Source organism: Anopheles nili, chromosome 3 (assembly GCF_943737925.1).
Source record: "Anopheles nili chromosome 3, idAnoNiliSN_F5_01, whole genome shotgun sequence".
Classification (NCBI taxonomy): Eukaryota; Metazoa; Arthropoda; class Insecta; order Diptera; family Culicidae; genus Anopheles; species Anopheles nili.
In genome coordinates this window covers 63,844,115-64,047,634 of record NC_071292.1, presented here as the reverse complement: position 1 = coordinate 64,047,634, position 203,520 = coordinate 63,844,115, and the positions used below count along the sequence as shown (strand labels likewise).

At 47.9% G+C, this 203,520-nt stretch overlaps 28 protein-coding genes across 30 annotated transcripts in view; 14 read left to right on the top strand and 14 right to left on the bottom strand.

Moving 5' to 3' along the window:
- Window positions 1–10,610: 10,610 nt before the first annotated feature.
- LOC128724816 (zinc finger protein 37-like) lies at window positions 10,611–12,614 on the bottom strand. Its single transcript, XM_053818538.1, has 6 exons — window positions 12,576–12,614; window positions 12,354–12,501; window positions 12,167–12,293; window positions 11,918–12,095; window positions 10,838–11,851; window positions 10,611–10,759 (listed from the first exon to the last, which is right to left on the bottom strand). The coding sequence occupies exons 2-6, from the start codon at window positions 12,383–12,385 to the stop codon at window positions 10,611–10,613; spliced, it is 1,500 nt and encodes a 499-aa protein (XP_053674513.1). The 5' UTR covers window positions 12,386–12,501; window positions 12,576–12,614.
- A 379-nt stretch (window positions 12,615–12,993) lies between these two features.
- LOC128723299 (methyl farnesoate epoxidase-like) lies at window positions 12,994–14,817 on the bottom strand. The gene is made up of 3 exons (XM_053817023.1): window positions 14,601–14,817; window positions 13,854–14,518; window positions 12,994–13,776 (listed from the first exon to the last, which is right to left on the bottom strand). The coding sequence occupies exons 1-3, from the start codon at window positions 14,719–14,721 to the stop codon at window positions 13,033–13,035; spliced, it is 1,530 nt and encodes a 509-aa protein (XP_053672998.1). The 5' UTR covers window positions 14,722–14,817; the 3' UTR covers window positions 12,994–13,032.
- A 6,168-nt stretch (window positions 14,818–20,985) lies between these two features.
- On the top strand, window positions 20,986–22,648 carry LOC128724815 (probable cytochrome P450 305a1). Its single transcript, XM_053818537.1, has 3 exons — window positions 20,986–21,076; window positions 21,147–21,399; window positions 21,466–22,648. Exons 1-3 carry the CDS (start codon window positions 20,986–20,988, stop codon window positions 22,646–22,648), a joined length of 1,527 nt encoding a protein of 508 aa, XP_053674512.1.
- A 782-nt stretch (window positions 22,649–23,430) lies between these two features.
- On the top strand, window positions 23,431–26,164 carry LOC128726878 (probable cytochrome P450 305a1). The gene is made up of 3 exons (XM_053820720.1): window positions 23,431–23,518; window positions 24,568–24,817; window positions 24,884–26,164. Exons 1-3 carry the CDS (start codon window positions 23,431–23,433, stop codon window positions 26,061–26,063), a joined length of 1,518 nt encoding a protein of 505 aa, XP_053676695.1. The 3' UTR covers window positions 26,064–26,164.
- Window positions 26,165–26,239: 75 nt separating this feature from the next.
- LOC128725435 (protein cycle) lies at window positions 26,240–30,874 on the bottom strand. The gene is made up of 10 exons (XM_053819176.1): window positions 30,688–30,874; window positions 29,297–29,368; window positions 28,874–29,204; window positions 28,686–28,803; window positions 28,436–28,621; window positions 28,176–28,331; window positions 27,498–27,995; window positions 27,314–27,430; window positions 26,977–27,210; window positions 26,240–26,900 (listed from the first exon to the last, which is right to left on the bottom strand). Exons 1-10 carry the CDS (start codon window positions 30,828–30,830, stop codon window positions 26,764–26,766), a joined length of 1,992 nt encoding a protein of 663 aa, XP_053675151.1. The 5' UTR covers window positions 30,831–30,874; the 3' UTR covers window positions 26,240–26,763.
- Window positions 30,875–42,253: 11,379 nt separating this feature from the next.
- Window positions 42,254–43,446, bottom strand: LOC128725123 (nitric oxide synthase-interacting protein homolog). Of its 2 annotated transcripts, none has more exons than XM_053818843.1 (5): window positions 43,271–43,446; window positions 42,996–43,210; window positions 42,604–42,913; window positions 42,429–42,537; window positions 42,254–42,353 (listed from the first exon to the last, which is right to left on the bottom strand). In XM_053818843.1, exons 1-5 carry the CDS (start codon window positions 43,444–43,446, stop codon window positions 42,282–42,284), a joined length of 882 nt encoding a protein of 293 aa, XP_053674818.1. In that variant the 3' UTR covers window positions 42,254–42,281. The 2 variants fall into 2 exon arrangements, with proteins under 2 accessions (XP_053674818.1, XP_053674819.1); XM_053818844.1 differs by having other exon boundaries at window positions 42,604–42,910.
- Window positions 43,447–47,220: 3,774 nt separating this feature from the next.
- On the top strand, window positions 47,221–48,930 carry LOC128726248 (b(0,+)-type amino acid transporter 1-like). The gene is made up of 4 exons (XM_053820045.1): window positions 47,221–47,745; window positions 47,809–48,079; window positions 48,155–48,798; window positions 48,866–48,930. The coding sequence occupies exons 1-4, from the start codon at window positions 47,268–47,270 to the stop codon at window positions 48,928–48,930; spliced, it is 1,458 nt and encodes a 485-aa protein (XP_053676020.1). The 5' UTR covers window positions 47,221–47,267.
- A 660-nt stretch (window positions 48,931–49,590) lies between these two features.
- Window positions 49,591–57,553, bottom strand: LOC128725816 (uncharacterized). Its single transcript, XM_053819588.1, has 4 exons — window positions 57,464–57,553; window positions 55,749–57,007; window positions 51,854–52,032; window positions 49,591–51,768 (listed from the first exon to the last, which is right to left on the bottom strand). Coding segments are annotated over exons 1-4 (2,196 nt in total). The 5' UTR covers window positions 57,466–57,553; the 3' UTR covers window positions 49,591–51,012.
- A 504-nt stretch (window positions 57,554–58,057) lies between these two features.
- LOC128724814 (cytoplasmic tRNA 2-thiolation protein 2) lies at window positions 58,058–59,413 on the bottom strand. The gene is made up of 2 exons (XM_053818536.1): window positions 58,407–59,413; window positions 58,058–58,304 (listed from the first exon to the last, which is right to left on the bottom strand). Exons 1-2 carry the CDS (start codon window positions 59,411–59,413, stop codon window positions 58,058–58,060), a joined length of 1,254 nt encoding a protein of 417 aa, XP_053674511.1.
- Window positions 59,414–59,670: 257 nt separating this feature from the next.
- LOC128725817 (probable malonyl-CoA-acyl carrier protein transacylase, mitochondrial) lies at window positions 59,671–60,849 on the top strand. Its single transcript, XM_053819589.1, has one exon. It carries the CDS (start codon window positions 59,671–59,673, stop codon window positions 60,847–60,849), a length of 1,179 nt encoding a protein of 392 aa, XP_053675564.1.
- Window positions 60,850–61,213: 364 nt separating this feature from the next.
- On the bottom strand, window positions 61,214–90,979 carry LOC128725815 (uncharacterized transmembrane protein DDB_G0289901-like). The gene is made up of 6 exons (XM_053819587.1): window positions 90,959–90,979; window positions 90,292–90,442; window positions 90,032–90,202; window positions 89,455–89,712; window positions 63,229–64,918; window positions 61,214–63,154 (listed from the first exon to the last, which is right to left on the bottom strand). Exons 1-6 carry the CDS (start codon window positions 90,977–90,979, stop codon window positions 61,387–61,389), a joined length of 4,059 nt encoding a protein of 1,352 aa, XP_053675562.1. The 3' UTR covers window positions 61,214–61,386.
- Window positions 90,980–91,497: 518 nt separating this feature from the next.
- Window positions 91,498–99,867, top strand: LOC128724813 (uncharacterized). The gene is made up of 4 exons (XM_053818535.1): window positions 91,498–91,656; window positions 91,717–91,794; window positions 98,448–98,617; window positions 98,691–99,867. Exons 1-4 carry the CDS (start codon window positions 91,498–91,500, stop codon window positions 99,865–99,867), a joined length of 1,584 nt encoding a protein of 527 aa, XP_053674510.1.
- A 1,371-nt stretch (window positions 99,868–101,238) lies between these two features.
- Window positions 101,239–102,074, top strand: LOC128727294 (farnesol dehydrogenase-like). The gene is made up of 2 exons (XM_053821188.1): window positions 101,239–101,805; window positions 101,901–102,074. Exons 1-2 carry the CDS (start codon window positions 101,239–101,241, stop codon window positions 102,072–102,074), a joined length of 741 nt encoding a protein of 246 aa, XP_053677163.1.
- A 1,247-nt stretch (window positions 102,075–103,321) lies between these two features.
- LOC128727007 (farnesol dehydrogenase-like) lies at window positions 103,322–104,351 on the top strand. Its single transcript, XM_053820863.1, has 2 exons — window positions 103,322–103,985; window positions 104,075–104,351. The coding sequence occupies exons 1-2, from the start codon at window positions 103,422–103,424 to the stop codon at window positions 104,246–104,248; spliced, it is 738 nt and encodes a 245-aa protein (XP_053676838.1). The 5' UTR covers window positions 103,322–103,421; the 3' UTR covers window positions 104,249–104,351.
- Window positions 104,352–110,761: 6,410 nt separating this feature from the next.
- LOC128724812 (WD repeat-containing protein 26 homolog) lies at window positions 110,762–115,980 on the top strand. Its single transcript, XM_053818534.1, has 2 exons — window positions 110,762–113,074; window positions 114,129–115,980. Exon 1 carries the CDS (start codon window positions 110,762–110,764, stop codon window positions 113,066–113,068), a length of 2,307 nt encoding a protein of 768 aa, XP_053674509.1. The 3' UTR covers window positions 113,069–113,074; window positions 114,129–115,980.
- A 46-nt stretch (window positions 115,981–116,026) lies between these two features.
- On the bottom strand, window positions 116,027–121,920 carry LOC128727855 (E3 ubiquitin-protein ligase RNF185-like). The gene is made up of 2 exons (XM_053821806.1): window positions 121,634–121,920; window positions 116,027–117,591 (listed from the first exon to the last, which is right to left on the bottom strand). Exon 2 carries the CDS (start codon window positions 117,561–117,563, stop codon window positions 116,751–116,753), a length of 813 nt encoding a protein of 270 aa, XP_053677781.1. The 5' UTR covers window positions 117,564–117,591; window positions 121,634–121,920; the 3' UTR covers window positions 116,027–116,750.
- A 448-nt stretch (window positions 121,921–122,368) lies between these two features.
- On the top strand, window positions 122,369–123,859 carry LOC128725120 (PXMP2/4 family protein 3). The gene is made up of 4 exons (XM_053818839.1): window positions 122,369–122,453; window positions 122,868–122,998; window positions 123,096–123,471; window positions 123,552–123,859. The coding sequence occupies exons 2-4, from the start codon at window positions 122,910–122,912 to the stop codon at window positions 123,663–123,665; spliced, it is 579 nt and encodes a 192-aa protein (XP_053674814.1). The 5' UTR covers window positions 122,369–122,453; window positions 122,868–122,909; the 3' UTR covers window positions 123,666–123,859.
- Window positions 123,860–125,302: 1,443 nt separating this feature from the next.
- Window positions 125,303–131,710, bottom strand: LOC128726804 (serine/arginine repetitive matrix protein 2-like). Its single transcript, XM_053820631.1, has 7 exons — window positions 131,666–131,710; window positions 130,210–130,354; window positions 129,101–129,156; window positions 127,344–129,022; window positions 126,248–127,277; window positions 125,933–126,163; window positions 125,303–125,708 (listed from the first exon to the last, which is right to left on the bottom strand). The coding sequence occupies exons 1-7, from the start codon at window positions 131,674–131,676 to the stop codon at window positions 125,426–125,428; spliced, it is 3,435 nt and encodes a 1,144-aa protein (XP_053676606.1). The 5' UTR covers window positions 131,677–131,710; the 3' UTR covers window positions 125,303–125,425.
- Window positions 131,711–132,831: 1,121 nt separating this feature from the next.
- On the bottom strand, window positions 132,832–144,537 carry LOC128726805 (serine/arginine repetitive matrix protein 2). 2 transcript variants are annotated; one of them, XM_053820633.1, is made up of 4 exons: window positions 143,886–144,537; window positions 143,688–143,789; window positions 133,401–133,832; window positions 132,832–133,315 (listed from the first exon to the last, which is right to left on the bottom strand). In XM_053820633.1, the coding sequence occupies exons 1-4, from the start codon at window positions 144,125–144,127 to the stop codon at window positions 133,249–133,251; spliced, it is 843 nt and encodes a 280-aa protein (XP_053676608.1). In that variant the 5' UTR covers window positions 144,128–144,537; the 3' UTR covers window positions 132,832–133,248. The 2 variants fall into 2 exon arrangements, with proteins under 2 accessions (XP_053676608.1, XP_053676607.1); XM_053820632.1 differs by lacking the exons at window positions 143,688–143,789; window positions 143,886–144,537 and adding an exon at window positions 134,055–134,973.
- LOC128726806 (uncharacterized) lies at window positions 140,764–142,691 on the top strand. The gene is made up of 2 exons (XM_053820634.1): window positions 140,764–140,987; window positions 141,450–142,691. Exons 1-2 carry the CDS (start codon window positions 140,870–140,872, stop codon window positions 142,538–142,540), a joined length of 1,209 nt encoding a protein of 402 aa, XP_053676609.1. The 5' UTR covers window positions 140,764–140,869; the 3' UTR covers window positions 142,541–142,691.
- Window positions 144,538–145,270: 733 nt separating the features above from the next.
- On the bottom strand, window positions 145,271–147,863 carry LOC128726886 (60S ribosomal protein L22). Its single transcript, XM_053820729.1, has 4 exons — window positions 147,831–147,863; window positions 146,611–147,374; window positions 146,252–146,379; window positions 145,271–145,886 (listed from the first exon to the last, which is right to left on the bottom strand). Exons 1-4 carry the CDS (start codon window positions 147,859–147,861, stop codon window positions 145,625–145,627), a joined length of 1,185 nt encoding a protein of 394 aa, XP_053676704.1. The 5' UTR covers window positions 147,862–147,863; the 3' UTR covers window positions 145,271–145,624.
- Window positions 147,864–149,946: 2,083 nt separating this feature from the next.
- On the bottom strand, window positions 149,947–152,218 carry LOC128724811 (dynein axonemal intermediate chain 4). The gene is made up of 3 exons (XM_053818532.1): window positions 152,084–152,218; window positions 151,842–151,979; window positions 149,947–151,767 (listed from the first exon to the last, which is right to left on the bottom strand). Exons 1-3 carry the CDS (start codon window positions 152,216–152,218, stop codon window positions 149,947–149,949), a joined length of 2,094 nt encoding a protein of 697 aa, XP_053674507.1.
- A 125-nt stretch (window positions 152,219–152,343) lies between these two features.
- On the bottom strand, window positions 152,344–153,390 carry LOC128727016 (ras-related protein Rab-34). The gene is made up of 4 exons (XM_053820872.1): window positions 153,035–153,390; window positions 152,773–152,968; window positions 152,495–152,702; window positions 152,344–152,414 (listed from the first exon to the last, which is right to left on the bottom strand). Exons 1-4 carry the CDS (start codon window positions 153,388–153,390, stop codon window positions 152,344–152,346), a joined length of 831 nt encoding a protein of 276 aa, XP_053676847.1.
- A 7,835-nt stretch (window positions 153,391–161,225) lies between these two features.
- LOC128724810 (uncharacterized) lies at window positions 161,226–186,588 on the top strand. Its single transcript, XM_053818531.1, has 4 exons — window positions 161,226–161,313; window positions 183,661–184,254; window positions 184,367–185,681; window positions 185,754–186,588. The coding sequence occupies exons 1-4, from the start codon at window positions 161,226–161,228 to the stop codon at window positions 186,586–186,588; spliced, it is 2,832 nt and encodes a 943-aa protein (XP_053674506.1).
- Window positions 186,589–186,971: 383 nt separating this feature from the next.
- On the top strand, window positions 186,972–188,047 carry LOC128726781 (uncharacterized). Its single transcript, XM_053820609.1, has 3 exons — window positions 186,972–187,045; window positions 187,135–187,604; window positions 187,917–188,047. Exons 1-3 carry the CDS (start codon window positions 186,972–186,974, stop codon window positions 188,045–188,047), a joined length of 675 nt encoding a protein of 224 aa, XP_053676584.1.
- Window positions 188,048–188,153: 106 nt separating this feature from the next.
- On the bottom strand, window positions 188,154–192,034 carry LOC128722945 (probable nucleoporin Nup54). The gene is made up of 4 exons (XM_053816638.1): window positions 191,977–192,034; window positions 189,269–190,172; window positions 188,804–189,194; window positions 188,154–188,729 (listed from the first exon to the last, which is right to left on the bottom strand). The coding sequence occupies exons 1-4, from the start codon at window positions 192,032–192,034 to the stop codon at window positions 188,217–188,219; spliced, it is 1,866 nt and encodes a 621-aa protein (XP_053672613.1). The 3' UTR covers window positions 188,154–188,216.
- LOC128722946 (uncharacterized) lies at window positions 190,920–191,906 on the top strand. Its single transcript, XM_053816640.1, has 3 exons — window positions 190,920–191,319; window positions 191,387–191,534; window positions 191,605–191,906. Exons 1-3 carry the CDS (start codon window positions 191,136–191,138, stop codon window positions 191,777–191,779), a joined length of 507 nt encoding a protein of 168 aa, XP_053672615.1. The 5' UTR covers window positions 190,920–191,135; the 3' UTR covers window positions 191,780–191,906.
- A 9,090-nt stretch (window positions 192,035–201,124) lies between the features above and the next one.
- Window positions 201,125–203,520, top strand: part of LOC128727108 (mitoferrin) — a 3,529-nt gene continuing 1,133 nt past the window's right edge. The window contains exon 1 of the mRNA XM_053820977.1: window positions 201,125–203,520. This exon is cut by the window's right edge and continues 1,133 nt beyond it. Coding sequence (XP_053676952.1) covers window positions 201,385–202,629 — 1,245 coding nt within the window. The 5' untranslated portion in view covers window positions 201,125–201,384 and the 3' untranslated portion in view covers window positions 202,630–203,520.

Genomic DNA, 203,520 nt, shown 5'->3' with positions numbered 1-203,520 from the left:
GACCGCCGTTGTAGTTGCGATTATTTAAACGTTTACTTTTACCCTCTACCATCCACCGGAGAGAGAGAGAGAGAGAGCAGGCGAATCGATTGGCTCTCGGGAAAATGAGGAAAGAAGCCGAGCCTTCTCTTTCCGGTATACTTAAGATCGTTCGCTCGTTAGGGTTAGATCGCCACCGTCCGGGTGCCGGATCCTTGCGATGACGGTGATGCTTCTCGTTTTTTTTTTTCTTCTTTTCTTATTCTCGTTACTTTTGTGCATAATTACTAAGATTATACTTACTTATCTGCCGTAAGTCCCTACCAACACCACGAATCAAGGCGAATAGTTATTTGTTTCTTTAAAAAAAACATACTAAGGGTGGTATTAAGGGGTTAATAGTGTTAGAGGTGTACCTAAGCGATAGGAGCAAAGCGGACTCGCAAGATAGATCCTCTTGAGAGTGTTATGGATCGCAGGAGATATACTGACGAAAACGCATACGCTGCTAGGTGATTAACAAATTGTTGAATCGGTTATTTAAATAATAAATAAGCGACACAGCCGAGCGAACACACGCTCATATGTATAGGAACACAACACGCGCCTTTGCTTTCTAGCGCGAAGGATCCCCGCGAGTACGGAGATGTTGAGATGATCGTGTGCAATCAAGCACTGTAGGGTCCTTTCGATGATATGAAACCGCCTAAATTCATACAAAACACACACAGACACACACCAACACGTCGTTACCATTTTGCATCTCAGAGTGAATAGTAGAATTTTGATTCTATATTTATTGTTTACGCGAGAAAAAGAAACATCTTCCAGTAGTGGAAGAAAGAGGAAAAGTTGGAAAATGCTGAAAAGTTGATGAAGCAGCCCAACCTCGCCGCAGTTGTTTCGCACAATCTCGCGAGTGTGTTGCGAGAGGATACAGACACACACACACACACAATCCGTAATAGGAATTAATACCAGATGGCAATTTGCCGTCTTCTCCGAGCGCCATATTTATACACGTTGTGTGGTTTGTTCACGCAGCGAAAGGAAAAGGATAACAGCGCGTGTGGAGATGACGAGTTGGTATTTTATTCGGCACTCAAACCCCTTCAGGGGCTTATCAGTCGATTCCGTAGCGGTTTCTTTTCGCGACAGAAAGCAGCAACAGAAAACAGCAAAAAATTTACACCAAAAAAAAAGGATATGAGAAGAACTATACAAACAAAAGCGTATGGGTGGAAACTTAAGGGAAAATTTGCCATCGGATGCTAAATTACAATCACAACCACGCAATTTGCACATAATTGTAGACTAGGAACGAAACAGAGAATACCCCTACCCTACGTGTGTGCCGTGTTGAGTTCTGCGTTCCGTTTGTGCGTGAGTGGGGCGTGTTGTGTACGCAACGAGAACCAGAATTAAAATAGGCAAACAAAAACAAACAAAAAACAAAAACACACACAGTAAACACTATCCACTATTTGCGCTTGAAAGGCGAAACGAACCCCGAATGTGTACAGCTTGTTATGTAAGTGTGAAAAGGAAACGAATTGTAAATTTTGTTTATGTTTTACCTGTTACCCATTAGCTCCTGGTTTCCTTGTACGAGGCAGGGGGCACCATGCAAAAGGATGTAATGAGCGAATGTTAAATGTGAGACAAAAACGCGCACGGCACGTGCGTGCTCATAGTGATCTAGCGAGTGTAAGCGCGAGGCGGAAGTGTTTTAATAGTGGTAGAAGTAGTCGTAGTAGTCGCCGTAGCTATAGTAGGAAGAGAAACACGCGTGAGTGACGAAAGGATGGAAGGAAAAAAAAAACAAAAACAAACAAACAAAAAAAACACACACACACAAAACGGAAACAAAGGATCTAAAACTAAGTGTTCACTAAATGTAAAAGCAAGCAACATGATAAACACACAAATGAAGGGATGAAGATAACGAATTGGATGGAGATGAGAAGAAGACAAACAAAACGCACTGTAGCAGGCGTAGTAGGCAGTGGAATTCGTTCTCCAAGGATACCGTTCGTCGTGGTGCGAAACGCTTAACGCTTGCGCTAGGTTGCGTTTGGTTTGCGAAACGCTTGAGAGGGTTTTGTTTTTTAAACCCGCCCCGGTTTCGCTTGAAACGTACGGAATTTTAGTGCAATATGCGCGGCTGCTGTTGGGTTTTAAATGCGTACTTTTAGGCTGTTTGCTGGTGGTTTGCTGCTTCCGGAGCAACTTATGCTCGGTATGGAGGTTTTGTTTTAAGGGATTTGCAAGCATACACCCATTCACACACACTTGCAGTTGTTGTTTTCCGTTGAATGCTGAACGCTGTTAGCAAGAAGGATGATTGCCCTTACTCCGGATCCGGATCAGGTGGATCCGTACAATAGTTCCACCGGGCACAGCCAGCCGTAAATAAACGGTTTCAAGAGCAGCAAATGCAGACATGCGTTTAAAAGGCACACTCTTTCACACACATACACGCATACTTGTGTACCACGAAAAGTACCATAGAACTACGGAAGGGGAAACTAAATATTAAATCTACTCGTTGCTGTTAACCATAAACTACAAAAGAAATCATACAAAATACGACAAACAAAGCTCTAACTGTTACTCAAATAACATGTACAAGCAAAACCATAATATGCAAGCAAAAGAAGAAAAAACTGTTACTCTAAACTGTTGATATTACCCGTTTCCTCACGAAATCACGTTGAACGTTTAACAATGAAACAATCTACATACATATATATATATATAGCTCTGTACAGTTGATCCAGGACGATCGTTATTAAACAAAACAAAAAGCAAAACAAACCTAAAACTTCTTAGAAGCTGTGCAACATTTTCGAAGGGCATCTACCATTTTTTGATCGTTATGTCCGTTTTACAGTAAAGAAAAGAGAGGCAAAGCAAACATACAAACATTCAAAAATGTAATCGATGGATACCGCTAAACAAACCAAAATGAAAATAGTCAGGCTACGTGTGAGCGATTTACGAAACAAACGCGAGCAAAAACAAAAAAAAACAAAACCATACCCTTCGATCATCACCAAATGTTACCGATTTTTGCAACAAATGTAACCACATACACTTATCTTCCCAATTCCAAACAACAGTGCTCCCAAAACCGCAAACCTATACGCAATAGCAGATGTTAAGGGCTTTCGTCGTCTTACTGTTAGTTGGCAAAACCGATGGCCGCGTGCGAATGATTCCGTCTATTTACAAGAATGCAAATCACACACAGTCGAAAATGCTCGAGCGCAAGCTAGCGATAAGCGGAAAGAATGATCGATCGGGAGCGTATGATCCACGCGGTTCGAGCCAGAGCGACAGAAAAACTATCAGCATAAACAAGCAAACGAAACGAAACTAAGTACCCGTGCATAAAAATCGTACAAGGTCTATGTAAATACTATCTAATGTTTGTGTTAAGGGCATTCTACATTCCATTCTATTCTGTTTCGACGCTTTAATGCCACTTTTGATATGTCTACCGTTCTACTATTTGTTTCACTTTGTAACTCTGTCTCTGCACTTACTTTTCCGTACTTTAGATATTTGCTCATAATATATATATTATTTGCTACTGTTAAAGCCTTTCCTTTTACCATCTTGTTTTCTTTGATTTGTTTTTCTTCCTCTTATGTCTTCTTTCTCTTGTTTGCTGTTCTATTTCTTTCCATCTTACTACTATACTATCGATTTTCTATCTTTATCTTGGAATCTCTAGCGTTTTCTTCGAACATGATAAAACACTTTTTCTGTCGAATCGTCTTTTCTTATTATTTATTTCTCTAGCTTTATAGACTCGTTTTCTTTTGACCTGCTGTCTATTGCATTACTTTCCTATTTCACTACATAGCTCACTAACTATCATTTCATATCTTCTGTCTATATCTTCTTTTTGCTCGTTTCAAACTGCCCACTTTTCCTCTCACTAGCTTTCAAGTGTGTGTTACTAGAAGAATGTTGCGGGTGTGAATCAAGTACAACTAATGCTACCGAGTTTCAAACCGAATATCGAATGTGTTCTACCGAATGATACAATAGCTGTTATTACAAATTAAAACTGTCTAGTAGTGTGCTAGGGGTAAATGTTGATCGGGTCTTGAAAGGGGGGAATTTAAATGCAAAATCTCTATTTTAGAAACACTCGAAGGGACGTAGCATCCGCCGTATAGTGATTGTTTACCGTGGTAAAGCTTTAGGCAAAAAACAAAAACATGCAAGCAAGCTGATAGGTGGCACGTTTAGGGCTTCGTTTTTTCCTTCGCTACAAATCCCCGTCCGCGTTCGTCCGTCCACCGTTGGAATGGAAACCGCCGTACGGATCGGGTGGGGGTGGCAAGGACAGCAAGATCCAGCCGTTTACAGCTTGAACGATGTTTAGTCCCTTTCATTGTCCCAAACGGCATTACCGGCAGGAGAAAGGTGTTCCGTGGGTTGTAGTAGCGCACGGAAAAGAGTAAGAAACTATAAGATATATTTTTCGATGTAAACTTTTTGTCCTGTTAGCCACACGGTCACAATGATTGGGGGGGAGGTGAGAAAAATCTAGCAGCAACAAAAAAAAATAAAACACTACACACGAACACACGATCACACAACTAAATGAAATGCCTTTTCAAAGTACAAAAGTGTTAGCTGAGAAAAAAATGAGATGTAATCGCATAGGTAAACTAGATAAAGAATGAAAGGAATGGGAAACGAAGAAAGTAAAAGGAAAGCGAATGAATGAGGTTACATAAAAAGCTTCCTTCCGTAGGCTTTCGATGGCTCCAAGAGTGCGGTATTGCTTTGTGAATGTTGATGGGAGGAACCATTCGTTAGGACCACCTGGCTCGGTGCGGATTGAAGCATTGGCTTCGTCTTCATCTTGTTGTACATATGATTTAGCGCCATGCGGCGAAAGCTAGAAGACGGTTTAGGAGTAGAAGCATAGAAAAATCACCTTCACACCCCCCCCTTTTGCTATCACACTTCGTGCTATCAGATACGAGCGAAGAGAGCTCAAACCGAAACGGAACAGAGAGCAACACACATTTGAAAGCACAAAATCGCGCTATGCTTTGGTTCTTTTTGCTGGTTGGGGGCAACTTTTCTCCTGTTTTTTTTTTTTTGTAAAACTCAACCACTCCCCTACCGGTACGAAAGGTGGCGAATGTGGCGAGCGATGAGGAGAAACAAAAATTATATACATATAATCATCGCTAAAGTAAAGTAAAGCCACAACGCAAACAAACGTTGCTGTGACACATCAGTCAGATCGTATTAAGTAAGCAAAAACAAATGGGAATAAAACCACCACGCAGGACGTAATCGACGAGGATCACACGTAGGATCACGAGGATCGCACATGAACACACAGATGTATACATACACACCTGGACACACATACAGTGGAACCGTTAAACAAAATGCTGTGACAGATTATAAGTAATAGTTCCGGTTAGCTTTGTGTTTGGTTTCGGGTGTTTAGTAGCGTGTGCGGGTGGTGAGATTAGAGATCCTGCCCCGAGGGTGGTGAATGTTGCAGTGAAAGGGTTAGCAATAGAAGCGCCCTTTTCCCAAAAACAAAAGGCCCGAAAAAAAGGGCGTTGCCAGAAGAAACCGGGTGAAGAATCCTTTTCACCACGCTCGAAATTGAGTGTGATTCGATGTGAAAAACAAAAATCAAAAAAAAAAATAATAATAGTAATAACACAAATCTTACAAACGAAAAACGTAAATCTAAACATTCCATCATCAGTACAGCAAGAAGGGCATGCCGCGTGGGCGTCGGAATGAGTTTAGCTGATACGACGACGCGACGGACGCGAGAATCGCACGTTTTAGGATGGATAGAGAGCGAGGTCGAAACCGTGGAAATATTATTAGATTGGAAATCATAATTTGCCACAGTGATATATAGACGTTAGGGCTAGGTATTGATATGAGCAGGATAAGCAGGTGAGAGAGCGAGAGAGAGAGAGAGAGAGAGGATGGACCGTCACTTAAATACCTGCGGTCTCCCGGGTAGGGTTTCTTTTTAACGGAACACTAGTATGCTGACCGTGTGTTTGTCGCTCGCGGTAGTGGAAACGCGGAAAAGTTCGTCTATTTCCACCACTCGAGGCTCGAACCGAAAACGATCGTGGATCATTCTTTCCATTTCCCAACCGGAAACCAGATGTGCGGCCGTGGAACGAATCGCTAACGAACGCTAATTGAAATGCACTCGCCAAGCTCTGGTTGCACTCCACCTCCACCAAACGTTCTGGGAACCACGGCGAGATGGCGAGAAATAATACCACACCCCGTACACGCACACAGAGACGAATAGACGAACGGCACAGGGGGGTGAAAGAGAGAAGAGAAACCCCCTGTGGAAAATGTATAAAATAAGTAGATAAGGGAAACTGCGCTTTTCACCGAGCGCAACTACTACGGCATGCATCACAAAAGAAAACAAAACACCCACACACACACACACGTGGGTGTCGCTCCTGTTACTAGACGAGCGCGTTAGTTGCGATATTATCAAAGAAGAAGAAAAGAAGTAAGACCGCCGTTAAACAAAAGAGAGAAGAAAACAAAAGGCAGCCCTCTACGGAGCAAAACGGAAAATGCGAAAGAAAAATGCAAGCGAAACAAGAAAAAAAAATTGGGTACCTTACCTTGATGTGTTTTCAGAAGTTGTTCTTCTGCCTTTATCTTTTTTTTTTTTCTTCTTTTCTTTCCCTTCGTCAGCAACGGCTAAAACGTTCTTTGTTTTTATGTACACTAGCTGGTAAGATTTAACTCGTTTAAGTTAGCACCTAAACAAATTTCCTTACTATCTCCCTCCCCCCCCAGCTCCTCCCGCTCACCCTCGCGCCCTCCTCAACCGTCCGAAGGAACTTTAGCTGGTCCTTCCTTGTTCTCTTCTTTTTTCAGTTCTTCCTGTCCCCATCCCAACACCATATCCTTCGTCTTCTTCTTCATCTTCTTTAGTTAACTCGGACCCTACCATAGTTTACTACTTAATAGCGTTGGTTTTTTTTTTTGTTTTTGTATAATTCCTCTATCTACGTTCTGTTTTATATTTTGTAATAAAGTCGTTAGAAATAAATAATAATTAATAAAAAAAAATGAACAAGAAAAACAAAACTCTCAAACTCACACGTACGTACACACATACATGCACATCGTTAGCGCGTGAGGGTTTTTTGCACGAGTTTCGGTGGGGGTGGGATTGGGATAGGTGGGAGAGGTGGCAAAAGAAAGAATGTACCTTCTCTTGGTTTAGGATCGTTGTACAGGCAGGTGAAGAAAAAGCAAAAAAAAAAAAGGATGGATAATAAAATAGCTTTATGGTTTTTTCGAGACAGTGGCTGAACGGTTGGTTAGGGGAGCCGGGAAGGAATGGGGGTTTGGGGGGGGAAAAGAGGGCGCGCATTCAATGCACGTCGTATCAGAACAATTTACACCGCGCTAAGATAAATCTAATTATACACGTGGGTCACCCCGTAAGGGTGGCAGTTGGTGGAGCTAAGCGCCCGGATGTTCTCTAAGGACACAAGGTCGGTAGGGCAAGTATCGAAAATCCGTCACAAACAAACAAACAAACAAATGTACCGTAGCCCGGAGGGCTCGGAAATACAAAGACAAATGGGACAAAAAAAAGCGTAGCAGCACAGCTAAAAACTAGACGAAACTATTAACCTGGCGAAAGGAACACGCGGAAGCGAAATGATGTGGTGCAAACGACGTAGGAATATCGCTGCACGCGCCATTTTTAGCAGGCAGCCGGATTCGGGATGGGGTGGATTAAAGAGAATGAGAGAGAGCGAGAAAAACAGGCACCGATTACTTTCAAAAAGTGCATCATTTCGCGGCTGATCGCGCGTAGGAAGTGTTCTTATAAGGGCAAGATTTAGCACGGCGAAGAAACAAAACAAAAAGGATAACTTATTAACGATATGGCGGCATGGCGGTCCATGTGAATGGCGGTGATTGTTACGTAGTACAGCAGAATTGCTTTTTAATTGAACGGGTGCAGCGAAGTTTTGTCACTGTGTGTTGGCGCGCGCGTGCGTGCGTGTGATTGAATTGCTTGCTCGTGGGGCTGTTTGTTTGTTTTTTTTTGTTGTCTCACCTTCTAATGGGATCTTAGTAGCCCGATCAGAATCGCACGCCACACAGGGGTGGCAAAGTAGGCGAGATTCGACGACACTGGCGTGTCGCAAACGTGTACATTGTTTCTCGTCTGTAGTGATCTTGTTTCCCTTTGTTTTCCACCGTCGTTTCTCGATTTAAGCTAAATGTTAAGTTTTTGTGGTAATATGGCAGAGTATATATACACACACACACACATACACACAGAGATACATGTATGGATATAGTATAACAAATGAGATGTAGAAATCACGTGAAGAAGAAATATATATATATATATATATATATATATATATATATATACTTATACATATAGCTGTTAAGGGACGAAACATGATACAAAAAGAAAACTCACAGACAAAATGGGGGAGAGCAGACACAAATATGTATGTAAAACTCGAGTGATCCGATAATGGCGAATCCTTCCCTTCATCCCTCTCGCCCACGCCCTCCTTGGCAGGGTCCACAGCACAGCGGAAGGGTGGTTTTAATGGGTTCCACTGCAGCAGCACGAGGAGGCGCCACCCACGATCGCGTCCCGAACGGGAGAGGGACAGGAAAAGCTGCAAGTTTTATTATTTAAACTCAAAACATGCTCAACGCATCGGACGGTTTGGTCCGTGGTATATTTTAACAATAGAAAGAAAAACTGTACACGAAACACACACACACACACACATATGCATATGTAGCTGGCCAGAGTACGGAGATAGTGGAAAAGCGGGAAAAACTGCAGTGATCAGACGATCGATCGTCTTGCGCGCGAAGCTAGGAAAGGGAGGGATTATTGTATAGAAAGGCGAACATGGATCGCAGAATGTACGAAGCTAGGAAACACACACACACTCACACAAACACACAGACACAACTGGAGATACCATCAAAATACTTATTTTTAATTCATGTATTTAAAATACAAAACCCGACAAGGAAGTAATAAAGATGAAAACCAATGAAATTGCACGATCACACACTCGAATCAAGTGGAAAGAAATAGTATCTCCCAGCTGGATTGCGTTCCTGTTACTTTTGTGCGAAAAATTTGCGATTTTGAGGGATTTCACTAGACATTATTGAAAATAAAACCGAAAGAAATTGTACCGCATATAGAGCAGAAGGCGGGTCGGGAAGAAAAAGTGCCAATAAAGGAGTAATTTTACTATTTTTAAACAAAATTTCCACTTCTTGTTGCTTTAATTCAGAACATCCGAAAACGTTCGCTCGAATTTGGTTGAAAGAAATGAATCCTCCCGGTTAGTATGCGCTCCTGTTACTTTTTTCCGCAAAATTGGCGATTTTTCGAGATTTTTGGGGTATTTTTTGAAAATAAAATTTGGAAAAAATCCGCCTCCCAACTGGCATGCGCTCCTGTTACTTCGATCCGAAAATTTGCGATTTTTCGGGATTTTTTCGGTTTTTTTTTGAAAATAAAATTTGGAAAAAATCCGCCTCCCAACTTTCATGCGCTCCTGTTACTTCGATCCGAAAATTTGCGATTTTTCGGGATTTTTTCGGTTTTTTTTTGAAAATAAAATTTGGAAAAAATCCGCCTCCCAACTTTCATGCGCTCCTGTTACTTCGATCCGAAAATTTGCGATTTTTCGGGTTTTTTTCGGGTTTTTTTTGAAAATAAAATCGGAAAAAATCCGCCTCCCAACTTTCATGCGCTCCTGTTACTTCGATCCGAAAATTTGCGATTTTTCGAGATTTTTTCGGTTTTTTTTTGAAAATAAAATTTGGAAAAAATCCGCCTCCCAACTTTCATGCGCTCCTGTTACTTCGATCCAAAAATTTGCAATTTTTCGGGATTTTTTCGGGTTTTTTTTTTGAAAATAAAATTTGGAAAAAATCCGCCTCCCATGTGGCATGCGCTCCTGTTACTTCGATCCGAAAATTTGGCGATTTTTCGGAATTTTTTCGGGCACTTTTTGACATCTAAAATCGCCAAATTTTCGGATCGAAGTAACAGGAGCGCATGCCAGTTAGGAGGCGGATTTTTTCCAAATTTTATTTTCAAAAAATACCCCAAAAAATCTCGAAAAATCGCAATTTTTTGGATCGAAGTAACAGGAGCGCATGAAAGTTGGGAGGCGGATTTTTTCCAAATTTTATTTTCAAAAAAAAAACCGAAAAAATTCCGAAAAATCGCAAATTTTTGGATCGAAGTAACAGGAGCGCATGAAAGTTGGGAGGTGGATTTTTTCCAAATTTTATTTTCAAAAAAAAACCGAAAAAATCCCGAAAAATCGCAAATTTTTGGATCGAAGTAACAGGAGCGCATGAAAGTTGGGAGGCGGATTTTTTCCAAATTTTATTTTCAAAAAAACCCGAAAAAATCCCGAAAAATCGCAAATTTTCGGATCGAAGTAACAGGAGCGCATACAAACCGGGAGGATTCATTTCTTTCAACCAAATTCGAGCGAACGTTTTCGGATGTTCTGAATTAAAGCAACAAGAAGTGGAAATTTTGTTTAAAAATAGTAAAATTACTCCTTTATTGGCACTTTTTCTTCCCGACCCGCCTTCTGCTCTATCTGCGGTCCCCTTTTCTCGATGTGAGTTTTCAGATGCTCCATCAAGCCGTTCTGGCAGTAATACGACTGCGAACAAACGTGACAAATATACGGTCTTTCTCCTGGAGAGACGAGAAATGAAATAAAACTATACATTAGTCCTTTGAATCCGAACGCTTCGGAATACGCAAACGCCCTACCCGTATGTACGCGAATGTGCCGCTGCAAATGGTGTACATCTACGAAACATTTCGAGCAGTGTTCGCACGTTAACTGCCGTTCGATCGCGTGTAATCGAGCGTGATTGCGCAAGTTCGACGAGCTGTTAAAACGCTTTCCGCAAGTGTTACAACCGTACGGTTTTTCGCCGCTGTGCACGCGCAGGTGCTTCTTCAGATTGCAGTCCTGGTTGAAGCTCTTCGGGCACAGGACACACTGGAACAGTCCCTGCGGTCCGTGCACGCGCATATGTGACCTCAGGTGCGCCTCACAGTAGAAGCGCTTGTCGCACTGCTTGCACGGGTACGGCTTTTCTCCCATGTGCTTCCGGATGTGGTACTTCAGGTTGTTCACCTGCACGAACGTTCGGTCGCAGTGCGGGCACGGATGTTGTCGCTCGATCTGGTGGAGGCGCATGTGCTCGCGTATGTACAGCACCGTCTTGCCACATACTTCGCACTGCTCTGGTGTGCCGGGTTTTTTCCTTTTTTTGGTCCTCGCTGGCGGGGATTCTGCTGGGTGGGGTCTGCGCCGTGGTTGACCGCGTTTCTTCGCCTGTGGGATGTCTGCTTCCGAGTTGGTAGACGCGTCATAAGCTTCCACATCATCGTCGAGGTCAGATTTATCACCGCTCATGAGAGATTCATCATCGTCGCTTTCCGCATCGGATTCATCCAGCTTTAAGCTACTGTCGTCTAGCTCCTGCGAAGATTTTCGATCTTTTCCGTTTCTCCGAACAGTTCGTTTACGCTGCTCCGCTTCTTCATCGCCCTCTTCACTATCAGTCGTCTGCCTGTCCTCGACGTCGTTCTCTTTTTCTCTCACGTTAAAACGATTTCTTGTGACATCGTGTGTTTTCGCATTCCTGCCTGTTCTTCCGTTCCGCTGTACTATCTGCCATGGATCAACGATTACCCTAGCTTTTCGTTCCTTACGTTTCGTGCTTTTATGCCTACTGTAGTCACTGTACTCATCTTCGTCAACTTCCGATTTAACTAGAACAATCGCGAATCACAAACGCTAGCTAGTGTATTATTCGAGCGAACCCTGCCAACACTTACCTTCAACAGCCATCGGATCATCGGCAACGTTCAACGGATCGTGTTCAAGCGAATCGTGCTCCATTTCGTTCTTGATCACAAACTCCACCACCTTTGGTGGTGCATTCTCATCGAAGTCATCTATCCGTCGGTTGCAATACTCGCAGATGGGTGAAATCAAACCGCAAACTGGCGTGACCTAGAATGAAAAAGGGGGGAATAACATTAGCGATATTCGAGCTTTATGTTAAATGCCACACGGAAAAGTACCTCCACTCTGGTGCATTTGTAGATCTTGTCCAACAGCGCAGTATCGTCGGCCTTGCAAAAGATCGATTCCATCGGGCCATCGGTAGCTCCGCAAATTTTGCAACTCTTTTCCTTCTTTACGAAGGGGCTGAAAACCGGAGAACACAATGAGCAAAACTATGAGGCACGCAACGAAAAGGTTTCTTACCTATCGAAGTCTATCTCGTTGCTGGTAGCCATTGTTTAGCGTTTGAAGACACACTAAATGTCTCGTATGGGAGGTGGAAGATACTTGCAGGCACAATCAAAACACCGGCACTAGGCTTAGGTTGCAATCCTCAATCCGGTACAAAAGCCTAGAAAAGTAAACAAACTATGTGTTACATCAAATCTTTCAGCAAAGAGGTTTTCTTTGAACATGTGCACTTACACAACACCACTTTTTTGATACTTTCGTCATAATATATCATTTACACGCATAATGCAGCACGAGAAATGAAAGATATGTTGCACTTTTTACCTCACAATCTCGGATTCATTGTTGTGCCGACTCCATTGCGTTTACAAACAAGCACGAAACTAAATGAGAAACGTCAAATCACTGAAGCGTCAAAAATGTTACACTGTTAATACGTTTAAGCGTTTTAAGCGTTTTCGTTCACGGATAATCGAACGCCTATGAATTTTCAAATTTGTTCAATTGCGTTAATTAAAATCTTATCATATAATGTTTTTAAAAACATCATAGCTAGAATTCTATAATAAATCTCATAGCACGAACAGTACACAGTGCTTTGTTTTGTTTTATTTCGATTACTGTATGAGCTACATAGTACTAAAATGCGATCTTCATTCTCATCGTTTATTTATCATTCGTATTCGAACTTTCATACGGTTCGTGTCCTTTCGGCGAACCTTAGACTAAAAGGTTGTGGCGACAGAGTGATTCCATCGACCGCACTCAACGACGGTAGCTCCTTATCAGCCGGCTCAATCGTAAAGCAATGCAAAATAGCGGAAAAGAAAAGAAATACAGCCGGTTTGGCCAACGCTTCCCCGAGACACCGTCGACGACCTGCGCCAAACGGTATGAACAAATCGTGCTGTACCACTCGATCGCCTTCCACACTGAGAAACCGTTCCGGACGGAACACATCCGGATCAATCCAATAGTCTTGGTCCATCTGAAGCGAGTATAGCATTGGCAGGACGATCGCATCCTTCGGAATGGTGAAGCCACACAGCTCCACATTATCCATCGCTCGATGCACCAGACTTCCGGGGACGATGGTAGCGATCCGTTCTACCTCCAGAATCACGGCTTCAGTGTACGGCAGCCGGGCTCGATCGTTAGCCGTTGGTAATCGATCTGGACCGATAACGCCATCCAACTCCTGCTGCACTCTGCTCATCACGTCCGGATGGTGTAGCATGTACTGGAAGGCAAACCCAAGCACACTGCTGATCGTTTCGATGCTGGCCTGAAACAGATCCAAGCACAAACTGACGAGCTGTGAGTCTGTGAAGGAACCGTGATGTTCCGCTCGAGACATCTCCACAAGAAAGCACGAGATCAAGCTGTCACGACGATCCGGACAGTGCGGGTTCTTCCTTATTGATTCGATCGTTTCCTGAAAGGAGAGAGAGAAAGCAGAGAGGCCAATTGAAAAAAAAAGCAACACACACAGAAGAGAATGCTGAGGCTTACCTCCAAGAATCCCCAAAGGGGTTTAAGTAGTCGCAGCATCGGTCCATAACCGGAACTTTCCGGACAAACAAACCGCAACCATGGAAAGCGATTCAGCGTTCCACCGGACACGTCGATCACGTGAAACGTTTGATGGATGGTTTCGGCGAGCCACCGCAACCGCTCGTTCTCCAGATCAAACCGTTGCCCGGCCATCAACACCCACAGCACATTAAGCAACGAAACGTCCAGCGAACCGCTCATTGGGAACGTCTCACCAGCGGCCACTCGAATCCGGTAGTTAGCGATCAACTCCTCCACCTCACGTTCGATCACTCGCACAAACTCATTGCGTCCCATTCCGAGTTGTTTCATCGTACGAACGGTGAACTTCCGCTGAACCTCCCAATGTGTCCCATCGGTCAAAGCAACACCAAGCCGTTGACCAAACGAGCGCATCCGAAAGAAGTACCCATCCGGACGTCCATCAAACTGCTCCTTCGCATACATGGCTCTGATCGCTTCCCGACCCGACACCACCACGATGAGGTCCTGACCGAAGCGAACTCCAACAACGGGACCATACTGCCTCGCTAAAGCCTGCCACATTAAGTGGAAGTACTTTAGGGAACGGACCAACTTCAACACCACCAAACCGCTGCCTATAAACGGGAGCCAAGCCGGTCCTGGAGGGTAGACGATGCGCAAGAGATTCTAATACGTCTAATGTCTGGAACTAACCGCTCAAAGACCTACGGAAACACTCACCTGGGGGGAATTTCTTCGGCTTTCGAGCATCCCACGCACAACAGAACACCACCAGTAGTACGATCGCGATCAAAACTCCGTCCCACATGCCACCAGCCGGCAGTAACTGACCTTTCCACATTACCTCAACGCTCACGAGTCCAGAATCCCCACCGGGGCATCAGCAGAGTCCAACGGGGACCACGTGACTGAAGCCGGATGTGATGTAGCCCGCGTGTTTTATACCCCTTTTGCGTTGTCCATTCGCCTTTTTGTCATGTAAATGCCTCCATCGCACCAGGATCTGGTGTTCTATTTTTACTTAGGCTCCCCCCGTCTATCGGTTTGGGGGCCTTGTTTCGTAATCTAAACAATACCGTCCGCCCTGGCAACCGCTGTCCAGGTCCAGATTATGTTGAATGGCTTATTTTGGGATGGCAGGAACCGGGACTGCTGGATTTTACCTTGCCCAAGGTTCCAGCCCAAAGGGTTTCAATGGCTGCGTGGTCGCGTACAAACAAACGTGTCAAAAAAACCTAAACAGATCCAAAAAAAACACCCGATCGTAGTAGGCATGGAGCAGCCGGTAAAGGTGACAAAGATAGTCATCGGCGGCAGCTGTCGGCGCTGAAGCGTCTTTTTTCACATTCATAACCATAGACCAGCGTGGAGACGAAACTCATTCATAAAACGGAAGTGGTTCGTTTTCTTTTTCATTTTACGGAGCCTTTCAATCGAGATGACAAAATTGTTCACTGCTGTTTGAGGTTTTATGAAGGCATGAGCAAAATTTAGCAGGTTTTTTTTTTGGACCATCCATTCATGTATTCCTATTTATAGTTTTCAAAAATATGGCACAACGAGCTGATTAAGCTTAATGTACAACTGTACGCAGTAATACGCGAATAGAGGACTGTTTAAGTGGTTGAGATTGGTTGCAAGAGTTTTTATTTGACTAACGATTTTCTTTTTCACGAGTTGTACACGATGGAGTTTTGTAAGTGACTATTTTTTATACTGATTTTTATGCCGTATTTATACTTGTCCGCGGCGTCGATTTTTTGCCCGTTGTTAGGTAGTGAAGGATAAAAAGAGTAGGCGTGGGTAAATGAAGATAGCACCCGGAGTGCTAGCAAGCGAGGGTCGAGTGTTACCCAGACAACCCGGTTCAATAATGTTTTGGGTTTTCCAGCCTATTGGGATTTTTTAAGGATAAATTGCTGCTTGGCGCCTGACTGGCGGAACAGAACAAAATGTAGAGTACCCGGAAGAGGAAAATAAACCAATGTATGTGAAGGATACAAGATCTGCAGGGTCTCTTAACGGGCTGGGACCGATTGCCGTTAATTCTTCTACCCTGGCCGTAACATATTCCCCCCCTTGAATTACTTGTAATTCAACAATAATTGTTTTTTAATTGCTTCTTTCAGCGATTTTCGTTGGGTTCGAAAGTTGGAAGTACGCATATTTTAGAAATAGCTCGCTTGAATTCGCCATCTTTCGTTTTCACGACAACTACCCTAACGTTATCATCAGCTCCTTTGATGATTTGTATGATGCGTCCGAGACACCATTTTGAAGACGGTAGTCCTTCTTCCTTCAGCAGCACCATGGTTCCTAATTGCACATTGGCCTTCTGTTTAGTCCACTTGGTTCTCGGTTACAGCCCGGACAAGTAGTCGGTGGACCATCGTTTCCACAGGCGACGTAGATACTCTTGCACCCTTTGCCAGCGATCGAGGCGATTGAACGGCAAGTCTTCTTTTTTTTGATTTAGCTAACCACTCTGGTCCATGCCACCAAAGGGTGGAAGTGTTCAGTTGATCTGCATCCATTCCCCGTGATATGATGTCGGCAGGGTTCTGCTTTCCAGGTACATGCTTCCACTCTCTACCTTGTGTGATATGCTGGATTTCAGAAACTCGGTTAGCAATAAACGTTTTCCAGCGGGATGGGTTTGCAGCTAACCAGTGTAGAACTATAGTGGAGTCAGACCAGAAAACAGTCTCCACTTGAAGCTGCAATGCGCTGGATACCTTCTCATACAGATGGGCCAGTAATAACGCTCCCGAAAGTTCAAGCCGGGGCAAACAAACTCGCCTTTGATTACGAGAATCAGCTAACGGAGCTACCTTCGATTTGGCGGTTATGAGGTTGGTTGTCACACTTCCATCGGTATTAGTAGAACGAAGGTAGATAGCAGCTCCATATGCCTTCTCTGATGCGTCACAAAAACAATGTAATTGAAGATTCGTCGCATGTCGATCCGTTAAAAGCCACCGTGGTATGTTGATGTTTTTCAGCATGGCTAGTTTGTCTCGAAAGTTAAGCCATCGCGTTTGTAGGTCGGATGCAAGTGGCTTGTCCCATGTAATTTGATTTCTCCACAGCACTTGCAGGAACAGTTTCGCTTGCACAATAATCGGTCCTACTAGTCCAAGGGGATCGAATAGCCTTGCGATATCTGACAGCACGCTTCGTTTTGTGATGATTGTCTCTTCGTTCCAGCTCGGAATCGTGAAAAGAAACACGTCGTTTGAGACATTCCATTTTAGTCCCAAAGTTTTGATAACTGCAGCATTTGAATCAATCTCAAAAATGGTGCGTTCATCCAGCAGATTCTCAGGTAGATGTTTAATAATTTCACGATTGTTTGAGGCCCATTTACGTAGGTGGAAGCCGCCCGACGCTAGAAGATCGGTGATTTGCTGACATACTCTCTGACCTTCCGAAATAGTGTCTACGCCGGTTAGCATGTCATCCATGTAGAAATCTCTTCCGAGTATAGCTGCTGCTTCGGGATGGGTGCTGACTCCTGCTTGAGATAGTGTTTGCAGTGTCTTCGTCGCCAAGTATGGAGCACATGCTGTTCCGTACGTAACCGTGTTTAGCTGGAATGTTCGAATCGGATCTGCCGATGAGTTTCGCCACAGGATTCTTTGCAGTGGACGATCGTTTGGAGCGACTATGATTTGTCGATACATTTTCTCGATGTCTGCTACCATGGCAAATTTTGGCATACGGAATCGCAGTAGAATAGTTACTAAGTCGTCTTGTATTGTTGGACCGATCATCAATGCATCATTCAATGACGTTCCAGACTCTGATGCACAAGACGCATCGAAAACTACTCGTAACTTTGTCGTTGTACTGTCTGGACGAACTATACAATGATGCGGCAGATAGTATGATGGCGATGACGTTGTTGCCTCGTTTGTTTCTGATACTTCTGTCATGTGTTGTAGCTCTTTATATTCATTCATAAAGGCTGTATACGCCGACTTCACTGTTGGATTTGATGACAGCCGGGGTTCCAAGGCTAGGAACCGGGGTGTAGCTATCCTTTTGGACTCACCCAATTGTACTAATTTCTCTTCGCGTTTCGGTAGCTGCACGATAAATCGACCATTCGAATGTCTAGTTGTGGTTTCCGCAAATTGTCTCTCGCAGCGGGACTCTTCCACGGACAAGGTATTAGCCGAACGACACGTTTCTAATTCCCAGAATTTGTGTAGTTGTTCTTCAATCGTAGCACTGCAAACGTGTCCGACAATTGATAACGCTCGTGAAGGCACTTTAGGATTGACTCTTCCAGTCACAACCCAGCCGAAGGCAGTGTTCTGTAGAATTACTTTTTCTCTTGATCGTTTGATCAGACCTTCTTCCAGGATGTCATAGTACAACTCGGCTCCGATGATGAGGTCGATCGGCCCTGGGTTGTGGAATGAAGGGTCTGCCAGCTTTAGATTGCGAAGCATCTGCCATTTTGAAATGTCAACTTTGCATAATGGTAGATCACTGGTTAGTTTGCTGAGGATGTGAAACTTCCCGGTTGTCGAGTATTCACTAATTCGCGATCTTATCTTCAGCACGGTTGTATGTTCTGATGTTACCGAGAATTGTCCAATTCCCCCAATATGATGATTCTCTCGTGTTTTTTTTCCCCCTAGTAGTTGGGCGAAACGCTCGGACATGAGGTTTAGCTGGGCACCTGAATCCAGTAACGCACGGGCTGGATGGCAGCGTCCATGGTTGTCTTCAATCTGGATTAGCACCGTTTGTAGCAATACGACACTGTTATCGGTCTGGATGGAACAATGTGTATAAGCGTGAGGTGAACTTGATCCGCTCGCCGCGGAATCCTGAGGCGCCTCCTTTGCTGGTTCTGAATCATGCAACAACGTGTGGTGTTTGTTGCCGCACACTTTGCAATTACTTGATGTACATTGCTTTTGTTGATGACCCGTAGAAAGACAGTTGAAACACAATCCTTTCGATTGTACGAGTTTCTTCCGATCCGTGACACTGAGGTTTTGGAAGGTTTCGCACCGGAACACTGAATGTTTCACAAGACCGCACAGTTTGCACTTGTCATTTATCACAGCACTGGTAGCCGCATGAATCGATGGCACTCTTGAAGTATGGCGTTGAGCTTCATTAGATTTGGGTCCGATGGATGGTTTGACGACTGATTTTACCAGATGGCAATGATTCCGGATGAACTTGACCAAGTCTTGGTATTTTGGTATTGTGGTAGATTTTCGATTAAACTCCCAATGACGCAGAGTTGACGGATCCCACAGCGAGCTTAATCTGAATACTAGTAGTGTGCTCCAGGTATCCGTATTTTCGCCTTCCTTTTCAAGCATGCGTAGATTTCGCTCGAATTCGTCGACGAGCCTGTTTAGCGACACCGAGCATTCCTTTGTCAATGGAGCCAAGTTAAATATCGCTTCCACGAGTGATTTAACTATTAAATACTTGTTTTCGTAGCGATCGGACAGTAGATTCCATGCTACCGGATAGTTTGCTGCTGTTATCTCCATTGCTTCGATCACGGCGCGGGCGTCTTTTGTTAACGATGCAGCAAGGTAGTGAAGCTTATCGGAATCCGTTAATTCTTCTGCCGAATCGATCAGCGATCGAAACGCATCACGGAAAACAGGCCAGTCGCGAATATTTCCGTCGAAATGTGGTAGCACGATTTCCGGAAGTTTAGCACGTACTCGCCCTGTTGCGTGTTTCTTGTCGATGGTACCATATGGATCTGGTGTTGTAGGTAACGGAATCTTTGTAGATAACTGGAATTCTATGTTGTTGCTCAGCTCGAAAATTCTGTCGTCGAAAGCACCAAATCTTTCCTTCGCCAGTTGCATCTGCTCCGCGGTTGCCATTTGCAGTACTGACTCGTACCACTCGTTATAGCGTTTTGCGAGCACTTTCACTCGATCAGCCAGGTTTTTAAGCGCAAGAACTTCGAATCTGTGCTTCTCGAACATTCCTTCTAAACGCTCAAGCTGCCACTCCATATCACTTTGTTGGCGCTCCATTCCGCTTTCGTAAGAGGCGGATGGAAATCCTCTGAATGCAGGACTTTGGCTTTCCTGTCTGCCAACCGCCGTCTGCTCCACCGCTCTCGTGGGAGAATGATCGATAGGCATTATTCACTTATAGTTTCTTTTGAAGATATGCACTCTGCGACACAGAACTACACTGAACTACAAAGAATTGTTCTCTTGCAAATATGGACAGTAAGTTGATCACTAGCTCTTGTATCCGGTTCGAAGGACCAAAATGTTTAAGTGGTTGAGATTGGTTGCAAGAGTTTTTATTTGACTAACGATTTTCTTTTTCACGAGTTGTACACGATGGAGTTTTGTAAGTGACTATTTTTTATACTGATTTTTATGCCGTATTTATACTTGTCCGCGGCGTCGATTTTTTGCCCGTTGTTAGGTAGTGAAGGATAAAAAGAGTAGGCGTGGGTAAATGAAGATAGCACCCGGAGTGCTAGCAAGCGAGGGTCGAGTGTTACCCAGACAACCCGGTTCAATAATGTTTTGGGTTTTCCAGCCTATTGGGATTTTTTAAGGATAAATTGCTGCTTGGCGCCTGACTGGCGGAACAGAACAAAATGTAGAGTACCCGGAAGAGGAAAATAAACCAATGTATGTGAAGGATACAAGATCTGCAGGGTCTCTTAACGGGCTGGGACCGATTGCCGTTAATTCTTCTACCCTGGCCGTAACAAGGACAAAGAACTCAATCCTTTCTTGAAGCGAATTGACTCGCTTTAAGATCCCTAAGCGTCTCGTGACAAAGCGAACTAAAGCAGAGTTCTAGATTTACTGCCGACTCGCACCATGGCTAGTAGATACAGGAAAAATGTTGAAACTGTTGCGTGCTGGATCGATACAGCACGCAGCAGCTCAACGGCGGGCATCGAACTCAACCGCACACGAACTGCACAATGATAGTAACCATATTTAAGGGCTCACGGTGCCTTTCGACGGCATCAGACAAACAGTTTAAAAGGTCTAGTGTGGATCAGCAACACTGCGAATTGCGGCTCTTACAACTGTGATCCTTTAACACGTGTTCGAGAGCGAAACAAACGATCCTCAAGATGATCACGCTGGTATTAGCAGCTCTGGCGGTGTTCCTGTTGGTGGTTTTTCTCGTGAAAGAACTATACCGCCCTGCAAACTATCCACCTGGTAAGAGTTATAACATGTTGGCCAAGGATTTGAAAACGAAACTCACCCCATCAATGGTTGTTTCCCGCAGGTCCAAGATGGCTGCCGATCGTGGGCAACACGCCGATGATACGCAAAATGGCGGCCCAAAATGGTGGCTTGCTGATCAACGTGTGTGACAAGCTGGCCGAATCCTACCGCAGCAGCGTTATTGGGCTGAAACTTGGCCGTGAGCGTGTTGTAGTTGGCCTCGGGTATGAAGATGTAAAGGAGATCCTGACAAACGACGCGTTCCAGGGCAGACCGGACAATTTCTTCATCCGTTTGCGAACGATGGGAACGAGGTGAGTTTGTGGTAGCTTAAGGAACATTGTTAGGTCATTCTCATCCACTTTCAAATCGCTTCACAGGCTTGGGATCACCTGCACCGATGGACCATTCTGGAGCGAACAACGAGGCTTCGTTTCACGACACCTACGTCAAGTCGGTTACGGACGTCAGGAGATGCACGCTCAGATTCAAACCGAACTCTCCGAGCTGGTGGACGTCCTTCAAAGCCACGGCAGTCAACCACTTTGGCCCGGTTCGATCCTTGCCATCAGCGTCATCAACGTGCTGTGGACATTCGTTACCGGTGCTCGAGTACCCCGGGAGGACGATCGACTACAGCGGTTGTTGCAGTTGTTGCGGGAACGCTCGACCGTCTTCGATATGTCCGGCGGTACGCTAAACCAACTGCCGTGGTTGCGCTTTATCGCACCCGAATGGAGCGGTTACAACCTGGTTAGACGCTTTAACGCCGAGCTGAACAAGTTCTTCACCCCAACGATCGAGGAGCATCATGCGAGCTACACGGAGGAGAAAGCCAACGATGATCTGATCTACTCGTACATCAAGGAGATGCGCGAACGCAAGGACACACCGGAAACGAACTTCACGGATCTTCAGCTGACGATGATCATCCTCGACATTTTTATTGCGGGTGGTCAAACGACGAGTACCACGCTCGATCTCGCTTTTATGATGATGATCTTCCGCCCAGACGTCCAGCATAAGGTTCACGAGGAAATCGACACTCAGCTGGCGCTGGAAGCCGTTCCACATTACGACGATCGCCTTAAACTCCCCTACGTGGAAGCGTTTCTGCTAGAGATCCAGCGCTTCTTCAGCATTGCTCCACTGAACGGTCCAAGGCGTACCGTTACCGATTGTACGCTCGGTGGATATCGCGTACCAAAGGACACCACGGTTCTGATGGGATTGCGCAACGTCCACATGGACCCGGAGCATTGGGGTGACCCGGAAGTGTTCCGTCCGGAGCGCTTCCTCGACGCAGATCGGCAGATCGTCAACACCGAGCGGATGGTTCCGTTTGGGATGGGAAAGCGACGTTGCCTCGGGGAAACACTGGCCCGTTTCTGTCTGTTTACGTTCTTTGTTGGGGTGATGAAGCGATTCTGCCTAGTGCGACCGGAAAAGGACGCAGATGATATGGCTCCGTCGATGACATTGAAACCGGGCATAACGCTTTCGGCTAAACCGTACAATGTCGTTTTCCAGCCTAGAAAGACAGCAGAGCGCCTGGGAGAATGAAGAGCAAAAAAAGGAAGGATGTAACTGATGCAATACGTGAGAAAAAAATCGAATCTTACCCAGTCTTTAAAGTAATAGTTGATATACACTCACCTGTAAAACGAATAGCATATCCTAGTATATCGAGCACTGAATTTGTTAACTGAAAAAGGAGATGTTTTGGTCGCAATAAAGATTGATAACACAAACGAAATAACTGATTTTCTTTCGAGCCCAAAAAGTAAAGAAAATTATCGGTATAAAAGGTACAACCACCATTTCTCCTATTTCATTCATTACCCACTTCATCTGAGAGAGCCACTATAGAGGCAACTTGCCTCGCAAACGTTTATCGCACCATAGTTTGCTGCTGCTGTCCGAGCCCATGGTGCGATAAGAGACACTCACATCAACCGATCCGCAACACGACGATCGCCTTTCGAGGGGTTTTCATTCCGACAAGTGCTCTCGGGAAGTGCGGTAGTTCGACTCCGCAGTCCCTCGCGATCGTCAAGGGTAAACCGTCCCTTTAGTAACAGTGGCTCGATCGATCGTTCGCAAAACCGGAAGTGACGGAAAAACGTGCGCTCGTGTGCCTCTAAAGTGCTGCCTACTGCACGGAGTGTCTGTTGTGACGATTGTGAACCTGAAAAGGATCACATCATCAGGGGAATTAGCTCAATCAAACCACCGCAAATTAAGGCCGTCATCCCGAGCCAAAGTTTGACGGTGCGTTATGCAATCCCACCATCTCAGCTGAGTGCGTTTAAAGGGGCAGGATAGCAACTGGTGTCGCGCTCAGAATGTTCGCCATCCTTCTCGGTGTCGCGGTGGCATTGTTCTTCGCTTATCTCATCAATGAATTCCGTCGGCCGGCCAATTATCCACCGGGTAAGTGTGAGCTCAATAAGCCCGTGGGAACAGGCGACGCGTAGAGTTTTGTGAACACCTCGAAAATCGGGCTTGGAAGCTTCCGTCATTACAGGAGAGAGAGAAAAAACAACAAATGCTGATCAATCACGAGCTGCCACGAGTCCGTCGCAGGACATGTCGTAAGGGTGAGGGTGTTCGCGGGTAGACTAGTGATAAGAAGTGAACGTAACGACCGTGATAGGCGTGAGAATAGTTTAGCCCTTATCAAAGTGTACCTCCTTCTCTCTCGCTCTCACTCACTCACTCACTCACTCTCTCTCTACCCATCATCGGCTTTCGTGCCAGCTCAGATTGCATCGGTTCCGACGGAGACGCCTGGCTCTTCCGGAGTCATCCGTGCGTGCATGCAGTTCCATTATTTATAGACGCATGCAACAGAAGAAGGCAAGCGGTATGAGGCGCAAAAAAAAACAACAAACATAGCGCACACTCGCGAGTGTTGGTGATGTGATGCTCGATCGAAACAGCTGACACAGCGCCACAAATGCAATGCGTCTGGTAGCAGTGTTACAGTTTGTGCATCTGATTGCAAGTTGTGGCATGCTCGTAACAATAGCCATCTTGAAGGGGTTTTGGGTGGGAGTGACAGCTTCAGGGGGTGATGTTAAATCGTTACCGGTATCGTAGTCGAAGGAATGTAGCGTCGTCTACCGGGGAGGTTGAATTCGCTCAGATTCAACAGTAACGTGAAGTGAACAGTTTACTGTATCAAGGTTCTCAAACAAATAGAGAACGTTTCCCTTTACTTATTGGCAGTCAAAATTGTTGGTTTAAAGCTTTCAACCATCTTTTTCAAGTCACAAAACACGAATGCACGTGGTCGAACGTACAAAAACACGTGTTTGTGGGATCATGTTTAAATTTCGACGTATGAACGTCTTAAACCGCAACTCCTACTACTAAAGGTTCGAGTCTCGGCTGACACAAGTATCATTCGGTACAAAATGGTGACGTTTAAAATACGCCTACTTGATTGAATGTCTTATATGCTACTCTTTTTTTCGCAGGTCCTCAATGGCTTCCGGTGGTGGGAAACACCCCGTACATAAGAAAACTCGCGCGACAGTACGGTGGCCAGCACAAGGTGTTCGAACTGCTCGGCAAATCCTACAACAGTGACGTGATAGGGCTAAAGCTCGGCCGCGAGTACGTAGTCGTCGCTCTCAACTACCCAGCCGTCAATGAAGTCCACCGAAACGACGTCTTTGCTGGGCGACCCGACAACTTCTTCATACGCCTGCGCACGATGGGAACAAGGTTCGGATGGGCATTCTCCCTAGCAAGGCGTCCTCGAAATTAAACCATCTAAATCACCTCTTGCAGGCTCGGCGTTACATGCACCGATGGACCGTTTTGGGCGGAACATCGCAGCTTCGTGACACGTCACCTTCGCCAAACGGGCTACGGTAGGCAACCGATGCAGCTGCAGATACAGAACGAGCTAAACGAGCTGGTGGACGTGATACGCGAACGCCACGGCCAACCGATCTGGCCCGGTAGCATCCTTTCGACGGGTGTCATCAACGTACTGTGGACGTTCGTAACCGGAACGCGAATTCCGCGCGATGACAATCGTCTCCAGCGGTTGCTTCAGCTGCTGCAGGATCGTTCAAAAGCGTTCGACATGTCTGGTGGGGTGTTGAGTCAACTTCCTTGGTTGCGATTCTTCGCTCCCGAGTGGACCGGGTATGATCTGTTGCGTCGGTTCAACACCGAATTGAACGAATTCTTCGCACCTACGATCGCCAATCACCATCGAAACTTTAGTGAGGAAAAAGCAAATGACGATCTTATCTACGGCTATATCAGTGAGATGCGAGAGCGTAAGGACGACCCCGAGAGCACATTCACAGACTTGCAGCTAACGATGATCATCCTCGACATCTTCATTGCGGGTGGTCAAACGACAAGTACCACGCTCGATCTCGCCTTCATGATGATGATCATCCGACCGGACATTCAGGCTCGCGTTCGTGAGGAGATCGACCAGAAGCTCGGTGTGGATGAGCTGCCACAGCAAACGGATCGTTCTCAGCTACCGTACACGGACGCGTTCCTGCTCGAGGTGCAACGATTCTTCCACATCGTGCCCGTCAGTGGACCTCGCCGGACATTGGCGGACTGTACGCTCGGTGGATACCGAGTGCCCAAGAACACCACGGTGCTGATTGGCCTTCGAACCGTCCACATGGATCCGGAGTACTGGGGCGATCCGGAGGTGTTCCGTCCAGAGCGGTTCCTCGATGACAGCCAGAAGGAATCCGCGGCTAAAGCGCACCTGCACTCAGATCGGCTGATGTTTTTTGGCATCGGTAAGCGTCGCTGCTTGGGCGAGGTGTTGGCCCGGGCTTGCTTGTTCACGTTCTTCGTGGGGGTGATGCAGAAGTTCGAGCTACTTAAACCTACCAATGGAAACCGCGAGATGGAACCGTCGATCGTGCTGCGGCCGGGTATAACACTCTCACCGAAGCCTTATGAGGTGGTCTTTCGTCCTCGATTTTGAGATGAACTCGAGACGCTGGACGTTGTTTAATACAATCTCTCTTAACCTACATTCGTAGAACGCACGATCACTCGATCGATCTAATGGGGAACTTGTGCAATGGGGAACTGAAAGCAGTTCAACTTTCGTATTAATAAAAAAAAACACCAAAAAAGCAAACAGCCACAGTAGAGCGATCGCTCGTTTTGTACATATGTTTTCCTGCTATTATTATGATCACCTTACAATTTACGCCCATCACAGTGCACCGCAGGAATCACTTTTTTTCCAGCTTACACGCTACGCTACTACGCTACTAGCTTCTTTCCGACACGTTTCGTTGACTGTTTCCTCCCGCACGTTCCTCCGAAGCAATGGCTTCCAAATGCAAACCAAGCCAAGGAAGCTCTTTTTGGTGATTTAAGCAAAAAATCCGACGTCCACTGCCACCGGAACGCAGACATAAATGCAGCTGCGGATTGTTTTGTACCTACACGTCCTGCTTGTGTCTTTGGACACAACATCCAGAAGCTCTTGTGTGTATGTGTGTGTGTGTTGTTTTTATATCCCCTAGGTTTCCCTCTAACATTTCCCCGCCCTTTTTTTATCGGTTGGTAACTTTCGTTTCCAGCAACGCACTCGTGCGTCGTTACGATCACGATCATAGCCTTGAATAAATGTACATGTTCCTCCAGGGTTGTGGAGTTTCTCTCTCTCTCTCTCACGGTAGTGGCCACGGTAGGCCCGAAAAGTCAACCGGTCCACCCAAACCGGCGTCAGCCTCCAGCAGGCTCATGATGACGGCCATCGCCGCTTCGTCATTGCCGTCAGTACTGCTGGCTTGCGTTTGCGAAACATCTGCGGAGGAAAAAGGAACATACAAGGTGGTATTTTCGGGTGATATCCTTGGGAAAATGGCTTGCTCTAATTTTACCATGCTCAGGACTGATGATGGCGTTTGTCTGCACGTGGCTATACCCGGGAAGAGTTCCGTTGATGCGAGTTGTCGCCACCGGAGGGACAACGGCAACCGAGGAAGGAGATACACCACTAGACGCGACCATACTGTGCTCACCGGATGTGATCGCATCGTTCGAGTGGTTCGCCTCCGACAGAGCGGAACTAAACGCGGGTTGCAACGTGGACTCATTCGGATTGGGACTACTCTCTGTGAACAAACAAAGAACCCCGTCAGCGTGTAAACAGCTCGAATGATCGCTGCTTAGCAAAAGGTGTTGTCTCAGAATCTGGTTCCGATCATCTTCACTTACCCGAAGACGAATCACCCACTCGACGCTGATGATCCAGCACCTGTTCCGCTATTTGTCGTCCAATTTTACTCGCCTCGACGTGTGAGTTGATCATGCGTTGTATCTCTCGTCCATTTGCTGCAGAATCAGTATCAAAGATCATTACAGTTTTCCAAAACAACCCTCAAAAGTGTACCATACTTACAATGGTTGAAGAACTCGTACCCAACGCCCGGTTGTCCAGAAGTTCCGGAACCAGGCTCACCCGTACCATCACCCAACTCCCCCATGCCGGAACTACCATACCCACCGGCTCTACTCGTACCGGGATCACCCAACTCCGACAGGATCACGTTATTCTTCGCGATCAGATACTCGATCTCTTTCGTCCACGGATTACGGAACGATTTCCACTCGCTTTGTAACCGCACAAAACCCGTCTCTTTCGTTCGCAACCGATACACGGACGTAGTGACGCATTGTGTCCCCTGAAGAGCGGCCTTGTGCGACTCAGCAAGCGCCGGAATGTCCTCATGATGGTAGTACTCGTACATACTCGTCCCAAGCAGCTCCTGGGGCAGAAAACCCAACACCAGTGTGGCTCTCTGATCAACGAACAGGAACTTGCCGTCCATCGCGTGCCGTGAAATGAACTGCACATTCCGCAGGTTCGGGATGTTGTTCCGGCTAAGAGACTTCCCACCTGCCACACTCCCATTGCTCGGTGTTGCCGATGGATTTCCACCACCACCACCGGAAGCCGGACCAGCTCCAGATGCTCCACCACCACCGACACTGCCCGAAGTAGAATTGGTGCCACTTCGAGGACGTCCATTACCGACGCTTCCGGCACCGTGTAAGCCATTCGACGCCATACTGCAGCTCTGGTTGAGGTTAGGTTGCACACGTCCCACGGCCACCAGACAGGACAGGTTGCACGAATCACCCTCACCGTCGGTTTCGTTCTCCTCCAGTCCGATCTTGGCTGGGGCCCACGATTTCAGATAGCCGGTGCACTGTATCACGGAATACTTCTTATCTGAAACACCACAGACAACCAGGACTCCAGGTAAGATCGATAGGCTCCACGACTGGCTGGGAATGAGTCCTTAACCGTCCGCACACACGCACGGAATCACTCACCGGAATTGACCTGCTTTTTACGCCGATGGCACACGGTGCTGACACTTGAGACGTTGTTCGGTTGGTCGGCTTCCTCCTTGACCTGCACGTTGGCCTTACACTTCATGCGGCAGAAGAACGAGCGGCGTGCACCGGGACACAGGCGTGTTACACCCTGCGGGACATCCGTTTTCACCGGCAACATTGCTGGGGACGAGAGAAAACAGGTGTTAGAGAGGTGATCGAAGATGTGGGTGTTTGTGCTACCTACTCTTAGCGTCGATGAGTCGTTCCCGTGGGCTTAGATCGGACGACGATAGCTGTTCTTTCACCTTCGCCACGTCCTTGGGGTGCAGGATGTCGAACCAACTCTGTCCGAGTAGATCACCCTGCGGAAAAGCATACCAGCAAAGGTTAAAATAGAGCTCTCAAATGGAGTGAGACGCTTCACAAACTAACCTGAGAGTAGTTCAGTATGTGCGACACGGACTCGGACACGTACAGGATGCGGCCTCGATCGCACCCGACTACGAACAGGAAACCCTCGGCAGCCTGCAGGATCAACATCTTGAGCTCCTGATCGGACAGGAAGGCCGGTTTGTAGTGACCTTCGGTGTACGAATGCACCGCACCACGGATCGTCTTGAGGTGTTGTACGGCCATCCGTAGGACGGTGAGCTTGTCCAGTTTGCGGGACATCGCGTGGCACATCGGTATCATTGCGGACAGCTCCGTGATGTAGGTGTTCATTTTGTCCCGCCGTCGCTTCTCAATTTCGCTGTGGTTTTGTCTGTCGGAGGGGTGAGCAGAAAAAACAGAAGCATCATACATGAACTAATGACCTGAATCGAAGCGGAACATGTTATTTGCTGATCTACTCACTTTTTGCTTTCGTCCGCCGTCCTGACGGACTTTGAATCATCACAGGTGTCATCTTCAATATCGCTAGTATCACTAGGAAGGAGTCAAATCGGGGGGAATTATTGATTATTTATCATTTTGCAAGATGTTCGAGAGTTATAAATTTTCATCGAGTACAATAATGAAAGAAAATCATAAATGCTTGTATCATTAGTTCTAAAGGAGTACTGTTATACACGAGCTAAAGCACGATGTCAACGTCATTCTGTTATACAGCCTTATAATGCGTTTATAACACTAAAAATGGATCATTTTTCAGGCTAGATTATTAATGGCTCCGATTGCGAAACACCTTCTGGTACAATTTAAACATCAACAAAATCCATCTACTCTCGACCGCGGAGATTCCCAGCAGGAAATTCCACGCCATTTCTTTAAAAAACAACGTCGTCGTTTAAACAACGTCATTAGAAACCGATTGGCAGCCGATTTCATACGCCACCGTCAGGCGATTTGCTCGATTTGATTTGTCCCACCCAGGATCAAACCGTTCTCAGGTGGGATTTTCTTTTCCCTGCACCTATTGCTCGTTTGCCAAAGGTGCCACAGCCATATCGCACGACCGTAAGAATCCCTACGAGTGCCCTACGGAGCGGTGTAGCATCGTAAATTACATTACGTCAGCGCGCAGCCAAACGAAATACCAACTCAACAACTCCATAACAAAAAAAATAGCAGTTCACGGTAGCACACGTCGAGGCTTCACTGGCGAGTTTTTCCATCACACTATTTAGCGCCTTACAGCGCGCGTTGGTGTGTTTTGGGGCACGCTTCTCGGGGCTTCCTTGAAAAATTAGCACCTCGAAAAGTTTTCCCACCCTCCCAGGGGGCGCGCGTCAAACAACCGAAAACAAAAGGCCAACCCAAGCAATCCGCAGCAGGGGTTTGCGATTTTACATAATTATTAAATTAACCTCCCCGAGCATCGATGGCATCATAGAACGAGACGCTTCGCCCACGCCGTGGCTGGTTCAAACCAAACCCAACAGGTGTTCAGGATTGTGTAATGTCCTTTGCCCTCTTGCGGTTCCAGCGCTTTCGCAGAAACAAAGATTCTCAACCTCCTGTACGGGAGCAGGGAATTCTTTACCCTTTCTCGGGTGTTTCTTACGAGCTTCTTGCAGCTCAACATCAAACGGTCCTTTTGGTTGGTTCTTATTATTTTGCAATCCTTACAACGGCCCTTCTCGTCGGCCCAGGGTCGGTTCGGGGTGTGGGTGGCGTATCGGGGTGAAAAACTTCATCCGCCTTCATCCTTTGGAAGCCCCGAGAGCACTGGTAAGATTTCACTCACTCAACTTCTCGGCCAAACGGTGTTTCGAGTTGTGTGAGAGGGCAAGGGTCATACTTACTTGAAGGAGTACTTCCGTTTCCGTCCACCACCGGACGCGTGCTGGTGATCATGATGTCCGGTATGGCCATGCTCGGATAACCGTAGATGATGGTTGCCACTTCCGGCCGCGGAAAGGGCGCTTAGGTTGCTTACGGCGGACATCGTGCCGGCCAGCGACGGATCGACCAGCAGGGACGCATCCGGGCCGGCAGTCATGTGCTCGGACGGTACCGCACTGGCACTGGGAAATTAGGTAAGAACAAAAAAAAATCATTCTAAAAAATGAAATAACACAAACACTTTAGCTTAGTGCGCAATGACGCAATGGTCCAAACTAGCCGTGTAAAAACAGCACTCGACCAAACAGGGCATGCATTTAGTATTTGAACGGTGAAAGCAAATAAAAACATCAGTCAGCAGACATCGGAAGCGAAGGAATGCATAACACCTTTCTAAGGGTTTAAGCTTTAGGATACTTATTTATCACATTTGTTCATTGTAAGAATAGCACAAGATTGGTACAATTTCTAAGCATCTAAGTAGGCGGCTAAAAGGACATTTATCCTCATGCGTTTTCCGAGACGCAAACGCTTTAAAACGCTTCAAGTTTAGGTATGCCAAAGAAAATACCAATATAGAAATCAATTAAACCGTTTCATAATGAGAAGAAACAAAAAGAGAAGGATGCAAAATTACCACACATAAACGGAGCTGTAAGGATTCCTCCAATCGCTACTGCAGGATACGATTTCTCTCATCAGCTAAACCAAACACAACACTGCTTTCGTGCATAAGTCCGAGTCCGACCTCGAGGATCCTTCGAAAAACATGTAATAACCCCTCGCGACAGATAAAACGATAAACAATTAAACACAATTCCATCTAGCATCTACGTACAACAGCAAAACGACAACATTTGCGTGCGAATTCGAACCCCCGTTCGGTTCAATATTTACTTCGCCGGTGAGTGCGTTGCTCCAAGCTCATAGAAAACGTTATGATGGTGATAGTTCTGCAACAGACCACCAGTCGTGATAACCGGATTTGGCCCCTCGAGGTCAGTGCTGGCCGGCATACCCCGATGCGAGGATTGCTGCTGGCTGTTCGAGGACACTGTCGCTGCTACCGCCGCCACCGAAACGCCCAGTTCCGTAAGCTGGTGTGGCTTGAGCTCGTCTAACGCCAGAAATTCGCGCTCTTCGTCCGGCACCTGCAGGACACGGTTGTACGGCAGGTCCTGCAGCGAGAAGTTGCGGGCCACCATGCTCAAGCGGTTTGCTGTCAACGATTCTCGCGGTTCTCACATCGTATCCTTTTGCTCTTGCAAAGCTCGTTCCCGTCGGCAAATCACTGCAGAGCAGCACCACCAGCACTAGAAACTGGGAAGGAATTCACCATCGAAACAGCTCTAAAGTGTGGCTCACAAAACGACGCTTTGATTGTGATCATTTAAACATCATCGAACACGAAACACGAACGGTTAATCCTCTCAATCGATAGTGCCTTTCTCATAGAACACCGACACACATTCACAAACCAGGCTTCCGCGATCTTGGGTATTTTTAGAACACAAACAAAATGACGCTTCCGATGACCACGCCTCGTACGCGTCACGATTGCATACTACTACACCTAGCTCCTTGCACCCGGTTCAACCAACAACCCACGGTTGCATAACGTTTCTGACACTAGCGCCCGAAAAGTGGCACATTTTCCCAGCCACCTCACACTGGTGTTTGTCCTCCCGGACAGGTGAAGTAGACACCTGCGGTCACCGAACGGCTCAACCTGTGCACCGACACACCGACGGTCAGTGCCGTTCTAATGGTATTACTCCGGGTATGATCTGCGCCATGTCCGCTTCCAAATGTGTCCTAATTGGATTATGCAACGGTACGCGTATCCACTCCGGTCGAAAGTCCTTAAAACAGACCTTCCCACTGAGGCTTGTGCACCTGTGTCTGCGTTCGAAAAGCACGAATTCCACCACACGGCTTAGAGCTGCCTACGTCCAAAGGAGAATGGGGCGCTTTGTCCGCACGGAAAAGGACGACAATGGGTGACTTCAACGGATGGCTGCTCCAGCTACGAACCCAACTACTGTTGGAGCTCCAACAACACTGGAACACACACCTTCCCGTGTACGACCCGGCGAACGATTGGGCGGATCGAACGCGAGTAGCAACCATTTATAAGCGCGAGTGTTCGGAATCAACCGAATCGCGTTCGTGTCGTTCGTTCGGGCGTGATGGGGATATGACCATCGGATCCTGTCGTTGGCCCCCAGTCGTGGTTGAAGGAGCAACACAGGCACTGGCTGCAGGACGATAATGGCGAGTGAAAAAGAGACGGAAAACAGAGCCTGAAGCCCATCCCCGTGGAGCTCTCAATCCAGTGACCGTGTGTGGTGCAGTCGAAAGCAAAGGCACATAAATTAAGCGAGTAGCTCAGAAGCTGTAGAAAATTCTATGGAACAACTTGAACCATATTTAGTGCAAATTAAATGTTATCTCGAGCTTTAAACCTACTAAAAACGATCGTTCGTTAGAAATGAAGCATCCATGATGGAGGCGCATGATCCAACGAGCAGGAGCAAAAGATAATGCTCTCCTTCTCACACGCCATTACACGCGAGAGTGTGCGGGAGTTTTGCATTCGCTAGGACTCGCCACAATCAACAGGTGAAGTTAACCCATCCTGTAGCTCATATTTCGTGACATCGCAAGGCCATCGCCGGTTAGGATGCATTTCATCCATCAATTCCCGTTTGCTGGGCTGGGGTAGAACGCGATTACGCAATCGGTCACCAAACCGGATCGGGGTTTACAAACCACCACCCAGCACCCAGCGGGTTTGTGCCAGTGACGGCTCGGTGATGTAATAATTTCTCCATCGTTTCCTTTTCCATCAGGACAGTGAAAATGCACTAGGAAAACAAAGCCACCAGTGCAGATGACAGCCGCATGTCTAGTGCACGGTAGACAGGCCCGTCACAGGGTTTTTATTTTTAATCGGCTGATAAATCTCTCCAATTCGATTCCTTGCAGGTGGTGAATTTGCAGTTTAAACGTTAAAATCGATCTTCCAATGAGGTAGGGCTTAGTATTCTACGCGTATAACAGTTTATACCAAGAGAATATCCTGGGAATCATCATCGTTCGTTCATTTAATTGTATTATTTTATGATAAAGATAACACTTACTTTGCAGGGCTTTCAGACACGCCAAGGCTTCGCAATTGAAAGAATCCCAATCGTCATTTAATGTATGATATACTAGAATAAAAATTACGATCCTTTTCGTGCGTGCATTTTGCATACCTTCGGGCGTCGGCAACCTCCAAATCAAGCTCTTTTCCTATTTGTTTTTAAAATTCAGCTATTTACGGCCAACCCTTTTTCTCATTGGGCATTTCCTCCCAACAACCGGGAAGCACCTTATCCCGGGTGTACTCGGTTGCCCTATTGACTTATGAAATCTCTTTAATACAATGCCAATCAAATTCATCTCGCAAAGCGTTCAGCCTCAGCAAATGAAGCATGCTAACGAGCTTGAGCGGTCGTAAGAGGAAATTATGAAATACGACACGGTTTCGCCTCCACCTCGATTTGCGTTCGCGATTTAAGGCAAAGCTCGCGATTTAATCTGCTTGATCGTCACTACCCGATTGCTCCGCCGTCTGATGCGATTACGACCGGACAAATACGGAGAACAAATAACAGCGAAATCGTAGGTGAAAATAAAACAAAAACCATTCCCCGTACCCGCGCGTCTCCCGGAGATGGGCCATTATTATTTTGGAATTAAAATCAACCCCCCAGCCCCCCAAAAAAGCAGCAGGGACAGAGGGTTGCCTGTGCCCATCGATTGTCAATTCCGATGAGCGAGCCGTCGGCTCTCGGGAACCGCAGACACTGCCGAGGGGATGTTTAATGGATGAAGCAAAAGGGCCACGGTTCTAGAACATGCCGAAGCCCTTCTAGGGAAGGCGCACCGATGCAAATCCGATGTAAATCTCTCCCGCCGGTCGTTAAACTCGAGGCCCGAGACGATTCCCGACGGTTTGATGTTTCGCCTTGACCAGCCAAACTGACCAAATCAAATCGGATCGGAATCGACTGCCGGGAGTTTGTCTCGCGCGTAAAAACGGCAGCAGCTCGATTGTGGCGTCATTTCGCGTCATTGAAAGTACGCCAACTGCCCGGTCTTTGGTTGAAGGAAAACCACGGATGGAAGCGAATCGTTACATCCGATAGCGTACTGCTGGTTTCCGGTTTCGACGTTGGGGTTACGCATTCTCATCGTCACTTGGCCTTGCATTTTGGTTCCGAGCGTGGCGTTAATTAGCTGCGGACTCCTTGCCGGTATCAGTTTTCAATTCAATTATCTCATCCAGTGGAGAAAGAGCGGGAGCTGCGTGACATCCTTCGAGGTGTTATGGTTTTGTCTTATTTTCAGAGAAAAGTTAGTACGTATTTTCATCATAAAACATGATCTATTGAGTTGGTTCTCCTTCGTAACAAACTGCTAGCTGTAAGTAATGCATCGTGTTATATTTTTAATAAATTATTGCATACAAAGCAATCGACGATACTGTCTGATGAAAGCGAATGAATAAATCTAAACATTACGACGGCTGCTTGTATTATTGCGTTCTAAAGGTAGATAAATTAATCAATGAACCAAAGCCAAGGACTCACCCTGCCACTGAAAGCATATAAATATCGAAAGATACACACAACTCTACCTGCCAGCGACATGCAGCTTGACTAACGAAATCCCAATACCTATTCGAATGACGCTACATTGTCGTCGCTTTCTCTCCCGCCAGAAAGAAAAGCGAACCCTCTCCCACGCGCACTCCCACTAGAAAGCATCCCCCAACGCTGTGCATATCCACGCCACGTTCGTCCGTCCGTCCGTTTCAAGCACATTGTAAGCGCTCGTCAAATATTTGTCAAAAACAGCACACCACACATTCTGGCCATGGAAAAGGACCCCAAACCGAACCAGCTGTTTCGCGTGTGTATTTGCTAATCGCTCGCAAACCCGCCGATTACCCAATTCCGTCCCAGGGTTTTTGCTTTAAAAAGAAAATTGCCTTTCGTTCGTTGGGTGGGTGGGTGGTGAAGTCAATTCATGCCACTTCGGCGAGTCCGTCGTCCTGAAAGTGAGGCTTTTTGTCCCTGCACCCTACGCTGGGCTGATGATAATCGAAGCGAAATCGAGAAACAACAGGTTGCTTGGATCCGATTTCACCCTTCAGAAGCACAACGGAGGAGTGGGGAGAAAGAAAAAAATGTTACATAACACCGCACCGGTGGGGGCCTCTCTTTCTTTGTCATCTGCTCGCTCTCTCTTTCTCGTGGAATGAAATATCAGTTTACTTGGTCCTTTAATGGGCGCGAATATTGCGCCGTCCGCTGAAGAGCTGAAGGACGAAATTCATCGGGATGCTCACTGAAGGATGGAAAATGATTTGCTTTCCACTCGACTCGCACGAACCCAACAAGCGTTATGCTGTAATAGAACAGCGGGAACAGAGCAACCAATAATAATGTTTCGTTCGGTTGGAGCTCGTCCATGCTGGAAAACGTCCTGCGAAAGGTGCGCTCGAGTGTGTGTTTAGGTTTTTTTTTTTTTCCTCATTCTTCCTGATTATACAAACTACTGCAGAAGAGCGGAACAATTCGGCGGCAGGCGTTCGTTTGATTTCGCTTCGTTCGTTACACGAATAATTGGCTCGCCGTGGCGAAAGGACACGTTTCTCGGTGTCTCTTGAAGGGATCCTGTCGCGGGAAACGCATCGAATTGTGCCACCGGCTGACGGATCAGGTGTGAAAATTGGCATACAGTTTTCCTGTGATGCCATTTTCCCCGGGATTTCAGCTGCTGGAACCATCTGGCATCATTATTTGTCGCTTCGGTTGCATTATTACGATGCAGAAGGATCGATTCGTGCTCGTCTACCCAAGTGCAATCGATGCATTTGAACCGTTTAACGTATTTTCTCCTGCTTATACAAAGCAATTCGAAGGTAAACCTTAAAGAACTGTACACGTCACGTCATATTATCCTGATGATTGCACTCGAACTCATTCTTGCCGCAATGTTGATCCCGCGCCTTGTTACAAAACCGCACAAATTCAGACAATGTTGCTCTCCGAAAAAGCCCAATAAAACCCTAGATCTCTTTCTTGTCCTTCCAATCGTGCCGGTCGGGTCGGTTGTTGATCGTCACACGACCGTAACCTTATCCGTGCATCTACTTCCCGCTGCTCCACGTCCACAACCATGTCACAACAAACAATGGGTTGTGGTTGGGGAAAGAAAAAAAAAAGCAAACGTCCACGTCAACAGCTATAGTTTCGTGCGACACGGGCCGCCCATTCTGGAACCGGTACGAACCGGAACGGGTTCTGACGGCTCTCTCTCTCTCTCTCTTTCCATCAAACACCAGCAACTCAACGACAATGAAAAAAAAGCGAGAAAAAGAAACAGCTCCACTCCAACCTAATCGGGTGTGATCAAACGCAAACGGGCTAGTTACATGAAACGGGGCTCGGTGTAAGTATGAGTCAAAAGGCAAGTCAGGAAGGCCTGATAGGGGTTGACGAAAAGCGGTGGAAAACCGACATATGTTCGAACGTGCGACACTTCAAACTATTAGCGCATGTAAACGCGATGACGCTGGGCGCCCTACCCTTTGCCAATTTCCACCTTCGCCATCCCGAAGCCCTTTTTCAACGCAAGTTCAAAGTTACGGTCACATTCAGCGTTCGTTTGTGGCGCTTCACCACCACCCCGGGCTGTTCAATGGCTCCCCACCCCTTTCTGTAGGTCATTCAACAGGGCGCAAGCAGGGCGGGCACTAAAACCCCAGCCAACCACCTCTGTCCGAGCCCTTCCAAGTGCAACGTGGGCTAGTGTTGGTGGAGAAATACACCCCACGGTGGATGAATTATGGGGATCCCATCGACTGCCGTTGGCTTCCGACTACGGTGATCACGTAATACCGATCGTACGGACGTTGAGCGCATCCGGAGAGGTGGCCGGCAAAATGCACATTAATAACAATAAATGAAACAACAACAACAACAACAAAAAGCGAAGAAAACAAACGCTCGGCTTGCGTTTGTTTGTATACAAACCGTACGTTTCTGGTGCCGCTCTCACCCAAACCCCCTTTTTCGTGTGTATGTGTGGGTGTGTTTGAAAGTGCATCGAGTGCATCGAGTGCATCGAGTGCACCGTAACGCGTAACGCCTTCCGCTTGGTGGTGATTGTGGTGCCCACTCTCCACCGACCAGGCGTCTCCACCATCGTGTGCGCATGATAACAAACAACAAAAGGCAAAAAAAAACAAAACCGGGAAGAAGCAGAAGGGAGAGAGAGAGAGAGAGAAGCAAAAGAAAAAAGCACACATTTGCAAACACCCGCTCCACGGCACGGGCGTCCTTCACACGGGGGCTGATAATACGCTGCACGCGAACATCTTTTTGCGCGGCGAATATTAGAACTTCCCACCCTCTCTCCACCCCACTCCTCGCCACCATCTTTCCCTACCATTCGTGGTGCCACGGAAGGGCTGGAAGTTTGTGACTACTACCACCACCAACCAGCAAACGAGTGGCTCTCCGGTGCCCTTCGCCTTTATAGGGACTAATTGTTTTGATTCGATTGCGCACGATTGTGTAATACGCGAGCGGAGAAGGTGGAGGCGTCGAATGATGGGGGGAGGGTGATTTGCCGATGTGCGAGTGTGTGTTGGTGCTCGCGATGCACCGGAATGCATCGCCACGTTGACGAGCGCGCGCGTGTGCGAATGAGACGGAAGCTGATCTCTCCCGTTTTGTAGCCCTTTTTAACGTTAGCGAAAGCCGTACGTCGATCGATGCTGGCTCGTCATGTAATTTGTGCGTATGCTTTACAACCTGGTTACAACTGGATTACGGTACGAAGTCATACGGGCATATATGGTAGGAAATGGAAAAACGAATTTTGACATTGGAAAAGTGATGCAAACTGCTGGATTTCAGATGAAAAACTACTCGTCAACTGCAACGGATCTCGATAAACGTCGTTAAGGCTCGTGTATATAATATTTAGAAACGAATTAAGGCCGGCTGAGGGGTTATTAAAACAATTTAAATTTAACCTGATAAGTAGTGCAGAAGAAAAATAGTACTTTGTCATTTACGTTGATAAATTACCATGTATACACTCGACTAGATAGAGATATAAATGCAAAAATATAACTAAACGGCACCCCACAATCGTTTGCAATATTATTACTCATCTTCCTGCGCGGATGACAAACATATCCATCACGGTCATCAATGAATGAACGTTTGCGCCTACTCCGTTCACCATTTTTTTACCCTTCGAACCACCCTAGGCAGCAGCACCGGGATTAACAGAAAAACGTCCCCATCTCGCATGTAAATCCCAGCCACGGGCGCCCCAGTCGGGACGTTTGATAACATTCATGAAATGAGAATTAATTACCAAGCCGGCGATTAAATCATTCGCACTGCTATTTCGCAACGCCAGGCCCAGGGCAAGTCATCGCATCTATACCGGTCAGCTTCTACACTACCCAGACTACTTCGATGGTATACAGCACGGTCTCTAGAGGGCCTTTTGAACACCGCCATTCCGTGGCCTGCTGAGATGCTTCCTCGTGTGTGATGCGATTGCGTAACATGTAACTCGCGTCATTTCAGCCATGGGAAGCTTGCTTTCGATCTTCTTCCCCCTTGTTTTCCCTTTAGATCCCGGAATCAGTCACCCTTGTGGAAGCTGTAATGCAATGATGATGCATTGCCCCACGGCGGATGTCAATGCAGGTGGCATTTGCTCCTTCTACTTCTCCTGCTGCTCATGAAAACTTACCTCCAGAGCCACCCGAATGTGGGCCGGGAGCCTTGATAATCCTTTTAGTTGGCACGTGTCCCGAGGTGGTATTTACTCGTTCAATCAAACGATCCGATTTAAATACGTAGGTATATATTTTTACTTGAACTCGGTGTATCAATTCGTAGACGTATACGTGGGACGAGATAAAACAAAAACAGATTCGATCACTCAAGCACTCAGGTGTGTGAAAAGGGGGAAAACATTTCCCGAAACGATTTCCCGGGGTTCAGAACGGTGCTTTTATTTCTTCCCGCACACCATTATCTTATCTCGCCTGCTCGCAATTTGCTTCACTAACTACCTGAGCCCACCTTTTCCGGTCAGTCCCGGGATCTGCTCGCAAACCGAGACGAGAATGGAAATGATTAATCGAATTAAACACACCTTCCGCGTGGACGATTTCTGCACAACGGAACGCAAACTTTTCACTTTCCCCCCCGAGAGCTGGCACATTTCTACTCCCCACAAACGACTCCCACGGCACTTTTTTTTAACTTCTCCACCGGTTTGCCGGCAAACTTCTATTTTTTCACTCCACCCTCGGTTGCTTATTTCTGCAAACACAAACAATTAATTAAACACCACGTGTTCGGTGACACAGAAACGACCGTTGACGCGCGTCAAGGAAAACCATCCCTCCCCACCTCACCGGGTGGGTTTGGTGGAAGGATCTTCCCTGTTATCGTGCGGATAAAATGCCCACAAGGGCTCGTGTGAGCATAATCCCACCGAAAGGGCCAACCGGCGATCTCGATCGTCAACCACCCAACGGAGCAGCAATGCGCGCGTGGAATGCATCACGGCTCAAGTTCAAGTTCCACCACGGCCACGGGCCACCAACACCACCATCGCTTGGTCACCACTTGTTTGTAGGTTAATGTCAGTGGAGCACTCCAGCGAGTCGTGTGTCACCGCGCGCGGAAATGCAAAACCCGCCAAAGTGTGGCCCTTTTAACTGTCGGTTTGTCTCCCGGCGGTGAAGGGGTGAGGGAAGGGGGAGAGGGTGGGATGGCACATACACCCAAAAAAAAATGGACCACTCGCGAAACACACGGTTTCGCGTTTCGCCGCGCTAGCACGGCCAGGGGGAAACTGAGCAGCGGCTTTTATCATTCTAAGCCACCGAGGCCTTCCTCCCGCCTGTGCACACGTGTGTGCGTCCGTGGGTGGGTGTGTGTGTGTGTGGACCAAGAGCGCACACTATCAAGCGAGGGCGGGGTGGAGAGAGCAAATGCATTCGCGAATGCAGCTGTAAAACTGCACACGAGCCTCTCGATCATGGGAGAGTGGAGGCACCTAACGAGACCACCTCTATCCGTTCACCCAGGCCCCTACTCAGACTCCGATCTGAAACCCCCCGTGTGGCAGGTGACGGAGCGAGAAAAAAACCTGAGAAGGTGATAAAGTAACGCAACTAATCGCACGTATTTGCGGGCGCTTTGTGCGGGACGTGGAGTGTTGGTCGGGTTTTCTTTTTATTTTGATTTTTGCAGCATTCCGTTACGCATCTGGCATTCTGCACGCCCTCAACGAGCACCTGTTGCCGCCGATCGGGGATGCAAGGAGGACCTTAGGAAGCTTAGCAGCGATCCCGTTTCACCCTCTTTCTCTCGTGCGATGCGGATGCAATTGCAATCGCTTGTGGCGGTGGCATTTTACGGCACCCATGCGCGTACGACCACTATCAAACATAGTTGTAGATCTCGCCCCTCGCGCCTTGATGCACTCCTCAAGCACTTCGCTGGAAACGTTAACTATCGCCGAAGGTCGTGCCATGACTTCCTCTAGTCACGGTCAGCGATTGGCTGGTACGGGCCGGTACGGCAAGGAAACCCGCCAGCCTTACCATAGCAAGCATAGGCGCCAAACGCAGGAGTAAAAACGCTTATGCGGATCAGGTTGCAGCAGTATGACGCACGGGCGCATTGGGGCGAATAAAAATCCGGTGGTGTCCTTCGGGACATCCGGGTGCCGTGGTGGTAAGCTTTGTTGCCCTAACAAAACTTTCCCAAATGCCCCAATATCTACCGTTTCAGGCCAGCGTCAAATAACGCACGTTCCATTGACCGCGAGTAGAATCGTTCATTTCCTGTTTTGATAGTAGTTTGTTTACTCGACCGTGAGAGGCCGACAATCGGAAAGCAACTATCGCACGACAACGGCACCCGATGCATCCCAATGCAAGTCCCCAACCCGGCAGGATGGTGCAAGGCCATCGCTTCAATAGCCCTTGCGCGTGTGCCATTACGGACGGTTATGGTTAGATAAAAATGACACAAACATGCTGTAACGTTGGTTCCTCGTGCGGGAGGCAAACCTAACGGATGGAACGACAATTATATGCGTCCAGTGACGTACAGCGCGTACGGGCAATTACGGGCACTTATAGCCGTATGACGCATCGGGGATCTCGGTCAATCCGGCACACCATGTGGCACCGGTCTTGGCTCCTAAACTGTGCCTGACCAACGACCCGGGTGTTTGACCTCGGCTTTCATCCCCTTTTTTGCTTTGACCTCGTGATTGCATTGACCCTTGGGGATTAGCGAAGGATAACTAAATCCTGATGTTATCCCGTGTGGCGCCAATTTATTTCCATCTATGCTAACCATGTGCTGTTTGTTCCAAGGCCAACTATGTCAATGTTAGTCGATTAATAGCTTTATTAAGGGTTCTTTCTGAAAATTGCACTATTTTAAACTTGCAGACATGGTTTTTGCTCTTTGGCTTCAAGCTTTTCATTCGTTGTCGCAAAACCAGTACCGCCCTGCGAGGAAAAAGCAAAAATAAACCCTATGTTAGGCTTGCTTAGTGCGACAAGAAATGAGTAATAGCACATTACCCGCTGGAGTGGAATAATATCAGATTCCGAGAGCTTCTCGTTCGTCAAAGGATGTATCATGTCTTTTTTGATGAGCTTTTCAATGCACTCTATCGTAACGACGTCCCCGCTGGAGAATTAAGGAACATAATTTAACATTCTTAAATTGTATCTCATTACAATCTTAAACACTTACGTCGTTTTCAGTACGGCACATGGTACGGAGTTATTGAGGATATCGTGCGTCACCGCGCACATGTAGCGGTTTTCCTTGGCGATCAGCGATTTCTTATCGGCGGGATCCTTCACGAGTGTAAACTTCACCTCTATCAGATCCTTCGCCTTCAGCGGCTTGTTAGAGACGGGGCAGTAGACCTTACTGTCCGGTTTCTCAATTCGGGACATTTTAGCAGCCGGTGTTTGTGATGGAACCCAGAAACTAGGCAATTCCTTTCGCTTACCGAGGGAAACGTTTGAGATGGCACCACTAGTGCTTGGCTGGTCTGCTGTATTCATGCATGTATTAATTCAGGAAATAAAATACAAAAAAACGGAACAAGACAAACACTCTTCGTAGACGATATTTACCGTTTAATGTGATCGCCTTGCTGCTTACGATATTTTTCTCCGTAGAAATGAACTTATCCAGCTTCTTTTGCGCTTCAGCGTTGTCCTTTGCCGTCTGTTCTTCCTCGTCTTGCTTTACTTGCTTTTCGTACTCCTTCATCTTGCGACTGTATTCATTTTTCTTCGATATTATGTACGTCAGGATCGCTTCCTTATCAAACAGGTAACCTTCCTTACTGCAAAAGAGTAGTTAAATCAATATTCAAGTAATCTAAACACCTTGAAAGCTAACTTACGTTATAACAGGATTCCGACACGGTTGTAAAGTCAGAGAACAGCAATCAAAGCTCTTTACCGAATCCTTGCCGATACGACGTGATGTAGTTCCGAACCCGGAATTTGCTGCATCCTTTTGCTTTTCGTGGTACGTATAAACCGCACCAGCAGTACAATTTCTAGCATGTCGGGTCATACTTATTTCGTTTTTAAACACTAACCAAATTTCGCTAAATCCTGTGCTAGTTACGTTGTTTAATAACAAACCACCTTCTTCAAACGTCTGAAAAACCGTGCTGCCAACAACTTTTCAGAAACGTCATATCATAGTGTCAGACGTTTAAGGGTGTAGTTTACTGAATTCAATAATTACGTTCATGAATTGAATTAACCGGTTTTGGAAGAGAAAGTAAACGGAATGTCCTTAAGTTAAATATGTTTGTTAAATTAAAATATTTAGTCGAGATATACTAAGTCGAATTATTAATAATATTTGTCCAACTATTTAGGAAAGAATGAGAAGTACAATAGTTTGATCCTTTGATTTTTTGCTTGTAGCAAAGGCATATCCTTGTCATGCCAAATAACTAAGCCCACAAAAGAACCAGTTCCTTCAAGAGGGTCGCATTCCTTTATATAACGACGAGTGAATAATTGAAAAAGGGGTAAGATGCAAGCGTACATAAAAAGACCCCGAGTATTCTGTATGTATTGCCGAACAAACAGATTTCATTTTCCGTTTCTTTTGTTTGCCAAATTCCTTACATCCCGCTGTGCCATTGACGTTCTTTATGATCCTCGGGAAACCAGCTTTGCAAGGATCAGCGTGATTGTACGTAACCACAAAAATTTATAGCTCGAATCTTTGATTCAAGCATAAACCGACAAACTAAGCCGGTAAGTATCGCCAAACGGATTGGTCTCGTAAAACTGCTTCAAAAGTAAATTGATATACAATAGCATCTCAATGATAAGGAATTCGCACAATGTCTGGAAGTCCCGCCACAGACTTCTCACCACGAGTTACCGACCACACGCTGTTTACCCGGGTAGCATATTAATCGTCGGCAGCATAACTCATTCAACCTTAACCGATGCTCTCGAGGGTTTTCAAGGCAACCCCTAAAGATGCTCCGAACAACAGCATCAAGAACAGAAGGCGAAACAAGCCGGGAATCACGCTATGCTGCGGTATACGATGCTCCAGCGACAGACTATGACGCAGTGAGCGAGAACATATCGCGCCCGGTCCCTCCTATCGCGCCCATGTTCACGATTTGAATTACAAGACGTCGCCGTAGTATCAAGCTGGCGTTTCTCTGAAGCGGATCGACGGAGGTACTCCTACCAGAACCGCCGTTTGAGCCACTATTTGGCTGTGCGTAAGGTTCGTTAGACCACCGTGGTGCACGAATTTTGAGTGTTTCCGAACAGCGAGTTTAATCATACCATCTCATCAAAGATGCATTACCCTCCGTCCAGGTAGTTTGGGACAGTAATGACGACAATTTGTCTATAATTTCACAAGGAGAGTTACCACCATTGCCGTTTTGACCGTTGTGTTGATTGTTGTCGCAATGTCGTACATAGCAATTGGAGCTCGTTTTCATGCATGATGATTAATGAATGGTGTTATCAGTGGTCAATTTCCGAGGGGCCAAACAAACAACCCCCATTGGCAAGGAAATGATAAGTTGAGAAGATCAGTCCAACGTGTTTTTTATGTGGCGGGAAGCTGCTGCTTCCTTTAACATTACGACAGGTCGGTGATTTCACGCCACTTTTGCTCTTGGGAATCAAAATTTCGTTCGTTGTGTCTTTACTAAGCTAAATAACATCAAGCAGTCTGTACAGTAGAGTGCTAGTGATTAAAACAACGCCTGCTGTGATAAAACAGGGATAATGGAAACGAATGTGTCAGAAACAAGTGACTAAAAATGCCGGTTTCTAGAACCGATGTGGAATTAAGTTTGCTGGAATGTCATACTCAAACCAAACGAATAATCAATGTATTAAACGTTCGTAACGTGGACTGCCGTGTAACACGTGGTCACAAGGCGTCGCGTGTTTCTCCCAGCCAACGACTATACATAACGTTTAAACAATTGCAACCCATCCGCTGGCGGGAGTCAATTATATTCGATTTTCTCCTCTCCACGCTCGGTCTCCGTTTCGTTCGGTCAATCCTCCACCGATGATTTCAATGTCAGTGTCCCCGATTTTCGATTGTCGTCATCGTACGGTGGCACAATCCACCGAATCCCCAGTCCGCTGGCGTTATCGCGCTAATGGGCCCTCCTCAACCTTCCAAACATCGATGCACTCGGTGGGAGGAGACTCTCCCAACCCAGCATAGGATTTTCCAGCACCAGTTTCATTGATCAGCCTTCCAAGTGTGGTGAGAAGTGTGGCGTTTTTCGCACTTTCCGCCCCATCGGCAACCGCTGATGGATGGTGTCAACTTGGACAAATTAATGACACACTGCCGTTGCTCCTTTCCCAGGAGGCGCCTTCCTCACGAACGCGCGTTTCACCGAAACTCCGCCTCGCGATAGGCTCACCAGCACCTTTCTGTTTGCTGAGGCACCTTTTAACAGGCGAAAAAGTAAACCAATATTGTCGCTCGTGTTGGCCTATTTGAACATTCAAAACGGTGTCCGTAGCCACTCTTAGGGGACAAACTTGAATGGCCTAAGTGCAGTTGAGTTTTCGTCCATAAGTAACAAAACCGGACGCAAAAGAAAACACAATTAAGCGAAAACCAGCCCACACGGCGGGCCATAATCTCGGTATGGTGATGAGCTCAAGATCATCTCTTAAACGGCAAGCGGAAATATTAATCCTAACGTTCTTACACTCTCGCAAGTGGAACGATACGCATGTCATGCAAAAAGTACATTATTCCATTTCCGGTGATTCAAAATCTAAGGATCTAATCATGCTAAAAATTACGACACAGCTCCATCAGACGTTAAGCGTCTCTTGAGTGCAGACAAACATCACAGTATGGCGCTAATAGGCAATGCAAACTCTGATCTCTCCCCGTTAGGGGGAAATTTCATCTCATTGCGCGTTTCTAATGTACTAACTTCGCGCACAACTTGACTTAACAAGACACAGCACAAGATAGCAGTTAAGTATCTTTGTTCCAAAAGCAACGACGCATTACAATCTGGTCGTTTGGTGCGAGAAACAGCTAACCAAAGAGGCAAACTGTTTGCCATTTGTTTGGTCGGCATTTAGCTCGTTGCATGTTAATAGGAAGTTAAAATTATCGATTCACCGGAGAAGGAAAAGATCAGTTAAGATAAAACAATAGCCACCTTAAATCAACCTCCCTGCCAATCGGCATCCCCACACAACGAACCCAATCGGTGACAGTCCGCCCATGACGACAAAGATTATCGCGCGCCAAAGGGCTCTATCGCACATTTGATGGATTAGCTTTTGAATGAAATGCACGCGGTAACCGTTACGACTTACGCCGATAAGTCGGTAGCAGTTGAAAAGCAACCCCTCGTTATCGGAAGTAGTGCCTGTTATCGATCGATCGATTGGTTATTGGCTAAACAAATGACCACCTGCGGGGAGAGAGAGAGGACCGCCGAATGTGTCAGGGAGGAGGTGACGAACGAGTGATAAGACTACTCTCCACGCGCTCATCCTTGTCTCTGTTGTCAACGCGCTGGTCGTTGACGTCGATTGGATGCTCTGCGATCAAAGGCATTCGAATTTTGGAACACCAGCGCAAGCCAAGTGTCCACTCCAGTCAGCAACATTGACTGCTTGACATATCCCAGTGATGATAACGCACGTGTTCTGTATTGTATTCTTCTTTCGTAGATCAGCTTGCGGCACGCACCATGCGCAAAACGCCATCTGGGATGTGTAGCCACCTCTAACAGCAGCTCAAGTCCGTTGTTCCTCCGTTGCTGTAGCTGTTATCACCATCGATCCAGCACCACAGTAAGAGTGGGTTTTGTCGTATCGGAAGATTGTTAAGAATACCCCAAAACCATGACGGCCACGATGGAACCAAAAGGCACCGGTCTGAAGCGTGAGATGGGCTTAATGTCAGCGATCAACGTCATTATCAGTGTGATGATCGGATCCGGGATCTTTGTGTCACCAACGGCCGCCCTCCGATATTCAGGGAGTGTCGGATTCTGTCTGGTCGTGTGGACAGTTTGCGGTGGCATCTCACTGCTTGGGGCGTTGTGCTTTGCTGAATTAGGTACTGTAGTACCACGATCTGGTGCAGAGTACGCTTACCTGATCGAGGCGTTCAAGAAGTCACACTCGTTCTGGGGTCCACTGCCGTCGTTCATCTGCGCCTGGGTGTATGTGATGATCCTGCGACCGGCCGAAATCGCCGTCATAATCCTCACGTTTGCTGAGTACTCGATACTGCCCTTCCGGCATCTGCTGGGCCTTGACCATCTGCCGGCGGAAGATCTGCATTTGCTGATCAAGCTCATTGGAATCTTAGGATTAGGTGAGATAACACTTTGTTGGCTCAATCGAAGAACAAAACCTCCACAGACTTCAATCTCCACAGGTATTATCACCTACATCAATCTCAGCAGTGTGAAACTGTACGTCACCATCAACAACGTGTTCGGGTTTTGCAAGGTGTTCGCATGCCTTGTGGTAATCTTCAGCGGCATCTATCAGCTGGCGATTGGCAATACGCACAATTTGTCCGGAGGTTTCGAGGGCACGCATACCAGTCCTGGCTACATTGCGCTTGCCTTCTACAATGGCCTATGGGCGTACGATGGTTGGTCGAGCGTTACGACCATCACGGAGGAGATCAAGAATCCGGAGGTGTAAGTTTACAACCCAAACGGTATGTAACTCGATATAGCATTTCTAACCGACAACCTCCGTTTCCGTTTGTTCAGAAACATTCCTCGTTCGATCATGATCGCCGTTCCGATCATCACCGGGTTGTATGTGTTCATGAACCTCGCCTATATGACCGTTCTTTCGATGGGTGAGATGATCGCCTCGGAGGCGGTCGGTATCGATTTCGGCGATCGTTCCCTTGGTTCGTTCTCGTTCCTTATCCCGCTGGGTGTCGCTCTTGCCACGTTCGGTTGCGCCCTCAGCATCCAATTCGGAGTGACACGTCTCTGCTATGTTGCCAGCCAGGAAGGTCAGATGTTGGAACCACTTTCGTACATCCACGTTCGTCGCGCGACACCGGCTCCAGCCGTCGCGATGCAGGGAGTACTAGCGTTAGCGTTCATCCTGGTCGGTAATATCGAAATGCTGATCGAGTTTGCTTCATTCCTGATCTGGTTCTTCTACGGAGCTGCTGTGGTGGCGCTGTTGGCTCTTCGTCGAACACAACCCAACGTTCACCGGCCGTACAAGGTGCCTTTAATAGTGCCATACATCACATTGGCCGTTTCCGTGTTCTTGTCGATCGTACCGGTCATAAGCGATCCATCTCCTAAGTACCTGTTCGCTGTGGCGTTCATCCTGAGCGGAGTGCTGGTCTACACGCCGTTCGTCTACTACAAAGTTCGACCAACATGGATCGGTAAGTGAATGCGATGACGTTTGAGAGAACGGGTTCAATCAGCATTGTTTGATCTTTCGTTTTACAGATAAACTGACCTTCCTCATCCAAGTGCTCTTCGAAGTCGTTCCAACTTCCAACAAATTAGACTAGATTTTTATGTAATGGTTATTCTATGAATAAATTGTATACATTTTTAAATCTATTGTCATACCCACGTAATACATATAATGTATCGGTGCCAGGGACTATTCCTACGACGTTCATTATATAATATTACGTCTTAAATTTGACTAATTTATATATTCAGACACGGTGGTGGTCTGCTTTCAGATATTGCTGACCAGTAAGCATAATTTTTTTATAATATACAGCAAGGTGGATAGGAAGCATCGAGTGTTGCCACTAGTGGGAGAACTCAGTGCGCTACGGTTAAGTTATACTAACATTTCGTTCGTTCTTTATGATCCTGTTTTGCGTTTTTGCTATGTAAATCAAAGCTCTCATAGTGTTGAAAATTTTCCAGTGCATTGTTGTTTGGTTTCTCGTTACAAAACCCATTCACGGTTCCGGGTGGTTCCGAATTTTATCATAGTGGAACGCTTGCACGCGTCACTGTTTCACGTGTTGGTGACCTAATTCCAGGTGTTGCAGTTTTGCTGTGGAAACGTTTTTTGGCTCAGTACCAAGAGAAAAAGAGTTAGAACATTTGGGCCACCTTGTAGGCCTAGACTGAACTAAGCTTTTAAGAAGATACACTGTGTTTTTACTGCTCCCTTCCCACAAATAACCAGAAGAATCCGCATCGCTGTTTATTTGAATTTCTCTTTATTGTTGCTACAAATAAACTTCACTCCGATTCAGACATTCTCTCGAATTACTTCGGGACGGTTGGTCCACGTTACATCACATACAAAATATGGAGCGTGCCAGTTTACTTTTGTTCGACAATGCAAGGTTATTCAAGATAATTTGTTGCTTTTTCTTGAGTTTTTTGTTTGCTTAATGTATTTTTGTAGTTATTGTGTTCAGATATATTGCATTAGCTCACAGTTACGGGACTTTAAGATTACAAACAAAATTTTGAAAAAGAAATATTACCCACATCCGAACGATATACACCTTTGATACACGATAATGCAATAGAAAACCTATGTGCATAAATATGCTACATTTTTTTCATTTGCTGTTTTGTTATCGTTTGTCACCATTAATTGAGTGGTGCAAAGGACCGCGACGTCATACAGTGCTATATGGTTAAAAGTCTCTATTAGACGACACATCAAGGGAGCCAACTAACATATAACTACTTCTGTGGTTGATTTTATAAATCTACTAGGCTGGTTTTGCATTTGGCTAAATCATGTCTCACACATGAGACTGTGGGGTTTAGGTTTTATCTCATACAGTCCGCGGTAGGGTTTGAATGTTTTCTGTAATTTGCATTGATTATATTTACATTATAAAAATTGCGATTGTTGAATTCTATAACATAAATATTTGTTTCAGTTAAATCTGTAAAGTAAATTCATGAGATTAAGCGAAAAGCTGTACCTAATCATCTATAATCCAACAACACCATATGCGAGTTGCTGTCGTGAAATTCATATGTAATTTCAAAAAAGGTTCATTTGAAAATAATTCCAATAAACATATAAGGTACGGGAGTGGAATCATGAAAGTAGTGAGACCCTTTCGAAATAAAATGTAAATCCAATTTCGCAAGCGTCTCAGGGTATAAACAGGATATAAAGGATGAGCACTCTCAGACGACTTGCGAAAGATGAATTTCGACACACTCCTAGCGAAAGGTACAACCGAAAAAAAAATCAAGTATGGTACTCGGGCCTATCCATACTTTACAGCAATATAGATATATAAATACAGAATTATTCTAATTATTGAAATTAAAACAAAACAAAACAAATTATATCACCCATTGTCGTCCCCGCTCATTTTTATAGGGAGATAAAAATGCATCACGTCCCCATCGCAGATGCAATGTACGCATGCTGTTACTGTTATTTCATATCTATAACTTAATCCGTTCTTATATTAACATACCATGACAGGGAAGTGTTGCATATTTGTGAAGGTTACACCAACCCGAACGATGATATTCGTCTGTAACTAATTAAATTCAAATATTTCTTCTATCCATTCGTTCAAATTATACTATTCCTAGTAATAGTTAGTAAGGTGAGAGTTGTAAAAAGAAAGAAAATCGTGTTGGCTTTAGTTGAGTACAACTTGCGGCGGCGGATAGGCGAAAGCAGGACTGGCGTTGTTCGCCGCGTACTGGTAGGCAGCAGCCGCAGCTACTGCAACGGCCGCACCCGGTGGCAACGCGGTTGCTTGTGATCGCGCACCATAACCGGCACTGCTACCGTACAGGTGGGCTGCTTCGCCACCGGCAGCGGACTGTGGTTTGTACGCGGAAGCTGACGCACCGTAGGCCGCGGCAGCGGCGCCAGCCGAGGGATGCGCCCCTGCTAGACCAGCGGCCATCGATGTCGCGCCGGTATACTTGTTTTGCTGTTGCTGCTGATGGTGATAGCTGGAGGCAAAGGCTGCTGCAGCAGCGGCAGCCGCAGCCGTCGCCGAAGAAGGTGGTGCCGAGAAGCGACTCTGGCGTTGGGCAATTCCGCCTACTCCCCCAAGTGATTTGGCACCACCCATGGCTGTGCTGGCAGCGAGACCTCCCAGTGTCTGTGGAGGCAGACCCGCCGTCACGCCGTACATCGATAGCCGGTTGTCAGTGCGCGGTGGACCGTACTTGTCGCCATCTCCCCGGCTGCCGACGCCGCCGAACTTCGGGGCTCCATCCCGCTGTCCGCCAAATCGTCCACCACCATCGTGACGCTGCCCACCGCCGTACGGACCGTCACGTGGCGGACGGTTCTGTTGTCCACCGAAGCGATGATTATTGTACCGCTGGCGACCTTTGCCCATGTTCGGTTTGGCAAGTTCCACGAGCCGCGGATTAATGACCTATTGAGGAGAAAGTGTGATAAGCAGTGTTAAAGAAATGCTCACATATTGGTCAGATGCTGGAACTGCATATGTTTCTGCTTACCTGATTCGCTTCGCGCAATACGTTGATTAGGTCGTTCGCTTTGTTGGCATTCGAGTTGGTGAACAAGGTGTAAGCGGTGCCGGTATTGTTAGAACGTCCCGTTCTACCAATCCGGTGCACGTAATCTTCGGAATTCGACGGATAGTCGTAATTGATTACGAACTTTACGTCTTCCACATCTGGAGGCATGTGACACATGGGGGAAGGCTTGCGTTATTGGTTTATCATTATCAGAGAGGGATATTCGGTACACGACAGAAAACTCGGCATTTCCGCGTACACATATCGAGAACAGGGAATAAGGTGAATGTACACGCGACTGGAAGACTGGTACAGTGTCAGTTTGTGACCACCGCAAACCAATTGATAGATAATTTGATAATTAGAGGTGGAGTAGAGGGGAAGCTTGTGGACAGTGGAAATACGACGGTTCCGTATCGTACAGGGGAGAGGATGTTATGTAACTAAAGATTGTATTTGTTTTCTGAACAGCAAAACAGTGATATACAATTTTGATATCGATTCACGGCCAAGGAAGGATTGTTCTCGAGGGACGGACCCTTCCGTTTGTTCCTCTCAGCCGCGAATCGGATACAGAATTTCGAAAGGGGCGGGATAAAGATAAAGTTCAACGTGGGATAACATTATTCTTGAATTCTTTAATCAGATCTCACATATCATCCACCGCGTCTGCACAGCTGACCTCCGGGTCGGTGTCGACAGGCAACAGACAACGATTAACCACAGATATTCATTGTAAAGCTCAATGATTTAAATGATTTCCTTTTTACCAGGCATACTAACGCCCGAGAATCAATGATGTCGTCGAAAAGCATTAACCTAAAGGAGCAAAGTCGTAATGTTTCTTTTTTTTTTGCTCTTATACATGCAAGATAAAATCAAAGCAAACTAATCGAAAATTTTGTTTCACCACTCAATCAATCCAATGTGGCGGCGTAGCCTGTGTACCAAAAAATTATGGTGGTTTTTTACCAATATTTAACGTTTTGATTTTGTTTTTGCTTTACCGTAACATCATTAATTGGCTCTTTAAATATCTGCGCTTTCTTCCTTTTAAGTACACCACAAAAAACCGATTTCATCCTTTGTACAGTCAAACCAATGGCCGGGAGATCACACTTTACATTAGATTCCTTAATATGAATGTGTACTTTATGATTTAAAATAATTTAACAATTCACTCACTCTTAAGGGACTACCTTCTAGTGTAGTGCATCGTACTTCACTCACGCGCATATGCACACATACGCCCCTAAATGCATGTAACAAATCCCTCCTAAGCCGACATTAAGGCAAATCGCTGTTCGCTTAGATTTGGGACACATGTGACAACAGATATATACTTTCAATTCGCACAGATGCAGCCATTAGTTGAGAAAAATGTAGAAGGAATAGAGGACGACAGGTGATGGTTTGGTGCTGCATAGTCCTTAATGCAGGAGAACGCCTTTGATATTTCAGCAAAAGCTGCTGGTGGTTGTAGACGTTTGCTCTGGCTATACTGGTCAACGAGAAACCAATTTGAACTGGTATGGCAAAACGTCTGTGGATATCGTGCAGAAATAGAACATAAAATAATAAATTGCGTGAACCAAAAGCGATTGAAAATGGGCACGTAGGGATTCAGTTAAACAATCAGTAGTTTTCCAATCAGAATCGCCTCAGCATTCATATGTTCCGAATGAACGTCCGTAGGAAAGAAAAAGAGAAAGACAATAAAAGACACAACTAAAGGCGGCTGATAATCATCTGTCCACATAGATAGGAAAAGACTCAACGGACGTAAAATTGTTGTACATGTTATCTTCGATTTGACTAAGTATCGCACATACCCGTCGTTTGAGGTATCGCGCACACAACTTATCACAGGTTTTTGTGAAATGATAGCAATGGTGGCGTCAAGTCCTTAGGCGTGGGTGAAGAATTGCAATAACAATAGCAACAGTACTTATCTCTAAACGTTATCTGCAGAGTGTTTAGGTTAGTTTAATGAGTAGTAGTCGTGTTTCGTTCCCTGTTCCCCATCGAACATGGTAAGTCTAGAAACGATGACACGGGACATTATAAAAAACGATACAACTCAATAATGAAGGAACCAAAAACAAACATTTTACTTAAGCTAACAGGGTCGTTGATTTCAGATTTCTCGGTCGTCATGTCCTTAAGACTTTCTTCCTTTCGTGGATCTGAAATCGAACGGACTGATTGAACAGTAAGTAAGAAAATGCCCACATTCTTACTAGTTGAATTGTTCCAAATACATGGAAAATTGGCCATCATTTTGGCTACGGTTATTTTATCCTTCATTTGGTCCGACCCATTTACCGTCATAATGTGACAAACCTTAAAACCTAATGATATTTGTAATGGCCAAGCAAAGCACACTGCTCGTTCAATTGCATCCATATTTGTTCTGTGTTTCAGCTGCGAGTTTTGAACTAAGGTTGATAATGTTTAAGGTACGGTGGATACACTATATCGTCGTTATCGACGGTATATCTGACTGAAATTATCAACCAACCGAACATGCAACAAGCAACTACTACATATCATAGTAAATTTTATATTTTTCCTGATATTCACGATATAGGGAGAAAACGATTTCAAATTTACCATGGTGGTTTCTCACCGCAAAATGGCGCTTCTGTTTGCCGCAAAGCTGAAAGAAACACGGTTTAGCCAAAAAATAATATTCAAATTGTATACTTACCATCCTTGCTCTCGTTTTCTTGATGCAAATCGGAACACCACATATTGAGATGATCTCGATCAAGTCCCACCATATTTCATCACGCTGGAAATCTTATTTTACAGAGTATCGTGGTTGTGAATACAGGAAATACATAAAACTATTTTTCTTGATTTTACGCTATTGCACTCTCGCTCTATCTACCTCTATTTTACGCTGCATAGAAATAGAAACAACTGCTTCAAACAAATACAGAAAAAAAACAAAAGCAGGTGTGACTTGCCGCTTAAGCTCCGCTCTGGAGCTTAGAAAGCATGACATTGCAGCGACAACCGATGCAATCCTATTTGTGAAACTCGCGAGGCATGTCTGTTTTGGCTCCACACATCATTACCTAACCATATAGCACTCTCATGATAGAAATCTATCGCTTTATATCGAGATCTCGGCCAACAAACAATTGACTGACAAGGTTTTGCTTTCGCTTTTTCGTTCAACCAACGAACGCTTTCCGTTACGATTGTGCGTTCAGTTGATTCGATTACGTGTCACTTTTTTATAGATATAGGTAAAATAGGAATAAATTGTGTTCATAATTCTTTTTTGCAGATGATGTAAGATTGCTAGAGAAAGTCCATTGCCTCCGAAGGAGCATGAACACAGAATAACTATCCCAACAGTAGTTTAAAGATCGAGTCCGGAACGTGAAAAGTGTGAGGCGTGTGTGAATTGCTAGATTTTATACTTTACGAGGGGACATGGTGTTTAGTTCTAATGGTAAACATGCAGACAGACATCTCAGCAGCCCAATTCGTAACACAGCATCATGTAGGATGGATGTAGCATATTTGCGCACACTTAGCACTCCGATACGTGTCCAATATTGATCGATTTTAGGTATTTTTCATGAAATAAGTAGTTAAATGACCCGTAGCTTATGATTTGCCTACATTACATCTAATATACAAAAGTGAAAATTGTAAATTTAAATAGATTTTGCTCGCGAATGCCTACGTGTATCGATGCACATTGTGGGTCCGCGAAACAGACGTCGGTCTCTACATTTACCGTTTGTTATGGTTTAGATTACTGTTTTGTCTCTACCTCGCCATAATCATGGCGGGTATGAATGAATTGATTTCCTGAAGAAGAAATATTGCCAATTGGCTAGATGTAAAAACTTACCCAAACCGCGCGCAGCTACGTCCGTGGCCACCAAGATACCCTGACGCCCGTTACGGAATGTGTTGAGAACGTAATCGCGCTCCTGTTGCGATTTGTCACCGTGAATTGCAACAGCACGCCACCCGTTACGGTTAACGATACGCGTAATATCGTCCACCCGTCGCTTTGTCTCGACAAAGATGATCGTCTTCGTGTCGGGCTCCGCCGAAATCTCCGTCAACAGTTTCATCAATTTCTGATCCTTCTCGTAGTCCTCGCACACATCCACAATCTGCAGGATGTTGTGGTTCGCGGACAAATTCAACGAGCCGATGTTAATCTGAATGTAATCTGCCAAGAATTCCTCGGCTAGATTGCGCACCTCCTTCGGCCATGTAGCAGACCACATCAGCACCTGACGATCGGGTCGGATCTGACCCATAATCTTACGGATTTGCGGTTCGAAGCCCATGTCCAGCATGCGGTCGGCTTCGTCAAGCACCAGATAGGTGCAGCGGCGCAAGTTGGTGATGCCGCGTTCTAGAAAATCGATCAGCCGCCCGGGAGTGGCAATCACAATCTCGGCTCCCCGCTCAAGATCGCGAATCTGCGGTCCCTTTGGAGCGCCACCAAAAACGCACGTATTGTTTGCACTTACGCGCGATCCAAAATCTGTCGCCACTTGCTGGATCTGCTGAGCCAGCTCTCGGGTCGGTGCAAGAATCAGTGCGATCGGACCATCTCCCCGTCGGATGCTCGTCTGGTGTTGAATGTGCACCAGAGACGGCACTACGTAGGCAAGCGTCTTACCGGATCCGGTCTGTGCAATACCCACCATGTCACGACCACTCAGTGCAATCGGCATGCCTTGGGCCTGTATAGCCGTAGGCTTGTTGAACCCTTGACGCTTCAGCTCCTCCATAATATACACAGGAAGTCCACCATCTTCAAACTCAACGCTCGGACGGGGCACGTCACGGCCTTTCAGCGTAATCTGATGCTTATTCAGATAGCCGTCGATGTCCGTAAGTGACATACCCATGATTCCAGGCGATGGTTGGTAAAAATTCTTCTCAAATGGCGTCAAATCTTCCGGCTCCCACTTCAGTGTACGAAGGTTCTTGCCGTTGTTAGACTGACGGTCGAACGATCCCCCGTTACCACCACCGTAGCCGCCCCCGTCACGACGGAATCCACCCCCCATTCCACCACCTGGTCGGCCACCCTGCATTCCTCCACGATTGAAACCTCCGGTGCCAGATTGTGGGCGACTTCCGTACCTGAAATATAAGTAAAAACACGAAAACCTCGTTAGTTACAAAAACAACATCATAAACACACTGGCGTCCGGCCAATGCGCCGACTCGTACTTGAAAATTCAATAGTAGCTTGATGCACAATCAGCAGTAGTGCACAATAGACAATGGAACGAATCTATAAAGCGATAAATTTCCTAAAAACATATCCTTGTCAATATGATAACAATATGTTATAATCATAACATTTTTATATTCGACGAAGCAAAAAAAACTAGGACATATCTAACATGGAAAGCTAGAAACTAGGGCACCTAATTGAAGCTGTAGTTAGATTTCCAATTTTCATCGCCCGCCATCTTGATTTTCACTCAATGGAGTGCTTGGTCATAATGAAACTTTGCCCACCGAATATTACGCGGAAAAACACCTTGTGCGAAATTTGAACATAATAACCATAATCTTCGATACTTTACTTACATTTTAATAGTACTTGGAGGGTGTTTCCTTGCAGCTTACGAGGCAAAAACGGGATATTATATTTCGTGATGCGTCTTGCACGACCTTGTCCGTTCGCTGCCAAAAACTGTCAAATACGTTCCCTGCGCCAACTGTCAACCTTGCATTGCACAGTGGGAATGTGCTATCACTGCAATGTCGAAATATTTTTTCACTCCAGTTATAAAACATTTGACACAGTTTACTAAATTTGAGAATCAAATTAATTTAAAGGATTTATATTAGGTATCTAGTAAATAAATGGTGTTTCGCTAAGTCATTACAATAGTTTAAAGCAAATTATTCTCCTCGGTATAGGATGCGACATCGAACAGCTGTTTTTGTTTATACATAAAGCTACGCAATTTTTTCTCACTTGTTTCAAGAATCGGTCAATTGATTTTTCAATTCGTAGGACAACAAAATTTAATTCTTCTTACAAATATGAAATGACCCTTTTTCTGTTAGATAATTAAGCCGTTAAATACATGACTGAAATCAAATTCCAGCCTTGAAGTACAAAAGCAAAATGAATGAAAATGTTGAATTTCAAATATGTTTTTAAATATTTTTATTTCAGCAACAATCTCTATCAACAAAAATATTCCTGCATCCATGGCACAGATGCTTCATAAGCTGACGCTGGTCATCCTGTTCGCCGTTTACAGCATTTTCAGCATCCTTTTCCATTTGTTTCGACTTTAGCAATATATCCTCATGGCTACAAGCCGCATTTATTCGAGAAGAGACGAGTCGCGAATACTCTGTAGCAAATAATGTTTTCGATCCTCGATAGTCTAGCACAGCGCCACAAAAATAGCAAGTACTTTCAATAGGACGATTGTTAACATCATGTAAATTGAGCTTGTTGTCGAACATCGCCATAAAGTCGATTTCGCGGTCATTTAGGCTATTAGTGCACGATGTGGTATTCGAAGACGGCTTAGGTACATCCAGTTTATCACCAGTACGAAAAACTGTAAAGACCGTTGACGGGAAGCTCTGCTGAAGGTTGTCGATGAATTTCGCTGTTAAATTTTGTAAGCTGGGCTTGTCTTGGAAAAACTTCTCGGGTGGTAGGAAGTCCAATTTTGTCTCACAGAATCGGATATAGTTGTCTATTTCATCTGGATTCAGATCACGGATTGGTCTCAATAGTTTAATATCATCGCGATCGTCGCAGAAAGCAACATCTTGAGACAAGGAACAGCCCCGACCAAGTGCAACATTGGAGAGCAACGTTTTAGCAAGATCAATGCCGATGTCTGACAGAAATACGTAACTGCAGTTAAGTGTTTTAGCGATAGCACGATACGTTTGTTTACGAACTTGTTCCAACAAATCTTGCTTCGATGTTACAGATCGAACCGCGTTAAGCACGTCCATCAATCGCCGTTCATCTTGTTCGAAATCGATCGGAGAAAACATACCATCGTGTTCTGCTGGTAACTCGACGCACTTCGACGATCCGCACACTGTGTAGTATGCTGGAAAGCTTTTGAATTGTTTGAGAACGTTCAAACGCTTCGATAACAGTTCTACTCTCGTTGAACCTGCTGCACTGATAAAGTCGTCATCGGCGAACAGCAGAATGGGAACTATTCGCAGCTGTTTGAAGGAATCCTGCTCTAACCCGAATCGAATCATGTCGAGAAGGGTTACATTTTCTTGCGTTCCATTAAAAATAACTAATACACGGGACCCTCGACGGACTATTTTCGTCGAGCCTAGCGAGGCTCGGAACTTATGGCGGACGTAGTTCAAAAAGCAAGCACGACATTGCGGTTCCTTCAGGTTCAGCTTCAAGACGGCCAGTTCTGTATTGCACTTTCGGCACATCTCGTTGGGCGCTAGTTCTGGTGTTGGAGTGTCCTCCTTCATTCCATGCGCTCCACCTTCGTCTCCAAAATCGTCCTCAACTATGCTACACATTGTTTTGATAACTTATATGCTGGAAAACACTCTTCACGTTTGCGAAACTGATACGTTACCGGTGGGGCTAGTAACATAAACAAACAACAAAGCACCATGCTTTCATAGCTTGTCATTCTGACAGATCGACGAACCAAAATAAATGTAAACAAATTCTCCGGTTTTCGAATTCCGCCGGTCTCGAAGAGTGTTCTATTTATTTGTTTTAGACTGCTTATTTGTGATAATTGTATACAGATTTTTCACAACTTTTCACAATGCTCTTTCGCGCATTTCACCGTAGACTTCACCGAACGCTACGACTTCTGGGTACAGACGCAAAGGTTCCACCCGTCGGCACGGAAAAGGTTAAGGAACTATTGGAGAATGCAGCATCCTTTGAAGACATCAAATCTTCGAACGACGATTGGGCCACACTTCCTTACGTTGCTGGAACGTATATTTCTCGTGATCAATCCAAAAAAGCCATGCGGCCGAAACTCGATCCACGTGAAACCAACATTATTCTATTCCCCGGCCAGGGGGCACAGTACGTGGGTATGGGCTCGAAGCTACTCAAATTTCCTGGCGCCCGCGATATTTTTGCTCTTGCAAACGAGGTGCTTGGATACGATCTGTTGAAAATATGTATAGAAGGACCTAAGAGCAAACTTGATCAAACGAAGTACTGCCAACCTGCCGTGATGGTCACCTCACTGGCCGCCCTTGAACAGTTGCGTGAAGAGCGGCCGAACGCTATCGACAACTGCTTTGCAACGGCTGGTTTCAGCTTGGGCGAACTGACGGCACTCGTTTTCTCTGGTGCCATACCCTTTGACAAGGGTTTACGGTTGGTGCAGATCCGAGCGGAAGCGATGCAAATTGCGAGTCAAGAAAACAAGAGCGGAATGGCCACGGTACTCTTCGGAGCCGATGGACGAATAGGAGAGGCGTGCAAAGAGGCTCAGAATTGGTGCATCGAGAAAGGCATAGAAAACCCGGACTGCCGAGTGGCGAACTATCTCTATCCCGGCTGCAAGGTACTGGCCGGCAACGAGGAAGCACTACGGTTTCTCGAGGCGAATCAGAAGCGTTTCAACATTCGCCGCCTGAAGCGACTACCGGTGAGTGGCGCGTTCCACACGGATTTGATGCATTCGGCGGTGGAACCGTTTGCAATCGCGCTGAAAAAGATTCGCATTGAGGATCCCATCATTAACGTACATTCAAACGTGGACGGAAAATGCTACAAAAATGCAGGACACATCCTGGGGCAGCTGCCGAAACAAATCGTACGACCAGTAAAATGGGAGCAAACGTTGCACATTATGTACGAACGAAGGCAGGGCGAACACTTTCCTCGGACGTTTGAGTGTGGCCCCGGGCGAGGATTGAAAGCAATTCTAAAGCAGGTTAACGCAAAAGCCTGGGATACGGCACTGAACGTAGAAGCGTAACTCTTGGGGGCTCCTTAGTATATGAGAATCAATAATTAGGAAAATAAAAAGGTTACTAATAACAATACGAAATCAAGCGTTCGAAATCATTATTCCCACGGTGAGGGAAAATTTCAGGCTCGCCTTACTATACGGACGACCATGTACAACAAGCATTCGAAACCGCCTTAGAAAAGTTGCACCTCACAGAATCTCAATATAACAAATATAATGAATATTATCAAACTATCAGTTTAGCAAGTCATCAAATAGCTTTTCAGGTTTTGTCAGTAGTAATACCAACTTGCCATTGATGAAACCCTATAAGCCAACGGCCAGTTGAACAACAATGACCTACGTGACAATATCGTTTTTAATACTTTTATTTGCATCACCAGTGTCCATTCCCGTATGTACATTGGCTCCAGTTTACTCCTGTCCTGTCCTGGCTCATTCCCGGGGAATACCGTGTTCACCCCATAGAACGTAAAACATTTAAACGTATACATCAAAAGCATACGACTCGTTTATACCCTGTGCGCCAAACCGGCGCTTGTCCTACGCCGGCAGCAAATCGAAATCATCGTTCACGTTCACCATCGGCACGTACGTTTCGTCGATGATCGGCTTTGCCTTGAACTCGCAGAGCGAGTGTTCCTTCATCTTCCATTCCCAGTCCATCTTCTGCACCGCGTGAAGGCTCTCGGCCTCATTATGATGGCGCAACAACATCGCCTCCTTTATCTTCTCCCACTTGTCGTCTACGTCCTGCAGCCAGCTGAGAAACAGGCGTCCATTGTACCGGCTGCGTGCGTTTCGATCTTTTTCCTCTTGCTCGGGCGTGATTATGTTGTACACCTCCTCGTCCTTTAGGATCGTGCACACGGAAAAGGGTAACGATTGGTTGGCAAGGGCACGTGCCGCCCGTCCATGTACACGGAGAATCTCCTGTTCCACTGCCAACACCAGCTTCTCCTTCTCGACGATGTGCTGCATGCGCAGTTTGTGGCGTTCCTTCTCCTGAGCCTGGAAGAGATCCTTCAACGACACCGGAAGTGTGACCGGGACCTGTACGTTCGGTTCCGACGGCGTCTTGCCTGCCAGTGCGTACGTACAACGGTTCATCAGGTAGTCTTTGAAGCCCTGTGGTGGCTTCGGTTGTACCGGGAAAAGGCTCTTTTGGCGCCGTTCGATCTGCTTGCGGATGTTTAGGTACATCTGGTAGCAGTTTGTAATCGGCTGATCGTGTGGATGCACATCCGGTGTTTCTTCACGAATTTCCTTCTTCTCTTCACCCGTTACCGTGCTGCCACTGCTACCGGGTCCGGCCGTTGTGGCTGAGGACGTTGACCCGGATGGTGCAGTGGCGGAAGATGCATTGACCCCGGTGGTACTAGCACCTACGGTTGAAGCGGACGAGGTGGACGATTGTTCTTTGCTCGTTTTAATCTTGCGCTTGCGCGGATGGACGGACGATTCCGAAGTGGACGACGAAGACGACGACGACGACGAGGATGAGGAGGAAGAGTTGGTGCTTTGTGTCGCTCCGGAAGCGGATGTTTGCGACTGTGCCGAACCAGACACCGGTTGTCCACTCGTCGTCGATGGCCCACTAGTAGACGAGGATCCACTCCCGGATGGTCCAACGTTTGCGCCTGATGCTCCGGAAACCGATGACGTTGTCGAGCTATTTCCTCCGCCACTTCCACCACTCCCTGTGTTGCCGTTTCCTGTACCATTACTGTCGATCGCACCACTGTTGGAGGCACTGCTTAGCGATCTTCCGCCCGCAGGACCACCAGCTGACGATCCGTTTAAACTGGAAGGACTTTTTGGGTTCACACTTCCACCGGAACCCACCGTACCACCGGTGGCTGCTGTTCCGTTGTCACTCTCACCGGAAGCTGCAGTTTGCCCGCTTGCACTACCGCCAGGACTATTCGCCTGGCCGGTTCCGCTTTGTGCCGAGCCACCAATCGCTGGTCCACCATCGGCACCATTTGTCCCGGTGGAAGACGCACCATTGGGACGTTCCGCCGAATCACACCCACTGTTGGACAAGGGCGATGGTGAACCACTGTTGCCCGCTTGTTGCATCTGTGGTGAGGAATTGTTCGAACGATCGACCCCCGTAGAGGAACCATCCTTCGTAGAGCTGCTGCTGTTGCCACCATTTCCACCGCGGTGTGAGCTGCGCAGCACGCGCTGCTGAGTACGCTCGTCCTTTGTGGTGCCCTGGGTGGGATTTTTCTCATCCGAACTCTTGGGATCCGCTGGACTGGCACTTCGTGATGATGTGCTTTCCTTATCTCCCGTCGAATCGTTACTACAAAACAAAGAGAAAAAATAAGTTCAAATTCGAATGGAACGGAATTTTCAGGCCACCATTTTGAAACCTACCTATTCGAGGATGCCACCACGTACGGAAGCGCGGCATGGTTTCTCGTCGAGGCGTTTTTGCCATTGCGCGTATTGCCTCCCACTTCCGCGTCACACGTTGCGTTTTGTTGCGGGATAACGATCTTCAACGGTGGAACCTTTGGGCCACCTCCGGAACCACTACCGAACCCAGAATCACCGCCACTCTTGCCACCGGTGGCATCATCCGCACCACTGGCTGTGGCCGCGCTTCCACTCTCTCCATCGCTGTCATTGCTGCTGCTCGTACCGGAAGATCCACCCTTTCCGCTGGATGACGATGCGCCTCCCGTAGACGACACGTTGTTCCCTGCATTTGCTCCCGTGCTGGACGATGCACCGCTAGCTGCACCATTTGCACCCGTACCCGTCGAAGTGCCTTGTGTGGGTTTAGGACTGGCACACGGACTCTTCCGGTCCAGGGCATTTTTCGTCGAAATACCTAGCGTTTTTGATGTCGACACACCGGAAGATTTGGTGCCCTTTTCCTGCCGTGGGACTGACCCACGATTGCCTACACTTCCGCTTGATTTTCCCCCCATCGACGACCCCGAGGAAGAGCTCGTGGATCCTCCAGATCCGCCAGAAGACGCGGAGGCATCCTTAACGTTACCACCACCAAGCGGATCGACGTCCTTACGCTTTTTGCGCTTAATTTCATCTTCGTTTGTCTGTCCGCCATCGTCCGTGGCATCGTTTAGCTCGGAAAATGGCCGCTTCGGTACGCCGGAAGTGGATGATGACGCTGCAGCTGACGTCGTCCCTCCGGTGCCGTTTCCGGATGAACCACCCGTGTTCGAGACACTGCCACCGGGTCCTGACGTGTTGCCTAGTGCTGATCCACCTGCATTTGTGTTGCCACTCGTGGTGTTGTTGCCACTGCTGCCTCCGCTTCCACTTCCACCACCACTGGCCGGTTCGTGATCAGCACTAACCGAATGTGACCCTGTTCCAACGGCACCGGACGAAACCGAGGACGATGATCCTCCACCGTTCGTTTGGGTGTCTTTCTGTGGCTCGCGCTTTTCTCCCACTTCCGGTGCGGTTTGTTGCTGCGTCGCATGTCCGAGTTGTGATTGTGCTTCATCGCGGGATTGTTGCGATCCGCCGGGGGCTCCTCCTGTCTCTCGTGACGTCACGTGATCCTGCGCAGTGCTCGAACCACTCTCGTGATGCGTTCCGCCGGATTGCTGCTTCTCGTCGTTTTGCTTTTCCGACGAGCCTTTTTTACTCGCACCCGTGCCACCGTTGCTACCACCACCACCACCACCACCGCCATCTTTCTCATCGCTCGAACTCGAGCTGGAATCCTTCGGAGTTGATTTGAACTCATAAATGTCGTCCTCTTCCTTGTCCTTGCCACCACCGCCGCTGTTTGAGTTTCCCGTACCGGCACCACCCATGCCAGTTACGACCGCACCCGTCTCGCTGCTGCTGCTCGCGTCCGTATCCTGATGAGTATTACTTCCGGTGGTGGTGCTGCTGCCGTGGGTTCGCTTGCTGGAGGAGCTCCCCGAAACACCACTCCCGGGTCCGCTGCTGCTGCCACCGGAATTACTCCCACCACCACCGCTACTAGTGCCACCTCCACCACCACTACTGCCACCACTGTTGCCGGCCGTTTCTGAGGAGGATTTCTTCAAATGCTGCCCGTGGCGCGTGACGGCATTGTCTGGAAGAACGGGCAAGAAAATAACACACAAGATCTGCTATAATAATACGTTTTATTGGATAGCATTTACTACTACGTGACACTTTTATGCAGTTCGTTGTTTTATGGCCCTGCCATCGTGAAATCCGTTGCGGTGATATGAATCACCATGCCACCCTTAAGCGGCAACCCCTCTCCCCCTTTTCACACGCCCCTCTAGCAACGCCGTGCAAAATCTTTATCGCTAAATATTATTTATTTTCTTCTCCTAAACCGGCCCCCACCGATAAGGGAGTGCTAGGGCACAGGATTTGTTCCGCACCGTTCGCGAGCGTGTCGCGCAGAAAAACCCTCAAGTAATGAGGGCAAACAAACACGCGGCGTCAGGGTTGGGAGCCAATTTCGCGTGAAACGCCCCAAGAACGGGAGAGACGGGAGTTCGATATACAAGCAAGCGAGCGCTCGATGCGATAATATTTGCTCTATTTGAGCTTTTCCTTCCACCGAACAACACGCTTGGTGAAAGATCGAACGGGAAGCAAAAAAGGTTTAATATGCGGGCGAAGTGGCGCAAACTTCACCGCGCACATGCCATGCATTTATTTGTCCGATATGCGGGGCTGGGACGAACACACACACGCACGCACGCACGCAGCATAGAAAGAGGAAGAAAAAGACCGAACGCCGCCGCCATCAAGGAACCATTCATTCGCGTGGGTCCCTATCCACCCCCCTTCGAGAGGGCGGGTTTTATGATATCACCCAATCCATGATTTCGTTCGAATTGCCTTTTTTTTTTGCTTGGTCCTCTCGCTTGAGTCACGCTCTATTTTCTCGCCGGCTCAGCGATCCGCGCCAGGAGTTTGACCTCGACCACATGGGGGGTGGAAGCCAAGCCAAGGAGGGGTAGTTTATTGAGATGCGCCATCACGGGGTTTGTGCTTCATTAAATCCATCATAAAGCGCGAGCCCCCGGGGTCTATAATTTGGTCAGCTCACATCAATCCCGAGCCGGGTCGGATTCGCGGAAACGGTCAAACCGCGGGCGACTTATTGGCTTTTCTGTCATTCAACGACCAGGGAAAATTATGAGCCTCCGCGATCGTGGCCGTTTAGGAGCTCAGCGGTCTATTCAAAAGGAGCCTAAAGCCGAAACAAATGATTACTATGCGAAATAACGCATTTTTAGTATCGGGCGTTTTATATTTTCGTTTACGTTATTGTCTTGGCGGCATTTATTTTTTAAATGGAAACCTTCACCGCAATAGGGAAATAAACCTCAAACGTGCTGTTTTTGCAATCTCTCGGTTAGATGAGCGCTTTGGCGAAGATTAAACTGACCCTCTGGCCCTACATTAACGTACGTTAGTAAGTAAGCTTCCCGTAAACGACGCTTAACGGAACACGGTTTACGGATGTTCAAACCCCGAACCCGGTGACTCATAAATCAGCCCCCACCGTACGTTTACGGTTTCGAACGAAAATTCGTCAATTTTGCACGACAAGACCCACAATGGCGACTTCAAAAAACGGCGGACCGAGTTCGGCGTGGACCTTTTGAAGCGATCGCGCTTCAAAACGACAACAAGAAGATGGTTTGTGCTCGCAGCAGAAAACCCTCGAGTTGGGAGCGGAACCGACGAGGTTGGCCGGCGAAGGGAAAGACCTCCGGGTTAGGCGGAACGTGTGCAGGGCAGTCGTTCTTTTTTTTATGTTCGCCAGCGACCGTTCCGAGACAACAAGCAGGACGAACATGTTTTGGTGTCATTTTCCAGATGGCTCGAGCGCACGCTCAACACACCGCAGGATTCGTAGGTCTTGGTTTGAGAGGACTTGGAGGCGAGTACCACACCTCATCTCGTTGTCCTCGTGGCTCTTTCTATCGTCTCAGACCCGTTGTCGATACTTTTGCGATCGAAGAAGGTTTGGCAAACGAAGCAGGATGCAGACCAGTACGGAGGACGCAGGAAGCATTTTCTTCTGAAGCGCATTTGAAGCCGGTCTGGTTTATTACCTTTGCCCACCACAACAGCACTGTCGCCCTTCGTGTAGAACACGGACGCGAAGGACACCAGAGAAAACATAACAGCTACAAAAAAAAATAACACGCGTCGCGACAACGAAGATTACACATGGCAACCATTTTGCGTGTTTCAAATTGCCCCAGGAGCAAGGATATCTTGGGCGCGTAACACGAACACCATTCCTCTTTAAACGATTCCAGGAAATGAGAGCAGAACACACTGTTTTCGAGCGCTTTTGGAGATATCACTAGCATCCATCCTTTCTCAGACGGTGCCTTTGGCGTGTCGTTCGAAAATGCTCGAAGGATTATCCATCCCCTTGCACCGGAACATGCTTAATGTACTGGTTTGTGGGTATTTTACGATTACGGATTAAAAAAAAAACAACGTATCATTAAATTTACCACTCGCTGTGAAGCGCTCGACGGCAGAACAATCTCATTTAAGACCACTGCAGTCGGCAAATCTCGAACCCAACGCGAGTCCTTCGCTCGCGTATTCCTAGCCAGGACGAAGCGCCGACGTTCGCGTTATTGAAACGGATCACGTTGGGAATGGGGGGGGGGTGGTATTGGCGCATTTTTACGGCTTCCCCAGCTGCAAAAGAAACATTTGCATATTTTACGATCCTTTGGACGCTGACCGGCGTCTTGTCTCCTTGTGCATGTGATGCAAGCCCCAAACCGATGCATCAGGACCATCGTCTCGATCTGTTCGAAAAGCTCCGAACGGAGCTTTATAGCCCACTAAAGGTGTGCCTGGCGTCAGTTGGGGACCTTGGTTCGCTTGCGTCGTCGGCAGGATAACAATAACGAGTGTTCTCATTCATCTCGGCTATTTCGACATGCTGGCATGGTCGGGCGACGGATTGGCCGGACGAGTTTGGTGGGAAGACGAGAGAAAAAAAAAGTTTTACCGTCACTCCACCCGTCGCGGTCCGTTTTTACGACACACAATTTTGCACAAATTAAGCGCGCCGCCTCGACGCTTCGATGGCGTAAAGAAATGTGCACACGTTGGACATCGGATGGCACGGGAAAGGCAGATGAAAAACTGCGCCACCGGGAGCGTAAAGTGAAGGCGAGTGAAGAATTAGAGAAGCTAAAGCCTTTGCGTGGATGATGATGCATCCACGCCGATGGGAATAACTCCGATTTATGACGGTTCCTCCACACAACCGGCACACCAATGGAAGCAAAAGTAATAATTCAATTTCGTTTTATGACCCGCGATAGTTGCGAGACACGGGATTTGCATGAAAACTGGGACCGCAACGAACCCAGGGTGCACGAGAAGCGGCTCCAAGAGCAGTCAAGAGTTTTATGATAGAAAATTTGTTTCCACGCTTTTTATCGTCATTAATATTCCTCAATTATTTTTTTTATTTTTGCTTCCTCGTTGCTTATTTTTGCGCCAAAGCACCACGAAAGCGTAGCAAAAAAAAACTCTTCCCGTGCACATCGATTTGCTGGTAGGTGAGTGGGAGTAAAAATTGAATTAAATTGCCAGCGCGTCAACTTAATAGGGTGAAAACGTTCGATCGATAAAATAAAATGGCGTGCGTTTGCGAATCTCCATCCCGAGTGCTGGGGTTGTGGCACATCCTGAGTCGCCATTAGGCCACGACAAGAGCGAGCCTTTGCGCTCGGCTCAGGGTGCACTGTAAACAGCGATTGAATTTAAACATAAATATCGTTCTCGAGACATCGCGGGATGGCGGGAAGATGACAAAAAAAAAACGATCACTAAGCACATAATCACCCCCTCTCTCCCTCCGTAAAGCCCCAAGGACACGGTGATGGGGTGGGGTTGCGAAAATAAACAAACAAACATTAGGATGCGCTCCAGTTTTGTGTGAAACGAAACGTAAAACCAACCGACCCTGGCCAGACACAGCTTGCCAGAGAAGCTTGACGACAAAGCACTTGTCGCGCCACTAGCAAGCGGACTTTGTTCAAACCCCAAACAAACCGTGGTGGGAGTCATTTGCTTCTTACGCTACTTTTAATTCCCATCGAGCGTTGTCGTGCTCTCGATGCTTCTTGGAATGTGTTTAGTTGGGAAGTCCACGAGACGTGGTAAGCGGTCGCTATTTTTTCTTTTGCTTGCTTGCTTGCTTACGTGCTGTACAATTGCCACCATTATTTCCACATTAACAAACACGCCGTTGGTTGGTCGACTAACAGAGCTCCATTGGAAGCAAATATACGAGTAGTAGACAATTTTCCTCTCTCCCAATTAAGTGACTTCCCAAAGGAAAACGCGTTCACCCATTGAACAGCTCGATTTATGTGAACAACGATTGGCGGTGTTTGTTTTATGTTTTTCACATTGGTTTTGTTTTCCACAATGCAAAAAGAGGCAAACAAATCACGGGCACATCTTCCGGTCTATTGCCTTCCATTCCAATCGGGCCCTTTTTGGGGCGTTATTTCATCCAATACCACAGCCGAATACCTTTATCAGACCTTTCGCTTTGCTTGTACAACAAAAATTAAGCAACGATGACCCCACAGCGAGATCGAGCGTGGGTTCACCGCGAAAAGTTTTCCCCAACACCTCCGCGCAAACCCCCCACCCTCCTCTTGGTGATGGTGGTGGGGGCATAACTTCGTCTCATGCGCGTGAATAAAGCGAGAAGGTTTCCTTTTGTGGCGCTCGCCCGCATGCAAACCTTCGCACACCATATTCATCCGTGATGAATGCCACGAGCGAGCATAAAGCATGCAAATTTAAAGCAGAAAACTTTGCCAATAAAACAAAAGTATATTAAGCAAACTTTGGAAAACCCCTCCCCCCATCGGGGACGCGAGGCACGGCGTGGCGAAAGCAGCAACAGAGCCCATCCTCGCGCGTTCGCATCCTTTTTGGTTGTCCTTTTTGTCTCACCGTGCGAACACAATGTCGATTGGGGCAAGATCAAGCTCTTTGTTCTCTCTCACGCGCTCAGATATCGCGCTCCATCTCTTTCTCTGACTTTATCAATGTGTTATATTGTTCTCTCAACTACACTTGCGGACCTTCCGCTAGGGATCTCGCTCCCATCTAAAGGCAATCTCAGTGACACGCAAGCGGCTCATTCTCATTGTCGATCCCGGGACCGGCGAACATCGAGGGCAAGAGGAGGTGGGATGGAGGGGTCACATCCGAAGGGAAATTGGCCACAGCCGAGGAAGCTATCGTATGCCCAAACGCTCGCGAGATGACGCGCGGTGGCCATTCGCAATAAATCACACTTCATTATTATGACGAACTCACACACATTTATCCCAACCGGCTTCATCCCCCTTGCTTGTGTGTCCTTGTCTGGCATGTTGCCTCCCGCCCTCCGTTCGTTCGATTTGATGCGTTTTCCCTTGAGCTAATTTCCCTACCCGCCGACACGCGAAATTAATGTCCAATGGGCCGCCGCCTCCGCCGCCGCTTCGTGCGCTCTTTGCCTTCTCTAACGCAATGATGCGAAATCACGCTTTCGCGAGGTGATTCGCTTCGTGGTATTTTAGCTTTAGATAGCGACACGCCAACATCGCACTGTGAATTAAACAGGGGTTGCTGCTTTGGCTGGCAGCTTTGTTGAATGCTTAACATACAAATGAGTTCGAGGTTTGATAATTTAAACTCTCGAAAGGGCGATGGAACCATTTATGCCCATTGCTTTCTAATGTAACGGGGTGTGACAAATGTGCTGTACATTTGTTTCGTAGTTCCTGAACTTCCATTCCTGAAACATGAGCCCCCCCTCATCTCCGCGGGTTGTTCTTCTCAACCCTGGTTCATTCAAGCGTGGCGTAAAACACTTAAATCTCAACATTAACCGTTACCAGATGTTCCTCTGAGACTGTTTCCATGGCGGTGCTGTTGACGATTGTGCATTCGGTCCACAAAAACTTCCCCTGGGAGTAATTCAAACACCCTAAAATACTCCAACCAAACCTGAACCAACGATGGACACGTGAGCAAACGCGGACACAAGGTTCCTGCGACTTTTCGATGTGTGGCAAAACACTAATCGAAAGCGAAACATGCGGTAAGTAATACGGCAAACATCGGGCACCATTCGGTAAACTGCCCCACCGCTCTGGTTGATGTGCCTTATTATCCCCGCGGATGCGGATGCGATGAAAAGCGGCCGCCACGTTCTGACATCCGCAAAGGAACCCACCGACGAGAGAGAGAGAGAGAGAGAGAGAGAGAGAAAGAGAGAGTCTTGCCTTCGATTCAGAGCTCGTCGTCATGCAATAACTAACCCCACTGCCATGGGAAGGAAGGAAGGAAGGAGGGACATTGGTTAAAATATGTAACGTGCTTGGTGATTTTTCATTCCTTGGCGTATTTTTCCTTCTCCTCTTCTCAGCGAACGTTTTCCACCCTGAAGACCCCCATCCCACGTGTGCCTGTGACGATGGTGGGGATTTCTTTTCTTTTCCGCCAGCACCGTGGAGTTCCTTCGTGTCGTCACTCGGGCAAAGCTAGTCCGGGGACCTAACCTTCTTCCGTCTCTTCTCTTCACTCGCTGACCATCTCGAATGGAATGGATGGAATGCACCCACGGTGTGGTGGGTTGATGTACCTTCCGGTGTTGCAAGTGCAGTCCACCGTTCGATTGCGGTTCGGTGAGACGGCCACATCCGAAGGAAACAGACCATAAAGCAGCGTGAACAAGGAAGGGGGGGGGGCAAGCTGGCCCCGGTCTACTTCGTGCGCTTCTTTGGCAGCGATAATAAAATGGAATTAAATGAAATCGAGACCGGAATAAATTGGCACACACGACCATGGCATCGGTGGGTCCATACCAGGGTCGGGGAGAAGCGGTGGGGGGGGAGGTGGTAGGTGTGATGGGTTCTCGGAGCGATAGGATGGAGGGTTTGGGGAAAAGCCAAACACTTGCGGCAGCAGCAAGGAGCAAGGAGCACCAAAACACACATCCGAACACATTGTATTCGGCGCGCCTTTTCTCACACTCCAGCACACACACACATACGGGAAGTTGTCCCTGACACGGAAATCGCCACATTTGACCAACAGAAAGAAAGTATCACAAATAGTGCACATTTTGTTACGGAAGAAAAGGCAAATAATTCCAGCTGCAAAGAGGCAAAAGACGGGAGAAAAGCAAACACACTGAATCGCTTTAATCTTCTAGCACAGCTTTGATGTTGGCATGTTTTTAGAGAACATCCACTTTCGGCATGTGTTAACTGAAGGAAGATACGAATTTAAACCTGCACAAACAATAATGAAACCTTTAAATAGCTTCAGTTCGCGTGGGGAAAAGGTATGGAAATACGAATTGTCTGCGGCCCATCTGGTGTTCAATGCATCGTTGGAGCGCTAAATACCACACTTTGCTATTCTTATAACAAACAACATTCTTTAATCTTCTTCCGCATGAAACATAGCAGATCCAAGCCATGTTTTGAAAGCAACAACCAACAATCGAAGCGTCTTGTTAGCCACATATTAGCACACTCCAGATCAACGCCTTTTGAAAGCGTGAAATTTCTCAACCATACACGAATCTGCTCTGTTCGCTCCCGTTCCAAACACCTCTACGAGTTTCCCACCAACGCAGAACCCCAAAAACCACGAGCTTCAACCAATTGTTTCACTTTGGTGCTAATGGCAAACGCATCTATCGCGGGTGCGGTTTTTCGCGCATCGAATTGCATACGAGCAACCGATGCAACCGATGCACCAGCAAGCAAAATGCAACCGATGCACCAGCAGCAGAAGCATCAAACCCGTCCTCCACTTGACCGGTGGAATGGCTTTTCCGACTCCTGCTGGACGGCAGGGCAACAAAAGCATCATTACAACGGGCGAATGGTGACGACAAACCACACAAAAGCAGTCACACGGGCACCTCTCGGAGCGACTATTTATCGCACCCCTGCATGTGTGGCCACCTCTTTGGGTTCGCTTTCTGGCGGCCCTTCAGTGAGGCCCTGTTTTGCAGCCTTGATTAAACAAATATGCACCCCTCCCTTCTCCGACTTCTCGTGCGTCCGGTTAAAGGGCGGTCCAGTCACGCTGGATGGCGGCAAAGGTAAAAGCATTCCATCCAATGTTTCCACATCGCCTCGCCCCATCATCTCGCGTACCGTGGCGCCTGCCTGGGAGGACGAAACCGAGTGAAAGAAAGACACAACAAGCGTGTGTGCGGGAGTGAGACAGAACGATCCCGCCGCTCGAGCCACCGGTCCTTTTCGCTAATCCGAGCACATGAAACCACCAAAGTAGGGTGCCTTTGCGTCGTCCAAAACCCAAAAGGGTGCCCTTGTTCTCGGTGGGAAGTGAACGCGCTCTCTCCGGACCCCGTGAAGGACGGGGGGGTCAACAAGGACTTGGTTGAGAACTGGAGCACAGATGGAAGGGTTTTAACGTGGCAAAAATGAATGTGTAGTCAACCTGGTCAGCCGGTCCCGATCACATGTCAACTTAAGGCGCCTTCGTAGGGTTTAAAATTGCGAAAATTCGCAAGCTCCTGAGGTGCGTAGGTTAATCTCCAATAGCAACTCAAATGGAAGGTTTAGTTTAGAGCTCCATTTCCCAAAAGGCCACAGAGCACACTTATGATAGAGGTTTAGGTTTAATAAAAACACGTTTTTTTTCGTATTTACTTCAAACAACTCGCTGTAAAAGGCCTCAAAAGGTATAGGGAGTGCCATAAAAGCGCCACTACAATTGAGACCTAATTCAAGCACGGCGCCATATTGAAATGGTTCGCGCCCTTCCGTCTTTCCGGAGCACATTCCGCACTCTTGCCACTTCCTGATCGATCTGGTCCTGAACAACTGTTTCAATAAAAGCGCCAGCACAGCTGTGTCTTCTCGCTGCTCTTTCCACCAGTTGGGTGCAGACGATTAAGTCAACAGCACCTTCATTACGTCCTCCGTCGGTACGATGCAACTTGCAACCGGGATGCACCCGACGCTTCGTGTGCAGCAGCTGCAGTTAAGCCTTTAGTGCAGGTATCAACGGCTCGCGCGGGCGCACGCGTCCATTCTAGCAGTAAACACTTCAAAGTCCACAACAATTAGATGATAATAAAGTGAAGCTGTGCAAACTGTGACCACCGCCACAACTGCCGCCCGGTTTGGGACGTTCATAATCGCCGCTGGCTTATCAACCTTCTCGCCAAACTCAGGCGCTTTTATATACATTAGTCTCTCTCTCGCTCTCCCACTCTCGGTAGGAGGTCTTGCGGATGATTTCGCGCTATTTACCTTTAGTCTGCGATGCCGACGTCACACCCGACGTCGGATCCCTTGGCAGGGGGTGGTGTTGTTGTGGGGCGAGAATCGCGGCTGGTGCTGCTCCACCACGGCGCTGCATTTTGAAGGACGAAATTGGCCGATTTTGGGTGGAAGGAAGATTTTGTCAATTTCGCGAACAGCTTCAGTTAAGCTGCAGAGGATGCAGTTCTTTGGAGGCAGCGCTTTTCTAGCTGCTGCGGACACTTGCAAAAAACCACCACCAACACCGGTGACGGTCCATTCGAGTGTTGGTGCTGGATGTTAGGGGAGGGTTTGGGTTGGAATTTTAGTCTCACACACACACCCGTGGGCACACACTCACGCCGGTCCTTGACACGCTCGTTGACAACGGTACCACCACAAGTGGCGCCCGGGTGTAGTATAAACGGACGACGAATGCACTCTGGGTGCACTAATGCTGCTGCCCATTACAAATGTCACACTAAGTCGCAGATTCGATTGCGATACGCGCCGTACCGAGCACTGGAACATTGGCGAATTGGTTGCACAAGCAAAGCATTCGACGGCATTAATGTACGTAATGAAATATTGGTTTTATAGCACTGCTAACAGCTTTGGAGAAATTTGTATACACAACATTAGTAAACGATATACGCTGGAGGCCACTAAAACCTTTCTCTCTCTTTCGCTCTCATTATATGGATGTTTATGTAATACAAACGGATGGTTCGATAGTCGATAGAAATCTCGATTAATAACTAGATCCTTTCCACTGGATCCGTAATCGATTGGATAAAATATCAGAAAAACAAAACTCGTCACATGCTTCCGGTGTGTCCTTTTTTCACTAGTATCTCCTATTCGCTCCATTTCTTCGTTCTAGCATCGACCAACGCCCTGCTTGTGTCAATAATTTCCCTTCTTTTACTTCATCATCCGATATGATGGATTTCCTCCCACCCTCGGGCTGGTTTTCCACAGTTCCAGTTTCAGGTGGCAAACCAGCAACAGGTACAACACAGCTTTTTCGATCAGCCTTTTTATTATCGGTTCGGCTATTTCTGTTCGATAGCATCCTGTCCCTGGCAGACGGTACATCACCCCCGCCCACACCAAGTTACGCCCCCACCTTCCTTCCCTTCCCAACACAGTGCTGAATCAACAACAAACGGTGGTCGCCTGGGTTTGTTACATCACCATATCTCTACAAGCGGAAAAGGTAAGCCCCGGGGACCGATCGGGGACGCAAACTGAATCGCAATTCATCGACCACCGTTCAGTCATCTTCTCCCTTCACTGGGAAGGGAAGTTTCGCCAGCTTGCACCGACCTGGATTCATTCGAGAACACCTTCGAACGGATGGATCTAGCGAAATTGTGCTCCTTCAGGGACGCTCCTGACGAGGAGCGCGATGGAGGCGCAATAGGTTTCTCTCACACTAACGCATTTGGTGGTGGTGAAGCCATGCAAAAGGGAGCGTCGAAAGCAGTGCATGGCCGGCTGAATAAAGGCCGGATTGACGATAGCTTCGGATCGATCTTGATTAACATCCTTTCCTTGTAATCGCTCGTCCGGTCTAAGATTCACTCACCGTACGTGTTTAAACTAATGAACACCCGGAGAACACAAACGGGGTGTTTTAATCATACGACACATCTGCGCGACAGCCCCATTAGTCCTTTTGGAAAGATGTATATGCATGGATGTAGTGCTACACCACCGATATCGCCAGCAAACTTCTGCTTCTGGCTGAAATCGCACCTGCGATAGGCGAATGGAAATAAACATGCCACTCTATCCACTATCAATTAGTCAAGATTATGTAAAACACAACAACCCCGTCCCCGTTGGCAGTGCAATCGGTACATTCGGATGCACTCGAGCGACGATGCGAACGTTGTGTTTAAGCTCTCACCTTGGGTGTAGAGAGGGGAGAGGGGGGTGGAGGTTCATTTGCATTTTCCATTCCTCCTTCCCCCCATCGAACACTGACGGATGGGTTTTTTTTTTGCGCCAGTGGGCTTATCAAAGAACCGCGTCAGGAAGTTGGCGTGAAAACGAACGTACGAATGGGTCAGCGTGGTGGAAGTAAGCTTTTCGAATGCAAATAACGATTCAAAATTTGTGGTATCGAAATTCTGGCGTACTTTCGAATGCAAAAAATCGAAACCTTTACATAATCGATAGGTTCAACAGCACTTAGCCTAAGATTTGAAGTTATCAAAATATAACAAAAATGAAAATAAAACCACATGGTGTCCATATCGGTTGGAAAAGCAAATACGCCCGCATTTAGCCTCGGGGAAGGCCATTGCACTATTGCATCTCTTATTACACGCCCATAAACTAATATGAAATGCTTTCCTGCTCTAAGGAGCTCTAAGTGCTCGATCGTGACGACTCTCTCGGATAGTAGCAACATCTTCCGAATCTCGCAAACCATGCGGTGGTGGTGATGATGTCTAACTCAGACCTTAGACGGTTCCGTGATGCATTCCACGACCGCACACACCAGTGCAGCAGCGGCAACCAACACCACCAACCATCCTCGTGTGCAGCCGCTTCGAACTGAATTCGAGCCGTTCGTAAACATTATTCCTTCGGACGAAAATAAACAGATAAACAAATGCAAACAAATAAACTTCCTGTGCATTTGGTGGCGTGACGTGGCGCGAGAGGAGAATAAACGCCAAGAACCTCCACTTTGAGGTCGGCCAGCTAAAGCTGAAGAAGCAAAAGCAGCAACAAAAAAAAACACGTCTGGCGATAGATACAACATCAAGCATGGTGAGGGAAGAGGGAAGGGAGGTATGTCTCCAAGCGAGGGGCAACATTGGAGGGTAGGGGGAAAATATACATCGAAATTGGGAGCAAATAAAGTCAACCGAAAACTGCACACAAAACCGCATTGCGATGCGACCGAGCGTGCGATATTATCGGAAAAGGATCGCAGGATCGTACGCGCCACCAATTGGAAGCAACCCCCCTGGGTGGGGGATGTTTGCTGTACGATGAAAAGGGGATAGCAACCCTCCCGCCGGAGGGGGTGAGTTGTTGCGAATCCGTATGGCGGCTTTTCCAAGTACCACTAAATGCGCAGTTTTGCACGCGCGGTTAAAACTGCCACGCAGCAAACTGTGCCTTGTGACTCAGATGGCATAAATAGAAAAAATAAATAAAGAGATGGAAAATCCTCTGCGGACGATCACGTACGGGAAAATACGCTACGATGCAAGATGCAGCCAGGTGAAATGGTACAACCGTGTTGCACATCTGCATCTGACCGAACGTGGGTGGTGAATGCGTGAAACAACTGCTGTAACTGTTATATATTTTCGTTCTCTCTCTCTCTCGCTCGCTCTCTCGTATGGTGAACCTCCCGCTTGAAGGACTCTCTATCGCCAACGCGCTCATCTGAAGTACTTCCCACTCAGGACATGGGTTACATCCGGTTGAAATTAACTTACCGCGTAGCCCAGCATGGGGCGGAAACGGAAGTAACCCCATAACGACACTCGTCCTAATCGACGGGCAAGGACATTCGCATGTAACGGAGAGCTCGTTTGGCATAGTTTCAAAAAAATGTGAAACGCACGCCAAACAAACTAACGATAAACAATACGTGCTGACAGAGGCACAAAGTGTGCTTCAACTTTCATATCTACGATCAGATCAATTTATTATTTCAAGCGAGAGAGAGAGAGAGAGAGAGAAAGCGAGGTAGAGAGAAAGAGCAACAACTGTGTTGGCGGAAAATGGTGGAGTTATACTTAGCATCACCAGAACCACACCACCGAAGCCACATTTTGGCCTTCTGTACCCTTTTCCAAGCGTCCTGGGTGCGCTATTTGCTCAGCTGGTTTTGCTCAATGTTTTAAGGTCGTACCTGGCCCTCATGGTTGATGGAAAATGATCGGTGGGAAAGTACCCTTCGGTGAACCATATGCTGTTGTCCCGGTCATGTTAGTGCGCGTGTTGTTTAGCTGCTGCAACAGCATAGATGTGCTTCGTAGAATTAAACGATAAAGACAAGCACGTCATTTCTAACGAGAGGTCTCCCCAGGGGATATTCCTTTGATGCGAAATGGGATATGGTTTGTTTTTGAAATCGGCACCAACTTTGCCTGCAAACACGCGCCGTTTTGGTGTTTGTTTTCTCACTGGATTTCCGGATTCGTGTTATCGCAAACAAAGCGTGATAAAGCGGTGTAAAACTTTCAATCGTGCCTTTTTTACCAACCAAGTAGTTCCACTGGTTGGCGTTCACTGAGGCATCTGGGAGGGATTATTGCTGGCGGCGCGAATCATTAACGACTCAAAAGTACTCACAAGTAGTTGAAGAATTTGTGCAAACTACGAAAAAACACGAAAAAACACGAAAAATTTACTAGTTGATTAAAAAATAGATAAAAATAGTGAAACTTCCACGAAGCAGTAGTAAAGGAATAAGCTACCCCTTATCAACCTTTTATCCCGCCACTCGAGTGGGTTAAACATTCTACTGCAAAACTTCTCCTTCATCGTTTGTTAATAAGCCACATATCAACCACGCTAATCCATTGCAAAACCAAAAACACAAACGGCTTGCAAATTCATTCCCATTGGAGTGAAAACGTTCCAATTTGCACTTCATCTAAGCAGGAACGAGGTACCATTTCCCTTCCATCTTCTAATCACGGGCAATTCAAGCCAAATCGTGGGCGCCGAGGGAGGATTTGATCTTGACACAATCTGCTAACAATAACACCCTCACTCTCTCTCTTCTCGCCGACGTTTCTTTCTTACTCGCACTCACACGATCGTTAGTGGTACAAAAGGGGGTGGCAGGTGGGTGGGGGGGTGTCGAATTCGAGAATGATAAACGAACAACCCCCATCAACCCCTATATTCATGGTTCTCTCTCTCTCACATACACTTACTCATACACATCAGTGAGCTTAGTACATCCTGCACCGGCTTCTCGCTCACAGACTGTTTCGCTTTCTCGCTCTTTCGCTCTCTCGCTCTCTCTAGTATAAAAGGGGTGAGTACTGGCCGGTTGAATCAACCCCTAAGTCGAGACGATCGCAGAGCCAGTGGCACTGGTGGCGGGGACTTCATACTCATTCATCATCACGTTAAAATAAAGTGGTGATTTTGTGTGGGGTACGAGAAGATGCGTACGATTGGTGTGGTGGGTTTATCGGATAAGAGACACAGAGAGAGAGAGCCATTGCGAGGTGACATTTGAAACAAAAGGAGGGAAAAAAAAACAACCCCTCCACACACACACACACACAAGCGCTCATCAGCAGCAGCTGTGTACGGGGTTTTATTTCCGCTCACTAACGCACAACATACACACAGAACGGGAGAGAAATAGCACGAGCGAGACGGCAATAGATAGGAAGTGAATAAGGGTTGATCTGAGAGGGGACGTGGGGGCGAAGAGGGTGAGATTTGGAGCAGATGAGAGATGAAAAACAAAATGAATGAACGGCGAACGCTCTCTCGGAGAGTGAAAATGCGTGGTGTAAACAAAAATTGCCGCTCTCGCTCTCTCTTTCTCTCTCACGCACACTGGTGGCGGATGTTTTCTTTCTTTCGTATGATCCTTCACTTCCACGGAAATTGCGTTCGTTTTTATTGCTATCGGAAAATGAGCCCGACTCCGTAGTCTCTTCCTCAGGTAGCTACGCACGCACGCACGCACGCACGGACGCAATTTTTCAATGGGTTTGATAACTCTGTGTGCGCTAACCAACAATATTTTATCAAATTTGTCATAACCATAAAACGTAGCAAAAATTCGTCGAAAAGGATTTTCAAAATCGCTCGCACAACACGAACCCGACGTGAAGAAGGATAATAAGACCGCAACCGGGCACGTACGGGTATCGTGCAAATTTTAACCAACGAAACAGTGATTCACACTCCATATATAAGCACAAGGCCCGCTTGGTAGCAAGACTTGGAACACCACCAGCCAAAGCGATGAGAACAAGCTAAGGAAGAAGCTAAGCGCGCGCCGCAAGTGATGTTCAGCTCTTTTTCCTTATTTTTTCTCCTCGAAATCCTCTCCCACCGGTTCCGGTTCGCGCGAGGTAGGGTAGTTCCACCAACCTTTCCCACTTCGCTTGTTCACCGAGAGACAACAACAACAACAAGAGAGAAAAAAAACCCACCCTTAGAACGCGCCCTCCTCTCTGCCAAAAGGGGGTGAGCTACTAACCTACACCACACACGCACGCACGCACGCTCGAGTAGCTGGCACCTTTCTTAGCCAGCAACTTCTTGCGACCAGCCTCAGCTGGTGATGCCACAACAATAAATGGTAGTGGTCGTGTGCGGGCAAGCAGCAGCGTACACCAGTAGTGGTAGAGCATCCGAAAGCCACCCTCGTAACACAATAGAGCATCCCCCTGTTGGGGCGCGAGACGTTGCATGACAAAAGCCGAATGACATTTGGATCGTGCCGTTTCGCTCTCGCAGCTCGCCTGTCAGCGTAGTAAACGTAGCCACCCTGCCCGCGTAAGTAGTAAGCGGGTCTGTCTCATTAGGCCCGAGAGGGGGTGAATTAGCACCCCCTTCCCAAAAACAGGGAGTGGGTGGGTGGGTGGGTGTGAAAGGCTGTTCTCAAAAGGTGCGAGAACAACAGGGCGCGTGAGTGAGAGAACGGCGGAAAAACTCTGCTCTCACTCCCGGAATGGCAGGAAAAACAATTCGATAGGTGTTTAGATTAAATCGCTCGCTCGCGGAATGAAGTAGGGATCATCCCCGAAACGGTAACCGGTCGTTATGCTCTTGCTGCCTTTTTTTTTGGTTTAATTTCAATGAAGAAAACCCCCCACCAAAACACAGCCAAGAATACATGCAAAGGCGCGCTTAATGAGCAAAACTTTAACGAAATCAACACTTTTAATGTCATCCAGGGCCGAAATAGAAAGATGCCACCTCTCCCCGGGGGCATATTGGTTGGTGGGAGGGGAGGAGAGAGAGAGAGAGAGAGAGAGAGAGAGAGAGAGAGAGAGAGAGCATGCATGTGATAGATGTGTCTTCTTGCAAAAGCTTTTCCTCTTCCGACGGCGGGGGCCCGTTTCCTATTGCGCGCTCTTCCCATTTGCGACCACACGAAAAAAAAACCCCGTCAAAGAGGCAACTTCTGGATGAATTATTACGCTACCAAGTGGATACGGCTGCATAGCGCCATTATTCGCGAATTGCAAAAATCACGCTCTCTCTCTCTCTCTCTCTCTCTCTCTCTCTCTTTCTCCGGTTGATCTCTCGTTCGCTCTGTTTCGCAGCTTTGTGAACCTATTACATGCATATATTTCACACGTCCGTCGCTAGCCGTTGTTACGACACGGACCTGTGCAGGACGGAGGAAACATTTTACATCTCATGGAAATGCGCGTGTTGTGTGCTGTTGTGGAACTGATCACACGAGAAAACGTCGATGGAAAGATAACCCCTATAAATGTGACTATAGCATACACGAAGAAATGCGGCGGATTTTTAACGACAACAAAATGCTCGTATTGTGGTGTTTCGGAAACAATTTCCCACCATAAAAGATACAGTTTCAATTCAACCCTCTTTCCGGTGGTGTTCATTGATTGAGCTAAACTGGGGTCGGAGAGAGGGCGGGAAGACCACGAGCAGCAATTCTCTACTCTTTATCCGTTCTGTTGTGGTTCTTCGTTTTAGGTGAATGAACCATTCCCTACTCGCGTAGAGCCCTTCGCAGTCTCCCATTACCACCCACTCGAGTCCCTTCGTTTCGTGCCACCAAACGCCAGCTGAACTAAAGATGAGACCCAACCGTTAGCCGGGCTGGTGTTGCTGGTTGGTATGTAGGAAATGGAACGCACGGAAATGGGTGAGAAAAAGAGAGAGGAAGAGAAAGATAAAAATTGAGCGGAAAAACTGGAAAGAAGTGCCCATACGAGACACACCGCATGGTAGCGCATAAAAAAAACGATGCTACACATAATAAAGCAACGAGAACAAACAACATCAACAACGATGGTAGAGCGAAAGAGGGGAAACAACAAAAAAAGCCACACACTTGTTCCGAATGCTTGGTTTCTTTCCCAACTCATGCACAACACTCGCGCACTAGGAACTGATCCACACGTTCAGCAGGCTCGCCGCCGTATCCTGAAGCTTATTTTTGCGAGCTGGACACACGTTCGGGGAAAACAAAAAGGACGTGCGCCGTTGACGTGACGATAACAAGGTGCCTCCTCCACCCGAGGGGGTTTGCATTGCACACCGATGCACACGCACGCACGTACACACACTCCACACGCAAACTGCAAATGACGCTGGTGATCTTCGGATCAGCGCACAAGCACAAGCGTACGGTGGCTGAGGATCCTTGTCCCACTGATGGCAAACGATAATGACATATCACATGCTCCTCAACGCGATGAACGCTGCCGTCAGTGGACGTAACAAAAGCAAAACCCAAAAAAATATATATAACAAACGCACCAATGCGCTAAGCGAAACAAGCGCGACGGAAGCAAACGTCGACGAAACGCGGCGTTGAAATTGAATCTGGTGCGCGGCCGCCCGGAAGTGAAACGGAAAACGGGCCACAGCAGCAAAAGCGGAACGCCGTGGTGCACGCGCGAGGAATGCCGCAAGGAGCAGAGCGACCCGCGAGCTTGTGAGATGAAGCCGGCTTCACTCGCGAACTGAAACACACAGAGTAAGGGTATCCAGCCGACCGTACGGCGGTTTGTGCGAGCGAACGAGAACGAGTATGACACCGACACCGTAGAGAGAAGCTACGAGAGAACGTATGAGAGACAGAGAGAGAGAGAGAGAGAGCGAGAGATGGTGACGATTTGTACACAGAGAAGACCGACGACGATACGCGCGTGAATGCGCGAGAAAGCTAAAGCCGCGAACGCGAAACTAAGGACGTGCGGACAGTTGCGTACCGTGGCGCGTACAGTTGTCGAATGAATTCCGCGGTGTCGGTTCGAGTGGATTTAAAAGGCACAACACGTCTGGTGGTGAGAAAAAAAGGGTGGCCTACGAAACGGTGTGGTGAATGCAGCCCAGTGTTGGCACGTTTAGCACCCCGATGATATCGCGGTCCATTGGACAATGTATGAGCATATTTGCTGTCAGGTATTAGAGGGGGGAATAAAATGATAAAAAGCATACACTAAGATACATTTTTCATCCTATTGAAAAGGTATGAGTTTTTCAACATAATCCTACAACTTATATTATATTTAAAAATATATACATCATCAATAAATTAACGTTCGCCTTGATTAATTGATGAAACGCTAATGATTTTGACCAAAAAGTATATTAAGATGATATTTTACTAGTGCACCTCCAAAGGATAAAATTATCATCTATGCAGTTCTACGATACCATTGCATTGGTGGAATTGCATGCAATTCGATGCTTGAGTCGTACCACACTAACAGGTGTTTCGCCATTGTTTGTTTCAAAGTCACGCATATTCGATGATTGCAAAGGGCTATTAAACAAAAATTTAACGAAACAAAAATTAATCACTACATTAAGACAAGGCAAGCGAATGAGAAACGAATGAACGCAAAATAGATCGATTAGTTTCGATCGAAAACGAGCACACCAATCGAGATAACTCTCCGGCTCGAGGGGGATTCGATTGGCCGAGTTCATTCATTCTCTATTCACCACGCGCTCTTGTAGTTGTTCACTCTCTTTCTTTCTCTCTGTTTCCTACGCTCTTTCTCTACACTTCAAAAAAGCAAGCCGGCAAGAGAAACGGTGCTATAGCTTACTTTTACTTTCGCGCTTTTTAGCTTTTATTGGTCCAAAAACATCGACAACGCGAGAACAAAAAAAAACCTCCATTCATCCGTTCATCCACGCGCAATTATATTCACCACAACGAAAGAGACAGAAAGCAGGTCTGCAGAAAGAGAAAAAGGACCAGAGATGGCGAGAGAGAAAGAGAGAGAGAGGGGGGGGAATTTTCCACCCACTTACCCCTACCGAAGGGTGAATTCAACTCATCTGCCCATCTCACCCGCATCGAACAAGACCCGTGTGTCCGCGTTTGTTAAATTATTTGATTAGCACCCGTGGATTACAAGAGAAGCGTCTGAACCCGAAACGTATCACACCACCCTTCTTCACGTCCGGTTGATTGGGGTGGCATCATTTTTTATCCAATCACCCCCACCCAGTGACACCAAAGCGCAAGTGATCTTCCGAACTCTTAAAGTAAATCCCAATTTAAGTATTTCTGATTTTCTGACCTTCATATTTCTCATAATTCCAAACAAGAACGGTTGAGATTTTTGGTTTAAAACCAAATACCATTCCATTAACGAACCACACCAAGTGTGATGCTGCTAATGGGAAACGGAATGAAAAATCTGGTCCACACCCCACCACGCTGCTTCTTCGCAACACACAGCTCTCTCGTTCGCTTTCTCACCCTCGGTCATTTGTCTTTATTCTACTTCCTGTCGAGGAAACGTACCGCCTCCCAGCGGGATGTCCAGAGTGGAAATTTATCGCAAAGCTTTGAAGGGAAAACCATGCGAATGCTAACTAAATTTAGCAGCCTGTTTCACCCACCCATCAATCCACAGCAGCATAAACAACCGAAGCCACAGGCAACATTCGAATGGGGGAGAACGAATAGCGAGCGGATGTGATGGAACCGATCATTTTACCGATTGACATTCGACGAAGAAGCTAGCCCATGGTTGAAATGTTCCAACGAAAGAGCACTACCTAACCTTCGTTATAACAAGGATTTGTTTCATTATTAGTTTCACGCGATACATGAAGGCAAAAGTGGGTTCTTCGTTGCCTTTTATACCTCTGGCATAGCATCACGAACGGTCAGCAGACCATGCCTTAAAAAAAACAGTATCCTGTCAGTGTGCTAAGCGAAGCATAGCTAGGATCATTCGCGACAAATCCTTAATTCATTATTCATTTTCCTCAGAAAAAAAAACAGCAATCGTCTGGCATAAGACGAGCACCGACCTTAACAAGCAACCGACTAGTCTTCAAATCCATAAAGAACGGGGCAGCATATTGATTATCGGTGTTTTTCATTATTAAATGCCATAGCTGTTAAACGCGTCCTGAAACCAAAGGGGTAAGAGTCTGTACAACACCTCCGCGGATGCGAGTGCGCCTGTTACTTTAAAAAGCAATACCCTTGAAACACTCGATCACAGACCAAAAGAAGAAAAAAAAAACACAAGTTAATTTATCACATGCAAACTGGAATGCACCAGAGTACATGCGCTGCGGCGTTCATCCCCACGCGGTCCAATCCTTATCCCTACCTCCAGAGAACGTGCCGCCAACAGATTGTGATTTACTACGGCCCACACCCATCACTCGTTCTAGGGAAAGGGACAACGCGAGGGAATGCCACATGTAAATTTAATGATAAAATAAAAATGGACTAAACCCCAAAGGTCGACTCCAGCCGATGGTAGACAAGGTAGGAGAGGCAACCTATCACCTAGCAGAAGGCAGGAAGCCCCTGGGTCCGTCTGGATAAGGCAGGCAGGCAGGGGATTACATTTTCTTCATGCACGATTTGCCGCATGCAAATGATATGCATTCTCCACCTCTTTCGCTCGCTTCATGTAATGCCGTTCCTTCTTCCAGGCGACTAGGCGACGGACAGAATAGCCCAACCTCTGGGGGAAGCGAGTATGGTCGCGGTCGCTCAATGCAACAACAGTGGCAACAGCAACAACCGAGTGCAATGCAGATATTAAATGCATCTCCCCATGGGTGGTACTTCTCTTTCTCTCTCTCTCTCTCTATCTGTCTTTCCTTTCAAACCATTGGCATAAGTCGTTGCGTCGTTGACGAGCAGAAGAGCAGAGCGCAAATGTCGCAGTTCTTTAACAGACGTACGCAATAGCGTCCGTAAAGCATGGGCAAAATATTATCTTGACGATCGTAGCGGGTTTGGAGGCGAAATGAAACGGAAGAAAATGAACCATCGAAGCTGGGGGTAGTCGGCAAAACGATCTCATCTGAAAACGGAGCTCCGAGTTCATTCCCTGGCGAGTGAGATGAACGGATGATCAACCACCCCTAAGGTGATCAACCTTGGCGTGAACGATGCTTCATCCTTCGTTGGCGATCATGCAAGAGCTAGGAAAAATGCGACACGGTTCATCGATGTTTTCACAATTTACTGCAAAATGTCGAAAAACGAATGTCCGATGAAAAATGAACCTCATCTGTACAGAGGAAGTATCAACGTGTGCTGCATCTCTAAAATGAAGAAATACATTTCACTGTATTCCATCATCCCTAAGGACACAAATTCCAGCGCAACGAGGAATAAATTGAACACATTTTGCAAAAGCCAATGATGGAACCCCGCAAAAAAGGTCAAATTTCATCGAATTAAAATGGCAAGTCGGAAGAAAAAATTCGATGCCAACTCACACAACACTAATTTGATTAGTACTGCTACTAAGCAGAGGTCGTCATGGCAAATGAAAATCGATCTACCTAGGAACCCGGGCGCCACCGAAAACGCGACAACCACGTTAGACATTAATTCATCTTAGCACCCGACGAATTGCGATGAATTGCGGATTGCGAGCAAAAGTTCGATCAGATCATAAGGGAGAAAAGAACCCATCTTCACCCAGAAAACCCACCAAAGAAACTGAGAAAAATGTGTGCGGAAACGAGTGGACGCAACGACGGGAGAAATTGATGGGGGGACTCCAGCGAAGGCAGCAAAGTTGGACGCCCCGCTTCTCGCGCCCATTAATCTTTGCCGATAACCTTTACATTGAGTCATTTAAATTATTCATGCCCGGTGGGTTTCGCAACGCCCGGGCGGACGGCCGGGAAAAAGACGCGGACGAACGGAATGGGAAAATCTGGAATTATTTCACAGAATGACGGGTGGGGGGCAAGGATGGACAACAGCGCGGTGTACCGCTTCACATTTCGTCTGCTGTTACGCGCTCGATGCGTGGCTTTTGGTGATGTCTTCCTGAACTGAACGGGAGGCAAACGATGACGGCTGCTCTCATGGCAACTGTGCCACTTACTGGGTGGTGGGAGAAGTTTGGAGAGTCCCTTCGGACTTGGTTGGAGTATGCGCGCGTGTATGTGGTTGTAAGCATGTGCGTGCATCATTTCAATTAGACTTAATTATCGCCTAGGGTGTGTTTTTTTTCTTCCCTGCACTAGAGGCGCGGTTCTGCTCGTAAGCTCGAATTATCCAGATATGTAGGCATTAAGGATGAACCGATGAAATCGCCGGGTATGGAGCGTTGTAGCGGGGCAACTCGAACAAAATGAAAAGTACAAAAATTATCACATTTTGTTCTACCGCCTGTACTGCTTTTTCATGTACGTGGACTCGCCTTTCGCCTCTTGCGAACGATGGTCACTACTCACTCGATCGATTCATGGGCGTCGCGTTGAGTGTGGAATGAAAATGAACACATTGTCGGTGGTCCCATCGTACACGTGCACTTGTCGCGATCACACCGGACACATGGGTGAGCAAGTTATGAAAAATATTCAAAAACGTACAATGAACAATCTGTTTTTGTACTTTAAAGGCGTGCGGGAAGAAGAGATTGATTTATTGTTAGGTAGGCAAATCAATTACTCAAAGGTGAAAGAACAATGCGTAAATGTTGATTCACGCACCACCAAATTAATATGCAAGGAGTATCGAGAGAACGACATCAATATGAATAGTTGTTTGAGCACGTGACATAGTCGTATTAGTAATCCCAACACCGAGGAAGATATCAACTGTTATTTCGCTCTAGAAAAAACTGAGATATATTTTTCATACGAAAAAAAATCACTCTACCAGTGAGTCTCGTCAAGTCAGTGAGTCCTTTCTTGTGAAAGTGTTGCACCACGCCACAGCATTGCTTGAAAAAGCATAACTGTTTCTCAGGAACAGACTCATTTTGAAAAATCAATAGGCATTTCCTCCCATTACTGGCCTTATCCCGGGCCTGCTCGGCTGGATTACGAGCGATATAAGCAGACAATTTTATTCCCCAAACGTTTTAAAGATGTCAAATAACAAGGAACGACATCGAATATGAAAAACATGTGCACAGTGAAAAATTGAAAATTCGATGTTGAAGCGTTGGTTGACCGAAGCTTGATGAGAATGACGCCAGATATGTCTTACAAATCAGGCAAGCACAATTTACGGCGCCACAGCAGAATAAGAGATGAAATCACAAATTTCAAGCGACGGAGCCTACACTAATTGAATGTTTCAATTATTATTTCCCACTGACGACCATGAGCGGCCCATGCCTGACGACGCGCGTAATTTTAAATCAGCGTTTGACGCGTATTGCAATTTTTCGGTTCAGCGAAAAGATAATTGACAAGATGACATTAACAACGAACAGTAAGAGGCAGATCAGAGAGCATGCTATGCGAGAATTTTCGTCAATTGAATTCAACGAAATTTCAACGAATCATATCGCTGATTTTAAACATTGAAATAATACAGTCTGCGAATAGAATCGAAAGCTAAGGGTTAATCCACTATAAATTTGTGTTGTTTACTTATCAGGTGCTATAACCGTTTAGCAGTCTTTTTGGTAGATGCATTCCACCATCACTCTATCTTAGTTTGGGCCTACTACTCTGTCAATGTGGACATCCTAAAAGAGCTTTCTAATGTCATGACCAGCCCACCAGTGCTCATAGGGGGTCAAAGATCCTTCTGAACATCTTCCTCTCGAACGCTGCTAAGAGAGGTTCATCAGATTTGGACAAAGTTCATATCGCAGAGGTGTATATGAATACAGATAAATGTTTTATATAATTCCAGTTTCAGCCGTCGCCAAAGGTGTTTTGAATGGAGAAATCGAAGCGTTAGCGTGCGACAGGGGATCAAATCTCGCCCCTCCCTCCCCCCCCCCCCCACCCACTCCCTAGAAGACAAGACTGACTATCCAGCTACGAGTAATTCCAAGCCATGAAAGTCTTGGCTAAGCATAGCCAAGGTGGGTCTTGACCGACACCGATTGTCGAATCAATTAAGAAGAAAAATCCCTTAAGGCAGGCTAGTTGTAATGAAGCATGTGGATAAATATATATAAATAGAAATATTTATAGAAATATAGACAATTAAATAGATATATATGTGTTATGGCGATAAAATGCATGGACGCCTTAAAATATAAAGATGTCTGACTAAATAGCTTGATGAAGTTGTAAGTCTTAAGAGACATTACATCTCTAAATGCGAAAGAGTGAACGGCTCCTCTTCTGTCCATTTGATTTTGTTTTATATTGTGTTATTTTGTTAAATTCCACCTACCTTTCGCTTGCGTCAGATAATTGTAGACGGCCGGGGCTGCAACATCGCAGGGAGTTTTACCTTTCTGGTTTTTGAAGGACGGGTCAGCACCTCGCTCGACGAGCATTTTCACCAATTTCAGCTGCCCAGTGATAGCAGCATCGTGTAGTGGAGTATCGTTTTCCAAGCCGGTGGCATTTATGTTAGCTCCTGCCTTAACTAGGGCTAGTGCAACATTGTAATGGCCATGATTACATGCCTCATGAAGAGGGGTCCAGCCTGAAAGAAGACCGGTATAAAAATATAGAATTAGAATAATGTACAAGAAAAGCAAATGAATGAAAACCAGTATAAAGAACTTATATAAATATAATTTCACGCATATGGTGCTTAACAGAATTGACTACACCATTTCAAGATAGAAGATTTCTCTTTACTTTAAAATCTAGTAATATCGTAACTAAATAAACTACAATGGTATCTTTTGTAATATAATAGTATGATGAACGGGCTATAAAACTACTCATGAAGATTACTTTAATAGTGAGGAGTTAAACACTCTTGTCGGACAATTCTTATGTAAACACAAATTACTTACCAGCAAAATCAGTCACATTAGGGTTGGCCCCTTGTTCGAGTAATTTCTTCACTGAATCTTGATCTCCCTTTTTCGAAGCTATGTGAAGAGCCGTTTCACCTCGTTCGTTGATTCGATCGCGAGACGATCGAGAATGTGCTGAACTCGAACTCCCCCCTCCAGGGCTCATTTCTAAAACAAATGGTTTGCATAAATAAGTAATATTGATGAATGTACTCCATAATAGATAGATGTGGACAGAAATAAAACATTAATGCTACCTGCATCATTGCTGCCAGAAGTCATTTGCATCAGCAGGGCCATTTGCTGACGCTCGGACATTGGCGTCGTAACAGCTGGTCGGCCGGATCCTCCTGATCCAGCACCAGACATTCCTCGTGGTCTCGATGATGAAGGCATGCCGCTTACATCCTGAAACAAGAAAGTAGAATAGTTAGATAAAGTGAAAGCAAGCATCAAAGAATCCAAAACAATGCCGGTAATGCTTCGGACTAATTGGAAAGTGTGCCGAGCATGGTGCGGATCGATATAAACAAACCAATCTAGGATGGAAGTTACGACTCGTTCGCTGTCGGAAGTTGGTTCCGGATGTTCCAAAACTTCGTATCCCAACATCCCTACCACATTATCATTTACCGCGTTCGCATGCACGAATGTTGAACAACAACAAAAGTGTACACAAATCCCAAAATACGAAACTTATTGACATTCCCGGTAAAATGCGTCGTTCGATACCAATGTAACCACCAAGCGAACGACTCTTGTTCCGCACGACGCACATTGTAACGTAATTTACACAACAATACCCGTCAGGCGTAAATTTCTATCACAGGAAGAATGTAGCGACATTATTCGTGTACGTTTAAAACCTATTGTTGTCAAGATAAAAGTGGGGTAACATGTTAAAAATATCGAATAAAAACTCACTTTCTTTTGGAAGTTGCTCATTTCAAAGTGACAAATGCTTTCTTCTTCTTCTTGGTTTTGCGCTCCAGATTATTTCTCGCGATGCTGTGAGTGTTGTTCAAATTAAGGTTAGCTTGTTCTTTCACGCTCACGCATCTAATGCGATGTTTACCTTCTTCTGTCACTGTCTTCCGAAAACTGCGTTTAGTTGTCAAGATTTGTTACTTTGTTTATCAAATTATCCGTCTTATATTTTTTCTACTGTAAAGAGCTTAATGCCATATTCATATTTCAATTTTTAAATATTTTAGACAGAACAAACAAATGGCGTTACTAATCATTTATAATGAAAATCAAAGTAAATCTGCTAGCATGTGTTGACATTGAGTTGATACTGTCAAATTGATATGACTATTCCGGGAAACTGCGCGGAAAAGCTGAAGTGTTTTGTTTACGTTCATATTCCATCACCAGTAAAATTTCACAGTTGAACATAAATAAGGAAACTTTAAATCCCTTACGTTTCGAGTGTAAATGGCAAATAAACTTTGGATATCGATATGGAACACATAACCTTGAATCCCTCGGCAGTCTTTCCTAACAGTTGCTACTACGATGAAGCAAAAAACATACGTTTCGATCCGCCTGTTTATGAACAACGATATTGCGCTGTATTGCGGCTGTTGGAGCTCGATTTCTGGAAAGAATCTTTCAAAAAGGTAATATACGATGGCTGAAAAAAAAACACAAGCATGTTATTGTTTCGGGGTTCTTTTTAGATTGTAGAGTTTGGATGTGCTGAGATGAAGTTCTTTCGATTGTTACGCTCACTGCCGGCAGCTGAAACGATATTAGAGGTATTTACTGTTTAAATGTAAATTTTTCATATTTTCGTGCATGGTATTTTATTGTATAAAAGGTTATATCAATACTCCATAAACCCTTTTAAATGTGTTCTGAGCAAAATGACGGTATTGCTAAAAATACTCCTGCACGTCAATTAAAAACCAAACTGTGTATTGCCGTGTATCATATGTGTCGTAAATTATATGTTTTATAAATTTAAAATGAGTAGTATGTATAGAAAGTGATGAGTTGACATACGTTAATCATAAAATAATATATGAATACACTATTTTATGGGATAACTAGGTGTAATAACGCTGTCCCATCATTTCTTCGAAAATAAAAAAAGATGATGCTGACGATTGCTGCATTTTCATGGGAATTACATTCTTGTTACAAAGCTGTTCTTACTTAAAAATGTTCTTGAAAATTTACTATTTTGTCATCTGTAGCGAGCGCGCCCAAAAGTATTGAAGTTTTTGCGGAATACCGTTCCCTGAGGGAAATAAGTCAGCTTGACGTTTTTCCCGTTCTGTCAAAACATGTAAAGTGCGCTGAGCGAGGTTTTTGGCTCTTTGGTAGCTTTCACTGAAATATATAATTTTTGGAATGGCGGTGTTGAACAAAACAACTTATCAAAGTGATTGTGTGGGAAGATAGCCTCCTCCTGGGATTGGCTATATCAAAACACGATCCTCCTTTTACGAGCGTTTCGTATACGCGAAAGAGGAGTGTGTAAAACGAAAGAAGCGTGTGAATCTAGAGGAATACCCCTCTTCTGCACGTCAGTTTCCGCGCCCTACCATTGCACTCTTCCTGTTCATCCTCGTGCGTACGCATGTGAAATACCGACTATTGTGAATGTGTGTGATTTTTGAAAAGCCGCCGTGTGCTAAAACGCAAGGACGTCGACACTTTTGATTGATAAGAAAAAAACCCGCATGTCTGCTTTGTCGAAGCAAGCAGCACCCGGCATTTTAATGTAAATAACATCAATGCTCTTACTCACTGTGTTCCGGTTTGCCGGCATTGGAATACTCTCTTCTGGATTTGTTTGTCTTCCCTCAAAGAAGCATCCGCTATCGGTCCTTACTTGCCCAGCATCAAAATTCTAAGGATATTTAAAGCTCGTACGTTGCAAAACCACGAATGCGATCCTGTGTACCGCCTCTCTGAAGAAGAAACCACGAATAGTATACTCGGTAGTGCAATCTATTCCACAAAGCTCTGGCTAATGTTGATCGCATCATGAGTGAGGAGGACTTTATTTATAGCGCCATCACGGATGATAATATGAACGCGTTCGACTTGAACGTGATTGCCAGCAGCCTAGCAAACACGGACAAGCTGGTACGACAAAATAAGCAGCAAAAGGAAGAAAATGATCAGCTGCGAGAAAAGATATCATCGCTGCGCGAGTCGGCGCTTCAGATTAAGAATCTGTACGAGGCTGAAATGGCGAAAGCGGCTCGAGCGGAAGCCCAGTTAGCGAAGTATGTGAGCCAGTGCAAAGAACTCGAAGAACGATGTCTGGAAGCGGACAGCGACAAAATCAATGCCGACCTGATATTGATGGAGCGACTTGCGGAAAACGACCGAGGTCACGAGGAAAACGAGAAACGCTATCAGACGCTTCTCACCGATGTGATACGCTATTTTTCCCTATCGGATGAGCCAACCAGCAAGAGGCGTGATCTTAAGCAACATTTGGCGACGTTGGACGTCCTTAAACTTCCGGATGATGTGAAAGCGTTTATTCATCAAGCGCCCACTCATCGAAGCAGGCGAAAGAATAGATTATCCAAGCCAGTTACAACGAGCGATCAGAGCAGCCAAACGACACCACCCGAAATGCGGACGTTTGCTATCAATACGGAGGAAGCGTTACGACCAGATCTTAGGCATTTTGGAACTGATCCGCTAGATGCCTCCGAATTATCGCTCTACACCAAGCAGACCACGATGGAGAAAATTTTCTGCGACAAGGGTACCATGCACACCACGTCCACAATCACTAGAGCCACATGTACGTCAGTATTCATAAAACACGTTGACGTTGGGGTTAACTTTCCGGAAGTAACGCACAAGTCGGTGGATGAGATCCTGCGCGAGTGCGTCCCGCTACCACCACTGCTGCTTACCCCAATCACGGAAATACTGCCAATGTACGAGACGGTCGGTATCCAGACTGATCCTCCCGTTGTTCCTAGCCCTGAGGCAATTGAAAAGCCGACGCTCGTATCCTGCGGTACAATTACAAGCTTAAAGAATATCCGCAAACGCATAGATTATCGCGTACCTGACGGATGGAGTCCATTCCAACAGCAGTACTCTTCAGTGGCAGAACAGCTTTACGAGCAGATCAAAAAAGAAGAACTCACGACGTCGGGCTTCAGCTTTGATGGGAATGATACGTTTGAAAACATCCACCCGCGTCTCTCTATGATCTGGTCGCTGCTTGGAGAAACCATTTTTATGCTAACGGGCAGCGGGCGCAGGTTCGATGGCCAGTGCTACAACATGCTAAACGAACAACTCGCAACCATTCGCGACATGATCGAAGCGGACGGACGACGCGAATCTGATTTGATGAGGGAAATGTTTTCTAACGTGCGTGCGACGGTCGTGGCCGCCGCGAGTTACGGGAAGGAAAAGGGATCGTCCATTTTCCCGGTAGACAGCACCACGAGGCAGCTGGAAGTCAGATCTCCTCGCCATAGAACCGATTATGTTTCGCCTGAAATGGATTGCAGTATCGTGGGAGAAAAGACTGGTATTGGGAATGGTACGCAAGCGAGGGATGTTGAAAAACCATTCCCACCAGCCCATATAACCAGATCCTCGCAAACCAAAGACATTAAGAATAGCCAAATAGCTTCTTCGATCGTAATTAATCCAGAGTCGACGCAGACTACGCAGTCGATTGAAGTAAACGGAAAAATGGCATTGGATGCATCGAGAATAGTTGGTAAGTGTATGAAATTTGTAGATCTAGCTTTCATCTTGCATCACGCGCATTAAAACTAATTGCGTATACTCTTTTTGCTTCTTCAGTGGCTCAAAGCATAGCTTTGAATGGGGTCGAACCGGCCGCAAACAAGTGCAGTGTTGAGGAGAAGCAAACTGGTGCTGCTGTTTTATCTTTACCTCAAGCAACATCCAAACCATCCCCTGATAAAGAAGATGACGAGGATCTGATAGCACAACAGTTGCGAATGATGGAAGAAGGAATCGAAGAAGTACGATTACGCACAGCGCCACAATCCTTCGCAGCTCCCTTGCATATTGACACTACGCCGAGCTGTAGTAAAATTTCAGTGGCCCCCCTAGAAGCAGAATTATCTGAAATCGTCGCACCACAAACACAAACTGACGATGAAGAGAGGCTAGACTTAGAACTGCAGTCTATTCTAGCGTTACGGCCAGGAACACCCCCTACAATGTACAGCAAGCCAGCAAGTTGCAGCAGGTCAACGGCAACATTCGTTTCACCGATCAAGGTGAAGGAAACAAATCAGCTGGTGAAGGATCAGTTTAAAACTCCGACCAATCCACCCATCAGCAAGCGAAAGCTTAGGCTCAGAAAATCGGACGAATCAGCCAACATACTACCTCTGAATTCGAAGCGAATACGGCTTGACGAATCGTGTACGGGTAGAACATCACCTACGACCGAGTTCCTTCTTGAGGACGATTGGGATCAAAAATTTTCTTCCATTAAAGCTGCGATGTTGTGCTCATTGACCATACCTTCGTCCCTGCCGCTATCACCTATCGCCGATCGGTTCGAGGATGGAAGCGAGAGTCTTCAATTGGAGCGGTTAGGCGTTGCAAAAGAGCGAGATTCTGAACTAGATGAAGAGATTGGCATGGACATGGTATCAAGTTCTAGAGGCAATTTATCGGTTCCAAGCACAGTTGTACCGATCATCAATCGGATAGAACCGGAAGTTATCGATGATTCACCACAAATGGTGAGCAACGACAATCCGCCAACAGTAGAGAGCCCTCCACCAGAATCAAGTATATATATTGAAACTCAGTCTCAAGACACGAGGTGTGAGGAGCCGATAGTCTCGAATGATAAACGTTCCTCTGTAAGTAGTAAATTATTGCCAGTAGAAAAAGAAAAATATGCTTCCGATGAAGCGGAGATACCGCATGACCTCCTAGAAGATGGAGAAATTGTCGAAGTGGAGAATGAAGTCCCCACCAGCCCGAAAAACTTGGCTATCGAAATTCCTCCTGAAGCAGATCTAGACATTAGCGTCCGGGATTCTCCGATGTCTCCACCGCCTCATGAAATCGGTATCGCAGCTCCGAAGGAATCCAGGAGTGTCCTGTTGGATTCACCACTTTCGCCACCGCTTCCTTGTGACAGTGAGACAGTGCGTGGTTTCGTCCCTCGCACGATACCACTGCATCACGCAGCACTGCACCAGCAGCTACGCCATAAGGTCCAGCAACGTAGCGAACCTGTATATACGTTCATAGCGCGGTATAATCAGAAACGGTGGATAGAGATTTTGAAAAAGAACGGCAAGGGCAACCAGCAAGATCAGCCAACGCTGCAGCAACTGTCCGGGATCTTGACACGCTACCTGAAGCACCCTGACTGGACGGAAGAAATGGTGAATGAAACGATATCAGCTGTGCTGAACTGCACGCAAGATACGCGAATCATATCGACCGCCGTACTCGATATTGTTGTCTCCTGTGGAGATATTGCAGTTAACGTACTATGCTCACCGCCAGCTCCGGCGCTGCCAATAACTCACCAAAAGCTGATCCTGGTCATACGCCATCTAGCGTACGGGATTGAAAAGCTAGACGAGGTGATCATGCGTGATCTGAACAGAAGGCTATTTAAGCTAAAGGGAGATACGATCGCACTGCCGGCTCTCATCGCGCTCACTTTTCTGTATATCGGGCTGGAAGACAGCATACCATCCGAGTTTCCCTGGAAGCGCCACTACGGTGCAAGGTTGTACATCTTCAAGTGCCTGTATTACTTCGGCTTCAAGTGCCTCCCGCTGGTGTACTACGTGCTGCGGGCCTTCCCATTTGCCCTGCCGAAGAAAGGCAGCCCGCACTATGACAATGCGGACGCAATGATCGCAACCCTTCGCACGATTCTGATGAACGTGAATTACGCGGAGAACGGCATGGGATCGGCTGATGCGGGCCTGTATCGAAAGCGAGAGCTGTTGTGGTTGTTGAAAAACACCTACGGCTATCAGCAGATGAGTCCGACCTACGAGGAGCTGGTGGTGAATCTGGTAGAGAAGATCCGTGCCAACAAACTACGCAACGTGGCTTATTCCCTGATACTGGTGGCCAAGCGCAACGGCTACGAGTGGGCCCGGTTGCACATCATCCAGAAGCGCATCTATCCGCTGCTCAACGAGTACCTCAAGCAATTCGAGTTGATGCGCGCAACGGCGCCAGCATCCGGGAGTGGCAGTCCTGGCACGATCGGTGGTAGCACCGGCGGTACCTGCCAATTGGCACCGGGGCTCGACGAACAGATCGTGGCGTGCATTTTCACGATAGCGTCCATCATGAAGACCCAACCGTCGTGTGAAGATGCGACGCGAGTGATGCAGATCTTCACCACTATCGTACAGATAGCGGACGGGCATCCCATGATACAAGAAGAAGCGATCGCGGGGTTGATTAAGTTCAGTCGTTTTGGTTTCGAGGACGTGTTCCAGCGGTTGAGCGGGTGGAACCCGGCCTATCCGATCAGTGATCGGATCAAGCTGATGCTTACTACAATGGTCTATCGGAAACCATCCTCCTTCTGGAGGCAGTTGATCGATAACAGGATAGTATAGAGTTTGGTAGCTTACGCGATACTTCCTCCAGGGTACATCCTCCAGGAGCAATAGTCAGTGGAAGATCAATTATGGGAGAGTGTTGGGGGGATGCACGTTTTGAGATATTTAAAGTAGAAGAAAGAAGAATGTGTAGAGCGTAACATCGTACACGCCCACACACACACACACACATATTTCAGAGTGGTTCCGAATAATATTGTACATGTCTTTAGTAACCTTGATTAGGATTGTCCCAAAACACACCTTTTACCCTGCAAAGCGCAAATATCACTAGCCTTGTTGAATGGCGTCTTGATTTGATGGATTGATTTCAACATTAAATATTTCTGTGATTTAATGTGAAGCGAATTATTTGAAAGCCTCATGCTACACTCTCTTGCTACTACGAATTGTTTCCTATATATTTTGTATTCTTTTTTATCCATCCGTAAAACTTTTTGTTAGTACTTTTCTTCCCCTTTCTCATTTGAGCACGTGGTATCGGCAAGGCCTGATAAAGATCCTGCGTGTAGGGTAAATTATAGCTATAATGAACCATCTATTTTATTTGAATTGTACACTGAAGTAAATCGTGCAGGAAATTCGATAGCGTAAGTGCTGATGTGCACTTATTGTTATTATAATAGTTTTCGTAAATTATCAAGCAATTTTATTAAACTGAAGAAAAAATATTCAAAAATATTGTCTTTACGTGTTTTCTAACGATGCATGATGAAATGGGTATCCGAAAGTGTAAAAAGTAATAGTTGTATAACAAGTTTCAGTTGTCGGCATCAATATCTTTTATATTACACTTCCCTGCATTTTCCACGACAATTTTGCAGGTTGACATTGATGACGACATTTTGCAGAAATGCCGACATTTGGTGCGACCGTTACTCGCCGATTATTTGGCCCCTAGCACCAAATCGCTCTCGGTGGAAGTATGGCGTGGAAATATTGCCGAACCCCACGAGTGCCTGCTGGATACGGACGTTGTGATAGGAATCGAAATGTAAGTAGTTAAAAAAACGTTAAAATCCACTCACGCTAGATTCGTCAACTGTTCTATCATTTCTCCATTGCAGCATAGAACATTTGCATCAGCCAGTGCTGGAAAAGGTACCGGAAAACGTGTTTGGCTACATTAAACCGAAGGTAGCGATGTTCTCCACCCCGAACGTCGAGTACAACGTGCTGTTCGATGGTTTACTAGAGAACGGGTTTCGCCACGATGATCACAAATTCGAGTGGACACGGGCGCAATTTGAAGAGTGGGCCAGTTCGATCTGCAAACGATACCCCAACTACAGCGTAAAGTTTTTTGGTATCGGTCCCCCACCACCCGGGCGCGAGTCAATTGGATTTGTGAGTCAACTGGCGGTATTCGTACATCAGGACTTTCTCCACAGTCTGCCCGAGCCGGCTGTAACGGAGGCGGAGGCCGGGCAAGAAACGAGCCAAAGTGAACAACCCGAAGATACGGCCACGCCGCATACTGATGTCAATCCACGTTCCCAGCTAATGTTTGATGAGGAAATAGGCGAAGTTGTTTTCATGGAACCGCCACAGAACAGCGCCGAAGTAAATGGTTCCGATGATGCCGTTCCTCCGCCTATGGTAGAGGATTGTTTGCATGGAGCAGACGATGTCTCTAATGATGGCCGCTGGAGAGAATACGAGGATGTGAACGACGAACTCGATCAAGAGTTAAGTGACGATGACGACGACGAGGATGCCTTTGGAGGACTCGTTATTCCTGAAGCAGAAATGCGAGATATGCGCACACGAAACGACAGCGGCAATTTCGAAGGGGACGACCTGCCGCCACTCGGCGAAGAATACTGGATGATAACGTGCGAGGTATACCCAGTAGCACCTTTGGATGAACGGTCGCGCGACGAGCGAATCAAGCACGCGGCCGAGTACCAGCTGCGACGGTTACGGAATTTTGGGGACGACTTTCTGGCACCGGAGCAGGATCGGTTCATCATTCCACTGCAGGTCGTGCTAGACTGCATGGTGTCGGATCCAGCCAGTATCGAGGAGTTGCGAGCATGTTTGAGGAACGCGGGATATCAGATCGATGACGAAGACGTGCTGACGCTACCGGTGGAAGAGGAATCCTCGGACGAAGATCGCGTGGACGATGATGCGGAATATGACGTAGACGAGCACGTACAATGGGACAGCGACGAGGAGCCACCACCGGGCATGGTCGTGGAAGGAATGGCTTTGCAAGACTACGATGAAACATGGGATTGAGGCAAAACTTGCTGTTATCTTTATCTTAGTTCTTCCCTGAATTCCACAAATAGCAACTAGAATTATCAACCATGCTGTGGTGTTTTACGAGAATTTACCATATACCATGCGTTGCGAACATGTTTATTTTTTGCAAATTTTCTATAAAATAACAATCCAACTTTAAAGCAGCAAAGAATCTATAAAACAAAAAATAATTCTTAGTATCTTCGATACCTCGCCGTGATCGTGATCATTTACTCGTCGTTTATAGGCTTTTGAAAGGTTGTGAATAAATTACACGTTGAAATGCCATAGTTAATGCTCTCATGGCATGGAATTAAATCAATCTCAGAAAAGGGAAAATAAAAGGAAATACAATACATTCATTACATCAACTAGAACTGCGAATTTTTTTCTGAATCTTTTTTCTGTCGATTACTTTTTGCAGTATTTTTGATAACCATAAAAAATAAATCAGCATGAGTTTTCAAAAAACTGTGACAAAATGGCACAACCGCAGAATAACACGACTCATTAGTCCTTTAAAGGTCCCGTAATTACTCAGTGTACAAAACATAGAATTGAAAATGATCTTGCTGCAGAATCAGAATCGTGCTATTGGATCGATCCGCTAATGGAGTAATAAATTTTCATATGCACACATAACGTTATTTCACTACCCGCCAAAGCAGGGACTCCGCGAAATTGTCACGATAAGATAAACGGTCACCCGAATCAGTACGAAATAAAGGAACACACTGTGCCAAATGGTTATTTTTTCTGTCAGTCCCCACGAAGAGAGCCGTTGTGTTGTTATCTTTTTTTCCTCCTGGAAGAAAACCCACGCTCGCTGAATATAAAATGCATAATAATCAACTACAACTCGCCGTTTGCTGATAAACCAGTCCGCCCGGAAGAGAACGGCCGTTTTGGACATTGATGGAGGAGCATTTTTGGTCACAGGCGCGTTTGAGGAAAGAAGTTTATCACACTAATCACCTATGTTTTTGGGTGAAGTAATATCTTGTGCACTGATTTTATGTTTCTATTTTTGCTTCATTAATGTCGCCCCCTAAAAATCAAAGTTCCACCGATACCACGTGTCTGCAAGAAGTGTGTGTTCGCAATCGAACCGGTTTACAGACACCGCATTGACCACAAGCTGCAAACAACTTGTGGACGCTAAATATGCTTTTTACCATCGATTCCCTATCGATCAGGGGTTTGGGCAATCAGCAAGTCACCTTCTTTACAATGATGATGTCGTTTGGTCAGACATATCACACGTTTTGAGTAAAAACGCCCCGTCAAGGTTGCGGTTTCGTCAGTCGTTTCCACCGTCGTGAGCAGAATTGTTCGCGCGTTTCCCCTTGTGTAACTGACGCCAACATGGAACGGTGGAATGGTAAGGTGGCCGTCGTAACTGGTGCTGGTTCCGGGATCGGAGCAGCAACTGCCAAAGATCTGGCTAGGGCGGGCATGATTACTGTCGGATTAGACCTACGACCTGTCCAGGCCATCGAGGATCTAAAGAAGGACCTACCAAAGGAGGCGGCGTCTCGGCTGCACGCGATCTTGTGCGATGTCACCAAGGAGTCTGAGGTCGAGGCGACGTTTAAGGGAATAACGGAGAAGTTTGGAGGTGTTGACGTGCTGGTGAATAATGCTGGTATCGTACGAATGCATAACCTGTTGGATCTTGGCCATTCGGCGGATATCCGTGCGGTGATAGACACGAATATTAAAGGGTTGGTGTTGTGCAGTCAGTGGGCTTACCATTCGATGGTGGAGCGTTCCGTCAGTGGCCACATCGTGCACATCAACAGCATTGCCGGACATTCGGTGATAAATTTCCCCAAGCTCAACATTTACTTTGCAACGAAGCACGCCGTAACGGCCATCACGGAAACGATGCGTCAGGAGATGAGGGAAGCCGGGACGAAGATCAAAGTGACGGTAAGTATTAGTTTGCTGAAAGTTGAGGTTAATTGAATCATTTAGTTCATTGTCGCTTCCGGCGCTGTATTTACCTTCTCTAATTCGCGGTTTAGAGCGTTAGTCCCGGTGTGGTGCAGACCGAAATTGCGGACGTACTACAGTTGCCAAAGGAAGCGCCATTACTGAATCCGGAGGACATCTCGGGAGCTGTCCTGTACGCCATCGGTACGCCTCCACACGTGCAGGTGCATGAAATCACCATTAAACCGCTTGGAGAGGTGTTTTAAGGAAAACGGCAGTCTTTAACCAGTTGCATTTACCATGGAGATCAGTTAATAGTAGTTAGAATACATTTTACATAAGCTATCGTGAAATTTCATTAAATAGTAAATCCAATATCGCTTGTTTTAATTAAACTTCATTCGAAAGTATAGCTTGCAAACCGAACATGCTCTATTTGAGAAAAGCACAATATGCACTATTTAAAGAGTATATTAATTCAAATCAAATTAATAAATAAATATATTTCAAATCAAATATTTGTTTATACTTCATTCGCGTCTTTTTTTATACATTGCGAACATTAAAAAATGTGCTGGATAAAAGCCCGTTGTGCAAGATTAGTTTCAACCTGGAATGTGGTTTCAAAACTCAACCAGCTTACCACATGTTGCTTAAAACTCATTATCATCTAGAATGATCGTTCTGCAAGCTATCGCTGCACCAAAAATTCAGAGATTAGAAAACCGACGACCTGTAGCGATAAGATAAACGGTCAAACATATCAGTTTCGAGTACGGTAGCTCGATGTCTGGAATGCTCCTCAGTCTATGAACAGCTGATGTAATCACTGCTAACTAGCCGTAATCCGTATCGTACCTATCGTGTGTAATATTCTATCATTTTTTTTCACCTGGAGGAAGGCACACGTTAGCTGACTATTAAGTGCCTGCTTATCATTCGGACGCGCGCGACTCGTTGTTTGTCTAGGCGGAAGAGTCTCGATTAGAAATGAGCAACCGTGATCGAGCACTTTCCATTCTCGTGACAATGATGCGGTAGAACCATTGGTGACACTCCTTTCAGGTGCTTTTGAACGATTGTTTGTCACGCTTGTCCGTGCGAAAGGGTTTCCATTTTAAATTCTATCGTCATCCCACGTGTTGCGTGATGCAATATCCCGTTTAACGTCCGTTTATTTTGGCTGATCCGGCTCGATCGACCACCAAAGCGTGCTATTGTTCCATTGCCAGGCATTCAAGCATTCCGACCATACCGCCAAAAATCATGCGTAGAGGAAACTGGTTTACGAATCACTGACTGAATTGATTCGAGCTAGCCACCGCCTACTGCGCGTCCACCGTACCGCGTGTTAGACCGATTGTGCGAATTCACGCCTCGAGAGCGACCAGCTCGATCGTGTTCCGATGTTGATTCCATTTTCAAGTGGGGTTTGGTCAATCTGCAAGTCATCCCCTAACGATGATGATGCTCCCAAGCCATGCAACACTGCCACGGTTATATCAAAAGGGGCCCGTCCAGACCGAAGCTCCATTAGTCGTCGCTAACGTCGTCAAGCGTGTGGTCATATTGAAACGTCTGTCGTTTGTTTAGTCCGCAGTAACTGAGCCAATATGGATCGCTGGATTGGGAAGGTAGCCGTTGTGACCGGTGCCAGCTCCGGTATCGGAGCTGCGATCGTGAAGGATCTCGCCAAAGCGGGTATGATCACCATTGGGTTGGCACGGCGTGTCGAGCGTATTGTGGAGCTAAAAAAGGACCTACCAAAGGAGGCTGCGGCTCGGTTGCATGCGATGAAGTGCGATGTCTCTAACGAATCGGAGATCGAGACGACGTTTAAGGGAATTACGGAGAAGTTTGGTGGTGTAGATGTGCTGGTGAATAATGCCGGTATCATGAGGTCTCACAACCTGCTGGATCTTGGCCATTCGGCGGATATTCGTGCGGTGATAGACACGAACGTAACCGGGCTGGTGTTGTGCAGTCAGTGGGCTTATCACTCGATGGTGAAGCGCTCTGTTAGTGGCCATATCGTGCATATCAACAGCATTGCCGGACATTCGGTGCCAAATTTCCCGAAGATAAGTGTGTATCCTGGCACCAAGCATGCCGTAACGGCCATCACGGAGACGATGCGTCAGGAAATGAGGGAAGCCGGGACGAAGATCAAAGTGACGGTAAGCGTTCGTTCGAGCCGTAAGGCAAGGTTGATTGAAACGTTTATTACATTGGGTCTCGTTGTCTATCCATTCCGTTTTTATTGTAGAGTGTTAGTCCAGGAGCGGTAAAAACGGAAATTGTAGAAGGAGTAGAGTTACCGAAAGATATGACATGGCTGCAACCGGAAGATATCTCGGAAGCTGTTCTGTACGCCATCGGTACGCCACCCCACGTGCAGGTGCACGAAATCATCATCAAACCAATCGGAGAGGCTTTTTAGGCGCAGAAAGAATACCAGGGCAATGGAACGAAGCTATAGTGGGAACGGGTTTGTGAAGGAGGTCAAAAAATAAACACGATAAAACTAAACAGGTCTTTTGGTATCCCTACAAACACTCCAACAGCATAACGGAGTCATTTTCAGAACACAGCTTCCAATCAAAATGAGTATGATGCCAAAATGGGTATAGGCTAGATAGCACGTTGCCCGGTGCAGGAAACCTTACCCGATCCGTTGGTATTTGTTTCGTTAACTATGTAGATTTGAAGAGCTATTGACTCAAGGATGTCGTCAGTTTGGTAAACATTTTTATCTCGCGGTGACTTTCATGAAGGCCATCGTTGCACGTGTTAAGAACTCGGAAGCCGCCATTAACTGATTACTTTGAAATGTACATAAAATAAATGCCTTCTGTGCGCCTTCCTTTCGGTGAAAATTGTGGATTTACGCGCTGAATAAACGTTACGCATAGATAAGACTCTGAAAGCATAAAAGTAATTCATGCTGCAGCATCTTGCATGCAAGAAGTCATGCAATATTATGCAGTGTGCGTGGAACATATGTCCATCATTTTGTGATTGAGGTAATGATTATTTACATGAAGTGCATGTGTTAATTTCGAAAGAAACTGTCAGCGTATGGTTTTTGTCCCCCGAAAATTAGCATTTCACATTTAACACTGCCCTTCCATCGGTTTGAATTCTGCATCACATTCCCGTAGTGCGTGACGGCGTTTTTTGACAGTTGGTGCTGCCGTCTCGCGCAACGTCGCCCTCTCGCGTAGGTCGATCTCGCCTCGCGCGTGTACATATCCCTTTACGAACGCTCTGTTTCTCGGTTTCTCGGCTATTCCTGGTGTCAACAGCGGAGCAGTTTCAATCCGCGAAGTCGAAAACGCATCGCTGTAGCGTGTGCTTTGCTTTGTCCCAGAAAGGGGTCTCTTTTACTCGAGGTTTGTTCCCGTTCCCTACACGAGCCAGTGAGACAGTGGTGTGGCGAGCAACAATAATGTGCGCATCATTCAGCAACTCCGCTTTTCTCGGCATCGCAAAGCAAACTTTGTTGGCGCAGTGAGCACAGTGAGGTGACGACGACGGAAAATTTGACCGAGGTGAAGAGCCAGCGCGTAACTGTTACTCCTCCCATCCACCCCCCCCCCCCAACCTTTCCACCCCCCTTTCTTTCCTTGATGGAAACAAAGGCTTTCCGCGAGGGTATCGAGAAGAGTGCTGCCACCAAACGTCGTCGTCTGCGTACGGCCTGTGGTGAGTGTCGTTGGGAAAAATTTGCTTTCAATCCATGTCGCGAGATGGATTGATGTGTGAAAAAAGAAAAGAAAACAGCAATGGAATCCCAACCGAGGCAGTGGTGAAAAAAAGAGGGGTCGTTTTGTGGAAGAAAATTCATCCCCATCGAATATTTCCGTGCGATCGATTCGATGCGATCAAATGTGCGTAGAGAACAAACGAGCCCATAATTACGGCTTCAGTTGAATTGTGGGGAGAAAAGAAGTGGATTTTGATGGGGACAACACAATTTGTTGGGGAGTAAGCGATACAGCCAGGAAAAAAAGTGTACATTCTCCCCCCGTCGAGGGTGTGTGCGTGTGGGAGAAGCTCTGCTCTCTTCTGTTGCCCTACTTCTACGCACCCGTTCGTTCGTCCATGTTTGTTCACTTCTTTTCGTGTTGTAATGCCTCCAATTCCGTCTATTTTACGGCTTGCACGCATTGTGCGGATGGCATCAGCTGGCAGGTGAATTTGGGTGCACAAAAATTTGCACTATTATGCTGCGATGAAGCAGAGAGCAAATAAACAGGAAAGGGCGCAGCATAACGAGAACGACGGCGACGCGATCGTGCCTCCATTTGGGGAAGTATCGGAAGCGAGAGAAAATTACGGGGAAAACTGGTTTGTCGTATGGCGCCGTGACTCGCGGCTGTGTTGGTATGAGCTTACTATTTTGAAAACATGTTGGCGAAATGTACGGACGGGTGTCGGAGTGCCCTTCTTTCGATGAAGGGCCGAGCTGCGCCCTGTTTAGCCAAGGAGCGAAAAAAAAAATATGTATATACCATTGGATGGAACTGTCTGCTCGGAATGGAAACAGTGCGTAACAATTGGTCGTTCCGTGGATGGATCGCAAGGGCAGAAGTCGAAAATCGAATGTACGAACGAACCCAGAGGCAAAAGGCAACGTTGGGAGATAAGTACGGGCAAACAAAGAAGACACGCAACGTAAGGTAGTGTGCGTTCTCGTGCGTGCGTACGAAGAGAGCATAAGTGACATGTAAGGATCGAAGTAGGCACGCACTTCTTATCCTGGTTGTGTGTGTATGCGCGTGTGTGGATTTTTTCTCTGCTGTTTCCAACTTCGCCATCAACCAACCCCAACGCCTGATACCCTTGTACCTTCCGTGCCATGTGGTTGTGTGCGTGTGCGTAGGCTGAGCTAGAAAAATATTTAAAACGTAAACAAAAACATTCTACTAAAGTGCTGCGACACCACATCTCAACGACCAATTTTGCAAGGCGACATTTCTTTTATCTTGCTCTCCTGTGTGGAAAATCTCAGAGAACGAACTCGTATTGCGTTTTTTTTTCTTGCGGCCATGTTCCGTTGTGAAAATGGTACGCATAGAAGAAGCATGGTGGAGCATAGAAGAGCATAGAAAAAAAGGCTATGCTCTGCTAAAGCGACATCTATATCAAACGCCAGACGTTTACAATGAGCATGACAACAAGAAACTGTCAGCTATTTTGTCTACCTTTTGTGTCAGATCGGCCTGTCGTCTCGGATTTATGAATCTGTGTATTGATTATTTCTCAAAAGATGAACGACTCAATCGACAAATTGCTGTCGTTTTCGATCCTGTTTTGATGCGACATAGCAATACCAAAATTGTTTTGATTTCGTAGAATGTGAGTTTGCCAAAAAGCGAAAAGATATATTCACATGAACACGGTTAATGAAACAGCACTGCGTTGGAAATACAATTTATCAAACCAAAGGATTAAAATGAAATCATTCTCTTCCTTTGTGTGGTTCGTATCATCACAACGCGGATCAGCTGGTGCTGAGTTGAGGCAAGAAATTGTAAATATAGGACGGTTGGCCTCTCTCCTTCTCTCTCGTGGGTGCATTATTCTCTCTTTCTCTCTCTCTTTCTCTTACAAACGCACTGTCAACGTTTGCTCTCGCTCTCCCCGTTGCACAGCACAGGCCCTATCGCTACCTCTGGGGTGTGATTGTAAAGATGCATTTCGGCCACTAATCGTAATATGGCCTCTTGTGCCTATTGGAAGGGAGCATAAGCACGGTGATTCACAGCCTAATGATCTTTCGCTCTAAGCATCACTAAGTGCTAGTCGTATCTCTTTCTCTCGCCGGCCAAATGCATGAATCACGACAAATGGTTTTCAGAGAACGTCTGCTCTCTCTCTCTCGTGCGCGCTCTCTCACTCTCGCCATTGCGCCGTGTCCTGTGTGTTGATATGCGTACGTTTGATGTTGAAGCTGCCTGCAAACGGCAACAAACTTTCACTGCACAACTTTTCACAGCCCACAGAGTGCATCTCAATTGTTTGCACACGTACCACTGCAAAACAGAAACCATCGTCGAGCACATTCGGTTTCTAGCATCAGTTCCAAGTGGAACGATTTTTTTTCTCTGTTCAATTTAACCGTCGTCTATTGGCACCTTTACGCGAGTGCGTAGCAGTCCCGTTTGTGTTTGTTGCATTGGCACGGCTGGTGGACATTGAGAACGAGAGAGAAAGAGAGAGAGAGCGCGCGCGCGAGTGAGTGAGAGAAAGAGAGTGCTAGAATGAGAACCACCGCTAGTGAAGTACGGAACGAAGGGTGCTAGAGCGAGATGGCATACCACGTACACCCGTTCACACTCCCTCCCCCAACGTCGGTCACTTTGCACCCTAGCAGCCGTACGTCAAAGTGAAAACGAATCAAAAAACGCAGCAGCGAGTCGCCTGTGGCAGCAAATCACCGCACCGAGCATCGGGAGCACAATTGTCGGGCCAGAATATTGCATATGGCTGTGCAGCGCCAACTGTGAAGTGTTAATTTCCGAACCGTGGGTGCGTGTGTGTAGTAGCATAATTAGTACGCGGAATCTCCGACCGCAACACACCAGGGCCACCTTCATCGGGTCCGCACAATCGTGTGCACATATCTCCGACGGTGGGCAAAGCAGTCACTTCGCACCTTTTCGAAGTAGGGTGAATCCGCACACAAACACGGCACCGACTGTGATGCAGTTTTTTTGTGGTTTTCTTCTTCCCTGTCCCTTCAAACATCCACCCAAAACCACCCAGCAGCACGATGGTTCGCCATTAGATTAGGACGGGTCTTAGCTCTTGTTTTCTTTCTTTTTTGCTTCTGTTCTCTATCTCCCTTGTGTTTCTCGTTTCGATTCAAGTGTGTTCCGGGCATCGATTGGAACCGATGAAGTTTGCAGCGAACGGCGGTGGTGGCCTTCCATCATCTGCAGTACAGTGGCAGTAGTCAGCAGCAGCAGAAGCACCAGCAAGTAACCCAGCACTAAAGCAAAGAAGGAAGAAGCGAAACCTGTCATTTTCTTTCGCAACGCAATCCAAATTGCATTCCGCAAAGCAACAGCAAAACAGCAGCAGCAGCAGCAGTAGTAGTAGTAGGCTGATCGAGCGACTGACAGGACGAGTGTGCGCGCGTGAGAGAGTGAGTGAGAGAGAGAGAGAGATAGAGGCACTAGTAGAGTGGTACGCGGTGCACCTTCGCCTTCTAGATTAATTTTCCTTTTTTGGTAAGTATTCACCGAAGAACCAAGACCCATCTTCCCTGTGGCGACTAGACCGACCCGCGTGTGTGTGCTTCTGTTGTTTGGGGTTTTCCAAACCGATCGCAATTGGCCGTGGAAAATGAAACTAGCGGAAGGGCCACGCAGTGCGCCGTTTTACCGAAAGGTTATTCTCATCCCGCCTGTAACTGATGGGGTGGGGTGCGGGGGGGCTTTCTTCATGTTCATATCCTCTCTCCCCCCCCCGCCAACTCCCCCACTCGTCCCTCGGCCCACGAGTCGAACACACACTGCACCCGCCCTATGACGTGGTTGTGTCAAATGATTTTGTTGTTTTTCTCCCTTCATTGTGCCTTTGCCTGCCTTTCGCTGATTGTTGTTTTTCTTCTTCTTCTTCTTCTTCTTGATTTCTCGCGATCATCGCGCCCACAACACCCCCAGAGTTTGAATGGTGCCCTCGATAGACACTCAAAATTGATTGCGTTCGGGAACCGATTGGCGGCGGCTCTTCGGCAAGGTCCTGCTCGTCCTCGTCGTCGTCGGACGAAGACCTCAATGTACGGCCAGTGGCGTCGCGGAGGAAGCTCACGCGCAAGACAACCACCACTACCGACGGGCAGCCGGCGGCAACCGACGGTATCGGATTCGACGTCCTAGAGCAGGAACCGGCGGTCGTCCTAGAGCAGGGGCAGCATCCCGTGGTTGGAAGGTGTTTCGCGGTGGCCGAACCGGGGCAACAACGCCTGCAGCAGCGGCCGCCCGGACCAGCAGCAGCAGCAGCAGCAGTAGCAGCACAAGGACCAGAAGAAGGTGAATTTCCTGAACTCGAACAACACCTGCAGCAAGGGGAAGTCCCAGTGAGTGGTGCGGAGGGGGAACAGCAGCGGGACCAGCGCCGGCGACGCTTGGCTGTGGCCGAACGGGTGAAGGAGGAACGGGACGGAGGAGGAGGAGGCGGTGGTGGTGGTGTTGTTGTTGTTGTTGGTGCCGCTTCTGCAACCGCGCCTAATCGTCGTCGGTCGCGTGTAGTGATACTGCCAGGCGGAGGAGGAGGAGGAGGTGGTGGTGGTGGTGGTGTAGGTGGTGGAGGAGAAGGAGGCAGCGATAGTGGTGGTAGTGGAGCGGCGGGGACAGCAGCTACCGAGCTAGTGGCCGGGCGCGCCTGTCCCAAGCGTCGCAGTACACGAACGACGACAACGACTACAACGACTACGACGACGATCGGAATAGCCGGTTCACGGTGTCATCCAGCCAGTTACAGCCAACCGGTGGACGAAGGAACACCCTACCACGCATACAAGGACGACGACGGCGAGGACGACGGTGACGACGATAGCAATCGGTTACGACCGGTGCAACGTCAGCAGAACGTCTCGGTTGGTGGAACCAGCGGACATTCACACCATCCCCATCATCTGGTGCACCAGCATCAGCAACAACCCCACCACGCACACCACGAACAGCAGCATCATCAACATCGTACCGCCGCACGCGCGTTAGACACAACCGATAGCAGCAACAAAGACGACGACTCGGTGGAGGCGGCGCAATACCGCGAAGCCGGTGGAGAACGTAACAAAGAGCGAGAGGCGGAGCCAGGCGCGGAGGACAGCGGGGCAGTAGTGGAGGAAGCGGGCGGCCGCTTCTATAGCGCCGCGAGAGGCGACAAGGACGACGACGACGACGACGATTCCAGTCCGCGATCGAAGCGCCGCCGTAGGATGCTGAACGATAACGGCGGAATCATCGGTGCGGGAGGCGGACGTAATGGGGCCGCACCGGGTGGAGGAGGAGGAGGAGGAGGAGGACCACCACTGCCACCACCATCCTCGGCTGGGTCACCGATGGACGCGACCAACTGTGATCTAAACGGTCACAATGTGGCCAACAGCAACAACAACAACAGTAGTGCCACCGGTGGCAGCAATACCAGCAGCACGAGCAGCAACACCACCACCACCAGCAGCAGTAGCAGCAACAACACCGGCAACAACAACAACAACAACGCCACCGTTAGCAATAATAGCAGCAGCAGCAACAACAGCACCGAAAATGACGGTGGAACAAACAACGGACTGACCACGAACGGAGATTCGGGTGGTGGTGGACGCCCTTCACCAGCACACCGGATCGTGAAGCTAAACCGCACGGATCTGGACATTGTGCGGTTGATTGGTCAACACCTAAAGGACATCGGGTTGGAGCGTAGCGCCGAAATGTTGATGCAAGAATCGGGCTGCTGTCTGGAACATCCGGCCGCAACGAAATTCCGTGTGCACGTCCTGTCCGGCGATTGGAACAAAGCGGACCACGACCTGCAGGAGCTGCAATCGATGGTCGACATCAAAACGGACCGGGCGAGCATGAGCGAGATGAAGTTCCTGCTGTTGGAGCAAAAGTACCTCGAGTATCTCGAGGAAGGCCGTCCGATCGATGCGCTGCACGTGTTGCGGAACGAACTGACCCCGTTGCAGCACAAAACACCCCGTGTCCACCAGCTGTCCTCGTATATGATGTGCACGAACAACCAGGAGCTGTACGCACGTGCCGGTTGGGAGGGAAAAGGACCGAAATCGCGCACCCGGTTGATGGATCGGTTGCAGTCGTACCTTCCGGCGACGGTGATGTTGCCACCACGCCGTCTCCGATCGCTGCTGGTGCAGGCGGTCGAGTTGCAGAACGAACGGTGCCAGTGTCACGATATGACGTGGAGCACGAGCATCGAGAACGTGTCGCTGTTGGTTGATCACAACTGCAGCGCGGATGGGTTCCCGCTGCAGGCGCTGCAGGTCCTGAACGATCACTCCGATGAGGTGTGGTTCTGTAAGTTCTCACCCGATGGGTTGCGGCTTGCGACCGGTTCGAAGGATAACAGCGTGATCGTGTGGGAAGTTGATCCGGTGAAGCTGTTGCTGCGTAACAAGCGCTTGTTCGAGGGCCACACGTACGGTGTGTCGTACATTGCGTGGAGCCCGGATTCGAAGTACTTTATCGCGTGCGGACCGGACGATTGTCCCGATCTGTGGATTTGGGACGTCGAGCATGAGAAGCTGATGACGAAGTTTTCGCACTCGACCGACGATAGTCTGACGTGTGCGGCGTTTAACCGCGATGGGACACGCTTCGTGACCGGTGGCACACGGGGCCAGTTTTATATGGTCGATTTGGACGGGATCCTGCACGACAACTGGGAGGGCGTGCGAGTGAACGGACTGGCGTTCCTGTCCGACAACAAGACGGTGCTGGCGGCGGACACACACTACCGGATACGGGGGTACAGCTTCGACAACCCGCGCACGGATTACGGCATCGTGCAGGAACAGTGCCCGATCATGACGTTCTCGGTGAATTCGGCCGATCGGCTGGCGCTGCTCAACATCTCCTCGCAGGGGCTGCACCTGTGGGATCTGCAGGATAAGTGCCTGGTGCGGCGGTTCCAGGGTGTCACGCAGGGTAACTACACGATCTACTCGTGCTTCGGTGGCGTCAACGAGAGCTTCGTCGCGAGCGGAAGTGAGGACAACAAGGTGTACATCTGGCACATCCGGCGGGAGGAACCACTGGCGACGTTGATTGGCCACACGCGCACGGTTAATTGTGTGAGCTGGAATCCGGTGTATCCGTCGCTGCTCGCGTCCGCTTCGGATGATGGTACGGTGCGGATCTGGGGACCACAGCAACCGCACACACAGTGGAACCCGAATGGGCTGGCTGGTACGGGGTTGTTGCCGAATCAGCACGCGAATCAGCAGCAACATCCGCAGGTGCACGCCAATGGGACTGCCGCCGGTGCCGATAGTGCCTCGATCAGCTCGACCGGATCTGCCACCTCGTCGACGTCCTCGACTGCGTCCTCATCGTCCGGTGGGGGTGGTTCCGGCCAGCCACCCAATGTTGGGGGCAGTGGCAGTGGAGGAGGAGGAGGTGCCGGAGGTGGAGCGGCGGGTGGTGGTGGAGGTGCCGCAGGAGGAGGAGGAGGAGGTGGCAGTATCGAAGTGCTATCAACCTCGTCATGGAATATCACATAATGTTAGGTGAGTGTGATGGGTGAAGACGAATGTTGAGTCTAGTTGATTGCTCAATCCCCCTTTCGAAGGGCTGATTAGAGATTAGGGAGGTTTAGACGCATTATCAGTTTGTTACACTGTTTGAGAAGGCGGCGTCTTGCTGCATCTCTACAACGCAGTGTCGTTATTTCGATGTCTTGTTTCATCGCGAAATAATATCAACAGCAGGCTCTTGGAATATTACCTAAAATGATATGAATTAATAGTATTATGCTAGTGAATGATACATTATTGAGGTATTTTTTCTGCAAGAGATAAAAACATGTGAGCAAATGGAGGCGCCCAATAAGTTAGTTAGGTTGCTAGGTGCTGCAAACAGGAATAAGAAGTGCATCAGCAAAAAGGTAGATGTTCAAACTCTCGAGTTTAAGGCCATATTCAATAGCACACAAGTGCTGGCGACCAGCGTGCAATATGAAGCCGAGCTGGCGTCGGTTGTTGCTGGGTCGGATGCACTCGATGCAATCTCACATCTAACGCGCGACTTTCGAAGGCCATCCGATCGGATGCATACGCATCCATCAACCGTCACCGTCACTAGCACAAACATAATGTGCACCTCCGGTACGGGAACGTAAAATCACAAGAAACCAAACGAAATGGCACTGCACCGTGCGCGCGTGTCTGTGTGTTCATGCGCGTGCATTGCAATTTGATAAGCTAAGCTGCACTCGGAATGGAGTTGAATTCCATCCGTTCCGCCGAGTGTGGTGTGTGTGTGTGTGAGCATGGGAAACCATCAGTGGGAAGCCTTAAAGACTACTCTCCTGCAGCTACCTTTTAGCAGGGGAGGTAAAATGATAAGCCACCGAAGCTGTGGAAATGGAATGCCTCTGCTGCCGGGGCGCGCGATGTATGTAAATATAGATAAAGTTACAGTTACATCTCTCGCACACATCACCGAGAAATCAAACCAGCGTAGCGAAACGATCGAAGGCAGTGAACGACACCTCACTTATGAGTATGTACTAAAAAACTCACCCCCCACTTGTTTGGTTTCCCATTCACTTTTCCATTGCAGATATTTAATCAACCCGGTCTCAAGAGCGTATAGTTAAGAAGACAGGTGAAAACCGACCACCACCACCATCCCGAGGCGGCACCCCACGGCCGCCACAACCCGGAGGAGGAAGGTGCGCCGGGCGTGTGGTGACAGTGCTGCTGTTGCTGTTGTTGGGCCCGTTCCAAGCGATCGGCTCGTTGTTTCGTTGATGAAGAAAAGGGCAATAAGCAGAGGAGAGGATAGGGAGACAACGACACCCGCACCGCTGGAATGCAGTGTGTTGGGTTTGGATATAGGATTGTTAGAGGAGGAAGAGAGGGATGAAAATTTTGGAAAAAGCATAACGCACGGAATGTGAGCGTAATAAAATAATACCTAGGGTTAAACGGTAGTTTTAATGAACGAACGATTAAAAGAACAAACAAGGATAAATTCGCGCCTGCAACCATAAAGACAACACCGAACAGGACGAATGGGAAGCAAGGAACTCATCAACCACAGAGGTAGCGGTGGTGCCGGTGTGTGGGAAAGAAAAAAGGAGAGCAAAAGTGTGCGGACATATAAGAAAGCGAAGCAGATTGAACGATTAGAAGGTAGAGCTGGAAGCAGAACGAAACGAAGCATAAGGCATAATTGTAAGGATTATCGTGCAAGGACTGCTCGGTGCAAGCGCAGAAATTCGCAGGAGCTACGATGTTCGAAATCGCAAAATATGGCCGATTTTGGAACGCGGAATCGCCTAAAGCACGCGAACGCAACAGCAGCAGCAACAACACCCCCGAGCGGAATGAATATTCGTAGAGATTGGCTTAGAAAACTAGTACTATAAGAGTAAACCCAAGCAAAAGCGAGTGATGATACTGAAGACGACGTCGATGATGATTAGCATGCAATAGAGCGCATAATAATAAATGAGGAAAATTATGGCGAACAGGATTAACGCATACGATGAATGTTTTTAGGGAAACCGTAAGGCCGGGCTCCCCAGCACGAGAGAACCATTACCGGTTCCGGTTACCTAGCGACGCCAAAGCCGTCGCTTACTAGATGACTGACACCCCACGAGTGCAGTGCAGGAAGTACGTTTGTGCGGTGCGCTGTATGCTCGTTTTTTTTTATAAATATATACTAAAGTTTGCTGAATGGTCGCCGAAAAAAAAGCTTCTCGAAAGGGTCGCGTGCTAACGAACATCGTATCCTTAACCAAACGACGTTTGGTTGCAAAAGCTTCAGTTTAAAATTTGACACAAAAACCCCACAGTTAGCTGCGTATGTAATGCATACACGCTCGTGTAAGATCGTTAGAGAGTTAGGTTAGGTTTCATGCAGTACTTCATTTTAAATTAAACTCATCACCATGTGACGTGCGAGTGCGCCGGGTGTGTGATAGAGTAGAGTGGGTGTTTTTTGAAAATGTGTCCTTTTTTTTCGCGTTTCACCCGCAAAATTGGCTTAGCAGGTTGAACGTTCTTTCGTTCCCCCCATCGCGATCATCAGCTTGCATCGGTTTAAGCGGTCGCTTAGCAATAGAATCGAGTCTACGTACCGATAGCAAGGGAAACGAGAAAGGATGCACTAAGGTGTACAGCAAACCACACATACACGCACTCATGCCACTTTCAATAGAGGTCCCAGGGGATGTATCAGGAGGACGCGCAGGGGAGCGAACATTGATGTCCGTACTCAGATTGTAGAGCGGAAATAAGATGTTGAAAGGCAGGAGGTAAGGAAACGCGCGAACGAAGAATAAAGGTTTGTGGATTTAAGGATTTTGTTGAATGAATAATAAAGAAGAAGAAAAATACATTTCAAAGGCAGCAGCATAATCGAGCATATATCGGCAATCGTGTTGCTATCTGAACACTTTGAACCGAAAAAAAACCGAAATACTGTTCTTTTTGCCAGATGACCACGTGATATCGCGCTAATTGCGCAACTTACCGGGGAAGGTTTTTCAACTTTATACCACTTAAATTTTATTGACACACGCTACATGCTACATTCCTATGACGGTTCCCGTCGATGCCGGCGAAGAGAACGAAGTAAAAATTCGCCCACCCCCTTTTTGTGACCACGACACAAGGCAGGAGAGGAGCGACGTTAAAACATAGAAGGGAGCAGCAACTAAACATAATTACAAACGGTGCACCTTTCGCCTTCGTCTGCTCTCCTCCGACCGGTTGCCTTGCGCACCTATCGCCAACGCATTTATGCGCCCTCCCCGTGTTTTGTTTGTCCTATATACGTAATATTAATTAATAAATTACATACACCCTTAAGCGCGAACCGCACACGAGTTTGCACGATACGAGCTGCGGAAGTGAGGTTATGCGGCTGTTTGGGGAGGCAGCTGCCCGGATCCGTGAGCCGTGTCTTCTTTGACTGATTCATATAACAAGAAATGAGCAACTACCTATTCGAAAGCGTTCCTGAATGTCCTTTGGAGCGGACGTCTATTGCTGTTCGCGCGTACACCACGGAATCCTTGTGAGGGTCCTTTCCCGCCCTGAAAGCCAAACTACCATCATGTTCTCCTTCCCCCATTTCCTCATTTTTCTCGTGTTACGAGCGTGGATTTTGATTATCGTTGAACCTCCGGTGCACCACCGCGCCTGACCTGACTGATTTCTGTCCCTCTCTCTAAGCCATAGCCAGCCAGGCCAAAAAGATGATCGCAACGTACAGGAACACCGTCGACAAGAACTGGTCCTCCTCGGATTCGCGCGTGTTCTCCCGCGTCACGTTCGCACCGCGGAAGTCCCCAAAATTGAGCGTCGAGGTGAAAAAACCGAACGGAAACGCACCGATACCGAACGACATGTGGAAGCTCCCATCACCGGTGAAGCTCTGGAAGCCGTGCGGTTGTTCCGGTTCCGTCCGCTGTCCGGCCGGCCGTGGTGGAGCCGTTGTCCGTGGATCTTCCTTGCTACCACCGCGCCCATACAGCGGAATAACCTTCTCCTTGCTGATCGAGGACTTACACACCGGGCAGGTGTTACGGTACCCATTCATCCAGTGATGAATGCACGGCCAACAGAACAAATGCCCACACATGCTCACAACCGCATCCTTCGGTGGATCGAGACAGATGTTACACTCGAACATGGAGTCGTCCTTTTTCTCCTCCTCATCACCGCCCGTGGTTGTGTTGGACGTACCGGATGTGCCCTCAACACCGGGCGAGCTTTGCTTGCCGTCGTCGGTCGATTCCGGTGTAGGTCGTTTAGTGGAACTGCTGTAGCTGCTACCGCTGGCTGTGGATGCATCCGACAAACCAATCCGGGAGAAGCTGTACGAGGTCGAAGGGCGGCCATTGTCCGCCGCCGTGGCAGTTCCGGCCGTCGTGGACGAGGTGGACGTGGGTTCTTCTTCTTCCTCGTGGAGATCCTCTAGCAGGGGTGCCGAGGCCGGTGAGGTGCCCACAACCGGAGGAATATCTGTCGTTGATGCCATTCTGGTTGGATTGGGATAGTTCCACTACCTAAAATAACAGAAAAAGGGAAACGTTAGCAAAAGGTGTACAGACATGAGCTCCTCAAAAGTCTAGTCGGTCTTATTTTGGAACCATTTGGGAGACTTTCAAACGCCTGTAACGCCGACACGTGCTAAAGGCACGTGTTTTGTTCAACCAAGGATCATATGCACCAGTAGTATGGATTCCCTTCGATGCACACCAAAGGCCTAAAGGTGGTGATATTAACTCAAGCCTGTGCTGAATGCCAGGTATCCGTTTTCCACCGCATTTTCGCTAGGTAAATGTATTAACCATCCCCAAACGAAACGAACCGACTGACCATAAAAGCCAATTTGTAGCGCCGTGCAGGCTTTTCTGACCATATTAATGAACGAACGTCAGCACGGATTTTGAAATACATTAAAAATTGGCCGGAACGATTGGCGCTACTTTTCCAGTCGACTAGGCGCCAAACGACCGCACTCTCAAGGACTTCGGAAAGCTCTTCGCATCGTAGGCTTACTCCTTCTAGTGCTGGATGCGGTGTGTTTGTTGGGTGCGCTTTCGTACGTGACCATTTTTAAATTAACACACTCTTGCCAAACCAACGCAGGGGACAAACAGGCACAAAAAGAGTGTTTTTGTTCTTGTGCAGAAAAACAAACCACGTTTCCTGTGTGGAGGGAATATTTACATTTGGGGTGGCCTTTTTTCTGCGCCCTAAAACATTCCAATCACAACCCACCGTTAACAGTTTCTCTCGCGCGGATGTTCTATCGAAAGTGCTCGATTTGGAACTGAATCGGGCCTCATTTAATCGAACAACAGTAACACACGTACACAAGAAGCGCTGGCATGTGACGTGTCCTTTTCCGCATCGATTTGAAGGATTGTCATGCACCGTATGCTAATGCGAGCGGTCGCTAATTCTTCGCACCACGTCATTGTTGAATGACCGCTCCGGGAAAGGCCAATAGGTGGTTTTAACCTTAACGCAGGCGGCGATCGGAGTGAAACCAGCGCTTCATTGTGGTTCTAATACAGCCCCGTGGCTTGAGTGATATATTGACTTCGAGGGCATCGGTGTATTATTTCCTTTCGCATTGGAGCCAATACTCAACAGTGGCTCTTTGAGGCCTTTTAAGAAAAAAAAAACAGAATGCTATATCGAATTGAGTAGGCTCAATGAAATAATCACAAAAAATAAGAAAGAGCCCTACACAACCCACTTAATTCATCGTCTTCCACCTCCTATCGTATGATGCGAGGTAATTGTTGATAAAAACAAGCGTCGGGAAAAAAGGTACGAAAATGGTGAGAAGAACATTGCGTATTTTTGTGACCTCTGGATGATAAGAAACGGCGACTCGAACTGCGTCATTCCGTTCGTTGAGTGCGCTAGAACGACGACGCATCGTGGCGTAGGTTAGTTTGCGTGTGGGATATTTTACACCCCACACAAAAATCGAAAGAAACTGGTTCGATTTTTTTTTATTTTTTGGACACTCTCGCCAAGTTCCAATCACTTCCACCGAAAAGCTAGCGACCATGACCCTCCTACGTGCTCGAAAAACTGGAAATGCATTTTCATTGGCAGTTTTCATTGCGTTCTATAACACCCCTCCCGGCGTATGACCGCAATCTTGTTAATTGCATATCTCCCCTCCCCCTCCCCCCCGCCCAGGCCGAAAAACCACCCTCCCTGTCCAAGGGCTACTCTCGTAGGTCTCCGCAGCAGCAGCAAAAAGGGCATTTTTAGCGTACAAGAAACGACAATTAGCCACCATGGGCCGCAAAAGCTTGTCAAGGTTACGGGCAGACCCGCTTTTTCGCGACAACTTTTGCCACCCTCCCCCCCTGGGTGGGAAAAGCAACACTATGCGACCCACACATCATCGTCGTCGGGGCTTGGTTGAATGTTTCGGGCACCACGGCACGTACTCATGGTCGGTGGTGGCCAGTGGTTTTAGTAAAAAAATAAAAAAGGAGAAGTAAAGCAAACCGCAGTAAGCAACACCGTGTGCACATAAATATGCATGTAAACCCGAAATATACCATTCACCCAGGCTGCCCTTGGCCGAGGGTGGGTTAGTGAAATTGATGCACGTAGAGACACATACAGGCAATCTGTTCTCTGGCGGCAGGGCATTCGTGCCTTCACTGGCCACTGGTGAGAAGAAGCAATTAATTATCACCGTTCAATGTTGGCGCAATTGTAGGTGTAGGCCATGGTAGGGAGGTGGGGGGGAGGGGGATGTTAGAAATCACTCAACCGGCAAGCATAAACTCAAGTAAGGGGTGTTGGCTCGTCTGTTCGGTGAGTTTGAGCCGGGAAATGGAAATCAGTGCGGTGTAAAGCACACATTCACGTCCGAGCTTGCATGTTCAACTGGTACCGTGACTTGTGGCACGCACGCACGCACGCACACACACACGCACGCACGTCATTGTCGTGTCCATTCGAAAAAGGGGGGCGCGCGTTTAGAGCGCAGCAACACTCGTTATCATAGCGCATAAAACGAGCAATCTTCTGCCTTAGCCAGCGCGCGATCGTCATGTGACACATGGCAAGAGAGGCCTCCCGTGTGTGGTCTGGTAATTGCATGATCGGACCATTCTCCGTTGTCACGTTTCCGGGTCTTCTGGGGGTGATTTATCGAACGTGCTCGCTTGTTGAAGAGAAGCCACCACCGATAGCATCGGGTACATCGAGTTCGACCATATATTAGGGTGTCTCGTGTGTCGCACATTTCCTGGTTCGCTGGTGTCGCAAACTAATGAGGGGTGTCCCCCCCCCCCTCTCCCCCCTTCTCCGTCAGGCAAAAATGATCCAGTTTTCCAGGCAACTTCGCTGTTTTGATGAGCCAGGGAGCGTTAATGTGGCCAGAGGCGAAACTACACCGGCTCGGTTGCGGTTGAGTAGACCCTAGAAGGTCGCACCGGAGGGGGAGAGGAGCCTATCTTGCTCTAATCGAAACTGGAATAAAAAGTAAATCACACACGCACGCACGCAAACATACACGCGTGCCCAGAGTGTCACGAGGGTGGGCTTGAGCAAGCAACACAAAAACTGTAAAATGTTCCACCGAATCTTCTCGCATCGGATCAGATCTTGTCGTTGTGCTATCAGCCCACCTGAAGATGGCCTTTTTCTGTATCGCCTCGAACATAGGCGCGATGGAACGAGATCCGCAAAGCGTTGATTTTGAAACTGGTTTTCGGTTTTTTTTTTGGAAACTGTGAGAACGGTTAAGAAAAAAAGCCAACCCTAGAGGTGGAATGCCGAACGTCACGGCCTACTACCATCGCCCGCATGATAGATGATGTTGTGGGGGTTTTCAACGCAAAAAAATACTATTCGTAGTGGTGGTTGCAGATGCGATGGTTTCCCTTTCTCTTGTGTGCTCTTTCCGCCACACCGTGATAAGGGTGGGTCTGTTTGAGGAGATTTTTTTTCTTTTGCCATCTCCCCGAAAAACCCCTCAATTCAATCTACAACAAACAGAACCCCCACAAGCAACAACAGCAAAAACAGCACACAAATCGAATGCACAAGCGCATTACGGCGCAACTGTAGCAACGAAGTAAACGTCAAACGGGCACGGCCATCGGATTTACAAATCAAAAACAAATCACGAGGGGCTTTCTGGCCGACATATGGAAGGTGGACTGGATTGTTGCTGCACATTTGTGACATCCTTTTTGTTTGCACAGCCTGGCTTTCCCCCTCTCTCACGCGCGCGCATCGTACTTCTAGCGGTGATAGCGATGGAACGTATTTCTCCGTCGTTCGCGACGTTTCGATTGCTTCGTAATCGAATTCACTTTCTTGAGCGCTAACCAACAACACTGGCCAAAATAGCAGGGGGCTACACAAAGACCCACGTTTGGTGATACAGGTGATGTGGCTATCATAATCCCACGGCACAGGGCCTAGATGGGGGTTATAGCGCCAAAAAAAAAAACGGTGCAACCCGTACAACATCTGACGTGTTTAATCTCGCATCACTTATTCAATCACGACCAAACGTACTGAACACTCAAACAAAAAAAACTATATAACACATACCCGAAAGCACTTGGCAGTATTTCACTTTTTGCTGCACTTCGCGACTCCGACGACTGCGAGACGGATGATGAGGCTCGTAGTTTGAGAGCTGAGGGACACGTACGTGCGTTGTATCCGCCGCGGGTTCCGCCACGAAAACCGCGCTGGTTCACAATTGTGCCGAAACGATTAATTTGTGCGTCACCGGATGCTCCTTCACATGGGCGTCGTAGCCCGCTAATCTGGCTTGCAGATGTACAATAGCGCGACAGGCCTACTAGATTCGTAGGCAGAGCGTCCGCACTGTTTCAGCACCACTTTGCGTATGATGAAATGTTTTTCGTGTTATTTTTCCTGGCTTGACGTTCACCGTTTAGTGGCCCGTAGCGCAGCTGTCAAATCAATGCTCAAACTGTCCATGTCCAGGCACAGATTTTACAGCCGGGTTACAGGGTCAATTCATTGAAGGCAGCTTATCTCCGGGAGTGTATGACTTTACACGCGATTGTGCTGGATTGGAAGATCCTGATGAGGATAATACATTTGCAAAAAACCCGACCAACTTGACTGCCGTAAGGATGAATGCAATTGCACTACGAATGTCAACGTGACAGCTGTGATGCTCTACGTCAGGCGTGTCTACCAAGTCTAACGGTACAAATAGCACAGCTACGGGTCCATATCTACTTTGTACTCCCGTATTGATGCGTAAAACAGAATAAACAACTCTAGTAACGGTACTGTGCGTTTCTCGTCATTCCTACGTTTTATGTGAAATCGTTTGCATTTGCTTTCAAGGTCAGACTGAGTACCGTTTTGTTAATCCTCTTTCCCGTTTTCGGTAAGGACTTTGACCGCTTCAGATACTTCGGGTGTGTTTGTAGTGCGTTGTTTACAAACGTACGTACGCTATGGCACACTTATCAAATATAATCACAATATCCAGCGCACCATTGCTTGCCCACGGTTGGCGACTATTCAGTGCAATTGCATAAAAACTCCTTCCAGAGGTCGTCAGGCCGCAGGGGTTTTGAACGGACTGTATTATCACTTGATAATACAGGGAGCTTTATCATTCCCTCCACACTTTCCACCCGATGTTTCCCCCTTTTCTGGAGCGAACTGATAAGTAGAGTAAATGTTAATCTGGGACGTATTCGCGAACGTTGCCTATTTTCATTTCACTTTTCCTTCGCAATCCGTACGAAATTGTCCCACGTGCAGTAGTACGATTCAATTCATACTTCCTTTTCAGTGCTAATTTTTGCCGTTTAGCTACTGCAGCCAGAAAAAGAAAATGTCTCTGTCGAAACCGATTTACACTTTACTCGGTTCCTACCTGGAACAACTCTTCGAACATCCACTGCGCACAAAAGCATTAACAAGGTAAGATACTTGGTTCGGTAGCTTCAGGATGCTGTCATAATGGCGACAAAAAGAGATAAAACTTATGGACATTCCTTTGGCGTGCTCTATTTTTCAGCTGCGTCATCGCGTCTTCCGCAAACTTGGTTTCCCAGAAGCTAGCAGGCGTGAAGGAACTCAACAAGGACTCGGTGATGGCGTACGGGCTGTTCGGGTTGATCTTTACCGGGCCTCTGTCGCACTTTTTCTACAGCTGGCTGGATCGAATCACAAACGACACCCGGTTCAAGAAGCTCTTTATGGTGCTCGGTGAGCGGGCATTATTTGCTCCAATCATAACCGGCCTGTCGCTGTACTTTATCTCGCGGTTCGAATATAAAAGTCATGATGAGGCGCTCGGTAACTTGCTTACGCAGTACAAAAGCATCCTACGGGGCAACTGGAAATTCCTAACGCTGCCGGTGTTCATCAACTTCAACTACATTCCACCTATGGTAATGGGAACGAAACTTCACGTGGGTTTAAGCAAAAGGCATATAATCAAAGACATATTTGGGTTTTCTCTCTCATTTAGCTACGCGTCCTTTTTGCCAACATAATCGGTTTCTGCTGGATGGTGATATTGTCCACGAAGAGAAGGAAAGCAGAGCAACGTCGCCAACAACAGGAACAGGCAAAAACCAAGTAAAACTGATGAACTGGAATAACTGACACATGGAGTTCGTTTGAGGAATTGCATTTAGTTGCGGAAGCAATGGCTTTTGGGGGAAAAATAAGCAAGTTTGGAAGCCAACGCGGCTGCGGTTATGGGGAACATAATGTTGCAATAGTTTTACTCTGTCAAAAGTCAAGGATATTATTTTGTTTTACTTAGTCGAAAATAAAGACTGTTGACTGCTAAATCATGACGGAGTTAATTTGTATTGCTTTTTGTCCGTTTCTGTGGAGCCTAATCTGAAGGAGAAAGCATACTAACTGATCCACGTTGGGTAATAAAGCTCAAAATTTCAGCATTTTATTAGTGTCAGAGATTATGTGCTCATTTATTGATTAGAGAAGGGTTTGAAGGTCATCGTTACGGTCTTCAGTGGGAACTGATTACAAGGGAACTTTTGGTAAAGTTGTGTTTTGTTTTTAATAATGTTTTTTTCCCTACAAGGATAGCGCTAAAATGGCATAGGTATGCTAATCTTGAAATGAAATTATTATGCTTTGTAGATTAGTTGACTACACTAAAGGATAACTAATATTGCAATCGCGAATCGAACCGAAAGCATTTCAAAAATACTTTTCCGAACAGTACCGTTTAAACCGAATCTGACTAGAAATGAGTATTTGCAAGAGCAGTCTACTAATCGCAAGAACGCCATACAATCGTTCAAGTAAGGTATAAACACTCGTTAATGTCCTTGCTTTCCACTTCCCGCGTTTTGTCTGCTTTGTGTTGCATTGACACGAGATCAGCTTTGATATGAACAAAAACGGTTCAGCACTACTCCCCTTTGACGAATGATTGTTTCTCACTTGAGGCATGCCTCTAAGGCGTCTTAGGCATTTTATTGCAAAATGCTAACGCCGAGCTTGATGTTCCATCAATGCTATTGCAGTTTCCCCAACGGACCGAGCTGCTCTTTTCCGGGGTATGAGGTGGACCTGGTGATGAGGTGACTAGTCATTAAACCACAGTTTGCGTGAAATCTACATGTGCCCGACGATAGATAAGTTTCCATGTAATCCAGCTACAACGAGGCGGAACGGGGCTATTACTGCCGATGGGCGCATTTAGCTTTTGCTGCGACTACGACTTCTGGAGCGACTGCCGCGGCTATGATAGCTGCTGGCACTCGACGCCGATGATGGTGTCGGTCTACGATATGGTATTGGACGTTTGCGAGCACTTTTGGGACGTGTTGTAAAAAAAGAGCGCAGTTCCAAACACGTCGTCGGTAGCGGTTTTAGGAAAACAATTGACATATAATGTAATGTTAGCATGGGTTAGAAAAACACTCTAATATTTCCACCTGAAGAGTTATACTAACTTACCAACATAAACAAAAAAAATTCAAGCTTTACCAAGAACACAAGATCAACGAGCTACTGCTAAAAAGAAGGTGTCAACGAAACGTGATATCCTAAAACGGAAACGCGAAAATCCAACCAAAGTACAAACTGAACAGAATAGAAAACTTGCAGCTGATTGGTGATTGGATTTGGGAAAGAACATATGAGAAGAAAAATGAAGGTAAGCATTTCAAATATATATATATATATTTTACTGTTGAAAAACAAATGAAATGTACACAAAAAGAAGTACTACGTGATCGAAACTCATTCAAAAAGCACGGAAATAGCTTTTGTCCATAAAGAAGAAGAAAAAAGAACACGGCAATGCTGCTCGCTGAACGCTAGCGCAAAAGAGCGGAGAGGTAGGTCAGGTAATGCAAGAATTCATCGTCGATCCGCGTGACGAGCTTGACGTCTCCGGCTGGACGAGGACGATCGCGAATGGTGCATCGATTTGTTTGTATCTCGTCGTCCACCACGCGATCGCGACCGTGATCGCCTTCTATCACTCTGCCGTTGTCGACGTTTGCCGCTTCTCGAGTGAGATCGGCGGGACGAGCCGCGAGACGAGCTCGAGGAGACAGACGAGGACGCCGATTCTGACGGACGTCGTCGTCGTCTGACCTGGAGCTGCGAACGGGAACTACTGGGTGGTGATCGGGAAATTCTTCTAACATTGAAGAACGTGATAATGAAAATGAAAAATATGAATTGAACGAACGGAAATAAATAAGAAAATAAATAAGTAAACTTCAATCACTTCAGCAAACAAAAACATTAAAAATCATAATTCACTAGGCGGAACCGTGAGAGCAAAGCATATTTAGCCTAATTTAAAGCAAGAAATGGTGCTCGGACAAGTGCACTAGATCTGTACGTCAGATTGCCTACCTTGTGATGCGGCGTCGATCTAGAAACGAGGGCGAACCAGCCCGACGGGGTATCGAAGGTGAACGGGACGCCGTCCGGGAGCGTACGGTAGAGTGGGAAGAGTGGCTGCTGGAACGACTCCTTGACCGGCTGCTGCCACGCTCCGAAGAACTTCGACTATGTGACGAAGAGGAACGGCTTCGCGAACGGGAACTTGCAGAACCGCTGCTAGAGCTGCTGTAGCTACGGGACCTGAGGTGCAGGTTGCATCAATAAAAAAAAAAGATTATCATTAATTGAACGCAACTCTTAAGAAGTGGTATTCATTAAACGTACTTATGCGAACGCCGTGAGTGAGATCGAGAGCGTGATCTTGAGCGGCTACTCCTTGTGCTAGCACGTGTTTTACCGCTGGAGGAAACGCCGGACGCATGCTTGTCTTTTGAAGTTCCTGAAATTTTCTCCTTCAGTATAGAATCCACCGCGTGCAAGATCGTCGTCTTCGTTAGGCTAGCGGCGTCTTCCGATCCATCAGCGGCAACGGCACAGGCACCGACCGTGCTTAGTATCTCGTGAATATCCTTTTTCATCTGCGAACTGCTGCTTTCATGCGATGCTTCCAATCTGGCATCGGTCGACTTCTGTTCGGCAGCAGGTACGTTAGACGATACAACAACCGTTTCTACTTTCACATTTGATGGCATCGGTTGCGGTTGGGCTTGCAGGATTTGTAACTCCCGTTCGCGATTTTCTCCGACACGTGTTTCAGCGCCCGTTGTTGCGTCCTGGGCCTTTCCTGTGAGGGTCTTCATCGCTATGGCACTGCTTCCAGTTTCGGAGACAAATTTCTTCTTCTCCAGACTTTGTTTAGCTTTCGCTGCCAGATCATGCTTTAGAGCCTTCAGCAGGGAAAGATCTTGCTGTTCTCGATTCTCGTCGTAAGTTGGAAGGAATGCGTCCAGGTTATCTCGATCACGTTGCGTGTCGGTACGTTCTCGCTCACGGTCTTCATTATCCGACTGCGAAGAGTCCGATTCCGCTGTGTGAAGTTTTACCACCGGTTGCTGTACAACCGCAATCGAAGATGCATTTGTGGACGATGCAGACGGCGGCGCTGCTACGGCTGCGGACGAGGAAGATTTTTTCGATCGAGATTTTCGTGCATCGGTCCGATCCGGACTGTGCGTGTCAGTGCGTTTGGATACATTTTCGCGCTCGTTTGAGTCTATTTTAGATGCCTTCGCAGGAGGAGATTCTTTACGCGGACGTGATGCACGTTCATGGCGACGCTTTTTCACCTCGGGTGAATGAGTACGTGATTTTGCTTTTCGGACCGATGGCGATCGAGCTCCTTTTGCTGGTCGTTCTAACGTCCCCGTCGATGTAGACTTTCCGGAAGATTTAGGGGACGAATCGGGCGCAACCTTGTGACGTTGTTTCCGAGAGTCTGGGGAAGAACCACGGGACGAATCTCGCTTCTTTTGCGAGGACGAAGCCGACGACGAGGCCTTACGAATTGGAGAGTTTGATCGTGAACGATGATTACGATGATTTGTTCTACGCGGGCTTGTGCCAGAGCGGGGACTGGCCGATCGCTTAGTAGATGAAGGATTTGTTTTGGTTCCGTTTTCGTCAACGGGTTTCCTATCATTTCTTTCCCGAGCAGGACTGATTGAGGTCCTCGATTGTTGTCTCTTTTGTGGCGATGTTGATGGGGCGGGATGGACAGAATCATTCTTTAATTTTCCGGTATCAACATCTCCATTGGCGTTCGAGCTTGCCTTTCCGCGATGTAAGATATCTCGGTACCGTTCGGGATCTCGTCTGGCTGGCGAATAGCTCAGATCCGAATGGGCCTCATCAGACGAAGCGGATCTATCTCTATGTCCCGGTGGTGACGAAGAAGTTTGCTGTTGAGGTACGTCTTTCTCCACCTTTGAAGTGGAAGCAGTGACCGATCGATCACGTGAATCTTTGCTTGACGACGGTGAAGCCTTGCGTTGTCTTGTATCCGTTGTTGAGGATTTAGATTCCCTGCCTTGCGAGCGATGAGAAGATTTTTCTCTCTTCCTTGCTGTGGAGACTTCATCATCTTGCGGACGTAGCCGTGGCGAAGCTCGACTTTCTTTTTTCTTGGGACTTTGTGAACGATTTCGTGCTTCAGCTCGTGTACTATTACGCTCGTGATCGCGATTTCGTTCACGTCCTCTATTCCGATCATCACGTTTTAGATCATGATCACGTTCGCGATCCGTATCGCGTTCTTTATCACGCGGACGATCCGTTATGCGCTCTTTATCACGCGATCGATCTGTGTCACGCTCTTTATCACGCGATCGATCTGTGTCGCGCTCTTTATCACGCAATCGATCTGTGTCACGCACTTTATCACGCGATCGATCTGTGTCACGCTCTTTATCACGCGACCGATCCGTATCGCGCTCTTTATCACGGGAACGATCCGTTACACGTTCTTTATCACGTGTGCGATCCGTATCACGTTCTCGATCAGCATCGCGTTCACGATCACGCTCCCTGTTTCTTTCGCGACCTTTCTCACGTTCGCGCATTCTTTCTAAATCACTTTGCTTGTCAGGACTCCGTTCTCGGCGCTCTGCAGGTTTTGACTTTTCCACACTACGTCTACGAATCGGGCTTCGCTCAGGACGACGCCTACGGCTTCCTGAACGTGACCGGGAGCGGGAATGGGATTTATCCTTGCGCTCGCGCTCAAGTGAACGTTCACGACGACGATTTCTAGATCGGCTACGACGATCAGACTCATCAGCGGCTCGATTACCGTCACGATCACGGTCACGATTGCGACTGTGGTACTCTGCACCACCACGATTTGAACCATATCGATTTTCTTCGTGGCGCTCAGATCGATGGGGTCTTCCTCGGCGGGCATTATTACTTTCATCGTAACTAGATTCCCGGATTCGTTGTTCGTTTCGGCTGCTAGATCGATTTTTGCGACCACCACTGCGATCCCGCGATCGTCTGTTTCTGTCCGCGTATTTCGACCTACCCTCATAGTGGTTGTCTTCATTACGTTTTTCCCATTTCTGCTCATCCGGAGCGAATTTCTTCTGGGAAACGCCAGGAGATCTACGAACAAAGCGTGATAATAATAATTATAAGAATATATCATAACCACAATCCTAGACTCTTCATTGGCACACTTACTTATTTCGCGATGGCGATCGCGATTTTCCTTTCTTCTTTTTTGATGACTTTTTTTTCTGCGAAAAGAATGGAAAATTTCCCAAAACATATTAGACACATAATGACGTTTGTTACAAATTTTAATGCATTCAGGATCAGAAACATCTAAGAACGAAAGATTTGCAAAAAGGGCAATCAATTATACTATGAACTAATATTTGATTGTTGGCTGGATGAAACGCTAACAATTTTAATGCCACATTTAATTGTTGCAATGCACCAAACTAAAGATAAATATTTCGAATGAAAAATTTAAAACGTTGAACAACCGGTCTACATTAAAAACAAACTAATAAAGTAATTTTGACAAAAGCGATGCAACAAGTTCGTATCGATGCTATCTAGAAACAAAGGCAAATAATTGGTATCACCTTCACTCATGTTAGTGATAAATATAGGTGCAAAAACTTAAAACTTAGAATCTTTCTTGCATTGATAAAACAACGAAAATCAGACCAACACGGTTAAACAATATGTAAAGCTATAGATATGTAAATATATATATTGGTGTTGTTTTATGTTGTTTTCGATTTAGAATGAATAAACTATTACAAAAATACCTTCAGATCTTATTTTTTTCGATCAAGAGTTCCGCTTTAAATTATGCGATAAAAAGAAAGTGTTACAACAATTGAATAATATAGTCACACTGAGCATGGAATTGAGGTCATTGTTTTGGAAATATTACGTAACGGTTTCAATTTGCAAACAAATAAAGCTTGTCTCAATACCACCAACGAGACACAACTGTAGAATATAGTGTAAATAACAAACCGAAAGCAGATGCCAAAAATTGAAACAAGAGCGACTTTCGTACGGAAAGAAAGTATTTTTCAAGCAATGTTAAAACTACGTATGTGCGTTCATTAAAGTAATACTCTTTTTTCTTTTCTGTGTTAATTTCTTCTAAATTTTCCATACATGTTTTGTTTAATTTTCGATAAGAAATTTTGATATCGAGTGGCCATAAATATACGTGTTTTGGAAAGCGCGAAATGGTTAACATTGAAATTGTATATTTGTACAAAGAATCAATAGAAGTACACCGTTAAGACATCAAAAGGACCTACCTTATCCTTCTTCGACGATTTTTTCTTCCGTTTCATTTCCCGCTCTGATTCCGACGAGCCATCGCTGTTGGAGTCCGAATCCGATTCCGAGTCGGACGAATCGCTATCCTCATCCCGGTACTTTTTGGAGCTTTTCTTTTTAGATCTTTTTTTTTTGTTGAAATTATGTTAAGCCCATGCATCCAATAGTACGAAGAATCGGCACAAACGTCCAGTCCAATCGATCAAACCAAAAAGTAAAAATAAAAGAGCATTCGAAAAAATCTATTAATATTTAGTAAGTTTTTTGTAGTCAGGATTAGATTGGTTACGTAAAATACTTGTAACTCGATCCCTTATGGAGAATGATAACGATTGAATTACATGATCGAACCGTTGAATTGGTAGGACTCGATGTGTTCTTCACGCTTCTAGAATCTCACGAGACATACGCAGCATGAGAATGCTTTAGATTTTTAATCTGTATGCTATTTAACTTGCTGCCTTTGAAAACGAAAATCGCTACAGCGATTACATCGATTACGAAAACGAGATTACACTACTGCAATGTTGCAACATTTAATCAATAATGTATGACTGAAAAAAAGTTTTTCTAGGAATTTATCAAAAACGTTATTTGTTGATCAATGTTGAAAAATTTAAACATGAATGCACTTTATAGATGATAGTGATGACATAATGAGTAACATTAATTACATTGTGTTTAAATTTCGATTACAAAGTACGAATGAAAAATTAAACTTTTATGAGTTATTGATTACAATTGCTGAAAAAGCATATAATTGCTACTTGTTGTGCGATGCTTTGCCAAATATATGCTATATTACTCTCACGTAATTGAGAACTACATTAAAAACATCATTTTGATACTTTTTTTTTAATCTAAGATCGTAATTTCACGCAAATATACAATTTAACGACAGAATGTCGCAACATTTACTGCCTTTTATCATTTTAAATGCATGATAGCTAACTTGAAAGAGAATATTCGTACAGCATCAGGGTCTTTAAAATAAAATAGTACTTAAAGCAACATTTGCTGGCCGTAGAAGGGTAACCCAATTTTATGGAGTAGGAACAGAAACGTAGATGGATTTTTTGGCGGTATTCAGAGTTATTTTGTCGTTCCGGTTTGTAACATTAAAATTTCGTATTGTTACATCAGTATAAATATAACGTTGTTACACATCTGAGATCGATATGGAAATGTATGAGAAGTAATGACTTTGAAAATTATAGAATTGTATTACTACTTTTTTAATCATTGTGTTCCACATACTGTTATGTAAGAAAAACATTGAAATGAACAGGGTAGCGGATAACCAATTTCAGTTATCAAAACTAGAAGGAAATAGTAGTAGTTAAAGTAATAGTAGTAGTAGTTTAAAAGTGAAGGATTATTTTTACATGTAGTAAACGAAATTCGCAGCTGTTTATAGGAATAATTAATTTTTACCTTTCCATCATGTTAAATATATTTTCATCATATTATTGGTCTGTCTTTAGGAAAAAAGGAGAGAAAAAAGAATAAAATAAGAGAGATTTCCTTTTTTTCTTCGATTTGCAAATTGAGTGGGTTTTGTTTAGATGGGGGACCTATTTGGTTTTTTAAATTATTTGTACGAAACATTACTATACGTAGCAAACTTAAATGCTAAGGAGAAAAAATAAACACAATACACGATATATTTTAATGGCAGGAATGATATAACACCTTAAACAGAATGTCAAATAAAGGAAAGCGAAAAGAGATAAAAAGTATTCAAGCATAAAGCAACAAGGAGTTAAGTACGGCTTGATCTGATATGAAGATAATCAAGCTGAGATGAGGATACTATAACAAAATTTCGAATGAGACTAGTAGCTTAACGCCTGCATTGATTTTTCTGTTTGCACAACTCTATCTATAAGAAATGTTTAAACTATTACAGCTATACCATACCTAAAATAACAGTACTATTGCTTTGCAGTAAGTGTTAAGAAAGTATATATCAAAACAAAGTTTAAAACAAATACTAAAATCGTCAATGAGATATCTTTAAAAAATATAATTGGGATATCAAAGTCTGTTTCATTGTGGACCCTTCTCAGTGAGAACTTATGGGCATGAAAATCATATAACAAATAAGTACAATAAAGAACAATACGAGAAACTTATATAGTTAGGCAGGCACAGCACAAATACTTACCAACTAGAACACGTGATAGTATTGATAATATGGTTTGAATAGTTTAAATTTGAGTTTTTTTATAGTTTGTGTATGTAGAGGATTTGTAAGTTGTTAGCATATAATTTCGCATCATATTTTGTTATTTTTTCGGTTTTTTTTTGTAAACGATGAGATGCACGTTCGTTTTGTGGTGTATGACAGGTTGTAATGTTTGTTTTTGGGTTGGTTTTAGTATTAAGGAAGATACAACATTGTGGCGCGCAATCGGTAAGATAGAGAGTATTTGAGAGCAAAATAAAAATGAGAGAAGATGTAAGATAGAGAGAGATGATGAGAATTAGTATTTTGAGAATAACAATATACACATAAAATTATGTTATAAATTATCGCACAATCTTTATGGAAGTGATGATGATCCACCGACGTGGTAACATCCCCATAGGTTAACCGTCGATCATGTTTAATCGGTCAACTGCTATACAGCTGATTAATGAAAGGTACCCAGTATTACAGCCACGTTTAATTCCTTCATTCATTGAATTCGTATCTCCCCCTTTGGTTTGAGACTTGTTAAAAGTTGGGATCTATAAACCTATTCCCATAAAAAGTACGTCCCCCCAATGTATCACAGCTAATAGATAAATCATACGATTTCTATAAAGCTAACTAATAGTTTACAGCAAATTCCTAAAAGAAAAACCAACGGAATAAATGAGACAACAGAAACATCGAGTGTCGAAATAGATTTCTCATACTCGTTTACGAACAGTGCCGTAAATTGTGTTCAACAAATTGCTAAAAGAATTCCCGTTCACGTAAAATATGTTCGCAATAATCGCATTGCTCCGCAAGGATCAGATTATCATAATTACCTTTCTTTTTTGTTCTTCTTCGATTTCTTCTTTTTATCCTTCTTGCGCTCTGGACTGGAAGATCTACAAAGCAAAAGAAAATCCATTAGAAACACCCATTTACGCTGCTGTGTAGGTTGACAATTGGCATGTAAACTGAGGTACTTACGCATCCCGTGCTTTTTTCTTTTTCTTCTTTTTGTCGTCCTTTTCGCGACGCAGTGTAGCATTGCCCTTGGAGTTCACCTTACCACCATCGCTTCCATCACCGTTTTCCTCGTCCCTGTCATCGTGCTCACCGTCTTCGAGCTCTTCAGCGCCCTCTCCTCGCCGTTGCTTCCCATTGCGGCCACTTTCCTTTTCCGGCGAAGGAGTACGCACCAGCGCGTACCGCTTCCGATTGGCTCGTTCCATCTCTTTGGCCTTCTCCTTTTCCGCAATCTCCTTCTGCAGTGCTTCCGATTTGGCGAGGTCTTCCTTCGCCTTGCGATCCTGATCGAAACTTGTACCTTCGACGAAATATTCCGATATACCGAACGCCTCGCGCAGTTTGGCGTTCTTCTCCTGCTGAGCCTGAGCGATATGATGAGTTTCGCGTACACTGTATGGGTGCGAAGAAAAAGAAGCGGAAAAGACACATTATGGGTTAGAAAGATTTTGAAAACCGAATAGATAGACATCAGACAAGGAATAGTGTAAAGTACATCGGTCAGCCAGCAGTAAAATAAATTCGATAACAACAACATTCTCGTAGCCTGGACATAAATCATAAAACCCACAGAAAGCCACCGGAAATAGGTGCCTCACACCCGGTCATGATTACCTCACAAAGCTATGCATCGCTTGCATGCAAATCGGAATACTAGCACCAGTGGTTCTGTTTGCGGCGGCAGCAGTGGTTGTGCGGATACAGAGCTTATGCTGCTGCCGATGCTGGTGCCGAAAAGGAGGCGTATGATGATGATGATGTTGGTGGTGATGGTAATAATGGTCCGGATTGGGCTCAAATTTTGTTAGCTGCACTGGTGGGTGATTTTGGCAACTAACTCGCAAACCCTCAGATCCCACCGGTGGTGCTGACGTGTCACTAGCCGGTCGGTGCAACTTTCGGTAATGGTTGGTATCAGGAGAACCAGGACCCGACGAGGACCCATGGGACGAAGAACGGTTTCTTTTGCCGTAGAGCAAAGCCCGCGTATTGTTTTCGTAAACTGGCGTAAACAAACCACTTGCCGTGGATGGTATCACACGGTCATAGCGGTGAGAGCGATGTCCTGACGATGACTGAGCACTCCTGGGTTGACGTTTGGACCGGGAAAATTGCACGCCAACCGGTTGGGTAACACAAACGCCTTCCTCGCGGAAAACATTGGCGTGAGCCCCCTGTGGTTCACGACATTCGCCGGTTGCCTTCGCTACCATCAGTGATCCGGCACATGCGCAATGGCAGTGACATCCTAGGGTGCTGGTACCATCATTTACATTACCGGAGACTGCGCCAGGATTATCCAACAACCCAAACGAACCACTGTGCCTCGGCTTGCTTGCACCAAACGCAGGTGCCGGATTTTCCTCCATAGCCAGCGAAGACAAACATAATCCTTGCAGGCGAAGTTGCTTTTGAAGTTTCAGCAGCATCTTTCGATTGTTCCAGTGCAATATGCTCGAGCCAGCGCCTCCTCCGCCAGGGTGCCCCAGTGGTTTCGTATTGATTCTACGATTTTTCCGCAAATACATCATGTTTTTCGTCATACGCTGTTGCCGTTTTCCTCTTCTCGACATCTGCTGCGAGTCATTGATTTGGATGGCGGATTTCAATTTTCTCTCACCACCGAACGGCCGTTCCCCATCGGAAGCGATTGATTCCGAGGATGAAAGTGGCCGGTATGGTGGCGCCTGATTCGAACCCGTTTTAGCTTCATTTTCCGGGTTGGTGGAAGAATCGGGCGGATCCATTTCCTCCATATTTCCACCCGTCGGTGAGTCGTCTTCTGCATTGTACCGGATGTCGTGCTCGAAAAATTGCTCCTTCGGCAGCTTTCGATTCGGGAATTGGGAAGGATTGGTGGTGCTGTTGGATTTTTTTCTCATCGCTGCCAAACGACGGCGAAATTTGGTTGCCGGTGAGAGTTTTTTCTTCATTCTCGACACACCGTTTACGGAGCACAAAGCTCCAGATTACAAACGAAACGAAAATTGAGTGGTTTGTATAATATGTTTTGCTTAAAAAACTATGCGTTTCAGGAAGACGTTGATTATTCGACAACTTCGCAACGGTGTGTTGTTTCGAAGATCCGTAACAATATTAACAATCCAACTTGTTCGGAAGACAGTGGATCCGGTTAAATATGGTGCGTCTGTTGGCACGTTGATAACATTCTAAGCTTACACCTCCTCCACGCTCGCTGGTCGTACACTAACTTAACACTATTTGTAAGATGCACCCAAAGTACGGACTTTGGGATTTGTGGAAGACTTTTCAGTGATCTGCTCGAAGCGAGAAGGATAAACTACCTCCCAGTGATCACATGGCGATTATCGTAATACGTTTTCTTCGACCGGCGCGTCGTTTTTTCACACCGGGCGGCTTTTTTAATTGATTTCCTTTCCTTTACATATTAGCGTCGAATGTCCTCGGGCGTGCTGAGCCATGTCTGAGCACGTCTCGTGTCACATTTCCTTTGCACCAATGAATCCATCCTCCAGAAGGAACCGCTGTTTCCTGCCGTTTGTCCATGGTCCATGGTGAAACGAAGGCTTTAATATCCTTGAATATCGATCCACAACTCCTCCAAGCGTCGAGGAGATGGCCGTAAAATTTGCTGTAAAATCACTGACTCGAACGTACCCAACAAAGGGCGGTGGTGGAAAATCACACCTTCCCGGATGGAATATGGCGTTTTTTGAGGCAAGCAGGACCTCAGAGGTCCTTGCTGCCCAACTAAACTAGTGTGCACTTGGAACAGAAACAGAAGACCCATATAAAAAGCGCAAAAATATTCGATCTGCTGGAGCCTTCAACCCCTGGCGGAGGCCATTTTGACACTGCTTTGTGAGCCTGACTCCGAAAAACTCCTTTCGCAGCATCAGCCTTATCCAATGGACAGAACTGGCGAGAGCGGGAAAACAGACGCGTGGAAAAAAGTCCGTCCACTATGCACTCTCTCGCGGGTGCGGGACATAATACACGCCGAAAGGACGAAACAACCCACCCTCGAATGGCGATGTGTGTCGTCGTCCTTGGGCGCCAGTGCGCATGATACAACGGGGAGCCGGAAAAGCCGGAATTTCCACGACGATGCTGGGAAAGCAGTCGCTCCCGGAACACGGTGAGGTTTAGTAGTTACCGACCGGCAATTACTAGTGAGAGTGGCTGAACATGAGCACCGATTGAGAACACGAATAAAAACAATGCCGCAATGTACGTGAAGGAGAAATAGAACGACGGTATTTTCTCCATTTACCGGTACAATAAATGTATTGCAACCCATCAAATGCGTAGAGTGAGGTGTGTGCAAAAAAAAAAGAAATTGAAGTTCATCTCATAAATTTAATTTACTTTTAAATATTCCACACATGCACAACAGGCATTAGATCGTGTGATGCGTGATTTTTTTCCAGTCACGGAAAGCATATTCCAATCGGAACAGTGAATTCCCCTCCACACGCGCTGAGAACCCGGCAAAGAACCCGGGAAAGAACCAAACAGCACACCGGTTATTGCTGAGATTTATATTTTTGGCACCGTGCTTCGCATTGCCAGCAATCTGTGTGTTCTAAGCACGAAGCAAAACGTGCTGCGAGATTTCTTTTTGAACCAATTTTAAAATACACTCCATGCACAGAGTGCTGCTTCTGCTCACTCAGCCGGACGGAAAAGGGCATAAAATCAAACAGAGCTTAGCTTACGATGGAATAGGGATGGGAGCGGGACGATGACAGCAGCCCCCCGCCTATTGAGGCACATAAGTGAGCATAATGTTATGTACATAATTAGACGAGCCACACTTCGTCATTTCGAAATGGGTAATGAGAAACTAAATTCACACAGCCCGAACCTATACGTGTGTCGTGGTGGTAGTTTTTGGCTTCGTTCGTGTTTGCTGATGCATCCATCACTTCCATCGGTGGGCATTATGAAACGTGTCTATGAGAGAGCAGATTAAAAACAGACCGATCTGCGCCTTTTACCCGTCATTACCGTAACCATCTTTGAGAAGCAGTTGCCATTTCATTTGTTCGAGAAGTGCCATAGCAGCATACTACCACCGCGATTGCCATCTAAACAACCGTCCCTGTCCCACCCGGTTGGCATGTCCTTGTTTGGTTGCATTTGCACCCTTTGATCGAAAAAAAAACAAAAATAAAATAAAACGGCAGAATATGTCGCATCGGGCCATTGTCAACTGTTTTAAACCCCCCCTACCACCACCACCATCATCATACGTCCCAGAGATGGTTCGCAATTTACTCCTCCATTTCACAACCAAGCTCATCCCTCTTCCTGCCGCTGTCGTTTTGTGGAATCCAACTCTTGCCATCTTCTCCAGCAGGATGGCACAAAATGCGTAGAAACACAAACAGATCTCAACTGGATATGGTGGAATGGGGAGGGTGGGAGGTGGGGAAGGGGGAGGGGGTACATGCTCTCGCAAATGGTACGGAGAGCGATTGGAGAGCACCATGAGAAGCCAGTTCTGGGCATCAACCAACCAGCCAGCAAGAAGATGTACAATCAATTTAACATTCTACCCCACTCGCGGGGCGCATCAGTCCCTTTCCCCTTCCCTCATGCTCGTTTCCTCAATCCGATCCGGACTCGGCGGAGTCACGGGCAGACAGGGAGACAGCGTGGGGGGAACAGGAGATTTCTCGTTGCTTGTCTCGCATAATTGTCTCGGCGTACTATTCCGAGCTGATATTCCGTCGTGCATTCCGTCTATCTGTTGGATTTTTCAATCGATGAGAATGAGACGCTGTCGTTGGCCATAACGTCGTTCTCATAACGTCGCCGAGTCATCCTTTTGACCATCATCTAGCTTTTATCCCACGACCATTGAGGAGGGGCGGGGGGATTGTATATCACATCGTAGCCCTTCGTATATTGTACCATTATTGTGGAAGTCTCTCCAAAACCTTCGCCATGTGTGCCATTTGAAACAATCCATCGGCGGCGCTCTGGTTCTCTATTCAAGCAACAGCAACAGCAACAGCAACAACAACAACGAACAAAAAAAAGCATAATTGTCCGTTTCCTTGTGTTGCAAAAGTCGCTACCACAGTGGCGTTAGTTTTTGGCGTTCGCGCTTGGCTAAATATTGCGATCATGTTTCATTTCATCTTCGCTCACTCTCTCAACTCTCCAGGCCTCGTGGCCAGGCCTCCAGCAGTAGGGTGGCGGATTTGAACCCCCCGGTGAAGGGAGTGGTGGGAGGTGGGACTTTGTTTGTATGCCGTGCCGTGCCGTGCCGTTGTATACTACTCTACTCCTAATTCGGATGCTTCAGGCGCAAGCATCTGGTTATCTCGCGTGCTCTCTCTCTCTTTCGCACCCTCGCCGGTTTGGCCGTTCCGGTTCCTTCATCACGAGAACCATACCACCCCCCCCACCACCCCCCGCGCAATAGTCACATTCAACCCATCTCCAAGAAGACACTTAGCAGCAGCCGAAGCAGCGGCAACATATTGGATGCTTGATTCGTTGCCGTTCGTTTCGATTTACCAACATGCCCCCCACCTTCTGACATGCTGGCCAGTCTCTCCTAGGACCAGGGGCATGGCTGGCTGGCTGGCTCTCGCTTTAGTTCTGTATCTCTATTTCCTTTGCTCTCGCGCACCTTCTTCTCCTGCTTCTGGGTGCATCCTCGCGCTTCCTTGGCGTCTCTTCCATCGGACCAAAAACACATTCAAGGCCTTGAGCTCCGAGATGCATTGCGCTCTCCTCCCACCACCTCACCCCTGGCAGGTCCACGATGTGGTGCTGATCGTGTGCATCACACCTCTCTTTCGCTTTGCTTGTGTGCGAGCACAACCCAGCGTCGTCGTCGTCGTCCCTTCGACAATCCCAGGAGTAGTGGAGATCCAGCGCTTCCACTCCAACTTATCCTATTCCGTACGCCATCATCCATCAATTCTCAAGAAGCTACCGCAGCATACACACACACACACACGTGCTCGTACGATTGGGCATGTGTGTGTGCCCGAGTGTACGTGTGTGTTTCCGTAAAAGGGGTGTTCAGGTTCTTGGCGTCGCATATATCCAACACGTCGTTTCCAACATACATATATATCGGGCGGTGGTACGGCCAGCAGCGGAGGGTAAAAAAGAAAAACCACATTCTCTCCGTTGTACCTCGAGTTATTTTTGAGCATCACCAACTTAACCAACCAACCAACCAACCAACCAACCAACCAACCAGCCAAGCCAACAATCTCGGAATCAACTCGTTTTCTTCGCCTTTTACCATACGGAAAGAATAAAGGAGGTTCAGATGAGGTTTCCCTTTTTTTCCCCCTATCTGTCTCTCTCTCTTTCTTCTTTACCTTCTACAACTCTTGGTCTACGACCGAGACGAGACGATGGATGAACAGACGGACGGACGGATGGTTCTGGTTTCAACAAGAGAAGAACCAGACACGGGACAAAACGGGCGAGGGGAGAAAAGCCGAAGCATATTATGCTGAAAAACCTCAACCTCATACCTAAACGACAATCGACAATCGACCCGGAGTGGGTATTAGAGCGAGAGAGGGCACACCACAAAGCTCGGGGGGTTGTGGACGTACGTAGAGCAACAAGAGTGCTGCATAAGATCCCCGTGGGTCTCTGGCAAGCTGGGCTGGCTGGCTGGTTGGTTGGTTGGTTGGCTGGTTGGTTGGTTGGTTGGTTGGCTAGCTAGCTAGCTAGCTGGCGTACACGACGTGTAGACGTACGTTAAAGTATGCCCGCTTCTATTCTACGTACTCGAAAAGGAAGCTCAACTCAATCGCTCGCCGTTCGCCAGTAGTTTCGTTGCGGCGTTGCGGCAGGGCAACGGTTGCGGTTGTTTGTCATTCGTGGCGGCAGCAGTGGTAGTTAAACGCCCGTACCGTAACGTACCATTTGTCAGTTTTGAAGTTCTATTCAGCCCGTCAACAACAACGTGCAGCGTGAGAGACGCGTGAAGCGACCGGTCCAAACGAGCAGAGCAACGGAACACACGCAGGATTTTTGTCGTCGTTGTTGTTGTTGCTGCTGATGCTGCTGTTGCCTGAGAGTTAAGATAATTGATGTTAAGTGAAAGATAGCTCGATCCACTCGTGTGTCGTGGGTGAGCAGACGGCAGTGTGTGCAAGAAAAGCGGCAGTACCTGTGTGTGACATGTACACGCCGCCTCCCGTACGCGAAACGTCATAGATTTTAGAGCAACAACAAAGCGCTCATCCATTCGTGTGTCGCGTTCCATGCGGCTTCGCACACATATGCGGTTTCACATCGACGAAATTAACGCACACCGTCGGGGTTAGGTTTAGGCCGTTGAATCCACCCCCGGAACTAAGCCGCCTCTGGTTGCGAGTTGGTCGTGAGTGAATTCCATCATTCCGCCCGCCCGCGATCGATCGATCGATCGATCCCGTGTCCGTGACATCCGGCGGACCATGTCGGAACAAAGCGATGATGCGAAGGAAACGCTCGGGGAGTACGATCGGAACCTGCTGGAACAGCTGGTCGTGAACGATTGGGGTTTGAGTACGGCCGCATTCAAGCGGATGGTTTGTAAGTATCGATCGCACGTTTTCGCAACTTTAATCGAAGGATAATAATAAAAAAGGGCAGGCAATGCGGCGGCAGGATACGACGATGGGAGGGTGGAGGTCGCCATGACGAATCGGTAATTACTGCAGAACGCATCATCAACGCCGCGGCATGGTCTTCCGATCTTCTGTGTGTGTCTTTTCTCGGTCTCTCTCTCGAAAGTGAGTGTGGCAAGAATAATCCTTAATGTCGATGTTCTCTCTCGCACGCTTTCCATTCGCACGCGCATGCGTGCGAACACCCAACGTGTGCTCTTCTATTTACTTCTCGAGTGTGTGTTTTCTTCTCTCTCTCTCGTCGACGATCTCCGGGGTGTTTGCCTCCCCTCAGCCGCCCAGAATCCAACATAAAAGCATGTGTTTATACACTCAGCATTAAAAATATCCATTGGTATGTTTTTGCTCTTTCTCGATGTTGCGACAGACTGTGGAATAGACGAAGTCAGCCTGGTGCTGATAGAGGACGCCGAAATCAACGAACTGTTCAGCGATCCCCGGCTGCTCGGGCAAAAGATATTGTTCAAACACCGGCTGCGCCAGTGGCGGCAGGATCAGCAAAACTTCCTCACCAACATCGCGCACATCAACCATCCCAACGGCAATGGGACCACGTTCGGGATCCCACGCCAGCATCTACTGGCGATGAATGGTGCACCGTACAAGCGAAAGTATCCCTTCGATCCGGATCCGGCACTTCAGCTACATCCGGCATTGCCACCATCCGACGACGATGTTATCAGCGTGAAAACGGAGCACGATTTTGTGACGAGCAACGGGAACGGGTTGGTGAAGCGGCGAACGGAGGAAGACTCTCCGTTGGCTCCGTTGGCAACACCGTATGCGGTCAGTTCCGGTGTAGTCGTTGGGACACCGGTCGCGAAGCGGAAGCATGAACAACCATCGCTAAAAGAGCGCACATCCGGAGCCATCGGGGACATTCCGGTGCGCATCGATCGGGACAGCTTGCTGCGGTTGCTGCAATGCTCGCAGTCTGGCCGCTGGATCGTGAGCAGCTTCAAGCCGAACGAACCGCTTGAGCGAAGGGCACAAACCATCATAACGCACCTGATCGTCGATCAGTTTTTGCACTTCAACATTCTGTTTAAGCATCGCATGATGAGCCATTACGCGGATGTGATAAAGGAGTTGTTTCCTGCGGAGATGAAGGAGGTCTATTATGCTCCCCGGAACACGGTTAAGCGCAACACGTCCGGGAAGCTGTTCGATCGCTACACGAACCAACGGTTGCGCCACAAGGAGCGGCTACCGCGGTTGAAACCGTTCATCGCGGATGAATGGACCGAACACAAAACGTTCGCTGAGCTGGCGATTCTGAACGAGGCCATGCAGACTGCCCGTGGGCTGGCGAACGTGGACGATGCCACCGGTAGCGAGGATGGAAACGTCAGCAACGATTTCCTGCAACCGGTTGCGACGATGTTTGTCGAGGGCGAGGACCACCCGGTGAACAGTGAAGGCGCGGTGGATTATTCCACTAGAGAGGACGATCAGTGAAGCGCCGAGATTGCGGCGATTGTCGTGCCAAACTCGAGATTTGCCACCCCCTAATGACGAATCATCATACGCATGCAATACTCTCGATCGCCATATTACAAATCAGACTAACTACAATTTATTTAAAGTAATTTGTGAGAGAACTCTTGCGACGGACTACTTTTTGTCGATCAAATATATTAGGAGCACAACTTACAATGCAGTAAAGTTGGAAAAAATATATCAAACGTGTTTTTATGAAGCAAATATTTTGCGTAATCGAGCTGGAGTGTTATGTAATTGGGCAAACAAGTCGGTCGAAAGTGAACGCTAGGCGGATAATGGTGATACTAATTGAAAAAGGGCAAACTTATCTAATTGATAATTTGTATCTTGAAAAAAAAAACAAGATAACCCAAGCCAATTGTTTTATCGGCAACCAAATCCAGCGTTCCGAGCAAACGGGACTTCGTTTTACGCATACCGATCTTCACAATCACGGTTTGAGGAACTTAAACAATTGATTAACAATCACATTTTTTTAAATTTCAAATCTGTTCTGAGTTTTAAAATATTTGTGATGTGAGTTTTTTTAGTTCATAATCTAGCCGTGCATAACACTTATTGGAATATGTCCTTGAAAATATGTTCTCTTATGCTTATATGTAAATTGAGACTCTTTCCCTCACTAAACAGTAGCAAGCTACTCTGAGTCATATTATCATAAGTGTACACTGTGCAAAAAATAATGAATATGAGCAATCCTTTCCTTTGCAAGGGTCAAGCCAAACCCACAGGCAAAGGACTGAATTTTAAAAAAGGATCCCAAATGTCCCCTCACACTAAGAGCGCATAATTTTGAACGACCCCATTAGCCGGAACTGTTGTGGCCGATATGCTTCAGTGCGTTTACCTTACGCCGTATCGAAAGAAAACTATTCGTAGCGAAGGAACCGAGAAGCCCTTGCAGAGCAATGGTTTCACCGCAAGGCAGGATTAATCATCAATCAATGTGGGGAAAGAAACCGTGCGCAGGTGTAGAGAGCCCGTTCGAACGTGGGCTGTATTATGCTGGCCGAACGTGGGGGATATTTTATGAGAAATAACTGGCGGTAGTTTGCCACACTCGTAGGACATTTGATACGTCGCATGAAATGTGTGTACTTACAGCAATCTTCCAAACTCGTCTTTGGGTAGATCAACGGTTCCGTGGTTCATCAGCTTCGATCGATACAGTTCAACCTTGGCACGAACTTCATCCTGGCTGAGCCTAAAACGAGCGACAAATGGACACAGTAATCAATTAGAATTTAGTTCATTTTTTTTGGTCATGTCATGCCAAACGATCGATCGTTTCCCAACTTACCCTTGGCTTTCGAGCACTTCTTCAAGTTCGGCACATTTCACTTCGATCTTCCGCTTCCGTTCGTGGTCTAGTATTCCTTGATTTGGTTGACGGTTCGATTGTGCGTCCAGCTTGGCCAGGTCGTCCTCCGTGCGGTAGTTGATGTTATCTTTCTTACCCGGTCGCACAAAAGCCACATTTCGCTGGACGTGGCCGTTAGTACCGGAACCGCGGGGTGTTGTGAGACCGATGCCATTGTACATCTTCCTGCTGGTTGGCTCCTATCCGCTGCTGATAAGTTCTCGCTGTTGTACAGTGGTGTTCACAAGGCTTGCTGCATGAATCAGCTCGGCCGCTTACGGTCGGCACGGTCCGGATTGTTCGATGTAACTATGTCCACACTATATTGACTCCGCCAACGGTGCTTAGAAAAAGCACGGAAAAATCAATACTCCGCGCCTTCGGAAGCCGAACGAAATCGCATTCGTTCTCGGACGCCGGCAAACACGGGAAAGGCGTCGCAGTTTTCGATGCGCACTTTGTTATTACCTTCTGTCGGCTAGAGCCAGCGCGAGCGTAGTTTAGACAACTTTTCGATAACAAAACTGTTCTATTGGTACAACAACACCATTTCACTTGATTTAATTCACAGAGCGTGCACTTTTGCGTCCCGAGAATGTTCGGCCATCACGCACTTTTCCGTCGGTTTTGACAAGCGCCGTTACGCTGACTGTCATGTCAAATGTGACAGTACGTCAAAAAGACCGTTGTAATGCCAGTGATGAATGGTATTGATAACGATTATTCTGAAGATGATAAAATTATTCTTTTGCACAATATTAAAAAGCACCGAAGTTTTTAGTTTGATAATTGAATAAATTATTGAAATAGCTATATTTTACATCAGCTGCACACGTTTGTCTAAACTTTTATAAGGCTTGTGTAATATGATTTGACAACACAATAAATCAGCTCATTAGATACATTAACAAAATATGATTTGTTTCGCAGTAGAATCGATTAAATTCAAAATATTTGACATCCTTTTTCAATTTAGTCAAATTTTACATTTGTCAGCAATCTTTGTGTTTATATTTATTGAAGCATGGATATAATGCAATCAGGATACTATGCTACCATTAAGGATATGCTTGAAGTGGGTAGGCTAATCAGTTTCCTTCGCAATCTTACTCCAGGGCTGACCACCCGTAACTTGGGTAATCATCTAAAGCGAATTAATATACAAACTCCCTCTTAGCTACGTGCAAGAGGAAGGACTTTTTGCCCCGTATGTGAAAGGACAAAGAAGAAATCGTTACGAGGCTTATTACATCGATATCCTCCAGGCATTACAAAAGATTGTCATCAATTTTGAGTAAACGTTACCACATTAAGCATCATTACATTTTCTCTTCTCCATTACAGATGGTATATTTTTCATCATTCTCTTGCAGTCACATAAAGTGTACCTTGACCTTTATACGAATCGAATAAACGCGAATCGGAGGTTGTTACGACCCGCGGCACAACTTCTCTGCGAAGAGTGGAACATACGCGACAGAGAAATGGCGCTGTTTTGGAGAAGGAATGTAAAAGGTTACACACCAAGCTGCTACGGCAGAAAATCGAGGATAAAAATAACGAAACCTGCCGGAGCAGCGCAATGCGAGCGCCTTTCCTCTCCCCGCTCCAATCGCCAGCGATCCAAAGCCACCGAGGTTGGATACGCAGCGATAGAAACCCCTTCTGTGTGCGAGCGCTTAGATGATGCCGATCTTGTTGGCAGTGTCCAGCGCGTCGTAGTCACGGGTTAGTCGCACATACGCCTTCTTCTTGCCGTCCGGTCGCACCAGGGTGTTGATCTTCAGCACCTTAACGTCGTACAGCTTCATCACGGCGGCCTTTACGTGGTTCTTGTTGGCGCGCAGGTGGATCAGGAAGACGAGCGTGTTGTTGTCCTCGATCTTCTTCATCGCCGCTTCAGTGGTCAGCGGGTATTTGATGATGTTGTACGGATCCATGCTGCAGAAAGATGAAGAAAACAACCGTCGTAATTAACCATCCTTTATCAGAAGACACCAACTGCACGTGTCATGGTGGTGGGACGCCAATGAATTAAATTGAAGGGCTAGCCCAACCGCAAAGCGACACACAGCACGTGCACAAAAAACACACAACTGTGAGAGGGGAAAATGTCTCTTCCATTGAGTAAACCGTCTAGTAAGAATTATGGTAGAAAGTTGTTGCAAATAGAAAGAGAATTCGCTATGGCATTCATGGCAGATCACACTACGCCCCATTGCGATGGGCGAGCGTGGTTTAATTGTTGTAAAAAACAGAATGCCGATAATGAAAAATAACGGTCCCGTTCGATGATAAACACTTACCGGCTGCGCTTAGCTACCGACTTCCTCGGGTACTTCGGTCGGCGGGGCAGGCGGAGAGTATTCGGCCGCTTGAAACGCACCGAAGTGCGGATCTTGCGCACAGCCGTTCCGTACGGACCCTTGATCAGCTGCGAAAGTAAAGAAACGTTCGTATTAATTCATGTATACACCTTCCACACGTACTGGGGGAGTCATTTACGAGTCGCGTTGGGTTGGTTGGTGGTCTTTTCAGTTGGAAGTATTGTATTGATTTCATATGCTAGCATCAAGGAGATTCCCTCTTCAAAAATTTCATCACTAAAGCACTCACGATGACCAACCAATGCGACTACCTCCTATCAGCTGATTTGTTAACTCACCTTGGTCTGGGCACGCTTGGCACGCAGCAGAGCAGTCGCACGGGCCTTCAGCTGTCCCTTTTGGATTTTCGCCTTGATTTGCTCCTTCGTCAGACGGGGCTTCTTGGCGACAGCCGCCTTCTTGCTAGCCTTCTTACTATCGGCCTTCTTGGTGGACTTCTTCGTGACAGCACCAGCCTTGGCCTTTGCACCGGCCGCGGCAGCACCGGCAGCTTTTCCACCCTTACCCGCGCCAGCAGCAGCCGTGGTAGCCTTTGCTCCCTTAGCGGGCTTGGCAGCCTTACCGGCGGCAGCGGTCGTAGCAGCGCCCTTCTTTTCAGCGGGCTTCTTCTTGCCAGCGGCAGCAGCAGCAGCGGCGGCGGCAGGTGCTGCCTTGGCTCCCTTCTTGCCAGCTCCGGCGGCACCGGCAGCGGCGGCCGGGGCAGCCTTCTTGGCATCACCACCAGTAGCCTTGCTAGTTCCAGGGGCTGCCGCTGGGGCCTTCTTCTTGGGGGCGGCCTTGCTATCACCAGCTGGCGCAGCACGCTTCTCAGCCTTCTTCTCCTCAGCGGGCTTCTTGTCGCCGGCTGGCTTCTTCTCAGCTGCGGGTTTCTTCTCCGCTGCAGGCGCCTTCTTTTCGGCTGCTGGGGCCTTCTTTTCGGCTGCGGGTTTCTTCTCCGGAGCAGGCTTCTTCTCGGCGGCAGGCTTCTTTTCGCCTGATCCGGAAGCCGCAGCAGCCGGAGCAGCCGCCGGTTTCTTCTCTTTTTTCTCGGCCGGTTGGCCGGCTACATGTTACATGAAACACAAAGGAAAAACATATCATTAGTAGATGCAACGATCACATTATCCGGAATGAGGGGTTATGTCCTTGTTGTGGCAAATGGTCAGTAGCGATGTATACAGGTTTCTCATACATGACATAAATTCAGTGAGATTCCCTCTCTGTATAATTCATCATTCAAAATCTGAACGATTCGACGAGTTGGTATCGTACACAAAATCACGAAAGAGGAAGCATTTGAAGGCACCGTTTCACCACACCGATTTGTGATGCATTTGACGGAACACAGCCCTCGTGGCGTACACAAAGTAACATCAACTTGCAATAATTCACGAAAAATGCACCGCTCCGAAACAGCAACCACAGAAACGCACTCGCTTGTCGTTCGCAAGTACTTTGACACCCATTTCACGACGATCGGAGGACATTTTCATCCATAAAAACACGAAATTTTGCTTACCGGGCTTCTCAGACGGTTTCTTCGGACCCATTTTTGAGATGGAAAAGAGATGTCAAAATGCATCGAGCTCGCTTGTCTGCTCGGCTTCCGGATCGGTGACACGTGGTAGAAAATCGCATGTATGGCGTGCGCGTGCAAGCAACGCATGTCCGATGACAGCAGCGCTCCTAGCGGCAACTGAGGGTAACTAATATCTAAATAAGGACGATTTTTGAAAGTTTCGTTGCAGCAAGGCATTTATATTTTAAACAGGAATTTTAGACTGAGATCAACTATTAATGTGACAGGGCTTAACTCTAACTCATAATAATTTATGCTTTGTGTTGCGTGTTACAAGTGAAACATAAAACTATAGCATATTTTACGGTACAAAAAGCGAATTGTAAATTGGCATGTGGTTTTTATCGTGCTAAATGCTTATTTGTATTATTGATTTCATTCAATGACATTTTATATTATATTGAAATTACTTTTTTGAAATAGGTAACATTTAAAAAGGGCTTCATTCAATTCCTACAGCGTTTAGCGACAAACCGATACATTGTTAACATTGTGAGTCGTACAATGTCCACCGCACCTACGAAAATCACACAGCAAATAATTTCGCTAGATTGTATTAAAATGGTGCTCAGCGAATGGCTTCTTTATTGGCAATCATTATTCTATCTCCGCTATTACACGTCTCCATCCAACAGTTTCCCGCTATGCTCCTGCAAAACTTTCCGAACGCCCGTGGCGCATGTTTACATCATTTGTGCCAAATAAAAACCGATCGCACGGAGCGCATGATCATACGAGGCGGAGCCTGATTTATGCATCCGTTCGCGCATTTAACACCCGCAACCATGGCATGGCCGCCCTCCTGTGGGATGTGTTAATAGCCCGAAGGGCTTTCGCACGCGCACTAAATCGTTCCGCAAATGAGCATTTTAACGTTTACATTTCGAAAAAGCGCGCTGAAACGCGAGCCTCATGCTCGAACGGGATCCTCAGCGAGATGCAGCGAGATCGAGATGGAGGATTGATTTCATGCGAGACTGTGCCATCCCTTGGACCGGGGGGCATAATTCCTCAAAATTACGAATCATGTTTCGCACTAACCTGCCCACCCCGCAGGACCAACCAACCGCCAAATTCCTTCCAGGTCATTCGGCGACAGCAGCATGCCACGCCGTTACCCAAACGGAAGGAACTTTCCTTTTGTCACGCGGCGTTAAGCGGCGATGCATTCATTACACCCCGTCCGATGTCTCACCCCAGCCGGTGGCCAGATTTCGGGTTGGCCATTAAAAAGTAATAAAACCGTACCCATCAACGTTTCGCTTCGTCGCAGGGGGTTTGGTGCTGAAGCAGAACAAGCAGAAGAAGCCAAAAGTGTTCTCGAACTTCTTCTCTTCCTTCACGATGGCAGCAGAATCCTCCATGGCGGTGATCATGCGCCGATCGGTCTGACCGGTCCACCGGCGTTATGGGCGAAATAAAACCAATGCTAAACAGTTGTCATCGAAAGCGATAAAGCCACACATTTGGTGGGTAGGCTTGAACCACAGCCAGGTTGGGTTTTTTTTCTCTCTCTGTCTCTCTTCCTTCCACGAAATTAATTCCGGTCACCCATTGCGACACTTTGTAGGCCTTGGAAAACATCCCCAAAAGCTGCCATGTTGTTTGGCAACTCGCTTAGAACACACGAGCCTGTCACCTTCTCCTTTCTCTCTATCTCTCTTTCTCTCTTTCTCTTTCTTTTGTGTCAGCTACACTCCCACCTATGTCCTGGATGGTGACGGGCGGAAAGATTATAAAATAATTTTATAGCCGAATTTTAAAATCTTTTAAACCGATCGTAAAACCACCCCTCCGATCGGTAATGGCCGCCTCGAATCGGTCGCGTCGATCAGAAATCGGGGAAAATTAACCGGCCTCCCGATCGTCCATTGACGGTCCCCCAGAGCAGGCCACTTTTACAGCCGATAAAGCCAGGGGAGGGTGGCATATTTTCCTTCTTATTCTTCGTCTTCTTCTTCTTCTTCTTCTACTGTAGAAACCGATGTAAATCGATCGTGAACCGTGTGAACTATGGCTGACCACACACGGTGGTGTCCTCAAACGAACCACGCAGCTAGTAGCCGAGATATCCCATCCGACGGACACGAGCCAACAGATCCGGTGTAGTCACCAACCGCCCGTAAATGGCCGACTGAAGCTCGCGGTACTGAAAGTGAGGCGGAAACGGCATATCCTCGAGGGCACACACGTGCGCACAACCCTTAACGTCTCCCACGAGCAAACTACGGCCGCAGTTCGTAAACCGTACCACGGTAAGAGCCGTCTTCGCGTCAAACGTCGTCTCGGAGGCTGGTTTCGAGCTACGACGCTTCAAGTCCCACAACTGTACGGCATTCCGTGTGACACTCGCGATCACGGTGCTGTTCGTAGGTGACCAATACGCCGCCTGGATCGGTCCAAATCCGGTGGATAACGTCACGATCGGTTCCGACAGATCCTCGATCCAGATGCGCACACTCCAATCACCACTACACGTGAGGAAGATCTTCGGACTCCAAGGAGAGTACTCGAGACAGAAGATGCCACGTGAGTGCAGCTGTAGCACACCCAGATGCTGGAAAGGATCGTTAATGCTACACCAATGTACCGCGCCTTCATCCGTCCCGATGAAGTACTTATCCTTCCGAACCGGATGGATCGTCAGACAGAGTGCTTGCGGGTGTAGATCAGACTGCAGCTTATCAGGAGCTGCTGATGTCGACGGTTCACCTGCACCAGCTTCAAGTGTTCCTTCCAGCGTGCCCTCAACACGATCGAGCCTAAGAAGTGGGTACGCCAGCAGGTACTGCCCGATCGTGAGCGTATACTTCATGACCCAGCCATTCTGGGACACCGCGATCACTTCGTCCTTGCGCTCGTTATCAAACTCGACCCACTTCAGGTCCCAGATGGGCTGGTACACGGGGAATCGCTCTCGATCGGACACGGCCAACGGTTGGTTGGGTGAGCTGTCGGTGATGTCACGGATCTGAACCCTTCCATCGTACAATCCCACGGCCAGAAGTTGCGGTGTTCGAGGTGAAAAAGCCACACACGTCACAGGACACTCGAACAGATATCGACGCTCCGGATTGACCGGGTTTTTGATGTTCCAAACGTACACGTACCCATTGGCGCGTTCTTCACTGCGAGCGTGTCCGTAGATCCCGTACGCAAGCGCCACAATGTCTCCATTAGCAGGACACCAGCTTGCACAAGCCACCGCCTTATCAGACGTCTCACTCGTCCTGTACGTCCACAAGACGTCCAATCGGTACAGATACCGTACATCCGTCCGACACGGATCCGGTGGGTACATGTTCCGGAAACGGATCTGCTGCTGCCGGTACACGTTTCCCGCCAACAACCGCTGCAGGATCATCGACGAAAGATGGAAGTTAGCGTTCCGATTCAACCGATCGTCGATGTCTTCCATTCCCTCACGCGAGTACGTCGTAATCTCAAGCTTAGCCGTCGATTCCGCCACATTGATCTCTTTCGTGTGACGCTCGAGATCGTTGTACGTGTCGTACATGTCGTAGTTGGACACGAACGATGCCACATCCTGCCGGTGGATGCATTCGGTGTTGACGGCGCGGGATTTCCGCGGAAGATCACGTGTCTGCGCCTCAGCATCTGCCGTCCGGCGTGCTTTTGGGCGTGTCTCAAACCAACGGTTTTGCTCCTCCACGAGAGCGGCTTCTTCCGCATCCTGTGAGACGATATGCGAGGGGTTCTCAAACAACACGATGTCGTCGGTTTCCGTTAGGCGGATCTTCACGTGATACTTTCGCTCGGGAAAGTCGGGTTCGCGAGAGGAACTGTGTTGATCCATAACGTCCTCGCAGCGCGACTTCTGATCTACGTTGCCGAAGTCGTTCAACATGATGCAACTCTGGGGAAAAGAAAATCGAGCGTTTCCGCGATGTGAGAGATGTTCACTGTTGGTTTTTGAGGGTGGACACTTACCAGTGTTGGAGATTCCTCCATTATCGGCACTTTGATCTCCTGAACACGTTCCTGAAAACGGTTCCAAAGGAGCGCTTCGTCAGCGAACAGCGGCGGGTTGAAATTGGGCGGTGTTCGGTCGATTCCATCGATGAGGACCTGTTATGGGGCGGTAAACAAACGAGAAACCGTCTAGAAACGGGCACGTTCACCTTAACTACGACCACGTTGCCGTAGCAACTGTGCCCCAAACGGCTTCTTACTTGCTGGCTGTATCGGGCCTCCAACCGTTGCACGATGTCCTTCACAAACTCGCTGCTATTGGCAGGTCCCGCATCGAGGGAAGGCGAGAAGAATTGGATAATTTTGTAGAAATTCTCTGGTAACGCCTCGGACATCCTTTAACACTGTGAAAATAAACGCACGAGGTCGGATTTCGGATGCACCTAGTTTATTCGTGTGAGCGCTTGTTCAGAGCAAAATTGAAAGAAAATGCAACGCACACTACGATTAGTGCAATAAGTTAGTTTATTCTACAGTTTAAGCATTTGAGAAACTTTCGCTCCTTCTTCTCTTTGCGCAGATAGTACAGATCTGGAAGAGGTACGAGAAAAAAAATACATTTAATATCTAGCTAATTGACATATTCATTGGGATAGCACAAGGACACGTACTTAACAAGCTATTTCCGGTGGGTTGCTGCAGCGTCACACTCGATTCCATTGCCCGCTGAACACCATAATCGAACGCAAGGGCCGTCAGTCGGCGGAAAAACTTGGTCACATTTTCACCGGTCCTCGCCGAAACCGGCCAATACTCGGCGTTTATCTCGTACGCCATCTTGATTGCCTCCAGCTCAATATCACAGAGTGCCTGATCGCCCTGGGAGGGTTTCGCGAAAGAAAAATGTCGTTAAGCATGGTCTCTTAGGCCTCTCTTGTGCTACACCTACCAGCAGATCCTTTTTGGTGCCAACGAGGAACTTCAACACCGGGCCCGGGTTCAACTGCAACGCATCATCCAACCACTGCTTCCCGATGGCAAGCGTTTCCGGGCGTGTCATATCGAACACAATCACGATAACGCCGGTGTTGCGAAGGTACGACCGGGTGATGCACTTGAACCTCTCATGACCCACCGTATCCCAGCTGGAAAGTGAAGCTTTCATAAGCGAATGTCGTCGAAAAACCGAGCATCAATAAATCGCAACTCACATCTGCAGGTTGTACGGTTGGTTAAGGATCTGAAAACGCTCCACTTCGAAGTTCAGCCCGATCCTTGCGGTGTACTCATCACCAAACGACTCGTGACAAAAGCGATTCACTAGAGCCGTTTTTCCCGTGCCGATGTCCCCGATGAAAATGGCTTTACACGGCCCCAATAGGAACGGCACGACAGCCTGGGCAGCTCGTTTCGTGCGGCCACTAAACTCCAACTCCCGGTACGGTGTCACCTGGCAGCTGTACGGACGCGGCAGCTGGTCAATCCGGCGCGTCCCATAATCCACGTTATTGTTCAACACCTCATAGCTGGCCGGTTTCGGGCGTGTTCCTTTCCTTGTGAGTGGCATCCCGATGGACTAGAGACACGTTCCTTTCCGTGTGACGATACGACACGAACTGCCACAGGACGAAAGGACGAATGCCACCACGGTTCACCCGCAGGATAGCGTGCGCCCGCGTGCAAAAGGACGTTCCTTTACGGGCCAGGCGCACCAATACAACCACCAAAACGGCGCGCCATGGTAACCGATGGATAACGTTGGCGTTCGCAAGGCCAACTAGGACAGTTTCGGCATTTCCGATCGACCCCTTGGTGCATCTATTGAGCCTTGTTGAATGCGTTACGGTCGAGCGATCACTCGAACGCAAGGTGTGCGCCCGGAACACAAATAGGTGAAAGCAAAAAAAAAAGGACACCAACACCATGAAGCGATCGTTCAGTCATACAGGAACACAGCGGAAACGGACGATAATAGGTGAGAACAGCCGCTCGCACAGCTACACCGGGTGCCAGGTGTGGCTCTGGCGATCGAGCCTCAAGTTCCGCGTCCTAGCAAACGAGGATCACGCGCGCAGGTACGCATGTGGCGGGCTTTAGAGTCCTATTTCTACTCGCACATTTGGTCCCGATCGTCAGAAGCGCGCTTGCAACAGGCATCAGACATCAATCATCTTGCGCTGGTTGCGTTGCAAGGAGATCATGCATTGTTACGAGTACATTGCACAGCTGTCGGGGGTTTCTTTTTATCCCATACTCAGCCCACCATTGCGACGCGTTCTGATGCGTTGGTAATGCGATGGGTTACACCTAGATGACGGTTGGAACACGAAACTTCGCTCTTCTAGCTAGCTGATGGCTTTATTCCAAACCGGGACCAGAAAACAGCATTTTTAGAGCCTCTCGGTTTCTAATCAAAAACCGGCAGCTTTCGCGACGCAGAAATGCAATTTAACGTCCGGCCGTTCGTTCGAGAACAGGATTTTGGAATAAATTCACCGTTGCACGCACCAGCCAGCCACTTATCGACGAATGGTGAAGTTGTCATTAACCGCAGCCTCGGGATTTGTAAAACGAACGGCGGGTTGATTTATTTATTTGCTTCCATTCCAACACGGACTGGGGTAGGGGGACTAGTTCTGCCTACTGTCGGGAGCGCCCTGTTTGCATTGTTGCGCCCATCGTGTGTGTGTGTGTGTTGCTTCTGGTTCCAAGCCGGTGCTGCATTCATTCATGTGCCCACGATATGGCCCGACCGGACTAGTTCCACCATCCCATTCCCATCGGAACCACGCAACCCATCGCAAGGAGGTTCGTCGCTTTGCTAGCTCAAGTCTTTCGCAGATCTGCTCGAGCGCATCATACTCGCGATGATGATTTATTTGTGTTTATTTATACCGTACCCCCTTCTCGAACGGTGCGGAAAGCTGGGAGCCTTTAAGCCGCAGGTCGGGGCTTCTCTAGAGGGCCGGTTTTTTTCTTTCATTTCGCCAATACACCCCGTGCGAATGGCATCGATCATCGATGATGCGCGCGCGTAATGGAACGCGACCACGTCTCGGTTCCGCGCGATCGTTTCGTGCGCTAATGTGCTTCGACGGGTTGCACCGTGGGCTCGTTCACCTGCGTCCATGTCCTGCGTGGTGCGTTGTTTCGGTGTTGTCGCTATCAGATCCACACTTTGCATCCCAAACCATCGCGGGCTGAGATTGACTCGCCGGCAAACAACGCTCGGTGGCAGCGCCATTTGACGTGGGCCGTGTGCGTATGATGATGAGCTTGCCATCCGGTGCGTAAGGTTACGGTGGATGATGGAAAACCAGCGATGACGAATGGGTGTATGCGTGCAGGAAGGGTTGGTTCGCACGAGCGCGCGGTCGCAAAAAAAAACGTCACTATTCCCAGTGGTAATATTAATCAGATCAGTACAGTGCCAGCGCCGGTGACGAGTACGACGGTGCTGTGGTGCAAGCGTGTGTTGGAAACGGCCACCAAAAACCATCGAAGGGAACCGCAGAAGTGAATTAATCAACCCTCTTTTAAGCGGCACGCGGTTTGTACCAGTGCCCGGACCGGTGGAACAAAACAGATCAGCAGGGAGTAAAAACGGTTGCGGCTGTAAAGTGTTGTGGTTTATTTTTTTGTTTTGTTGGCGCAGTCTCGTTCTCGAACAGGCCGACAGCCGACATCTCTGCTTCGGCAGCATCTCTCGGTGGGTGTTTACGAAGCGATACGTTGCAAAAAAAAAAAACGAAGCGATACGTTGCGAGCGAAAGAAAGCGAACTCGAGTAGTGGAGGGTTGTTTTTTCGCCCTTTTCCACATAAAATGCTAATAATTTCACTCTCCCGATGCGGAACGGCCGCAATGTTGCAATAAGTGCGGGTTTGACGCGCGTGTATTGTGCTGGTATAGCGCACGGGCGCTCGTGAGACAAAAGACTTCAATGAGTGGATAGAGCAAAACAAGCGACGAACCCGCGTTCGTGTATTCATAAAATAGGCCAAACGCGCACAAGGGCTCGTGGTTTGCAGGAAACGAGAGCTCGATGGGGTTGGAATTTGTGGAAAAAATTCAAACGGTTCAAAATACCCGCACTCACCCAGCTGCCTTTCCGGGTTGTGGTTTCGGGAGGCCGTGAAATTCGACACCAGCCACAGGACACACGGTTCGGCAGGTGAACGGGCAAATTGATCAGTTTAAACCAGTGACAGGAGGAAAGCGAAGACGTCCTTCAATTTTCCTTCAGTTGAGCTCACGTTTAGGTTGAAATTACGGTTTGAAACTCTATCCAAAATGCCCAAATTCGCATACCGGCTACCGTACGGGTTGGGCGCTTGTGCTTGTGTGTGATTTATTTCCACACCACACCATCAGTGGCATCTCGTTTCTTGAGAAGGTTGTGGTTTTATATTCAAGCTGCCCAAGGAGGACCACCGCTAACAGGAAGATGTGCAAGCCAGCTGACGTTGACCAGTTACCGACCCACGGAAAACCCCTTCTCACGTCTCAGAGGTGTTGGTATGCATTTTTCTTCTTCTTGCATTTCGCAAAAGAATTTCCATCGGATGCACCCCAGTGTCTTTGCTGGTCGGATGGTTGGAAGGCGAATAAATGAATGCAAAATCAAGGGTGCACGAAAAATTCATCACGTCTAGATTCTCTCTCTTCCCTCCACCAGAGAACAATAGAACGACTTATTATCACATTAGGGTGGTGTGGTTGCGTTTTATAAATGAACAATTGTCTCAATATCACTGACCTTAGAGAGGGTTTTGTGCGTTATTTCATGTACAAGTACCGGGCCCTTTAGATATAATTTATTTAACTTTTTTTTCCTTAGGAGATGCATTTTTTCTCTTTTTTACGTATGTTCGTACTTACCTTAATCCACGTCTTGCCTCGAGTTGCCCACGCAAGAACACAAAAGAGGGTAAAAAAGAGTAAATCATTTCCATAAGCTCGTGGGTTCACCGCACGCTCTCGCCCACCAGTAGGTGTCGTTGCACAGGAAGTGCATTCGCTTGCAGCAGTGCAGGTGCATCTACAACGGCACCAACCGTACGTATAAGGCACCGCCCGGTAATGTTCCAACCAGCGCCATGTTTAGCCAACAAGATGAAACGTGCAGAAAAGCAGCCTCATTACCATGCATTAGGTAACTTTCGTCATCATCATCATCATCAGGGCCAGGGTGCTGTACCAAAAAATGACACATCCCAGTCGCCGTCTTTCCACGATCATAATCCACCGATGGTCCAGTTTCTTGCACCGTTCTGCTCGCGTGACGTTCCCCCGTTCAGGTTGGGTGCGTGGAAACGTTCCATAACGCGCTCGCAGCGCACAAACAGAAGATTGTTTCGTAATAATGCGCTGTTTCCCGCCTGCGGTAGGGTTTCTTTGACCACGCACGGATTAATTAAAAGAAGATTTAGCTCAAAATTCTTCTCCACACCGTGGCAGACCGACGCGGTACGGTTGAGTGAGTGTGCCGTGGTGAGATTGACAGGATAGAAAGCTCTTTTGCTGCTCGTTCCGGCCCGTTTGGTCCTTCCATACCCAAACCGAACGAACGCTCGTGGATGGTGAAGGCTGATAGCTTGATGCCTGCTGCCGTTTGGGTCCGGTGGTCAAGCGTAAAAGTGCGATGCGATAAGAATGCGTACGCAAGAAGGTGCACTACCAGGGAACGATCGACAAAAGAGGACGAAAGAGAGAGAGAGAGAAAGAGAGACAGATCTCCTATTTCGCAACACGATCACGACAAATTCGAATGCGTCACAATTTCACCGGACGATAAAATGTTGCTTTGACATTCCTGGTCCGCCGTTTGTTTGAAGGGGGAAAAGCACGAGTATAAAGCGGGTGGCAAGCGGAAACCTGCAGGATGACAACCCCAGGCGGGAGAACATCTTGGACAGGTTGACAGCTGCCATCCAGGAGACTCCAGCCGTACTTAAAGACCTCTCTGAGGGGAAAAAGGGAGAACAAAAGAAAAAAAAGACACAGCCTCCCAGTTTTGAAGCCCACCCGCCCGCCAAAGCGTTCGTAAAATTGTGGATTTTATTACATAAACAACCGTTTGGACGGGTTCCTCACCCCACAAACGGGTCGGGAGTCCAGAAGCCCGTACCAGCACACCCCTCGCGGGTGTCCCTCGCGATCGGGATCGATTTTATTACCGTTTCGATTTAAATAGAAATTGTCTCCGCTGGCGGTTGTGGGGTTTTTGGGTAAGGCTCCCGTCGCGCTCGAACGACGCCAGAGAGATGAAACGGGGGATGAGTTGCGAGGGCAACGCACCCCAAAAAGTGCCCGCGTGTACGCGTGCGCCCATGGAATTCCCCGAAATTCCCCAACGCACGCTGGCCCTGGCTGGCTTTTTTGACCCGCGCCCAGACCGAAGCCTTTTGTGCGGGATTATCGATTGATTTTTCCCTCTTTCCCCTGGCGTTCGCGCGTCTTGATGGAACCAAGCCCGCCCCGAAATCGATCGCTTGCGATCGCGTGAAGGATCGATCGGTGGGACGGCTATTAGCTAATAGTTCGACCACCTGCTCGAGCCCGAGAACGGGATAAGGAACGGGGGCATTCCGATGTGGGGGGAGGAGGGGGGGGCATGGGGGAAGGCTGGAAGCTGAACCCGTGGTGTGGGCTTTTGGGTGAGGTTAAAATTAATAAGTTTATCGCTTTTTTATCGCGATCACCAGCGACGTTGTGGGCCATCGAAACCCTGCCGACGATCATCCGGAGGATCGATCGCGATGGGTGACGACGCGATCGGTTCCTTTGGTGGCTCTGGTGGTTGATAATATCGATCGATTTTTTAACCGATCGTCGACGATTAGAAGGGAGGATCATTTGAAGATCATCCCACCTGTGTTCTCTCCCTCTCTCTCTTATAGGGAGTTTTTCTATCCCATCACTCCCTTTTAAAGAGTGATAATTAGCTAAATAAGCTGCAGCGTTGAGCGGACCTTTGTGGCTTGTGCAACGACTTGTTGTGCTTGTTGGACGATCATCCATCTTGTGTGAGACAATCCCTCTAGCAATGAGAATGATCATCCCTTCCATCTTAGCGGATGGCCGAACGATCGCAAAGCAGCGCGGGAAATTAAGCCAAAAATCCAAACCAACCGTCCGGCTCGGGATTATGAATTAAACATAAACCACCCGGTTGACCAGTACCGCCACCAGGCACAATGGAACACCCCCCCCCTCCCCTCCCCCTCCTCCGGGTGGTGGAGGAATGGCCGGAAAACAATCGTCACTGTGTAATCTCGTAAACACCCCATACACACCAACACACCCAGCAAAAAAAAAGCTGGACTAAAGACGTGTCGTTTTTTTTTTTTGCACTCAAACCCTCAACCCAGCGGGTGGTGGGTTCGTGTGCACGCGGGCATAACGCACCTAACGGGGCAGGCAAAGGGTGCGGGCAACTCGGTGCATGAAAGTTGCCGGGGGGAAACAAAAAACCCGAGGAAGCATATTGTCCGCTTTTGGGGCCGTCCTTTCCGCACCGCTGGCTGCAACCGGCACGGGGTTCGTTGGCCCGATTCGTAATTGCTTTGCGCCCTCGTCCCAGCCGACCCGAGACGGAACGGCACATCCCTTTTCCCGCGCATCCCCTCAAGGAGGGCACCGTTTTTTTTGGGAGAGGGGGGTGCGTTTCCGGTGCGCTACGGTGCGGTGGACATCCGTCTTCTACGACGATCACATGAGCCATCTCAACTCCATTAATGGCCGGTTCCAGGCGGTTCCTACCGTTCCGGGACGGAAGCAGCACTTCTAGCGATTCACCCGAGTGTGTCCCGGTCCACCCCCTTCTCCCTTCAACCCACATTTCGAGGATGGGTAATCACCACGACGAAGACATCACCAGCGAACGATCATGTCACGGTTTTCCGAGGGAGACAGAGAGAGAGAGAGAGAGAGAGCGCGTTCCAGATTGATTAATATTCCATACACCACCAAGGGGTCTTTTTTTCCCTCAAGGGTGACCTAAAGGGTGCGAGGGTGGGAGGACGATCTTCCTTCGGGTGCGCATGTGTGGGTGAGGGTGCGTGAGTGTTTTTTTTTATGTCCCCCACTCTAGAAACCCACCCCAAAGGCTCCAAATTGTGCCCATTTCATGCATTTGATCGTGCCAAGTGCTATTGCAGTCTCTTTCGCACGATGGTTTCTCGCTCGCACACAAACACACACACACACGTGTTCTTGTTATGTACGCCGTCCTCTGGGCGGTTGTTATTGTTTTAATTATACATACACGTACCTGCAGTAGTAGGCTATGGCTACCGCTAGTAAGGGGTGCGCGTGCTACTACACGAGCTGTTGGAAAGAGAGAGAGAGAGAGAGAGCGCAAGTGAGAGAGAGCATGCTGGAAGGGCTCGAGCAAGTGAAACAAAAGCAAACATTAGAGCGAAACGGGGAAACTCCCCCCCCTCCCAGGGGAGCCCTCGGTTGGGGGAAAGTTGGGGTGGCAAGTTTTCGCAAGGTGCGAGCGAGAGGGAAACGAACGCAACAGCGTGAGCTCGAAGGAGAGACAAAAAGAAACTAACATTGCACGGAAGGGGGATGAAATGAATGAAAAAAAAAGCAAAAAAAAAAGGTAAAACAATCAATGCTCCAGGCGGGGGTGGGGGGGGTTGGCGCCGGGCCCAACCGGAAGGGAGGGGTGCGTGAAGACGGTCCACCACAGCCGAGCAGGGGTTTGATAGTCATTTGTTAATTTAATACCAAACCCGGCTGACATCATCATCAGCGTCTAGGGGTTGCTGCAGGTCCTCGGGAAAACCCTTGTCTGGGGGGGCTAATTTTAGGGGTTGAAAACCGTGCAAAAACGCAACCGCTTTAAGAGGTGATAAGGTTCTCGGTGACAAGTGCAGAAAATAACATTGACTGACAATTGGCCCTCCGATACGGGTACAAAATTTCCTTCCAACAACTCGTGATTGAATCGATTTCATCCCCATTCGAACAAGCAGAACGTGTAAGCCCGGTTGCGGCACGTGTGGTCTAATCCCTTAAAGCACGAGGCCGCGATTAATGAAATTAGTTCAATTAGTGCCACAGTCTGTGCGTGTGTGCGTGTATATGTGAGCTTGCGCGTGGAACAACATCGTGAAAGTTTTTCCCTCCCAGCCGCCCGGTTCGTCGCTTTCATTAATTTCGCTCCGTGAAAATGAGTGCGTGACCGGTTTTATGTGTGTGTGTTGTGAGGAGGGGGGGAGATTTTCCCTACACCCCACGTCCAGCCCTTACACCAGCCCCAGGTGCTGGTGCAAATGAAGGTGCAGTGAGTTCGATGCGCTTGCAAGCGACGAAACGGTAGGGCCCCTTCAGTCGATAGGGCCCCGATCGTGGTGTGAGCGTACATTTTGAGCTGGAAAAGTGCATCGACATGTTTTCGCGGCTGTGCAAGAACACGATCTTCCCGACGGCGGCTGGGTCGGGCTCGACGGCCCCAGGCAGTGCCACGGATCGAAGCGGTAAGTAAAACGGATACGTGTACGAGCGAGTGAGGAGAACATCCTTCCACCATTAGCTGTAAGATAGGGCCCGTTCTAGTCCCCATGGGCCCATTAGAATAGCGTGCATTACGGGAAAGTAGCCCACTGAAATGGGCATATTTTTTCGATAGGAATTTTCCTCAACAACGAACAAAAAAACACCACCATTCCTCAGAACGCTATAATGACTGTAATGGCAGTGATCGGGATGGTTCAACCTTCCCCCCTCGTGAAGCGGAAGAATTTGACGTCATTTCGGTGCGCGCGCGCGTGTGTGTGTAGGGCTGGTTGGTTTCCTATTATCTTGCCCTCAGCGCGTGAGCGATCGCGCCCATTTATCAGCCGCATTCGTAGGCTCCCATCAGAGCGAACCCCATCTAGAACTATTCCGTCGGCCGGCGGCCATTTTGCCGTCCCTTGCGTGGCACAGATCATCACCGATTTTGAGAGGACCTATCATAACATCAGTCATCGGTGGTCGGCGCTGCACCGCTGCAATTCTCGCTCTTCCCAGCAACCGATCGAGAAAACCGATCGTTCAATGGACCGGTTGCCGGACGGAACCGCGTCCCTTTTAACGATGAAATCGTGATTGATTTTCGTCGGTACGAGCGGTAAAAGCGGACCCCGGGCAGGATCAAGCAGGAAGCATCCGAGTGGGGGACGGGTGGAACTGGGACGCGAACGCAAACTACTCCCTGGTCGCTACTAGTGTGCGAGCATAAATCTCGTACCCTTTCATGCGTCTTGGAAGCTGTGCTGAAGGGGTCGCTGGGGTGGGGGGGGGGGGTGCTGGGGTTGGTGGGTAGAGGGAGGAACCATTAACGATGACCACCACTCCGCGCCCGTCCGCGTTCCACTGACGATGATGATGACGATGATGATGGTAGTCGTGCGCTTCTTGGTGCATCGTGAAAACTCAGCACTAAGGCCGGAAAAAGCGCCCCTTCGCGGTATCGCATGTGTTTTTCTCTCTTTCTTCAAAGCTCACTCTCTCTATCTCTCACTCGGTCTCTATTAAATTGCCACTCGAGTGGGCCCTCCCGGAGGTTGGCCCTTCGGTGAAATTATAACATAATCGCACGCTCGCGATCATAACGCCCGAACGGACCGATCGGGCGTTTGCCCTTCGCGAATAAACCCCAAAGTGGCCGTTGGGGTGGGGGGAAGCGCATAAATTTTTATGCGAACTGCGCGTTATGCTCTCTCCCTTCCTGCTTCCCGCGAAATCCGGCGAACCGTGTTCTACCGACATTTGCACTTTGCGCGGGATTCCTCGAGCCGACCGCCGGGAGAAGGCTGCATTAGACCGCTCATGCTATCGTGGAATTGGCAAACGAGCCCTGTGGGATGGGTTAGGAAAAAAAGAGCGAGCGCGAGAGAGAGAGAGAGAGAAGGCAGCATAAAATGCAAACAAAAATCGTGGGAGTGCAACGGGGCCGCATCGGGATCGTGCGCGATCGTGCGAGGCTACGATGCGATGATGGAACCGGACAGGCTCGAGCTAGCATGATCGCTTCTAGGTTCCGGGCTGGTCAGGAACCGGCCCAAGCCCGAGCTAGGTTGTCGATCATCGCCAGTACCTCGGTGCGGGTCTGGCACTAATAAGGGTGCCTTGCTCTTTTGCCTCCAAAAGGCTCGAACGTGCTGAAAGGCGCATCGCGCAACGTTTCTGCTTCGCTGCCGAGCGCAACTAGAACAAGATTAATTGTTTCCTCCCTTAGCACCCGGCATGGCCCTATTGGCTAGCAAGGGCTAGGCTCAAAATCAAGGGCTTCGGGTGGACAAATTTATCTTACACCCGCTGATCGACGGCGATCGTTTGTCGGTAAGCCGCTAGCTGACCTCGATCGCGAAAGCACGCCGAAGCATGCATACATAGTGTGGCAGGAGCCCAGGGCTGGACCAATTCCCAATTACCCACCCGTGGGCCCCTTTTTTCTCTAGTGCCCGTCCCCCACCACAACGGCCCGATCGTGCGTCCATAATTATCGTGCAAAAAAAAAAAAAAACGTCGAGTGAAATATTTTCATTAGCAACGCGACCCACCAACGCGACCGGTGGTGGAAAATTTGACATTTAACTAACAAACATCATCATAATCTCGTAATTGCCACCGCAATTATTGCGTCCCGGTGCTTCGTTTCTCGGTTTCGGGCACGAACCAAGTTCCCTTGGTTCGAAAAACCCCTTGCGGACGGCGTAATTGCGGCGTCCGGTTGGTGAGGGAAATTATAAGGGATAAGCAGGGCGCCCGGTGCCGGTTGGTGGCGAGAATACAGCAGAAATTAAACCCAAACCCCTCCTCGAGATCGATCTATTGCGTGCCGTGGCGCCGTACCGATCAGGTGCATGGTGGTTCTTTGCGTGCCCACAGAAGGAACGTCCTTTTGCGTGCGTTGTGGGACGTTCGAAGGGTGGATAAATGAAGATCTCAGGTGGCCCTTTTCTTTCGCTCCCTAGAACCGTGCCACGGATGGGTGAGCAAATTGGAAATGTTGGTTAAATTAAAACGTTCTAGCCCTCGCGTGCTCCACGGGGTGGCCTGAAGGCGTTTGTTATGCGGATTGCTTCTGAAGCGATCGTACGATCGACTACGGAACGCAAACGTGTGGGGTTTAATTTTTGTGCTAAAAAAGGTAGAACGTTTTTTCTCCTTACAACTAGAGTCCCTTACTAGAGTGTGGGGCCTTAATTTTTGCAATTTATATTTTGCGACCATCATTCTGGCGGTTTGCTTCCTTTGCATCGGTGCAATATGATGCACGGGTTTTCTTTTGCTGACCCTTTTCGAAAAGGGGTAACATATAATCATAACTCACCTCCACCATCTGCACGCCGTCGTGCAGCATGTGTGGAATGTGCTTGCGGCTGAGCTGCGGAGAGCCAAACAAAAAAAAAAGAAGCAAAAAGATCCCTTCGGAGAATGCATTTCGGTGCCGGGGTGCAGTTTTTAATTTCGGCAATGCATCATCCGCGGCCCGCGCACGGCTGGTGGCTAGAATGCTGGCAATGGGTTTTTGGGTTTTTTTTCCGGGGAGGCTCATCTTGTAGCGGTGGAGGAAAAAAAACGGGCATTTCTCTTACTTCCTCGAGAGAAAGAGTGAGAGGGAGAAAAAATCGAGTAAGGAACCACACAAACAAAAAAAAACACACCGTTCCGCTTTTGCGAAGCACTCGACAATCGAGACAGGGTAATAATAATTACATGATGCTGGAGCGCGATCGAGGGGTGTCTGGGGAGGACGGGTGGAGAGGAGGGGGGGGGGGGCGTAAGAGGACCAATGAGCGGGAAAACGTCCAGCCATACCGCCCCATAACGTACGGGTGGGTTGAAAACAACAGCAAAAAAACCATGATGGCTCGTCCGCCAAATCGCGGTCAAACCTCGTCGTCGCGCGATCACGTGAAGCTGCAGATAAAACAACGAGAAGGATCGCGAAAGCAGCCCCAAGCAAAAAAGGACCTAAGGATGCCCCGCGATGCTGCGGGTGTTTAAGCCATTTGGGCAGAACACATGCCGCTTGCTTTTTTGTTTCGTTTTTCGCCGAAGCAGCGAGCCAACAAGCTGTTCCGTTCCGTTTGGGACTCGATCGCGGGTGATCGCGGCAAATTTGCAGCTCACGGGACGAGGGCGTTCGTTTGCTTTTTTTCCGCTTCAGTTGCCTCGTTTTTGTTGCTTTTTTTTCCAGTCATTTTTTGGGTCTTTCGACGCAGAAATGGTGCATTTGATCGGCGGCCGCATCGGGCCAGGCGCATTATCGTGGCGGAAATGCTGCTCGGGTGGGGCGAAGATCGAGGTTTCCGAGCGAGCCATTCCAATTTTTCCACCAACGAGCGGGGATCCGTACGTGTAGATGAGGGGTGTGTGTGTGTGTGTAAAGGATTCTTTTTCGTTCTTTTCTTCCTTAACCACGTCCCACTCCGCCAAGCGAAAGCCATAAATAATCTCCTTTCGGGCCGGGGTGTTTTTCGCTCAACGATCTCCTTCAAGGAAAGAGCACCCAGAATCGCATCCCAGGAGACACAGGGAGGGGGCGGGGGGCAAGGGTAATTGCAAGTATGGCCGTTTAATTTTATTTCGTTTCATTTTAATTTTCACCTTCACCCCATCAACGCGCGTCGGCACAGAAAGGAAGCTTTTCGCGCGGAAGAGCGACGGCTAATGGCAACCTCTTGCGAAAAAGGATAAGCACGGGTCGGCGTTGGAAAGGTTCACGGCCCTCGATCAGGCGACGGATCGGTCGCATTTCGATGGGTCAATCGACGCCGAGAAACGCATCCCAAAAAAAGAAAAACGTATCCGTCACCGTGGTGACGAAAGCGTACGACGTGAATCGTGGAGCGAAAAATCGAACCCAAGCGAGGAGCGATTAAAGGATCGCATCGAGCGCGATCGGTTCGCCGGGTTCGAAGGTCACGCTCGCTTTAAATTCCGCGCCCCTAATGCGTACGATCGCAAATCACCATCTTCGATGCGACCGGGGGATGCGATCGATAAGGAGGATCGAGTTTGAATGGGGCGATGCAGTGCGGTGTGTAATGATCCGGTAATTTACGTGCCGTTTCACGGCGATCGTTACGTTCCACCGCCGAGCCAGGGTTGACGGGTGCATTTCCGTGACGGTGATGTGATGCATTCAGGTCGCAAGGAATGCGCGATCGCGCGGGCGCGAAACGCGCACCGAATTTTATTGCACTTTCGAAGCTCGAGACCCGAAAAGCCGAGCCACCAAACTGCTCGAGCTCGAGAGAAGGATTGTGATGAGCTGAAACAAGCCGGGTGAAACGTCCTGCCGAATAGGTCCTGTGGGGGAGTGGTACGATCGCTCCATCCCTTGTGAGCCTCCCGCTTGTAATGAGATTAAAATAAAACCATAATCCATCGCACCCATCACGCGTTGGACCTTTCTCCTTTCGCGGGCATCGGTGGAGATCGCGCGATCGCGAAAACAATGGCCGCCAGGGCGATCATGTACGTTGCTGGAGTGTAAGAAAGGCAACGCGCATGGCGGCGCTAGCGCGATCGATGCCGCGGCTGTAACTTCTGAATTTAATTTAAATTTATTTTTATTATTCATTTACCACTTTATCGCTTCCTGCGCGATCGCGCACGGATTCGTCATTTCGGGGGCCTGGAATGGGGCGAGACATTTAACGCACGGTCACGCACCGATCGCGGAAGGGTGTCGGCTGTAAGACGCAAAAGAAATTGAACCAATGGAAAGGAGCGCGAGCCTGAAAAAAAAAGCCTGAAAATAACACACACAACCATTTAAGAAGCCACTTATGGAGTGTTTAAATTTCTCTTTGCCGCTGTCGAAATCGGGTATTTTTCTGTTGTGCTTTATTTTTTAGCAATCTGGCAGGGTGTACGATTATCAGCGGCCTATCGGTGTCGGCGGCGGGGGCTAGGATGAGGGAACTGGAGCCACTCCTGATCTGGCATTCCCCGGATCGTGCGTTCGATTGCTTTTATGTGGCAATTAAAAAGTGATCAAAACCCACCAACCGGAAAGGCGCAGTGGTGGCGCGAAGTGTTGCGATAACGGCTGGTCAGATTGATACCCTATAGCGAGGGGGGGGGGGGGGGTGCGTTGGGGGGGGGGGGGTGGTTGCAAACGACAACTGTGAGGGTGTGTGGGATCGGTCGCCGCACATCCGACAGCGCTCAGCTGTGACAGCAATTTATTGGTGATTTGTTTTATCGCCTTTCATTTGCACACCGAGCTGCGGCCAGGAAAAGGACCCCAGCCGATGCAAACGATGGCCCAAACGCGATCGCTTTTGCATAAAACGAGAAGATGGGAAAGGGGGGGAGAGGGAGGAACGGCTTTTGGGGGCCACGGTTTTAATGTGGTAGTAAAAAAAAAAGAACAGCAGTGTAAAAGGATACCACAAGAGCGATCCCGCGATGCGCCTGGTTTACCGCGTGCGGAGTAATTTATTGAAGCTGACACATTCACGGATGCTTCGGCCAATAGATGCGCTTGTTATTCGTTGTATAATTTCCAACCCATCGAGCGGGTGGGAAATCGTTCCACCGTCGCCACAATGTTGTTTTTGCGCATCACGCGCATCGCGTTTCCGTCACCGGTGGGCGATGTAATTGGCCTGCCAACAACGTTTAACGCCCTAAGGGCCGATCGCAAAACCGAAACCGCGTGGACGCATTTAGCTGCACGTTGAAGGGACTGAAATGGGAGTAGAATAGAACGCCGGAACAAGCCGCTCGCTTGAAGCCGCTCGCTTCCCGAAAAGGCAGCGAACGCTTCGCTTGGGAAAAGATCGTCCCGAGCTGAGGGCGCGCTTATTTGGTGTTTTGGCCTTTTCGTTTTCTTTTTTTTTTGCTTCTTTTTTGCTAGCCCGCGCGACGTCCGGTGGTCTCAAATTTCGTACGATCAATCTTTTAAGCAGTGCATTATTACGCGGCAAGCTGATAATATGCCGTTTGCTACCGCCAGCTACCAGTTTTACTGCCACCAAATCCTGCGCGGATCTGCGCGAAACGAACGGTGTGCTGAAAAGAAAAAAAATAAGCAAAAACAAAAGGAATGGTTAGCGGTTGATTATATGTGTGTGTCGGAGTCAGCTTTCAGCCTTGTGTCTTCGTATCTCCGCCTCCCAAACTCCGTCCATCACCGACCACCGGAACGCGGGTTCGTCGCTTGACCGGGCGTTGAAATCCATCGCCAACGGATCAGGTCGCCGTGCGGAATCATTATCATTCCCGCGTGCGCGCTCTCGCACCTTCCACCAGGGGCATGGGTCCCGTTTTTGGACGCTTCGGAAATTATGCAAAACGGTTGCAAACGAGCGAACTGGCGCTGTTGCGCAGTCCTTTCGGAATGGGCCCAGCCACTGTCACGATGCGCGGCCGCGGTCTGGTTGATGGTACAGACGCCTTCACGATCTCACTCGCTCTTGCCGAGAGGCGTGAGCTACAATGTCTGCGCAAAAAAAAAACAAGAAGGGAAACGCGGCTTTCCGGAGGTCGTGCGCGGAAAAGTGCCTGCCAACCGGGACCGGTGCACGATGCTATGCGGGTGAATCCCTTGGCCATCGATCTGGGAAAGGCGGTATCATTGCGCGGTTTCATTCGTAAGTGCCATTCCGGATTGTATGTGATGCGGATTCAGATCATCACTTGGCCCCCGCGGGATGGATCGTTCCTGGCAGCTAGCAGGCTCCGATGAAGAAGATGCTCCCAGAACGCGTGAGTGAGAGCGAAACAGGGAGAGCGAGAAAAACAACGAAACACAGAAGGTCGTGCGGTCAATTCGTGTTATCTTCCGGGGCGGCGGGAATTGCTTGTCTCGGTGGGGCCTAATTTTTGCCTCCCCAGGGATCGTTTCCGCGCACGGTTCTGTGTGAAGCGGTGCAGTGGAGCGAATTTTTTTGCCTCTCCTGCAGTTGCAGATTTCACTGTGTTGGTTCTTGCGCCACCCATTTCGGTCGAGCGTGGCAGTTCGCTGATCCGTCGTCCTGCACCGGACGGCAGGATGGTAAAGCCTTTCGCGGAGGGCCAACACTGGCGTTGATATTGTGGCTGCGACTGCTGCTGCTGCTGCTGCTGATGATGATGATGATGACCGGCTGCCACGGCCAAAGTCACGCATATCACGATCGAGCTATTAAATTCGATAGAGTGTATAATATTTTCCCGTTTTGGCCAGGCAAAAAGGGCTTCACCCGGGGCTTGAGTAGATGGGAGTAGATGGGTTCGTAATCTCGGGATCGAGCGCACCAGTGGACATCCTGCTGGAAGATTGCAACGCTGGCAAGGGCTGTCAGCTGTGGTCCGCGGTGGGGTGAAGGACGAACGGATTTCGTGTGTAACCGATGCGGATGACCGGGAGATGATCGTGGGCCGGCAAAAGGCGGGCATCGAAATCATAAAGATCGCGAAACGATCGGTGAAGAGCAGCAAGAGAAGCACGTTGAATACGGCACATACGGCAGGATACGTGGATGGAAGGCATCGAAACGAAAGCGGGTGAAGAAAACAAAAACGCACGCATTCCAGCGCGTTGGATGCGTCGAAAGCCAGTCAAAAGGTGCAGTAACGAGGAAATAATTAAAAGCTTCGAGAAAATAGGAAAATAACACAAATCAAATTTGTATTAACGCATCTTTGGCATCGGGTAACAAGGCACCTACAACATTTACGAGGGCACGCTGCAACCAAACGGGTTCGAAAGCGTCTTCAGACGCTTCATCCTTGCAGGTGCTTAGGTGTGCAATACTCGTGATCGGGTTAAAAAAGACCACTGAACGAGCGAAGTGGGAACGATCCGCCCAGGAAGAATTTGGCGCTCGGTTTGTGTTTGGCCCGTGGGAACGCAACCCTTTAGGCGGCAGCAAAACTCGTGAGGCAGTTTCATTTCATTTGTTTCACAAAACTGTGTGCAATTATCTGCCATAACATGCGTGTGAGTGGCACGCAATGTGGCTTGAGAAACTGGACGCTCTTTAACGAAGCGCCGAACGAATAAATAGTCGTAAACTGCCGCTCGGTTAATGCCCGAAAGGAGTAATTTTTTTGGTTTTAATGAATCTATTAGGCCGCATTCAATACCGGTTGGCAGAATTTTTCCAGCCTTCTTTTTTTCCGCTTTCAATATGCGAAAATGTTCACTGGTAGCCTGGTTCCGTCTGGGAAGCCAGTTTTATGGCACTACAACGTCATAAATGCCATAAATCAATAAAAAGCGATCACTCTCGATCGCGCACGGTAGCACCGTAGCGGATGGGAAACTCTATGCCCAAGAAGATCGAAAGCAAAGCGCCTCTTCTACTCAGCTTTTAGACGCAACGAAAAGCAACGAATCATCGCACCGGATATCAATAATCTTCCCCCTCCAGAAAGCTCGTGTCACACCTCACAATTTGCGAGCGGTCAGCGTTCTAATGGTTGATTAAATTATTACGATTATTGTGATAATCCGTTTCCCGTACTAATTTTTGGGCGCATTTAACCCCTAGAGAGATCCGTTTCGGGCGGCAGTTCAGAACACAGTTTTCCCGCCACATTCCACGAGCCGCGGGAGGTGGTTTTACTTTCGGCGCAGATCGAACACATTCCCCGGGGGTGCCGTGTCCTCGCGGTGGTATGGAATGAAGCTAACGAAAAAGAAAAACCGCCCTGTCACGGCGATCATCAATCGGTGCGTTCGGAGGTGGGATCGATACAGCCAGTCAGCAAAGAACAAATGAACGCGATAGCGGGAGATAATTTCGAGCCCGATCGAGGGCGACAAGCGTTCGTGGGGCGATTAGCTTGGGTGGTGAAATTAAGCTGGCAAGCAAGCCGGACAGAAGCGGACGTGGCGAAGAACCGAAAAAAAAAACCCTCCCGTAGAAAAGATCGCGCGAAACGAAACGATTTGTTTATGACGCAATCTACCCCCGGGTGCTCTCGCGTTTGGCGGGCTCCGAGTCGAAGTGTTTCGAAAGAATTGTGGGAAGCAACCGAAACAAAACAGACATGGACTCCCAAAAACAGCTCGGCCAAAGGGAACGGTGCCGAGATTGCGCGAGCTGCGTGAGGAGATTAAAGTCAACGTCGGGGCGTTCAGTGTCAAAGGCCTCGAGCCGAGAAGCGTCTCGAAAGTGACAGTGGATGTGCTCGAAGTCGCCACGGTTCGGGGGGAAATTCATTCCTGTTTCGCCCGTTTCAAAGGACGCGCGTGCGTGCGACATATCAAGCGGATCGTGCGGATCGAGTGATCGAGCGAACGAAAAATAGTTCCGAGGTGTTTATCATCACCAATCATCGAATCAGATCAGCGATAACGATCTCGAAGCGGTTGCCAATTCGTTACCGCTTGGAATGTAGCCGGTTAGCTTGGATGATGCAATGCGGGCCTTCTGCGCTTCCTTTCCTTTTTCGGGAAGGCGATCCACCGATCAGCAAGCGAGGATCGCACCGTGGTATTTTTTTTTCTTCATCATTCACCCGCCAACCGATGGCCGTACCAGCGTGCTACAATTAATTACGTTTAAATTAAGCAACGAATAAATTAATTGACGACTGTACGCGGGTTGACGGAAGGCACACGGCCGATTAGAGGCTCGCCGGTACGTCGTACGATCGTACACGGTACTGCTAGAAAACCGCCCCAACACGCATGCCCACAAATGGAGAAAATGGGAATGAGAAGGGGCAAAAAAAAAGTAACCCTCACCCGCCCGTAATGCTTCGGCATGCCACACCGTGGCCGCTGGTTGCCCTTCGCCGGTTGTCCGGTTGTCCTGCTCGCTGAACGCTGCCAGTAGCGCTGAAAGGCGGAAAACATGTGTCAAACGACAATGGCCGCGTGGTGGCGCGGGGCTCGCGAACATGATTTAGTTTATCGCCGTCGGAATCTCGACACTTGCCGCACGGCCAAGCTGCTGGTCGCTTCCTTGTCGCTGCTTTCGTCTGGCGGGCGTGCATCACGCCCGTTTCCAGCAAAAGGGGGAGAGATTTATTTCCTTTTTCCCTACCGCCACGAAACACCTTCGGTTCGCGTGAACGCGTGAGATAGAGATAACAGCGTGAGCTACGGGGGGGGGGGGGAGAGAGAGAAAAAAGAACACACGGAAAAAAAGGGCGCGTACAAGCGCTAAACTGATGCATCATTTCACGTAGTCTGAGGGTGACCGGTGATCGATATAATTTATGGAGTTTATTTGAACATGGCAGAGAAATGTCAGAAATGCTGCTGATCCGTTGACCATTCGTGGCCAACCGTGGCCTATCGATCAAACAGGCGTTGCGTAGGAAGAGCAAACAAAAAAAAAAGCACGCGACAAAACTACGGCTGCTAAATTGTAGCGATGATTATTCGCGCGACGCAATCGAAAGACTTCAACAGGCACGGACAAGCGACGAACCTCGCGCACCAACGCGCGACGTAGAACGATCGATCCGTGCGATGAAGCGCAAAGAAAGCGGCAATGAGATATATTGCTGGTCGGTTGTTTTTCCTTTGCCCCATTGAGGCACACTAATGAGCCATACCTGACCAGATGGGTTCCCGTGGAATTTCCCGCCAGCACGCACGCACATTCGTCACTTGAAAACGAGCCCCGCGTTTTTTTTGCCCCGGGCTCGTGTCTCGCTTACCGCGCACCGGCGGTTCCATCTTAATCATCTCGAAATTGAAAAGCCCTCTTCAAACCAACAATCGCACGAGATGCGCACCAACAATGGGGCACGTGTTATCGCTCGGCCAGGCAGACTTACCGCCGAGGCGTGGAAGGCTGAAAATGGAAGCTAATCTAAATAAATTCACCACCATCACGTGGCGTGTAATTTCTGCGTCTCCTCTCTTTCTCTCGCTCTCTCCCATCTCGGGCTCGAGTTTGGTTCGGTTGAAAAATTGCCGCTCGTCGTAGGATTCGTTCTTCAGGTGCGGTTTTGTCATGAGCGTACGATTGTTGCGTCCGAAAGGGATTCCTTCGTCGCAGCCACCGCCACGTTTTGTTTGGTAGGTTGATCGGTCGGAAGGTTTTTTTCCTTCTTCTTTAGTTGTTAACCCAACGCGGTTAACGCTCCACCAGCGGGACCCCCTTTTCGGTACGAGCCCTTTGGCAGCACCTGGTGGACGTGGTGAAAACAGATCCTCCACAAATAAAGCGACCCACTCGATCCCGGATCGAAGCCCGGCTGAGCCCGTTCAAACGGCGACTGCATGTGGACAAAGAACCGATCATCGGGCGAAGGTACAACGGCAGGAGAAGCAGAAGATCAAGAGCAAGAGGGAAGCAAAAAGAATCTAATCTCATCAGAATTGGATGAGCAAGCACAAAACGAAGCGTGGAGTGGAGCTGTGGCTTAGTATTGTTTTCCACCCCGTCGCGCCTCTTGAGCTTTCTATGCAAAGGGTCTCGAGGGAGGGATTCGTTTCTTCACCCTTTTTTTTATTGCTGCTGTTGGTGATGTTGTTTCTGGTCGCACAAAAGAAGGAACCCACGGGATTCGAGGAGCCCTCGGGAGGAGAAGCTGGAATCTCTGAGCCTTGGTCTTTTGTTTTACTGGGAGCCTTTTTCTCTCTCTCTCTATCGTAACAGACTCCCCGATGCAGCGCAGGTTGGGGGTTTTGATTTATTTCAACTGCCCTGTGGTCGGAATTTCTCTAGCATTTTTGTTTCGTTTTCGTTTCGCTGCACGCCGATCACACGGAACACGGGATGATGTTGGCCCTTTTTGTTTCTGCACCACCCCGTTGCCGTTGCGTGTCTCGATTTGTTCGCTAGGACAGATGGTGCAGCAACCCTGGCTGATAATGGAAATGAGGCAGCGCAAAAAACAAAAAAAACGTTTCGTTTCTGCTACCGAATTCTAGCCGGAGCTGAGCGGCGAGATCCTTTCGGCACGTACCTGTTGCGGGTGTATGCTGTTATGTTGACAACATAACCCGATGTTTCGGTGTGCTCTCCAACTCTCTCAAGTGAGCCTGAGGTTTTCTCTCACGCTCTCTCTCTCTCGTACTAGCACGCTCGCTCTCACGGCGAGGGAGAAAAATGAGCTCGCAGCATCTTAGGAGGCTGGGCGCGCGCGAGATAACGCACGCTACAGCATAAAAATGGGTGGTGCGAGAGCAGAGAGCGAGAGTGTATGCTGCTACGAAAAACCCCGCGGTCACCCGGTGGGGTGAGATGACGGCAACGGGAACGGCTGCAAGGCAGGTGGCAGAAGAAAACTCATGTAATCGGATACACGGCCACGGTAACCGGGCGCACCAGCGCGTTCGGGGTGACGGGCGAATCAGTGCAAAGAAGCCCGAACTCGAAGTCAGTTTGTATCAACGCGTTGTAGCGGGTGGATTGGCGTTAAGCGAGCGAGATACACGCAGCAACCTGACGTGCTGGTTTTTTTTTATCACGTATGTTGCTAGAAGTGACATCGCGATTTGGTGCCGTGCCTAATTCCGGCTAATCCTGCTCGCTTGTAAGGTTTAGTGGCTCGTAAGCCACGTGTGAGGGAAAACGTTGTGCTTTGAGGGCTGCGTCGCTGATACTCGCCTCAAACGAGCGTGATTCGTGGTGAAGTGAATCGCGCAAACATAATCGCGAGATTATCGGGTTCGTCTCATTGGCTGGCGTTTAAGTCTTTTGAATTTAAAAATTGAACCAAACAAAAAGAAAACCTCCCCTCAACGCCTACTTTGTGAGGAGTCTACGTTAGTGCACGAAGTGACAGCTGAATTATTTGAACAATTTGCGACACGCGTGGACCGCCAGTTTGCGTAAAATTTAAGCCAATAAAAAAACGCGCGGGAATTTCGAACGAACTTCGGTGGTGCTTGTTGCGAAAACGATCGACACGGCGGGCGAGCACCCGTTCTTAGAAGACCTTGGACGTCCCAAAATAACGACGACAAAAGAAGGGAAAGAAAAAGAAGAGCACGGTAACAAAAAGGCTCGAGGCTAGGAAGCCTTACGTCGCGCGCGCGCGCACGCTCTCCAGCCCCAGGGATCCCGGGTGGCAGGAATTTTTGGGAGTCTCAGATCGGCAGGGAAAGGAGAGACCCCCGATCGTCCCGGTCGCCAATTGGTGGGGCTGGCCCCGCGGGATCCCTTTTTCGGTCGGTTCGAGCCCGCTGCAAAGATGATGATTTTCGTCCGAGTGCCTAGTCTTCTTCGTCGCCCCGTCGTCACCGCGCGCCATTGCGGTTAGCAAAACGGGGACGCGCGACGGGGACGGGACTCCCGGCCAAATAAGAAAACAAAGCAAAAAAAAAAAAAAATAAACGAAAAAAAAGGAAGGGTTCCGAAGCCACCATTAGCAGGCGGGGTGGAATAGAATCGAATCGATTCTCGGTTCTGCGGGTCTCGGTTCAAATTGGGAGTGTGTGTGTGTGTGTTTGAGTGGGAAGGTACTGAAGAACGGTGGAGCAGAACACATTCTTCATCGCCCAGTGCCTGAACCGACGCATTGGACCACCTCCAAAAGCACCCGTTTCAATCGGATCAATCGGATTGATGATTGGAAGAACGACCCCACGAGGCAGTGGGAAGTGAAAAGTAAAAGTCGCACGAGCCAAAAAAAAAAACACCCAAGGGTGGGGGGATGAAAACTCGACGGGTGAAAACAAAACATCAAAAAAAAAAACAAAACCCCCAAAGCGAGCCGGTGAAAATTAAGCAACTCAGCGAAAAGAACCGTAAAATCCGTGAAATTGAAAATTGAACCAAACGCGCACCGATCGGTACGCCCAGCAGCCCTTAAGCAAACAACCGGCCGCGCTGTGGAAAAAAGGAAGACCGGCGATCGGTTGGAATGCACTCGGGCGGTGCGTTGATTGGCCCCGACCCAAAGGGAAAATGATAAAGTGTCGCGCCGATACGGAAGGAACCGGCGCCCGATAAGACGCACGGCAGGAATGCGGACCCCGGAATGAATGAAAGCGTAAAAGGCGAATCCTTCCCGTGTGTGGTGTTTCTGTGTGTTTTTTTTTGGTGCCGTGCCCCGTTCCTGGACAGGTGAAGAAGATATTACGTGCCGTGGCGACGTCCGGTGTCGAATTTTCCGGCTGTCGATTCGGCAGACGATAATCGAAGCTAGCCGCCGTTTGGAGTTTGTTTTAGTGTCGATGTAAAGAACGAGACCATCCCGGTGGAAGGTGTGCGTTTTTTGTTGTTTTCGCTCTCTCGCGGTGCCATCTGTTTCAAGGACGACCGGTTTTTTTTTCGGTTTTCGTTTCCTTTCCTCGTGCACCACGGTGTGCGAGCTGCATTCCTGTGTCGTTTCGTTCTGCTGATTGGTGTTGCCAAACAGGAAACCACCCGAAAAAGGAATTCCCCACACGGTAAGGAAAAAAAAGGGTCGCCTGGAAAGGACTCACCACCCCCACCATTGATCGCCAATTTAAGAAACGCCTCGCATGTCAATTTGGGGGGCGACTGATTAATGTCGCGATACGATAATGAGTCAATCGAGGAACAAAGAAGGGGAAACGCAATTGATTCGACATGAGCTTTCTTCTCGAGCTTGTTCATAAATAAGCCCTGTCACATTAGAACGCCGAAGCTCAGCGGTCTCCATAAACCGCACCGAAATGGGGCGAGCATAAATCAAACCCACGGTTCGGTCGGCATCCCGACAAACGCGACACGGGCTAACGAGGGTCCCGGGCCTTCGATTCGACGCGCGTGGAGAAAACTCCCGCGCCGATTCCTCGTCCAATTGGGTCCCAATTTAGTGCGGTTGTTTGATGCCGCAGGCTTGACACGGTTCTAATCCGAAAGAGGGAAGCCATTTCTTTCGGATCTCCGTGGGCTCGCGACTCGTGTTTCTTTTCCGTTTGTTGATGGATAATTAGAACAACCCAACCTAATATTGGCCCACCCAAAACGGCCGCAGGTCGCAAGCTCCTAAACCTTGGAGCCTCTCGTGGACCGGAAAATGTGATGTAAATGAACGCATCTGGATGCGTTACGGCGACGTAATCTTTCGGCGTAGGAGCGGTGAAAAAAAACACACACAACCTGGCCAAATAAACAACAACACCTTGTCCGCCTTCGCAAACTCGCGCCAGGAGCCTCGCACCGTTGGCTCGCACGCTAGCGCATGGTGAAATGGAGATTTACGGAATAAAAGTGAATCGAGTTAACCTTTTTCTTTTTGCTTCTTTCACCTTTTCATTTTCTCCATGCTGTTGAGGGTTGATCGGGGGTTCGGTCGTCGTTGTGATGGACGAGCGGGTTGCGCTAAGGATTGCCGGTGTTGCAGCGTTGCGGACCGAATCAAAGCTGTGGGTCCTCGCAACCGCTTCACGTGGCCTCGAAACTAAACGGACGGGTCATGGTAGGGTGGAGAAAGAGACCTCGGTTGCTGAGGCGGTCAAGAAGGTCTTCTTTCGGTACCTTTTCGTTTGGTTTAGGCACGCCAACCGAGGTCGGGATTGAGCTGGTGATAGAACTGGGCGGAGCGAACAGAACAGGTGCGCAAGCGAATGACCGTTGGGAAGAAAAAAAAAGGGGGGAAAAATGATCGCTATCGGGCTCGGTAATGCTTGGTAATTTATTAATCCTTCTGACTGACCTTCTCGGGCTTCAACAAGCTAAATGGCTAAACATGAAAACATGACAAAGAAAACCGCAACATAAAAAAGCGTGCTAAAATGCGCCGCCATCGAAAGCACAACGCGTTAATCTGCACGCTAGAATTGGTGTGAAAAATGACAAATTTTCAACCCAAAAAAAAAAGACCTCTAATCCCGTGAGAAGCCGCCAGTTAAAGATGAACAAATTGTGACTTACCAACTGCGGTCAAATTCAATGGACCGCCCGTTTCAATATTCATTAGCGCTGTGCCAACAGCGAACGGTGGCTTTTCACAATGGCTGAGGTCCGCTGGAAATGCCGTAAATCAGTGGCCAGTAAACGAGCCACCTCGGGGTTGCTCCAGCATCGGAATGAAGCAAACGATTCCCACCAAATTAGCTCCACGGTTAATTAGTTCCGCGTGTGCCACGCGCTCGGAATAGTTTGTGCGCTCGTTTTTTTTTTTTCGTTTCATTTTCCTCACCAAACCGTTGGCTAGCGAAAGGGAAAACTTTTGCGATGGGAAGCCACCCATTTTTCACGCACCCAAAGCTCCCATGCTGAAGATGCGATGGCAGCTTTCGCTTTTATTTACAAATCATTCCGACCCAAAACCTGCCACTCGAAAACGAAACAAAAATCACCCTCTTGGTGTGCTTTTTTTTTTAAGCAGCGGCCCAAAGAACGAGATCGAAACGGCCCACGGGTTCCTCATGAGAGCCCACCACCCCGAAACGGCAAGCGAAGGCATAATCGAGCAAACCGCGAAGTCGTAGATCTCGTCCGTCCTGATACGGTCGATACGAAATGGCGCGTTCCCGCCTCGAACCTGTCCGGTTGTCGGCCGGGATGGCAGAAATATTCAAAAGCGGCACGCGAATTTCACATATTTCTTCCTCACCAGCCCGAACCCGGCTGGCTAGGGTTGGGGGCGTAACCGGGGCGAGAGATGATGGCCCCACGAAGAAGAAGAAGAAGAAGAAGAAGGACGAAACCGAGTCTCGTCCCTCCACACCACCATTAGACCGGCTGGTGGTGGTAAATATTTAGCTTTCGAAGCCGCCTCACGCTGGTTCTCGAGCGGAGGTTGGTCCTAATCGCTGGAGCCATCTTCTCGCGAGGCCACGGTGAAGTTCCCGCGAGTGTCCTCGAGCGGGTACCAACGATTATCTAATCCCGCGCCAAACGTGTCCACCTTCCAAACCGTTCGTGGTAATATTTATTGGCCAGTATTGGCGCGCACGTTTCAGCGCGATAGAGAGAGCTTTTGGCGCGAAATCCGTACCCCGTGATGGTGAAACGGCTGCAGGAGGGATGCTTTGGTTGCATTTCGGTTCGTTTAAGCCACGGTTCGTTCGTTGCGGGTCAGCCCCCGCATTTTTTATGAGTTCCCTCGACCCGGGCACGGGGCGTAGGACATTTGTGCGAACGAGCGAACTGCGAGAAAACGCGATGATGCGAAACGTGTGATAGCGCGAGCGAACGTTTGCGCCATTTTGGTGTGGCATTATGATGCAACGGCGCTTCTTCGAGTGATAGCTTCATGTTATTTTGTTTTTGTTGTTGGTTTCCTACAAAAAAAGGACCAAAAACTGCCTCGTCGAACGAATAAACTGTGAGACTGTGAAAGTGTCACTTTGTTGACCGGGAAGCAAAAGTTAATCATCCGCGACAAAAGGCACTTGACTCGTGGCGAAATCACTTCATTTTCTCGGGCAGTGAAGGGAAAGCGGAAGATTCACGTAATTATCGAACGGGGCAGTTTTACTTTCCATTCCATACACTCGTCATTCGCTTCTTTGCTTGGGGTGGGGGAAAAACAAAAAGCTCAGTTTGATTTAAAGCAATTTATTTAACAAGATAAGAAAGCAAGAACTCGCTGGAAGTGGATTGAAATCGGTCAGAATCGGAAAACCAGTATGTTTTTTTGAATTAATATTAAACCCAATTAAATTGTCCTTGTCTTGGCCGCACCATATCACCGTTTGCCGCCTTTAATGGGAAACGCTAAAGAAAAACAAACCATCACACCATAACACAGCTACGCGTTTAAACCTTTACCGATTTGAATCGCTTGTTTAACACGGCACGGCACGGCACACAAAAAAAAAACACACCCCACAATGTAACGCGCTGCACCCAAAATAGGACGGAAAAGCCCTGCGCGGTAACCATCCGGTGTAATTATGCGTGTAAAACGCTCAACCCGATGCCAGGTTCCATACACCGCATCATTAGAACGCCGCCGCTGGACCGTCGTTCCGGCCGTTGGGTGCGTCGGAATTTTCCCAACCCCCTTTGGCAAACGACAACAACAGCAACAAAAAAACACACCCTCAACACGGCCACGCACTCATTGCCTTTTGCGGTTGGAAATGGCGCGCAAAATGCAACCCATCGGATGCACTTTGCTGGCCAGTCGGCGCGATAGACAGCACGGCTGCAGTTTGCCCCCCTTTCGGTTGCGGCGGATGATAAACGATGGAAGGATACCAAAGGGGAAGCAAAAAAACAAAAAAAAAAAAGAAGCGTAAGATGTCACCCATACAAACCACCGACAACCGGTTACGGTGTTCGCGCGACCCAGAGGGAGTTTTGCGCGACAACGCCAATGGCGCGATAACGCACATTCCACCGCGCGTATCGTAGCCGCGTACACGCACTATCGAAGACGGGAGGGAATGCGTGCGTTAATGAGGACGCTTGGGGATGCGAGACGGTGCGGCCTGATACCCAATGACCTGGCCAGTTTCGGGAAACGGGAGCACGCGTCCCGGTAATATTACGGTTCAACCAGCGCGCGCGGGTCTCGTGGCGTCAGGTTTCATAATGTCCGTGATTTTTCCATAAATTAACGTGCACATTAGATACGGCTTTTTATGATTGGCCGTGGTTTGGGTTTGGTTTGCGGGCGAGATTTGTTGCGCCCACCTCGCGCGCGCACCGTTGTTGTTTGCCCGTCCGGGTTAGGGTGGGTTGAGAAAAAAGGGATGCTTTACGGCACGCCGTGTGCCTGCTGGCCGAGCCCTTAGCGGGCACGAAGGTTCCGTTGGACACCTCTGAACTTTTAGCTCAAAACCGGCGGAAAACGGCGTTCCACCGCGTGTACGGTACGCCGGGAAAACTCGCGAACCCACGTGGAATGCATCGTGGGGCATCGTTGGATGAGAAAATCCTCCCGAGCGCGATTAAAATATTTACTGCATCGCGATCGGTGGGTGGAAGTGGGGGCGTATCGGAATGGCACGTAGCGTGTTTTATGTGCTGTTAAAATCGCGCACCCCCAAGTCCCGGGGGGTGTTAATGCTTTCGGCGCACTGCAAGGGTTCCCGTTTTTTGCTCCATCGCCGGGTGAAACGATCGTTGAGCGTCCTGGGATGAGAATGTGTTTTTTTTCTCTCTTACTCGCTTCCCACTTAACCATAGTTTTTTTTTACAATAAAATCAACCCAAAGAAATCAGCACCATTTAGCGTGCCTTCAGCTGACATGTTTGCACTACAAAACAGCTCACGTGAAGGGCACCGACACCGAGGATCACGAACATGGTTCCGAAGGATTTACAATAACATGCATCCACGGTGCGTTTAAATCAATGAGGCGTTCGAAACGACAGAGAGAGAGATAAGGCTTGACACCGCTTGGCCAAGCATAATAATGATTTCTTCATCTCGATTCAATTGCACTTGTTAATGGAGAACCCGATTCGTTTTGAAAACCCTCCCCACGATTGTGATAAGATTACCACCGAAAGGGGACACCGAACCGGGCGGCAATTGCAAAATTAAATGCGTGCCGTATCGAATTGAGCGATAATGAGACGGCTGGAGACGACAATTAATACCCTAGTCTCGTCCCGGACAGCCGGGCAATCGTTGTTTCACTTATCCACGGATCCTGCAAGCACCCCACCGGGAATGTTAATCGAGTGAGTTTCGAGCCACCCTCTTTTGAGTGTCAGGGGGAAGAAAACCAGCTCTTCCCGGATGTCTAGACGTGAGAATGCATTCTCCATTCCCCCGATCCGGGTTGATAAACAGCCGGTGCGATACACAGATGTTCCGTGTGAGCTTTATGGGGGAGGGAGCGAATGTCCTGATGGACGCATTAATGAGCCGGCTGGCTGGTGAATGTGAAGATGTGTGTCTCGGGTGGCAGGTGAAAATCACGTTCCCGTACGGTCGGTGCATGCTCGGCATTTGCATCCATTCGTCCCAAACGGCCTGAAACGGTCCCAGCCCGTAGACGTAGACGGCGTTTGGAGATGCAAAAATGCGATTGCACATAGTCCGGGCCGGTGGAACCTTACCGGGTTGATCGCAGACGCAGACTTGAGTTGATATTAAATTCAAATTTACCCACGGGTGGAACTGGTGGTACTCTGGCACCCTGGGGGTGGGGTTTTTGGCACAGACCATCCAGCTTTTGCAGGTTTATACCACACTGGCAGAGTGGGTGAAATTCCTCCCATAGTGGGAGAATCGACGCCCGGTCTTGGATGCTTGGGATAGATTCGTTTCGGCCTCTCGATAATGGAATTCAATTAAAGCCCCATTCGCTGGACCACCTGGTGACCGGGCTACGGTGCAAAAGGTGCACGACCTTTGACACCGATCGTTGATTCTGCCCGAGACTGGCCGGAGAGCTGACACGAAACCTGACGTGGCAGAATATCTCCGGGTCGAGTTGGTGGGGTCTTCTTTTCCTCATCTTTTTTTTAATAGCCCTCCAGACAACCCCAATGGACGGTGGATAGATAGGGTTGTATGGCCATTTATTCGTAGCCCGGAAAAAAAGAGCCAACGAAGCCCCATCTAGCGCTGCATCTACTGTGGTTGTTGTTTTAGGTTAATTAGTTATTGTTGCGATTTGTGAATAATTGAACACCGACACGCACCAATTGAAGATTATGAACGACGATAATGACGCCACCCGCGGGGGGAGGTAATTTCCCGTCGTGAACGAAAGCGGGAAAATGCCTTCCCATCTGGAAGGTGGCCCGGTATCGGTTGGGAAAGTGGGCTTTCGTCGCTTCGGGTTCTTCTCGCATTGTCATCGGTGGAAAATGAAAGCTACGCTGGGGCAATTGTTTGCGTGCTGCGTTTGCTGCGTGCTTGTCGCTTTCCGCTGACATCTATCGACATGACCCCGTTATGGGGTTGTGTGGGAAGTAGGCGCTTTTGGGGGTGGGATGGAGCTCGGAACCGAAAAAGTGACGCAAAAAATGCACCCCAACAAGCCCTTCTTTTGAGGGCGTGAAGGTCGACGAAGCGGTGATGGAAATCCAGCGCCAGCTCTCTTCACTTGTATAATGAGATTAATTTTACGGCCTGATAGACTGTCAGGGTCGATCCGTTGGACTAATTAGCTATAGGACGTTTAAGCTGATAAGCTTTAATGTGCGTGCGATTCGTCGCTTGAACGCGATTGTGGTCAACTTTCGCACCACGTTGTTCTCAAAAACCCTTCTGCAACCAGTTCAATCACTTTCCAGTCAACGCCTCTTTGAAGTCGGTGGTTGCTTTGATTTGCCCTTCATCATCCTGCCGTTGGTTGGTTTGATGAGCCCTACTCGTCACAAAAGGGGGCCAGAAAACCCGCTCCATAGCAAACGTAGATAACGAGCAGCAGGATCACATGACTGATCGCGCTGCACTCGCTGACGCTGTCCTCATCACCTTCACTCATCAGCTGCGTGGATGACAACTTTCTAAAAACAAAACGTTGGAAAACTGCTTTGAATGAAGGTTATTATCGGTGTTTAATCGTGCGCATAATTATCACCGAGGACGACCACCAACCCGACCGTCCGGTTGGGCTCGATATCGCACGAGCTGCACGATCGGCAACATTTTATCCGCACGATCGGCGTGAATCAGACACTTTACTGCCACACGGACCACATTCAAGCCGTCAATCTGGCTGTGCGATATCAGAGCTGAGCCGTCTCACGGTGGCAAGGATCTCGTGTCGGTTGCGAGACGTCCCAAAATTAAATAAGACCCGTAACGACCCCGCACTGTCTCCCGGAATTTGTGCCACAATCGAGGCCAAATCGATCGATTGACATCTCTTGGAATCGAAGCTTCCTATCATTCCGTGCACTTGCTGCAATAACTTGCGACAAGTTACGACTGATGCCACCCGTGGGGGGGTTCGCACCGGTTGAGCATCGCAGGGGAGTTCCATGCGCAATTCGTCGATTATTATCTTAATGAAAAGGGCACCTGGTCTCTCCCCGAAAAGGTTGTTGCCTGCGAGCTAATGTGCAATGTTTCCGTCTCAGTTACAGCACCTCCATCGACGAGAGCGTCCACCACCGCAACGGGAACATCCCAATCCAACCCACGGCCAGCCGAGACCGCAGCGGAACCGGGCCCACCATCACCCACACCACACCCGGCCAACGGTTCCGTAGCGGTCGTTGCGGCGGCCATCGCTGCCGATCGGCGTCGGCGTCGCCAGCAGCAACTGGGCGGCCGCAATCTTCCATCACTGCCGGTTCTGCCACCGAGATCGCGCGGTCCGATAAGACCCCCGGAACCACCGCCACCGTACTGGGCCCATTTTGCGCACCGACCGGTTCCAACGCAGCCCACCGAGTGGGCTGAAGGTGCTGTAGCTGTTCCAGCTCCTGCCGGTGGTGCTGCCAGGGGGCACAACTCCGCCACGACCACCGATGACAGTGATACCAGCAATGACAGACCCCGTACACAGCGTGGCAGATCAACGTCCGGTGACAGCTCATCGACTGGTGGTGGGAGGGTGCCCGGCACGAGAGGCAATCCGGTGCAGCACCAAGGTGGTCCGGAACGGGCTGCCACGACGCAACATCGCTACAACGTGCCGAATCAGCAGCGCCAGCGCATTAAGGAACATTTGTTAAGTAAGTACTCACGGGGGAATTTCCTGTAAGGACGTTCCATTCAGAGGAGCTCACACTCACGGACACTTTTTGGGGATACTTATCTCGGAATGTTTGCTCCCCAACTCACCAGGCCAGGATGCGTTCTGTCCCGATTTGGTGCGTAACTGTAAGAACATTGCCACGGAATCACCCGAACGTCAATCATCGCCCGCGCCAGTAGAGTACGCCGAGATAGGCGAGCTGAGCCGTGGTTTCGCATCCGCTGCCATTAACGTCGGTGCGTCGACTTCCTCGGGCAGAGTGGCCGTACCGGAACAGGTCAGCGTAGAGCCACCGGGTGCTACCATGGGGCAAAACTTGAGTATTCGTAGACCAAAGATTTCACTGACATGGGTGCTGCGGGAGCAATCGCGCGAGGGTTCTGCAACGGGCTCCAACGGCTCGGTTCATCACCATCATCAGCAGCAGCAACAGCAACACCAGCGGGATCAGCAAGGTGTGGTGAAGCCTTCCTCCAGGGTGTCACCGGTGGACAAAACGAGCCACGGTACATCGAGCTCCGGAGGTGATAGTACTTCTTCCGTTCCGCTGCATGGAGTTGGAGGAAATAGTGCCGGTGCTGGAATCACGGGATCCGTGGGTCAACCGAATCCGGTTACCGTACTCAATGGGCACAATCACCATCACCACCACGTGATCGTCCGGAAGAAATCGAGAACGCGCAGCAAGGAACGACTGTTCAGCGAGAAGTACGTCAGTGACAACAACCTTTCGGAATATCACAGCGAGAAGCTGCGCAGTGTGGCGCAAGCGAACGAGTATACGGTGGCGCCATCTGCCGGCACGGTGTTACCCACCAATGGGTCCTCCAATCTGTACCGCAAAAGCAACCGCAAGAACAGCGAACGATTGAAGAAGAAGGAACGGTTGTTGTTGTACTCGAACGGGACGACAGTTGATGGGACCGTGCACCACAACAACAACAGCCTGCACGCGGTTAACCTCAACAAGGAACCGGGGGAAGGTTTGAAGGAGAAGCTAGCGGTGGCCCTCAAGAACACGTACTCCGAGCCGTCCCTGTACACGACGGTTTCGGAACCATCGGCATCTACAAAGCACCGGCATCACCGGCATCATCATCGGAAACGTCGGGAGCGTTACCGATCGCAACGGTTCGGGTACGAGATCCACAATGTGGACGAGTTCCTGTCCAAGTGTTCACTTTCGTCGCCTGGGAACATCCCAGTCGTCCTGTCGTCAGCTGCCACACTCTATCAGACCCGTCCGGGATGCTACCAGATCGAGATACCGCTTCCGCTCGGCATGGTCGTGAACGCGGTGTTCAAGAACCAAAACTGGCTGTACGTGCAGACACCCCACGCTGAGGAAGGTTACGTGGCGTACGACACGTGTCTTCCGCTCGGTATACTGCCTTCAAACCAAAGGTAAGTTAGGTTTTTGCGAAGGATGATCCTTTTTGTTTTTGTTGCTAACACATCCTCGATCATTCCGCATAGATCTTCATCCAGCTCGAAGCCCACACCGTGCTGGGAATCGAATAAGGACATCTTCCCGAAACCGTGCGGTAACCTGACCGACAGCGAGAAGGAAATCCAACAGCTACGCGGTGGCACTCGATCGGAGGGTCGTCGCACACCACGGCTCAAGCGAAGTAGCGCCAACAGCCGCAGTGCAGCCTCGATCACGACCTGCAACAGTGAGCGTGATCTGGACTCGCTGTACCTGCGTACGGTGGCCTCCAACCAACCGAAAGTGGCCGATGGACAGACGCAGTACGCGCAGCTGAAGCTCACCACGAAGGTCCTGAGTACGGTGGCGCCTTCTGTAAAGTCAGAAAAGGCGCTCGCGATCGAACAGCTCGAGAAGCTGATCTGCTCCGGTAGCGGTGATTACGTGCATCTGCTGAAGCAGCAACAACAGCAGCTGTTGCTGAAGCAGCAACAGTACATCGCGCAACTCCGTCAGCAAGGGAACCAGGGAACCGGGAAGGCTGATTCACCGCCGGGAGGGGGCAAGTACCCGGCCAGTGGTCAAGGACCGCACATCATCAACGGCAGTAATCATCTGCGGATTGCACTTGGTGGTGCAGCGCCGACAAACGGAATGGCGGGTGGTCCAGCTGCGGCTGTCCGGCAGACACTGTTGGCCATTACGGAGAACTACTGCTCGGAGGTGGTGTCAGTGCATAAGGGGGACGTTGTGACGCTGCTGGCTTGCAAGGAGTACCAAGAGAAGGGCCTGAAGAACTACAAGCAGTGGTTCTTCGTGAGGACGCGCGATGGCCACGAGGGGTACATTCCGGCGGAAGCGGCAGGGCATGGGTTTCTTTAGGACACCCTCCACGCAGTCGTCGTTGAGATAGCTTAAGCGTTACTGTTTAACCAAATGATATTTAAAAATACATTCCATTCAATTTAAGTCTATGCGTCTATGTCGGAATAAACTATCACGATCAGGAACATTACTTCGGTGTTGCTTATTTAGTGGGGTTTTGTTTTTCGAATATAAAAGGTAGAACGTTCTAGAACAAACACATGTTCCTCCCACTTGTGCGGTGTATTGTCTTTGACCAACAGCCATGGCAACCTCGAGTTCGTGCAGACAACACGTTGCCAGGGGTGCGCTGGGTTAGATTGGTCCGCAGTAATAAACAAAACCCGGTGTACACAGTTCGCTGAAGTGCCATTACGAAGGGAACCTCACTAGAGCACAGGATGACTGAACCGGTACGTAGAGAACTGCGAATTTCCCATCCACCGTTGGAGCCGATTGTCCGCGATGGCAAGATGTAAGTATTGCACGTTCCGGAAGCTTCGTTGCCAATTCCTCCGAAACATGCTCACATCCGTATCATAACCTCGCCCCGGTGTGGTGAAGCCGTGAGCAAATCGAACTGGAGAGCAAGGGCCGCCGGGAGTACCTGAAAAAGTGGGGCTACATCACGAAACCCGAAACGACCGAGTTCTACGATCTGAAGCGTAACAACCAGAAGCTGCGAGAGATCCAGCAGGCCCGCAACCAGAACGTGAATCTGCGCGAGTACGACGGCCACGGGGAGTCGTTCTTCGTGTCGCGGCAGATGTTTAAAACCCTGCTCGACACGTGCCGGTGTGGCCGGAAACGCACCAACACCCACGCGCTCAAGTGCCTGCAGAAGCCGAAAAATACGTACGAGAAGACGGACGACGAGGAGGAGGATGAGGAAGCCGAACGGCAGCGCCGGAAGAGCGAGCGGCGTGGAACGAGCGGAGTTAGCGGGAGTCGTCCTTCTGGGGGTGGAGCTGATGCCGATGCGGGAGAGAAAACCGTCAGCAGCTACATACCGAAGGTGCCGACGCTGAGTTCAGGTATTTTGAGATTTCCTCATTCCAGCGAGCGTCTCACGCGAGAGGGCGGACATGTAGGAAAACTTTGCAGTGGGATGTCCTTGCAGGGACAAAACCACAGAGAATGGGTTGGAATTTACATGACGTCGATGGTCGCTTGCGTTTGCGTAGTTTCGGGGAATGGCGTAACCGTCAAACATTCCACGCACGAGGACCGTTGTTACAGAATCCCTTTGTCAGTTTTACTGCCCATGCCATGTGACAGCTTTAAGATATGAAGAGCATGACGACGCCGTCGATTTTCAGTAAAATATGTTTTCCTTCCGCATGCAGGAATGTACGGTTGGCCGCATAATCGCTTCGTCGCGATGGAGAAAACAACCTACTACATCTCGCCCCGGTACACGATGCCCGGACACCGGATTGTCGATTGCCAACCGTATAACAACATTATCCTTGGATAGTTGCACCATGAAATTTACGTGATTTAGGAACACAAATGAATACCTTCTTTTATGCACCTTTCAAACATTCGTACGAATAAAACACGTCGACAAAACCCGTATTTAGTACGCTTTAATTTCATTACATCCAAATACCGAACGGTGTCGCTACTGGGGACACGCTTTCCCACTATCCTTGCACCAGCTGCGTCATGCCCTCGCTGATGATCTTGAGCGTCTGCATGTCCTTGTTGATCGTATCGATCAGAAACGAGACCGCCTTCTGTTGCATCGTCAGGAACGACTGCATCTCCTGCTTCGCATCCTTGTCCAGCGTGTACTCGTTCAGGAAGTTCCCGTGAGCCCACTGGTTCCGCTGCATGCGCATCTGCGATAGCAGCTCGCTCAACCGGCCCCGGAACTGGGTCGGAGTGGACACAAGGGCTTGCATGTTTTCCAGCTTCGACCGGATCACTTCCTCCTCGGGGGAGAGCGCGAGTCCGAGCTTGCGGGTGCTTTCCTGCTTCACGATCACGCGCAGGATGCGATGGCTGAGGTCGGCAAAGTTGCGCCGATGTTCGGCTATCTTCGCCGTGGTGTTCATGTGGCGCTGCTTCAGCTCCGTGATCTCCTTTTCCACCTTCGCGAGGTAGGATGCGTGGATTTCGGTTTCATTTTCCTGACACTTGATGCGCCATTTGAGCTGAAGCGGGAGTGGAAAAAGAAACATTAACCAAAACCTACGCGGCTTGTGGCACCGATCGGTGTGCTACTCACATCCTGGAAGCCTATCATCGGTACGGGAATGAACCGCTTCGCGTCGGGATTATCCATCTTCGCTTGTTCCCACATGCGCGGATCGATGCCTTTCGGGGGATTGTCGAGGTACTCCTTCAGTTGATCCTCCTCCGGCAGCACGAGGGCCACAACCGACTCGATCCCGAGTGAGGTAAGCTGTTGCTTGGGCATTGGCTGGTTGAGGTAGCTAGCGACTTCCGTTGCCAGCACGCGCTTGATCTCGTTCGAGATGGTCGATTTTTCCTCGATGTAGATGATCACCTGCACCTTCGAGTCGTTGATGGATTTAACGTTCTCCACCACGATCGTAATGTTTGGCTTGTTGCCGAAGATTTGATTCATGCTGGTGATGAACTGTTGCTGTTGCTCTCTAAAAATGGATACGTGAAAAAATACATCTCAGATCGTGGAACTAGCTGTGCTTGTTCGAGAGAAGCGACTCACTTTATCTGGCCTACCGTTTTGTTGATGGTGAGACCCACCAGACCGGTCTTGTTATCCTTTCCGGGCAGCTTGCTGTAGCCCATCGTTTTGAAGCGGCACAGAAAATTCGACGCAGTGATGTCGACTGACGGTGCATTGTGTGAGTAGAACGATTTGCCCGTCCCGAGCATGGCCTGAAGGTAGTTCCATTTCGCAATCACCGTATCCCGTTCGTCCCCGAAGATCGACACGTTGAACACCGACTGGATAAAGGTGTCCTCGGGCGAAAGCGCTTGTTGTTGTTGCTGCTGCAACTGTTGCGGTTGGCCAAACGCGGATTGACCGAAATTTAGTCCACCCGTTGCGGTTCCCTGCTGACCGAATGTCGTTCCCCCAAAGGTGCTGCCGGTACCGAAGCCCCCAAAACCGGTTCCGGTGTTGGTTTGAGTTGCACCAAGCCCACCGAAGAACGATGGGGCGGAAGTGGTCGCCAACGAGGACCCGAAAGGTTGGGCCGCCGTAGCTCCAAAACCACCGAACGCCGGCGCACTGGAAGTTGCAGCTGGGGTTGCACCAAACGCACCGAATCCCGTGCCAGCCGTTGAAGTTGTAGCCCCAGTACCAAAGCCTCCGAAAGCGGTTGTTCCGGCCGTTGCCGTGTTCGTACCGAAGCCAAACGAGGGAGCCGTACTTGCTGGGGTCGCCCCGAAGCCCGTTGTTGCGCCTGTCGTAGCACCAAAGCCCAACGTCCCGAAAGCCCCGGTGGCGGGTGCGGCCGTGGCAGCTCCGAAAGCAGGTGCGGCCGTCGCACCGAAGGCGGGTGTGGCTGTCGCTGCTCCGAAGGCTGGTGCAGTTCCGGTGGCGGCCGTGGCACCAAAGGCAGGCGTGGATGTTTGCCCTCCGAATGAAAAGCTCCCGAATGCCGCTGTTAGGAGAAGACCGCACAAAAAACACGAGGGTAATGTAAATGGGATTATATCTAACAATGTGTCTCGGGCACATTCCTTTCCAGCGGGACACGTGAACAAATCGTGAATGGCACTAGACATTGCCCGTGATTGCAGGCAAGCGTTTCCGACATGTGCAACTCTTTCTCGGAACCGCGTGGTCTTGGTTGGACAGTTTCGATTCCCCGGGATAGAGATACGAGCGTACTTGAATTGGTAATCATAATAATTACTGATAATAGCCCTTTTAGGCAGGCTAAGCGTGCATTCCCGGAATCAAACGCGTAAAATATAGACGCCGGATGGAATTATTTTACGGGCGCCGTTCAATTTGTGTGGCGTTTGGAACGGCAATTGTGTCACCGAGTAATTTTCCCAGCTTTCTTTGTTTTTGCTGACTGTACTGCGTTCTTGATGCCAGTGTTTCATGGCTACGATGGGTAAATCAGGTATCGAGTACCTTTGTGGCTCTAATTGGATTGCCCGATGTTCCATGTGGAGCACGACATAAGCATCCCTGCACAAGTGCACATGTCAACCTACTTGGAATGGGTCGTTTACCGTACCGTACCGCCGGTGAAACTTGGTTTTGTTTCCTTACAGGAACCTTCTAACGGGGGATGGGTACTGATCGGGTTTCAGGCGCCCAACTGAGGGTCAGTTGGTGATAGTGTTCGGAAGCGAAAACATTTGTTTTCTTTAATGCTTTCAAATAAGTGTCACAGCTCGTTGATGCGTAGAATGGACAGTTCTCGTCCAGCGGGTGAAAATCGCCAAACCCTGTGAACTGTGTCTTTTTTGTGTTTAGCTAGCTGTGAAGGGAAAATAGTGATACATTTCGCTACCCATTAGGCAGCCAGCGCGTGTGTTGGAATGTGACTCTTCAGTGCACGCTACTGAGAGAGAGAGCTTAAAACCGTGCACACTAAATATTCAATATAATGTACATCAAGTCTGGCCACCGTTTCCTCAGTGATAAAGGTCAAATAATTTTTCCCGGACCACCGACTCGTTCGCCAGCGCTGTACTATACGCCAAGCACGTCTACTACGACGACCACAACCACAACGACGATGGCTTCCTTGCCGGAATCAGGAGTTAGTGATGAGAATGGCAACTACATTGGTGAGGGAACCGTTTTGCGGTGTATCATCATTATGATATCTAACGATTGTGCTTATGCTACTTTCAGTGCCCGATATGTGGCAGAGTAAATCGACTTCCGGATCAGATATGCTTTCCGATAAGATACAGATGTTTTACATCTACATAACTGTTACGATAACTTCCGTCTTCATAATAGTAATATTGGGCATCTTTGGATACATGTGCTACAAGAGGTTAGTTAGAAACGATTATCCACAAAAAAAACATGAGCGGGAAAATAATGGTTTGTCTCGTCGTTGACAGGAAAGGATTTCAGAATATTGAAGGACCACAATCACCCATAGAGACGACTAGGCGAAGAAGCAGTACCCACAGATCAACTCGTCGATATTCGCGTAATATGTCCAAAGAACGAGAGGCTTCAATCGTACCGCCTGCACCAACAGAGGACAATCCGGGGCAAACGTTACTACGATGAACAGTTCCTGAATTTCTGATAACCGGCCGTCTTTACACGGGGTCGTATTTTAAAGGTTTCGTACTATGTACAAAAGAAGAGCAACGTTAACAAAGTTACTTATTTGATTAAATAAACTAATAACGATTTCCGTACTGCTTGATAACAGATGATGATGATTATTGGTAAACATAACCTGTGAAAGAAATCGCACTTACGCTTGGCCGGTGTGCTCGTTGAGCCGAGTGCCGATGTGTTTCCAAAATTGAACGACATGATCCGACGTAGCAGGGTCGAAGTCAAAGCACTACTTAATAATTTAGCACCAACGCGACCGGTACCATTCAACTAATTAGAGATTTAATTCGATTAAAACGAGACACGAATACTTCCCGCTTGCTGGCGTTGCGTTGTTTACAGTTTGTTTGCGTGCATCTTTTGACATTAGGGTGGAAAAATTGACGTTTACAGAAACGTTCAAATCGTAGCAAAATCATATAAAATCGTTTGAATGGCAGATGGAATATATATATCATCGATTCGTGAGGATTTAGCTATGTGTTACTTTTATAATAAAGCGAAAAATAATATTCAATAAACGGTAAAACCATGTCAGCTGTTGAACAGTAGTTTTTTTATTGAGGAGGATAAGCAATGTGGACGACTTCACGTGAGCCGCCGATGTATTATACGAAGGGCATTTACTCCCTTGCTTTGCCTTATCCCGGGTATAGTCAGTTTGTTGGACAGCAGTCTTATCTACCAAATGTCCTGAGATATCTTGGCTATTATTATTATTATTTATTTAAGGGGGTATTGGGATTGGATAATTGTTTCTGAACTGAAAGGCATTTCCTCCCAACATTCGCTGTAAGCCTTCTCCCGGGCTGACTCGGTTAGATATCCGTGTTGTAATTGTTACAAAACAACACATAAGCAAAATGTTGACAAGCTTTATATTATAATAAGTTCCAAATTTACATGCCTTTGTAAAGAATGGCGAGTGTGTTAAGAAGATTTCTTCAGCAATAGGGATTAATTTAAAATGTCTTTTGGAAGGTAAGCATGGAGGTGGGCAGATGCCCTACACGCTCTATGACAGCAAATGTCATATTAGCCAGAATTTTTGGCTCGCGTTTGCCGTCCCGTTTGACAGCAAGGAAAAACACTGTCGTCGTCGTCGTCGTCCGTATTACGTGATAACATATTTAGTTCAGAGAAAAGAAACGATTACTAGGCCCCAAAATTAGCTACAGTAGCAGCAACGAGCCGTTTCCGGTTGAGTGTTGTAGCAACCGCATCTGGACGGTGTGCCGCATCCGCGGGTAGTAAGACGGATCGATCCGGAAATCTCGATTCCCTGAACCGCTCGCTATCGGCAAATCGGCAGGTAACTTGGCTCCGATCTAATGTATTTCCTCCTTTTCTTCTCCCACTGGATGTAGCGTGAAACGGATGTCGAGGGGGCTCGTAGTTTTTCTTTTTCTTGTAGGAAACCTCTTCACGCGCTGTCGGAAAATGGAAAGCGTAGTCCAACTCACTTGGGCACGATAGCACGTAGCTCGTGGTGTAGTTGTCGGAGCCGACCTTTTTTTGTTTTACAAAACCATCCGTGCGCTTCAATTTGTTGTTCACTCCGTGCGGTACGTGGGCATCATTGCTGATTCGCGAAGAGAAGAAAGGTTTTCGAAACTATCGGCGACTGCCCCATCGGTTATGTTGGGGTCACTTAGTCGGAGGCGGTCTGTCGAAGCATGTCGGTTGCGTGTGTTTGTGCGTGCGTGAACGAAAGTGCCTGCACGGGCTGCTAAACTTAGCCAGCCGACAAGTGGTGGTACCACGGAGCATGATGGCTGATGTACGTACAACTGGCAAGAAAGTGAACGGATCTTGCCTCGCAGTCGATATCTATCGCGTTTCATTCGTGTGGTCTTCGCGTTCGCACCGAGAAATGGACGTTGTCGCAAGAATGCCCATACCCGTCTGTCGTCGTCGATTGCATGCTGTTAAAACAGGCCAGTGTGCTACCGCTACTCGGCCGCCTTCTAATGCCAGGAGAGGTGTTATGCAAAAGGCGATCGCAGTGGTGCGCGCGAGAGTCGCGATGTGTCGCGCGTTACCCCCTCATGTGCTACACTTTACGTGCTCTCCGTTCCCACACGGAACTTTCTCGTCGTAGTGATCTCCGTCGACCGCACAGTAGCCATAAATGCGGTGTAAAGGCATTTATTTTTAATGATCCTCTGCTGACCGATCGTTAGAGCACGGTTGCGGGAGCGGTGCGTTGTTTTGGTTCTCGCGTTCATGCTACCGCGTGCTGCCGTTTCCGTACAAGCTGTCAAAAATTGCGCAATAATCGCGCAAAAACACACGCATACGCCCCACTATTGTTGACGGTGAAAAAAAATTAGCTCAGAACAGCTGATGAATTAGCGGAGATGATTTCTATATCAGTTTGTCTTAATTGCACTAGGGCTGACCAGTGGTAAACACAAAACTGAGATGTGCCATTTGGTACATGACATACTTGATTGTTTAAAAAAATTTCAAGAACATCGCAATGGCTGATGTGCCGGTTATGTACAAAAATTTAAAAGCGTTTGCCTCAGACGAACAACTAATCGAGTCGCGCAGCGCAACGTGTTTTTCCAGCTTCATCATGCGGCTTTACCGATCCTCGCCTCGTGATGGCCGACTTTGCAGCGGTGGCGATGATTGCGCACAGTTGAACTGCATTGGCCGTCATATCGCGTTGGGCCCATGACTGCTCTGAAATCGAATCGCGGGCGGTTTGTTTGCTCACAAGTGAAAAAAAAAACATCCCGGGATCCACCGAGCTCCTAGCGCCGGTACACGGTCGCGACGAGAAAGCTGTGTGGGCCACACACAACCGGAGTGTTGCGGTTGTCGCAGAGCAAACATATTGCGAAACTCACAGTATCAATTGCTTCGACCCGGACAATACGGACTCATCTTAGTATGCTGGGTATTTCATAGCGCATTGATAAAGCGACCGACTCTCCGAACAAGGTGAAGCAAATTTGTGCACTCGTGAAGGCAATGAATCCGTCGATTATTCTGGCATGGTGAATTGCGTTCGTTGCCGCACACTGTTCTGGCTCGTGAGTAATCAGTAGATTTCGTCCTTCGGATGTTGTTGATGCCCGGTTAAAATCGATAATGGAAATAAGCGGCGAGTTTCGTTTAATTACTACGAATACTGCTGACCAACTGGAGTGATGCGCGCGTGTCAAGGCAAAATGTTGAATTTTAGCTGTTAATTGAAGTTCTAACACAGTGTTTTAGAAAAACTAAAATACTCGTTTTGAATCGTATTTAATGTGATGGCAACAATGTGGAAGGTTTCTCATTCTGTTCGTCGTTCGTTTGCTATTTTTCTTTAAATATTTTTGGCCTTTTTTTTTAAAGCAGCTTTGTGTGCGAGTTTATGACAGCATGTTAAATTTTATTACCAAGCGCAGTTTAATCAACACGCGAATAAATGAACGCGCTCCTTTACGAAAAAAAAATCCCGGTGCCCGAGAATAGCACATAAAACCGGTTCTCCCGAATTGCAGCTGCTTCTGAGCGAATCATTGGCAAGAAAAGAATGCGATAAGAATACGTCGTCTTTCCATTCCATTCTTATGGGATAATCAATGCTTTGAATGTAGTCGCGAAAAGATAAGCCCCACATAAGATGTGCAGCCCCTCGATAGTTAATTAATGAATAATGCAGGGCCATGTGTTAGAAGACGAGTAGGAATATATGGTACAATTACTTCCATCGGAAGTGACTTGCATAGAAACTTATCTGAATACATAACACTCTCGAGTGCGATGATAGAAGAGCTTTATTTAGAACTTATGACAGAATCACACCGTTATCGTTCGAATATGATAAAAATTTTATTTATCATTTAACCACTTAACCAGAATGATGACGAATGTCTATAAAAAAGTTAACTTAACCGCAGCTTTGCGCGGCGCAGTGAACAGTATAAAATTGATTATCAGATAAGTAAGTGGTTTAAAACCAATTCCTCCAGTGAAATAGATATTCTTGGTTTACATTGATTGTATATATCGTATTAAACAATCTGCAAGTTTATGCATTTTATAGTTTTTTTAAACCGTTCAACAGCGGTCACTTATGGTAGCTGACGGGTTAAATTTCACGTCGTAACAAATTCGAAACGTTGACACCACGCTTGATTTTATTAACCCGATTGTGCTCGGTGCAAGTAAACGGCGTGAATAATGAGGGAATAATCTGCAGCTGATTACAATTTACCTGCCAAAGTACGAATTAGTAAACCTTTTGTTGCTCTGTAGATACCATTATAAGGGGTTCCATGGCTCATGGTTAGGGGTTTTTTTTTAATAAAAAAATTGTTTAACGTGGTCGTTTGCTGCCCGAATTTATCTAACTCTATTCTGCTTTTTTTTTAACTTTCAGTATTGATTTCAACATCTTTTGGATAACACCGCTAAAGCGAATGTGTAGGTTGTGACCCGTGGGCAGATGAACGGAGTACCTTGGACTATTCAACATTCCCGAGCATTACAATCAGCATTATTTTTGTGCACAGGAACGAAGTGCTGCCGAAAAACTCGTCCCATCGCAAAATTTGTGCTTACTGGCGCATTCTCTCTGGGTTGCTGCATTAAACAGTAAAATCTTCGCGTTGGTCTTACCTCGAATAAGCTAACGGAGAAGGTAAGTGTAAAATCTTTACAACGTTATTTTATAATTGAGTCATTATTCTCAAGATCTAGAGTACACCATTGCAGAACTAATGTTTTCTCATTTGAGTCAGTCAATGTTGTTTAGATAGCGGCTAATCAGATATTTAATTTCTTGTTAATTGGAGCGTGTTATATTTTGAATCGTTAAATAGTTAAACATTGTATTCCATACGTGTTTATCTCGCAACACATTCACATTTTTTGAGTCATTTTTTTTCTACTTTCCATCTTTTGTGATGTTTTTTTCTGTAAAAATATCGACAGAATGATGATAGCTCCGTGGATTGTCCTCCGAGCCCCACGATTATTGATTTTTGCTGCCTATCAAAATGTAGGTGTATATGGCGTGCACCAATACTTGGACAATGCTTTTAGTTAGTTGTCCTTACGCCGTATCCAGCCTAGGGTACATTTCCGAAGGCTGTAGCAGGCAGTCAGCCGGGCGAACGTTGAAATAGTAATAAACTATATTACTTTTTCTTGTTCGGTTTTCATACACGTCACGCCTGTGTTGTGCTCATGGTGAAGTAAACGCAGCAAAGAATAGAAAAGAACATAAGAAAAACACCCAACAAAAATCAATCACATGATACTGGGTTGGGACGGGAAAAGGGATATGAAAGGATATTCATAGTCGTCGATACGGTAATCTAGTCCAAAAATAAACGAATCAACATCCATGATTTAGTGGTACACTAAATATCAAACACTGTCTAGCGTCGCCTGATCTGCCACCGTTCAACAATGCCTTCTTGTTGGCCCGCCAACAGTCTCAGAAATCCCATAAAATTGCACACCGAAGAAGTTATACAGCCGGGCTGTTTTGGGGACCGGTTCTCGCGTTCATTTGCTGGGTCGCGGTTCTCCGAAGCGTAACTTTCTCTCGCAGCTGGGACCCCTCCACCACGAGGGCACCGTTGAGACCACCGCTTAGCGATTTAGTTAACGAAACCTTGCTTTCGTCCCATGAACTTGTAAAACGCGCAACCTTGGCAGGCACGGGCGTTTTGTGAACGTGTACCGGTGGTCCTTCTAGCGAATTTTGCGTACGGAATGGGAATAAAAAATCGATAATGTTTTGGGCCTCCTCTTGGCTCATGGCACATGCTGAATGCTGAAGTCGCACGTGAAAGCATTCCAGCAGCGCCAGCACTGGATGGGGTGGAAGGTTTTTCTGTTCGCTCAGAAATCTTCCGGCCATCTTGCGATGGTAGCATTTTATGTGGAGATCTAAACATTGCGATACACGAAGATCTGGATATAATCGCCCAGCTTCCAGTGTTCGTCGACGTTGAGTTATGCAAGTGGAACCGAACGATGCCACTACATTTTTCGTTTCCTTTCCAGCCCCGCAGGGGTTGTCGTAGTCATTGAAGACCCCGGAACGTTTGCTGGTGCCGGCACTCGGCGGTACACCACCACCACAATCGGTGCCGTTTGACGATGACGATGCGAATTTCAAGGCCAAGCGGTGCGCGACGCTACATGATGGCGTTCTGTACTCCGATGTTCCGGCTCGGTTTTATCAGTACACTCCGTCGTGTGCGAGTCTCGCCGACAGTTTTGTGTAGCGCTAGAAATTCTCCGCCAAGTGCGTGTAGTGCAGGAAAGTTGCTGAACAATTGCCCCGCATTGTACGGGCCTGTAATCGATGAAAAGGAATATGTTTAATCAGCTGATTGTATGGTTGAGATCATCCATCCGCTCTTTCTCGAAAGCTTACGGAATTTTGCATTAACCGCGGCTAATGCATCCGCTAAGTGATACGCAATGCTCTTCTACCCCTTTTCTGTGGTATGCTGCACGAACTCCACTGTTTAATATTCAAATCAGTGTCATTCAAGGACGGCAAGGTGATGCTAACGGTTACGGTACTGCTTCGATGCTGAGCTGCTCGGTAGTGAGATTCAAACATTTCATAAGGCATTATTCTACACTTTGATAGCTTTGGGTAGTAAGTTGGCCAGAGTTGTTTTGTTCAACATCAAAGGGTAGTTTGTGTACCCTTCACCATGCATTTTAGAGAGATGTGCAGTTCTTTGATCAGTACAGCTAATTTAGTGTATCCGTGGTGTGTTTTTCCATGTGTGACGTAGATAGTGCGTCACTGTCAGCAAAAGAACGTGACTTGCGCACGCGACTAACTGCGCGAATAGGGTGCAGCTCTGTGGGATTAGATCACGACACTATCTAGGCGTAGTGAGAAGGACTACGTGCTCCGTTGAACGAATGCCCTGATGGTTGGTTTGTAGCGGACGTGCTTCAACTCTATCGTCAGTGTTACCTTCGTGTAATCATTATTCAAAATAGCGACGAAACAACTTTTATTCATACAGAACATATAGAGACCAAGGGGAGGGATCACACGAGAACATATGTTAGATAAGCGTCCCTAATTACAGAATTCTGAAAAAGTTGGGGCTTCTCAATTCGAAGTACGTTCCACTTTCATGTTGAATTGTTTGTCCTTTCCATACTTAAAAATAGTTTGTCGAAGGATGTTGATGGAAGAAAGACAAAATAACTGTCTGCGATTCGGGGGGGAGGCATTTTCTTTCGATGCAAAGTAAGTAGGTAGCGATAATTTTACCATCGCGCACGCTAAAAATAAATCAACGCCACAATTGCGTCGCACTGCACTGCTGCATTCGGGACGAGTTGGTTACGATCATGTGCACCACATGCGTCGATGCATTCCAACGGTGTTATTCCTTCCAAAGTGCAACATTGATTAAAGATCGCAGCAGTTCGTTGGAGCTGTTCCAATTGCATGAGTAACGCGCGGTGAAGGATGCCATCCATTATAATCAAGAAATGAGCAAAAATGCATTTTACAAGGGCATGTCGAAGGATAAAAGTTGATTGAGGAAATAGCGATAAAAGAAATTCCCGTGATTAGAATGACGTGCAGCAGATAGAAGAAAGTGTACCGACATATCGGCTGACTTGGCGGCATGTTTTGCTTGACAAATGGCAGCCAACCGTGCATTCTCACCGGCGTAAACTGCTTTACTCGTGCTCACTCTCAGCTGATAAGAACCGTTTGAGGCAATGGGAGGATTTATGGTTTAGCGAGACCGGTTTGCTGCCGGCTGCCATGTGGTTGGTTGGTTCCGATTGCATCACCGCAAACCGCGCACGTTGCACTCTCTTCCTTTTGGGATGCATCCGTGCATCGTTCGCAAGGCCAACCGTAAGGTCGTCGTAGTCCTGTGAATCTTGATCCCCTTTACCCGGTTAGGCGTTAGTGTTGTACGGTGCCGGAGTCACTGCCGTATCTTATCAGCTGTAGCGAGCATTCCGTTGCATGTAGCGGTGACTTTTGCCGGTATTACGTCATAATGATTGATGCTCTTTTGCATTTGCTCTGGCGAAGGTGTAGCACACCGGTGGAGATGTGTGAGTACGATCGTCGGTTCTACTGCGGCTGGGAACATTACGATAACCGTCTGGGACAGAGGCGTACCGAAGGTAGAGCAGAGTGTGTTTTTCTACGTAAATAAATGATACCGTACTTGACCAGCGCCTTGCCATTTGCTTTACGGCAGGAACACCGGTAACAGCTCCTGATCTAATCGGAGCGGAAAAGGTACGAGTGGTTATCGGTCGTCCATGTTGACTATCGTGTAGCAGTCGTGATAATAGATTAACCGGTCAGTTGTCACGGTTCAGCATGTGCGTAGTCTAATAAGGCTCCGTTACGAGTCTGACGCACCAGTTCGGTAGCTCCAGCTGTCCAGCTTTTTTTCTGTGTGGACCAAAATATCACGAGCAGTAATTTCAATGTGGTTAGATGCAGATGTTGTGGTATCGGGGTGTGGTATATGATCCTTAACGCGATCGGTTAAAGCCGCGAAGATGGTCGAATTAAATCCGTCGTTGTGTGAACGGTTTAACCCGTGATAACGTCTGTTTGATAAACACGCTGTAGCAGCGGACACAGTTCGATAAGAAACAAGTGTTGCCGCTTCGTTAAAGTGCGAGCTATTGTGCATCCAATTGACGCAATGGGACCTGATCTCAGGCGGATTGTCAATTTTGCCCGTTAACCCAAAGTGTCCATTTGGGTGACGGTGGGTTCGGTTGATCAAGAAAGAAAACAATTATTTAAATATAATCTTCAATCCCCTCGAGCGTCCCGTCGTCTCATCTCGTGTTGCGAACTGCATTCCGTTGGGTGCATTTTGGTTGAGGTTTAATTATTGCCAAAGTACTGTTTGCTCTGTGCGGTATCCGATAGGTCCCACATGCATTGCTTGGGGCTGTAATCATGTGTTATTGTATTGCGAAAAAGGTGCTCTCTTGTGATAACCGCTTGCGGCAAAGTTAGATGAACTCTGTGATCCTGCGGTTGGGAAATTGCCGCTGAGCTTATCGTGCAGGGATGTGATAGATTCATTGACGTGGCTAGCGAATGTAAATCTAGACGGCTCTTGTATTTTTTCTAAGAAACCACCTGTGAGCAGATAAATGTATAAGATAAAATAGTGAATCATTTAAAAGCCTGTTTTTTCCCGTAATAACCAAAGCGACTCTGTCAACATGCTACTGGCATACGTTCTTTATCTGACTTTCTACAGTATCCTTTCTGTGCTTTATCATTTTAGATTAAACCGAGCGGGCGTTTGGAAGAGAATGTTGGCCATCTAACGATAAAAAGCAAGATAACTCGCATCACAAACGCATGCTCATCTCTCCCGGAAAGGCGTCACATCAAAATTGTATAGTTTTTGTAGGAAGAGTGCGGTGGCTTAGTAGAGGAAGCTTGGCATCTTCCGTGCGGTGGCTGGAGAGATAAACCGAAAGAGGAAGGCCGAAGGGAAGCACAGCAGCATCACATCACGCGAGCTCCTCAGCAACACACAACAGTATATGTCATGAATTCGGACGAATATGAGCAGCTGCCAACGTCGAGCGTACCGGCCATCATGACGGCCGGTGCGATAGCCGGCGTAATGGAGCACTGCGTCATGTACCCGCTGGATTCGGTAAAAACCCGCATGCAATCGCTGACACACATGAAGGCACACGACACGATCATGTCGACCATGCGCGACATGGTCCGCAACGAGGGCCTGCTGCGTCCGTTTCGTGGTGTAATGGCTGTCGTGGCCGGTGCCGGACCGGCACACGCGCTATACTTCGGTGCGTACGAATGCTCGAAGGAGATGATCGCGACGATATCGGACCGGGATCACCTGAACTACATGCTGTCAGCAACCGCAGCCACACTCGTGCACGATGCCGTCTCGAACCCGGCCGACGTGGTGAAGCAGCGGTTACAGATGTATAACTCACCGTACAGATCGATCGTGCACTGCGCCAGCCAGGTGTACCGGACGGAGGGTTTGCGGGCGTTCTACCGATCGTACTCGACGCAGCTCGTCATGAACATCCCCTACTCGGCGATTCAGTTCCCGACGTACGAGTTCTTCCAGAAGCTGCTCAACAAAGACAATAAATACAACCCTCCTGTACATATGGTGGCGGGTGGGGCTGCCGGTGCCGCTGCGTCCGCTCTTACGACGCCACTGGACGTGTGCAAGACGCTGCTGAATACGCAAGAGGATGGTGCCGGTAAAACCAGGGGTCTCGTGGATGCGGCGAAGAAAATATACCATACGGCCGGCCCGATGGGCTTCTTCAAGGGGATGCAGGCGCGCGTCCTGTACCAGATGCCGGCCACGGCCATCTGCTGGTCGACGTACGAGTTCTTCAAGTACATCCTGTCGCGCGTCAAGAAACCGATCGCGGGCTCGACTGGCCCCAGCAGCAGCAGCAGTAGCAGCCGATCGCTGGGTGCTACCGAGGAGGACAAAACGACCACGATAACCGACCTGCGGTATATGATACCGGCGAGTGCGTCGGTTAGCGCCGAAGCCTCACCGACCGGATGCAGCGGGGTCAACAGTGCCAGTTTGCTGATCCGACCGGAACGCGAGGGGGGTTCGGGTGGTTTGGTGGCCGGCGAAAAGGCGAGCGGTGCCGCCGGTGGGTTGATGCCCCGTGGTGGCCCCGAACTGCCGGCCCTGTCCGGTGCCGGGATATATGGCGCGATGAGCTACAACACGATGCACTCGAATGATACGAACCACCTAACCGACGTCCGAAGGACGAACTAGAGCCTGGAAGCAAGCCACCGTCCGATGGCCAAGCACTCGGAGTGCAGGCGCCGCGCGGTGTGTTGATAAGTTAATAATCTTGTTGGTTTAGCGTTTTTAGAGATGAAACAAACAAACAAAGGAAAAACAGCGAATCGACTACCGCAGCAGCGTGTGTGAGCGGAGGGCGGAAATGTGAAAATACACACACGCACACGTACACACACATCGTACAGACCGTGAGAGGAAGCGCGAAAGATAAAGTGAGAGAGAGAGAGAGAGATGTAAGAGCGATAGGAAGCGGAAGTAGATTATATCGAGCCAGCGATAAGGAGCGACAGACGGTCACGGGAAGCGTGATTGTGTGCAGATGCGTGATGCCCGCGCGCATTGAGAGATCGGCTTCGGAGAACCATCTGTCCTGGGCGCAGTCAGTATGCATTAATGCACCTTACAAAGTACACCCGTTTTGTTAAGTTTACTATTTCCCTGGAGGAGACGAGCGCGTTCGAGTGTGCACGTGGTGGGGTAGGTAGGATAGCAGGAGGAAGCAATGAACACGAGAGAAGGGACCGCTCGTAGGTGGGTGATGTTGAGTGAACAGTGAATGTTGCTGTTGTTACCGTTTGTGATTTTGTGCACGGTGGCGCTCGATACGATCGCTCCACCGGCCAGATCGTGCAGTTGACAAGGGACGAGAGATGGAGACGCCTGGTATGTGACAGGCCACGTGAAGCGCATGTCTCGAAGGCATCGTTTTAGTGTGCCGATTTGGTTGCAGAAGGGTTCTGCAGTTTTGTACGATCCCGTGCCATGATCGTACGGTTAGGAACGTTGGCCTGTCGCTGGGAGGGCGATTGTTTTCACATCAAAATACCACACCTCCCGTCACGGAAGGGTTTTCAATCGAGA

Coding starts and splice junctions, on each gene's coding strand:
- LOC128724816 (XM_053818538.1), bottom strand. CDS start 12,385: ATGGCTACCAGCAACGAGATAGACTTCGATAG. Junction 11,852..11,917: donor TGATCCGATGGCTGTTGAAG/GTAAGTGTTGGC, acceptor CGATTGTTCTAG/TTAAATCGGAAGTTGACGAA. Junction 10,760..10,837: donor GCACATTCGCGTACATACGG/GTAGGGCGTTTG, acceptor TCGTCTCTCCAG/GAGAAAGACCGTATATTTGT.
- LOC128723299 (XM_053817023.1), bottom strand. CDS start 14,721: ATGTGGAAAGGTCAGTTACTGCCGGCTGGTGGCATGTGGGACGGAGTT. Junction 14,519..14,600: donor GCCGAAGAAATTCCCCCCAG/GTGAGTGTTTCC, acceptor TCTACCCTCCAG/GACCGGCTTGGCTCCCGTTT. Junction 13,777..13,853: donor CCCTTTGGGGATTCTTGGAG/GTAAGCCTCAGC, acceptor CTCTCCTTTCAG/GAAACGATCGAATCAATAAG.
- LOC128724815 (XM_053818537.1), top strand. CDS start 20,986: ATGATCACGCTGGTATTAGCAGCTCTGGCGGTGTTCCTGTTGGTGGTT. Junction 21,077..21,146: donor CCCTGCAAACTATCCACCTG/GTAAGAGTTATA, acceptor TGTTTCCCGCAG/GTCCAAGATGGCTGCCGATC. Junction 21,400..21,465: donor TTGCGAACGATGGGAACGAG/GTGAGTTTGTGG, acceptor ATCGCTTCACAG/GCTTGGGATCACCTGCACCG.
- LOC128726878 (XM_053820720.1), top strand. CDS start 23,431: ATGTTCGCCATCCTTCTCGGTGTCGCGGTGGCATTGTTCTTCGCTTAT. Junction 23,519..24,567: donor GCCGGCCAATTATCCACCGG/GTAAGTGTGAGC, acceptor TTTTTTTCGCAG/GTCCTCAATGGCTTCCGGTG. Junction 24,818..24,883: donor CTGCGCACGATGGGAACAAG/GTTCGGATGGGC, acceptor CACCTCTTGCAG/GCTCGGCGTTACATGCACCG.
- LOC128725435 (XM_053819176.1), bottom strand. CDS start 30,830: ATGTCCGCCGTAAGCAACCTAAGCGCCCTTTCCGCGGCCGGAAGTGGC. Junction 29,205..29,296: donor ACGGCGGACGAAAGCAAAAA/GTGAGTAGATCA, acceptor CCCCTCCGACAG/ACAAAACCACAGCGAAATTG. Junction 27,211..27,313: donor AGTGGGTGATTCGTCTTCGG/GTAAGTGAAGAT, acceptor GTTTGTTCACAG/AGAGTAGTCCCAATCCGAAT.
- LOC128725123 (XM_053818843.1), bottom strand. CDS start 43,446: ATGACCCGACATGCTAGAAATTGTACTGCTGGTGCGGTTTATACGTAC. Junction 43,211..43,270: donor TGTCGGAATCCTGTTATAAC/GTAAGTTAGCTT, acceptor ACTCTTTTGCAG/TAAGGAAGGTTACCTGTTTG. Junction 42,914..42,995: donor CAAGGCGATCACATTAAACG/GTAAATATCGTC, acceptor GCATGAATACAG/CAGACCAGCCAAGCACTAGT.
- LOC128726248 (XM_053820045.1), top strand. CDS start 47,268: ATGACGGCCACGATGGAACCAAAAGGCACCGGTCTGAAGCGTGAGATG. Junction 47,746..47,808: donor CATTGGAATCTTAGGATTAG/GTGAGATAACAC, acceptor CAATCTCCACAG/GTATTATCACCTACATCAAT. Junction 48,799..48,865: donor AGTTCGACCAACATGGATCG/GTAAGTGAATGC, acceptor TTCGTTTTACAG/ATAAACTGACCTTCCTCATC.
- LOC128725816 (XM_053819588.1), bottom strand. Junction 52,033..55,748: donor CGTAGCTGCGCGCGGTTTGG/GTAAGTTTTTAC, acceptor ACATGCCTCCAG/ATGTGGAAGACGTAAAGTTC. Junction 51,769..51,853: donor TATTGCGCGAAGCGAATCAG/GTAAGCAGAAAC, acceptor TCTCCTCAATAG/GTCATTAATCCGCGGCTCGT.
- LOC128724814 (XM_053818536.1), bottom strand. CDS start 59,413: ATGTGTAGCATAGTTGAGGACGATTTTGGAGACGAAGGTGGAGCGCAT. Junction 58,305..58,406: donor AAGCCGTCTTCGAATACCAC/ATCGTGCACTAA, acceptor TATTGAAAGTAC/TTGCTATTTTTGTGGCGCTG.
- LOC128725817 (XM_053819589.1), top strand. CDS start 59,671: ATGCTCTTTCGCGCATTTCACCGTAGACTTCACCGAACGCTACGACTT.
- LOC128725815 (XM_053819587.1), bottom strand. CDS start 90,979: ATGAGCAACTTCCAAAAGAAA. Junction 64,919..89,454: donor TTATCTGACGCAAGCGAAAG/GTAGGTGGAATT, acceptor CCGTTCTTCCAG/ACAATGCCGTCACGCGCCAC. Junction 63,155..63,228: donor GTGGTGGCATCCTCGAATAG/GTAGGTTTCAAA, acceptor TTTGTTTTGTAG/TAACGATTCGACGGGAGATA.
- LOC128724813 (XM_053818535.1), top strand. CDS start 91,498: ATGGAACACATAACCTTGAATCCCTCGGCAGTCTTTCCTAACAGTTGC. Junction 91,795..98,447: donor CAGCTGAAACGATATTAGAG/GTATTTACTGTT, acceptor ACAATTTTGCAG/GTTGACATTGATGACGACAT. Junction 98,618..98,690: donor GTTGTGATAGGAATCGAAAT/GTAAGTAGTTAA, acceptor TCTCCATTGCAG/CATAGAACATTTGCATCAGC.
- LOC128727294 (XM_053821188.1), top strand. CDS start 101,239: ATGGAACGGTGGAATGGTAAGGTGGCCGTCGTAACTGGTGCTGGTTCC. Junction 101,806..101,900: donor GGACGAAGATCAAAGTGACG/GTAAGTATTAGT, acceptor TTCGCGGTTTAG/AGCGTTAGTCCCGGTGTGGT.
- LOC128727007 (XM_053820863.1), top strand. CDS start 103,422: ATGGATCGCTGGATTGGGAAGGTAGCCGTTGTGACCGGTGCCAGCTCC. Junction 103,986..104,074: donor GGACGAAGATCAAAGTGACG/GTAAGCGTTCGT, acceptor TTTTTATTGTAG/AGTGTTAGTCCAGGAGCGGT.
- LOC128724812 (XM_053818534.1), top strand. CDS start 110,762: ATGCTGAACGATAACGGCGGAATCATCGGTGCGGGAGGCGGACGTAAT.
- LOC128727855 (XM_053821806.1), bottom strand. CDS start 117,563: ATGGCATCAACGACAGATATTCCTCCGGTTGTGGGCACCTCACCGGCC.
- LOC128725120 (XM_053818839.1), top strand. CDS start 122,910: ATGTCTCTGTCGAAACCGATTTACACTTTACTCGGTTCCTACCTGGAA. Junction 122,999..123,095: donor CGCACAAAAGCATTAACAAG/GTAAGATACTTG, acceptor TCTATTTTTCAG/CTGCGTCATCGCGTCTTCCG. Junction 123,472..123,551: donor TCAACTACATTCCACCTATG/GTAATGGGAACG, acceptor TCTCTCATTTAG/CTACGCGTCCTTTTTGCCAA.
- LOC128726804 (XM_053820631.1), bottom strand. Junction 127,278..127,343: donor CCCAGACTCTCGGAAACAAC/GTCACAAGGTTG, acceptor CGGGGACGTTAG/AACGACCAGCAAAAGGAGCT. Junction 126,164..126,247: donor CACTCACGGCGTTCGCATAA/GTACGTTTAATG, acceptor CCTGCACCTCAG/GTCCCGTAGCTACAGCAGCT.
- LOC128726805 (XM_053820632.1), bottom strand. CDS start 134,971: ATGATGTATTTGCGGAAAAATCGTAGAATCAATACGAAACCACTGGGG. Junction 133,833..134,054: donor GCGATGCATAGCTTTGTGAG/GTAATCATGACC, acceptor GCACCCATACAG/TGTACGCGAAACTCATCATA. Junction 133,316..133,400: donor AAGAAAAAAGCACGGGATGC/GTAAGTACCTCA, acceptor TTTGCTTTGTAG/ATCTTCCAGTCCAGAGCGCA.
- LOC128726806 (XM_053820634.1), top strand. CDS start 140,870: ATGTCGGAACAAAGCGATGATGCGAAGGAAACGCTCGGGGAGTACGAT. Junction 140,988..141,449: donor CGCATTCAAGCGGATGGTTT/GTAAGTATCGAT, acceptor ATGTTGCGACAG/ACTGTGGAATAGACGAAGTC.
- LOC128726886 (XM_053820729.1), bottom strand. CDS start 147,861: ATGGGTCCGAAGAAACCGTCTGAGAAGCCCG. Junction 147,375..147,830: donor GAAACCGTCTGAGAAGCCCG/GTAAGCAAAATT, acceptor TGTAACATGTAG/CCGGCCAACCGGCCGAGAAA. Junction 145,887..146,251: donor TCGGTAGCTAAGCGCAGCCG/GTAAGTGTTTAT, acceptor ATCTTTCTGCAG/CATGGATCCGTACAACATCA.
- LOC128724811 (XM_053818532.1), bottom strand. CDS start 152,218: ATGTCCGAGGCGTTACCAGAGAATTTCTACAAAATTATCCAATTCTTC. Junction 151,980..152,083: donor AGGCCCGATACAGCCAGCAA/GTAAGAAGCCGT, acceptor GCCCCATAACAG/GTCCTCATCGATGGAATCGA. Junction 151,768..151,841: donor TGGAGGAATCTCCAACACTG/GTAAGTGTCCAC, acceptor TCTTTTCCCCAG/AGTTGCATCATGTTGAACGA.
- LOC128727016 (XM_053820872.1), bottom strand. CDS start 153,390: ATGCCACTCACAAGGAAAGGAACACGCCCGAAACCGGCCAGCTATGAG. Junction 152,969..153,034: donor CAACCGTACAACCTGCAGAT/GTGAGTTGCGAT, acceptor TTCACTTTCCAG/CTGGGATACGGTGGGTCATG. Junction 152,703..152,772: donor GCACCAAAAAGGATCTGCTG/GTAGGTGTAGCA, acceptor AAACCCTCCCAG/GGCGATCAGGCACTCTGTGA.
- LOC128724810 (XM_053818531.1), top strand. CDS start 161,226: ATGTTTTCGCGGCTGTGCAAGAACACGATCTTCCCGACGGCGGCTGGG. Junction 161,314..183,660: donor CAGTGCCACGGATCGAAGCG/GTAAGTAAAACG, acceptor TCTCAGTTACAG/CACCTCCATCGACGAGAGCG. Junction 185,682..185,753: donor ATACTGCCTTCAAACCAAAG/GTAAGTTAGGTT, acceptor CATTCCGCATAG/ATCTTCATCCAGCTCGAAGC.
- LOC128726781 (XM_053820609.1), top strand. CDS start 186,972: ATGACTGAACCGGTACGTAGAGAACTGCGAATTTCCCATCCACCGTTG. Junction 187,046..187,134: donor ATTGTCCGCGATGGCAAGAT/GTAAGTATTGCA, acceptor GGTGTGGTGAAG/CCGTGAGCAAATCGAACTGG. Junction 187,605..187,916: donor GGTGCCGACGCTGAGTTCAG/GTATTTTGAGAT, acceptor TTCCGCATGCAG/GAATGTACGGTTGGCCGCAT.
- LOC128722946 (XM_053816640.1), top strand. CDS start 191,136: ATGTACATCAAGTCTGGCCACCGTTTCCTCAGTGATAAAGGTCAAATA. Junction 191,320..191,386: donor TGAGAATGGCAACTACATTG/GTGAGGGAACCG, acceptor TGCTACTTTCAG/TGCCCGATATGTGGCAGAGT. Junction 191,535..191,604: donor GGATACATGTGCTACAAGAG/GTTAGTTAGAAA, acceptor CGTCGTTGACAG/GAAAGGATTTCAGAATATTG.
- LOC128722945 (XM_053816638.1), bottom strand. CDS start 192,034: ATGTCGTTCAATTTTGGAAACACATCGGCACTCGGCTCAACGAGCACA. Junction 189,195..189,268: donor AAAACGGTAGGCCAGATAAA/GTGAGTCGCTTC, acceptor ATCCATTTTTAG/AGAGCAACAGCAACAGTTCA. Junction 188,730..188,803: donor CGATGATAGGCTTCCAGGAT/GTGAGTAGCACA, acceptor CTCCCGCTTCAG/CTCAAATGGCGCATCAAGTG.